The sequence below is a fragment of the Perca fluviatilis genome, chromosome 8, assembly GCF_010015445.1.
Source record: "Perca fluviatilis chromosome 8, GENO_Pfluv_1.0, whole genome shotgun sequence".
In the NCBI taxonomy this organism is placed as follows: Eukaryota; Metazoa; Chordata; class Actinopteri; order Perciformes; family Percidae; genus Perca; species Perca fluviatilis.
The window spans coordinates 38,777,901-39,066,258 of NC_053119.1; the positions used below are offsets into that span (position 1 = coordinate 38,777,901).

Consider the following 288,358-nt stretch of genomic DNA (forward strand, 5'->3'; position numbering starts at 1 on the left):
GTATGACTTTTTTATATTTTTGGAAGTACTATACTATTGACTTTTTTATGATATTTTAAACATTTTATGCTATTACTTTAATACATTTTTTTGACATACTATACTATAATGTTTTATGACTTTTTTTCCACACACTGTACCAAGACTTTTTGACATAAATATACCATGACTTTTTATGACTTTCTGCATATGAAATGGATTGAGAAATAGAAACGTCATAGTGATATTCAAAATCATTAAAGGAACCACAGACGTGTTGCGTGACAAACGGCACGGTTATTTATTGAAGAGAGAAGAAGACTTTACATTTAGAGGACAGATAAATAAACCTTTGTTATTTATTAAAAAAAAACAATCATCCAACTAAACAAAATCCACAATTATCAGTACTTTGGAAGTTCAGATTTGTACATAAAACATATTTACAAAATGTATTGTGTTGCCCTTTTTTTTCTTTGTACACAAAATGCGAAAAATAAACTTTGTACCTTTTTGTTTACAGTACAAATACATTTAAAAAAAGCTTACAGTTCAAAAACTGTAAGGTCTAATGTGAGTTAGTAAAAGTCCGTATGAGTGGTTTTAGTAGCAGTCTGGTGCACGCTGAGTGGGAAACACCGTGGAGCCCCAAACCACCACCATGTTCTATGATCAAACACCGTTTCTGTCATTTAGCTTATTTTGTTTCCGACATCCAAAAGCTGCAGATTGTGAACTGAGCTGTATAGGTGTACAAGGAGAACCAATGGAGAACAGCCCGACATATACCTCCTCTGACTGGACACAGAAGAATAAACCACTCAGGGACACTGAAACCCACTGAAGGATATCTGGATCAGAGAGAGAGGGGTGGGGGGTGGTGGTGGTAGGGGTGGGGGGGGGTGGCAGTGCTGCTGGGATTTCTACTCTGGAAACAGAACTCATCCCTAGTGCCTTTAGCTTGAAATGTAGAACAGTGTTCGCAAAGATACATTATAACATGTTATCTACTGCTTGCACATGCCAGCCTCAATCTTCAGTCCAACTGAACTCACAATCTGCACACCAAAGTGATTTTTTACATGTATTCTTAATATTTGGATCACTAAAAGGAAGACGACAATCTATCACAAAGTGCTCCTTTAGCCAGGACACCATATCCAGCTTTGAAACTGGCTGCTGCTGCTAAATGGAGCTTAAAGCTGAGGACAGACAGTGGTTTTTGTTGGCAGTGGTGTTTAAGAATAAGGACTACATGATTTCATGTCAACTGAGTAAAACTGATTAGCTCTCTAAGTCTTCCAGGCTCTCTTGTCAGCAGCCCTGTTTTCTCTGCTGGATGTCTGTGAGACATAAGACATGTCCGTAGAGGACAGACATTAGCTAGGAAGCTAAAGTCGGCCTGAGGCTCGCGCTGCGTCCTGCCAGCTGACGATGGAACAATGATAGTCGTTGCAAATACAATGATGAATGAAGTGATGAATGAAGTCACTGAGTCACTTTGACTGGTTAATAATTAATACAGGGGGCACCATCCTCAAACCAAAATATAAAATACCTTTCTCTCCCTTTGGACTTAAAAACTGTGCGTAGGATCCTTACTAAAAGTGTACTTACGGCCAAAAGCCCAAAAAGGCGTATGCCAAAAAAAAAATTCTGATTTATAAAGCCGTGCGTACACACATCTGTAAGCAATGTTCCTTTTATAAATCACAGATTACCCAAAAGTGTGCGTACGTGAATCAGCCTCTCATCCCGCCCTGTGCACGCCCGTTTTTAACCATAAAGAGTCAATGCAAAGCACCTCCTGAATGCTGATCAGTATGTTAATGACCCTGGCAGTTGTTCTTTCGTTAGGGTGAATCATGACGACGGGCGGGGAAAAAAGCTAAAAACTTCTGAGACGCTGGTGAATTCCTGCAAAATTGAATTATAATTTCGGCCTGTTCTCGCACACAGCGTGGGGAAACCTGACCCCTGTGCGTGGGAAGTGGCGTATTAATGAGAGACCCCCGACTGTAGGTTGTTGTACAAAAAAAAACTTTTAAGGCACGTCTCGCCAACACATTATATTAACGTGGTGTGATACTGTAGAAATATATTGCACTTATTTTGAAATATATTGCCTTTTAACATGTGAATCTGCAGGAACCTGGAAGACTGTTTTCCAATTCTGAATCAGAAGACCAAAGGACTGAGGAAGACCAACCACTGCTAATAATCACACACAGCGGAGAGAGAGAGAGCGAGAGAGGGGGGAGAGGACACAAGGAGAGGAGGAGAGGAGAGAAGGAAACATCAGTGACTGTACTCTGTTTCAGTAGAAATCTGCTCCTCTCAGCAGCAAGGCGGGAAATGACCCTGTGGGCTGAAATATCTTTCTTCAGACTGCTGCCGAGAACACGAGGAGAAAATCAATGTGGAGCAGATCTGATGTGCGGATGTGTAAGAGATGATGAATCAGAGCTTCAGGTCATCCACTGTGTGTTGGTGTGTTATCACAGCAGCGGGGCTGGAGAGGGGACGAGAATATGAAAAGAAACAATATTTGGATGAAGGGGAAGGGTTGGCTTTTTAACAGCTACTGAGTTCAGATGCATTCAGAGGAACAGGGCCATATGCAGTACAGTGCAGAGGAGGTATAGTATCTAGTTTAACATGGTCGTCATCCTTTGTCCACTCGGGATCCAATGCACTCACTAATCGTCTAGCCAATCAAATTGAACAGCCATCTGTTGTAAAAATCTGATTCACACGTCATTAATTCAGTTCGTCCAGGACTGTTTCCTCCATCACAAGTCTGACTCGAGATCAGACTGGGCTTTGTTACGCTGTACATTCTCAAATAATGAAAATCACAGCAAACGATAAATAAATAAACAGTAAACATACTGCACTACTGCATACGTACACGGCAACTTCAATGTAATGTGTACTTCCACAACATTATTCCATGGGTACTGTTCTCTCAGAGTCACGGTGATTGATTCTATATTTCAAAATAAAAGACCTTCGGGGAAGGGAGTGAGGTTTTAGCCACTTGCCTCCTGAAGCGTTCAGGTTAGAGGGAAGAAGAAGGAAAACAGACAGAGGAAGAGTTGAACAACAGCAAACATGACATGAAGACGATGGGGGGGGGGGTGGTGGAAATAAAGGCCCGTCTCTGCGTCTCTCTTCCACTGAGCGGAATAAAATCTCCAGCCACTATCTGACAATCTTCAGTATTATTAATATTATTATCATTATTATTATTATTATTATCATCAACCGTTCATGACTCTCTTTCTGTCTGCAATGATTGGTATTGATCGATGTGACAAGCAGCACTTTACAAACCCAACAAGTAAACAGTAGTTTTTCTTATATGACTTTTTTCACAATGTAGAATGTCATCTCTGATTTTTGATTGTCTCATTTAAAGACGCCGGGTAATACATATTTTTGTTCCAACTATCAACATAAGTCATAGAGGCAAATATATGTAAAATAATCCAAATTGATTGTCATCAATATTGGTTGTTAAGCCAAGAAGTGCTCCGAATCACGGCGAGTTGGAACACGGACAGTGATTTCAGTCTGCTGATGAAGACAATGTGCAACGTGGTCAAAAGAAGAGCTACTAAAGGGATCCTGAAGAGGGGAGATATTGTTCTGTCAACTGATGTTTCCGATGACAAGAAGAAAAAAAAAAGTAGAGCTCAGTAAACCGATGTTCAAATGTTCAGACTATTAACTCAGGTTGTTTGTTTGTTCATTCTAATGGGCCTGGAGGATTCATTTTGACCACAGAAGCAATAACATGAGATGATCATATCCTCTCAATATAAATCCTGTAAATCTAATAATACTGAATTGTGACCCAGCCCCACTGCGACATAACTACACTGTACTGCTGCGCTCATGGGTGAGGTTTGCTTTTACAATTCTGTCATTTCCAAATCATTTCCTAATTTCCAAAAAAAATAACGTAACTACAAAGAACGGTGTCGTACTAATTTAGTTCAGTTGGTACACTTCTATTCGCGAAAACGTGAACGTATGTGAAACGTTGAAGCAAGCATACATACGGAGCCCCCAAAGTCCTGACACACACACACACACACACACACACACACACACACACACACACACACACACACACACACACACACACACACACACACACACACACACACACACACACACACACACACATTTTGAGCATTTGAGATTTCAAAGAATTACATCTTTCAGGACCTTGGGGGCTCAGTATATAACAGTTCAACATATGTATATTAAGAATAAAGTTTGCAGTAATTAATGGAGATATACTTGGGTTTAAATGGAGCTTATCTTTCCAGAATGTTCCTATTTAACTGTAATTGGTACCAAATTACTAAAAGACGTATGATGAAATGATTAGGACATGACAGAGCCTTAATAAGAAGCATCACTCTCTCATGAATATACAGTGCAGGCTCAGATATCTTTGTATCCTGATCCTGTTGAGCAGCGGTGATTGTTCCACTGGAAGACGAATTAAAGATGATCGCGGATTCTTCTGCGGAGCTCGATGCTGACTCGGATGACCCGCAACCAAAAAATAATGAATTTCTAGGAGATAAAAAACGTCTGCTAGGACCACCTTCGTTCCACTGAGCAGAGACTGTCTCAGAGACCCGTGCCCTGACCTCTCTCCAGATTCAGACATGTCTCTGGGGACTGGCCTGGCGCTGACTGGTTGCGTCTGGAGTTCTGTGGCCTCAAACGCTGACCTCAGCACACAGTGTGGCCACTGAGACGCGGCGGTTTGCCAACTGTTACACACGCCACGCGGTGTGCCGTCTGTTACTCCCTCATGTCCCGTCCTGTTTGACAGCTTGACTGATAAAAAAAGTTATAAAGCAAACATCACACATTAAATTAAAAGTTCCTCGAGTTGCTAACTGAAACTGAGGAGTCACCAGCACCACAAGCATTCAAAGTTAGCGTCAGCACAGCTAGAAAGAAAAAGGCACTCATTATTGGTTGGTGTTAAAGCTACAGTGTAAAGTCTTGAGGAGATTTGACTTTGACACGGGATCGGACACGCGGCTCGGCCGATTCTGCTCGGCTTTCCATCTCTAAACACACGGAAGCTCGCAGGGAAAGTCTTCTTCTCCTGATTGAATCATCGTCTCAACACTGACCCTTCACCCGGTGTGTCTCTGGGAGGAGGACGCGGCCCGTTTCTGTGTGGCAGGAAGGCAGGGACAGCGTCCAGAGGCCAGTCAGTCAGCAGAGACACGTGGGCATTTTACAGTACATCCAAATAGAGAGTCAGGGGTCCCGTTTGCTGCTCGGCCGGTTGTCTGGTTCCTCGGGAAAGTTACAAGTGCACATGTGCATCGTCCAGGTCCTCAGCAGAAGAAGATGTCTCCATCATTGCGAGGGTCCGACATCACTGCAACGTTGCTTTCTACAGAGACACGAAGACACGAGTAACAATCTGGCCAAGAAACAGTCGGGCACATAACCTGCTGTAAACTATTTAAGATTACTTTGTTCCTTTAATGGCCTTTAATTGCTAGGATAACGTCACGACAGGATAGTGGGGACGATGTGCACCACAGGGCCGCGGGTCAAATTCGAACCCGGGCCGCCGCCAAGGACTCCGCTTACATGGGGTGCACACCAGCGTTGGGGGTAACACGTTACAAAAGTAACGCAATTACAGTAATGTGTTCGTTTTTGCTGTAACGCAGTAATATAACGCATTGCTGATAAAATGTCGGTAATATTATACCCGTTTTAAAATCTCAGTAATGCGAGTTACAGCGCATTTTAACGCAACATTTAGTGGCGTTTGTTTTTTTAAGAATTTCGCCAACACCGCGAAACATTTCGGCACAGAAAAAAAAGGTCCGCGAGTTTTTCCCTGTTGCTGGATTCGTGGTTGAAATGACTGCAGGGACGGATATATTTGCAACATGGACATTATTTTCAGGAGTTATTACTAAAGATGGCCCGATACCATTTTTTGCTTCCTGACACCGATTCGATACCTGAACTTGCATATCGGCCGATACCAGTGTGTCATATATTTTATTATGTTTTAACAATTATATACTACTATCCCTGTATGGATGGGATATGATGTATAACAACTGTATACTACTCTCCCTGTATGGATGGGATATGATGTATAACAACTGTATACTACTATCCCTGTATGGATGTGATATGATGTATAACAGCTGTATACTACTATCCCTGTATGGATGTGATATGATGTATAACAACTGTATACTACTATCCCTGTATGGATGTGATATGATATATAACAACTGTATACTACTATCCCTGTATGGATGTGATATGATGTATAACAACTGTATATTACTATCCCTGTATGGATGTGATATGATGTATAACAACTGTATACTACTCTCCCTGTATGGATGTGATATGATGTATAACAGCTGTATACTACTATCCCTGTATGGATGTGATATGATGTATAACAACTGTATACTACTCTCCCTGTATGGATGGGATATGATGTATAACAACTGTATACTACTATCCCTGTATGGATGTGATATGATGTATAACAACTGTATACTACTCTCCCTGTATGGATGTGATATGATGTATAACAACTGTATACTACTCTCCCTGTATGGATGTGATATGATGTATAACAACTGTATACTACTCTCCCTGTATGGATGTGATATGATGTATAACAGCTGTATACTACTCTCCCTGTATGGATGTGATATGATGTATAACAGCTGTATATTACTATCCCTGTATGGATGTGATATGATGTATAACAGCTGTATACTACTATCCCTGTATGGATGTGATATGATGTATAACAGCTGTATACTACTATCCCTGTATGGATGTGATATGATGTATAACAGCTGTATATTACTATCCCTGTATGGATGTGATATGATGTATAACAGCTGTATACTACTATCCCTGTATGGATGTGATATGATGTATAACAGCTGTATACTACTCTCCCTGTATGGATGTGATATGATGTATAACAGCTGTATACTACTATCCCTGTATGGATGTGATATGATGTATAACAGCTGTATACTACTATCCCTGTATGGATGTGATATGATGTATAACAGCTGTATACTACTCTCCCTGTATGGATGTGATATGATGTATAACAGCTGTATACTACTATCCCTGTATGGATGTGATATGATGTATAACAGCTGTATACTACTATCCCTGTATGGATGTGATATGATGTATAACAGCTGTATATTACTATCCCTGTATGGATGTGATATGATGTATAACAGCTGTATACTACTCTCCCTGTATGGATGTGATATGATATATAACAACTGTATACTACTCTCCCTGTATGGATGTGATATGATGTATAACAACTGTATATTACTATCCCTGTATGGATGTGATATGATGTATAACAGCTGTATACTACTATCTCTGTATGGATGGGATATGATTTCTATCTCTGTTGTCTGTCTGGCTCAGGTTAAACTCTTTGTGAAACATGAACAAACACAAACAATGAACGCCCCAGAACATTCTTTTATTCTCCAGTTTGACGGTCAGTTATAACGGAAAAAGATCATAAATAAACTACTTTAATATAGATTTTCTTCAGGGCTTTATTACGTGGTATCGGATCGGTGCATGAACTCCAGTACTTCACGATACTGATACCAGCGTTTTAGGCGGTATCGGAGCATCTCTAGTTATTACGCTGCGTTGAAGCGAGCTGTCCCGTTAGCGTTCCCGTGGTCAGAACCAGAACCAGAGACGGAAGGCCAGGGACATCTGTGTCCTGTCAGTGCCGACAGCCACGTGCCCGAGCAACTGACAGATAACAACATGTCTGGAATTAATGTTTAGTCTTGCTACGCGTAATATCATTCCATGTTATCAGCGGTGGAAAGTAACTATAGCCTAGCGTCGGCTACTTCGATCCAATTGTAAGGTGCTTTTAATTGAGTATTTTCATTTTCTCCTACTTATTAAGCTACATCTAGTCCACAACAATTCAGAGTCAAGTAGGCTATTGTACGTTTTACTTAACTATTTATTTTATAGCTTTAGTTACTTTGCAGATTCAGATTAATAATACAAAATATTATATATAAATAAATGATGTATATATAGTGGATAAAGATGAGACTTTGTTGACCTGCCAAGTCATAATTCCACTTTTATTTTGGTGAAAGCAACTCAAAAGTAACGCAAAAGTAGTGTGAAGCATTACAATTCAGAGACCGTAATATTGTAATATAACTAATTACTCTCAAATGACAGTAACTAGTAAACAATGTGTAAAAAATGTATTACATTTTGGAAGTAACTTGCCCAACACTGGCGCACACTCTACTGGGTGAGCTAGAGGCCGTCCCAACTACTTAGCAGTTGGTTTTTTACACTTCCATGTGTCACAAACGAGATAAAGCATGTCAATCAGTGAGTTTTAGAGGAGCGGTGGGTGGAGCCAGAGACACAGACACAAAAACATGGTATCAGCCCGACTAACTCACCGCAGGAAGACACCTCCCGAAAGTATCCCTTATGTAACATTAACGGCAAGTGAGCATAGATACGAGATGATAAGCTCAAGAAGCAGAGGGAGTCTTCCCCTAATATACAGATAGAGTATATTCCAGGTGAGAAAACAAGAGAAAGAGCCTATTTCAGGTTAGTTTGGTTCATCCTACCTGTCTGTGTCTGCTCTCCTTTGCCCTTCTTGTTCCTCTTGTCTTTCTTCTCCTTGGTTTTAGACAGCTGGAGTAGTTTGCTGGGGAGCTGGGACTCCTTCTCTGCTCCCTGGGGCTTGGAGGACGAGGTAGAGGAGAAGGGGTTAAAGCTTTTGCCCATCCTCTTGGATCCGATGCGGAGGAAAGGTTCTCTGCTCGGGGCCGAGGACGAGACCTCCACCTGTAGTACACGTCCAGAAAAAGGAGACTGCTTTTAAGGTGTTCTATGACTCATGTAGCAGCCGCCTAAACTAAAACTAACACGCTGCTCGGTTCTCTTTTTATACGTTTGGAACTTGGAGGACTTTATTTTACCCCTTTTGGCTGTTCTGCTGCTTCTTTTGAATCTAGATCCAGAGATCCGGAGCTGTGGAACCTTATGGAGTCTTCAGAGGTGGTGGAGGGCGTGCGCTGGTACCTCTGAAGCTGCTCCGACTGTAAATGACGCATAGAGACACCAGAGACGTGAGCTCAATCGGTCCGCAGACGTTCGCCAAATTAGATTTCACTTTTGAAACGATTCCGCTTGACTTTTTCAACATCTGGCACGTCGACAGTTGCTCTCCCTCCGGAGGGCAAAGGTTCAGTTTGGGTGGGGTAACGTTAGAGGACGGTTCAGGCCAGGAGCTAACATTACAAAACCAACATGTCAAACCAACCATCGCATGAGTTATTATTATGGAGTACCTCACCATATCATTGTATCCATTCCTCAACACCTATACTTTTTAACATATATAGTAATAGTTGGGCAATATCTACATCTAAACACAGACCATTCTACCAATTAATTCTCACAATCGTCAGTTCTATAAAACCTCCAACTGGGGACAAAGGGCTAGAAGGGTCAGTGTAACGCTTATCAGTTCAATTTTCTAAGCAAAAACGGACATTCGGAAAAACAGAAAAATGGGTTCCAATATCCAATTTTTCATTTTTTTCCGCCTTGACAAATTAAAAAACTGGATCTTTAACCAGTTTTTCCAATTTTCTGTTTTTTATTCAGGGGATCAGAAATTTAGAAAATTACAAAATTTGCGTCTGGGCTCCAATTATTCAATAATGCAATTGTATTCTCTCCCTCGTTCTGCCTAGCTACGCCCCGCCCCCCCACTCAAAACCATCAGTTGCAAGCACCTCTGACCCCAAAGTCTATCAGTTTTTCTTTTCGGTCCATATGCAGTTAATGACCTGCATATTCCGCAAAGTAGAGGAATATTTGTGCTTAGAAAATTGAACTGATAAGCGTTACACTGACCTAGAAGTAACACTTTATCTTTCATAGGAGTGGTCTGTACACTGGTCAGAGCTGCTGGAAGCGGTTCCTGTTAGCTCTTTAAGCTACGTTGGCGTGTGACTGCAGCCCTGGGCTAACCGTCCTGCATCATCAGCGGACTCTGACCTGGTCTGTGTTCATGGCCTCCAATCTCTGAGCGTCTCTCCTCAGAGCCTCCTGCTCGCTCTCCAGCGTCCTCTGGGCCTCCTTCAGCCTCTCCAGCTCTGCCTGGTACTCCTCTTTCTTCCTGAGCAGCAGCTCTCCCTCCTCGGTCAGCTGGCGACGCCTCTCCTTGGTCTGCTCCTCCTCCAGCCTCAGCCTCTCCTCCCGCTCGGCCAGACTCTTCTCCTTCAACTCCCACGCCTTCTCCCTCCTCCTCTTCTCCTCCTGATGAGCCGCCTGCTGTTTCTGAAACAAACCACCATGTATTGAGCGTGGTACTGGATTAAAACAAATACATTTAATAAAAAGGGCTCAAAGCATTATGGGAAGTGAACCTGCAGAGTGGCCGCCTCCTGTCGCTGTCTCTCCAGACTTCTGTGTTTCTCCTGCTCGATGAGTGAGGAGGGGCGGGACGAGGACGTGGACGACAGCGAGGAAGAGGACGAGTGTCTGGAGGATGTGGCGGCGAGCCGGTCGCTGAGGTTCTGCCGCTGGTCCTCGATGAACGAGTCCTGCTGGAGCACCACGGCCTAGAGGCAGAGAGAGGGGGGGGGAGGTGTGTGATTACAGGGGAAAGACGCTCTGCGGTGTATGGAGTCACTGTCCTGGGGGGGGTCACTGTACCTGTAGTGCAATCAGCAGCTCGTGAAGATGTGTCACACTGTGCAGCACCTGCTGGAGTTACACAGGATCACACAGTCAGGTGTCAGTAACCAATCACGTTACAGCCAGGTGTCAGTAACCAATCACATTACAGTCAGGTGTCAGTAACCAATCACATTACAGTCAGGTGTCAGTAACCAATCACATTACAGCCAGGTGTCAGTAACCAATCACATTACAGTCAGGTGTCAGTAACCATAACATTACAGTCAGGTGTCAGTAACCAATCACATTACAGCCAGGTGTCAGTAACCATAACATTACAGTCAGGTGTCAGTAACCAATCACATTACAGCCAGGTGTCAGTAACCAATCACATTACAGCCAGGTGTCAGTAACCAATCACATTACAGCCAGGTATCAGTAACCAATCACGTTACAGTCAGGTGTCAGTAACCAATCACGTTACAGCCAGGTGTCAGTAACCAATCACATTACAGTTAGGTGTCAGTAACCATAACGTTACAGTCAGGTGTCAGTAACCAATCACGTTACAGTCAGGTGTCAGTAACCAATCACGTTACAGCCAGGTGTCAGTAACCATAACATTACAGTCAGGTGTCAGTAACCAATCACATTCCAGCCAGGTGTCAGTAACCAATCACATTCCAGCCAGGTGTCAGTAACCAATCACATTACAGTCAGTTACGACAGTGTGAGCAAACATTTAATGTGGACAGGTTAAAATGATATTTAAGTCTCCTGTGTTGTTTTCTGACATGATATAATGCACAGCTTTTCAGCACTCGTGTGACAATGCCTGCTGGGTAATTTAGACCAAACACAGTAGCAGCGCTAAAATGTGGAGCGAGAGGATTCAGACAGTTACAGGGACACGTTCCGTATGAAGAGTAGTGAGGATTGAGAGCATATCTTTGTAGATCTGAACCAGCCTTTAAATGAAAACCGTCCCGAGCTACCACCTACTCTACCTACGGCGGCTGGGGTCACGTGGAGCTATGCTCGGTAACACACGCATGATCACAGGACGGCCACTCAGAGGCACCGCGTCAGAGGCAGGCCGTACTCACCTCCGTGTTTCTCTTCAGCAACATCTGTAGGCTGGCAGTGCCTCCCTGAGAGACACACACACACACACACACACACACACACACACACACACACACACACACACACACACACACACACACACACACACACAAAAGAAAAGTGTCATTTACTTCAACAGGAAGCATTTACAATATTACAACAGTTCTTATGGGCAGGCGTACGCGGTACATTCAGTAGGGGCCATCTTTACTCTCCAACTCTCTGCATTCACAGTCTCAACTCATACCTGCTTTACAACAGTGCCACCTGGTGGTAGAATACAGCAGACATATGGAGGTAGAACACAACACTGTCTCTGTCTCTGTGTCTGTGTCTCTGTGTCTGTCTGTGTCTCTGTGTCTGTTTCTCTGTGTCTCTTTGTCTGTGTCTCTGGGTCTCTGTGTGTCTGTCTCTGTGTCTGTGTCTGTGTCTGTGTCTCTGTGTCTCTGTGTCTGTGTCTCTGTGTCTGTTTCTCTGTGTCTGTGTCTGTGTCTGTGTCTGTGTCTCTGTGTCTGTTTCTCTGTGTCTGTTTCTCTGTGTCTGTTTCTCTGTGTCTGTGTCTCTGTGTCTCTGTTGTGTCTGTGTCTCTGTGTCTGTGTCTCTGTGTCTGTGTCTCTGTGTCTGTTTCTCTGTGTCTCTGTGTCTGTGTCTCTGTGTCTGTTTCTCTGTGTCTCTGTGTCTCTTTGTCTGTGTCTCTGGGTCTCTGTGTGTCTGTCTCTGTGTCTGCGTCTGTGTCTCTGTGTCTGTGTCTCTGTGTCTGTTTCTCTGTCTCTGTGTCTCTGTGTCTCTGTGTCTCTTTGTCTGTGTCTCTGGGTCTCTGTGTGTCTGTCTCTGTGTCTGTGTCTGTGTCTCTGTGTCTGTTTCTCTGTGTCTCTGTGTCTGTGTCTCTGTGTCAATTCAATTTCAATTCAAACTGCTTTATTAGCATGGATGTCAGAAATAACAATATTGCCAAAGCATCAAGGATAATAATGTGAGAAGAAATACATACGTAGAATGCATTGAGTAACTAAAATATATACATTTAAAAACATGAAAGCAACAACAGTATATCACCATTCAGTAGAATCGCTAGTGTCAAATGTAAGAAAGAAAAGAAAGGCAAGAGCAAACAAACGAACAAAAACATGAAAACCCCATGAAGTAGAGGACTAAAGAAGAAGACTGAGAGATGAACTACAGACATTATTCCGTGGTGTTGTGCTGCTTGTCTCTCAGGCTGTGACATGCACTCACATATCTCGCTGCTTCTACAGCGCTCGCACTATGTTCCCCAAGTAGATGGTGCATTTTTGTCTGGTCAGAGAGTCTATCAAAATCTGGGAGTTTACATTTCATTTTGGTAAAGAACTGAGTTCTGATGTCAGTGTATGCGCTACATTGAAGCGGGGAGTGTTGCTCCGTCTCCACCTGTCTCTGTGGACAGAGCTGACACAGCCCGGTCTTCTCGAGGCAGCCAGGTCGGTCTGCGGCAGCCAGACTGTGTCCACTCAGCCTGGACCTGCTCAGGGTCTTTCTGAGTCTGTGGTCCCGTATGGTGCTCCAGTATTCAGCTACTGTGTACTCTGGGTTTAGGGCTAGGTAACAGTCCATTCTGCGGTGTCTTTCCAATAGGTGATGCATTTCTGTTTTTGTCTGCAGATGATTTGGTTGGGCCGGGTGGTTTGGGGGGTGTCCTGAAGTTCTGGGGGCTGTGAGGTGAGGGAGCTGTCTCTGTCTCTCTCTGTCTCTTTCTGTGTCTCTGTGTTTCTGCCTGTCTGTGTCTCTCTGTCTCTGTAGTATGTACAAGTATAAAGTAGCAGAACATGGAAATACCTCAAAAGTGTTCTTAGGTAACAGTACTCAAGTGTACCTTTATGAGTTATTATCTCATCACTTTGACACAGTCTGTAGTACTACACATCTGTGCTGTGTCTTCAGAGTGATACCACTGCAAGTGTGTACATGTGTCACACACACACACACACACACACACACACACACACACACACACACACACACACACACACACACACACACACACACACACACACACACACACACACACACACACACACACACACACACACACACACACACACACACACCTTTTTCAACACGCTGTCTGACTCCGTCCTGCGGAGGTCCAGCGATTCATCCCCCTCTTCCTTCTCTCCGTCTGAGGACAGAGAATAAAAGATCTGGATCAGCATCACAGAAGGGAGGAGAACATGTTGATCGTGTCGGGACAGAGGGAGGAGAACATGTTGATCATGTCGGGACAGAGGGAGGACAGAGGGAGGAGAACATGTTGAGCGTGTCGGGACAGAGGGAGGACAGAGGGAGGACAGAGGGAGGACAGAGGGAGGAGAACATGTTGAGCGTGTCGGGACAGAGGGAGGACAGAGGGAGGACAGAGGGAGGAGAACATGTTGAGCGTGTCGGGACAGAGGGAGGACAGAGGGAGGAGAACATGTTGAGCGTGTCGGGACAGAGGGAGGACAGAGGGAGGACAGAGGGAGGAGAGAACATGTTGAGCGTGTCGGGACAGAGGGAGGACAGAGGGAGGACAGAGGGAAGAACATGTTGATCGTGTGGGACAGAGGGAGGACAGAGGAGGACAGGGAGGAGAAATGTTGGTGTCGGGGAAGAGGGAGGACAGAGAGAAGGGAGGACAGGGGAGGAGAACATGTTGATGTGGGACAGAGGGGGACAGAGGGAGGACAGACGGAGGAGAACATGTTGGGCGATGTCGGGACAGAGGGAGGACAGAGGGAGGACAGAGGGAGGACAGAGGGAGGAGAACATGTTGATCGTGTCGGGACAGAGGGAGGACAGAGGGAGGACAGAGGGAGGAGAACATGTTGATTGTGTCGGGACAGAGGGAGGACAGAGGGAGGACAGAGGGAGGAGAACATGTTGATCGTGTCTGGACAGAGGGAGGACAGAGGGAGGACAGAGGGAGGACAGAGGGAGGAGAACATGTTGATCGTGTCGGGACAGAGGGAGGACAGAGGGAGGACAGAGGGAGGACAGAGGGAGGAGAACATGTTGATCGTGTCGGGACAGAGGGAGGACAGAGGGAGGACAGAGGGAGGACAGAGGGAGGAGAACATGTTGATCGTGTCGGGACAGAGGGAGGACAGAGGGAGGACAGAGGGAGGAGAACATGTTGATCGTGTCGGGACAGAGGGAGGACAGAGGGAGGACAGAGGGAGGACAGAGGGAGAACATGTTGATCGTGTCGGGACAGAGGGAGGACAGAGGGAGGAGAACATGTTGATCGTGTCGGGACAGAGGGAGGACAGAGGGAGGACAGAGGGAGGACAGAGGGAGGAGAACATGTTGATCAGGGAGGACTGGGAGAGGACGGTGGTGCAGCTGCTGTCAGATCTGAGGAGACGAAGACTCCGTGACCGAGTGTCTCTCTGTGTCTTACTCTTGCTGCTGCTCATCTGATGGCTGTCGAAGCCTCCGAATGTCTCGGCTCTCCTGGGCAGACAGACGGGCCCCGCGCTGGCCCCCCCCGCCAGGCCGGCGGGAACGCCAACACCGCTGCTGACGTAGCCCTGCAGGCTCTCCACTGGAGGGGACAGAAACACTGTTAACCTTTCATCCAGGGGGGGGGGGGGGACACAGAAACCAGGAATCACCTCCGAACCCTGCTCACCTTCTCTCAGTGCATCCTTTATGATCGGCTCCCCCTTTGTGACTTCATCAGGTGTGGCCATGAACAACATGCGCTCCCTGATTGGTGGATTGGGATCGTCAGGGGCGGGGCTCCAGTCGCCCAGCTCTCTGAAGATGTGGACCTTCTCCTCCAGTAAAGCCAGGATCTGCTCGTCTTTCCTCCGCAGCAGCTCTGGAACCAAACACCATTTATGCATCAAAGACATTACTGAGAGGACAGGAGACCGAAGACCAGCACGGCCGGCTGCTCACCACGGATCTCCTTGGCTCGGTTCTCCTGCTGCCTCCGGTCTTCCTCCGTCTCACTGGGGACGCCCTCGTCCTCGTCCTTCTCCCTGTCAGCACGCAGACACAGAGTCAGATATCATCCAACAACCTTTCATTCTCCGTCCAGACATATCCAAGACCTGGTCCAGACTCTCAACTCTTGACCTGTGACATTCAAAGAAGGTCTAGTTCACTACGTCCGAGCTGCCTGAGGACGCGGAAGCTTTCTGTCCACTTTGGTTTGTTATTCGGTCCACGTTTACGTTAACTAACAGGGTCTACTGGTTACCAGTCCAGTATAGAATTCAATTTAAAATCCTGGTCCTTACTTTTAGAGTCCTGCACGGTCAAGTTCCTGCCTACATCTCTGACTTGATACAGCTCCATACACCCACCTGTAGTCTGAGGTCATTAGGTCAGAGGCTGTTAGTGGTTCCTCACACTCAACTTAAAACTAGAGGGGACCGATCATCCCAAGCAGCGGCTCTCAGGCTGTGGAAGGTCTTGCCTCCCTCTCTACGTTGTGTGAATTCTGTCGAATCTTTTAAAAAGCAATGGAAGACTCTGCTACTCAAGCAGGCTTGTAGTTAGTCAAGGGGTCTTTTATGGTTGTTTGTTATGTTTTCTATTTGTATTTACCTGTTCTTGTATTTTAATTTGTGGTATTGTATTACATTTTATTGTGAAGCCCTTTGTGATTTTTATCTGTGAAAGGTGCTCTGGACTGACCGTGAAGCTAATGTTGCTGTGTTACCCTGGTAACGAATAGCATCCTACTGTCTTTAACTATGAAAGTAATGTATTCAAATGTTTCACTGTGCACACAGACACGGTGAATATACAAAGGTATGTGTCACTCCTCTTTCCAAACATTACTGGTGTGAACAGACCTCGAGCAGCACCTTTAGGAACTTTCCATTTTGAGCCTTCTGCATCCATTACATTGCACTTTTTGTACCTTTCAAATCATGAGTTTGAATAATTTTTAATGAGAACGGTGAGGGTCCAACAGGGACAAACAATAGATTACATTACACCAATCACGTGCGACGGCGATGTATTCAACCAATAAGCAAGCATGTGTAAGTCAACAACACGCTACTTGTTCTTACAATTTTTTACAAGTTTGTGTGTGCTCAATTCAAAATCATTCCATTTATTGTACTATTCCTCAATATTGCCATACATTACATACTGTGTAGGAATATGTTTGTGTTTATGTGTGTGTGTGTGTGTGTGTTCACGCTCACATGCAGTGCATGGCGTCCTGTATGATGGCCCTCCACGTGTTGCGCTCCTCCTTGCTGCTGGCCAACACCTCCACCATCTCGGGCCTCTCTGTACCAGCCGTGATCAGGAAGAGCCCTGCAGCACACACAACCTGATCAGTGTCTCACACTCACCTTCATTTCACCAAGTCTTCATTTAGACACTTTTGGATCATACCAAGTTCAAACCCAGCCTTAAGAAATGAATGTACTGCAGTGATTAGAAGGAAAAGAAGAAGGCTGACCTCGCTCCTCATTGGCCACTTCTCTGACTATCAGATTCTGTAAAGAGATGACGGTCGAGCGCTGGTCCTGAGGACAAACACATCCACATCAGGCTCAATCTTCTATGATACTGTATTTCTACATGAAATATGAAAATGGGCTTCTTACCAATGAGGCAAAGACATATTTCTGGTCTTTTTCCTGAAGAAAGACCAACACGTCAGACAGGAGCAAGGCCTGGACATCTGCAGCGCAAAGAAACAGAGATGAATGAGTCTCTCTGCAGAGCTAAGCAATAAACACGTACGTGTGTGTGTCTGTGTGTGTGTGTGTGTGTGTGTGTGTGAGATTAAGGATGCATGAAGAATGGAAACATGGTGCAACCTTTGAGCCGTCCAGCAGAGTTTTTCAGCTGCAGCGCTCCGTCATGCAGCATCTTCCTCCCTCTGATCAGGTCCTCTTTAGCAAACATCTGCCCACTCTTCATCCTCATGATGGACTTACTGTCAGTGCGACTGGAGACAGAGACAGCATGTTTACCAGCCAGCGCTCATCATACAGTTACAGAGAAGACATGTCCCAGCTGTTCCTCCTGCCTCTGTCCGGAAACTCTGGCTCTTAGAACACATTGATGTCCTCACCCAGAGGAGAACCTGTCTACAGTATGGAGCTGATATGAAGCAGATCACTGCTATGAGAAGCCGCCTAGACCATAATTGAATACTTCACTTGCACATACAGTACATATATACGGGTGCTAAACACTTGCATACATGCATACTTCACTTGCATACCTATATACTTCACCTGCACGTACATGGATACTTCACTTGCGGATACCTATACACTTCACTTGCACATGCATGCATAACATGTGTGAGTATGTTTGTGTGCATGCATAGTAAGTATGTACGTGCATGGGGTTGGCAGTTGGGGTCGATGACGACTCATGCCAATGGTGGGCTTTTGGTCAGTGTACAAGTCCAGTCTGACACCAAAAGCCAATTTATTGACCATGGGGCTTATTTACACTGACTATAACAAACTTACTATTTCAAGCCAAACCATGGTCTTTTCCTAAAAAAGTGTTTTTGCTTGGATTCACAACGTTAACCCTGTTAACCAGTAGGTCGATAACTTGACCTATGGTTTCAAACCAGACTTGAACCCTGACCTCCGGAGTGAAGGTCCAGCGTTTACACGCTCCACGCTCCACCATCCACCCCAACCCCACGCACAGATGTACTAGAGCGCGGATCAGGACGCGACAGAGCAGTAACCGAGACCGGCCCGAGCCGACAGGCATTGAGATATTTATGTCCGAGCCCGACCCGAGCCCGACACAGTTAAAATCTCATTTTTTCTCTCATACTAACGACACATGTACGTGTGTTTGTGTGGAAAGCTTTTATTAAGCATGATGCATGACGTTGCAGATGGCAACAAGCGCACGTTAACACAGGCGCGCACCTACATAATAAGCTTTTTAAATTTAAAACGTTCAAAGCCTTATCGCGCTGATGTGACCGAGCCCGACCCAAACCCAAACATAATTTCTAAATATCTGTCCGAACCTGGCCCGGCCCGTCGGGCACAGTCGGGTATCCATCCTCTAATACGTACATCCTCATGCACACACACATACATCCATAAAGTTAAGTATGTAAGTATTCGCAAATAAGGTATATATATCTATGTGCAAGTGAAGTATATATGTGCAAGTGTTTAGTACCAGTATATATGCAGTGTTTCCTTTAGGATTTTTTTAGCAGTGGGGGCAGGTCCGAACACCCTCAGCCTTCTTTGATTCATAAAATATAGAACCCTCGTTTCGGCATCAGTCAAAATCTTATAAACAACTTCTTTTACACATATGCAGCAGTTTATAGGAGGAGGAGAAACAGGAATCTCAGATCACCTGTGAGAGCACTGCAGGCAGGTGTGTGTGTGTGTGTGTGTGTTACACAGTTCCTGCTGTATTAGTAGCAGTTCATCAGCCAGCACTGGACGTTTTTCCACCTCAGACGATAAACGGAGTGTGTGTTCTGAACACGTGACTGCCATAAACCTTTCTGTCTCCGACAGCCTCAGTGTGTGGCCGTACCTGTACACCTCTCTCAGCCTCTGCTTCTTCTCCTGCTCGTTGACTTTACTGTCCACAGCCGTGATCAGCTGCTTCACACAGCGCAGCGCGTCGCACACGCAGCCGTGGTCTGAATCCGAGTCTGTTGGAGCACAGAGACGTGTTCAGACAGGAGAAGGCGCCTCACTACAGTCAGTATAGTTAACATGTTCTCTGTGGGTGAATAAAGCCCTCATCACCATCTTCAATCACTGCACAGATACGCAACACAACGTGCACACGCTTCGCCGGCTGTGTCTCCTGACCTTTAGTGTGCTGGAGGATCCTCTGGATGAGAACGGGGTATTTGGTGATCCTCTGAGTGACCAGCAGAATACACTCTGGAATACTGAGCCTGCGCACAATGCTGCTGCTCATCGTTCTCTGCACACACACAAGCAGCACTTCACAATCACATATGTGCCATATGAAATATAGAATATATTTATGTATATATATATACATCTGATATAAAGGAGCTGGTGTGAGATGAGTGCTGACCTTGATGAAAGCCTGGAAGCGTTTATCTTTGGCGTGCAGGTCTTTGTACAGATTGACCGCTTCATTGTGGCGACTGCAGAACTTCCCGTAAACCTTCTTCATCCGATCAGCACTGCAGCCTGAAAACTGAATTCAAACACAATATATATAATATATATATATATATATATATATATATATATATATATTACTGCTCCTATTCGATTTAAACTCTTTAACGTGCACATTCCCATGAAGTGATTACATGTGACAAATAAAATTGATTGTCAAGTCAATGCATTCATTTGTTTTATGTATTTAATTTGGTTAAATTGAACATTCAAAGAGTTCATTTGTTTAAAGGTGCTGTAGGTAGGATTGTGAAGATCCAGGACTTAGCCAAAGAATTTGAACATCGACAACTTCTCAGTCCCTCCCCCGTTTCCACTAAAGCCCAAAACGGTCTCCTAAGCCCCTCCCCCCCACAAGAGAGAATGAATGCGTGTGCATGACCAGTGACTGACATGCAGTTAGACACTCCCCACTGGCCCTGATTGGTTCATCTGAACAGGGAGCGGTCGATTTTTGCAAATTGCACTACAGGCTGTAGGTGGTGCCAGAGGAGCCGGATTTTTTTTTTTTTTTAAATGATCATGTAGTTCTACTGGAACATAGGGTCAGTTTCAGCAAATTATATATATATATATATATATATAATAGACAGAAAGTTAGTTTTATAAGGCTTACCTACTGCATCTTTAAACAGATACAAGCCATATTTAAAGTTAGGGCCAAATGGAATTCCACTTGTTGAGAGTAGCCCTAGAAGCCCTGGACCTTTCCTCTAACACCACCCTCAGCAGAGAACTTGTGTGGACCAGTCGGGCTTTAGACGGTACATGAATATGAACATGTAATGTATTGTATGCCTTGACCAATTATTGATCTTTAAAGTCAATTTCAAAAACAGAACACCGGATGTCTCTTCTGATCGGTCTCCTAACCCTAGGACCTCAAAGTCATCAAACACCCTTCCCAGAGCACACCCTTCTCTTCTTCTGGCTCACCTGGCTGAGCAGGACGTCCCCGATGCTGCAGATCAGGAAGCTGCTGTCCTTCTGCGCCTCAGTGGAAGACGCCCTCTTCCTCTCCAGCAGCAGCGTGAGGAAATGTGTGTGCGTGTCCAACAGGTCGTCCATAACTGGGAAAATCTACCGAGAATGATCAACAGATGGGCCCTTAATGCGTGTATTTCGAAGATGAATACTGTTGTGTGTATGTCCAGAGGTTAGCTCACCTTGTCCAGAGTGTGAGAGTCCAGCTGCAGCTCCTTCTGAAGGCCTTTATAGTACACGTCAGACATGATCTTCAGCGTCCTCACATGGTGGAACTCTGTCTGGTACAGCTCTGTGGAGACACACACCTCTTACTGTATGGCCACCTATATACGCACAGCGCAGCGACAATAACACATCAAGAATTATACTATTCATAGATTTATATCTTACCATAGATGACGTCTTGTTTCTTGATCTCATCTTTTTTCAACGTTTTCAAGAACTTCTTATCCATCGTGCCACTCCAGGAATCAGCTTCCAGATCCTTAACGTCCCACTCAAACTCTCCCATCAGCTGACTGTCCATCATCTCAGTACCTACACAGACAGACAGACAGACAGACAGACAGACAGACAGACAGAAATAATTAAAAGGTCAGATGCAGGAATCTGCGTCAACCAGAGACCACTTTCTGTTGATCAGCTATGTCAGACACTCCTTTTCTTGTCAGTGTGTGTGTGTGTGTGTGTGTGTTGTGTGTGTGTGTGTGTGTGTGTACCTTCATCAGTGAGTGACTCAGTGGAGGCGTTGACTTTGCTCCCCTGATGGAGAGAGTCGGTGGACTGGGACAGAAACTTGAGGCCTTTGAGTGGAACATCATCTAACCTGGAAGGAACGTGAACATGAGAAGTTTTTAAAAGTTCTACAAATAATCACAACCTTAAGTTCTATAGCACACATACATGCTTCACACTGACACAGGAAACAAGGAAAGATGTACCGAGACAATAGAATCAGACAGGCTGTGATTGCGGATGTGCGTGCGTGTGCGTGCGTGTGCGTGCGTGCGTGCGTGGGTGAGTGGGTGGGTGCAGGGGTTCCTCACCCTGCTATGTTGCTGGTGGAGATGCTCTTGGCCAGGTTGCTGTGTGTGTTGAAGATGCTGGGGTGTCTCCGCGGAAACAGGACAGGGAACTGGTCGTCAGGGCTGGCTGCTGTGGTCCAGCGTTCCCGGGAGGACGAGGACGATGCGGAGGACACGGACGATGCCGAAGACGTCGCTGCGTGCACATCATCACAATTACATCATTACCGCCTCGTTTGTTAGGGAATGTAGATGTGTGATTGAGACTTAGATGTCTCTTTCAACAGATCTTTAGCAGTAATAATAATAATTCATTATTAGATATATACAGTAGATATTAGATAAATAATACTGTATCTAATACTGCCCCCCCACCCCTCCCTTCCACCTGCAGCTTCATGGGAAGAGTAATGTGTACCAATTCAGATTCTCTCTGAGTCTTTATCGTTGCTAATGGAGACTTCCTCTCAGTGAACTGGCATTAAAGAATACTGTAGAGAGAGAAGTTGCGTTCCAGTGCGCCCTCAGTGTGACATACTGACGTGTGATAGAGACTGACAACACCATTAGCTTCAGAAGAAAAGTTAATGTGTGCTCACTTACTGTTAAGAGACACTAACTGGATGCAACACACGTCACACGTCATCCCAGGTGTTATTGTTGTATAGAGGAAAAAGACGACGAACAAACTAAATAAAGCAACGGACAGACTTTAGAAGTCTGATGGTAAAGACGGAGGCATCCGTCGGTGTCCCCTGAGGTTCAATCAGCAACAATCCGTTGGGTGTGGCGTGTGTGTGGCGTGTGTGTGGCGTGTGTGTGGCGTGTGTGTAGAGTGTGTGTAGAGTGTGTGTGGCGTGTGTGTAGAGTGTGTGTGGCGTGTGTGCCAAAGTCTAATCAATCATCGTGATCCATGTCTGTCCGGATAAGAACAGTGTAACAGTAATAATTATGAAACGATCTAAGCGCACGGCGTGAAGCGCATGGTGCAGGTGCGTTTAGGGCGTGTCCAAATCCACTTCTCCTAGTTTGACGGCGGAAAAAAGGGTCCGTGCGCCAGGTGCATGGTTCAAAAGGGTTGTACTTCCAATCTACCAATCAGAGATCATCTCCCATTCCCTTTAAAAGCCAGGCGCGTTTGGACCTTGGAGCATTGCTGTTATGATGGAGGATTTGCACTGTAATATTTTTATTTGTAATCTTCTGCATGTGTGTGTGCTGCTGTGCGTCCCTGTGTGTGTAACAGGCATAGTGCGCGCGCGCTGTGCACGAGCCTAGGAGCATTTTACTAATGCTCTGTTAAAATAACAATGAAATGCTGCGTTACTGACTTCAGACCAGGTTTTTGTTGGTCAATGGCGCGATCACTTCCGCTGCCTCAAGATAGCAATATGCCCAGAATGCACCTGAACACACCTCCCTGTAAGACCAGCACGCCCATGGGCGCACAGATGGGCGCAGGTGCATTTGCTATTTAAACAACGCGGCGCTGGACGGGAAATTGACAACTGCGTCGGTCTTAAACTAGCAGAGACACTGGCGTTGGGCTTTGCGCTGCTCCGCGCCGCGCCGGGTTCAAGATGGGGCCCTCTGTCTCGTTAACATATTCAGCAAGAGTGGGCTGGTTAGGATGTGTTCTTACATTTACTCCTCATGTTCACAGCTGACCCAGGAACAGCTTCTGGCACCGGCGTCTGCTGCTGGAAACAAACACAGCACATCATGAGCTAGAAGCTAAAACTCTTGGCCATGTTCTCAGAGTCCCATTGGTCACAAGTCATACAAACACGTATGCATGCTCTCTATGCTGCTACTGCTACATATATTAATATAAGTAATAATGGGACCTACCTTTGTTTTGCTCTTTGTGCAGACAGACAGACTCTCTCTGCAGCTCTTATGGACACTGGCTCCACAGTCTGCAAACACATGATGATCATTAGAAACAAGCACGATCCACCTCCCGTTGGGACGATGTAGAGGACCGTCGGGCGAAAGAGGTCTGGCGATTTAATTCTCACTTTAGCTCATTGAACGCCAAACAGATGACAGTTAAAGTTTCATTCTGCTGGCGATATTAGCCTTTCTGACCCGAAACCATTCAACGCGCAGGGTTTCCCAGGGACTCGTGGTAGTGCGGCTCACCTGGCCGGGAAGCTGGCTAACATAGCTGCTAAAACCCTGATGCTAGTGGCACACTGTGCCTTGATAAACCCAACCATTCAGTTCAGATGAATAACATCTCAAGTATCTCAGGGGTGATGTTGCTTTTAAAGTGCTCATATTATGCTTTTTGGCTTTTCCCCTTTCCTTTATTGTGTTATATATCTTTTTTTGTGCATGTTGTAAGTTTACAAAGTGAAAAGCCCAAAGTCTACCCCAAATGGACTTACCATCTCCAACAGAAAACACTGTTCACAAACTGCTCCAAACAGCTCTATTGTAGTCCAGCCTTTACTTCAGAGACAGACGTGGTCACTTTGTAACACACGTTATAATGCTCGCCTAACAACTATCAGGGCACGCCCTCATACTCTGCTTCTGACTGGCTAGTAGTCCTTACCTAGGTACTGTCAGGACACGCCCTCATACTCTGCTTCTGACTGGCTAGTAGTCCTTACCTAGGTACTGTCAGGGCACGCCCTCATACTCTGCTTCTGACTGGCTAGTAGTGCTGACCTAGGTGCTGCGCATGTGTGACTCCCAACAAAGATGCAACAGAAGTGAGATGCCTCACTCTGTAGCTAAAACAGAGAGCTCAACACACAGGGTGAAAAGAGGAGCTACAGCAATGTGCAGTGCAACAAAAATATGCTGTTTTTTGAAAATGGAACCATGTAAACCTATTCTGATATAACCACTAAATACAATTATGATCCTGGAAATGAGCATCATATGAGCACTTTAAAAGAAACACGCCTTTGTTCTTCGGAGGTCCTCTGACTTTAGCGTCCTTGGGAATTTGTTCCACTCTGAACTCTGTGAAAGGACATTCTCCTCCAGCATTATCTCAGTATGCTGAGCTGCTTTCGCACTCGTAAGACTGACTTCGCCTGGAGAGCTAAATTCCTCTCAAACACCACCCGCCAAATTCCCCTCTAACCCCACCATTCCTACTCCTGGATAGATTCTTCCTCCTACATAATGATTTATTACCACAGCTTTTTAAATCCGTGGGCAGCTGAGGCTGACTGTGACGAGTAGAAGAGCAGCAGCTTTTAGAGGGAGAGAGAACTGGGGAGAACACAAGACAAATGACTGAAATCATTCATTAGCCTATGGAGACTGACTTCTACACTTGTACTGTAATACTCTTTATTTGGATGGACTCACTTTATTCATTATTTAAAATAATAATGACCATTTCCCTACAGGTAGACTAAGAGAGCAAATCCGAGGGATTCCTAACGGTTTGGCTTCTTTCCTGCCACGTTTGGAAATGAATGTGTTCTTTTTAAAAAAGGGACATGGCTGTAGTGTTGAAACTCTGTGTGAGAAACAAAGAGTTAAAGGGGAAATAAGACAGTTACGTCATAGTGAAACTACTGAAGACTACAAGAGGAAGAGGTGGCCACAGAGAAGGAGGAATAAAAAGAGGAAGGAAGGAGGGGGTGGGAACGTTGAGGTGAGACAGAGAAGAAGAGAAAAGGAAGGAGAGAGTCTTACTGCTGCAGAGGAAGCTTTCCTTGCTGGGCAGAGCTTTGCTGCAGTGCTGACAGCCGGCGGTGGAAGGAGATGAACTGACCAAGATGAAGAGATGACCGTTGGCACTCTTCTTTTCTCTCTCTTTACTCTCTCGTGCCTTCTCTCCTTTCCTCTCCTTCTCCTTCTCCTGGAAGCAATAAAATACATAGAAAATCAATAGAGGAACATATTCAGGGACATGTGTTGTTTATGGAGGACATATTTGAATTGTTGATGCTGTAATTCCATTGGCCCACACTGTCCTAATATACCCAGAGAGACAGAGGATTTCTGTTATGGAATAACCAATATGGCAAAATCTAAACTGTGATAGCGCCCAACAATAATATGTGTACATACAGTATCTCACAAAAGTGAGTACTCCCCTCACATTTTAGTAAATATTTCATATCTTTTAATGGGACAACACTGAAGAAATTACACTTTGCTACAGTGTAAAGTATTAAGTGTACAGATTAATAGCCCCACATGCCCTTCACCATACCTAGAGATTGGCATGGTTTTATGTCGGTTAGCCTAATAGCTGGTTTGATTTACATTGGGAGATGATTTTATGGAAAGTACCCCATGCCAATCTCTAGATATGGTGAAGGGTATGTGATGATGTCGGGGGGCTATTTTAATTCCAAAGGCCAAGGGAACTTTATCAGGATGCATAGTATCCTGGATCCATGAAATAACTGGCCTTTAAAAATAAAAATCTGCCTGCCTCTATGGGAATCTAACATAGGGGTGGACTGACTTTAGTTGCCAGCGGTTTAGACATTAATGGCTGTGTGTTGAGTTATTTTGAGGGGACAGCACATTTAAGCTGTTATACAAGCTGTAAACTTAATACTTTACATTGTAGCAAAGTGTCATTTCTTCAGTGTTGTCCCATTAAAAGATATAATGAAATATTTACTAAAATGTGAGGGGTGTATTCACTTTTGTGAGATACTGTGTGTGCAAACAAAGTGCAGACACCTCTGTCGACAGATATCTGCATGTGAAGGCAGAACCTGGAGGCAACAGGAGCAGATTTTAGTATCGGAAGCATTCTGGTTTCCGTCTGTAGTCCCAAGTAGTACTGACCAATCACATTTGAGAGGGCTTTGGCTGCATGCAGGTAAACAGTCCGCATGGAGAGCAAAAGAGGCGGAACACATTTTATAAGTATTCTTTTAACTCTATCTGCATTCATCTGAAGATGTCTGTTTATAGAGATTATCCGACATGTCGTCCTATAAACTTCTTCTCATAGAAGAATGTGTGGTGTGACTTCCAGCTAGCTGTGGGTGATGGAACCTGACAGTAAAACCCTGTTGCTTTAGATATTACTTTTGCCATCTACACATCGTTCAGTAAAATGCCAAAGTGCAGTGATGAAATTAATTTTATATATTTCTCATAAATATATAAAATTAATTTAAGTGTTAAGTAATCAAGTTTTGAATTCATCCCATTCTGAAGTAGAGAAAACATGGTGACCAGACAGAACTTTACACCTCCACACAGAGAAAACATGGTGACCAGACAGAACTTTACACCTCTACACAGAGAAAACATGGTGACCAGACAGAACTTTACACCTCTACACAGAGAAAACATGGTGACCAGACAGAACTTTACACCTCTACACAGAGAAAACATGGTGACCAGACACAACTTTACACCTCCACACAGAGAAAACATGGTGACCAGACAGAACTTTACACCTCCACACAGAGAAAACGTGGTGACCAGACAGAACTTTACACCTCTACACAGAGAAAACATGGTGACAAGACAGAACTTTACACCTCCACACAGAGAAAACATGGTGACCAGACAGAACTTTACACCTCCACACAAAGAAAACATGGTGACAAGACAGAACTTTACACCTCCACACAGAGAAAACGTGGTGACCAGACAGAACTTTACACCTCCACACAGAGAAAACGTGGTGACCAGACAGAACTTTACACCTCCACACAGAGAAAACATGGTGACCAGACAGAACTTTACACCTCCACACAGAGAAAACGTGGTGACCAGACAGAACTTTACACCTCCACACAGAGAAAACATGGTGACCAGACAGAACTTTACACCTCCACACAGAGAAAACATGGTGACCAGACAGAACTTTACACCTCCACACAGAGAAAACATGGTGACCAGACAGAACTTTACACCTCCACACAGAGAAAACATGGTGACCAGACAGAACTTTACACCTCCACACAGAGAAAACGTGAGAGTTCTTGAAGAGACTCACATCTGTCTGGCAGTTTGTGTAACGTTTTGAAAGAGACAATCACAGACTTTACACGGTCTGTTTGACTAAAGTGATCTCTCCCATCAGCTGTGCCGTTTGTTTTGATGAGGAGGAAAGTGATCTCATGTTGTAAATGGGATGAAACGATCACATCACTGTCCACTCATGTATTCTGTCTTTATGCACCTTGTTACCAAGTGAGCAACAAACCTCTGGTCACCCTCCGATACTCCACTAAAAAACGCACGCACGCACGCGCACACACACACACACACACACACACACACACACACACACACACACACACACACACACACACACACACACACACACACACACACACACACACACACACACACACACACACACACACCAACTCTTCTTACCTCATCCGACCTCCACCTCACAGAGAGACTGAACCCACTCAGCATGGCTGTAACTGTCCTGTCTGTCTGTCTGTCTGTCTGTCTGTCTGTCTGTCGTCTTCTAATCCTCAGTGTAAATCCTGTCTGTCTGGATTTTGTGTTGTTGTCTTTTAGATTCAGTCATTGTGGACAAGCTGCTGCTGCTCGTCGTCGTCTGTCTGCGTTCAAATCAGGAAGTGAGCTAGCATCTAACATATAGACAAACACGCACGCACGCGTGCACACACGCGTGCACGCACACACACACAAGTTCCCCTTCCACTTTTGTATGCAGACTTTTACAGAACTCCCACCATCTTCACAGAGCCACCACCTCATTAGAAACTAATGACTCAAATTCATATTCCAAAATGTCATTTTAAATGTAGGATTATTATAGTTATGAAACATTTCTGTTATGCTTTCATGTTTTGTTCTTAATGTGGTTCATGGACCTTTTGTCTTGGTAACTATTTTTTTTGTCTCATTCACTTATTTGAATATTTAGTTTCACTTCTTGTTTGCTGGGTTACGGTCATATTCTTCTAAAGATAATGCTGAACATATGATCAGGTGTAAAACGTGAATTTGTTCCTCTAATAGGTGACAGCACTAACATATCACAGGCCTGGGATCAGCTGGGTGGGTTAGGGTTAGTTACTAATACACTAATCAATCATCAGTGGTTGCATGATACCATGTGCTGTGCATTTAGCTGTGGCCCTGGCTGTAAGAACAAGACAGTGCTATCTGTGTCAGCCGATGTCTAACAGCTAAACTGCTCTGCAGTCTCTTTCCACCTGCTGCCGTGTTCACTCGGTCCAGACCAAACACAGGGATGATGCATGAGACTCTGACACAGCCTGGGACTATCCGGCTGCAAGTGTCCAATCAGGAGAAAATAAATCACTACCATCAGTGTCTGGATTTTGGACGTGCACAGTGGACGATTTAACTGTAACTTGATGCAGGCGTCGTTCTCACCTTGCCTTTCTTGCTCATCTTGCTGCGGAGGTAGCTGAACGTGCGACTGATTTTAGGCCCTCCTTTCCCCTCAGTGTCGCTCCGCAGAGGGCCCGGCTCCTCCTCCGAAATACTGACACACACACGCACAAGATTATGCTTCACTGCACATTAAGTGTGAGAAGTTTTGCTGCCTGCTGGAAATTACATCATTGCACTAAAAGTAGCATGCATAGAACCACAGTGTCAATACCTGGAAATTTATTGTGCTCAGCTGTGAGAGTGCAGTTTAACCCTTGTGTTGCCTTGCCTTTGACCATGCAACTTTTTGTTTTGAGTCAAAAACGTTTTGGTCGTCTTTTTTGACATTTTTGTCACTTTTTTCGATGTTTTTCGTTGATGATTTTTAAAGCTTTTTCCAATATTTTGGTCACCTTTTTCAACGTTCTTGTATCAGTTCTTTTTCAGATGCTATGTAATTGAATAAAACACCCAAATTCAATGAAAGTAGTGAACTGCTCATTTATTTTACTTGTGAAGAGTCATGGAACCATCCACGTTATTTATTGTTTGACAACTTTGGTTGAAAGAAAACCCAAATTTCTGATGGAGAAACTTTTTGAAAATGGGTCAAATTTGGACCCGAGGACAACACGAGGGTTAAGAAGGAAAAAGACTTTTGGAAGCATGACTACATCTAACGACAGAGTGAAATCAAGGAAGAGTTTCCCTTCTTACCTGTATTCCAGGGTTCCCGAGTTACTGGAGAATGAGCTGACCGCTACAGGAAGCAAAGAGGACAGACGTCATGTGACAGCCACACCGCATGGCAACACTGTTTTACTGCACTGATTACCTCTGGGCCACAAACAGTAAACGGCAGTTTAGGTTTAGAGATTAGAATTCACTGAAAGGACACCCACTTCAAGCCACACCTTCTCTCAACCAAGCACTCACATGACCTGGACATCCTTCCACCTGATGGATGCGTTTACGTTGCTATGGTTAGGGGTTTTTGACAAATTTTCTTGGGAGTATTGAACAGATATGAAACAGACTGTCTTAACAGCAGGAGCTCTTACTAACACAGCAATTATACCCATTGTAAGGTAATGACAACTTTTGATGTGGTTAATATACTGTAGGTCTAAAGACCTTTTAGGTTTTTAGTAAACCTAGCGTTTTGATAGCGGCCTTTTGTTTCAAAGGAGACCTATCATGTTTTTCCTTATTACTAAAATGATAACAGTTCATAATAGTGATATATGTCCATATTAAGTGTTCAATAATGAGGTAAACCTATGTAAAAGAAATCCCTGTGAGCCAAAACCTCACATTTCTCACCGTTCTAAACGGGGCTTCTTAAAGAGATGGCGCTCCAACAGAGCGTCTCAGACGGGGGGGGGGGGACAGCTGCAGCAGCCACGGGCAGGATGAGTTTTACAATATTAAAATGAGGAAACAGAAAACAAATTAAAACAGAAACTCACCATCTATATCGCGGTGACTGATGGCAACCATGGAGATGGATTTGGTGAGGGTTTGGTGATGGAACATGGCAGGATAGCTGTTTGTCGCTGACAGTACCTGATGGGATGTCTGAACACACACACACACACACACACATATACACACACACAGGGATATAATGATAATATTAATTTTCTATCTCTCCATCTATATTACTCTATCTAGATAGGTTACTAAATTAAATGAGGGTGAGGTATTTCCACTATCATTTTATTCTGTTCAGATAACAATCTGTGGACATTTAGTGAAACAGAAGCCCATCACACAACTGTCTTCCACTTATTTTAGATATTGATAACTTCTGGATCATTTGTATTTTTGATCTGGCTCAGCTTTTAGTCTTAAAAGCCAACATGACCAGGAAGCTGGATTTAGCTTTCTCTTGGCTTTATTTCAGAGGATGTAACGCTTACTTAATGTGACACACACACACACACACACACACACACACACACACACACACACACACACACACACACACACACACACACACACACACACACACACACACACACACACACACACACACACACACACACCTGGCTGTCCTCGTCCTGCTCCTCCTCGGTTAGGGACACCAGGGAGCCACTGTGCTGGCCATCCAGGCCTGCAGTCCTGTCCTGGGGGTCAGCAGGGTGGGCCCCCCCTGTCTCCCCCCGCAGAGCCTCCAGGCTGTAGCTGCACACGCACACACACACACACACACACACACAGTTAGTTAGTTAATAACCATCATCCTTTCTGCCGTGTTTCACAGTCCAGTTAATGCTTGGACCGGTACTGATACCTTCTGTTGTCTGTCTGCTCCTGGTCAGGACGAAGCAGGGTGGATGGACACCAACTCATACTGGAGGAATGGAAGGATGGAGGGGATGAAGGGTGGATGTTGGAGAATGTGAAAAGATGTAAAAGAAAGAGGAGAGATGATTAGATGTGCGATGAAAGGATGCTTAAAATGTGTTATGAGATGGAGGAGATGGATTCATGATGACAGCGATGTGTCTAACAATCAGGAAACACGCTCACACGCTCAGCACGGAGGGACAAGCTTTGGTGCAGCTTCATTTCATTTTGTCATCACAAACGTGGAAATGGAAAATCCTCAGCTACAACCAGATACCAGCGGCTGGAAGGTGTGTGTGTATCAGGGCAGAGTGGTGGGGGCCTCCACAGTTGTTAGGGTTGGATGTCTCAGTTAGAAAACGAGCTGCTTTGAGCTACAGTGCAAAGCCTCGGCCTCTGTTTTTGGACGTTGAAGGTGACAAGAAGTTGAGTTGGACTTTACACTCACCGTTACAAGGAGAAAGAAAATCCAGCTGCTCTGAGCCGGTGATATGTCGGTTATATTAGCGCAAAGCCCGACGCCAGTGTCTTTGCTAGTTTAAGACCGACCCAGTTGTCAATTTCCCGTCCAGCGCCGGCGTCGTTTAAATAGCAAATGCACCTGCGCCCATCTGAGCGCCCATGGGCGTGCTGGTCTTACAGTGAGGTGTATTCAGGTGCATTCTGGGCGTATTGCTATCTTGAGGCAGCGGGAAGTGATCGCGCCATTGACCAACAAAAACCTGGTCTAAAGTCAATATTTATTAGTTAGTTATTTTAACAGAAAATTAGTAAAATGTGCCTAGGCTTATGCAGAGCGTGCACACGCTATGCTTGTTACACACACAGGGACGCACAGCAGCACACAAACATGCAAAAGATTACAAATAAAAATATTACGGTGCAAATCCTCCATCATAATAGCAATGCTCCAAGGTCCAAACGCGCCTGGCTTTTAAAGGGAATGGGAGATGATCTCTGATTGGTAGATTGCATGTTATGCCCAAAACACACCTATGATTAATGAAGACACTAAGACCAATGCTTTTGAACCATGCGCCCGGCACACAGACCCTTTTTTCGCCCTCAAACTAGGAAAAGTGGATTTGGACACGCCCTAAACGCACCTGCGCCAGGCGCTTCACGCCGTGCGCTTCTAAGATCGTTAAAATAAGGCCCCTAGTGTGTTCTTTCTGTCTGCTCCATGAGAAACTCTAAGTAATGACGACAACAATCGTGCACTATAGCTTTAAAGAGTCTGGTCCCGTAAGGGCTCCCGTCAGGATAACTGCTCCTGCTCTCATGGTACGCTCAAGTCTGCTACTGAGCTACACTACAGACACACAGAGAGACAAAGAGGTATATAATGCTAACTAGCTCGGCTGCTACGGAGGACAGTAAATATATGAATGGATGGATCATCATCACCGACTGATACCGTTACTATGATACGGTTGTCTCACTTTCATAGCCAGCGTGGTACAAATGAAGCACACAGGCAGAAGGTCTGAGGAAGGCTCGTCTCTCAGACAGTGTGTCTAGCATGAGTCAGCACTGCTCTGCTCATCAGCGGCTGATGGGAGCAGGGTGTATGGCTGCCTGCTGTGGACAGTGACTCACTGAAATGCCAGAGTCTTCTGCCCAGCACACTACCGTATAGAGCAGTACAAGAAGAATGAGCAGACATGCAGAGAAACAGAGGGATGAAGGTGTGGTGAGGGTGTACCTTCTCCTGTGGAGGGGGGGCTTGGCTCTCCTCACCTCTTCTGACAGACTCTTCATGGAGCTGAAAGAAGACACAGGTGGGACCGTTACTGTCGGAAGGTAAAGGAAAGGGAGGCACAGACTGAAAGAGTTCAGCTCCAGGGTTAGAGGTCCACTTTAACACTGACCTGCGGGTCTGGCTGGAATCATTGACATGCACACAGTGTTCCTGTTTCTGCTCTTAATCTTCCTCTAAGCTGGTTCCATGGCTAATGAAAGAGACTATTCCACTAATATTCATGTCTACTGTACGTGCAGCTGTGTAAAACAGGTGTTCCAGAGGTGGTGGACTTGTACAGTACTTCCTTTGGACTCGAAGTGCTAAATCCTAGAGAGCCTTTCAGTACCTGCGCTGTGTGATGTCAACATCGGCAGCGCCGTTGTTCCTGCGCGGCTCCCAGCTGTGGCGACGGAACGGAGACAAGGAGCGAATGGAGGCTCGGGAGACTGAAGAGGACACAGGACTGTCTGAAAGCTGGTCTTTGTTCTCTTCTTCTTCTCCTCCTCCTCCTCCTCCTCCCCCTGGGATTCATTAGAGAAAAAGTAAATGGTTATCCACTGTGACACTTATGAACAACATTAAGTTTTTAGGATGATGTTTGGACATCTCTGGCTGTAGAGGGTGGGTTAGGGTTGGGGTTAGATGAGAGAATGTGTGAGATAAGGTAGAATAATATGTGAGAGCCAGACGTGAACCGGGGCCCCACATCACCTTCCCTTTCTAGATGAAGTCAATGGACTGGGAGGTTCTTTATAGTTTACAGTTTAAAGGTCCAGTGTGTGGGAATTTCTCCCATCTAGCGTTGAGATCATATATCGCAATCAACTCTCTCGCGCCACGCAGTTCAAAGTACGTATTACAGCTACGGTGGCCTTCACGCTTCAAAAGGCCTCTCTTGCTCTTTTCAATATCCTTTTTCTTTTTCTGGGCGAAGAAGAAGACTCCTGTTCCTGAAATTTGGATTTTGAATATGTGCGGTCCTCCACGTTTCCTTCTTCAAACCTGCCGGGGGCCGGGAAGCCACGATACCCGTTAGCAGCATTAGCAGCTCCTGGGAGTTTATCATGTGACAGCGAAAACGTGAAAGGCGGAGCAGTACGTCCTGTATGTCCCTTACCGGCTAACGTATTTCAAGATGGAGCATGAATATGGAGCGTCTACCCCAGTTCATGCAAGCGCAAATGTAAAATTTCAAGCCAAAAGGAATACTTGGAATTGATGGTGGAGGTAAATATTCATGAAAAAGGACAAGTTGGTGAACGGGCAACATAGATTTTGATAATGAATAAGTAAAAATGGTGTAAACAGGTTCACATGAAACATTTATTCTAAGTAAGCAGCTTCTGATAAACCCTCTGCTGTTCTTCTGCTGCCTGATGTTTTCTCCTTATCGCAGTCAGATACTACTGCGTAATGTATACTACATACACACCAAATACAATTAAAGTGGAAAACCTATACGTACTGTACATGTAGTATTAAGGCGATGCAAAGTACCAATCACCTGTCACTGCATTACATATTACAAGCATTTTTAAAAATCACTGTCATGAACGGTATATTACAAACGCTACAAGCATAGAAATATAAAGTATAAAAAGATCTGTATTACGGGTGCATCACACTGTAAAATACTAGATTAGTAATACAATTGTGAGAGCTCATTTTAATCTCATTTCATTGAATGTGGATGGAGGGTGTTCAGTTTTCACGTGTTAGCATGTTTCTGCTTTGGTTTACAGTACGCTGGTAAGGAAAGCTCAGAATATTAAATATAATTTCACAAGTAAAACAAGAACATGCTAAAATAACTGCTAAGCAATCTGTATTATTTTTTTTTAAATGTTCCCATATTGAAGGGAGAAAGTGTGTGTTTTCACCTCTGTCCTCTGTTTGAGACTTCCAGGCCAGCCTGGAGCTCCGAGGGGCCACAGCATCAGGCGTGTCCACTGACAGAGCCCCCTCACTGGGACTGAGGGAGACACCCGCCCCTCTGTCCCTGTGTCCAACACAGGGGGGCGGAGCTTTAGGCTGCAGAGGAAGACAGAAGAGATGAAGGCTCTGTTACCATCAAAACGCAATGTTTCTGTGAGTGAAAGCTCAAACGATCAGCAGGAAACATCGTGGCGTTACTGAGAAACACTCTCAGGCTCTGAGTTTCACCAGAAACACAGAAGCCCTCATCCTAAACCCTGGGAGGAAGGGACAACCAGAATCCTTCACCGTTTGATCTTTCTGTCTCTGTGAGGACATTTGGCTGTCACAGGACACAGGTCCTGGAACGCTCCCACCCCTACAGCCCCTCCTACTGCTGTCCAAACCCCGTCATTCCTTTCGAAAGGGGAGTCTTGGGAGTCACATTTCAAAAGGATCGTGGAAGTGGAGTAAGGGTGATACCATTAGGAGTTTACTCAGAGGGAAGGATCTCTTCCAGGACTAGGGAATCACACGGACCACACTCTGAACAAACACTGAAAATGTCTCTGATCTGAAGAAGCATGCATTCATGTGTCAGAATGTTTAACATAAATATTACTACTTACAACATGTCTGTCCTGTACATAGATTTTTAGAAATTCGAAAATTGCTCACGACAAACCAGGATTTGGTGTGAAACCCGTTCACACAGGCCAAGCTGACACCAGCGTTGGTGTACGGGGACCAGCAGAGATCTGAATGCCAGCACTAAGCCAGGAGAGTGTGTGTGTGTGTGTGTGTGTGTGATACCTTTTTAAAGACACTGTTATCCAGTTGCACACTGTCTTCTTTGTGCAACAAACACACCGGCACACACTCCTCTGAGACATCTGAAAAGAAGAAGAGGAGGAGATGAGACGGAGACGGACAGAGACAGGGACACCTGGCTGGGTTAGAGATCGAGGTGAGTGCTGATTAAGTGAAAGACAGAACATCCTGTTCTTCAGCAGAAAGCTTCTTGCAGTGCCGGGTGCGATCCGGCGAGGCAGGATGTTGTCGTCAGAGAAGCAGCCTGAGCGTGCGTGTCATCAGGCCTGCTGAACATGACGTCTGTACACGGTTACCTGATGCGGTTATGTTAAAATAATAATAATAACAACAGCTTTTATTTATATAGCACCTTTCACAAAACCCAGGGACACTTCACAGAACTACTGGGGCTAAGCTAAGCTAAGGGAGGTTGGTGAACAGGTGGTGTTTGAGGAGTTTTTTTTTGTTTTTTTTAAATATCTCCAGGGACGTAGCATTTCGGATATCTGCATGGAGGGTGTTCCAGAGGGATGGGGCTGCAACACTAAAGGCTCTGTCTCCGAAGGTACAGAGTCTGGTGGGGGGGGGAACGGAGAGAAGGCCAGCGTCTGAGGACCGCAGGTTTCGGGGTGGGGGGTGTATGGATGGAGGAGGTCGGAGAGGTACTGTGGGGCCAGGGCATGGAGGGAGTTATAGGTGAGAAGGAGGAGGACTAAATTTAAATGTTCCTGCTGCAAGGACTTGTGGGATTATCTCCTTTCCTTTCCTTTCCGTTCCTAAAGGATGGTCCAGTGTATCCTATGCTAAAGGCGGTAACTAAGGAAGCATTGAAGCACCTTTCCTTATCACTTAGACAATTCCAACAGCTCTTATCATGGCAGCCACTTTTTAGACAGTTAGGAACCTTCCTATGCAAAATGGACTATTGGACCGCATCCCCTGACTCCAGAGACCGCTACAGGAGCAGTGTGTCTCCGGGTTGTGTATCTGTGAATGCTGCAGCTGTGCTGTGCTTTAGAACGGGGACTTGAGGCGTGCAGCAGTTTGATGCAGTGATGGGAGACGCAGTTTGAGTGCCAAGGCTGAGCGTGTTTGTACTGCCGGAGGGGAACGCTGATAACATCAGTGGACTGGATGAAGTGTTCCAGATGAATGTGTCTCTAATTGGAGAGCTGCTAGATGGTTACCTTGGTGGTTTGCAGTCAGAACCAGACTGTTGCACAACAACCACACACACTTCTGATTGCTTTTGATTTCATTATTCAAAATAACTTCTATATTTATGCGGGCAAAATCGGAGTCAGACAGACAGATATCATAGCAATGCTTCAGAAACAGTACACACAGCGCACTGGAAGTTTAAAGGAATAATGGGAGACTCTGAAGAAGTGTTAGCAGAGCACTGTTCTGCTCCTGGTTTGTCAGTAGATATCGTGGCAAGTCAACTGCCCCATCTAACAGAACACAACCTTCAATATTTAAGAAAAGTTGCATGCCTTTGGTACGTGGGGCACGGCCCGCCCCAGCTGAGTTTGTAACGTCAGTTTATTTCCATGCAGGGTCAACCTTTCATTAAATCTAGCCTTGTAATCGCCGCGTTCTGTTTTGTTGCCGTTTGGTAGCTTTAGGCCAATGAGGCGATGCTATAATGCAACACATTGAAACAATGATGACATGGAGGTAGTCTTTCATTGTGTGGTAAACCAGAATGATGTGCTCATGCACAGAGAAACTGTGCACGTAGCTGATCATTGTCAGTCCATACAGGAAGCCTGCAGCTGCTTTAAACCGTCTGACTTTGGAGTTGCTTCAAACGCGGTCGGATGTCACACATCTCTGATGTCATCACCATACGGTTTCCGCTCATGCCCACGTGGGATTGGACAGGGTTGAGCGTCAGCGACTGTCCCGAGTAGAGCTCTCTAGGACAACCTTCTTCCAAGGTGCATTAAGACGTCTCCTCTTGTATAAAGTATACACTTTATGATGAGACGAACATATTTCAGCGTGTGGCACTGATTAGATGTGAGACTGTTGATTGGACTGAACCCAGAGACGCGGGGACATACGTTGGTCTATTGGGTTATCTTCCACATCCAATCATGTTATAAAGTCAACAGTATGTTCAATGCTACACACGTTCTGTTATTCTTGCTAATCAATTAGTCATTCATGTAGTTATTACTAATACATAAGAATACATGATTTACTAAAATGTATTAATTTGTGCTTCATGGCATGGCCTCTTGTCGGTTCGCATTTATTCAAAAAATTATTTTGGTGAAAAGTTTAGTTTCAATGAAAATGCCGAGAGATCTACAGTGGGTGAAGTCTATAACAGGTGAAATAGAAATGTTCCCAGACTAATCACATCTATCGGTTTCTAACCCTTCCCTCACATACTGAGACTAACTAACTGTGTGTGAGTGTGAGTGTGTGTGTGTGTGTGTGTGTGTGTGTGTGTGTGTGTGTGTGTGTGTTCCCAGCCAGTGGAGTAAGAGTGTACCTGAACATGTTGGTACTGTGTTGGCTTCAGGGCAGAAAGCATCCCTCTCCCTCTGGATCTAGGAGAGAAAAGGAAACAGAGGAAGCATCATTTCTCTGATCAACAGTGCTGGTGCATCGACATTAAGGTCATTTCATGGTTTCATTTCTCTGCTGTGGTTCCAGCCCAAACAACCATCTGCTGCTTCTCGCCAGAGCGTCTCATCAATATGAAAATATGTTGTTGTCAGAGAGTGAACTTAAGCTACGTTTACATCGCTACGTTTTGGTTTAAAAAGGAATATCTTTGGCTACGTTTCCCCCTCTCATTCCCCCTGCTCTGGCGTTTCCCCTCTCATTCCCCCTGCTCTGGCGTTTCCCCTCTCATTCCCCCTGCTCTGGCGTTTCCCCCTCTCATTCCCCCTGCTCTGGCGTTTCCCCCTCTCATTCCCCCTGCTCTGGCGTTTCCCCCTCTCATTCCCCCTGCTCTGGCGTGTCCGGGCTCCTAAACCGAAGACATTTGGAAACACTTCTGACCCGTTTTGGTTTGGAATCTGCGGGGATGTGTTGCAGTCTCAACGGCCGCAATGTTGATGAGATATGAGGTTTGGGCGTGTTTGTTTAAAAGAATATTAGTTCTTCCACTGCACTACACTTAGTGCACGGAGTTAAAAAAAACAAATAACGTAGCGATGTAGATGTAGCCTGAGATAAGACAAGTCTGTTAACGTGAAGACTGTGGAACACCTACAAGAACACACAGGACGCTCTGTCCTCTGGTTTGTATTAACGTGAGTGGTTTACAGATTAGATAGAAAGAGACGGATTATAATGTGCATGTGTTGGATATTAACAACCTGACATTGTTTTGAAGCAATGGATTTTAAAGTGGTCTGCTGTGTAGGCCGAGCCATCAGAGTGAGCTCATATTTAGTTGTGCGATTGTTAATCAGCAAAGCCAATGAGTCCTTTGTCCCCTCATCCACTTGTCTCAATGGGTCTGTTGTCCCTGCTCCATGCTGCCTGCTCTGTCTATTATCAACATCCTGCACCATAGAGCCCCCCCCCCCCCAACACGTAGGAGACAACAGACAGCATTTATCAATTACACCCAGCTGCACATGTTTAATGTCTGTGTAAAGCTCTGCTGAACTCTTAATTATTATTTTCTTCCTCAATGTACTCATCTTTCTCAAATATCCTGCACAGCGTAGTAAATATACATCATACTGTATTTATTTTCATCAAGATGCTATGAAAAGATTTAATTAATTCTTTTTATTTCTGACATGTATTATCAAATACATGATGGCCTTGAAAACCCAAAGGAAGAAATCAACACAACATTGATATTTGGATAATGTTTTGGTACATACAGTATATACATACATATATTTTATGTCATATAATATTTTAAAGGTGCCCTGCCACACATATTTCATTACTTTGTGGTAATGTCTCAATGGCTCAATTTGTGCCAGTTCTCATTAATATTCAACGAGCTAAGCTGCTTGACTCTGATTGGCTAACAGCTAGCCATTGAGGGCCTGGCTATCAGCATCCTTTACCCAGCCCAACTGGGCGAGCTCATGAATAGTAATGAGCTCAGGCAACATTATGTCAGACTGAACAGATTTTGTGATTGGTCTGATTTCTCGGCTTATTTCTTTTCAGTGGCTAGAGCTGACAGAGGAGGTAGCAAAAAATGCAAGTAAAAACGGTTTTGTTTGGCAGGGCACCTTTAACCATTTAACCTAAATAAATAAAATATGATTTGTATTTGAACTAAACAAAACAATCCTAACTGATTCTAATTAAAAGCTGTGTAACTGTAAATGGTCGAGGTGGAAGTCAATAGTGAAAGCAGAACGGGACGTATAAAAGTTAGTCCATATCCAATGATTTTCTTTAAATACACAAAAGTTGTGCATTCAGATTACACGTTAATTAAAAAAAAAGTAATTGAGGAGAATTTAATGTCAGATCATGAGCTGACAACGGAACATCACTCAGTTTTATTCTGAACTGAACATGCTGCAATAATGCACATGCATTCAGTTACGCCACTATTACACATCCGAGCCCGCTGAACGGACACTCGGCAGATCTTTGACGTGACACACACAGCACACAGTGCACCGAGTTCAGGCACCAGCTTTAACCTGAACCTGAGGGAAGTCCACATGTAGAGGAGGACAGAGACCGAGACACACCAACACATTTCTTACTGACTCGCTCATTACAGAGTCAGTGTGTAGTAGAATGTCCACACGGAAGGACCAGAGATAAAAATGCTAACAAGCTAGTCAGTCCCTCCAGAAAAACGCGATTATGCGATCACATAATTCAACGCATAATCAGCCAAAGTCCGCATATTTATGCGGGGGCCGCATTTTTTCAAATATGCCGCACTTTCGCCGCATAAATTGCCGATTTCCACGCAAAATATGCGGTGCTTGCAGGATTTCATAATCCCCGCATTTTCGTTGCAAAAAAGTCACATATATCTTAGCAGAAATTTGAAAAAATGTTGCGTTTACTTCACACAAGAGCAGCCATTTTCCCCTGTTGCCATGGGAACGTTATGAAGTGACGCAATTATGCGACGTGAACATCATCGAAAAACAGGTGTTGGAGGTTGAATTTGACGTGTACTTTGAGTCTCTTAAGTTGGTATCCAATAAGAAAGCTATCTTAATATCTGATATTTCTTTGTTTAAGTGCTCCTGCTGTCTATATTATTAACGATTTTTAAAAGTCTGTCTCTTTTGTATCTTTTATTTCCCTCTGTTTAGACTATTACTTTTATTTTTACTTTAATATTATATTATTTGTATATATTTTTGTATCTTATTTTTTTACTTATTGCAATGACTGAATATCTATGTAACTATTTTTGGAAATTAAGTTTTAAAAAAGCAGGGTGTTGGGGGAATCACTTTTTCTTCTCTTTTGCAAGTTCCCGCATTTTTTGCAAGTTCCCGCATTTTTTGCAAGTTCCCGCAATTTCATCGCAAAAAATTGCATAAATATCCTGCATATTCCATCGCATTTTTTAAGAAAACGTGCCACATAATCAAGGATTTTTGCCGGCAATAATCACAAAACAAATCCGCGTTTTTCTGGAAGGTCTGGCTAGTGTGATGGAAACAGACAGCCGAAAGTGTCCATATGGACACCTGATTCACAACTATAGCCCGAATGCAGTATTTCCTTTGATGCTATCACTATCCCCGTAGTAGCTCAGCAAGCAAACTCCTTCTCCCCCACCCTCGCATGTCCACACCTAACATGCAGTCAGCAGTGACTGGCAGTATGCAGCACTGCACCCTGCTGACACTGATCTGCTTAGGGTGGGGCATCATTTGGATTTGAACAATTCAGATTCCAATTGTGTTTCTTCCTTTTCAATTCCGGTTCTTATTGATTCTCGCTTCCGATTCTTTGAGGGGTGGAATTGAAACGGGTCACATGCCTATTTTCCCAAATAAGAGGAACGTTTTATTTTGATTCAGTGGTGGTGTGCAGTTTTACAGGGATTTTTCCAACGTAAAATAAAGCCAGACTAGAGCGCTGCTTACTGTACCGCTTCAGAAACCAAAACTTGCTCATATGAAATTGGGAAGCGATGATCGGATTTGAAACCAAATCCTCTAAACGATTCCAAACGATTCCAATAAAGAAACCATTCTACTGGAATCATAATTTTTGAAACGATTCCAAGTAGGAATCGATTCTCGATGCCCAATCCTAATCTGCAGTGGATTCCAGGATCTCTTATGCAATAAATTTACTTTTCCATTGGACTGCAGCCACACAGGCTTGTTCCAGGATGCTCTTCAACACTCTTAAGAAAACGTGCCTGGACTGGTATTCAGCAGAGAGTTACACTTAGGAACAGAGGAGACTGGATGTGCACAAAACTACAGTAGATATATGTGACGTGTTTTTAAAGATTATTTGATCTTTAGTAGGAGCCAATAGGCTTGGAGCTGAGAGCCGCAGACAGAAGTCAGAAGATATTGAGAGATGCACTGCATGAACACGTGTTGGTTTGGGTCTGCACAGGAGATTAAAACATCAGCAGCCTGATTGGTGAAGAGGTGTAAAGAATAGCTTTGCATGTGAAAGTTCAGCTGAAATGAATTTGAGTTAAACTAAACAAATGTGTATCTTCATTCTGGTAGTGTGTAGACTTGATGTCATGGTTTGAGGAGCAGGACATATCCCTCTGCTGCAGGTCAGCAGGACACTGTCCATGGAAAAGACAAGAACTTCAGATGAACTTCAGCTGAATTGAAGATTGTGGTTTTGCACAGAATGAATGTGTCCTTACAGTGTTGCATTTCTTATAGTGTAGTCTGGTTAAAGAGAGGAAGAGATTACGTCATGGCCAGGATGAATGATTACAGCCAGTTAACAAAAACTCAACATGCAGTACAGTACAGGAGAGCGTTGTAAAGTAGAACCTCTGAGCCTACCACAAACCCTGGAAGTCAAAGAGAACCAAACAAAAGAGTTCAGACTCAGTATGTATATGACACGCTCAATGACAAGCTGTCCAACCCCTCAAATGTACAGTCAGACATCAGATGCCTCTAACAGCACGTGGCCGTGGCGTTCGGAGAGTGTCAAAAACCCGGATGAGCCCCCACTTGTCACAAACCGGTTCAACATGTGACAAAGAGGGGAGACCAGACAGGTTAAAGTGCCAATTAATGGTTTACTGTTAAAAACGAGATAACTATTTACAAAAGAATAGATAGATAACATGTGTGGGCGAGTGAAAGATGTGTGGGTAAATGACGACTGCAACAGAAGAGGTGAAAACGAACCCAAACCAGGGGATGTGGAGCCTAGGAGAAGGAGAAGGCAGACTCAACGATGAGCCAGGACTTGCATAAATAGTCTCGGTTGAGGCCACCCAGGTGTCCACCAATTAGCTAACGAACCCTCCCAAACTGCCAGCTCAGTCAGGAAAGCCAGAGGAGCCAACAGCAGGCAGAGAAGGGAGGGGTCGGAACAGAAAGAGAGCAGGAATGGACCTCTTCCACCATGGGAGGTCAACACTGCTGCATCGCCCGTCCACATTATCTCTAGGGCTGCAACTAACGACTATTTTCATAGCCGATTAATCTGTTGATAATTTTCTCGATGAACCGATTAGTTGTTTGGTCTCTAAAATGTCAGAAAATGGTGAAAAATGTGGATCAGTGTTTCCCAAACGCCCAAGATGACGTCCTCAAATGTCTTGTTATGTCCACAACTCAAATATGTTCAGTTTGCTGTCACAGAGGAGAGAAGAAACTAGAAAAATATTCACATTTAAGAAGCTGGAATCAAAGAATTTTTACTTTTGTCTTAAAAAAAATTCTCAAACCGACTAATCGATTAAAATAGTTGCCGATTAATTTAAATGTCGACGATAAATTTTTGCATCTCTAATTATCTCTGACTAAATATATTATCTGTGTGTATATCTCTGTGTAACATATCTGTGTATCTAATGTAATCTAAAAATCCGGCTGGAGCATACAGTAAATATGACATAGTCCAGAATGTAGATCCCATGTGAACATTGAAACCTTTTCTGCATATCAACTTATGTTCACAATAGATTTTGGCCCGCCTAGATGTGAGCCAAACCAAAAAGATGGGAAACTGTTTTACAGACTGCAGTCATGCGACACTCAAAGCAGAATTTGGCAGATTTGCCGACTTTGAGGCTCAGAAACTGCCACTGAACCAGAGAGTTTACATATTCAGGCTGTGAAACAGGTTGTTATTGTTTGATTTGCTAAACTCTTTAATGGCTAAGGAACTTTTTTGCTGGCTTTTTAGGGCTTTACGGCGAGTGAGAAAGCTACATGAGACACAAATAATACAGTCAAAGGAATTATTCAACTTTTCGGTTGGAAAAAAAGAGCATGTCAAACATGTCTGGCCCTCAATATGATTCTCATTTTCCAGTGCGTCCCTCGGTGAAGTTGAGTTCGACACGCCTGCTTTAAGCCTTTTTCTCTATTCAGTGTGAACACACAGACATTATAAACAGCGTCGGTATCATATTCATATCCTCACATATTTGACAGTGCTGTCGACAGCTAGACAGGAATACAAGTATGAGTTCATCAGATTCTATAGAACATGTGTTGCTGGTGTTTTGGCTCCCTGTTGTCAGGGGGCTGTTCTTCCAGTAACAGACCCATTTGAGTTGTCTGTGTTACACTGTGTGACACGCTCAGAGCAGTCTTCAGCTTCTGTGTGTTCATCATGACACATCTGACGGTCAGCCCTAACCCTAACCCTAACCCTAACCCCTTTCCCACTGTGCCCGTGCCCCTTGTAGCACCCATCCTGGGGGCGCTGCGTTTTAACCCAAACCTAACCCCTAACCCTAACCCTAACCCTGCTAGTTCTCAGCTCCTTAAATGAAGGCTGTCCCGTTTGGTAAATACGTCTCCTCCAGCCCTCGCTAGGATGGGAGGAGCCACACTTGGCCAAATGGAAAGCAGTCTCCATGGCAACACTGTACTTCCTGTTTGCAGCACCCAGGGCATTACGGAAAGTGTAGTTCCACAACTCAGAAAAGGTTTATCCAGAAAAATAGAGAGAATACAAATATCAGGAGACAGCCTCCTCTATCTGAACATACCTTTAACATAAACTTTGTTTGAAAGAGTAAACTCTCTGCATGGAGAGATAAAAGCTTCAACATTCCACAGAGGGAAGGAGAAGTGAACAAAGGCTCCGACGGGTTAATGGATGCCTACATATTCGTTACAGAATGAACACTTTTAAAATATGCCAAACTCTAGCGAGACATCACCATCAAACGTGACCTGAGACAGACTGCAGATAAAAAGGACTTCTTAGAAATATCACAGGCTAAAACTACCGCCCAAAAAATAACACTCTTAATTGATTAATCGTCTAAAACAGCACTGCTATACAAATATTCAGACGCGTATTATTATCAACAGTTTGGGTAGCCACCCACCCACCCACACACCCACACCCACACACACACACACACACACACACACACACACACCCTCGTACCTTGATCAGCAGCACATCCACAGCCCTCTCTCCTTTGGAACAGAAGCTGTACCTGCGCCTGTGTCTCTCATACATGCTGGCAGATCCATGTGTTAACACGCAAGCTGCCGTGGAAGAAGCGTTACGCAGCTTGAATCCTAAAAACGACCGCACCTCTCTTTACCGTCTCTCCTTTCTGCCTAAACCAAACCAAAATATGATGTATGAGAGCGGCTGAGGGTGTTCCCAGGAGGGGGCGGGGAGATCAAACTGGCAGTTTCCAGAGCTGCAGGCTGCTGATTTTCTTCACACCGTAAGAGAAAAAAAAACCCCCGGCACAAATCAACTGGAACTAAACACTTTTAACCGCTAATTAGCTACAGAAGAGAGAACTGCGCCCAAACAGAGCTTATGTGCACTTTAACTCTGGTGCAACAGATCCCAAGCCAAACCAAGATGAAGAGTTAAGCGCTGACAATAAAGTATATCTCATCTTATCTATATCTTAGGACCGAAACTTTCAAACTAAAAGAAGTGGTGCATGTCCACAGGCTGATGTGTAATCCAGTAGAGTCCACGTATCTGCTGTTCCTTCTCGCTGCACTCTGGGGCGGAAAATGAGCCTCTCTGCCCACATCTGTTCAAACCAGCGGCTCCTCCCTCCATCCCACTCGCTTCCTTTTTTTCCTTCAGGCCCTCCATTCCTCTCTCTCTCTCTCTCTCTCTCTCTCTCTCTCTCTCACACATCTGTCCTTCACTGTGAAACTAACTCCCTCTCATCTGTTTGCTGCCTCTGTGAACAATGGAGCTCTATCTGATAAGTGCCTCTGCAGTCTGAGAGAACAGTGAGTGAAGGAGTTCCTCTGCCGCTGATGTGCTTTAGTGAGAGGCCGCCCGTTACGCCCAGACGCCCCAGCGAAGCAAAGTCGACCCTCTCATTTATCTGGGCCGCCGTCTGTTTCCTCCTCTGTTCACATCATCGCAACCATTAGACGCGTGAAGGTGACGTGTGACATTTTCACGGAAACAAGGAATGGTTTTGCTCTTTTCTATCAGGGAGCGAATGGGATTGTGAACACAGTTCACAGCTGTAGCTTGGCTTCAAAGCTTTTAAAGAATTTACGTTACTACTTTGTTCAGAAGAAAGTGAAGAGCTGACATAAGACACAGACACACGTCCCACTGGCTGTGAGTGAGTGAGTGAGTGAGTGAGTGAGTGAGTGAGTGTGTGTGTGTGTGTGTGTGTGTGTGTGTGTGTGTGTGTGTGTGTGTGTGTGTGTAGATATAGCTCTAAGTAAATCCTAAGTGTACAGTCCGTTACTAACTGGAACAGAACTTATAGCGGACAAGTGGAAACATTTAGCTTCATCTGTAACCAATCGGCTCACGCAAACACAGCAATAACCATGGTAACAGCTTTACACCACCCAGCTGTGACACACAGAGAGAGAGAGAGAGAGAGAGAGAGAGAGAGAGAGAGAGAGAGAGAGAGAGAGAGATGTCAGTTGGCACTGAGGCTAACTGACTTTAAACACCATTCCGAGTAAAGCGAACGATAACACAATGTAAAGAAACCTACGTGGAACATTGGAAAGAAGAAACTCAAAGCCAAAGTAGATTAGAGCATTACCTAGATCCTTCCACGGTCAGAGAGAAAAAGCCGAGCCAGATCCTAACCAGGTACAAGCGCCGCGATCACAAACTGGCAACCCAAACAGGAAGACAACCAAGCCAAGTCAGAGCATGTGGTCCGTGATGGACAGGTGAGGCTCAAACAGAGATGCACTTTCTCTGAATAACCTCTCAAAATTAAATATTATCCTACACACACACACACACACACACACACACACACACACACACACACACACACACACACACACACACACACACACACACACACACACACACACACACACACACACACACACACACACACACACACACACACACACACGTTCCCATTTTCCATCTTGAATTTCTCCCTTTGACCTGCTGCTCAGAACTACTGCGTCATTAGGAAACATTGGAAAATGATTTATATGGTTTCAGAGGTGACCCTGGCCTGGCCTGGCCTGGCCTGGCTGGGTCTGGAAATCAGCTCTGATCCTTCAGTCCAGTTCCCACAGCGTGTGCTTGCCTCGATTAGTGTGGTGTGCTACCTGGCTCGCCTGCTGTCTGAAAGCTATTTTAATCCAAAAACAAATGGCGGCTCTCTGAATGAGTCCAGGCCTCAGTGGACAGCAATAGATCATGTTTCAAAGTTCTCAGAACAACACTCAGTGATTGGTCAGCTGTGAGCAGGTGAGGAAGCTGCTCTCAGCTCCCACTTTCTTTCTGTTAGTGTTGGCGTAGTCTGGCTACTCCACGTTTCTATTCCGGCTTGTTTGTATTTCTTTAAACCAGCGGTCCTGGGCGGCGCTAAGCCCCCGGATGCATCGATGGTGGCCTCCCAGAATTCGAGAGCGGAAGGCGAGGGACATTTTTATCCCAGCACGCTGAGACACACTACTTTTGTTGTGAACCAGCGAGAGAAACGCCAGGAAAGAGACTTTAGACGCGCTCCATCGACAACTTTGGTGTACAAAGCAGTGAGTGTGAAGGAGACGGACGCCTTCACTTGTGTACAGCTAACATCATGCATCTCCTGTCAATAGACGCGTCTGGAAACTCGTGGTAATAAAAAGGCACAGCGCTTCCCCCTTTTTGCATCGTTTCTGTATTCGCAGCGCGTTTCTGTATTTGGTTGTGTTGTGTGTATTTGCAGTGCGTTTGCTAAATGCTGCGCATGTGTTGTCAAATTCATGAAGAGGTTTTCTTAATTTGCTTGTTTTTTGTCTATTTTCGCACGTTTCATTAAAGCGCCCATATTATGCTCATTTTCAGGTTCATAACTGTATTTTAAGGTTGTACCAGAATAGGTTTACATGGTTGCATTTTTTTTAAAAACACCATATTTTTGTTGTACTGCACAGCTCTCTCTCACTGCTGCAGATGCTCTTTTCACCTGGTTTCTGTTTTAGCTACAGAGTGAGACCTCTTTTCTTCTTCTGTACTATCTTTGATTGCACTCGCACGTGCTCAGTAGCTCAGATCGTAGATCATGTCAGCTAGCTAACTCTAGAGACAGTAAAAGACAGGCTGTTTCTCCCACTGCGGTCAGTTACAAGGCAGGATTAGCTGGGAGGCTTCTAAATGAGGGCACACATGGAAGTAGTTCTTTTGTAGATTATGGTGAACTTGTGTGTGTTGTAGCAGTGCTTTGCTATTGAGAACGAGGTAGCATGCTAGCGTTAGCCGCTAGCATGCTAACGGTTGTGGTTAGCCAGCACGTTTCGGCTTGTGACGTCACAAGACGTGCAGATTTTGACCAGCTCACCCGGAGACTGAAGGCAGGACACATTCAGAAACCGGATCTCACTCAGAACACCATGGATGGATTTTCAAAGTTTGTATGTGTGTGGAAGCACCAGAGACACAAAATAACACCCCAAATCCCAGAAAAAGTGTTTTTTCATAATATGGACACTTTAAGTTGCATTGCGTTTGACCCTGTCGGCCACCGTACCCTTTGGAGTGAAACCAGTATTCATCGTATAAACTCACGTGCAGAGGGTGTGTGCCGTCTGGGGGTCTCCCGGTCAGCTGGCGCTCTGCTTCTTCTTCTTCTTCTTCTGCTGCGGAGGACAGAGAAGATTAGTTCATCGTCACAGGACGTCATTCATGTCATGATTCAAAGATGTGCTATGAAGGCTGGACCTTTCCTGCTGCCCGGCTGGAGCTGACATGTCAGAGTGTGTGTGTGTGTGTGTGTGTGTGTGTGTGTGTGTGTGTGTGTGTGTGTGTGTGTTTGTGTGCGTGGTTAGGGAGATCAACTCAGGGGTCAAAGCTCATTAAAGATGGTTGATGAGTTCTGAGTTTTGCCTAATTACACAACTGACAATACAAAGTGTCAGATAGTTGAGCGGCCGAGACTGGAATGTGATGAAGATGAGGATGATGAAGATCCTGTGAGGGACTTTGCTCCTCTCATGGTGAGTCAGTGATGTTTCTGGGTGAAATAATTAGGGGCTGAAACAGTCCTGGAACATTCTGGCTGCCTGTGTGTATATACTGTATGTGTATTTATAGAAAGCTCTCACATTCATTCTGTTGCTTTTTGGCTGATCTGGGAGGCAGCTTTTCATTCTTTTTTACAGCATCTCTCCATTTCTGTTCCTCTATGATGTGATGCTGGCGCTGTGAGCATCTCGTTTGCACCCACAGAAGACTCTAAACCATTCTCCATTCAGTACAGACAGTAGGGGAGCTAACTTCCGGGTCTACTGCAGTCCATAATAACGGTCCGTTATTAACAGCATTTTGGCAAATTATGGCATGAAAGCAGAGTGAAGTGTGTAATTGATTATGGAGAATTTTGTGTTTGAAAAAAAACTGTATCAGCTGATATAGCAATAACGTAAACGCACAGAGGCAAGTCTAAAACAAAGGTCAAATTAATTCATGCTGAACTTTCACTGACTAGGTACAGTTTATATTTGAAAATGTACCCAAACTCAAAATGAGCACGGTCACAGTAACGTGCCGTGTGCTTATGGCCAGGCAAAGCAGCCGATATGTATTTTGCCATAGAAGATTTCTCCACTCCTCAAGATTGCTGCCACCTCTCTACCTCTCTCGCCCAAGTAAGCGGCGATGATGCAAATAAGTCAGACAATGCACAGGCAGTTCGGTGGTTGGGGTGAGATGTGAACAAACTGGATGGACTGGGGCTGCGGCATCACCGCTCACAGAAATGGATGGTTGACGCTGGGCCACGCCGCTGCGTGAGCTATCGTGAGATGTAACGATCAGTCTCTAGCTTTCACTAGTCCAGGTTAGCCCTGACAGTGATCCAGCATTAACAGCAGCAGGAACCTGAAGCAGCCGCCATTCATTTCATTATTTACACCTCCTGTCGCACGCCCCAAAAGTCTGATTCCCCACAGCGTTGTTCATCACGTGTGCCAGTAAGGGTAACCCTGTAGTCCCCAGGTCACTGCTCAGCTCTGGGAACACAGCCACATTATCTAAACCACACACGGCGCTGAGAGTCATCGGCCATGGGAGTGTAGAGCATTCACGTTTAATAAGGAACTTGGTCTGAAAACTGTTACACGCCTACACACACACACACACACACACAAAACCACACACAGACAGACAGACAGACACACACACACACACACACACCCTATTCTCAGCCTACCTCTAGTTTCACTGTCTACTGTTAAGTCTTGATGACATCATCAGGTTGCCTGGATACTGTGGCCCATACAAACAGTGGCACCAGATCAACAGCTCTCTCTCTCTCTCTCTCTCTCTCTCTCTCTCTCTCTCTCTCTCTCTCTCTCTCTCTCTCTCTCTCTCTCTCTCTCACACACTCACACACTCACACACTCACACACACACAGTCCCTCCCTGTTACTGACATCGCTCGGCTGAGTCTCTCAGCTGCCCTCTACTCTAAAACTCTCCGACTGTGAATTAGCGGCTCGGTCCCACAGAGCCCCGAGACGAGGACACCCCTGACCTCTGACCCCTGACCGACCCCCCTCCCTGAGGTAGGACAGAGGAGCACTTGTCCGGTGTGATTTCAATGAGTGCCATTTCATCACAAGAGCAGCAATCTGAATGCAAACTAACACCAATAGAGTTGGGACAGGCTGTGCTGAACGTGAGTTGTGTCAGGGACTGCTCTGAAGCCTTCCTTCCTGCTACAGTATACAGACATAGCAGCAGTCTGCTGTTACTAGCACCAGCCCGGTCATCGCCTTTATGTTCCAGTTATGAATGTTACAATGCACCACTGGTGTAAAATGCTACAGCTGCTGTTGTTTGTCGAGAAGTTAGCGAGCTTGACTTAGTAACGGAGCGCTTTTAAGGGAGCACCCTGACAGGACCTTAACAAGCAAACTGCAGAAACACATATGTGAGGATGTTTGGCACAAACGTATCTTGTACAGACCATAAAACTGCAAACTGTTTAGCCCCGGTAAAGAAAGAGGTGACGAGAGAGAAGATGGATGGAGAATAGAAATGAAAGAGTGTTCAGACATGCAGAGTCATTTACCTGTCTGGGATGGGACGTCCACTGGGACCTTCTCTTCACTTTTCATCTTATTCCGTTCTCTGTCTTTCCATCCATCCACTGCATCCAGAGCGTCTTCAGTATCCATGGCAACAGACTCTGGACCTGTGCTACTGCCAGCGGGGACAAGCTTCCGGTCTGCTGATGCCTGGGATGACTGGTATTCTCCTGTCTCCACATTCACAGGGGCAGGCGGTTCCTCTGGACCGGGACGGGCCGCAAGAGTCGAGTCACGCGGGGTAACAGGAAGTGTTGAGCAGCTAGGAAGGGACAAAGTGGGAATGTCCCCTTCACAGGACGTTTTAAGGTGAGCCTCCAGCTGTGGGTCTCTGTCCTGCTCTTTATCCTGACAGTCTGACACACGCTGCAGACTCTCTGATCGGGGTGGACTGTCCTGCTGACACTCGGAGCTGTGTGGACCGTCCTGCTGACTCTCTGAGCTGTGCGGACCGTCCTGCTGCTGACTCTCGGAGCTGTGTGGACTGTCCTGCTGCTGACTCTCTGAGCTGTGTGGACCGTCCTGCTGACTCTCGGAGCTGTGTGGACCGTCCTGCTGACTCTCGGAGCTGTGTGGACCGTCCTGCTGACACTCGGAGCTGTGTGGACCGTCCTGCTGACACTCGGAGCTGTGTGGACCGTCCTGCTGACACTCGGAGCTGTGTGGACCGTCCTGCTGACACTCGGAGCTGTGTGGACCGTCCTGCTGCTGACTCTTGGAGCTGTGTGGACCGTCCTGCTGACACTTGGAGCTGTGTGGACCGTCCTGCTGACACTCGGAGCTGTGTGGACCGTCCTGCTGCTGACTCTTGGAGCTGTGTGGACTGTCCTGCTGACACTCCGAGCTGTGTGGACTGTCCTGCTGCTGACTCTCTGAGCTGTGTGGACCGGTCCTGCTGACACTGGAGCTGTGTGGACTGTCCTGCTGCTGACACTGCGGAGCTGTGTGGACCGTCCTGCTGCTGACTCTTGGAGCTGTGTGGACTGTCCTGCTGACACTCCGAGCTGTGTGGACTGTCCTGCTGCTGACTCTCTGAGCTGTGTGGACCGTCCTGCTGACACTCGGAGCTGTGTGGACTGTCCTGCTGCTGACACTCGGAGCTGTGTGGACCGTCCTGCTGACACTTGGAGCTGTGTGGACCGTCCTGCTGACACTCGGAGCTGTGTGGACCGTCCTGCTGACTCTTGGAGCTGTGTGGACTGTCCTGCTGACACTCCGAGCTGTGTGGACTGTCCTGCTCATGCGGCTGTCCTCCTACGTCACCCTCATCATGTATCCCCCTTTCTTCCCGACGGACAGACTGATCCTGCGGGCCTCTAAGCTCTCCTGGTGTGGGATTCTCCTCCGAAGCCTCTGGATGTTGCAGCTGGACGTCTACCTGCACGGGACCCCCGCCGTCTACCTCGGATGTAATGCTTTGGTTTGCTTTTGGCAAAGGTTTCCCAGTAACTCGGAGTAGGCCGTCTTCTTCTTCTTTAGGCGGTGAACGTGTAAAGACTTTGTTTTGTGTAGTTTCTTTTTGGATTTCCTCTTTGTGGAGATGTGGCAAGCTGGGAGTGTCTGCATGCACAAACAGGTCCAGCTTAGCTGGCTGGTTGTAACATAGCCGTGCTGCAGGAAGCCGTCCTGTCTCAGTGTCACACTCCAACGCCACCTCTGATATCTCAACATTAGCTGCTTGTTGAGAGGGGAACCGATCAGTAGGTCGTGAATGCTCTACAGGCTGCTGTCCTGTCTCACATGGTACCGGAGGACACCTGTCTGTGTCCATCAGCTGTGAGGCCTGAACAGTGTTGAGTAAATCCTCTGACCCCTGACGCTCTGACTGACTGTCTGCTAACTGTTGGCTCAGCTCTAGGCTAGCCACGGCTGACGCTATTGCTACCGCTACAACCGCTACCGCTGTGCCAACTAGGTTTTCATTGAAGTCCTGCTCTTGTTCTCCGTCTATGGAAGACAACTCCCTGCGATGCATGCCACTGCCATTTTCTTCCCTCCTCCTTCTTTTCTTAGCTGCTTCCTCTTTACCCACCCACAACTCATTTCTCTTTTCGTCTGTGTGCTGCTGATCTCTCAGCATCTCAGAGACCAAACAATGCTCTGAATATCCCCTCGCGGTAGTCTCGGCGCTTCCTTCCCGTATTTGAAGTGGTAAAACATCCGCTGTGCCTTCAGATGGCAGACCCCCAGCTTCTGCGGGACGCACAGATTCCATAAATCCTACAGGTCTTCCCTTGGGATCCACAGGAAATTCCACAAGAAACGAGTTCTCGGTGAACTCCGTAGGATCTGAAAGCTTGAAAGGAATTTCTCTTGGACAGTCAGAGTCCACCAAACCTGTCCGATCCACAGACGTTACAGCTTGACCAGCAACCGTCAAATCCTCATTTTCTGACAATGGATTTGACTCCACGTTATCCACGGTTTGTTGGACCGGACTGACAAGCCCCTTTAATTCCAGCTCTGTAGGGTCAAGTACTTCCTTTTTTACTGGTTGGACAGCTGTAATGTCCTCTACGTCTGCCTTTCTGATGTCCATCTGACCGAGTTCTGAAGCAGCGACGCTAGAATCCGGGTTGAAGTGATCAGGTCCATGAAAGTGCTTGCTGTCCTCTGATAATTCCTTTGTTTCTGGTGTCTGGGAAGCTGTACTTTCAGTCAGGTCTGCCGGACTGAAGTCTGGAGGGGTATCACTAGGACTAGGAGAGTCCGGGCCATGAGCGCCCCTGGTCTGGCCCTCTGTCTGGCTGGGTAGAAGCATGGCGTCCTTGTCAGTTTCCTCTCTCTGGGTTGGAGACTTGCCTTCTGCCCTTCCTGTTCTATCCCTGGCTTCTGACTCGGTCTCTGACTGAGTCTTTAGGTCTGTCTTTATCTCGATGCGACTCTGAGACTCGATGCTGGAGCTGGAGCTAAGCTTGCCCTCTGCCCCCCCTCTCTTCCCCCTCTTATTCCGCCTTTTTTTTCTGCTCTTTGCTGCTTTCTCTTGGCTCCCTTGCTTCTCTTCTCCTCCCTCTTCGGTGTCTGCTCTTTCAGAACTCTGTCTGCTGTAACTGGTCTCTCTGTTAGTGACCTCCTCTCCGTCTCCCTCCACTCCTCCCTCCTTCCAATCTGGCCCTACTTCCTCCTCTGGCTGTGATCCGTGCACTTCCCGTCTTTGTGCGCCCGGCCCTTGTGACAGTGCTGGCTGTGTTCCAGCAGCATGTGGCTGACTAAGAGCTGCGGACACTTGAGAACTAAGACCAGAAGCTTGGGCCGAGCTCCAGTCGCATTCTTTCTGCTTTGTCACTCCCTGCTCCAGCTGTTCATGTGTTCGCTGATCTGTTGTGTCACCATCATACCAAACTGACTGGGAGTTCTTCCAGGCTTCACTGGCGCCCTGGTCCAGGTTTTCACCCTGATACCACACTGTTTTTGCTACGGTTTCTGGTCCCTGTGGGATTGATCCCATTCTGCTTCCAATCCAGCCTCCATCCCGCCACAGGCCTCTGCGGGGTTTTCGGTCACTGTCCGGGGACTTGGGGCTGGTCCTCCTGCCAGACTGAGGACTGTTGTCCGTGGTGTCAGCTTGGCTCGGCTCCTCCGAGCCCGGCTGACTTTCCTGGGGATCTTGGGATTGTTCCTGACCCATGGTTACTGAAAGGACACAGGTTTGGATTAAAGACTTTTTTTTTTCTTTAAAAAGGATCAAAGTTAGTTTAGTTTCATCGTTTTGGTCATCATTTCTATCAATTACTCTCTACGTTTACTAGAGATATGGTAACACTGTTACATTGCTACAAAAAGCAAGCTGGCTCATGAGCAGTCAGAACATCAAACCAAAAGGTAAAGGTGCTCTAAGCGACGCCGCGCGTTTTTTAGGCTACAACATTTTTTGTCACATACAGCAAACATCTCCTCACTATCTACTAGCTGCCTGTCCCCTGAACACACTGTAAAAAACATCTCCTCACTATCTACTAGCTGCCTGTCCCCTGAACACACTGTAAAAAACATCTCCTCACTATCTACTAGCTGCCTGTCCCCTGAACACACTGTAAAAAACATCTCCTCACTATCTGCTAGCTGTCTGTCCCCTGAACACACTGTAAAAACATCTCCTCACTATCTACTAGCTGCCTGTCCTCTGAACACACTGTAAAAACATCTCCTCACTATCTACTAGCTGCCTGTCCCCTGAACACACTGTAAAAAACATCTCCTCACTATCTGCTAGCTGTCTGTCCTCTGAACACACTGTAAAAACATCTCCTCACTATCTGCTAGCTGTCTGTCCTCTGAACACACTGTAAAAAACATCTCCTCACTATCCACTAGCTGCCTGTCCTCTGAACACACTGTAAAAAACATCTCCTCACTATCTGCTAGCTGTCTGTCCCCTGAACACACTGTAAAAAACATCTCCTCACTATCCACTAGCTGCCTGTCCCCTGAACACACTGTAAAAAACATCTCCTCACTATCCACTAGCTGCCTGTCCTCTGAACACACTGTAAAAAAAAATTGGTCTCTGTAGACAGCCCAGGCTCCGCAAACGCCAACAAAAACAAACCGCGCCGACCTGCACCACCAAACATAACAAACAGAGTTTGAACCAATAACCGACAAGTAGGATTTGGGGGTGCGGGTTGGGGGGGGGGGTTAGTGTGCGTGCACATGAAGGGGGGTGTGGGGAGTTGAGGAGAGAGAAGCGTGAAGAGGGAAGTTAGCTAGAGGAGGAGGGAGGGGTGAAGTGACGTCACCCAACATCGCTTAGAGCACCTTTCATAAATCGCTGATTGGCGGTGAGCTGTGTGGAGAGAAGTCAGAGCTGAACCAGGGAGAGTTCAAATAACTTTACTTCATTAACCTTCATTTTTCTCTCGACTGGTGTTTCTTTTTCCCCAGATTGCTTTTTTTTAGCAGTTTAACCACCGCAGACTACTAGTGTTTCTTACTAGAAGTTGACGTTCAGAATCAGATCCCCCCCCACCCCCAGGGAAATTGTTTAGTTACAGTTGCTCAAGAGTAAGAAAAGAGCTAGTCAATAAGTGTACTGAGTTACATAAAGTAACATAGCTACCAGGGTTGGACGGTATCCAAATTTTGATACCGTCAAACCTCCTCCCCATTTTACCGCGGTATACGGTTTTACCGTGACTAATTAAAAATGATGATGTAAGGCTCAGACGGCGTCACCAAACTGTTTGGCTTGTGCAGCGTTCAGAAACTGAATACCAAACACTAATACTGAAACAATAATAACATAACAACTTATAAAAACTACTTTCTCCTCCACACTGTCACGTGATGACAACCACACATAATTACATAAATTATTATTATATTATTAAAGATTATGTCGCTAAAACAATGGATTGTAGAAAGGCTATTGTAGTGCAGTGTCAACATAAACAGAGTACAGTGTGAACATAAATGAAGAATGGTGTGAATATAAGTAGCAGCAGTGAATAAATAAGAGATATAGTCCCACATTACAGCCGCAACCAGGTTCTGGTCCATCCTCTGCACGACTGCACTGGGAGCACTTCAGAAGCCAAACGTTTTGCATGCTTTTGTTGACCAGATATACCTGCGCTTCTACCAAAAAGTAAGGAAGTATCTACGTAGTTCTTGTTTTGGTCGGTTTTAGTGCAGACAGCTGAAACAGCAGACTGTATAACTGCCGGATGTGTCAATAGGCCACGGTTTGCAAACGCAAATGTGAAAAGGTGTTGTGTTTGAAATTTGCATTGCACATGGTTTGGTTTAAATAACTAAGCTGATGTGTTTGCATATGTTACCCTAAAGCTAAATGCCAACATGTGATTGTCATTGTCGCATTCTATTCCTGAGCGAGTGACTACAGATTACAGATGGCAAGGACAGTTAGAAAGGAGCCTTCTGACGTTATGTTTCTTTTGTTCCCAGTGTGCAGTGCACACCAGTTTCCGCTTTGGGTGTAAAATCTCATCAGCAATCAACAGTGATACTGACTCACAGTTCCTGTCTGCCCAGCCAATCGGTTTCCCAAATCACAAGTTGATTTTTTATTAGTTAGGTGATCTGACAGTAGGTCTTGTGTGGTAGAATCTCTGGCCAGCACTTTGAAATCAGCAAAGGAACCTTTTTCTTTACATCTGCTCTTTTCACCCACTCCCCATGCCTGGGTGAGTCCAACACTGACCCACTGGGGGACGTACCTGTCCTCTCTGCGGCTGATTCCACAGCAAACTTGACGTCAGCTTGTCCCGCCGGGAGACGTCCAGTGTCTCCCTGCTCTGTCCGTGTCACTGTTTCTGTCTCTGCAACTCGCTCACACATCAGCAGGTCAACTTCCTGTTTTTCTACGATGATGGCGGTAGACAAGGCCGCTGCCTTCCTGCCAGCGCACTTCCCATCGGTGCCTGATGCAGACCCTGGCTTTCTGGGTAATGGAGTCTCTTCTGTTGCGGGACCACGCTGAGCTGTCACTGATGCTCTAGGTGAAGTAGCTCCATCGGTCTCTCTCCCACTCCCTGTTGCCTTTGTGGGCCTGCGAGCTATCCCTCCGCCTACCTCTGGGGTGCCTCTGTTACTTCCTGGAGATTCGGCTGCACGTCTCGTAGTCTTTCTACCCCTTCTTTTGTTTTTGCGGTTGCGGGAGGCAGGAGAGTTGGCAGCTTCCTGGCTCTGACAAAGACTTGCGCTGCTACAGGATGTCTGAGTGACAGCAGAGTCCTCCCCTCGGGCTCTCTCCTCCAATGACGGAGGACTTCCCTGTTCCTCTGTTGTTGTGCTACAGGTCTCTATGGTTACCGCTGACAGCCCTGCATTCTGCTCGCAGGGCTGCTGCCTACAGGCAGGGCTGAGAGCCGCAGCACCAGAAGAGTTCCCCTGCAACGAGGAAGACAATACAAAAGAACAAGTGTTGATGGAAAATGTCATTTCAAAAACACAAGTACAAAACATGTCAATGAAAAACATAAACATATGGCTTTGGTGCATGCGCAGGCTGTGAGAAGGTAAGCTATGGGACTTGTCGAAAAGCTTCTGTGTTAGCGTAACGTGATGCTGGGTTCAGTCAAAGGCCTGTGGTGGGTTTCTGCAGAGAGTTCAGAAGTCTGTTTCCTGTGTACGCCTCACAGAAGGGACCACAACTGGCAGGAAACAACGGAACTTTTCTTTCTTGGTCCCGACCGAATCAACACAACCACTTCAAAAGGTGCAGTAGGTATGACTTATAAAAACTAACTTCCTGTCATATTTGTTCGAGTAGAACTACATGAAGCAGAAAAAATCATGACATGAAAACATGAATAAACATGAAAATAAATCCAGCTCCTCTGGCACCACCTACAGCCTGTAGTGCAATTTGCAAAATCCACCGCTCTCTGTTCAGATGAACCAATCATGGCCAGGGTGTCTAACTGCGTGTTTAACTGCGTGTCAATCACTGCTCCCTTGTGGGGGGAGGGGATTAGGAGACCGTTTTGGGCTTTAGCGGAAAGGGGGGAGGGACTGAGAAGTTGTCGATGTTCAGATTTTTTGGCTAAGTCCTGGATCTTCACAATCCCACCTAGAGTTACAATAAGTTAAGTTACGCAGAGTTACACGTGTGTAGGGCGGACCTCCAGCCAGTACTAAGTCTCCACAGCTGCCCCGTTCCTACACGTCAGGCTGACAGAGAGATACCACCAAGCTTCTGATGGCGCTGGAAATGGTTTAGGGCGAAGACAACATGAAGCAAAAATGAACAAGTTGGAGCTTCTCGGTTACTGTGGGGAGCGAAGTCCCGTAGGGAACATCGGTCTGCGGTGGTGATGATCTGAACTATGAAAGTAACCCGAGCCATCTACAGCAGACGCCTGCTAACCTCTAGTGTCGCGTGTTCAAGCTCGGGGAGCTCAGATGCTGAAACAAAGCACGTAATTTGGAAGTGAAAAGGTACCCAAAATAAATATATCTTATTTTTTTATTTTATGAATTGAAATGGCGGTGACAGGCAGGTGAGACTCTTGTCTCTGCTGTCAGCTCACCTGTGTGTCCCTGTGAAGACCAATGCGTCTCCTCAGCTCCTTCAGCTCCTCCTGGATGCAGCGGTCTTCGCCGCCCCCGCCTCTCTGCCCCAGGCCCGGGAAGGTCAGGGTGTAGGTGCCAAGAGCGGCGTGGTGCTGAAACACTCGGCCTTCTGGGTAGACGTGCGGCTGCTCCTTCAGTTCCACTTGGACATTTGAGGACGTCTCATACCTGCAGGGACACAAAGTCCTACGTGTGTGTGTGTGTATGAGAGAAGGCTGGTCCAGCTCACTGACTCTGCTGTCCCGTACGATTGTGACAACAAGGGGGACCAGGACTCTTACCTGTGTGGTTCATATATTAAATAAAGTCAATAACTAAAAAGGTCCAGGAAAAAAATAAATATCTAATACACAACTAAAGGACAACTCCCAACAGGCAGCCTACATGCCTCACACGGCCCTGTGTGGTGGAGGCTACACATCACTCACGCAGTCTTTGGAACCACACCCCCCAGCTCCACCTCCACACGCACACCCTGTGCCCAATCAGCTGAGCTCTGACTCTCCCAGTTCAGCCTGAGCCATGGGAGAGGTGCTCAGTTACTGACGCACACACACACACACACACACACACACAAACACACACACACACACACACACACACACACACACACACACACACACACACACACACACACAAACACACACACAAACACACACGGTGTGTTTTGTTAACCCAGTTTTTCTTCACAGTGACTGCAGCATTAATGCAGCAGGCTTGTTTGTCCTGTCTGCCAACTCAGTCCTTACCACCTGAACATTATTATTACTAACACTTTATACTGTTCTTTATTCTCTCTCTCTCTCTCTCTCTCTCTCTCTCTCTCTCTCTCTCTCTGTGTGTCTACCAACAGCCGCCCGTCTTCTAACAGACAGGAAAAAGAAAGCGTGATGTCATCTCTTGTAAGTTTCAGGGTTGATTTGAACATTGCGTTTCTTGTTCTTAAGGTCAGATATGGCCTGGTGCCACCTTATCTAGCAGAACTCCAGATTGGACCAATCAGATGCTCCGGATGTTCCCAAAGCCAGACACAGCTGATTCATATAAACCTGCTCACACTCACAAGCCTCACCGCCCTCGTTCGGTTGACTTGAGCTCGGCTTCGACTTCTGTTTGGCTGAAAGTCTTTTACTCTCATTATCTTTATTGCTTATCCTCTCCTCCGTTTGCTTTTTGATTCATTTCTTCTGGTATTTTGGGCTCTATGAATCAAGAACACATGCCACAGTCTGACGTACGTGTGTGCTAGTTAATGCCTTTCTGAATCTGTATACAACTTGCTACTCTGCCATATGCAGTTCTATTTCTATTCTTTTTGCACTTTTCATGTTTTTGTTGTCTTGACGTTTTGTCTTTTTGAAATTGAGCTTATGGAAGCACACCGATGTGGGATAATAACACAGAGTCACACTCCACAGCTCCTGATGATGATGATGATGATGATGATGATGATATATCTATACGTCTCTCTCTCTGTGTACTCACTGTGTGAAGAGCTGCAGCAGCTGCTGGTGTCCTCTGCTCCGTGCCACGGCGGCTGCAGTCTGTCCCTGGGCGTCGGGCGTCCTCAGCGCCTCCCGGCCTCCCGGCTGCTGCAGAACCAACGCCGCCACTGTCCTCAGACCGTGACTGGCTGCCACGTGCAGCAGGCTGGACAGCTGCTGGCACTGAGATCGGCCTAAGGACAGAGACAAGACACAGCTAAATTACATTTATATATCTGAATTTATATCAAAACCTAGAGACTTTCAAACATCAACATGTCATTTATTAATATGTATTTGTGTCTAAATGACATATAAACATCTTTTCCTATTCTATTTTGCCTGGAAACGCTTCCAACACGCCTGCGTGTCGCGTGAAAAATAGGCGGCGGTCCTATTTCTAGCATGCACGCGTTTTCGGCGCGTCTCGAGCCGCGCCTGAGCCGCGCCTGAGCCGTGCGTGTCATGCAGGCGGTGTGCAAGCTCTGACCTGTTAACATGGGAGCCGAAATAAAAACGGACACGCCACGCAGCTGACACGCTCACGCCACGCAGCTGAAATGCTCACGCGACGCAGGCAGTGTGTAACTGGCCTTATTGGCTGATAGGATGATGATGATGATGATGATGACGATGATGACGATGATGATGATGCAGAGCTTATGATGTGGACTGGTACTGATAAAGTCCTGTGCTGTGCTCGGTCAACTCGCTGCACACAGCTACAGCTGACCCCACACCATCACTGACTGCATGAGCCTCACAATGAATGCATTTAATATGAAGACTGTTGCTGTGAAAGCATTAGCTTTGGCACTGACAGTCAAGTGTTATCCCAAAAAATATTTCATCATATACAGTACAGGCCAAAAGTTTGGACACCCCTTCTCATTCAAAGTGTTTCTTTATTTTCATGACTATTTACATTGTAGATTCTCGCTGAAGGCATCAAAACTATGAATGAACACATATGGAATTATGTACTTAACAAAAAAGTGTGAAATAACTGAAAACATGTCTTATATTTTAGATTCTTCAAAGTAGCCACCCTTTGCTTTTTTTGATAACTCTGCAAACCCTTGGTGTTCTCTCAATGAGCTTCATGAGGTAGTCACCTGAAATGGTTTTACCTTCACAGGTGTGCTTTGTCAGGGTTAATTAGTGGATTTTTGTCCCTTATTAATAAAAAGCAAAGGGTGGCTACTTTGAAGAATCTAAAATATAAGAGATGTTTTCAGTTATTTCACACTTTTTTGTTAAGTACATAATTCCATATGTGTTCATTCATAGTTTTAATGCCTTCTGTGAAAATCTACAATGTAAATAGTCATGAAAATAAAAAGGAAACGCATTGAATGAAAAGGTGTGTCCAATCTTTTGGCCTGTACTGTATTTAACAGCTGGATAAAGAACCGACAACCTCTGAACAACCGCAATGGAAAAAGTAGCGCAGCCCGCAGGGAAGCCATGGGCTCCATCAGCTCAGTGTGGACTTGGTGAAGAGGCGAAGTGAGTGGCAGCTGGGATCAGTCTTTACCAGCCGTCCCTGAACACTACTGACATGCCTAAAAAGGCTTTGGGCGTGAACAGGGTCCGTGTACTTGGCGGCCAACGGATTTTCGTTTTGAAAGGAAAAAAAACTAAAAACGAAAAACGGCCAGTTTCCCAATTACCATTAGTAAATAGGAAAACAAAAAACGGAAAACAACCCATTATTCATTTTTTGTTTTGATATTAAAAACGGGGAAAACGAAAAACTATCTCGTTATCCGATTTTCTTTGATGTGTTTGTAGATGGAACTCGGAAATTAAAATGTGTACACGGACCGGGTCTAAATCTTATTCCTTCTCATTTTTTCGTGGACCCGGAAGCGTATCGTAGGTAGTAAGCGGCTGCATACCCGGAAATCATTTGGACATCAATGAGACCATGGACAGTTAGAATGATACTGGACGTAAAAATTGTTTTTAGACCGAATATGCTAGTTTTATTTTAGAAAACCGAAAGAATGGGATGTCTTGTGGGGATATAGCAGCTGCGTTGGGTTCACAGTTTGGAACGATACGGGGGTTTTCTGAGAGGAGTGTGCGGAGCCGGTGTGCTCAGCAGGGACTTGTGGCGAAACACAAGTTGACTTTTATTATGAAGTGGTCACAGGAGATTAGCGCTGACTGCTCTCATTCATCAAAAATGAGCTTCAGGAATCCCATCCCCAGGAGAAGAAGAAGAAGAAGAAGAAGAAGAAGAAGAAGAAGAAGAAGAAGAAGGTGATTTACAAGAAGACGCCAAAGATAATGTCTAACTGAAGAGACAACGAGATTCAAGATCTTCTGTTGGTAAGAGCCAACGCCGAAATCTATGTGTGTGTGTGTGTGTGTGTGTGTGTGTGTGTGGTTGCTCACCGGTGCAGCTGTCCAGCAGCGTGGAGACATCCATAGCCGTAGCTTCCTGCTGTGTCTCTGTGTCGTCCCCGTCTGTGCCACTGTGTGCAGGTGTGTGTGTCGTCTGTGTGTCCAAAGCGGGTCCAGTCCTCTGGGGGGGCAGGCTGAGGTATTTCAGGGCCAGGGCCAGGCTCTGGTCCAACCGCTCACACTCTTTCAACCCAATCTGGCGCACACACACACACACACAGAATAAAGACAGCTCGTTGAGTTATGTGAAATGTCTTGCTGATATAACATCAACATTATCAAAACTAATATCCAAAGATAACGAATGAAAAGCATGACATGTGAACCTTACCTGCTCATCATCCAATAGGAATGCTTCCTGTGGAGATATGTTGTCGAGCAGAAAGTGGGCCATGTCCAGAGCCAAGTCCTACACACACACACACACACACACACACACACACACACACACACACACACACACACACACACACACACACACACACACACACACACACACACACACACACACACACACACACACACACACACACACACACACACACACACACACACACAGCAGTGTAATCTAGTGATTTCCATGAGTTCATGATGGCTCATGCCATCAAGCCGTTCTACTTTTTAAATTGTTTCATCTTTAACAACTTTTTTTGACTTGATTAGAAATGATTCACCATTCGGAAACAATTTCACTTTTGTTGATGTAAGATTTGAATCTCTTGGACGCCAACCCTAACGGTGCTCCAGATATGTTCCAGTCATCGAGAACATCTGAATGAGGCGTGACATAAATACACACGACAGTTTAAGTTCCAATCGTCGTCTTTTCCATAACCCCCAAATATAACACATGGGTTCTGTGATGAGGTGCTGACCAGATGTTTTTGGTATGAAAGGAAAGATTAATAAATCTGTGATGGTCTCACGTTTATATTGCGTATTAATCCAGTGGCCATTTTATTAGGTACATCATTCTTATAGAGGGGAGGAAAACTGCACCCCAAATCAGCGTCAGGCAGGCTGTGCAGCTTCTGCCTTTGTTCCAAGTCATTTCCATCTACTTCTCTGGTCAGCGGCATGTCAGAGCAACATGTGACACGCTGGAACACATCGCAACCAATCGAAAGCTGACGGAGCTGTTACCTGTACGAAGCAGAAGGTCTCCCGCGAGTGTGTATCCACTGGTGCGCCAGGCCGAGCCAAACACAACGTCACCAAGACCTGCTCACACACATTATGGGCTACACGACACACACAACACACACACGTTCTTATGAGTGCACTTGTGTTTATTCATTCACCTGCGGGAGAATGTGTGTGTGTGTGTGTGTTACCTGGACACACAGCCTGCAGTGTGACGTGGCTGACTCGCAGCGTGCTGCTCAGGTGTCTCTGTGTGGATCCCGAGAATAAAAGGTAAAACTCCGCCTCCTCCTCTTCCTCGTCCTCTCCCTCAGCACGACACACGTCATCATCATCGAGCTGAACGGTCAACACACACTCTCCCTGAGAGGACACACACACACACACACACACACACACACACACACAGAGACAGGGAAGTCAACGTTAATCACACAGCTCACTGACGGACTGATCCCAGTCCAACAGCACCGGTTCAACAATGACCTCTTTAAAAACATCTTTAATTGACGTCTATACAATTTCCAGAAAAAAAAAAACTTTCATTCTGGCTCTTCGGAGGACGTCTCCTGGATGTCCTTAAAATCACGTCTTTTAGACTTGCTCCAGACGACTTTTTGCTCACTGGCAGTAGAAACCCTGATTGAGACTCTGAATGTGCCGTATACATGTCCAAAGAAGGCTTCTAAAACCTGAATAATACCGACATATCAAACACGTCTTCATATGAAAATGCCATCTTCAGAAAAAGGCCTTAATCTGAATATCCAAACAGAACATGCTGTTAACATCACCCAAATCAAATTCAGACTACTGTCATATTAAATACACTAGGGGTGCACCGATCCGATATTAAGATCGGAGATCGGTCCCGATATTGACAGAAAAGCTGGATCGGGGATCGGAAATATGAACAGATCCACGGGCCGATCCAGTTTTGTTCGTTTTTTTTCCTCTGTCGCACGTTTGCCGCATGCTGGAAGAGTTGAGTGTACAAATAAATAAGAATTCGATAAATTACATTTGTAATTATTATATTATAATTATTTTGTCTTAGGAAAGTAATGTTTAGTTAGGAAGGTCTGGTGCCTTTAGTCTCTTCCACATGGTGGAAGGAAGGTATAAGGTGGAAGGTATACAGTGTATTATTAATATTAATAACGGTATCGGATCGCTATCGGGTACCGACAGATACACAAAGCCCTGGCATCGGTACCGGGACTGAAAAAGTCGGATCGGTGCATCCCTAAAATACACGTACTCACTGTAATACATACATAACCCAGATATGGATGGACAGCGGAGCTACAAGTCCAAAGAGGACAACTCTAGAAGCATGGTGGCAAGGTCTAAGAACTATGACTAGGATTCCCAACAAGCAGAAAGGTTAATGGACGGGTGGGTGCACCTGTCTCACACCTGTCTCCCACCTGTCTCCCTCTCTGAGCGAGCAGCAGCAGGGACAGCGCCGGTCCCTCAGAGGAACACCTGCGTTCGACAGCTCAGGACTGACCTGGGGCTTCCCTCCAAATGCAGCACACATCTGAACAGCGTTCCCAGAATACGGCCATGAGGAAAATGTGAATGAATTCAAAACCATTCCATTTTTTCTTAGAACTGAAAATGGTTAAAAGACCCGCTAGGAACAGTTTAACATGCCAGGACACCTGGTTAAGGAGAGAAAACAAGAGGTGGGAGACAGCTCAGAGCCAGACCTGCTCCACATGCTCACTTTACCTTTATATACTTTTAGCATGCAAACGCTTTACCTGTATATATACATATTTATGTTTATTACTTCTCATACGCAGACATGTACATATATACATTAACATTTCTTCTTTGTCCATTACTGTACACCTGCCTGCCACAATTTCTTTAGATTGTACAGCTGTTATCTCCTATATTTGAACCTCTGCACTACTTTATATCTTAGATTCTCATTTGTTTGACTTGTGTTTTTATGTAGACATTTAAGGAGCATTGTTGGTGAATATATACAAGAAATACACACTTCATCTGAAGAGAAACTTCCTGCTCTGAGTAACAGGCTTTGTTGATTACATTTTAACTATTTCAGTAATCATTCAACAATTAAAAAGAACCGAAGCTCCTCGAGCAGAACTAGAGAAAGAAAAGGCTCTTTGTATGGCGAGTTGAGTTTCAAAGCCCTTCCAGATGATTCTCTCTGAAGACTAAAGGTATCTCTGGATCAGTCTCATACACCACTGGAGCATTAACACGTGAAGTACATTTAGAACGAATAAAAAAAAGTGAGATTAATTTACGATTATTCACGAGTTAACTATGATCGTGATTGACAGCCCTGGTTTGAAGATATAGAACAGAGACTTCAGACTGATATGAGCTGTTTGTATTTTGCTCCTCTATGTATGCTGTGAAACATGACACAGCGCGCGCACACACACACACACACACACACACACACACACACACACACACACACACACACACACACACACAGCTGCTGAACATGCAGTTAAAAGTCTGTTAGCAGCCACACCCACACAGACACAGGCTAACAATAGACACACAGGAATGTTTCACAACACACACACACACACACACACACACACACACACACACACACACACACACACACACACACACACACACACACACACACACACACACACACACACACACACACACACACACACACACACACACACACACACACACACACACACACACAGATTACTGCTGTTGAACTGACTGCAGTGATCCAGAGACAGGCAGGGGTCTACAGATGCCTGGCTGCCATGAATCCCCACCATTCAGGCTACGCTGACATACTTGTATTGTTGTGGAGCTCAGGTTCTCTGCTGGGCAGATGAGGACACTTCAGCAGCGCACATTACTGACAGAATAGTGCGTTTGCTTGGCCTAAATTTCCTTTGGAAAAGTCAACTGGAACGCCGTCTGAAGTTGGATTTCCTACTCAGAGGTATTCATTTCCAAATAGGCGTTGTAGTCGCTAGTAGCCCGCTGCAGACGACATGCTTGAGAGGCCTGAAGCCCCGCCCCCCACCCCTGCACAGCTGATCACTTAGTTTTATTCACCCTTTATTAATATTGAACATGTCCCATTTACAAATTGCACCAAACACCAAATCTGTCACTGTACTAGGGCTGCACAATTAATCGCAATTGTATCGAAATCGCAATATGGACTAGTGCAATATCCAAATCGCTGGTGAAGATCCTCGAAAAAAAAAAAAAAAAATCACACTGTAATCATTTTCATTTTATTATTAATATTTTTCAAGGAAAATGAGAATAATGAGACAAAAATAATCATTCCCTCCAATATTGTGAATCATATTGCAATTGCAGTATCAGTCAAAATAATCACAATTAGATATTTTCCTCATATTGTGCAGCCCTACACTGCACATCATCGGATATCCAGCAACACAGCCGCAAAGTGTGAAGGAGATTGGATGAACGGTTGTCCAGATATCGGAAGGACAGACTGACACTCTCCAGACAATCAGAGATTCATAGCTGTACAGTGAGATAGCGTGCTAACATGACATAAGAAGTATGTTGACAACATTATCTAACATTATCTCAGAGCTTCAGGATGAGATTTCAGCTGATAGGGGATTTCTAAACAGCGACGAGCCCCCCTTCCTATCCCTCAGTTCCTCTCTGCACAGGGAAAACCTCACCATGTCTGCATCCATGTGGAACCAGGCATTGGTCAGTGGAAGAACTTTAAGATTTTGCAAACCGATATTCCAGTGTCCCAGGTTAACATACTAGACGATGCTGGGACCGTGTGTGGTGCCGTCACAAACCTCTGGAAGCGTGCGGTTCCCAAAGTCAAAGCTCCCACATCACTGAATTCTAAGAATTACGTATGAGTCATTTCACAAACATTGCATTGCGACTTGGATTTTGCCCCCTAGATGATTCAGATCGGGTAATGCTTTGTCCTGCTTAGCGAGAAATGTATCTTGTATCACGTATGAATTATTAACATGTACTGGATTTCATAGGTGATAATAACCCTCCGTGTATTATGGTCCTTTTATCAATTATCTTAAATTTCAACCATTCAGAGTGCGAGTCACTTTGTTTGTAGTGTTATTAGCAAAGAGTTGCATTACAAAGAGAAAATGTGACTCTTTATACAGAAAATATATAGTAAATTATATTATGGAAGGGTAGCATTTTTACACTACTGTATCTTAAGCCTTTTGCCCACAATGTTATAGGTATCCCCCCCCCAGAAGAAATATGTCAGAGAAATATTACTTGATAATTTTAGGCAGCAAAATGTCTGTAATGGATATGAATATAGCATTATGGAAGGTAACTGTAAATGTCTTGTTGCACTGAAGTGCATCTACATACAGACAGCAGTCAATAACATACACTGGGAGGACAGGGTTACTAGTGAATGCATCACGTTTCCAACATTGTCAACCTTTTTTACCATCCTTTTGATGTGGACACAGCTGCAGTGGAAGCGGTTGTTGCATTTGACACGGTTGATCATGTTGCCAAAATCTGGCCTTTCACAGTATTTGCAGCATTGGCCCTCTGTGTGTCGAAGACAAGGTTACGTCATGTAGTTCAGGCAACACACTCGGGATAAAGAAATCCTGTGCTTGTGCAAAGCCTCCACTGCAGAAACTCTGGATTTCTCAGGATACGTTGCACAATGAACTCCTCCTTCACCCACAGCACAAAGTCACAGCACAGTGACGGCAGTTTCCCTAACTTACAGATCAACTTCAATACTGTAGTGACAGTAAAGTACAGAAACAGTGTGTGGGGTCCTACTGTATCATTCTACTGACATTACTCTTACAATACTTTGGAAAATGGCAGAACGGAATGCAAATCTCTGCTAATGACCAGAATACAGAACTCCAAACAGGACACACACTGGAAACTTCCCACGAGGAAGCTGCTGAGACCAAAACATATCTTTTACTGAACGGTTCAACTGAACCACAAATAAGTTGCTGTCTCTTTCACGCACGCACGCACCTAGAGAGAGAGACAAAACGAGCCAACCAGGACTCAGGAATTAACGTTGCACGTGTGAAATGATTGTTGTGTAGCACAATCTTCAGTTATGGTGTAGATGGCAGTCAGTGTGCTGCTTTGGAGGACGGCCTTGATGAGAGGCTGCACGGCAGCACAGAGTTTAGCTCTGAGCTAAATGCTAACATCAGCATGTTCAGCAGTAGAACGTTCACCGTCTTCGTTTAGCATGGTAGCATGCTAACTTGCTAATTAGCAGTAAACACGGAGAACAGCTGAGGCCGATGGGATAGCTCTGCAGGTGTTTGGTCATTAAAAGGTCCCATGGCATGGTGCTCTTTGGATGCTTTTATATAGACCTTAGAGGTCCCCTAATACTGTATCTGAAGTCTCTTTTATATAGACCTTAGTGGTCCCCTAATACTGTATCTGAAGTCTCTTTTATATAGGCCTTAGTGGTCTCCTAATACTGTATCTGAAGTCTCTTTTATATAGTAGACCTTAGTGGTCCCCTAATACTGTATCTGAAGTATCTTTATATAGGCCTTAGTGGTCCCCTAATACTGTATCTGAAGTCTCTTTTATATAGACCTTAGAGGTCCCCTAATACTGTATCTGAAGTCTCTTTTATATAGACCTTAGTGGTCCCCTAATACTGTATCTGAAGTCTCTTTTATATAGACCTTAGTGGTCCCCTAATACTGTATCTGAAGTCTTTTTTATATAGACCTTAGTGGTCCCCTAATACTGTATCTGAAGTCTCTTTCCCAAAATTCAGCCTTGGTGCAGAATTACAGCCACTAGAACCAGTCCCACAATGAGCTTTCCTTAGGATGTGCCATTTCTGTGTCTGTAGCTATTGAGGAGGAGAGGGGGGGGGGGCAAGGTGGAGGGTTGGGGTGTGGCCTTGACCAATTGCCATTTTGCTCGTTTGAAAGCCATGATGTCTCTCTCTCTCTCATGGGTGGGCCAAATTCTCTGGGTGGACAAAGCAGAGAAAGGGGAGGTAACCTTGCTCCTTATGACATCATAAGGAGAAGATTCCTGATTGGCCCATCTGAGCTTTCATTTTCTCAAAGGCAGAGCAGGATACCCAGGGCTCGGTTTACACCTATCACCATTTCTAGCCACTGGAGGACCATAGGCAGGCTGCGGGAACTCATATTAATGTTAAAAAACCTCATAAAGTGAAATTGTCATGCCATGGGACCTCTAATCACAGTACTGGTCACAGTGAAATGGTGACCTGATGCTGGCGCTAGTTATTAGAATTCATCCTGAGGGAAACATGAATGTCTTAACCAATGACAATCCATCTAATAGTTGTTGAGACAAAAACAAAACGGACCGGCGGGAGCCAAAAATGTCTAAATGATACTTACATAGAGCGGAGCTTGTTGGGGATTGAGTTTCATGGCGCTGGACTCTAGAAGAGAAGAAGAGAAGACAGAGACATGGGTTAGCTGGGATCCAATCAATGCTCTCCGATGCTGAGCAGGAAGACAAACCACGAGGAGAGAAATCCTAAATGGACCTCCAATCCAATCCACCCTATATTACACACATGTTGAATTCAAGATTCTGATTAACAAAAGAAGAAACTTTATATATATTCATATTCATGTATTGAAACTCAATCTCTGCATTTGCATCCTAAGCATTGGGACCACACACACAGCGTCCAGGGAGCAGCTGGGGGTTCACTGTCCTGCTCAAGGACACTTTGACATGCAGCCTAACCCCAGCAATGATTGGTCTTTTATTTCTAAATAACAGACAAAGAAGAAGATGAAGACATGCCTTTATTAACCCCACAAGGGGAAAAATCACATGTTTACTCTGTTGGTACAGTTTTTACACACAGGCCTGAAATACACCCACCCCGCACCCCATGCACAAACAGGACCTAATACATGTCAGAGTGAGGGGGCTGCCCATTAACAGCACCCTGAGCAGTTGGGGCTTTGGTGCCTTGCTCAAGGGCACCTTGGTGCCCAGGAGGTGAACTGGCACCTCTCCAGCTACTTTGGTTCGTACGGGGACTTGAACCGGCGACCCTCGAGTTCCCAACCCAACTATGACCGTTGCTATGGAAGCAGGTCTGATCATAGGACAAATTTTCAATCAATAAAATCCTTTTTAAATCAATATATTGTGTCAAATTATGGTTTTCCTTAGAGAGTAGCCATGTAATAAGCAGGTGATTATTACACCGGCTTGGCATCCTGCATCACCTTGTCAGCCCCCCCGCTCTACATTATCCTTGACTTATATGGTCAGAGCTTATATAGAGCTGCAAAGATTCATCGAAATTAATCGTCAGCTATATTGATTAATCGGTTGGAGTAATTTTTTATGAAAACAGGTAAACTTGAATGTGAATACTGTTCTAGTTTCTTCTCTCCTCTGTGACAGGAAACTGAACATCTTTGAGTTGGGGACAAATCATACGTTTGAGGACGTCATCTTGGGCTTTTTGGGAAACACTGATGCACATTTTTCACCATTTTCTGACATTTTAGAGACCAAACAATCCACACATTAATCCACCATGAAAATAATCGCTAGTTGCAGCTCTGAGTTAATGTATTCACTTTTTAACTCAAGCCACATAAAACAGAACATGGTACAGTGGCCCTGAAGGGTCAATACACTTCAGCCACTTCAGAAAACAAATGCGCGTAGATGATATTGAGAAAATCAAATATCACGATATTTTTGACCAAATACCTCGATATCGATACCGCAATGATATTGTAGTGTTGACTATTGGTGCTTTCACAAAATATTTACACAATGAGATTTTTGATAAATAATCATCAGTAATGTGGATATAATGAGTAAGTGAGTAAAGACAAATAATAGAACAGTTACAACAGTCTGGTAAGTTCAGAAAATGACATCACTTTAGCCTTTAAAACCAGGAAAAGACACCACTTAAGCCATATTACGATATACAAAATCTAAGACGATATCTAGTCTCATATCACGAAATCGATATAATATCGATATATTGCCCAGCTCTACGTAGACTAAAACAAGAGAAGATACAGACAACATGCCCATCAAGGTGACAAACCTTGCACAGCATTACAAGTTAACAGAGAAAACGACCGACTGCAAGTCTCCCAGAACACAAAGGAAGTCCATTATTCATCAAACGATGCTTCATAATATCAGAATGATGCAATCACACCGGTTTTAGTTGTTGTCTCTCTTGGCAGCATTCTTTTTCTAACTGCACGCTGATGCAGAGGTTTTCTTCAGTCACATGTGTTTTGTGAAGGGCAATGTGGAGCCCTCAGGACCACCGTACTGACAAGACCTCTTTGCATCTGCAGCAGCAGGACATTTAACAGGTACACACACACACACACACACACACACGCACACACACACACACACACACACACACACACACACACACACCTCTCCAAATAAACCCTGGAACCATCCCAGGGAGCCTGTAATACAGGTTAACTATTCAGCAGCATGTCTAACTGCAGTCAGCGGAGCCGCACCTGTTCAGGTGTGGTCTGCTATGTTCACACAAAACACGGATTTAAAGTTTCTACACAGCATCCCGGGGGGGGGGCGTCCCTTATTCTGGCTAACCAGACCCGAGCACAGGTCCACATGCAGGGATACACAGCATTTCAATAAAGAGAACCAGGTGAACACAGGAACCATTGAGATAACTGGAACTACCTTCCTTGACCTTCCAGTCAGTGTGGGGGTGAGGAGGGGGCTGATAAAAAAAGGGGGGTCGAGGAAGGAGAGGTGACTGACGCAGTCGCAGACGCAGCAGGCCTGAGTCACACTTTGGGTCTTTGTCTGCAAGATGCAACTCCCTCCTCATACTGTATGTATTAAAGAGAGGACCACACAGGTTAACAGGGGCTGGCAGGGTATCGGGATGGATTTCCTGAGGTCACACTAACTGTTAAACTTACGGTATACTAGCCGCATCCAAGGTGGCGCACATCATCGTGACGTAATATCCTGCCGGCGCGCCATAAATAAAGCAGAGGTTGCGCATGGCTCTTTCTTTTGCCAGGACTCTCAGTGACTGCAGGTCTCTCTGGTAAACTTACTGTTAAGAGGAGTTCGTTTATGGTGAATGAAAGGCTTGATCCCACCAAGTAGGTCATCCAATCAAATCGAAGCATTGACGGCAATACGCACAACCGGCGCAACGTCATAGAATGTCTCGGAACAGATTCACGCCCACTTTTAGGGGAAAACAATCCCGCGTTCCCCATAGACGACAACAGCGTAACGACAGAGGAAATGTAAATCGCTCCAAACTTTTACTTTAAACATTGAATTAATAACTATGCCGAAAGGTTGCTGAGTAGTTTGTTGCACCAACAATACATCCAAAACCCCCGGTCTTTGATTTGTCCTCTTGCCATGTCCTCAAATAGATCCTGATACATGGGCTTTGGCTCCAGACTATAGACCAGACCAGCATCGCCGAGGTTCCCTATGAGAGGGAACAGCTGTTGTGTAGCGGGTTAATCGAGACTTTCCCACTGATATACGAGGCTCATAAGAAACGTGAATATTGTCAGTCAGTGTGGTAAATGATGCTGGTGACAGTTACTACTGATGGATAGCTAACGTTAGCTTTAGTGGGAAGCTGCTAACAGTTTAGCAGCATCAGACTGTCGTCTCCAACTAAATCTCAGCTTATAGATCGAACAGTTGGTTATTAATAACAGGTTGATTAATTACAGACGACACTTAGCCTAACAATAGTGATTTAATCAGATACAGTACAGGCCAAAAGTTTGGACACACCTTCTCATTCAAAGTGTTTCTTTATTTTCATGACTATTTACATTGTAGATTCTCGCTGAAGGCATCAAAACTATGAATGAACACATATGGAATTATGTACTTAACAAAAAAGTGTGAAATAACTGAAAACATGTCTTATATTTTAGATTCTTCAAAGTAGCCACCCTTTGCTTTTTGATAGCGCTGCAAACCCTTGGTGTTCTCTCAATGAGCTTCATGAGGTAGTCACCTGAAATGGTTTTACCTTCACAGGTGTGCTTTGTCAGGGTTAATTAGTGGATTTTTGTCCCTTATTAATAAAAAAGCAAAGGGTGGCTACTTTGAAGAATCTAAAATATAAGACATGTTTTCAGTTATTTCACACTTTTTTGTTAAGTACATTATTCCATATGTGTTCATTCATAGTTTTGATGCCTTCTGTGAAAATCTACAATGTAAATAGTCATGAAAATAAAAAGGAAACGCATTGAATGAAAAGGTGTGTCCAAACTTTTGGCCTGTACTGTATGTATTTCTACATTTAGAAGTATGCTGCCACCGTGTAGGGTCATTGATCTACTGATACAGGGGAAGACAGGGGACGTGACGGCAATCAACCTTAGTTTATTAAAGGGATAGGCCACTGTTTGTTGAAATAGGGCTTATCACGGTCTCCCCTAGCTGTAGATAGGTGGGCCAATGCATTTTTTGTGCATGCATCGTTTTAGTCCGGTGCAACACCGGCAGCGCCGCCGCTAGTTAGCTTAGCATAGTGAATGGAATCCTATGTTGCCGGTTAGCATGTTGTGAGTAAAAGTGAGCCAACAAAACCAAAAAAACAACCGAATTACTTACACTGAGACAAAAAATTCATTGGCCCACCTATCTACAGCCAGGTAGACCGTGATAAGCTCTATTTCAACAAACGGTGGCATATTCCTTTAAGGTATGGTGAATGCTCAGGTTCAGGCAAGGTTATACAATAAACATTAGACATGTGTATAAAACAAACCATCTGTTTAACAAGAAAAAAAATCCACACACATTTGTCAAAATTATGATCCAAACACACGTCAAATTGCATTGACTTCTGTGGGACCCGTCGGTCTTCTATCCCCCAAAAGGGGGCGCGGGCTTGAGTTTTAGCAAAGTACCCGTACGTGCCGGTTGTGCGTATGCTGCTGCCAGTTCTGCCGTCGTTGACCTTTTTCTTCTTCTTCTAGTCCGTAGAAAGAGCAACGTCAGTAGCCTTTGCTCATTAGCGCCACCGCTGTTCAGGAGAAGACTGCAACTAGTGTCGCGACCACCAGCGCGGGTATAAATAGTCACGCCGATTTGATGACGTCACATATGCGCGCGCCGGCTGGGCTGCGGCTACCGTGAAACACGCTTCAGCGGATGGCAGGAGGAAACACGGCGAGCCTGCTGAGATGAAAGGCTGCAGACACACGGCCAGCTGGCCTTCTTCTGCTGGGACTGCTGAGTAATATTAGCTGCCTTGTGTTGTTGCACTTGCTGCACGTTTTGGTTGTGTTGGCGAAGTTGTCGACTAGTCTTCCATCATAAGTAATGGGATCCTCGTGCGCACACATCCTCCCTGCTCCGCTGACACATTGATACAACCCTCCTGCGCTTGCTGCTCATGGTGGAACACAAATCTATAGGAGTAAATAATTGATAGTGAAATGCAAAGGGTCAATGCTAGTCCCATCATACCAGGGCTGTTGTCAAGATAAGAGACACTGTAATGAACTGCAATAAACATAACATCATCCTCCTAGGGCTGCTCCCTCTTAGTGGCTTAGTCGACTAATCGGTCGTTTTGGTCTTAGTCAACTTAGATTTCTTTAGTCCATTAGTCATGTTTTATACTTTTTTCATGCTGAATGACTTATTTCCAAGAAACGTACGAGCACATCTCTGGTAAACACTAAAAGAATTAAAGTGGTGCTTTTGCATGACTCTTTGTGGAGAAACTCCGATTTACAGATCTGTTGATTAAATCAACTAATCGATTAGTCGATACAATTGAATGAGTGTTAGTCGACTAAGAATTTCTTTCACTGAGCACAGCCCTACATCCTCCTTTCCAAATTGCCTCGACGTATTTTCTTCGGTTATTTTGGTGGGAGCGATGCAAAAGTAGTGTAACGCATGGCTCTACAGGCAGCAATATTGTAAAGGGAGTCATTACTTTCAAATGAGTTATATAGTTATATAGTCATATGTTATATTTAAAACAGAGACGTTGGCTCAGCGCAGTACGTGAAGAAGTTGACCGATGTTAGCCGGAGCAGAGGAGACATGAAGTCAGCAGAGACACTGGCTCTCTGTTCAGACCTCAGACACAGCTGGGGTCAGCACCCAGGAAACAGGAAGTCTCACACAGACACACACACAGACACACACGCACACACACACACACACACACACAGACACACACACACACACACAGGTCACATACACATACACACACACAGACACACACACACACACACACACAGGTCACAGACACACATAGGTCACAGACACAGACACACACACACACACACACACACACACACACACACACACACACACACACACACACACACACACACACACACACACACACAGGTCACATACACATACACACACACACAGACACACACACACACACACACACACACAGGTCACAGACACACATAGGTCACAGACACAGACACACACACACGTCAGATACACACACACACACACACACAGCTCACAGACACACACACAGACACACACACAGGTCACAGACACACACACACACACACAGACACATGCAGGTCACAGACACACGCAGACACGCAGACACGCACACACACACACACACAGGTCACATACACATACACACACACACACACACACACACACACACACACACACACACACACACACACAGACACACAGACACACAGACACACAGACACTTTGCATGTTGTCACAGTGAGATCTTTGCAGCCATGACGGACTCAGAAACACACTTCCGTTCTGTTTTTGGTTTTTTTTATCAACTGTATTGTGGGCTGTGATGCACGACACACACCTGCACACACTGAAGGAGTCACCAGAGGTTAAATAGCCCCAGGCTGTTAGAGTGTGCAGCCTACGGCAGGAAACAGTGTCTCTTTCTGAGGCTCCACCAAGGTAGAAAGGCTGCTTTGGTTTGCCTGCTCTTCCTGTTCATGCAGGAGTTAACTCTTCATCATCTGTGTTTTTGTCTTCATATTTGATGCCCTTGTTTACCTTTCCACGGTCATCCTTAGCCTTCCTGATTTGCAGTGAACTGTCCTCACTGGACCACTGTGCACAAGCAAACGGTGACCACGGGACGCTCAGCATCAGATCCTCTGTCCTTCTGTCTGTCTGGCTTCTCCAGATAATCCTCACCCCCCCCAGAGGAATTCATGTGTGTGTGTGTGTGTGTGTGTGTGTGTGTGTGTGTGTGTGTCTCCCCCCCCCCTCATCCCACAGCAGGGGTTCATTTTGGATCAATCTGTTTTCAAAGCCCACTTTTAGAGAACACAGAGTAACGCACAGAGCAGTCACAGCTGACAGTGTGTGTGTGTGTGTGTGTGTGTTTAGGGATCGACCGATATGGATTTTTTAGTGCCGATACAGATTTTCTTTTTTTTCATCAGCCTTAGCCGATGACCGATACGGGCTGCCGATTTTCTTGAGCCGATATTTGGAGCCGATACTGCTTTTGCTCCCTCAATTTACATCATAAAAATGTAAACCCTGCCACTGTTTTCGGAATCTGCTCTGCAATTTCTTTAAAAATAATAAACAAAAACACAGATCAGTGTCACTTCTGCAATCTTCTTACATTCCTATCACAGTGCGCAGTGTGCATCATATGGATGGGTGCACTGCATATGGTTAACTGTTCAAGGGTGAAAGGCTTTCATCAACATCTACAACACAGCCTTGATGATGCACTGCTTGCTGACATATGATAAGACAGATATAATCAGGTCATCACGAAATGTCCTTTGTCAACAATATACAATAAACCTGAAAAGTAGCCACTGAAATAAAGTGCTTGATTTGTAATTTAAGACTGCCATGGTGCTAGTGGTGGGGGGGGGGCAGTGCACGGTCTGCACGTCTCCAGCAACACAGAGCTGCCTGTGGACGCCGGTCCGTAAATAATGCCGGGGGAAAAAACTATCGGCGAATGCAGCAGCGTTCAACGTCATGTTGATCCTGATGTATTAACATCTGCTAATACATAATTAAGATCAGTTGCCAACGTGTCTTAAAAGCACCGACGATCAGAGCGAGAGATCCAGACGAGTGACACATGAAAGAGAAGAAGGGAACAAAGAAAAGGCTCACTGAATGGTTGAACATGATGTAAATCCCAGACAGCATCACTTCATCACTTTTTTTTCTCCACCAAATCTGGTCTAAGAGGATCAAAACGAGAACCATCAGATGCTGCAGTCCACACGTATACGGACGCAGCTCATTTGAAACATTATCCAGAGAAAAGCCAAACACCTTCACCATAACTCTCCTGACCTTTCAAGTCTCTTGGGGTCTGGACACTTAGAAAGCGAGAAGAGCGAGAGAGGGACAGGAAGCGATACAAGAGAAAGAGGAGAGGCGTCAGACTGTATCTTCACAAGCATGAGCTCATGTCAGGCCAGAGGAGCCACAGCATTCAGACGCTGTTCCTGGGGTCAAATATGGGAACATCCCACTTTTTATTAGTGGTTTTTATTTAAAGTGATGGTTCGGAGTGGGTCCATTAGCCCCTGCGCTAAGCTTTTGAGCTGATAACGCTACTCTATGCTAACTCTCCCAATGTTCGACCCAGGTGAAAAAAGCTTCTGGGGGGGTGTTTGGCTCGAGGTCATGGTGCAAAGGACCCTAGGGTGAATTACTCCGAACCATCACCTTAAAGCCATTTCTATGACATGTATTCTCCGGTGTGTGTATTAGCCCAGCAGTGGTCTGGCTCTACATGACATTACAGTGAGGGGAGAGTGGCAGAGAGCTCCCAGAGGTGACGCCCCCCCAGCCTTCAGCCTTCCACCGTCTGCTAGGGCTGCTGCTGGGAACAAGTGTTTGTTCGGAGACACTCCAGATGCATTCTGCACCGGGATGCTATAAATAGGCCAGAGCTCGGTCTCAACTGTTCCGTCGTGACCCCAGAACTGAACTCTGCCCCCCGCCCGACAGGAAGCTGCTGGGAGCTTTACCACACATGGGCACAGACCAACTTGTGTGTGTGTGTGTGTGTGTGTCGGCATCTGGAAGCTAAGCAGACTCCAGGGCAGCCAGAGAGTCACGATAAGAGACGGACCACTTCAGATGGTCCGAGTCCGTGGCCTGTGCTCAGAAGCGTGAACATATTGCAGCTGGGAGGCGGAGCACGACGCAGGTTTACTTCTGGCCGCTGGCATTCACAGCGCAGCAGCAACTGGGGGTTGAAACCATTTGACCTTGGACACAGAGGTGGGCGGTGGGCCACGCCGAGGGTAGCGCTGAGTTTTCTCCCCAGAGGAAAACTACAGCACAGCCTGCACAGATCATGTGTAGGCGGCTTAATGGAGGGCCAAGTTTTAGGTGGGGGGGGGGGAACGGGGGACGGACGGAAAAATTCCCTCGTCACTTGTGCTGATTAACGGGCTCCTCCCATCTGGCTCCACCAGAAACATAAATGTACAATTGGGCGAGAATATTTGACGTCTTAGTTCTGATCTTTCAACCAACTCCCTTTCATCATGTATATACTGTAAACATATATGATCCACTCGCTAATCGCCACAAGCCTAACACCGATCCATGCTGGCCCGTAGGACAGGCTCCTGACCTCTCTGGTACATGTGATGGTCAAGATATGGGATATATCGATGCAACACAAATCCCAGATGTTACCAGTTATATCACTGACGGTTCTGTTGGATGTACTATCTTAAGTTCTCAAATAGTGTCTGGAGCTTTATGTGGCTCAACCGCAGAGGGAGCCAGCTTCATCTGAAGACAGGCCTTCATTTCTACCTGCCCCTGGTGATGAGCATGTGGGCTCATATCGGGTGTATGAAGATGGATTCTAAAGCAGAGCCGTGTGTGTATGCACAGCTTCATGAATGTGACAGCTTCACGCATCGCTGGACTGTTTAAGACCGGAGCGATTGTTTGTAGATGGAGAGTAAGATACCACACACACACACACACACACACACACACACACACACACACACACACACACACACACACACACACACACACACACACACACACACACACACACACACACACGGTTGTGGTGAGAGGAGCAGAGAGGGGCTATGTTTCCACAACTTGTTGTAATTATGTGTTATACAACTGAATGCTGACTCTGGCTGTTCTTTTCAGAGAGTACAGCAAGAGGCTGCAGACTAACTCAGCTGGCCAGAAGTTATGTCTGGTATGGAAGGAATGAGCCGGGGAAGGAGACAGAAAGAGGGAGGGAGAGAGAGATGCAGAGGGAGGCAGTAGCAGCTAATCCAAACCGACCGAGACACAGAGCTGCAGGCTCACTCGCTTCCACCGACTGCACCCATCCACAGGCAGCCGGATGCGCCTTATCACAACACGCCATGCTGCCTCTACTACTGCTACTACTGCAGTCTCTACTACTGCTGCTACTACTACTGCTACAGCCTCTACTACTGCTACTACTGCAGTCTCTACTACTGCTGCTACTACTACTGCTACAGCCTCTACTACTGCTACTACTGCAGTCTCTACTACTGCTGCTACTACTACTGCTACAGCCTCTACTACTGCTACTACTGCAGTCTCTACTACTGCTGCTACTACTACTGCTACAGCATCTACTACTGCTACTACTGCAGTCTCTACTACTGCTGCTACTACTACTGCTACAGCCTCTACTACTGCTACTACTGCAGTCTCTACTACTGCTGCTACTACTACTGCTACAGCATCTACTACTGCTACTACTGCAGTCTCTACTACTGCTGCTACTACTACTGCTGCTACAGCCTCTACTACTGCTACTACTGCAGTCTCTACTACTGCTGCTACTACTACTACTGCTACAGCCTCTACTACTGCTACTACTGCAGTCTCTACTACTGCTGCTACTATTACTGCTACAGCATCTACTACTGCTACTACTGCAGTCTCTACTACTGCTGCTACTACTACTGCTACAGCCTCTACTACTGCTACTACTGCAGTCTCTACTACTACTGCCTCTACTACTGCTACTACTGCAGTCTCTACTACTGCTGCTACTACTACTGCTGCTACAGCCTCTACTACTGCTACTACTGCTGCTACAGCCTCTACTACTGCTACTACTGCAGTCTCTACTACTGCTACTACTGCTGCTACAGCCTCTACTACTGCAGTCTCTACTACTGCTGCTACTACTGCTGCTACAGCCTCTACTACTGCTACTACTACCGCTACTACTGCTGCTGCCTCTACTACGGCTACTACTACTACTGCTGCCTCTACTACTGCTACTACTGCTGCTGCCTCTACTACTGCTACTACTGCTGCTCTCTGCCTCTACTACTGCTACTACTGCTGCTGCCTCTATTACTGCTACTACTGCTGCTGCCTCTACTACTGCTACTACTGCTGCTGCTGCTGCTGCTGCTGCTGCCTTTACCTATACTACTGCGCCATGCGGCCTTTGCTGCTCTGGCTGCAGCTGCTGCAGTGCTTAAGACCCTAGCTATCAATGTACATAGGTTTTCTGGCTCCATGCTGTTTTTAGTTGTACTTTCTTACATCTTATTAGATAAGTGCCTAAAAATAGTGAGGGACATACTTCTTGTGCAGCCAAAACAGAAGACAAGTGTCCTCTGGGTAAACATCAGGTAAGGAGCTTCAGAGAAAAGCATTCCCCATATCTAGCATCCCGATCAGCTTGTTTGGCCCCCAGTCCCAATCCGATTTTTTAAATATTGAATATCTGCCGATTCTGTCCGAGAAGGCTTTTGTATATTTTGCCATCGACGGATTATGCAAACTAATGTCAGATGATTTAAAATAAAATATGATGTCGAACTTCCTGCAGTATATATATATATATATATATATATATATATATATATATATATATATATATATATATATATATATACACTGCAGGAAGTTCCATTACATCATTTTTTTATTTATAAATTTATAAAAAAAATTATAAATTTTTTATTTTTATCATTATTTTTATCATTATCATATCATATATATGATATATATATATATATATATATATATATATATCATATATATATATATACATACACACACAGTATATATACACATGGGATTAAAACCACGTTCCCTCTTTGAAAAGCCTTGTTTTTCTGTTGAATAGGAGTGAATTTATTATTATTTAATTCTAGTGAAACAAGAGATTAACCATCAGTGTGGCCAATCTTGATGAACCTTACAGTGCCAATGGATGAATAATTAATAAGGTCTAATGATTCTTAATTACAAAAGTTCTGGTCAGTCAGGAAATTATGACTGTGGGCTGAAAGGCACAAGAAGCCTAACTCTCCTTTACCAGACGTGCAATCAGGAAGGAAAAACTCATTCAAATAAGCAGTAATTAAGATCAGGCCCCCGGACCCCCCCGAGCTAGCTTATCCATATCCTTGTGAGAACGCCCTGCTAACAAGACCTGATGACTGAATTATTAGTAGGCCTGTCACGGTAACAAATTTTGCTGGACCACAAATTGTCCCAGAAATGATTGCGATAAACGATAATACTGTCGTTGTGAGACCATTTTCATCTAATATAATGATAATGGCATAATGATGCAGGTACACATTTTCAAAGATCAATAAACTTTTATTTCTAAAGAACATCTGACACTGGGACTGGAAGACATTTTAAATATCCACAATAAATGAACAAAACAACCAAAAACAAGAACTAAAATGGAAATTTTTCCGGCCACGATGAAAATGATCAAGCTCATTTTTATTTATCATGTGATTAATTGATTTATTGCATATTGCGACAGGCCTATAACTAATAATAATAATCAATGAATAACAACAGCGAGTGTCTGAGAGAGCTGGGAGTGTGTGTGTGAGCCGGCCAGGTGGAGGTGCTGAGCTCTGCCTGACTCGTGCTCTCATCTCTTGGTGTTGAACCCGATGGGTTAGCTCAGCCTGCACACCTCCCTACCCCATGCATCCAGGACTCCGAGTCCCAGAGGGGAGCACATCAGCTGACAACCTGAGTTTTTTTGTGATTGTTGCGGGCAAAAATCCTTGATTATGTGGCACGTTTTCTTAAAAAATGCGATGGAATATGCGGGATATTTATGCAATTTTATGCGATGAAATTGCGGAAACTTGCAAAAACTGCAGTTTGATGAAAAAGAGAAAAAAATGTGATTCCCCCCAACACCCTGCTTTTCGATGATGTTCACGTCGCGTAATTACGTCACTTCATAACGTTCCCATGGCAACAGGAGAAAATGGCTGCTCTTGTGTGAAGTAAACGCAACATTTTTCTACTTTCTGCTAAGATATATTACGGGACTTTTTTGCAACGAAAATGCGGGGATTATGAAATCATGCAAGCCCCACATGTTTTGCGCGGAAATCGGCAATTTATGCAGCGAAAGTGCGTTGTATTTGAAAAAAATGCGGCCCCCCGCATAAATATGCGGACTTTGGCTGATTATGCATTGAGTTATGCAATCGCATAATCACGTTTTTCTGGAGGGACTGACTGGACGATTCCATGCCAACTGCGGAGGCTCAGGTCGTGTAGGTGTAATGCAACCAGGTCTCCTCTCAGAGTGTGGACCAGCAGCAGCCTGTGTGATCCCACTGGGGAGTCCCTAATCACATCACTAATTAGTATTACCATTAGCTGGGACAAGTGCAAATGATCTTCTGTCGTTTGTCTCTCATTGGTCTTTTCTTGCCACTTCCAGTCTTTGTTGGCTGAATGCAGATTTCAGTATGAGCAGCAGAGCTTACAGCCAGGATTTTAAAGTTGCCTCTGAAGCATGCAGTGTCCCCCCCCCCCACGTCCAGCGGGTCCAACAGTCACAAGTGGGTTAGGGTTAGCCTCCATTTGTTTCAATCGCTCATAAGAGCTTTGACATGCAAGTCCTTTTCTATCAACACATCCAATTTGTGCTGTTCCATAGGCCTGCACGATTAATCATTATAAAACTGCGATCTCGATTTTTTTTCCGGCCTTTATTTTGATAGGACAGCTGAAGACATGAAAGGCAAGCAGTTAAAGAGTGTGCTAAGAAATCATTCTGTTTTTGATACTGTACTTAAACTGGCAATTGACAAACTCTAGAAACTGTAGCTGCAGCATGTTGATTGACATGTTTTAATTATGTAAAGACATGTTCAAGGAGTTCAGCTAGAGCCTGTATCAGGGCCATATTTAGTTCAGCTAGAGCCTGTATCAGGGCCATATTTAGTTCAGATAGAGCCTGTATCAGGGCCATATTCAGTGCAATGTGTTATAGGTCACTATTTTTGGTAGCCTACTGTACTTAAATGGCCAGTATGAACTTTATTTTCTTTATTCATTGAAGCCTCTATGTCTACAGGCTTGTGGTGATGCACAATGTGCTATAGGTGCCAAAAGAATCTCTGTTTGGTACTGCCAATTTGTCATGGTTCATGTGTGCAATAAACATTAAACTTTGTGAGAAAAAAAATCGTGGCAGAGAATCGTGATTTCAATTCTAAGCTTAAAAAAAAAAAGAAGAAAATATCGGGATTCATATTTTCCCCGAATCGTGCAGGCCTACTGCTCCGCCATGCGGAATACAGATCTGACATGACTCAGCATTTACACTAAGCAATGTGTATGCCGTTTTTCGTGGTTGGTACTGCAATGTCATCGGAATGTTTTATAAATGTGATGTACGGTACACAATGTATAGGCCCATATGTTTTACACTCACACCTAATTTATAGTCAAGTGAGCAGGTTAGCACATGTGATGAATACATAATTACTTCAAATAAAATCAAATGCTTGACTTGACATTTTTTTCTGTTCATTCACGCTGTCTTCAGATTTGTCGTCACGGTAACATTAATGTATGACAGCTGCATTTGTTAAAGGCAGCACACCAGAAAGCCTCCACACATTACTGCTCACACAGCTCACCATTTTACAGAGAGAGACGTGGTCTTTTTTTTTTCTGCTGAAATTATTACATTAAGATGAAATAGTGAAATAGTGAAAAGATGAAATAATATCAGCTGTAATGTGTGTCTACTGTAGGCAGCATTGGTTTGTTGCTACAGGAACAGTTGCCATAGTGCAGGATACATTTTTCCATCCGACCTTAAATACACTACAGCTGTAGCAGAGCGTGATCAGAGGGCACGGTTGCTTTCAGCTCAGAGGTGTTGCATATGCTGAGTGTTTACCTTGGATACGTCTGGTTGCCATGGAGCGGGCAAAGTGTCTTCACAGATTATTGAATTAAAAGCGTGGGAGCCACTGCTCCAGTCAGCTTAACGCTGCCACTCAGGCACAACAGCCTTTACACCGACAGAAAGAGTGTTTACAGTAGATGCAGCGAAATGCCAGGCAATTACGGTTGCACACATGCACGCACGCGCACACACACACACACACCAAATTCCACAGGGGTGTGATTAGTGGCAGTGCTGTAGGATACGACTCATCAGATCTCCCAGCAGCCCTGTGAGGCCACGCAGTTATCCCTGTGATTAAAGATAGCTGCTGACGGTGCGAACTCTTCTCCTTAACAAAGAAGGCTTCGATAGAAAACTTTCAACAGCACTAAAACGGTGAGACGTCATGAAAAAGTCCAGTTCTTTTGCACTGTGGGGTTATTGTTTATTTTTGTTTTTTTTTTTTTTTTTTTTTTTTTTGTTTTTTTAAAATAAAATTAAAAATGAGGGGATTATTTTTTTTAAAAAAATAAAAAAAAAAAAAAAAAAAAAAAAAAATTTTTTTTAAAAAAAAAAAACAAAAGAGATGCGGGGGGGGTTTTTTAAAAAAAGTTGTGGGTGGGGCGGGCGGTTTTTAAACACTTTTGTTACAGACGCCTGCCAACATCTAATGCCTACCACACACTTACAGACTGAGAAAAGACTTTGGAAAGCCTAATCTAAAGACAAGTTATAGACTATGTAAAGACTTGGGATCTTGCAGGGTCACAATTTGCAAGACTACAACTAGATTTGTTTCAGGGTTACATTGAAAAATGTAACCCTAGTGGTGCAGGTTCCACCAAGTCAAATTTAAGACTTTGTAAGACCTTTTAAAAGACCATAATGAATGAAATTTAAGAACTTTAGCACGACATTAAAAACAATACAAAAACATCAGATGCCAGAGTCGGGAAACATCTAAAAACAATTCTCAGATTTCCTCATTTGCATTATAAGACTATATAAGTCTAGTCCCCCTGTAGAGGACCCGGAGGAGAGTTGGGTATCGATTGGGTTTTTTCCGATACTGGTCCTAAAGCGATACTTTTAAAGTGTCGTTGGTGTCTAAATGGTGACTGAATTGATACCAACCGCTTTGTCGATACTTTAAAATAAAGAAGAGCACGGCTTGTGTATTGCTAAAAGCCATATGGTCAAATTCTAATTATTTATTTAAAATGTAATAACAATTACTTATAACAAAACTTATTCTACCAGTCAACTGTAGTTACACGACAAAAACAAAAAACACTAGATGACAAATGGATATTTTACAATAACATTCAATGCACCACCAGCTTACCAACTGTAATTGAACGTGCCATTACGTCCCGTAATTCTAAGCTAATGAACAATTCCAGATACTGAACACATTTTGCAATGTGCATCTCTGTTCACTTACCATGACCCCTACTGTCATTACTAGGGTTGGGTACCGTTCACATTTTTACCGGTACAGATACCAGTACCTGAAATTCGGTTCCGGTACCAAACGGTACTTTCCTTCTGTAATTACACACCGGTTACATTACCGCCCCCGCTGTCATTTTGCTTCTTTTCTTATAGAAATAAAAACCCTTTTAGTTCATTTTGGCGTGGCAGAATCTGGAGGCTACACCTCTAATCACCACACACAGACACACCTATATTATTCATTCAAAGTCAAATTATACAGCCCAATCAGACCTGCAGATATGAAACCCTTCACAAGTGTTTTTGGATTTGAGATTCAAGGAGCAGGTTGACTAAGAGGTCCAATCATGTTTCTCTCAACTCCGATAGGCCTCAAACGTCTCGGAGTGACCCACCACTGATGATCTGATCATCTCCTCATGACTACAGCCGCAACTCTCTCTATTCCTCTAACATGAACAGGCACATTACTCCTACTTTATCTTCTTTGTCTACCACTGAGTCCCATTTCAAACATTAACACAATATATACAAATATAACTTGTATTGTTTGTTTGTGTAAGTATAAAAAAAACAATACACTTTATATATGAATAAATTAATCTTAGATGTGTGGGAAGTAGTCACGTGATAACAACATTTCAGAATGACTGATACTTCAGTTCCTTTTCATAACTCGCTGGAGTGACATTACTGTAATATGACCACCCAGCACTGCAATTCCCTGTGTCTCTGCTGGCAAGAGGAGCAACCTAACAACAGAGCCCAACAGTGTAACAGTGTCAAGACTCTGATGAATCACTGCATGAAAATCTGCCTGGCTCTGTATGGGAAGGACCAGTCTAATCCAGAACATCTTCGTACCAGTATGTGTCCAATAAATGCCATTGGAGACTCAAAGCGCTCCTTCTATTCCTCAACTACATTTTCATCAACCTTTCCCATAGAGAGATTCAATAAGACCACATGGTCCAGCTTCTGCTCCAGAAATAAGAACATCTCAAACTCATACATTAAAAAGGTCCCATGGCATGAAAATATCACTTTATGAGGTTTTTTAATATTAATATGCATTCCCCCAGCCTGCCTATGGTCCCCCAGTGGCTAGAAATGGTGATAGGTGTAAACCGAGCCCTGGGTATCCTGCTCTGCCTTTGAGAAAATGAAAGCTCAGATGGGCCAATCAGGAATCTTCTCCTTATGATGTCATAAGGAGCAAGGTTACCTCCCCTTTCTCTGCTTTGCCCACCCAGAGAATTTGGCCCACCCATGAGAGAGAGAGAGGCATCATGGCTTTCAAACCAGCAAAGTGGCAGTTGGTCAAGGCCAGTTTTTTTCAAAAATATTGCAATTGCAATTTAATATGAGATCATTTTTTAAGCTCTTTGTCTTCTGTATTATTCAACAAAGCAATAAATCATTGTTATAGTATGAACAACACAAGATTAGATAGATTAAACAAACTGTTCTTTCCTGGAGGCCAGGCCTGGATGTGATGATGACATTAGGTGATGCATGAATTTATATAAATGACATCTTTTATTTAACTACTTCAATCACAGTCGCATATTGAGCACTGACCAAGTCTGGTGTAAACATTCATATGAAAGTCAGAAACAAATCACACAAACTAAAGTGCAGATTGCAGAAATATAAAAACAAATATGTGGCTTTACCACACTTAGTAGTATTTAGATTATTTAATTATTATTTACTGTAATAAACATGTGGATTGCACTTTTTAAACACTGTCTTTGAACTTTACTAGACAGTTAAATAAGTAAAAATATAGTATAAATTATCGAGATGAATTGTAGATGAGAATTTGTTGTTTGTGTGTGGTATATGTGTACGTGTATAAACATATGTGTATATGAATAGATTTGTATTCATGTATTTCTCCGAATGATTAGTACATTCGACAGGAAGATGTTTGTTAAATAATTAAATTTGTGGTGTCTTGTAATCCCATGTGGGATGGGCCAAAATGTTTGGCACGACACAGAAATAAAACATAACTAACTATATACAGTATTTTTTTTACAGCGCGCACACAGAGGAGCTCCAGCTCCAGCCCCTCCCTCCCCTCATGAAGTTGCGTGCCGCGTGCATGACAGCGTCAACGTTACACTTGCTCAGAGAGGCTATCGTAACGTTAGCAGAGCTATAATCTTAGATACACCGATGCGTGTTCATTTGTAACTGCATCCCCAGAGAGACGCTGGAGAAACAGCAGCTTAGCTCAGAGATTATTTCAGAAGCTAAAGGTCTAGCTCGGTTTCCTCTGTCGAGTTTATAACTACAGTTTAGAGACGTTATCAACTGCAGTTACATTACTGTACGTTTAGTTAACGAAAGCAGCCTCTCTAAAGTCAATCGTTATGGAAAACACTCATACATCATTACAATACATAATTTAAAAAGCAACAGAGCCTGCAGGGTCTGTAGAGGGCGGCAGTGTTTGTGCAAATATAATATACTGTATATTTTCATTAGTGTTTTACACTATAATAGCCGATAAAGGCTGTGTGTGTATATTATAAATATATAAATGTGTGTCTGTTAAATACAACAAATAAAAACGTGCCTCCTCCATACATTCTTGCCACATTATGCTACATTGTTATTTGAATTCAAAGTATAAATATAGAAGTTGTCATGAGCACTGTTCTCATCTGATATTGTCATATGAAACTAAACGGCCCAGGGAATCCAGTGGTACCAACCATGTCATTCTAGCACGTTGAATAATCGTCCAAAGTTAGGCTAAATGTTGGCGAGGGAAAAACTGGCACGGCCATTTTCAAAAGGGGTCCCTTGACCCCTGACCCTTCAGATATCTGAATGAAAATGGGTTCTACGGGTACCCGCGAGCCTCCCCTTACAGACAATCCCATGCAGTTTTTCTTATGCAGCAGAAATGTTTTATTTTATTCCAAAATGGTGTGTTTCAATATTTCTGCACACTGGGGTCCCTAAACAGTCTCTGGAGCTGCATACGGAAATTGGGTCTGACTGGAAAGCTGAGACCTCTGCTGGTTTAATGAGCCCAGTAGTATTCCTGAGTGATGATGTTAGTACCAATGACAGCCACTTCATTGTAGTGAGTTTAAAACTTGACCTCACTCTATACTAGGACAGTTTTCTTCGAACTTTTTTAAATCCCAATATATTGCTGTGATACGTATGGTCAGACTCTAATATGCATGCATGTGTGAAGTCGTGTAAACTAAACCCTGTTGTGAATGCAGCTTCAAGAAGATCAACAACAAGTTTCAAGGAAAGAAGCCGAGCTCAGAGGACAGGGTAGCAGAGGGAGAGACGGAGTATGACTCAACAGCAAAACACGCAGCTCTGGTTAGCCCCCGCATACCGCTGTGTGTCACAAAGACACAACTCCAGGCCAGAGACACACAGGAGAAACCAGGGTGTGTACTTTCAGCGTGCTGTGTATTTCTGCCTTTTCAAGGGCCTGGGAGATTATAAGAGAGCTAAAAATAGTGGTTGACAGCCAACATGTTCTCACTAGGTGGTGGAACGCTAACGGTCTTCTCTCTCCGCTGCTGCTGTTGTTGTAGCTGACCGGGGGACCCACAGACGGCTCTTCCAGCTCCGCCGTTTTCATCTGCGCTCGCCGATCTGCTTGTTGTGCTAACCTCAGCACATGTTGCTACCGGTGAACAGCTAACAGTTTTACGGGCGGAACTCGCACTTGTGAAATGTGGTTCCACATTACGTGCATCAACCTGCATACCGTGGATTCTGCGTGCGGCAGCAGCGTGCACCGGACTGTGACCCCCCCGTACCTCGACGAATACACAAACCGCTACAGCCACCAATTCGCAGTGTTTACTACCTCATCCGCCCAAAGGAAACCCATGTTCTCGGTTTAAATGTCTGGCAGTCATGAGGATTCTTTACAGGAAATGTCTTCTGTCCTCACCACAGCACTCGTTTCTCGCTCTCTCAACATACCTGGCCATTTTTCACATTCCCAGATTTCCACACTTGAGCTGCTCCTCATGTGGCTAGAGTAACCAGAGGGGTCAAAGGTCATATGACGCCACTGACAGGCGACTAAAGGAAACGCCCCGTGTCAGAAACAGAATAACAGATTTCTCTGGGTTTGACATTTGGTGGAAACATTTGGGATAGTGCAAGTAGGTAACTCAACAAAATATGTATATAACATAGGTATGGTCGTTTTTAGACATTTTAATGCAGAAATGTTACATATTGTACCTTTAACATAATGAGATTTTGGATAAAGAATCATCAATAATGTGGAAATAATGACTAAGTGGATAAAGGCAAATAACAGAACAGCTGGAACAGTCTGCTAAGTTCAGAAAAGGACACCACTTTACTGTAACGCAGCCTTTAAAACCAGGAAAAGACTACACTTATACCATTTCACGATAACCAAAATCTAAGACGATGTCTACTCACATACAGTATCTCACAAAAGTGAGTACACCCCTCACATTTTAGTAAATATTTCATTATATCTTTTAATGGGACAACACTGAAGAAATGACACTTTGCTACAATGTAAAGTATTAAGTGTCCAGCTTGTATAACAGTGTAAATGTGCTGTCCCCTCAAAATAACTCAACACACAGCCATTAATGTCTAAACCGCTGGACACTAAAGTCAGTCCACCCCTATGTTAGATTCCCATAGAGGCAGGCAGACTTTTATTTTTAAAGGCCAGTTATTTCATGGATCCAGGATACTATGCATCCTGATAAAGTTCCCTTGGCCTTTGGAATTAAAATAGCCCCCCCCCCACATCATCACATACCCTTCACCATACCCCCCCACATCATCACATACCCTTCACCATACCTAGAGATTGTCATGGGGTAGATTCCATAAAATCATCTCTCTATCATCTCTTTATCAGGATGCATAGTATCCAGGATAATATGCATCCTGATAAAGTTCCCTTGGTCTTTGGAATTAAAATAGCCCCCCCACATCATCACATACCCTTCACCATACCTAGAGATTGGCATGGTTTTATGTCGGTTAGCCTAATAGCTGGTTTGATTTGCATTGAGAGATGATTTTATGGAAAGTACCCCATGCCAATCTCTAGGTATATATGGACTGACTTTAATTGCCAGCGGTTTAGACATTAATGGCTGTGTGTTGAGTTATTTCGAGGGGACGGCACATTTACACTGTTATACAAGCTGTAAACTTAATACTTTACATTGTAGCAAAGTGTCATTTCTTCAGTGTTGTCCCATTAAAAGATATAATGAAATATTTACTAAAATGTGAGGGGTATACTCACTTTTGTGAGATACTGTATATCGATATAATATCAATATATTGCCCAGCCCTAACGGAAACACAATATTTTATGACATTGGCCAAAAACTGTAAGAAGTGAATCAAGCATATACAAAATGTCTTTAATATGTAACTTAAATATGAACATGTTTATTACAAACCTTTTTTCAAGTAAGAAAGGGAGCCAAGTATTAAATGTTGTCAAACCACAAACAAGAACTTGTCTCAATAAAATATTAGAACTATAGCTACTATAAATAATAATAAACAAGACTAAAAAGCAGACATTGAATGCCGTGTTTTGGTTCTAACAGTTTGCTACAGACATTTCGGTTGTTACCAAATATTGATTTGACGCATAGCCATAATCTCAACAGTAGCAGGTTTGTTACACCTCAAGATAAACACAATGGGGATGTAAAATCCAAAGAGCACTTATCAATGCGATCATAATTAATAAAAGTCTAATAAAAGTCTAATAATCTTCTGTCTGTCTGTCTGGAGGAGATATTGGTTGGCTGGTTTGCTGGCTATCTTGATAATAATAACCAATCCCTTCTCTTTGCCTCTGGAACAGGAAAAGCTGGTATGAATGGAATTGTGACCATGCTGACCAAGCAGCTCAACTGTACAGAGACACAGAAAATGAAACAGCTGGAGAGAGAAGAAACAGATGTGCAGCTTCTCTCTGTCACCAGGGTGAGAGAACTGGCTGTGATTGGCCGATATATCACGCCTTGCCTGTTTCCTTTTCTGGATTTACTGCTTTGTTTTCGTCCCTGCTTAACATCTCTTGATCAGATCTTTTAAAATATAAGATGTGTAAGCTTGTTAAAAAAAAAAGGAAATTAGCTTATTTAGCCAATCAAATTCATTTTAACCCACATGTTCCCTCCTCTGCATGTGTTGCTCTTTAAGCCCAGCCGGGGTTTTTGCAACGATATTCCCCATTAGGAGTCCTTTGAAAATGACATGAACGTCCCTTTGTTCTGGTGCCCTTTCTTTGCATAAACATATTATTCACACATTAATCATATGACTTACTGACTTCGTAGCACAAGACGAGTTGTACTAGTTAAATATGAACTTGCAAAAAGAATAATTCCCATCGTCTTTTCTCTCTCTCCCTCATTTTATTGGATTTTACAAATCTCGCCTTAAAAAAGAAAGTTTTAAAAAGGGACTGTTCAATTGAAGAACCTATTTTCAGCCAGATTTGATGTTCCCATGAACCCAAATGTTACATTATTTATAAGAAAACAGTTTTAAGTAGTCATAACTTTAAGTCAGCATTAACTTAATGCTGACATTAACTCTTAATGCTAACTTAATTAATTAGAGCGAGTTGCAATTTGGGCCGGTGACCTATGTATTAAGCCTGATATCACAATGAAAAAGACGTGCAACATGCCCAGTGGGTACAGTGGGCTCTGCAGTTCGATCCCCTCTGTTCTGTCAGAAAGAAGCGGCTTCAACAGCACACAACGTGACACACTGTGCCCGGTGTACCTAAAACAATCTAACTACTGTGGACGTGCTGATCCAATCACTCTGTATGTTTGATTTTGTACGTAATCAGTCTGTGTGTCTGTCTGTGTGTGTGTGTGTTGAATGATGGCAAACACTTTAGATGATGCTGGCAAACATTCAGTCCAGCATGTCACACACACACACACACACACACACACACACACACACACACACACACACACACACACACACACACACACACACACACACACACACAGCACACTGGAGGGATTCCCCATATCAGTCTCTTTGTTGAGTTTAGGGTCCATTTCTTCACTTTTTGAGACGTACCACTGCTTAAACACAATTCCCTACAGAACGTCTGCTCTGCTCACATTCAGCCAGACTTCTTCAAACTCTCCCGTTCAGAGGATCGTCCCCACGGTTTGGAACAGAGCAGAGAGCTGAGACTCCACTGATGAAGACATATACTGTACATCCTAGAGTCGGACCAGGTGAACCATGCAGGCAGCTGAGAGCAGCCTGGCTCACACTGCTGGAATATGGCTGCATTATCTGCTTCATCATCATCATCATCTTCATCTTCATCATCATCATCAGACAATCAGCTTATCCGACACTCAAAAGATTCCCAAAGAAACTTCCCATGCCAACAGTAGACTTGCAAATCAATCTCAGCTGTGCGCACCACAGAAGGGCTTCACTTTGCACTCTAATGATAGACTATTAAAGCAGTAATAGCGACGCCATAGGTTAGTACAGGGCCATGTACGTCCATTAATGTGGCTAAAATCCTAGCTGTAGGCACCAACACACACACACACACACACACACACACACACACACACACACACACACACACACACACACACACACACACACACACACACACTCTAAGCGTTGTATCTAACAAGACAAACAGCCATGAAAAGGAACGCTGAGTTCCAGCAGCAGAAGAGTCCAACTAAAGCTCAGAGTCGCCGTTTGGAGAGCTGCGAACGGTCGCAGACCCAAACCGTGACCGGGGTAGGAAAAGCAGCGCCGGGCTGCGCCGCTGTACGCGTACGGCTGGAGAAACTTCCCACAGCAACACGAAGCCGAGAGCAGGCAGCCAAAAGCTCCTTCTTCTTACCTTGTTGCGCTGAGATCGGACCGTCTTTTGTCTTCTAACTCGGCTCGGATATGTCCCGGGGACTCTGTGACGCATCTCGGTCCTTTTCTCTACCTGATCAGCGCACGCGACCCCTGCCAGACAGCAGCATTCCTGTCCCGTCCGGATCCGGATCCGTGTTCAAGCTGCTGGGCGCTGGTTGGGACCACACTGCTCTGGGTCCATGCTGAGAGACGGTCCCCAGTCAAGCTCCACAAGAGGAAACCGCTCACATCCGGTGATCCTTTTCAAAATAAAACCAGTTTAGTGACTAACCTAGCCTAGCCTAGCCTAGCCTAATCCTGGTATAAATCGCAGAATCGCATTAAATTAGACTACCTATACCAACAATCACACAGTTTAAAATTAGGATAAAGGACTATTTGAGTACTAAATGCACATGCGCTGTTACTGAGCGCTGCTGGTGATTATGTTGAGATGATGTTAAATTGCCAACTGTCTTTTTTTCTGTTTTTATTTTAGTTTTTCACTGTATATTTTAATATGGAATTATTATACTGCTGTCTTGGCCAGGACTCCATTGTAAAAGAATCTCAATTGGATTATTTCCTGGCAAATTAAAGGTTAATAAAATAAAAAATAAAATAAATAAAAACCTATTGCGCATGTGAAAAGGACTGAATAAAGCCTGTTTAGTTTTTGATCCTTTACGTTTTAAGAGACGAGGAATTAGACTTTGTGACTCCGGACTGGGGATTATTGCTGAGGTGTTTTAAATTAAATGTTTTGTTGTAGCAATTCATATTAATGCATAATTCAAGTTAGTTAAGTTTCAGGTTTTTATTTTATAACTTCCCCCCTGTTTATTTCCGTATGTTGGTTATGTTAGGTAAATGAAATCTCGTTTTCCAAAAAATGTTGTTTTGCAAAAGTTTGTTTTTTTAATTTTTTTTTTTACAATAAATGTTCCCCAGAGCCACGTGGTACCAGTCACTGGAGCCAACGCAGGCGTACTGGAGACGTTCTGTTGGTCCGCTGTAGAACTGTGGTTGGGACCGACGTACGAATATCTGTTTCTGCCATAAATCACATGGTGGGGGTGTTGGAAGGCACAGATTGTTCTGTTGTCTCCAGCTGGGTTCCTATAGGACAGGACGCCCTCTGGTGGTAGAAGAGGAAAGTACACCTTGAAGCAGAGAAGCGCTCCTAACAGAGCCATAGAGATATAACAGTATAGGGACACTTATTGAAAGGCTGCATCCATTGTGATGATGAACAGTGTGTGATTGGTGCTCTCACTCATTTTAAAGGGACTGAAAGCAGCTGAAGTGGCATGGCTTAGCCTTGTCAGCCCTAGATACCTGCTGAATGCTGCTGGCTTTGATTTTGCTAATAAAGCTGTTTTTCGGATGTCTTCGGATAGATCTCTTTCCTGACATGCAGCTCAGCACAACACTTCACCTAACATGGGGAATGCACTAATGCAACCAAAACTCTCAATTACTACTTTTAGTTTTTTTTTTATAAGCCTACCTCTTCATTTATTTATTTTACTTTATTTATTTGTATTGCTGAAATTTCACAGCTGGGAATATTGTGCTTTATTTACTTAAAACATTGTATTACATCAAAAATAAAGGGGACTTCTGCATTACATGACATGCTTTATCTCATGTACATAGTTAGTTGTCTCTGCAGTATGGCTTGACACAGCCTTCATATTGTCAACAAAAAGCAAAAGCAACAAACTTCATATTGTCAACAAAAGCAAAACTGCAGAAGGCGGCCATCAGTCTAACCAATTCAAAACGGTAGGTGGATTATTATAATCCAATCACATAAAGAAACTGTATATTTCAGTTTCTGATCTGGGATATCCCAAATACAATACCAGTTAAGACTTGTGTCTTTGATGCAGAGCTAAGGTTCAACTGAGACTTGAACTTGGATCACAAGTCCAGAGTCCTGACCATTACACCACTGGAACCTAGAGTGGTCAGGTGAACTGGTTTAGAACACAGGTAAAGTCTCACATGGATTCAGCACTCCCATTGAGAAAGATGTTTACAGGTAGCGTGGCAGATGAAGGAGAACAAGTATCCTTGCTGCAGCATGTCTTGCTATCCTACAGGTAAAGGTAGGATTCAGTTCTCAGATTGTGTAAAAGACTGAAGTTGTTGACAGCGCATGGGTCATCGCATACATGTTTCATCTCATGAAGGTGTTTGTAGTCAGTTGTCTCTGCAGTATAAAGCAGAATAAACCCTCAGAAGCTCCACTACCACTGGAGTGCTGACTCCCGTTTAGACTTTTGACTAGGGCTGTGCAATTAACCGAAATGTAATCATGATTATGATTTCTGCTCCCAATGATCACAAAAACAGAATAATCGAGAAAAACAATTATTTAGCTCATTACGTTTTGCAAGTAAACTCTTATTTTCTCTTGTTTTCTGAATAAAAAAATAAAGTTTAAATAGGAAAAGTATTAAGGCAAATTTCAGTTTTTTTTTTTCTTTTTACTGTTGATTTATTGAACTTTTTTTAAGTTCAATAATTGCAACATCTTTCCAGAAGTCAATGAGTAATCGTGTTAAATTATCGTGATTTCAATATTGACCAAAATAATCGTGATTATATTTTTTTCCATAATCAAGCAGCCCTACTTTTGACTTAGATGAAGAACTAAAGGCCTTTTTATGGTTCTGCCGAGGCGCCACGCAGAGCTTTCGCCGTAGCCTACGTAAGTGGCCTGATGTTTATACTTGTGCGCTGGTGTGTGCGTCAAGCCGGCATGTGTGTGTGTGTGTGTGTGTGGGGAGTAGGTGATAGAGCGAGGGAGAAGTGAGAGAGTGATGGGGATTATTTTCAGGGCAAGTAGGGACACTAGAGTCCTAGTGAGAGACCCAAAGTGTCTCCCCTGTTCTTTCTGACCACAGTGGGAGATCTGGACCAGGAGAAGTTCACCCTCTCCTTGATTTCATGTTGTTTATGGAGAAGGAGAACCAGGAAACAAGTCGGGGAATGCAACGCTACCAAGCCACGGCCGAGCGACGTGCGTCGCTGCAACGTGTAGTTACATTTTTCGAGAGGTGCGCGTCAGGCCGTCGATTCAACGCACGAACATAAAAAGGCCTTAAGGTTCCACCGAGACTTGAACTCGGATCACTGGATTCAAAGTCCAGAGTGCTGACCATTACACCATGGAACCCTGGAGCAGTCAGGTGAATTGGTTTAGAAGGTGTCAATATTTGAAGTCTCCAAATCACATCTTTTAGAGTATCCAAGTATCCGTGCTGCAGCATGTCTTTCTATCCTACAGATAAATGTAGGATTCAGTACTCTGATTTTCTATTTGTATTAACCTGAAGGCCTCAGTTTAGTCAATGCAACAAGGTGAGTGAATTAGTATAAGCCAAACACATAAGTATACACAAAACAATAACATCTATTTTATCAACTCACAAACCTAATGTCATTCTGGCAGGACCACAGAATGTTAAAACTTTAAAATTGAAAACCTTTTAAAAAATCTGAGCATTCCTCATATTTGTGACATAATTGTTGTGAGTAAACACGCACGCTTAAATAGAATAGTGAGGGATAAGTATTTCAAGTTATTAGTCACATTTTTCTTTGATTTTTATTTAGTTTAGCTTAATGCAAGATGCTGTTGACACTTTTAACAATGTTAATGTCTCAATATAGAAAAGTCTTTATAGTGATTTATACCACAACATACAAACACATACATATTCCAGTATTATGCGCACATATAGGTGGCACATTAAAGCACATCCATGGGTAAATCTTTAAATGTGTACATTTAGATGACAATTTGAGCGGGCTCACATTCTGTGACGGTCACTTTTTGCTCCGAAAAGTGTGCTGAGGCCAAATATCTGACAAATCAAAAACAACATATGTATAATTGTTGTCTAATAAAAAAGAAAAAAAAACGACCTAAGTGAAAGCGCAAATTCATGGGATGAAGTCACGTTGGTTCATAACAACATATATCGGATGACGCCCCCCCCTCGAAGCTCCCGGAGCCGCTGGCAGTGTCGCAGCATGTTCAGAATCCCTTGGAAGCGTTTGTCCACCTTCATCTGAGTAAATTCACGGATGTCGTCCTCCACCACAAAATGGTGACCTGAAAGACATTTCAACACAACAGTGAGACCAGTGCTGCGTCGCGTCGTTTTATATAATGGTATGTTCCAGATTTGAAAGGTTTTATTCAGCTAAGTTACACAGACCCTCAGAGTCCTACTGATCCCTGGTTTTAAAAAGGGCACGTTCCTGTATTGGCCTGCATTTTCTTTATTTACAGCACGTTTCTTCATATGTTGTCAAAATTTGTGTTTTATCCATTTGTTTGTGATATGTGTTGTCAAAGTGAAGATTAGTATAACAGCTTGTGTGTTCTCAAGTTGCAGTATATGGAGTTTTTAAAAATCTAAAATTAACAGATCCAATTCACTGAAAATACAGAGCTCTGTTTACAGCTAGTAGAGCTGAAGATCTTAATTTCTATCATTTTACACGGCTCGGGCCGGGCTCGGGCTCGTGCGGTAAACGAACGGTCAGGTGATGCGTTTCGATTAGCGCGAAAATGGATGCTGAGGAGGTGAAAGGGAGGCTTGCCTCTGGAGGACTTATTTTATTTCTTTGTTCCAACTTCCAAGTGGCCTATAGCCTACGTTAGTCATGAATAAATGATGTTAAAACATGTATGAATGACTCATTCTTGACAAAAGAGCTGTGTGCGTGCGCACATTTGAATAATGTCGGGCTGTAAACGGGTTCGTTTGTCAATCAAAACGTACTTGTCGGGCTCGGGCCCTATCGGGCCTAACTTTTAAGGCCCGATTACAGCTCTCAGTCCAAATTAAGCATTCCCTTTACTTCCTGAGCCACTAGATGGCACTCTCTGTTCAACAGAGGGTTAAAGCACACTGAGCTGTCATTCCTAGAGCCGTTTAAACTTTAAACAGACAGCGCCATCTAGTGGCCTCGGGAAATAAAGAGAAAGGTTCTTGAAGCTTCATTTGGACATCACTAGTATACACTATGGATCATTAAACTCACCGTTCCCAATCTGATAAAAGCCTACGATAATAAAAGCATATTGATGTATGGGATTTCAGATCCCTACGTCAGGCTAACCCTTACATGTTTCATCTAATGGTCCGAATAAATGCATAATCCAAACATACTGATCATTATCTCTGAATAGCCATTTTTATGTTGTGCTCTGGTGACAGATTAGACAGGAGACTGTGCTGGATTTCCTGCTTTACTCTGGTTTCAACAAAAAGGACAGGACTTAACTAGGGTTTGGTATCATTTGGATTTTTATGCCGAACGGATACTTTTAAAAACGATTCCGATTCCTAAACAGATTCTCGTAAGTGTAATCTGTTTACTAGCGACCACGTGCAGTGAATGGTTACTATGCTTTTACGTCCGTTTTGGTGAGCCCAGAGGGAAAATATGGCATTTTAAAAGTAGCCTACATTTCCGGGAGCTAGCTAACGATAGACTACAGAGGAAGGGGGATATTTTTACGTCCGTTTCGGAGCGACCGAGGGAAAATATTTCAGTCGACACATTAAGTGGAACCGAAATGAGTAACCGAAATTTGCGTTCTAATCCGGTCCGATTCCTAGCGGTTGCCTAGGAACCGGTTCCATAGTGGAACCGGGTTTCGGTACCCAACCCTAGTGGTCGCTACATCTGGTTAGAGCCTCTCCGGTCATATCAGTAACGGCTGGTTAACAGTGAAACGGGTCATCAGTAACATCCCCATCTGTGATCAGGGTAGGCGTCCCGGGCAGTGTACCTTTTGTGTCTTTTGTCTCCTGGTCCTTGAAGCGCTGGTGCAGCTTGCGTGCGTGATTGTTGAGACTTTTCAGCGGCTGTCGGAGGATCTTGTACTTGGCTGCTGCCGCCGTGTTGATGCTCTGCACCGCGGCATTAAGTTGTTCATATGATGCACGTCCTTTCATGTACCTGAGTGGGACACAACGGGACTCAGCTTTAGAGAACACACAGACACACAGACACACACACACACACAGAGACACACACACACAGACACACAGACACACACACACACACAGAGACACACACACACACACACACACACACACACACACACACACACACTTCAATGTTCCCCCAACAATATCAACATCATGAGGATATCATGCTGGATATTAGTGAGGGGCAGAACTTACTGAGGGATGCTCTGAAACTCTGGCATAGTGATGACCTCCAGCTCTCTGACGGAGCTCTTGTTGGTCTTTTTGACATTTTCCGGCTGGGCTGGCTGAAGATCTCCACCTTCTCTCTGGTTCTTTACAGGTTGGCTTCCACTGAGCCATGAGAGGAACATTAAACACCAGACATCAGTCATCATCAAGTCAGCAGAGCTAAAGCTTTGGTTGTCTCTTAAAAGGAACACGCCGACATATTGGAAATTTAGCTTATTCACCGTAACCCCCAGAGTAAGACAAGTCGATGCATACCCTTCTCATCTCCGTGCGTGCTGTAACGCTGTCTGACGCCTCCAGCATTAGCTTAGCCTAGCACAGATCCTGCAGGTAACTGGTTCCAACTAGCCTACTGCTCCGAATTATGACAAAAGTGACAAATAATAACACCAACATGTTCCTATTTACATGTTGTGATGTTAGCAGCGCAAAAACACCGTAACATGAGAAACGGCCATCTTCTATCCATAAACAACCCGGGGAACTATATTCTCAGACAGGCTTGCTGCGAGCATATCACTCCGCCCAAGCACTATATTCTTCCGCCTGTGAATATAGTTCCCGGTTTGTTTACGGTTAGAAGATGGCTGTGTCTCATGTTACGTTGTTTTTTGTACACGCTGTGACTCTACAAATCACAACATGTAAATAGGAACATGTTGGAGTTACAGTGCCTTGCGAAAGTATTCGGCCCCCTTGAACTTTTCGACCTTTTGCCACATTTCAGGCCTCAAACATAAAGATATAAAACTGTAATTTTTTGTGAAGAATCAACAACAAGTGGGACACAATCATGAAGTGGAACGAAATTTATTGGATATTTCAAACCTTTTAAACAAATAAAAAACTGAAATATTGGGCGTGCAAAATTATTCAGCCCCTTAAGTTAATACTTTGTAGCGCCACCTTTTGCGCGATTACAGCTGTAAGTCGCTTGGGGTATGTCTCTATCAGTTTTGCACATCGAGAGACTGACATTTTTGCCCATTCCTCCTTGCAAAACAGCTCGAGCTCAGTGAGGTTGGATGGAGAGCGTTTGTGAACAGCAGTTTTCAGTTCTATCCACAGATTCTCGATTGGATTCAGGTCTGGACTTTGACTTGGCCATTCTAACACCTGGATATGTTTATTTGTGAACCATTCCATTGTAGATTTTGCTTTATGTTTTGGATCATTGTCTTGTTGGAAGACAAATCTCCGTCCCAGTCTCAGGTCTTTTGCAGACTCCATCAGGTTTTCTTCCAGAATGGTCCTGTATTTGGCTCCATCCATCTTCCCATCAATTTTAACCATCTTCCCTGTCCCTGCTGAAGAAAAGCAGGCCCAAACCATGATGCTGCCACCACCATGTTTGACAGTGGGGATGGTGTGTTCAGGGTGATGAGCTGTGTTGCTTTTACGCCAAACATAACGTTTTGCATTGTTGCCAAAAAGTTCGATTTTGGTTTCATCTGACCACAGCACCTTCTTCCACATGTTTGGTGTGTCTCCCAGGTGGCTTTTGGCAAACTTTAAATGACACTTTTTATGGATATCTTTAAGAAATGGCTTTCTTCTTGCCACTCTTCCATAAAGGCCAGATTTGTGCAGTATACGACTGATTGTTGTCCTATGGACAGAGTCTCCCACCTCAGCTGTAGATCTCTGCAGTTCATCCAGAGTGATCATGGGCCTCTTGGCTGCATCTCTGATCAGTCTTCTCATTTTATGAGCTGAAAGTTTAGAGGGACGGCCGGGTCTTCGTAGATTTGTAGTGGTCTGATACTCCTTCCATTTCAATATTATCGCTTGCACAGTGCTCCTTGGGATGTTTAAAGCTTGGGAAATCTTTTTGTATCCAAATCCGGCTTTAAACTTCTCCGCAACAGTATCTCGGACCTGCCTGGTGTGTTCCTTGTTCTTCATGATGCTTTCTGCGCTTTAAACGGACCTCTGAGACTATCACAGAGCAGGTGCATTTATACGGAGACTTGATTACACACAGCTGGATTCTATTTATCATCATTAGTCATTTAGGTCAACATTGGATCATTCAGAGATCCTCACTGAACTTCTGGAGAGAGTTTTGCTGCACTGAAAGTAAAGGGGCTGGAATAATTTTGCACGCGCCACTTTTTCAGTTTTTATTTGTTAAAAAAGTTTGAAATAGCCAATGAATTTCGTTCCACTTCATAATTGGGACCCACTTGTTGTTGATTCTTCACAAAAAATTACAGTTTTATATCTTTATGTTTGAGGCCTGAAATGTGGCAAAAGGTCGAAACGTTCAAAGGGGGCCGAATACTTTCGCAAGGCACTGTATTTTGTCACTTATTCGGAGCAGTAGGATTACTGGAACCATTCACCTGCCTGTTCTGCTGGCCTGATGCCACTGGAGCCGTCAGACAGCGTTACAGCACGCAAGGAGATGAGAAGGGTATGTATCGACTTGTCTTACTCTGGGGGTTACGGTGAATGTCAATCTAATTCCTGTGTCTTTAAAATTTTTTGTTGTGGTTTTTTTTTTTTTTTATTTATTTTTTTTTTTTTATTTGAGAGGACATCTGAAGACAAAAGGGGGAGAGAGATGGGGAATGACTTGATGTGCTAAGGACTGAGCCTTGGTACATGGGGCGCACCCCCAACCCGCTGAACCACCAGGGCGCCCCAGCTGAAGGTTTTCTATTAGCACGGTATTGTACAGTACGTTTTGTCAAAAACAAAATCTGAAAAAATGTGGGGGTGAGCTATGTAGGCAGCTTGTGCTCTGCGTTACATTTATTACACTTCATATTTACCTCGGCCAAGGAGTTTATGTTTTTCGGCTTGGTTAGTCTGTCTGTCAGTAGGATCACAGAAAAACTACTGCCCTGACTTCATCAAACGTGATGGAGGGGTGTAACATGGGGCCGAGGAAGGACGCATTACATTTTGGAACGGATCCAAATACGAGGCGGGATACACAAATAATTTTTTACATTCATTAATGGGGTAGGTCGTTTGCGCTGCATGCATGTGCTGTCAGAATAATAGGAAAAATAAGTTCCCGAATTGCATCCTACAGGAGAACTCACTTTGCTGGCTCTTTCTTCCGGGGCATGTGTGCAGGTACGTTGTCCTTAATGTGCTGGACGCCCTCCAAATCCTTCTGGAGAGACTTCTCAAGTTGCTGAAATACAATCAAACGGGATGGTCATGAAGAACAAACCCCAATTCCAATGAAGTTTGGACATTGTGTGAAACGTAAATAAAAACAGAATACGACGATTTGCAAATCCTTTTCAACCTATATTCAATTGAATACACACTGATAAACCATTGTTTTTTTTTGCAAATATTCACTCATTTTGAATTTGATGCCTTCAACATGTTCCTAAAACGCTGGGACAGGGGCAACAAAAGACTGGGAAAGTTGAGGAATGCTCAAAAAACACCAGTTTGGAACACTGCACAGGTGAACAGGTTAATTAGTCATGATGGGGTATAAAATGAGCATCCCTAAGCTCTCAGAACACCTAAAGGACTACGGTTGAAAGCTAGCGGCTGGCTAACATCGCCACATTTACACAAATGTTGATTAATGTGTGCCGTCTTTACTAATAAATAAATAAAATGTTGACTAACATATGGTTTAATATAAATATTGGCCTTAACAGTCCAGTGCTGGGCAGGTTTGAATTGAAACCAATTAACTGTGCCAGGTGCACACAGCTGCGTGAAGGCTGATTCCAGCTCTACTGCAGGCCCCACTCTACCTTCAGATGCTCCAGCTGCTCTCTCTGTTGACCAACACACTTTTCAAACTCCTCCAGAAGTTCCTCCAGTGCAAAGAGTTCTTGACCAAGCTTCTTCATCTTACTTTGAGGCAATTCTAAATGTGGAGAAAGAAAAAGAACACAATGACACATTCTATTCTGCATCGTAATAAATCAAATGTTAGCAGTTGTGATAAAATCACTGTGTCCTACCAGCAGCAGACAGATCCAGCATGCGCTGTAAGGAAGAGATCCTGTCCTGGATGTGATGGCTGACATCTTCCAGCTCATTCATTGTTCTGAGGAAGGGACACGCTCAGATCACTACAGGTCACTACAGGCAGCAGGTCACTACAGATCACTACAGGCAGCAGGTCACTACAGGTCACTACAGGCAGCAGGTCACTACAGGTCACTACAGGCAGCAGGTCACTACAGGTCACTACAGGTCACTACAGGCAGCAGGTCACTACAGGTCACTACAGGTCACTACAGGCAGCAGGTCACTACAGGTCACTACAGGCAGCAGGTCACTACAGGTCACTACAGATCACTACAGGCAGCAGGTCACTACAGGTCACTACAGGCAGCAGGTCACTACAGGTCACTACAGGCAGCAGGTCACTACAGGTCACTACAGGCAGCAGGTCACTACAGGTCACTACAGGTCACTACAGGCAGCAGGTCACTACAGGTCTCTACAGGCTAGTCTATATTGAGGGCCGCCAGAAATTCCGCCAGACATCCGTCACCTGCAGGGTAAATCCAGACAGCTAGCTAGACTATCTGTCCAATCTGACTTTTCTGTTGCACAACTAAAACAACTTTTTAAAGTACACAAGTTCCACCAAAAGAAGTTCCTTCCCGAGGCTATTTAGCAGTGGCACTGGTTGCTCCATCTGGCGCTTAGCGCCGCCCAAGACGATCGTGATTGGTTTAAAGAAATGCCAATAATCCAGATCACGTTTTTCTCCCATCCAGGAATTCTATGTGGACTAGCCAGACCTTCTTGCGTTGCGCTGTGGAGGAAGGTCTGCACATGCAAGACTAGTACAGGCAGCAAGTCACTACAGGTCACTGCATGGAACACATGAGGACTTTAACATTAGTTATTATAACGTTACGAAAGCACAAGTTTTACTGTGATGCTACAGACAGACAGACAGACAGACAGACAGACAGACACAGCCAGAGGTAAATAAGATGTGTAATATGAAGTTTAAGTGTTACGCAGAGCACAAGCATTAGTTTTCATAACAGACAGCTTTAGCTTTAAAGACAGACAGACAGACAGCTTTAGCTTTTAAGACAGACAGACAGCTTTAGCTTTAATAACAGACAGACGGCATTAGCTTTAATAACAGACAGACAGCATTAGCATTAGCCTTGATAACAGACGGAGAGAATTAGCTTTACACCAGGCTGCACCGTCTCTGCGAGGAACGTTCCGTGTGACCGATAACCTTTCAACACATTTAGGGAATAAGATACTCACACCCAGCTGAGTGTTCCTCTCTTCCTCTCCGTATACTCTACTCCCTTCTTCTTCCCGGTTCAATTTTAAATTACTGGAGACGTCACGGCCATGGAGACCAGGCGCACGCTCTCTCTTCTTCTCCTCCTTCTGTTTCTTCTTCTCCTCGGTTGGCCAAAAGCTTTAAGCTTTAAGGTGCATTACCGCCCCTGCTGGCCAGAAAGTGTTACAAGCAGGAAAAGAAAGAAAGTTTTTTTTTATATTTTTTTTTTATTGTTCATTTATTCAGAACATAGATATACAAACAAACAAGGCACAATCACAAATCCATATAAAAAAACAGAGCTGTGGCCTCAAGTCGAGCATATAAAACAAAACCTAGGAGCTTATACTTTACAAAACAACATAAGGAATGATATAAAAATTAAGATTTTCAAATAAATAGATCAATTCAAGGGCTTTTAAAAAAAAAAAAAAAAAAAATCTTTAACTCGTTTCAATGACTTGCACAAAAGATTTTACTCATTCTTCCAATGGATCAGGGAGGGTTTGGTCTTAAAGTATCTACATTTATGTACAAAATGTTTTCCTAGCAACACCAAGTTGTTGAGAACAAAATCTACCTTCTTATCTTCAACAAAAACACCAAACTTTATATTCTTCACTGTCAGAGGTGGTATCTCAATGTCCAGAGGTGTATAGTCCAGGTGCCAGAAAGTAGAAATCCTGTCCAGCAGCTGTCCCAACCATCACTAAACCAGCTCCTCTACCAGGTAGATGAGCTCGTTAGTGAAAACACCTGTTCTAGATGTAGAGGCAGATCCAAAAACATGGCAGGATTTTTACTTTCTGGCACCTGGACTATACACCTCTGTCAATGTCCCTGGTCTGTAACCACCTCTGCAGATCTCTCCATAAGGATTGCACCGACTCACACAGAAAAAAGAAAAGAAAGAAAGTTGTAATCAGATGAGGATTTATTGCCAACTAAGTAACACTTACAAGGAATTTACCTTGGTGGATGGTGCATACATAAACGTATTAAAAGAAAATAAACAATACATTAAAGAAAAGATTACATGAATAAATAAAAACTATGTACTAAAAATAAGAAAATAAGACATCCATGCATGTATGTATATATGTAGGCTATGTATGTGTGTATATATGCATGCATGCATGTATGTACGTATGTATGGCATGGGGTACTTTCCATAAGATCATCTCTCTCAATGCAAATCAAACCAGGTATTAGGCTAACTGAAATAAAACCATGCCAATCTGTAGGTATGGTGAAGGGTATGTGATGATGTGGGGGGGGCTATTTTATTTCCAAAGGCCAAGGGAACTTTATCAGGATGTATCCTGTATCCTGGATCCATGAAATAACTGGCCTTTAAAAATAAAAATCTGCCTGGCTTAATGGGAATTTAACATAGGGGTGTACTTACTTATGCCCCCAGTATTTTAAGGAAAAACAATTATTTATTTACGATACATTAGTCATTTACAAAGAAAATTGATGTCCTTAAAGGTTTGATTTTTCCTAATGTTTTTAATTAAGTCATTAAGATCAATTTCAAAAAGATGATTTTTTGTTCCTCTTTTTATTCAACTTTGTAGTCAATGTATGTATGTATGTATGTATGTATGTATGTATGTATGTATGTATGCATGTATGCATGTATGTATGTATGTATGTATGCATGTATGTATGTTTGTATGTATGCATGTATGCATGTATGTATGTATGCATGTATGTATGTATGTATGTATGTATGTATGTATGTATGTATGCATGTATGTATGTATGCATGTATGTATGTATGTATGTATGTATGTATGCATGTATGCATGTATGTATGTATGCATGTATGCATGTATGTATGTATGTATGTATGTGTATGCATGTATGTATGTATGCATGTATGCATGTATGTATGTATGTATGCATGTATGTATGTTTGTATGTATGCATGTATGCATGTATGTATGTATGCATGTATGTATGTATGTATGTATGTATGTATGTATGTATGCATGTATGTATGTCTTGTTCTAGAGATGTGTCTGCTGCTAGAACTCTGTGTGGCATTCATCTGGTCTCTAATCTGAGCTGCTGTTAACTTGCGATTTCTGAGGCTGGTGACTCAGATGAATTTATCCTCAGCAGCAGAGGTGACTCTTGGTCTTCCTTTTCTGGGGCGGTCCTCATGTGAGCCAGTTTCGTTGTAGCGCTTGATGGTTTTTGCGACTGCACTTGGGGACACATTCAAAGTTTTCACAATTTTCCGGACTGACTAACCTTCATTTGTTAAAGTAATGATGGCCACTCGTTTCTCTTTAGTTAGCTGATTGGTTCTTGCCATAATATGAATTCTAACAGTTGTCCAATAGGGCTGTCGGCTGTGTATCAACCTGACTTCTGCACAACACAACTGATGGTCCCAACCCCATTAATAAGGGAAAGTAAGGGAAACAATTCCACTAATTAACCCTGACAAAGCACACCTGTGAAGTGAAAACCATTTCAGGTGACTACCTCATGAAGCTCATTGAGAGAACACCAAGGGTTTGCAGCGCTATCAAAAAAGCAAAGGGTGGCTACTTTGAGGAATCTAAAATATAAGACATGTTTTCAGTTATTTCACACTTTTTTGTTAAGTACATAATTCTATGTGTGTTCATTCATAGTTTTGATGCCTTCAGTGAGAATCTACAATGTAAATAGTCATGAAAATAAAGAAACACATTGAATGAGAAGGTGTGTCCAAACTTTTGGCCTGTACTGTATGTATGTATGTATGTATGTATGTATGTATGTATGTATGTATGTATGTATGTATGTATGTATGTATGTATGCATGTATGTATGTTTGTTTGTTTGTATGTATGTATGTATGCATGTATGCATGCATGTATGTATGTATGTAAGTATGTATGTTTGTATGTATGTATGTATGTATGTATGTATGTATGTATGTATGTATGTATGTATGTATGTATGTATGTATGTATGCATGTATGTATGTATGTATGTATGTATGTATGTATGTATGTATGTATGTATGTATGCATGTATGTATGTGTGTATGTATGTATGTATGTATTTATTCATGCATGCATGTATGTATGTATGTATGTATGTATGTATGCATGTATGCATGCATGTATGTGTGTATGTATGCATGTATGTATGTATGCATGTATGTATGTATGTATGTATTTATTCATGCATGTATGTATGTATGTATGTATGTATACTGTATGTATGCTTCCAATACATCAAGGCTATGCCCACTGTCCACCTCCTGAGATGATATGCTGTCGTGGAGTGTCATCGGTGGATCACCGGGTTATGAAGGTCCTGTCTGTGTTCCTTCAGCTGACATCCACCTTCCATCATTTTCTTTTGCACCTTTTACACCTTCACAGCACACATGCCACACACTCATGCATTGCTTTCATTGCTAACATTGCTGGTTTCCACACCATGTCCTGTGTAATTTAATACATTTCAAATGGTTTGAGAACATCCCTTGTGTGTGTCTCTGTTACCTTCCCGGAGCCATTTTGGGACAGATGGTTGAACCAAATCTGCCTGCAAACGTTCACAGCTCCCCTGTTGAACTTAAGTTCTACCTTTAAAAGAAAAAGCCTTCTTTCTGACATTATCAAATGTGTTGCATAGATGTTAGCCCAGTCATCATGCATAAACCTCATTAGTTTACCCTGCACTGCAGCCCTGCTCACCAGACCTACAAATGTCAAAAAGCTAATGTTACACCTGTGCTTGTTTTTGAAAAGTGTCTGCTGTGAAAAAGGTCTATTGCTGAATGAAAAATTGTGCATATGTGAGTCTAAAATTACTATATGAGGCACATTTTGGGGCAAGTTTCACTCACACAAATGTCACCCAGGAGTAAAAAGAACAATCTGAAACCACAGAGCCTGAAGAGCTGCTGTCAGAAAGCAGCAGACAAAAAAACAGAACGCGATCAGCAGTGTCATATTACTACAGCTGTCATCATGTCAGAAATTAAGAGTGAAGGCTTTGAGATGCAGTTAAATACCAAGAAACGTCTTGCTAAAGTAAAGCGGTCCATGACAAAAATGGGAGGTTGTGAAGGTGAGATGGACAGCAGAAGACTTTCCATTATACAGCAGCTGATTTTACAAACTCCAAATTCATTCAGGTTTGGAGAAAGGAAGACTATGTGTATGTAACTCCTTCAACAGGCCAAATTATAGAAAACCTTTTAGTGAATGTGACAAATTCTCTTAGATTACTTTTACATGCCACTTTAAAAAATCTGGTCCTTTGTCTTCCTGTGCATGTGCAGACAGCCATGCTGTTGACCAGAGTATGGCTGGTAGTTACATGTAGCTGCTGTGTGGATTAGAGATGGGCAGTGTGCCTGGGAAGCAGCTTGTGTTTCAGACCTTTTGGAAAGTGCTATTTCAGCCATGTACGGCATGCCAAGTGCAGAGGCTTTCAATGCAAGCTCATGTTCCACACTCAGCGTTGATGGATAGCTGCACACGTCAGAAGAGCTGCTCTCCAGCCATCAGAGAGCGGGACTCACTTTCACACCCAGGTTAAAGGCTAGGGTTCGTATTTTTCAACCTGGACCTTATTTCTCATGTATTGGTGTCTAAGTGACTGATGGGAACAAGAAACTTTAAAATTGTTCCAGTTTTAAGAGTTTATGCTGTGACCAGCAGCCGTGAACCGGGCTGCAATGTAACCCTATAGGACAAATGTTCAGCGTCAGTTAGCATCCACTAAAAGTTCTGTTTTTGCCGCTGACAGGCTCAGATGTGACAAGCAACATTATGGGAGGATGCATTTGTAAGTCGAGCCACGTCAGAGTAGTCTCAAAATAAATAATCACTATTTCTACCCATAGACTGTTAATATTAATGGACAGAGCGTGTGTGACGTCACCCATTGGTTTGTGGAGATCTGCTATGAATCGTTAAGTTTGCCGTTACGGGCGCGGCCATCCTGGTTGCGGATGTGACGATTATAGAAGAGAGGGAGGAGTGAGGGAGGAGCCACTTTACCTTACACACTTTCACTGGCAATCACATCATAGCCACGTCCTAAAACACCCCCTGCTTTATCAACGATTTTAAAATCAACGAGACCATAATTGCAGAAGACGTAAAACTAGCGATTGAGACCATAAACTCATTATGAAAATGTTTACTGAGGTAATAAATCAAGTGAGAAGTGGGTCACTTTCTCATGGACTACAGAAACCGACCTCCTTTTGCCACCGCACGTGTCGCCCTCTGCTGGAATTCAGATAGATTGCAGGTTTAAGGCACTTTCGCATTCGCGGATGCATTGTCCATTAATATTTCCAGTCAATGTTTCTTCCACATTTATAAAAAACAAGAATTATTTGTGTGAGCATCACAAATATGTTTGTAACCTTATTTTCTATGATGTGGATTTGTTTTACATTTATATACAATGATCACTATTTTTTGTGTATTAAAAATATTTAGGTGGAGAGAGTCTTTTATATATTTACTGAAATACATTTGTGAATCATTCTGTGTGCTTCCATTAAACAGGTATAAATGTATCGTCCTTCCACACTTCTCTTGCAAGTTGAAATTGGTACCATACAACAATATGATCTTGAATACACATCCACTTCAATAACAGAGTGCAGTATTCCCAAACCTGGTTTTAGAGTGTGGGAATGAGTGAGCCCCTGATAATTATATTGCTTAAACGTGAACGATGTTTTAAAATTGTATAACCTGGTGTTTGTATTCCATTTGCATTGGATTCTGTTATTAATGTATTGTTCTATCTACCTGCCCAGGGACTACGGGCGGAAAATAGTAGCTGTGCTTAAAACTGGTACAATGCATCTCTCCTTGTTTTTATACAAGGCTAATGTGTAATTATGTACTGTCCCTGTCTAAATACAATTCCTATTACTTGGGACTAAAACATAAGTTAGAAAGTTAGAAAGTGGCAACTTAGTTATTACCATGTAATTTGTGATCATAGCATTACTGCTGATAGTAATACCTTAGCAGGGGCTTATCCCTTTCAATGAATCCATTTTTGAAACAATAAATCCTTACTCAGTGGAAGATTCTGTTGAGGCTCTGCTCCAACCTGTATGTATATTCAAAATGTGCCTTCATATTTCACTGTGTGTCAATTAAAGGCCACTACATTTTGCCGGCAACCTATCCATGTCTGTTAGCTATCTTTAAAAGTTGCAGGCCAATTTAAATAATGCACGGTACTGTACTACATATCTGAATCTTAGCAGTCATGATTATACAGCTACCTACACCTCACCATGCATGTTCCGGCTACAGATACACACTCTTGTTTTAGCCTGGGTTGTTGTCCCCTCTGTCTTCAGAGTTGGCACACACGCCATTTTATCTGATCCACTTCAAAAGGATCCAATTCAAGTGATGAAGCAGGGGTATTTTCACTCAGGACTGAGTTACACCAAAGACTATTTCAGGCAGTATCAACGGTGTCCTCTTGGCAGTGGAGTGTGCAAATGGAAGAGGGCAAGTAAACACTAAAGTTTAATGAGTGAAGAAGAGCTATGAATTATTTTTGCCTTTCTAATCTGCTTTATCTATCAGCCTTTCTAATGCTTAGATAACTAAACATGTGTATTAACATGTCATGATTAAGAATGCTTAGGATGAAAAATAACATATAATCTGACTGAATGGAAAAAACACTCACCTGACATGTTAAATTAATATTGTTCATTGACACATTTTACTCTCACTATGCATCCAATATGTTGAAACTAAATGGTAGCACTAGAAAATGTCTCCATCGTTATTAAAACCTTGAGGGATGCACAGTAACTGTTTAGTAAGAAACATTGTTGCTCAGCAACCTTGTAAACCACACCTTGGTTCAGTGGAAGGAATTATTTTTGCTGCTGAGTAACTTTAAACTGTTGAGATGTATCAAGCAGGATTGGAAACCGCCAGGACAAAAATCTTTCCGATGTTGTAGCGCCCTATTGTAGTTTCCAATCCAATCCAATCCAATCCAGCTTTATTTGTTAAGTGCGTTAAAACAACCAAAGTTGACCAAAGTGCTGTATAGAAGAATAAATAAGACATCATAAATAAAATACATAACAATATAACATGAATACAAAATAATAGCTGCGCAATGAAAAACAATCAATCTAAATAATTAAAAGAAGTACAACAAGTCAACATCTAACTAGGTGTCAAAGGCCACAGAGAAGAGATGGGTTTGGGGATGATATCTTGTGCCAAAAATCTTTTAAACCTCACACTAATCATCTCTGGATTTATCTCCAGATTTACCCCCCATTAATCTTAATTTCAGACTGAAATTTAGAACCCGACCTGTACCTGTTGAGTTAAACTGTGAGCTGCTGGCAACGTGAGACAGAACCAGAGCATGGTTCACATACCAAGAGGATGTTCTGTTAAGCCTCAGAGATGGCAAATATGTCTCAGTATGACTCTGTACCTCCACTTACCCACTGGGTTGGGGTTCTGTGTTCAGGTCTGTCACTGCTTCTAGTTGTTTGGCTGAAGTTGAGTGTCATCAGCATAGCAATGAAACATATTTTTGAGTGATGAGGCCTGAAGGGAGCGTTGGAATGGACTTAAGGGGAACTTTGGAGGACCCCACATAACAAAGGGGTCAGAAGATAAGATTTCTGATGCAGATGAAGTAACTATAACATATCTGAGCCAGAGGTTCGGCCTCTAGATGAGAATGCTTTGGTCTAATGTATCACATGCTGTACTGAGTTCTAAAAGAAAGAGGATTTAAAATTCCTTCATCAGCTGCCAGTGGCCCACTCGATGTCGTTCTGATATTGATATGTGTGTGTGCAACGCTTCCAAAGCTCCCGGGTGTCAGGGAGGAGAAGACATCTCAGGTAACCCCCTCCCCTCCGTGGTTCTGTAGTGCCATTTGTCAGTGAAGGGCAGGGAATACACCTGTGTGCTACACTGATACAAAGAACATAGTATTCAGATCCTTTATTTGCACCGTATATCCATCTGAGGATCTTTGTTGCGTCTCATCCCCTTCTCTCTCTGGAATTGCTGTCTGTGTCTCTGTCTGTTTAAATAAAGGCAAAAGGCCAATCAAATATATGTTATTGATTCATTGCTTCATATTTTCCAATGTGGTGTTGCTCTTGTATAACATCTGTCAGATAATAGCAAACGCTTGAGAGGGTCCTCAACCGCAGGAAGAGTTCAACTCCACACTGCTGCTGTTTATTTAGTCCTGTGGCATTTGCCTAGATTTTCCTCCACCCCTAATGCATACAAACCTATATATATATATATATATATATATATTGTAGCCTATACTGTTTCCACGACAGGAAGTTTCCCAGGAGACCTTTTAAAGGAACCAGGGATATAAACTTGCACTGTATAAATCGGCTGAAAACCACAGAACACCACGGTGAATTTCAGACTGCATGCACGCTTTTTCAGCCTAACATTACTGAAACAGATCAGGAGCTACAAGTGAGAGGACTGCCAAGGCGTCACTCCAGCTTTCCCTGCTGAGTGTGTGTGTGTGTGTGTGTGTGTGTGTGCGCGTGTGTATCCTGCCCTTGGTGAGATCAAAGGAGAGCTGCAGCTCAGTAAGCTGCAACCCTTGTCCTTTAGTTTCATTAAAGCCATTCATTTGGAAGGATTCTGTTATTCTATAGTATTGAGAAAAAACATTAAAAAAACTCATAATTCATATTAAATATATAAATGTTTTTATTAAAGATTATTTCTTGGGGCTTTTTCCCCTTTTACTTAGAAAGTGGATAGATATGAAAGGGGGAGAGAGATGGGGAATGATAAGCAGCAAAGGGCAGCAGGTCGGATTCGAACCCTGCGTCGCTGCAGGACTCAGCCAACATGGGGCGAATGCGTTTACTGGGTGAGCTAGAGGCCACCCCCACATTAAAAATGTTGGCAGTAAGAAAGACCCAATAGCCAGGCTCTGTTCTTCCCCTCTCTAGCGCCAACCATAGACAGTATATAAACTGGACCACCAGATCCTGTGTCTCTGGATGGAGACCAGTGAAGGATATTAGAAGTCTCTTTTCCGGTGCTGGCTGAGCGTTACTGAGCAGCCTCCAACTGAGCTCAAAGACGTAAATGTGACGTGAGCAACCTGTCTGAAAGTTGTAAGTCTTCTGGTAGCTGTGCCAAGAGAAATCTCAATCATTCCCAATCTTGCAGAGACGGAGAGCCTAGGTATATGTAAGGAGATAACATAGGAACAGGCTAATTACTGATCACTAGACCACTCAATTCTCCTGGCACGTTTGGAGAGTTGTGTGGGAATCAAAGGTACTGCACTAAGGTGGTTTGAATCTTATCTAACTGACAGGAGCTTCTCTGTCCAACTCGGTGATTTTTTATCTGAAACGGCTCCATTTACCTGCTGTGTCCCCCAAGGTTCCGTCTTAGGCCCCATTTTATTTTCTTTGTATATGCTGCCCCTGGCCTCCATTTTTGAAAGGCACGAGGTCTCCTTTCACTGTTATGCAGACGACATTCAAATTTATATGCCCCTGAACGTAAAAAATCTGCAGCCCCTGTTTGATTGTATGAAAGACATTAAAACATGGATGAATTTAAACTTTCTAAATTTAAATGGAGACAAGACAGAGATCATAGTATTTGGAAACCCTAAACCTCTTGATTTAAATTATCTTGGCCCCTTGGCTTCGAACTGTGAGGAGTCTTGGTGTTGTGTTAGATAGTGCATTTAAGCTTGATAAACAAATATCCGCCACTGTCAGATCATGTTTTTTCCAGTTGAGAACTATAGCCAAAGTAAAGGCATATCTCCATCCTAAAGATCTGGAAAGGGTGATAAATGCCCTTATAACCTCTCGCCTTGACTACTGTAACTCGTTGTACGTGGGCTTAGATAAGTCAGCCGCTTCAGCGTTTGCAGTTAGTCCAAAATGCGGCTGCGATCTCTTGACAGGAAAGAGGAAGAGGGACCATATCACACCTGTGTTGCGTCACCTCCACTGGCTCCCTGTTCATTATAGGATCGATTTTAAAATTTTACTACTGACTTTTAAATGCTTAAATGGCCTGGCTCCATTATATTTAACAGAGCTTCTGCACGCTCATATCCCGGCTAGAGTGCTAAGATCCGCTAATCTCCTCCTCTTGGATGTACCGAGAAGCAGACTAAAAACCAGAGGTGATCGAGCCTTCAGTGTAGCTGCCCCTAACTTGTGGAACAACTTGCCAGTCCATATCAGAACCTGCCAAACTCTGGAATGCTTTAAATCATTGTTAAAAATTCATTACTTTTCTTTGGCTTTTCCTTCGAGTTAGGTTTGTTATTTCCTGGTAATTTTAATTTTATTTTAATTTCACTATACCTCGTATACTGTATATTACACATGTTTTATTGTTGTATAAAATGTATGAGCAGTAATTTGTTGTTGTTTTAACCTGTGAAGCACCTTGGTCAACCATGGTTATTTTTAAGCGTGCTATATATAAATAAATTGATTGATTGATTGATTGATCACTAACATGCTAGTTAACATTTGTAATTAAACTTAAACAGCGAATGTAAGTCCAAGCTGCCTGCAAGCTTCTCCTGTACTATACGGTAATTCCTCTACTATGCGACAGTAAGTCGCGTGGCTATGACACAATCGTTAGCCTATTTTTACAAAAACGTCTGCTACTGAGCCATAACGTCAGATACAAGGTAATGGAGCCTTTTATACATTGTCGTGTCAAAATGAATGGCAGTCAATGGAATGCTAACGGGAGGTGATGGCTTGGTAACATCAAAATGGCGCCATAGGAGCTACGCGTTCCGGGGAGAGGCTTACCCCCTTGGCACCAACACACACTGTGCAGGATCTGTCCTGATGTCAGCAGGTTTAGCCACAGCAGCAGAGGAGACGTGAGTCAGCTGCTCAGTAAGTTGGTCAGTCTGTCCGACATTTTGGTCCCCACTGAAATATCTTGACAACTATGGGATGGGTTTACATGGAGGATGAAATCTTTCAACTTTGGGTAAATATCTTTCACAACTGCCAAGTTAAAGTGATGGTTTGGAGTAGTTTCACCCTAGGGTCCTTTGCACCATGACCTCGAGCCAAACACCCCCCCAGAAGCTTTTTTCACCTGGGTCTAACATTGGGAGAGTTAGCATAGAGTAGCGTTATCAGCTGAATAGCTTAGCGCAGAGGCTAATGGACCCACGTTTGTATCTAGTAAATGACCCCACTAATAATGCTCGAAATGATACCAAACATCTACACTAGTACAAATAGGTTATGTACTCATAAAACGATGGATTGGAAAGTTTGTAACTACAGCTGAAGTTTATGAACACTTGCCTGCTCTCTTCTGCTCTCTGTTGCTGCTGCTGCTGCTACCTGCAGTTAGACGAGTGCTTAGGGCCGTCTACAAATTACTACACCGAAAAGAGATACAACAAAAATATTTATTAATTTAATGATTAAATAAGGTAATGTCTCCAAACTTCTCAATTATTACTTGTCTCCTGCTAGTTATACTACAGCACTTACTTAAAAAGAATCTCTTTTCGGTGTTGTAATTTGTAGACGTCCCTAAGCACTCGTCTTACAGCAGCAACAACAACAGCAGAGAGCAGAAGCCAGCAGGCAAGTGTTATTTACATAAACTTCTGGTGTACTTACAAACTTTACAATCCATCGTTTTATGAGTGCATAACCTATTTGTACTAGTGTAGACGTTTGGTATCATTTCGGGCATTATTAGTGGGGTCATTTACGAGTACAAGCAACTGGAGTCCATTAGCCCTGCGCCTAAGCTATTCAGCTGATAACGCTACTCTTTAGCGCTCCCAACGGTAGTACCAAGGTGAAAAAAGCTTCTGGGGGGTGTTTGGCTCGAGGTCATGGTGCAAAGGACCCTAGGGTGGAATTACTCCGAACCATCACTTTAAGACAAAAGGAAATATGTTGGTGGGACTTATTTACTATTTATGTAGCACTGCAGGGGTGCAACATCAGACCCCTGGAATCCCTTCACACACACACACGCACACACACACACACACACACACACACACACACACACACACACACACACACACACACACACACACACACACACACACACACACAAAGTTTGTTTCACAGCAGGTTGGAAACTGTGGAGCCTCAGTCCCACACTGTTGACAGGGGTGATTTACATGCACACAGCGCTCCGTTCATCTTATACCACACACACACACACCCACACACACACACACACACACACACACACACACACACACACACACACACACACACACACACACACACACACACACGCACACACACACACACACACACACACACACACACACACACACACACACACCGCTGTTTGACATTTGGGCTGCTAACCAATGGCACAGGGTCATGTTTAAAGCTCAGCCAGGTGCTATAAGTGCTGCCTGCGCACTGGCTCTCCCTGCAGTCACTCACAGCAGCCAGGGTTCCCTCACATTGGCTCCCAGTGAAAGGGCAAGACAAGGAATTAGTGCCTGCCCATACTTTTTTACACTGAATCCTCTGCATCTGACACAGACTTACCTGCAGAGAAACAAGTGGAAAGAGTCAGAATGTTTGCTTACGGACGAAGTAATTTCACCTGGAATGGAACTCTGAGAGAGCTGCAGGGCAGCTGGACAGGTAGGCTGAGTCTTATGGTGTGTATGTGTTTATGTGTGTTAGGCATATATATTTCTACAAAGAGAGAGAGAGAGAGAGAGAGAGAGAGAGAGAGAGAGCAGCAGTGGAGTTGAATGAGCATCCTCTGAGAGTTTGGCAGCAGTCACTTCAGCATGAGCATTTAGTCGCAGTTAAACTATCATATAACCCTATAGTGAGCATTCTTTGTGTTTCTTTTTTTTTTATATATATAAAATAAAAAACAACTTACTGTTACAAATCTTTTCACCTGGCAGTCATAATCCCAAAGTGATCTTCATCATACAATTTTCATCGTCATTGAAATGCATAGCCAAACTGACACATTGTTGCTGAGTGACAAAGAAAGAATGCAAAGAATCACAAACAGAAATGTGGTGCAGCATCTGGCTGTTCTGCCACAGAGAAGCAGAGCGATGTCCAACTGCACTGCTATCTCTGCTATGTGACTGCGTTATGTCCTGAATGTGAGGGCGCATTCTGTGTCCCGGCAAAGTGATGGGATGTCACATCAGATCAGAGGCATAGCAGAGAGCAGCATCCAACAGTCTAATAACACATTAGAGACATGTTCATGCTGAGCATACATGCATACATGCATGAATAATTGTTAACATTTATATGAGTGTGACATTTAGGATCTATATAGTGTGTATATGTACATAGTATAATTACATCCATGACATGTAGACTACTTTGTACTAGCATTCCCACAATGCAATGTGTTGCCATAGTCGTGCGACACTACAGCTGTCTGTGAGGACACCAAATGATGATGTACATACATACATGCATATACATACAGTGCATGCACATGCACGTACATGCATCGACATGCATACACATGCATGTACAGTACATGTGGGATTCAGTGGCTGATATATACATTTTCTTACTTATTAAGGCATTGATTTGGATCCATACACAGCCCCACACCTCAAGAGTACAACACTGTGTGTGTATGTGTGTGTGTGTGTGTGTGTGTAGGGGGCTGTATCATGTTAAGTTGCTATAAGCAGAGCTCCGAGAAGTCGTAGCACAGATCCTGTTATAGTTCTTTTCCACTTCAGCCCTGCAAGACAGACAGACAGACACATGTTAACAGCTGTTTGCCAGCTGTGCTGTTACTCAACATTTCTAAACAAACTTTTCCAGAGTGTATTATATGCTATATACAGTACTGTACTAATACTATGACATTTCACTGTATAGTGGTGAATGTGTGTGTCATGGTACTAATTGTACAAAAGTCTGCTAAATGTAAATAAAACTAACTGATGTGACTAAGAATGAAACTACTAACAGTTTTAACATATCACAGATAGTAGAAAATATTTTCTAATGACTTTCTGTATTCTGGAGTCTCTGCAGTTTTCTCCCCCATGCACACATGCAGCAATGACATGTAACAGGTCACCTCCACTCTGTGTGGAGCAGGACAGTCAAGGGACAAAACATGGTGACACAAGAGAGGAAAGAAACAGAGAAGGAATCCTGTCCCCAGCAGTGCCCTGGGTTGTGTCTGTGTATAGACTTGTATCTCATGTAAATGTGAAAGATATAAACAGCACTTTACATGTAGAAACATGATGAGGAACAATTAGTTTTTACTAATATGATAGACTGTAACAGCTGGCTGACTAACAGAAAACAAGTGCAGAGCTATACCTTTAGTGTTGTCATGTGGGTGTCCTTCAGCTCTGACAAACACGTTGAATCCATTTCCTTCTTCATGAAACATTGTTCACATTCATAGATTATATTGGCTTGCAGTCTTCTTCTTCTTCTTCTTCTTCTTCTTCTTCTTCTTCCCTGCCTTTATTGGCAGGGCATTGCAGCACATGTTGGCGTGTTTCGCCACTGGTTGATCAATGAAGAAGCGTGAAACCATTGGGAGGACTGTGTATCGCACCCATTCCTATTTTATAACACCAATGTACCATAGGACAATGTGACAATATATGACAAATGTTCAGAGTGATGATCCTTCAGAGAATCATCACCTGATGTAGGGTTTTAAGATAAGAAAAGCGAGAAATCTGTCTTGGGCCTTCGAGAGATCACAGGTGACAGCACAAACCCACATTTACTGTAGCCTGACAAGCCAGCCCCACATCAAGATGTTGGGTCTGGGAACTTACCATTGGCAGGGCTCAATCCACGGGCGGGATAAACGGTTGTCTTTCAAATTCCCTCTGCACTCATAGCCAACCAGAGCAACGCTAGTTGATAGATTACATTTTTGCCGTACCCGGTCGGCAAAACTCCGAACACATCTTCCTTTTTCAAGAATGACTTCAGTGTCGTTCTTTGTTCTTTTCTCAAAGAAAAGCTGAACTCCAAGTCTTCCAGAGTCGCGGCCAAAGCCGATTCCAAAGACCGCTGTTCTCAAGCAGCAGCAGCCATCTTCTTTGTTTTCAAGTAGCAGGGAATTCACGCCAAACCGTCGCAACTCTGCCGTCATTATGTTAAGCCCCGCCCAGCGACTCTATACACGATGTGATTGGCCTGACTAGAGTTTGGTTTTTCCAGCTCGCAAGCCAACGGAGAGTTGCTAGACTGACCCTGGCTGCAAATTACATTTGCTGCCGATAGGGTGCGTCTAGATTTTCAGGCTACATTTACTGAGCTTTGTTGTGTAAGCTCATTGTTTGTCTGTCTGGCACACTTTACTGTTCTGCTTCACTCTCACAGCTCTCATAGTGTAGTAGCAGCAGCAGTGCTGCTGGTTCCAGTTACAAAGCTCTGATAAACTCGGTGAACCTGCTCAGCAGCAGACAGACAGTCAGAGACTAGCTGGTGAACATAGAGGAGTATTTAGCAGCTACAGAGACAGATATTTCCCTCAGGATACTAAAAACAGCTGAAAGTGAGAGAATATTGGACTGACATTGATCAGGTGGACACACAAAGACTCCTGATGAATAATCTTGTTGCTCTGTAACTGCTGCATGTGGAAACAGGCAGCTGTTTGCTAACAAGTTCAACATGTCACCTGAGAAGGTGATGATGTGTTAGTGTTTGTGCCGAAATAGCTATAATTGAATATGAATACTGAATTACCTGGGGCATATCTGGTTCATTCCTGGCCACAAAATGCTTTCCTACAGTCTGATAATATTAGAGATTATATGAGCAACAGTTGTAAAACAAAAGTTTGGTTCTGCTGTGGGGGATCTATGTTTGGGACGGAACTGTTAATGCTCTCAGACTGAGTTAGCGCTTCAGGATCACATGAGTAAAAAGGGAAATGTGTGTTACACTGACTTTTGCTCTTTGAGCATTCCTTGGCTGCACTGGAATGTAAAGTGGTTTGACCCTCAGCTCACCGGTCACTACCATGACACTGCTGATCACACACCATGTTACTATGGCAACGTCACGGAGAAGTCTCACGCCACTGGAAAAACGGGGTTTGACGGCAAGATTGTGCAAGTATGGTGCCTGTGTGTATGTGTTTGTGTGTGTGTGTGTGTGTGTGTGTGTGTGTCTGTGTGTGTGTGTGTGTGTGTGACACAGGTGGACATGATAACTCAGCGGATCTGTGACCTTGTGCACACACACACTCTGTATTATTAGCACACAGATGGCAGGTTCAAAGGCAGCTCTGAGAGGAACCTGCTGTTGGCCAATAGTTAACAACCACGAATCAACACGTTGAGACACCAATCACCCTTTTATAATAATGAGAATACTGCATTAATTATTAATACAGTTATACTGCATATCATGTATAGTTTATTGTGCAAACTGAAATCTATACGGTAAATAGTTCTTGATTTAGATGTTTCACATATGTAAAGGAGAGAGAGAGAGAGAGAGAGAGAGAGTGTGCATTTTTCCCTCAGCAGTGCCTGCAGGCTGCATTTACCTGTTCAGGACATCTACGTGGCAATATTCAATTGGTACTTTTTTGTAATCAGCATATTTGTGATAAGAAATGGCCGTCAGGTGTTATTAGTTTGTGACTACAATCCCTGGTGGAAATGGAAAAGACAAAATGTTTACAAAAAATGCCATGAAGTTGAATCACCGCCTCTCTCCTAACCAGTATGAACATGAAGTGAGGGAGGATCACACTGCAGTAGTTACCAGTTGGCACCATAGAAGAAGTCTGGGGGGGAGAACATGTAAACTCTACACAGAAAGGCCATGCCCCATTAATCAACCAACCAGAAACTTGTTTTCTCTGTTTGTCTGATTTACAGCTACATTTCCTCACAGAGGGCCTCATGTGCTTCATGTTTTTAATGGTGTTAAAGCAGAAATGCTCCAGGATCAGTGCACCAGAAATAAACAAGAGAAAGGAGTGAAGCCCCACTATCAGCCTCTAGAGCCTGCAATGTGCATCGCAACAATATCAAAGAGTTGGGCAGAAACAACATACTGATCACTTTTCTATTCTTAGAGCCCTGAGCATGGAACAGAAAGGTCATGGAACCACTGCCCCCCCACAGCCCTGTGGCATCAACCACTATCAATCTATGTTACAAATCTACAACACTATTCATTATATAAAAGTGGATATTGTTAATTATTCATACAACTAAAGTGTCAACATTAGTGTTGTTTGGGTCAGCCTTCTGGGCAACTGAGTGAACGTTTTAAACATTTGTCCATGTTTTTTTTTTTTTTGTATAATTTTTTTGGGGTTTTCCCTTTATTATAGTGACAGTGGATAGACATGAAAGGGGGAGAGAGAGTGATGGGGATGACACGCAGCAAAGGGCCGCAGGTCGGATTCTAACCTGGGCCACTGTAGGACTCAGCCAACACGGGGCGAACGCTCTCAATGGGTGAGCTAGAGGCCGCCCCTTGTCCGTTAAAGTTACTTCCAGGTAACCATTTCAACGGATTTTTCATTACTTTTAGCTACCTGTTTAAACTTGTGTGCTGGCTTGCAGACTAGTTTTCACACTCTTATAGAGTAACTGCAACGTGTAGTGTTCCGATGTCATATGTGGATGTATTGTTTTAATCAAATCATAATTGAAATTTTTTTTTAACAAGCTGAGTAGTCTGGATCAACGGCAGTTCATTTTAAGGATAATCGCCGGATGTTCCTCTCTCTGTGTGTTGCCTCTGTCTAACTCCGTTCTCTTCGGGGAACAACAAACTTCGAGCTAGCGAGCTACACGCTGAAAATGTCAAGTTTGACCGCCGACCGGCCTTCCAGAGTCTCCACTGACAGGCCTTCCAGAGTCTCAGCTGACCTACTTACTGGCCTTCCAGAGTCTCAGCTGACCTGCTTACTGGCCTTCCAGAGTCTCCACTGACCCGCCTTCCAGAGTCTCAGCTGACCTGCTGACCGGCCTTCCAGAGTCTCCACTGACCCGCCTTCCAGAGTCTCAGCTGACCTGCTGACCGGCCTTCCAGAGTCTCCACTGACCCGCCTTCCAGAGTCTCAGCTGACCCGCCTTCCAGAGTCTCCACTGACCCGCCTTCCAGAGTCTCCACTGACCCGCCTTCCAGAGTCTCTGCTGACCGGACGACTTCTGCTCCTGTTGCCTTGTTGCCTGTCCCTGTTCCAGTTACCTTGGTGGCGGACCCTGGCCCAACTGGCTGAGGGTCTTCGCCATCCTGCTCGGCCCTCCAGAGGGTCTTCGCCGTCCTGCTCGGCCCTCCAGAGGGTCTTTGCCGTCCTGCTCGGCCCTCCAGAGGGTCTTCACCGTCCTGCTCGGCCGCCAGAGGGGTTCCGCCTTCACCGCCGCCTGCCAGAGGGGTTCCGCCTTCGTCATCGGCCGCTAGAGGGGTTCCGCCTTCCGCTGCTGCCCTCAGCCCCCTGTAACAAGCTAGAGAGTACATTCTGACAACATGACTCCCTGAAAGGACAAACTGTGTTTGGCTTTAAAATAGCAGCAGACTGTTGCCCTCACTGTTGTCTGCAGTGAAACAACCTGGCAGCTGAAGCAACAAACACGGTCTTCCCTTATTATTGAGGAAATGGAAACGTGTGTGTGTGTGTGTGTGTGTGTGTGTGTGTGTGTGTGCATATTATGTGTGTGTGTGTGTGTGTGTGTGTGTGTGTGTGTGTGTGTGTGTTTTGAGCCATGTAGGGGAATCCTGTCTGTCAGAAGTGTGTGTGTGATTTCAGCTGTGGATTAGCATTCTGTCCCCAAAGGGAATAACAAGGCCTATTAACCGGTTCCATCTCTGAACATGTGTGTGTGTGTGTGTGTGTGTGTGTGTGTGTGTGTGTGTGTGTGTGTGTGTGTGTGTGTGTGTGTGTGTGTGTGTGTGTGTGTGTGTGTGTGTGTGTGTGTGTGTGTGTGATAAGGAGAGAGCGCTGTAAAGTTCATGTGGGCTGGAAAGCTGGCTGTGAGCTCACTGACTGAAAGTTAGGATTAAGGATGGGATCAGTGTGTCCTTCAACTTGACCCAGACTGTCTCTATTACAAATACAAACACACACCCACACACTGCTCATCCTTTCTACTAAAAAGGCTTGTGCTGGGTAGTTTCAGAGCCGATCAGGATCAGGTCTTTACATGGACTTGATGCCACTAGCGAGTATCGAACACTCTGAAGTGATGTTACGGAGAGCTCGCTGTCATCACCTCTAATGAGAAGAACTGAGCTGAACGACACACACAGCAGACACAGCAAGGCGTCCAAATCAATGTTGGTAATTCCCTTTTTTGATTGGCTGATTAGCTGTTACTCATGATGTTTAACCAATCAGATAGTGCTGTGGGCGGGAGTGAGTCAGAGCGGGGACTGCAGACAGGCAGCTGCATACACTCTACAGGAAATTATAATCACCTTTTTGAAAGACATTTCAAATATATATATAAAATATGTCGGACTTTTACAGATTTTCACAGAAAAAAAGGAAAAAGCAAGCATATTTGTCCACTGTCATGTTCATACGAGTAATTAAATACTTATAATTAATAATAATTAATACTAATATCCCTTTTGAACCGAACCAAAAATTGTGATTAATTGCGATTAACTATGTTATTCGATTGACAGCCTAATTATTGATAATGTTATTAAATAAGAATAATAATCAGCTTGGCTGGTTTTGTTACTAATTGCACTTATGTTGTTAGTGGTTGATATAAATGAAGTTGGTACACACAGAGCATTGTGTGTGCTGTGTGTGTGTGTGTGTGTGTGTGTGTGTGGGGGGGGTTGATGTGTTTCTGTCTGAGAGCTATTGTGGTACAGTAACATGTTAGTTTCTTTGTCTATGGTTTCAGAGGCTTGGCTCACTGAATAGAGTTTGGTGATTGTAATAAAAAGGGGCTGTTTAAAGGTTTGTTTTATAGCAGCCATCCAAAGCATTATTGGCTGACGTGTCCACTGGATGTATTGTGTGTCCTGCAGCTGCCCAGCTGGCCTTGTCAGGACCTTTTTATAGTGGCAGCCTTCTCAACACTGCAGCACAAATGTTTTCTGGAGCTCTTTATCCTGCAGGGGTAGGGTTACACACGCACTGACACACAACCAGCCACACTTTTAACCACTTTTATTTATCTCCATGTATCTAATAGGTCTACAACATGAACAAAGCATATCAAGGGGAAAAAATTTAAGGAGGAAGATTTTTTTTATTTATTTTGCATTTCGAGAATAAAGTCGAAATGACGAGAATAAAGTTAACATGACGAGAAAAAACTTAATATTTCAAGAATCGGACTTTTGAGAATAAACCAAACTAGCTTTACCTATAGTCTTCTACAGAATGCATTGTGGAGGCTCGTGAAATTATACTTCAGAATCGGTTTTAATAAAAAGGAAGTGCATTTTTAAGTGCACTTTAAGTGCATAAACACAGTATGGTGAGTATTAGGACTTTGAAGAGATTGTGCCGAAAATTTTGTTCAGAAGGAGAAACCACAAAAACTTGGAAGAGGTGGCCGTATTCCTGCAAACTGAAATAGCTTGTAATGGACAGATGCAAGGGTATCGACGGTTACACCTACGCATATGTTGTATTAAGATCAAATAGTTTGATCCTGAAAGAGTGGGGGTCAGGCGAGTGCGGCACTCCAAGAATGTAACCCATATCTATGATTTTGCCTACAAGGCAGCTGGCATGGCAGACAGTCGCTCTAATGTGAGTAAGTGATAAAGGAGTTACATTTATTCTCGTCATTTCAACTTTAATCTCGACAATTCGACATTATTCTCGAAATGGTAGTTCAACTTTTTTCTCGTCATGTTGACTTTACTCTCTACATTTTGACTTTATTCTCGAAATGCAAAATAAATAAAAGATCTTCCTCCTTAATTTTTGTTCACCTTGATGTGGCCCTAATGCTCCGTCGTACTAGGCACACAGAGCCTGACCCTGGGGGTTAAGTCAGGGGGAGTCTCCGTTTCTCTCTCTCCTTACACACAGCAGCAGCGCTGCATGTGCGCGTCTGGCTTGCTGTGAGAGAGAAAACGAGAGAGACAGATGATTTAAGTTTCATGTGTGTGTGACGCTGTGTGGTGAGGACGCACTTTGGATTTCCTCCGTCTGCCTCCCCCCGATCTCTGCCTGTCTGAGTGCTCCTATCCTGTCTTTTTTTCTGTTCGTCTGTTGGTTAGTCCATCTGTTCATCTGTCTGTCTGTCTGTCTGTCTAACAGTGTGTTTATCCCTCTGTCTGTCCGTCTGTCCTCCACAGAACGACGTGGCCCAGCTATGACAACGTCGGCGAGCTCCTCCAGCGGTTTAGAGGTCCTCCTCTCGGCCCTGCAGGTAGGGATCCACAATGCATTGCTTATATTGTTCATGCTATTTTAAATACAATGTTGCAAATCTAACATCTAACATTGAGCTGTGAAAGTGTTGGGCTTATTATCTTTTGACATAGCAGTTATCTTTTTTTGCACAGACTTAACAGTGTTGAAATTCTGAATACCTGTTGCACTTATTGACATTTTCAAGTTCTTTACCGTAATGTACGTCAGAAAACGTCCATGATGTCTTTGATTTAACGCAATGCACACTATGTGAGGTTGTCACATGAGCCAGCAGAGGCTTTTCATGATGAGACCAGAGACACCAGAATTAGTCATGTATCCCCAGGAGATTTGGGGATCTGTGGCTGCGTGCTGACATTTCAGACTTTGTTGACCTCTATCATTATCATAAGCAGGAGGGTTACATTACTGTAAGACACTCCAGTAGAAGTACGAAGGACTCTTTGAATCAGTGGTGTAACGAGCCAACACCGGGCCCCTATGCAGGATTATCAAGGCGGGCCCCCCTACTACAGCACGTGATGACGGCGCAATGTCCACAAGTAGGCTACCATGACTAGGACAGGAGAGGATCATAGAGACACAGCATAGAAGAGATGAGGTGACTGGCAAAATCAGGAGTAGCCTACGCGCACCACAACAACAACAACAACAACAACAACAAAAACACTGGTTAATGCACACCATAACACATGGAAAAACACACAAGGGCAGTCAGTCCTTCCAGGATTTCACTGCCTTTTTTTGAGATTGTTGCGGCCCCAAATGCCTGATTTCACGGGAGCTTTTGTAAAAAATTGCAATAAAAGTTGTGTTTGTTGCAATGAAGTTGCAGAAGACAATGAAAGTTGCAAAAAAAGTTATGCAATAGGGGGCCCCGGCTGTCAATCAATATCTTCCAGTGATGCGGGCCCCTGATTGGTCCGGGCCCGTAAGCACCGCTTACCCTGCTTACCGATAGCCTAGTTACGCGTCATCATTACAGGACAACGTGGCATCCTGCCTGTACATATGTAATTATGAACAGGCCCTACCAACCAACTCCTCTTTAGGTCACTGATGCTCTTCGAAGTGGACTCCGTCTTTTCAAAGGATTCTCACAAACTGACTTATGATGGAGATCTGGCTCAATCTGACACATGAAGATTATCTGATTGGACCATGACAGAATGCAGATGTAAGGCTCTGCAGCTTTTCAGATATGTTTGTCAGTGATAGATCGTTCACACATTCAATTCCATCCACCTTCTTTGTATTAGAGAGGAGAAAGAATTCTCAGTCTGTACTGGAAAACCAAAACTATACATGCATATTTCTCACTATATGTAGGTAAGAAAATATGTTTTCTGTTTGTAATTTAGGAAAATCAATCAAATGAATTTCTTTGAGGCAATTAGTGAGAAACCATGCTTTTACGGAACAGTAAACTACCTGTTGCTTGTGAGTAACACCAAATAATACATTAATATCAACATCGTTCCTCTTGTGGTGGAAAGTTCCCAGAAGATGAAAAACTCTCTTTGGTGCCAACACGGAAACTAGACTCATTTCAAACTTACCACCACTCAGAAATATAATGCAACGGATTTTGGTTCCTCCTGGTGTGTGTGACTCTGATAGATACATAAGATGTGATTGAAACAGGGAACATTATAACAAAAGCAAATCTAAAACAACATGCCGAATGTGAATGGTCCTGTTCTGTGTATATGTGAGAGAAAGTGTATAGCTCTATAGATAGAGTTTGATAGCTCTATCTATAGACAGATGAACGGAAACTCTACATGATAGCTCTATCTATAAACAGATGAACGGAAACTCTACATGACTGAAAGAACATCACTGTATGCCCTGATATTGTATTACAGCGATACGTCTGTAACTGTAACTGAGAGTACACTCCCCCCAGGTGGGCAGCTAACACAGCAGAGATAGATACTGTCAAAGCTTTGTGACATTAAATGGGACTATGAATGGAATTGGTAGTGGCGGAATGTCTCCAGCCAGACCCACATCAAGATGTTGGGTCTGGGAACTCGCCATTGGCAGGGCTCAATCCGAGGGGCGGGATAAACAGTTGTCTTTCAAATTCCCTCTGCAAGCAATAGGATAGCACTACAACCAGGCAGAGCAACGCTAGTTGAGAGATTAAACTTTTGCCGTATCCGGTCGGCAAAACTTCAGTGCCGTTCTTTGTTCTTTTCTCAAAGAAAAGCTGAACTCCAAGTCTTCCAGAGTCGCGGCCAAAGCCGATTCCAAAGACCGCTGTTCGCCAGCAGCAGCAGCAGCCATCTTCTTTGTTTTCAAGTAGCAGGGAATTCACGCCCAACCGTCGCAACTCTGCCGTCATTATGTTAATCCCTGCCCACCGACTCTATACACGATGTGATTGGCCTGACTAGAGTTTGGTTTTTCCAGCTTTCAAGCCAACGGAGAGTTGCTAGACTCAACCTGGCTGCAAATTACATTTGCTGGCGCTAGGGTGTCTAGATTTCTAGGCTAAGTTGTTGACTCATCCTAGAGAAAACAAGAACGGGCAGGAGAGAAACACCTCTTACTATGTATGACTTTTTTAAATTTCAGTGTTGTTACTGTCTCATGCAGAACATCTAGGACTCATATTTCCTTCAGGTCTGTCCAGATCCAAGTTTATAACTTTGTCTAAAAGTCTTGACTCACTTGTCACTTGGTTTGGTTGAGACCACATTAGGAACTGTTCCTCACCTTCTGAATGCTACGTCATAGACAAGGTATTCGTCTCATGTAGCCCCACATTATTTTGGGACGTTCTATTCATTTTTAAAGTATTGTCATGGTCAGCAGTAAACAGCAGAGTTCTGCTTTCAGCCAGGCGCTGACAGTCTTCTGTTAGTAGGCTGCTGTATGTTATCTCCACGCGAGGTATGATGTTGCTGGAGTGGGTATGTCATTAATATCCCAGGGATTCCCTCTGACAACTTCACTACCACGTGTGACAGCCAACAGGCACACAACTCATTTTGCTGTTATTCAGACCATTCTATGCCAGCAGAACATGTTAAAGAGTCACTCAGGACCAGTGCAGTACTACTGTGTAGTCCCTGTGTGGCCGTACTGTAGGCTACCTCCCACACATCGTGTGTCCTTGATGGTAAATAACGACGTGATGACAGTCACTCATTCTGTTTTAGCGTCCCTGCAGCAGGTGTCTTTAGTTCCCTGTCACAGTTCAAAGGCAAGAGACATCAACAGTACAGAAAAGGGCCGATTCTATTCCATTTAACAACTGACATGCGTCCAGTAGTCTACAGGCATACAGGCAAATGAAAAGAGAAGCAGACACTGATTTCACATAAATGTCAGACTGTAGGTTTGCATAACAACAATGTGCTTAAAACATGTTTCTCTGTGTTCTCCATCTACTATCGGCATATTTTGTCCTGATATTATTGTGCATTATTACTTAAACTGGAAATCCTCACATTATTGAGGGGGTAGCTTTTTCTTCAGATCAATTTTACACACTAAGATGATCTAAATGCATACAAATTTGACAAGATTTATGACAGTTTAATGTTTTATTCAATCTTTCAAAAGGGGCATTATATACATTGTCTAATTCCAAGACCAACCAATCTAAACTTGCACCGTTCACTTCAACTGTATGGTGTAAGCTTTGAAACCTGAGATGTGCTTGGTTCTTATCCTCATCCACATTTCATGTGTTTGTGTTATAAACTGTTCATTTGGATTGGCTTATAGAAATGTGTGTGAAGCCTGTGCGGATAAAAGCTGGGAGTGAATCCATGATCTTTGTTTAGGTGGGTTTACACTGTGTGAGGGGTAATTCCTGACAATCAGGAATGAATGGAAAATGGCAAGGCCAGAATGGTTCTAGAATCCATTATTGCCGCTGAATTTCCGCCATTAATTACCTTATAATTGAAACATCGAAGGGCATTTACCCGCTTATACCGTGGTCACTTACAGATGAAAAAACATTAGGCCATTCATTCATATTTTAATGCGTTTTGCAATCAAAACAACAGAACAATCATTTCCATCCCATAAAGTTCTTTTGCAATGCAAAGGTTGTTCACTGCTCCAGTAACTAGGATGGACCCTAGATACGACTTGCCAACCTTAGCAACATGGTAACAGGGGATATGTACAGGAAAAAAGGGAAGTTCTCTGCGCTTCTGCAGACCACAACAATCCGGTGCAACCAAGGCAGGACAAAACAGTATAAAATAGCAAAAAACACAGATGTCTCCTTACTTGATGGTTTTATTTCTTAAGGTGCATAACAGTGACTAACATTTTGATGTAAGATTACATCTTCATCAGAGGGGATGTGTATAGTCCGCTCAGTTCAGAGAACCCTTCAGCTCAGACAGCTACGAGCCAGAAAGCTAACGCTATGCTAGCAAGATTCAAAGTCAATAACATTGTGCACGGTTGGAAATCAGTAAATATAATGTGACAGTATGTTTCACAACAAAACATGCTAGCTGTCAGCCATGTTATTGTCACCAAATCCATATCAAGACTTTCAGGAAGAGATGCTCCTCCATGTGTAACGCTACTGTCGGCCGCAGCCTATACTCGAAAGACAAAGAAAGCAGTGCTCAATTGCCATAGCTCTATAAGAATCAGGTCGCTGAAAAGGTATAGCAAAGAAGCACTTGATAACTTCTTGAATCTAATAAACTGTGTTGCAATGTATGGATGTTGATAAAGCATGGTGCTCTTTTAAATGTATGTTTTTAGAAGTTGTAAACAAATTAGCCCGATTTAAAGTAGTAAGAATTAAACAGAGGACAGAACCCTGGATAAATGATGTTATTCTTGAGGCAATTAGGATGAGAAATAAGAAGTATGACACATTCAGGAGAAATAAGGATGATCAGAATTGGGCAGAGTACAAAAAGGTGAGAAATGAAGTGAGCAGATTAGTGGTGTATGCTAAAAAGGCCTATTTCAATGAGAAAATTGTGGAATATAGAAATGATTCACGTAAATTATGGAAGTCCCTCAAGCAGCTTGGCTACAACAACAGGTTGAAAACAAAAACCAGTAACATAATTCTTGATCTGGGGAATAAAGTTACAGCAGAAAAGGTGACAGTGGCAGATAGTTTTAACAACTACTTCTCATTAGTTGCTAGTAAACTGGTGGAAAAGCTACCTGAGCAGTCAGGGCAGTACGGTGAAAGTCACATCCTTGACTATTATTCTCAGCAAGAGGTTAAAGCAGATGGCTTTTCTTTTGAAAAGGTGTCAGAGGCAGTTGTACTTGAGAAGCTTAAAGGAATATTTCACCGCTGGAAAGCTGAATATATCTTTAAATTGGGTCACTTATGTAGTCGTGTATGTATGTATGTATCGTGACTCAAGTGGTGTTACACATTTAACATATATAAAAACAACATTATATAAAAACGACATACGAAACAGGCTACATTTAGTACACACACTTTATAGGCTCCGTAAAGTTCAGCTAACGCATACTAGCATTAGCGCTTGGTGGGCTGTAAACACCGAGCATAAACACAGCCGTGAATTAGTGTGTAATGCAGAATGGTCGGCATTTAACAGTCACAAACTCCACCAGCAGTTAGCAGTTAAATGGATACAAATCACCACATTTCTGCGCCACTCGGTGTTAACACAGCCCACCTCTTTTACCCGGCGACAGAGCATCTCTAGCTCGGAGGGCTAGCAGGCCTGGTAGCTGGACAGTCCAGTACACTATTCAGGCATGTTTCCACAACAACAAAAACACGGCAGTCTCTGAACTCACGTTGGGAGTGTCGTTGAAGTTGGATGTAGTCCAGTTTGTGGTCTAAATGAGCGGACACTTGCAAGCAGGATCCGTAAAGTTCAGCTAACGCATACTAGCAATGGTGTAGCTAAACACCGAGTATAAACACAGCCGTGAATTAGCGTGGAATGTCGAATGGTCGGCATTTAACAGTCACAAGCTCCACCAGCAGTTAGCAGTAGCTAGTTGGATTTTATTTCTACACCAGTCCGTTTAACACAGCCCACCTCCACGGGCCGGCGAGAGCAGCCTGGTAGCTGGATAGTCCCGGTTCCGGTTGTTCAGGCATGTTTCCACAACAACAAAAACACAGCAGTCACTGAACTCATGTTGGGAGTTTCGTTGAAGGAGGATGTAGTCCAGCTTGTTGTTTAATGACACTTGCAAGCAGGATGGCTGGGACAGGTGGACAGCTAGCGTTAGCTTTCCACCTAGACGATTTTGGGTTTCTCCATATTCTCCGATCTGTATCGATGTATCCCGGTGGTACACACGTCCGGTAGTTTGAATGCAGATAATTGTTGTAAATGTTTTCTGCTGAAAACCGAAAGCCTGTTTAGCAAAGATTCAAGATGGCTGACAGTCGTTTTCATTCGGAATACCTCGGCCAGACTCAGCAGTCCAACCCCCTGTGGGCGTTACGGAAGTAGATCCTACTACTGGCTGTAGTCCTTTGCCTCTGGCCCAAAAATCTTCCAATGACGCAAAAATCGTCATTTTACGTCATCGGAAGATTTTTTCCAGGTCCCAAATGCAGAAATCTCTCGTCTCAGGGGGACATGAGGGAGGGAGGCACGGTCATTCAGAAATGCTATCGGGTTTCTACTGATACAAAGCTGAATGCTAAATCGGTGAAGTATCCCTTTAAAAATTTAAATAGCTCGAAAGCCACTGGCTTTGACAATACTCCTTCTAGATTCTTAAGAGATGCTGCTGAGGTTATCACCTCATGTATCACTCATATCATTAACATGTCTATAGAGCAAGGACATTTCCCCAATGATTTTACAGTTTTATTCAATTGCTAAACGACAGTGGGCACAACTGGAGTCACATGTTCAAAACTCAAACTACAGTCTGCACTACCACCAGTCACCTGAGCTAAACAGTTCACATCTCCTGCAAAACTCATTCAAAGCAACACAACTCTTAACACACGTCTCAAACACTATGCACAGGCCTCACTGAGATAACACACACTGTCACTCAGAACACACTGAGGGTAAAAACACTAGCATCAAACACCAATACAGAAATTACAAACTTTCTCATCTTTACAGTTTAAACAATGTTAGTGACTTGACACTACTCAACAGTTTATTTAAGGAAAAAAATATAGATTTTATAACATACCAATTTTTACATAAGGTAAACAAGAAGGAATGAAAATCAGCAGTTTTCTTCAATAAAGTATTTTGTCTCTAGTAATTTATGGAATTACTGGGGAAAAAAACTAAAGGTACATAACAGTACCAACGAATAGTGTGACTAATCCTGCCTCTCTCCAGCATCATGTGGCAAGTTTTCTTCATCACATTGGATGTCTGCATCATCTCTAAATACAAATGAATGTGGTGTTTCTATTGCTTTCACCTTCATTACTTTCTGAAAAACAGTAAGAACGCAGTTTTACTATTGTAAAGATATAGTGTTTTTCACTTTTTTTTATAGCTGTGTACATAATCTCAGACATCTTACCTGGACATATTGGTATCTTTGCTCTTTTACCCGTTTCTCTCAAACAGTACAGTGTAGAATTGTTTCATTGCTAAACGACAGTGGGCACAACTGGAGTCACATGTGCAAAACTCTAACTACAGTCTGCACAGCAGCAGTTCATGTGGACCAAACTCTAGTTCATTTTTCATTGCTTGAACACAGTTTTCAAAACTCTACACACTTATCCCATCACTTTAACCACAACGTGCACAACACTGTAGATTTACAGCACTTTGTTCAAATGCTAACACACTGCTGTCAAAACTGTAAACCACACATTCAAAACAGAATAGATTTCAGTCTGGTGCCTATCAAACACTGCTGATTGCAATTTTAGCTGAAAGCCTAAGCAGGTGTCTTGTTTTAGACTAGTTAGTGAACATATATGGTATTTATACAGAGAAAGCTCAGAAAGTCTTTTTTTTGTATACAAACACCAAATAAGAATGAAACAATTCTACACTGTAATGTTTGAGAGAAACGGGTAAAAGAGCAAAGATACCAATATGTCCAGGTAAGATGTCTGAGGTTATGTACACAGCTATAAAAAAAAAGTGAAAAACACTATATCTTTACAATAGTAAAACGTGCTTTTACTGTTTCTCCAGAAAGTAATGGAGGTGAAAGCAATGGAAACACCACATTCATTTGTATTTAGAGATGATGCAGACATCCAATGTGATGAAGAAAACTTGCCACATGATGCTGGAGAGAGGCAGGATTAGTCACACTATTCGTTGGTACTGTTATGTACCTTTAGTTTTTTTTCCTCCGGTAATTCCATAAATTACTAGAGACAAAATACTTTATTGAAGAAAACTGCTGATTTTCATTCCTTCTTGTTTACCTTATGTAAAAATTTGTATGTTATACAATCTATATTTTTTCCTTAAATAAACTGTTGAGTAGTGTCAAGTCACTCAAATTGTTCAAACTGTAAAGGAAAAAAAGTTTGTAATTTCTGTATTGGTGTTTGATACTAGTGTTTTTACCCTCAGTGTGTTCTGAGTGACAGTGTGTGTTATCTCAGTGAGGCCTGTGCATACTGTTTGAGACGTGTGTTAAGAGTTGTGTTGCTTTGAATGAGTTTTGCAGGTGATGTGAACTGTTTAGCTCAGGTGACTGTAGGTAGTGCAGACTGTAGTTTGAGTTTTGCACATGTGACTCCAGTTGTGCCCACTGTCGTTTAGCAATCGGAAAAAACTGTAAAAGCCATTGGTTTTAATGACTTAGCAGTCAGATGGGTGAGGTCTTATCAGAAGGATAGGAAGCAGGTGGTAGATATTGGGGGAACAATGTCTCAACCACTATGCATAGACTGTGGGGTCCCGCAAGGGAGTGTCTTGGGTCCACTTTTTTTCCTTCTATATATTAATGACCTTAAGTCTGTATGTTCATGTGAACTTTTTTTATATGCAGATGATTCTGCATTATTGGTTTCTCATAAAGATAAGAACATAGTCGAAAGAACTCTCAGTGTAGAACTATTGAATGTCAGCAGGTGGATGTCTGACAATAGGCTATCGCTTCACCTAGGGAAAACGGAAGCCATACTGTTTGGGTCAAAGATAAAACTGAAAAGATCCCCTGGTTTTAAGGTTTTAGTTGGAGATAATGAGATTAATGTAAAGGACTCGGTTACTTATCTAGGTTGTGTGCTGGACTGCCACTTGACTGGAGTGGGCCAAGCGCAAAAGGTACTTGCCAAAGTAAATCAAAGAGTATGTTTCTTGGCAAGAATCTCAAGATTTCTGGACAAGAACGCAATGTTAACTCTGGCAAGTGCTCTAATTCAGCCTTATTTTGACTATGCATGCTGCTCATGGTATAAAGGTGTCCTACAGCATCTGAAACATAGGCTTCAGACTGCTCAAAATAAGGCTTTGAGGCTTATTCTGAACCTCCCCATGAGATCTAATCTTGATACTTCTCATTTTGAGACTATTGGGTGGTTAAAAGTTGAAGATCAAGTCTCTCAGATTCACCTGTGCGTGATACATAGGACTGTGTATGGGGTTGTCCCCAAATATTTAATCAATTATTTTAACAGAGTAAAAGATGTTCACAGCCACTCCACCAGGGGAAGCTCTACTGATTTTGTACCTCCTAGATTTAAGAGTAATTTAGGTAAGGAGTCCTTTTTGTATGTAGCAACAAGCCTTTGGAACAGGTTGCCAGGAAATCTAAAGATGGTCAGAAGTTTAGGAGGTTTTAAGCAGGCACTGAAAAAATGGCTCAGATGCCAATCGTAGTATGAGGATTTATTACTGTATTGTTTTATGTATCTATTTAATATATGTATGGTTTGTGATGATTGATGCTTGACCTGCTGCCACTTGCTCACACAGATGATTCACAAAGAATGATTGCGGCTGCTGAAAGCACCATGAATTGTGCATCATATGCAACCGCTATCTGCCCCATCTCAGGGTCCAATTCACAAAAGATATTTCAGTTCTGATATTTCAGCGGAAACACGCACATAAAGTTTTACAGCTGAGTGCAAATTTGCCATTTTACTGTATTCTGGAACTCCTTTCTCCCTAACTCCTCTCCCATGCGCTGATCTTTGTGAATTGAACCGTTATTGCAACAAGGCTCATTTTAATAGAAACTATGTTCGTATTTACATATGTCCAATGTATGCACATTGTATGCACCTACAGTAATTTTAATATGTGCAAACAGCCCAGGAGCACCGAGACACTGTTTGCTTTGCAGCGCAGTTAGGGGTGCATTTCACCATTTGTGGGTGTTTTAAGAATTACATGTTTCCTTTTTTCTTATTTGTGCAAGTTTAAATGGCTGCAAAAGCTGTGCAATCATTTATGAATGTGCCCCTCAGTGTTGTAAATAAGATGTTAGCTTGTTAAAGTGTTGAAATAAGGCCTGTCGTCCTTCAACCACAAGATTTGCGAATCGATCCCCAGCCCCTCCGGCTGCATGTGTAAGTGTACTTAAGTAAGTCTGTCTGATTTGTATAAAGCAAGCTGTCTGACAGCTTGGGAAATCCTGCTTTTGGACTTTATGTTTTTTACTATATATTGTATTTATTTGATAAAAAACAAACCAGGAAAAACCTAGTCTAAAGTCAATGGCGCGTTATTCAGATGCTATTTTAGGGGCGTGTGCTTGGCCCTAATGTAGAATGTGCACAACGCGCATACACTTTGCTTCTCTCATCTACACGGATGCAGCAGTTCCCATTTTTGCAAACCATACATAATTACAAGGAAAAATATTACTGAAAATGTGCTTCAGGTGTTTGGATAGGTCAGGAGGGACTTTACAGTACAGTCCTCAAAAAGTCCCAGCATTCTTTGTGGCTTGTTGGGTTTTACACAACATTTCCATGAATCATGGATGTGTTGATGACATAAATGAGGAAATATTAGAGGAATTAAGGAGACGTGATGTTGAACTATGGCGGGACTGGACACTCTGGCGGGATCTGGTCCAGGAGTGACAATGTGCGATGCTCTCCTGGTGGAGCGGGTGGACGGAGATGGAGTGGGGGGAGGAGGAAGGGGCACAACAGGAGCAGGTGGTGCGTTTGGAGGCCCACGCTCCATGGCTGCAGCAATCCTCTCCAGACTTGAGGAGATGCGCCCGAGAGGCCGCAGCAACATCGCCACACAATCAAGACGGACATTTATTACTTTGCTGCTTCCCGGACGTCATAATAGCAATCCACCATGGAACAAGCGCGCCTGCTCTTAAAGGGAATGTGAGATTACGCTCTGATTGGTTTACACCCAAACCACACCTAGCTACTTCAGACCAACCCATTTTAGATTTGCGAGATCCGCCCACAAAGCTACTTGAGCCCAAAGTCTCTCAATCACACACTTTATATTTAAAGATGCCATGTGGCCCTGTCAGAGACATGCTGAGCAAAACCAAAATGTTGTATTTGGCTGCAGCAGTAGGAGGCAGGATAGCTAACTAACATAACCCATAATCAGGGAGACTGTTACCTCTGTGTTCAGCAACAGTCTCTCATTACAGTAACTCAACACAACTCTGCACTGTTTGTCCCTATTTAAACTGGCAGATAGTTGGCCACAGGAGGAGGCCTTTTCACACTACACACATTTTAATGAGGGTGGTGTTTGGCCACCCCAAAAGATTTCTGTCCGAGCAGCAGAATTGAATCAGCCATCATACACCTGCCTTCCGTCACATTGAGACCATTTTAAACCTTCAGAATGAGAAACTCTTCTGTGAAGATTGGCGTTACATCAACATGTAGAGTAAATGAGACATCAGATAGGCTTGTGTAAATCTATATCTCTAAAGCTTCTTAAAAGTAGAAAAATGGATTGTAAAAAGTGTTTTTTAACTTCTTCCTACTCCTTTTTGAACATGGAAATCCTTATTTAAATCATTTACAATGATTTTGAAAGATATGTTTGTTTGTATGTTGTTTTTGTTGGTCTTCTTGCTCGTACTGAAATGTACATGTTCTTATTTATCTTTTTTTTTAACATATTTAATATTATTATTATTATATATTATATTTAATCAAAGAAAATCACACATTCGTGTGTTGTGGGGAATGGCTGGGCTTACACAGACCTAGATAGATTGAGCTTTATTGGCATTGTGCTCAGAGTACAATTACAATATGAATCTGTTTAGCAGCTCTTCAGCAGTGTGCATAGTAAAAACTAGAACCAAAAAAATAATGGTATATAGTTGTCATGGTGAATATGAAACCAAAGAGTCTGTTTCAGTATTAACGTGGATTATATGGCCACAGAGAATACAACATTACGATTGATGGTAGGCAATCATTTCAGATAAGATAAGCTTTTGCATTCATTGTGTATTTTCTGTCTTTGTTCTTTTTGTCTGTGCAGAATGGAGGGGATGTGGAGAGCACCTTAAATATCCTCAATGTCCTGGATGAACTTCTGTCTGCTGGTAAGCTCACATAAGCTCTCGACCACTTCACTGCATTTGACAAGGCAATATCGTGTAGGGGACTAACTGTTTTCGCTCTAGGAATAACTACAGCCTCAGCGTAAAAAAAAGAACAGAGGAGGGGAGCAGTTTGATGCAAGAAAGCAAGAAATTGAATCTGCGCAACCAACCAGGTTGCAATGAGTTTCAAACCTCTCAAATCTTGTATGCATCAACAAGCTCCCCTTCTGAAATAATTGTTTAAAAATACATTTAAAGATCAAAATCATAATGAGTAAAATTAACGTATTTTATGCTTGTTTGCAAATTGTTATTTGCCCATGTACAATATTTATCTACAACTGCCACAAAACCTACACTTCTTTTTGTTTATTTCTTTTACATCCTGGTTACTGGAACTGATACTGGCTGGTCAGTAAAAGTATCTGGACATCGACACGTTTTGATACACTGCTGTTGAAATGTTATGATTCAGCTGTTATATTTATGTTCTTTTTTCCTTCAATAATAAGATAGAAACAGAATAATTCAAACAACGAATGTATTATTTACATTTCATAAGAAGAAGAATGAGTGGAGGTCTTCACAGTGTTGCATGATGGGAGAATCCACTTGGAACTTGGATGTTGAATGAGTTTTCAGGTCCAGAGAAGCTTCAGTGAGCCTCGATCATTCTTGAAGCTCTAAATACTGAGTTGGGCCTCGGTTGTGAAGTTTGAAGAACAGCTGTGCTAAATGTTAAAGGTGTCCTGCCATACAAAACCGTTTTTACTTGCATTTTTTGAAATATGTTAGTTCCATATGTGTTTGTGTTATGTGGTGAAGGTGAAAATAAACTGCTACCTCCTCTGTCAGCTCTAGCCACTGAAAAGAAATAAGCGGAGAAATCAGGCCAATCACAAAAGCTGGTCAGTCTTACGTGGTGTTGCCTGAGCTCATTACTATTCATGAGCTCGCCCAGTTGCGTTGGGTAAAGCATGCTGATAGCCAAGCTCTCATTGGCTAGCTGTTAGCCAATCAAGGTAACCAAGGCATTTTTTCCACAGAAAATGTTACAGAGTCCATGGTAGAACTTCTGCAAAGTAATGAAATACGTGTGGCAGGGCACCTTTAATTCCAGCTTGTTAATGGCTGCATTTTTGTGCACAAAATTAAAGAACATCTGATTGTAAGGAGGACTTTGTAAAAGCTAAAACCATCAAGAGCATTGCGACATACAGAGCAGTTCTCTCAGACTGGACACAGTCAAGCTTTGTGACAGCAGATTACTAATGGTCATACTATGGTAGTGGAAGTTCATTGGTTGATGGAGATAAACAGTTGGTGGGCCGATTCGGTGCTCCAGTCAAAGATCAAACAATGGGAAACCATGTGGAAAAGATGATGCAAATATTACATTTCTGTTTGTTTCATGTATTACTGTGAGGAAGGTTACATTCTCATCGCTCCACACAGATCTCATGTTTCAGCTCTTCATGCTTCATGGAAAGTGGCTGGAACACACTTAGTGACAGAATTAGTGTAATGTTGACTCTGGACCTCAGCTCATTGGGTTATGAGGTTAACATGGTGATTTTTTTTAGATAAGATAGTGTTAAAGGGTGTGTACTCTCAAATATTGAACAGTGCAGAGTTATTCCTACACTCTCCATCAACACCCTTAAATTAGGGCAGAAAGTGTAGCGTTTCTGAAGAACCCTGCAGAAGTGAAACCAGGACACTGAGACAGACAATGTAAGAAAAGTTCAGTTTGGCAATGGAGACAAAGGTCAGTTACCAGGAAGTCACAAGGAAACAAGCTGACATCAGGCAAACAAGAGCCAACACAGACAGAACAGGAACAACAGTAGGACTGCTGGAAAGCTAGGCTCGAACACTAGACAACACTAGTGTGTGTGTGTGTGTGTGTGTGTGTGTGTGTGTTTGTATGTCACAATGTGCATTATATTGATGTAGGATTTGTGATCTGTCTTGTTGTTTTCTTAGATGTTGTCATGTTTTTACTGTTGGATTTAAATTGTGTCCTGCCTAGGGACTGCATATGTACATTTGCCTAAGGCTAACTCTGGTACAGTGCATCAAATGGGAACATGTATGTTAAAAATTGTACATGGTCCATGGAGGGAATGAGCTGCAGGGGAGGAAATGGGCGGAAGGATCTGAGGACTGAAGTTGTTGGTGATGTGGCTGGAGGGAGAGGTGGAATCTGAAATGAAAGGAGAGACAAACAGAAGAGAGAACATGGGTGTAGTTGTTGGTGGGTACAACACTTACACCTTGTAGTTCCTGTTTTTTTTTTTTATTATTTTGGATCATGTCATGCCACCATCTTAACACCACAGAAAACACTTAAATCCATCAGACTCTTGAACATGTCCGCCCCTCCATCCGTCCCTTTAAACCCACTGGTTTCCTCTGCTGGGTTAGTTTGTATCGGAATAGTTTCCAGCAGAGGAACCAGCAGCATCTCTCTGTCTCTGTGCAGGTACAGATCGTCGTATCCACTACATGATCAGTAAAGGTGGCAGCGAGGCTTTGCTCGTTGCACTGGTCAACGCCGGCCGCAGCTTCAGTCCCAACTACACCATCCTGCTGCCACTGCTGCACCTGCTGGCTAAAGTGGGACACAGAGGTGAGGATGGATGAGAAATATTATGGTGATGGATGAATAGAATAGAATAGAATGCCTTTTATTGTCACTATACACATGTACAATGAGATTAAAAGCAACTCCTTTTCCAGTGCCAACATGTACGTAAAAAAAAAAATATAACAACATGGAATAAAATAAGTAGTGCAAAAAAAGAGGGGTAAGGTGCACAGTTCTGAGATGCTATATACATATTAAAAATAAATATGGTTTTATGGGTTATTGCACATTATTGAATATTGCCCAATAGAGGTGATCACATTCAATGAATAATAGATATTGGACAATGAGAGTAATGATATTGCACAGTATATAGATATTGTACAGTAATGGAATTGCACAGTATTATCAATATTGTCAATAGTATTACATATTAAATATTGCACAGTAAGTGAGTAAGGAAAACCCAAATGTTTGACTGTTGAACCAAAGATAGGTGAGACGGTCAGCAGGAACAGGACATGTTGTAACCACTAGCATCTCTTTGGTAATACTACTAATAATAATGGTGATGATATATGTAACGCTACACATATCATCACCATTGCACTTTATCTGCCCAATAGAGGATCGCAGAGCCCACCACTCAAAAACCCAGCCCTGCAACATCTGACAAATAAACCCAAAGGCTACTTTGGGTTTATTTATTCCGAAATACCAACCACAATATGCAACAACTAGATATCAGAAATAAAAACGCCAGCCCTGCAATCATGTCTCTACTATAAACAGGAAATCCAATAGGGCCAAAAACAGCTTTCATGTTTTTAATATTCTCAGGTTGCTGTTATTGTGTTTCTTAGACTAAATCAATTGAAAACGTTTGTCAGTAGGCAACTGTGTTTTTAATCCGAAAATGATAAGATATATCAGATAAACTTTTATGTGAAATCAGTTTGAGTAAACTAGATCAACTGAAATGTTCAATATAATAATGTAATGATTTGGGGCCCCAGGGAAACAGCTTCTTCTTTACTTTTCACCATTTCTCTAACTGGGAATGTTGGTATTGGCAGCGGTAACACAACAACAGATTGGTTGAGAACAATTTCATCACTTAAAAAGGGGACACTGTCAAATAAATCCTGTGAGATTGTCTGGAAAAGTGATTTCTAAAAGTGTCACAGAGAAGGCCCGAGTGACACAGTTTTTATTAGTGTCACAGTCTCAAGGGATTTTATTTGACACTGTCCACTTTTTAAGTGATGAAATTGTTCTCAATCTATCTGTGTGCTGCTAAAGGGCCAGACGCACCGACCAGACGGCCGACCCTCGGCAGAAAAGGCAGTTGGACTGATCAGTCTCCCCGAGTTGGTCAAAGAAGCGCCTCAGAACACACCGAAGCAACGAGATGTAATACGTCTCCATAACAGCAGGCGGCGCTAATCTGTATTGTTGCCCAAAAATGAAAACCGGCAGCGGATTGGACGACATTTTAAGCGAGAAATAGCCCGTGCAGTTGCTGAATCTGTCTTCATTTCAGATCAACAAAGGTCAGTTTAAAAGTTTTTCGTCAGATTTTGAGAGACTCTAGTCACGCTCATTCCGCTCCCCGTTTCCGGGTTAGCACTCTACCAATCAGATGGGTCATTTGAGTGCCCGCCCCGCTGATTATACATGTCAAATCGGCCAAAATGAAGGCCGATGGCCCCTCGGACACGCGACGGCACGGAACACACCGATCGAGTCACTGACCTCGCCAGGCTGTCCAATGGCCGATTATAGGCTCAGTGTGTGGGCTTTAGATGTTTTATGCCTTGGAACTCTGAAGGACTCAAAACATTTTTTTTTTCTGCAGTAAAACTATTCACTATTAACAGTAAAACTACTAATACTGCACAGTACAAGTCCTGCATTCAAATGTTTACTTCAAGTGAAGAGTAAAAGAGAGAAATTATCAGCACAATGTACTTAAATTTACTTAACATCTGTTCAAGGTGGGGCTTTCAGCTCTAATATAATGCTGGATAGTTTAATGAATAATAATGCATCATATTGTAATTGTTGCATTTTGTGAGTAGAATCTGAATCTGCAACGTAACATTTCTCTTACAGGTAAATGTACAATGTTTTCCTCTGAAGTATAAGTACACAGGAAGTCAGTGGTACACAGTTGAGTTGCATATTAGGTGCTTTGGGGTCCTTCTGTGAGTTATTTTGGAGTACAATGGTTCTGGAGAAAGCTGCAAGCAGCAACACAGGAGGCCGTGCAGTCGGCCCGGTCCAAACAGGAGGCTCAATAAAGATGACAAACGCTGTTCACCTTGACGTTACTCTGATTACACACTGTGTGTGTGTGTGTGTGTGTGTGTGTGTGTGTGTGTGTGTGTGTGTGTGTGTGTGTGTGTGTGTGTCAGACCGGCGTATAGGTGTGAAGGCAGAGGAGGCTGGAGCTGTGCTGCTCACTCTCAATCTGCTCCGACACAACGCCCAGCACGGCAGCAGGGCCGCAGCCTGCCTCTGGGCCATCCAAGTCTTCTGTTCATCAGGTACACATGCACGCACGCACGCACGCACGCACGCACGCACAGCACTCACTGATCAATTGATGAATTGATTTACAAATTGCAACAGAAGCAACAAAAGATGAATTTTATTTTTCACTTGAACTCGACACTTTATCTTTCACTGTCTCAGTACTTCCAGTTTCCCACATTTTTGAATCAGCTGTTTATTTGCCATTCTCCTAGCAACATTTCCTGTTACCCGTGTTGATTATGTGACACAGGTTAACAAATCTAGTATCTGATACCTCAACAGCTACTCACTGGGTGCTAAGCACTCAGAGACCTGAGTCAGAGCAGGGTTCACCCACTAGGTGTCAGTGAAGTAGCAAAAAAAACCAACATAAAAACTGGATGGATCACCTCTGCTCCAATCTTCATCATTTCTATTAATGTGTGCTTTGAATCTCCTTCGACATGATATCATTACTTTGTAAGCAACGAGGGAAATCAGAATCGTGGTAAAAAACATTCTGTCAGCCTCGGGGGATTGACAGTTCAACAGTCGTGCTCTTCTACGAAGAAGACAAAAGAAACATTGCAGCCAGCTTATTGATGTATCTACAGCTGGAGTGTTTGTGTCACTTAGAGTAGCTGCAGCCAGCCAGGTGTTTAATGAAGCATACCAGCATTTAGAGAGCAACAATAACAACCACCCACATACAGTATGATATTGGAGCTTTTTAGCCTGGATATCAGCCGAACTTAGCCCCGCCCACAACATTCGAGGTCGGGAAGTTTCACATTCTGACTAGAATCTGAGTATGACCACGTCAGGCTAGGAGTTTTAAGATCAGACCTGTAATATGGTCTTTTTGCAAGAGCAAAGACTTTATGAATCTTTTATAGAGCAGTAAACGAGCTGAAGTGGGCAAAAAGAAGTGCCAAGCCAAATTTAGTGTACATTAAATTTAAATCTGTGAAATACAAATCTGTTTTAGTGTTATTTCCACTAACACATGGTTACAGTGATATATAACAGCAGCCCTGGCCCTGCCTGCCCACACATGTGGATACTGAAGAGTCAGGAAACTGATGATTCAAAACTCACCCAATTCAATGGAATTCAAGTGATACACATTACACTGCACCTTTTATTTCTCATGCTCATGAATTCATGTTTTCAGTTGGTCGTGTGTTTTCTCCCTACAGTTTCTACTGCAAACCTTATCGGAGCAAACCATGGACTGGATGTCATCTACGGTCTCATCCCTCAGTATAGCACCAAACATCAGCACACCATCAAGTATGTTCGCCCAGGTTTCTGCCTCTCACACTGACACTAACATCCACTCAGAGACAGGAGGACTGGACGGGACAATGCCTCCATAACACTGACTGAAAGACTTTTTGTTAATCCCTGTGGGATCTACAGTACATTACAGACTAGAGGAAGGCAGAGAGCCCAGTATCTGTGTCTGTATTTGTTGAGGCACCAATATAATTTGTATTTCTATTTGAATAAGAGTAGAAAGAAGCGTAACGATCCTGTTTTTGTTTTAATTCCACTTCTAATTTTAAGATATTTGTGTGTTAATATAAGTGTTCTTCAATAAGCTATTATAATAGTTATGAACACCTAAATGTAATATTGGTTTATGGTTTTCATAAAACCAGCAATAAACATGTATAACCGTACACATTATTGTAATAATTTTAAACTAACATTCAGTGCCTATCACATTCAAACCAATAAACTAAACTGTAAACTAATAAATGTGTGAAGTGAACGTGGCCAGAAGAGCTATAAATAGCGCTCTGTTTCTCCAATGTGATATCCGTGTGACACAGGCTGACTGAGCACTGAGCACAAAGTGTCAACTAGCTGCTAACTTCACTGCCAGAGCTAGTGTAGGCTAATCTCCATCTCCCGGTCAAACAGACCTATTGCAGGTCCAACAGGAAAACAAAAGACAAGTAACGTTATAATGAACTACCCCAGCCAACCAAGAAAATAAATCAATCTGAAATAAATCAAATGAAATAGTGGCGTAATGTTCTCCGTTTTGCCTGACCAGGCTGCACTGCTCTTAAAGGACAAATTGGCGCAAAATGAACCTAGGGGATTATAACACATTTGTACCGAGTCGACCCTTCTCTGGGATATGCTTTCATGCTAATTGAATGTGACCATTTTTAGTGCAAACCGCTAATTAGCTTATAATGCTAGTCGTCGGGGCACTGGTAAAGTAAAAAGAAATTGCTATTTCTATATCACTAACAAGGCTCAAAATAGCACCACACTTCCACGCTAGTGTAATGAGGGTCCCTACATGTAAACCGAAGCATTGAGAACTTTGTAAGTGTACAGACAGTTTATTAAAAAGATAGTTTATAAAGACAGTACCGTTCACATTACAGGCAGGCGCCGTCTCGTTCGAATGATCTTGACTGTTTTACCAAGATGACGCCTGCCTGTATATTAGCAGTTTGCGCTAAAACTGGTCACATTCAATTAGCATGAAAACAATTCCCCCAGAGAACGGTCAACTTGGTACCAATGTGTTATTAACCCCTGGGTTCATTTTGCGCCGGATTTGTCCTTTAATGTCTGCTCTCACACCAACACAAACCGGCGAAGCACAAATACCCACCACCGAACACCAGCTGTTTGACATCTATTTTCTTCTTCCCGAAAACAAATAATTTCAAAATATTTGTACAACATAAATATTTTGGGGGGGGGGGGGCTGTCCTCGGCCGGCACCCCCTCAGTGCTTTGCTCAAGGGCACCTCGGCAGGAGGTGAACCGAGCTACTGCCGCCCCCCAAAACAACAGTCCAGTACAAAATCTAATAGTAACGAGATCTCACCTCATGTGCAAATGAATGGTTGTTGATGGAGGTTGTGGCCTCTGGCTGACCGTCAACATTAAACTAAATCCTTCTCTCGGAACCAGAACATAAAAATGGCTCAGTGACATTCAATGACTTGTTTATTCAATCAGCAGTTTATTTATACTTTGGCAGTTTGTGGAGTTAACATTAGCATCTGGTTGGCTAGGCCTCTTCACCTTCTTCACATTTATCTCAAAGAGTCAGTGATGGCTGGCAAATTGGCCAAGCACGCTGGTCGGCGTGTATGGTATGTCCAGTTTAGTTTTGGTTCATGTTGATCTCTAGATATTTTCCATAACCCGAATCGGTGTTGCGTGTGGCAGGCAGGAGTGTAAGCTACACAGACTGCAGTTTTGTTCTGTTAGGTGACCCACAGCCAGGGTTCATTAGGTTTGTCGTTCTCATAAAACTTCACAACACAAAAACACATTTCCACCTTTCTCTGTGTTGTCAGCGGCTGCATTAAAGATGATGATTGGTTGGATGTCTAAATTCATTGTCCCCCAGAGAAAGTGTCCTAATGATTTTGGCTGACCCCCTTAGCTTTCCTCCAGAACCTTGTCAGAACAGCATTTTATCCCCACAAAACCTATTAGCTGAGTTTCAAATATTTGCTGAGGATATTGGTGATACCCAGAGGATGTCTTTGGAGCAGGCTGACATCTCCTCTAGTGTGGACATCAATCCAAATTTCCACTATTATGCAAGAAATATTCAAATTCAGGCTGTAGTAAAATTTGCTGTCTTATTTATTATTCCAATTGCACCATGCCAAGGACAGACATAACATTGCTTAATGTCTCAACGAATAATAAAACCCTCATGTTTTGTTCATATACTAGAGGCCACTAGTGGGGCTGCTTGAAATAAATCAGGCGCTATGGAACTCTGGGTCACCGTCTGCTTTATTAAAGCCAGATCTATGAAATGTGCACTGGATGGCAGTGTTACAGTTACAGGGAAACATCATCATTATATCAACATATTCTTCGTCTAAACACATCATCATTTCTCCTGAACTTATGCGTGGACTCCATCTCCAACTCCTCGCTAAGCCGCCATCCTGCTACTCTTGGATTCTGTGTCCTCTTCCCATCTGTCTCTGTCAGAACTAATGGCATTTGGCTCAAATAGCCATCATCCTCCAGTATACCCAGCGGAGCACGCCATGAGCACCAGGAGTACCTCTTCGTCCCTCTCTGGCTGGCTCGAGGCCAGGCATACCAGCCACTAGTGAACATGAAACTCCCCGGTGGTGTGAGGGAATCGGATCCTCAGACATCACACATTTACAGCCCCCAGGGCCACTTTTCTGTATAATTTCCATGCAGAAGCCAGCTGTTATTTGTTGTAACACAATTAGGAGACTCTGGGATTCCAGATTTCAAAGCCAGTTGCTACTTTGGATAATTTGTTAGAATTGGCAGCTGAGAATTCCTGTGATGTAATGAGACCAACGAGGCAGGAGATATGCTATTTCCCTTAAGTGTGAGAGGCAGTTAGACATGTCTATCACAGTGATTTATTCAATTATAGCTATGATATGGCGACCGTTAGATATGCCAGTTGGCTGCTGTGCACACTTTGCAGTAAAGTCAGTCACTCAGCTGTACAACTAAATCTGTCCATCTCTGCTCAACTGTCAACGGCACTTAATCCTTCACTCCCGTCTGTTAGACTGCGAGGCACTGCATCTCTTCTTACTATCCTCTTTAAATTGTTGCAGGTTTGAGCTACTGTGGACTGCCGTGGAGGCATTTTACTTTGATTGACAGGTTTGGATTAATGAATCATTTGTACTTCAAGGACGCTCAATATCTTACTGACTCATAATATACTACCCATAATACACCATAGACTCTTTGATTTACCTCCTGGTCCCCCAGTTACCTTTTTACAGCACCGGGCAACATGCAGACCCTCGACACTTTCTAAATGGCAAAGTAAATCACATCTTGAACAATTCCTTGTGGGTCTATAAATATTCTTTTCCATTATACATTCTGTTTCCCTGTTGATGGTGGTGAGTAGAGGCCAGTCCGTCTGCGGTGGGTAAAACTGGCCTGTTAACCACAATCCAGCACTATGTTCACATATCACTGCATCCAGCTTTTATAGCTTGGTTATGGGGCAACCACTCTACGTCCGAGCCACAAGCTACCCCAACCCCAAGCCCTGACCCATCATTCTAAAGCAGTGCAGGAGCCTATAAAAACACAGATGAAGATCAAGTAGAGGACTGGTGTGGAGTATGAGGCTTAATATATCATGTGACACAATGTAAAACCTGACCTGCTCTGCACAAGTGAAGTCATAATAAGTGACTGTTTTTTTGACTGCACTCATCTGAAGTGGTTAAACTGGTGATAATCTAATGATGAGTATACTCCATTTATTGTGCTGTCCAAACTGCTAACTGGTGATAGTGCCTGAAGGTTTCTGAAACGCTGGTTTACTATAATCTCATGCACAAGGACAAAATGAATTATTGTTCTTCTCCTCTGTTAAATACATTGTCTGATTGCTGGTGTGTTTTGAAGGAGGCAGAGGAGGAAGTGTTGGGGTTGGGGGGTTTAGAGTGTAGAGCGCAGCAGACAGGTTCGGCGTATGAGGACAGAGGAGAGGACGCTGTCTCAAGGGGGTCTATGAGGTTGTTCTGGAGGAGAAAAGCAGACAGTTGAAGTGTGTTGTTTTAAATGCATCTGCTCAGTGCCGGGTCCCTACACGTCTGTCCATTCAACCAACAACAACACGTCATGTCCTTCGTGCCTAACCCTTTCCACCCAAAATAAGCTTGATTGTACATGGTGTGCATCTTACCTCAGGGAGTCCAGCTAAATCCTTGATGTGCCTGAACTCACGCTCACATCACTGTGAGGGGACGAGCTGTCAGGCATGACGAGTCAACAAAACACATAATAAGGTTCTGGGCCCATACAAAGAGGTCAACTAAACAGAACTAATTCACTAAATAAAACAGCCTAATCTGACCTAATGAAGACTAAATCTGACCTAACAAACCTCTTAATTTAATGGAGCAATATCGCCAACTATATTGTTACAAAATCCTTATATCCTTGTCATCAGTCATGTGTCTTGTAGAAAATACGGCAAAGAAATGCTTCATAACTGAATTTCCACAATCATTTGCAAAGATTTTTGTGGGATCCATGTGTTTAATTCATGTATGTTCTAGTTTGTTCTGTATTAACTCTCTGTAATTTGCATATTTAAGAGATAGAAAAAGGACATTTGATTGCAGACATCACAGTTTCCTCTTGAATGCGTCCCGAAGAGGTGTGGAGATAAATTTAGTTCAGTATGTCTCAGCAGGGAGCTGCTGATGAATTGATCTGCTGTCAGACTGGATCTATATGCTGTGCTCTGATCAATACCAACAACAACACAGCTTCTCTGTCTCCCAACGCACCAGCACACACAGCATGGAAGGCAACCTTACAGCATGGGCCATGTGACGATGGAGGGGTGGAATCACTGAGGAAATGCATGTAGGAGGAAAGAAAGGAAGATAAAATAAGGGAGAGGGGAAGAAGACAGGGTGAAGGATGAGAGGAAGATGAAAGAAGAAAGAGAGGGAGGGGAAAGAGAGAATGGGAAGGTTAAGTGAACTTCATTATCCTGTGGGCAATTCATTTTACAGCCAGCTGAAGAAAAATACAGCAGTTCATACATAGGATGCACAACATAGCATACAGGATGGAAGAAGGGGAATATGATGGAGAAGAGGAAGAATGGTGCAAAGTGAAGTACAGAAGGACAAAAGAAGGAAGATCTTTGAAGTGAACTCTAACCAAAGTTCTTTTTTTTATTATTTCATCTCATTTTACTGTTCATGTCAGCTGCCTAACTCTTCATAACTTGGAGAAGATGTTTCAGAGTTTTCATATTAATGTGCTGTATGTGGCAACTCCACAAGAGCTGCAGCAAATATACAACTATACCGACTCTATGATCAAATGTATTTGGTGTGTGCGTGTTTTTCCAGTGCATGTTTTTTATGTTCACAGATTGGGTTCACAGTCACACCAGTGTATGACGTATAATCTGCATATTAAAGTGTGTGAGAGACTAACTGCTCCCTCTCTGTATTTTCCAGGGCAGCCATTGATGCCTTTGCTGCTCTACTGTGCACAAGTAAGTTTTTCATAACCTTCATCATTCATCAATATGATGGTTTCCATCACACTGGGTGTTGTGGGAATTATGTCCAATATAAGGCCCTGAAGTCAGTCTAATCTGACTCCAGTTAATTAATTCCCGCGCCTTCTTTATATTGGACTTAAGTTTACTAAAACACAAGGATAAATCTGAGACGAAGAGTTCAGTTAAGCAACGTTTACTGAGTCCAGCATAAGAGTTACAACACAAAAACAGAGTCTAAGTTTCCCTAGCAACAGACATGAAGTCAGAGCCCGGTCCACCAGGATCTCAGTTCGAATGAGCTCTGATCTCAGCTTTCCCTCAAGCATTTATCCTCCCCTCACAGGGGGGTGTCTCCTTGTTTCTGGGCAGAAACTGTTATCTTCACAAACACACACACCAAGGTCGGGCCTCTGTGTGGTGCAACTTCCTCTCCTAATCTCTTAACTTTAACTGTCTTTCCTGTTTTTCTGCTTATCTGTCTGGTACACACTACACTCTTATGCCATAAAAGGCTTAAACTATTGTTAAAGGCTTAAGCTTAACGTTTTATGTGTCCGAGACATTTCCTTGAACCAGTTCCTCAATGAGTGCACACAGCTCTTTGGCATTGAACACAAATACACACATTTAATAAAATATTTCTACAGTGAGTGTACATCATCATCATCGTCAACATCATCATCACTACCCAAACCCTTTCTCCAGGGGCTCTCTGGCCATGCCTGTTTTCTGAGGCCAGTGTCTTGTTTAACGATGTATTTCTATTATTTTCTTTCTGGTCATGCTATGAAAGCGTGGCATCTCACTGACGTACAGTATACTGTACCTAGTGCAGCTAGAGTGGCTAGAATTGCAAAAACATTTTCCTCTAAAACTTAACAAGTAAGGAGGTATATTGTCTTTGTAATAGCGGACATAAATTGCAGGTCCAGTGGAGGAAATAAGAAATAAAAAGGACTTGGATTTACAAGACCTGTGTGCAGGTTTTAGACAGTAGCAGAAAACCAGACTAACGCCTGGGCCACACATCATGTGTGAGCGAATCCTCATGCTTTATTCCAGCGCCCATGTTGACAGGTTGGAGGCCCGAGAAGCGTGACTCAGCTGCGTGTGGGCTGCGGGACATCTAGAGATTCAAGGTCTTGCCTGTTTTTTCCATGTGTAAGAAGTACGCAGTTTGCAGCAAAAACAGACTGGAAAGGATCTTTTGTCATACTGTCATCATAACAGCACTTTCACTCCATTTACATCTATATCTGTAGAATATGTCACAGATTCAACACTTTCTGTTTTGTTCAAATTGGGTTTGATTGGGTCTCTCCTAGAGTTTAGATTCTCTGCCCGAGCCCGAACCGGACCGATTTTTCTTTACGTTTCTTCATTCGGAACCATTTGCGATCCATTCCAAACTGAATAAACAAACAGCGCAGTTTACATGCTTCGTCCTTCTTGCATTACCGGTATTTATTAAGATAATTCTAAACAGATTTCTGTAGTTCAAACAACTCAGAATTGTAGTTGAGAACGTTAGTTATAACAGCCCACGTAATAACAAATTGTCGGGTTTAAATCGGGCTCGGGCTCTTAATTGCAGTTAATGTGTCAGGCCGGGCCGGGCTAGGACACAACATGCACGGGCTCGGGTAGGGTCGGGCTTGATTTTCTGGGCCCGATCTAAGCTCTAGTCTCTCCTCTCCTCATCTTCTCTCCTTGTCTCCTCTCCTCTACTAGTGGCAGAACTCTGTGTTGTAATGCTTTAGTTGTTCCTGCAGGGGTCATGTTTGCACTTTGTTTCCGGTCCTGTAGCATTTACAGGCTGATAGGTGTGTGTGTGTGTGTGTGTGTGTGTGTGTGTGTGTGTGTGTGTGTGTGTGTGTGTGTGTGTGTGTGTGTGTGTGTGTGTGTGTGTGTGTGTGTGTGTGTGTGTGTGTGTGTGTGTGTGTGTGTGTGTGTGTGTGTGTGTGTGTGTGTGGTGAGCGTGTGTGTGTGTGTGTGTGTGTGATTAGCGTGTGTGTGTATGTGTGTGCGATCAGCGTGAGTGTGTGTGTGTGATTACAGTGTATGTGTGATCAGCGTGAATGAGTGTGTGTGTGTGTGTGTGTGTGTGATCAGCATGAGTGTGTGTGTGTGTGTGTGTGATCAGCGTGTGTGTGTGTGTGTGTGTGTGTGTGTGTGTGTGTGTGTGTGTGTAATAAAGTCAGCAACAGTGATGCTTCCTTCTCTCTCTGTCTAAACGGTTTTCTTTTCTTGTTGGGTACACTTTTCTTTCTAATCCTCTTGTCAGACCTCGTGGACACATTTGTGTGGTGGCTGTTTAGAGAGTCACTACTCCAGAGGCAGCGAAAGATTTGAAGGGCTCAGAGCTCTTTCATGATTTATGCAATATTGGGCTGCGCTTCATGTCAAAGTGCCAATTTGCACTGAACATCAAGGGGACTGCGTCGCTCATAAACTAGAACATCGAAATGAGCCTGCCCTCAGTGTTTCACTTTGATCTATAATGCAATGTTTTGGATTGAACATAAAGGCAACAATTACGCTAACATCAAGTCATATTTGTAGATTTGGAGTATTTTTCTTTCTGGCGACCAATCATTTGAATGCAGTTTCCCCTCTGAACTCAAACAGTTCTGGGAGCATATTTAATCTAATAACACTAATTCTGTGTTCAGCATCTCGCCCGCCACACCAAAGTGTTTGTCTCAGGAGCAGATGAAGACCTTAGAACAATAGCTAAACATTATATTACTACTCTTACATCAAAAGCTTTGAGAAGCATTAAAGATGTGTGAAGCGGTGTTTACACGTGTCTATTTTTTTTTTCAAATTTAAAAGTATTTCAGCATATCAGCTATATTTGTTGACGTTATCCTTAAAGTTCCCATGACATGCTGCTTTGTGGATGCTTTTATATAGACCTTAGTAGTCCCCTAATACTGTATCTGAAGTCTCTTTTATATAGGCCTTAGTAGTCCCCTAATACTGTATCTGAAGTCTCTTTTATATAGACCTTAGTGGTCCCCTAATACTGTATCTGAAGTCTCTTTTATATCGACCTTAGTGGTCCCCTAATACTGTATCTGAAGTCTCTTTTATATAGACGTTTAGTGGTCCCCTATCGTATACTGTGAAGTCTCTTTTATATAGACCTTAGTGGTCCCTTAATACTGTATCTGAAGTCTCTTTTATATAGGCCTTAGTGGTCCCCTAATACTGTATCTGAAGTCTCTTTTATATAGACCTTAGTAGTCCCCTAATACTCTATCTGAAGTCTCTTTTATATAGGCCTTAGTAGTCCCCTAATACTGTATCTGAAGTCTCTTTTATATCGACCTTAGTGGTCCCCTAATACTGTATCTGAAGTCTCTTTTATATAGGCCTTAGTGGTCCCCTAATACTGTATCTGAAGTCTCTTTTATATCGACCTTAGTGGTCCCCTAATACTGTATCTGAAGTCTCTTTTATATAGACCTTAGTGGTCCCCTAATACTGTATCTGAAGTCTCTTTTATATCGACCTTAGTGGTCCCCTAATACTGTATCTGAAGTCTCTTTTATATAGACCTTAGTGGTCCCTTAATACTGTATCTGAAGTCTCTTTTATATAGGCCTTAGTGGTCCCCTAATACTGTATCTGAAGTCTCTTTTATATAGGCCTTAGTGGTCCCTTAATACTGTATCTGAAGTCTCTTTTATATAGGCCTTAGTGGTCCCCTAATACTGTATCTGAAGTCTCTTTTATATCGACCTTAGTGGTCCCCTAATACTGTATCTGAAGTCTCTTTTATATCGTCCTTAGTGGTCCCCTAATACTGTATCTGAAGTCTCTTTTATATAGGCCTTAGTGGTCCCCTAATACTGTATCTGAAGTCTCTTTTATATAGACCTTAGTGGTCCCCTAATACTGTATCTGAAGTCTCTTTTATATCGACCTTAGTGGTCCCCTAATACTGTATCTGAAGTCTCTTTTATATAGGCCTTAGTGGTCCCCTAATACTGTGTCTGAAGTCTCTTTTATATAGACCTTAGTGGTTTCCCTAATACTGTATCTGAAGTCTCTTTTATATAGACCTTAGTGGTCCCCTTATACTGTATCTGAAGTCTCTTTTATATAGACCTTAGTGGTTTCCCTAATACTGTATCTGAAGTCTCTTTTATATAGACCTTAGTGGTCCCCTAATACTGTATCTGAAGTCTCTTTTATATAGGCCTTAGTGGTCCCCTAATACTGTATCTGAAGTCTCTTTTATATAGGCCTCATTGGTCCCCTAATACTGTATCTGAAGTCTCTTTTATATAAGCCTTAGTGGTCCCCTAATACTGTATCTGAAGTCTCTTTCCCGAAATTATTAGAATTACAGCCACTAGAGCCAGTCCCACAATGAGCTTTACTTAGGACGTGCCATTTCTGTGTCTGTAGCTTTAAATGCTATTGAGGAGGAGCAACCTTTGTGTTGTCCTCCCGGACAAAACGTAAACCTTTTTTAGGACCTTTTTTTCAACATTCTTGATGCTTTTTTGAAGTTTCTGCTTTTTTCAGGGTTTTTGTTTCCTCTTTCTGCGCTTTCTTTCCACCACTAACACTAACGTATTAGTTGTACACTTATTTTTGGAATTAATGACCAATAAGACCTATTTTTTTACTTAAAAAAGGCTGAAATTATCAATTATTTTGTCTAATATTTAAAATCAGAGGAACATAGAGAATCGCAGACTGGTTAATGTCAAAGTTTAGTCAGGATACTGTTTTGAAACCAATTCTTTTTTTTCTCTCTAAATGCTATAAAATTGAATAAAACACCCACAATTAAATGAAAGTAGAGATCTGATCATGAATTGTACTCAATGAGCCTTTCAATGAAACCATTCATGTACTTTTTGTGCAATTTTGTTGAAAGAAACATAGAAACTTTAAAAACTGGTCAAATTTGACCCGAGGACAATAGAAGGGTTAATGTTTAGTGCTATGACGACTTCATCTTTTCTATAGCTCCCTTAAAGCAAATGTGTCTTTGTGTCCTGTGTGTGTGTGTGTGTCTTTCTCAGTGATTATTTTGGCTTTTCTGTTAAATACCAGTATAAAATACGAAGTGGCCTTAGTAGAAATATTTTCCTCTGTATCCATGAAGGCATGAGTATGCTCCATACTGTACAACAGAAGTTTGGCGTGGTGTCATACAGATCAGCACTGCTTCTTTACAGCCGGATCTCTAGCAACTTCCATGAATTTTTTTCATATCTCTCTGATTTGCATATTCATTTTGATGATGGGTCACCGCTTTAGAAAGTGGATTTGTTCAAATATCTTGGACTTGGAACGACCCTGAACTCTCCTTTAAGCCTCTCATTTTATTATGAAAAGAACATATGGTTGTCAGTTGGGAAAATAATAATTTCTCAGTTGATACTACCTATTATTGATTATGCTAACATTAACAATAGCATTTCTGGGCTTTTCAACAGCCTAATCAATGTTGCTTAGTTGTCATGCTGACAATGCGTCATGAGCTTGTCTGATATGCTAAATCTTCGTTGCGTCGTTACCCACTGCATCTACTGTAGCTCTTTTCAAGACACATTTATCGGTGTTTTAAGCCTCCAACGTCTCCTGGAAGGCGCTAGGATTAGGCAATGGTTATGGTTATGGTTATAGTTATGGTTAGGGTTAGGGTTAGGGTTAGGTGCCTTGAAGTCAACGCTCGCAGTGCTGCGTGGAAGGAGATGTTGTTGGCTTACAGTTTTTTCCGATTGCTAAACGACAGTGGGCACAACTGGAGTCACATGTGCAAAACTCTAACTACAGTCTGCACTACCTACAGTCACCTGAGCTAAACAGTTCACATCACCTGCAAAACTCATTCAAAGCAACACAACTCTTAACACACGTCTCAAACAGTATGCACAGGCCTCACTGAGATAACACACACTGTCACTCAGAACACACTGAGGGTAAAAACACTAGCATCAAACACCAATACAGAAATTACAAACTTTTTCATCTTTACAGTTTGAACAATTTGAGTGACTTGACACTACTCAACAGTTTATTTAAGGAAAAAATATAGATTGTATAACATACAAATTTTTACATAAGGTAAACAAGAAGGAATGAAAATCAGCAGTTTTCTTCAATAAAGTATTTTGTCTCTAGTAATTTATGGAATTACTGGAGGAAAAAAAACTAAAGGTACATAACAGTACCAACGAATAGTGTGACTAATCCTGCCTCTCTCCAGCATCATGTGGCAAGTTTTCCTTATCACATTGGATGTCTGCATCATCTCTAAATACAAATGAATGTGGTGTTTCCATTGCTTTCACCTCCATTACTTTCTGAAAAACAGTAAGAACGCAGTTTTACTATTGTAAAGATATAGTGTTTTTCACTTTTTTTTATAGCTGTGTACATAAGACATCTTCCCTGGACATATTGGTATCTTTGCTCTTTTACCTGTTTCTCTCAAACAGTACAGTGTAGAATTGTTTCATTCTTATTTGGTGTTTGTATACAAAAAAAGACTTTCTGAGCTTTCTCTGTATAAATACCATATATGTTCACTAACTAGTTTAAAATAAGACACCTGCTTAGGCTTTCAGCTAAAATTGCAATCAGCAGTGTTTGATAGGCACCAGACTGAAATCTATTCTGTTTTGAATGTGTGGTTTACAGTTTTGACAGCAGTGTGTTAGCATTTGAACAAAGTGCTGTAAATCTACAGTGTTGTGCACGTTGTGGTTAAAGTGATGGGATAAGTGTGTAGAGTTTTGAAAACTGTGTTCAAGCAATGAAAAATGAACTAGAGTTTGGTCCACATGAACTGCTGCTGTGCAGACTGTAGTTAGAGTTTTGCACATGTGACTCCAGTTGTGCCCACTGTCGTTTAGCAATCGAAAAAAACTGTAAAACACCATCGAGCTCAAGACACACAGACACAGGTCAGTTCCCTTAAACAGGGGTTTATTGCTTGTGCACGTCTTTCTCTGGCGCATCTACATCCCACCAGGAGAACTATATTTGAGAGTGAACATAGCACAAAATATATCAGTGAAGTATACAGTAGATAGCATGAAAACAGCTGCAAAGGGCAGTCTATAGTTGGAGCAAAATACCATACCTTGTTGGCCACTTATCATGAAAAAAGGTTCTTGGAGTCCTTGAAAGTCTCTTTGACTGTGTGCTTTGGCTTCAGATGCCAATATATAAATAAATATGACTTCATGCATCATAGCAGAACCCGTAAGACTTCCTTTGGATTGTGTTCAGTCCATCAAGAAATTCCATAGCTGTGGTAGAACAAACAGAAACAATGGTATACAACTCTCTGTCCCCTATGTTCATTTTCTACCTGTTATACACCATGCTGTACGGGACAAATCCAACTAATGGGATAAATCAGATTAAAATTATAACTTTACACCAAATTAATTATTTATTTATTGAATAAATCATGAAATCAAGTATGACTCAAACAACCCTGACAAAGACAAACAAAGAGCACTGATGCAGCAGCCCTTATGGGCAATTTAGAGTGGACCTAAGAAGTATGTCTTTAACCCGTGCAGACATGAGGAGAACTCCACACTGAAAGATGATTTGGTTGATGTGATGTGGTGTACATATCATCAGTATTATGGTATTATACACAGCCTTCATTCTCCCAAGAGATATATGACATACCACAGCAAACTGTTATGTTACTACTCTATCTAAGCTCTGGGAATGTTGTTTGATCAATAGTGTTAAAACTGTGTGTGTGTGTGTGTGTGTGTGTGTGAAAAGTGTGTGTGTGTTTCTGCAGCTGCTTTGTGAGGATCATAGCGGCTGAGTGACACTATGAGGCCAAATGGACAGACTTAGTTTGGAATCTCAGATCTTTAGTCAATCTTAAATTCATAAATTGCTGGATTTGATGTGGATTTTCTGCGTCCTCGTTCTGTCCAGTCAGCCATTAGTGAAGTAGCTGTGATGTCCTGTGTTTGTCTGTGTCTCTCCCTCACAGAGGCTAATGTTAGCTCCGTGGTGTCTAAGGGTTACGTCTCTGGCCTCTTGCGGCTTTATGAGGACTGGCACAGCAAAGGAAGTGAACATGTAGCAATCTGCCATGCGCTGCTGTGCTGCCTCCATAAGGTCACTCACAGCACTGCAGGCAGGCAGGCCGTCCTGTGCCAGGGAGGCATCAGACTGCTGTATGAAACTACACAGGTAACTTTCAAATCATCCCTTCTCTGTTTTGTTGTCCTGATTCTTCTTCTTCTTCTGGGATAGACTGATGCTGTGATGAAGCATTTTTTTCTTATATCCTGTCACAACAATCTTATGTCCCCTCAGGGAAAAATAGTTTTATTTTGAGCTTATCTGTACTATACGCCGTTAGCGTAGTGTATGAAAGTAGTGTATGTACTGTAGCTGGTAACCCTTAAGCAACAACGACTTAACTTGTCAGTGCTGTCTACTATTTCCAGTCTCTTCCTCTCCTCTCCTCTCCTCTCCTCTCCTCTCCTCTCCTCTGACTGCACGGATCTATTCATTAAGGTTCTGTTTGTCAAGTTCTGTAATGTAAATCTTTACCTCTACACCATCAAGAGGAAGTCGTACTGTAAACAGCTACTCTTATGTCGAGGTCTTCACCAACGGGTTCAATTGGTTAAGTGAAGGGGGACAGTTACATATTTGTGCTCTGCAATCTGAAGATAATGGGGAGCTTACTGCTCTTCAAATAGAGATAAGAGACACCGAAAGCCTACTGTCCTTTAGAAAGAGAAGGGTTTGTTCAGAAATCAAAGCCCTTTTTTTCAGTAGAGGTTGAAATGGGCCAGGATTAGTCTCCGTCGTCACTTTGAGAGACACAATGTGACATTGCCTCCCGTCTGTTATCTGTTCAGAAAGTCCGACTTTTCCTCCCTCGCTAACTCACAAGCAGTGAGGATAACACACTAAGAAGACGTTGGTTTGCAGAAGGAACACACACTTGACAGTGGATTTGTGGAACCCCACTGACGATCAACTGGAATCAAAGAACACTGTCCTAAAGCTTCCCAATCCACAAGGAGGCATGATACATGTGCTCATTGAAAGCCTTTTGGTCATAGTAGATGAAGATATTCAAATCAACATTTTAATTTATTTAGTTTTCAAAGTTCTGTTCTTCAGATTCTCAGCTGGACAATCATAAAAAAATATAATGGGCTTTAGATCTCATGGCAAACATACATACAAATACAATACAATACAAATACTGAATGCTTAGAAAAATCAACAAGCTTTTTGAGAATTTTTATTTCAAATAAAAAATAATTAGCAGTACCACTGTCTCCCAAGATGCAGTTTGACTCATGTCTTTTGGCCCATGTGTTCCTGTTAGTGCAGTCCATTGATTTCATACAGACGGACCTATTAACGGTGGTTTAATGACTGTCGGTTTCTCTGCAGACATGTTTGCTGAGTAAAGGTCTGGAGTCTCTGGTAGAGCTCTCTGTGCAGCTGATGAGGAAGTGTCTTCCTAAAACTCCTCTTCCACTGAAATCAGATCAGTCTGCGTACACCTTCCCCCTGCCTGGAGGACCACATGCTGTCCCTGAGATGGACACAGAACCAGGTACAGTGTCCCATTCAGTACTCGCCTCCTGCCAACATTCAGCAGAAGCACCTATTAAAGCGGCTACTGGCTTGGATCTGTGGATTAGTAATATCAACATAATAAATACAACATACAATGCAGTACTTTGAATTTGGGAATATTTTAAGTTAAACTGGTCAATATTGGAACCAGACAGGCTGACTGATTAACAAAGATATACTAAGATGAAATAATGTAGTCCCATGGTGTCTAAGGGACTGATGTGAACAAGAATCTTTGAAATTTGTCCAGTATTGAACGGGAACACTGTAACTGGCAGCCGCCAACCGAGCAGCAATTTAATCACAATATCGACTGCCAGCCTTTTTCTTCTTCTTTATTGTATGTAGGATTTCTTCTCCTCTTTGGCTGCAGTAGTCATCCTCAGTCACACTGGACATTGCAGACCCGATGGTCTGCAAGGCACAGTGAATGAACCGGAGTGTTAGGATCCAGTTGTAACTGTAGCCGGTCTGTATCCAAAGGTAACTTCTATGAAAGCTGTGCCAAGAAATCTGCAATTGAAAATATTTTAAACACAAAGCTACGCTGTCGGTACTCCAAATCAACAAACTCCCTGGCACTGCTCGCTCCAACTCTCACTAACATTTCCACCGTTGACCATGATTTCAGAATGACAGTAGTCAGATACTGAGAATACCAATCTGAGCCTGTCAGTGGCAGAAACAGCTCTGTTAGTGGACGTCCACTGATGGTCAATATTTCCCCAGCCAGTTTGGCATCTGTCAGCGCTCGCTCTCTCAATACTGGACCAGTTTCAGACGTTTCTATTAGTCACTCAGACACAAGGTAAAATAAAAAATTCACATAATTCCCTTTTTGAATTTTTTTTTTTTTTTTTTTTTTTTGTAGTCCATATTCCCAGTGGCAGAAAAAAATTAACCTACATTTTTAGGACATTTTAGTCTTCAGTGGCCCGAGTTTGAAAATTGTAATTCAATTTCTTTGCCTTAAGATTCTTCCCTTTAGTTTTAAATCCCTTTTATTATTATTTTTTTTTTATGCAGTTTTACTGAATGTCGGATGTTAAAGTGCTTTATTGTGTTATATATATTTTTGTTCACGTTATAGGTTTACAAAGTGAAAAAGCCCAAAGTCCACCCCAAAGGGTCTTGTACTGTCAGGGCACACCCTCATACTCATACTGTAGCTAAAACAGAGAGCTCAATACACAGGGTGAAAAGAGGAGCTGCAGCAATGTGCAGTACAACAAAATATGGTGTTTTTGGGAAATTAAACCACATAAACCCATTATGGTACAACCTCTAAATACAATTATGAAACTGAAAATGAGCATAATATGAGCACTTTAAAACTGTGTGAGTTACACACTGTATGACGGTTTGGATATCCTCCCAATCAGAGTTACACTTCAACACACACACAGAACACTGCGTCTGTTGTCTCTGTTGTATCCAGATGAGAGCAGTGACGAGAGTGATGATGACGATGCTGAAGATAAGCCAGAGGCAGACTATGTAAGTGCCTGTTCAATCTACCATGAGAGAACAATTACTTAAGGTTTGTATCATATTATGAACTTATATAACCACTTATTACATTAGTTTTTTATTATAAAGATTCTTCTCAGAGTCAATAAATAACTAGCACATAAATGACAGAGCTAAAACTTTCTATAAATAGTATATAGTATGATACTTTCTATTAAGATTTTCACACAGATTGTGTCTTCACACATCCACAATAATGGGTTCAGGTAACTCCTTCAGGAAGATCATTCGCTGCAGTAACAAAAGCCCTCGCTGCCTTATGATTCAAGAGGACAGATGAGTTGGAAAGGTTGTTATTCATTTCAATTCAATTCAATTTTATTTATAGTATCAAATATAACAAGATTTACACTTTACAGATAGAGTAGGTCTAGACCACACTCTATAATTTACGAACAATTACAACAATTTCCCCGAAAGCATGCATTTACTGCGACAGTGGTGAGGAAAACTTCCTTTTAGGCAGAAACCTTGGACAGACCCAGGCTCTTTGTGGGCGGCATCTGTCACTGCCGGTTTGGACACAGAGACTGATACAGATAATAGATATATGATTGAAATATGATTCATAATAATTACAGCAGTTGGAGTGATGAACAGTGGCAGTTATAGTAACAATACAGATAATGGAACTATTACTAGAAATAATAGTTGTAGCAGTTCAGGACATAGTAGGGCACAGCAGGGCGTAGTAGGGTGTAGCGGGCCGTAGCGGGGTGTTGCGGGGCATAGCAGGGCGTCAAGCAAGACCACGGCAGCTGCAACCATGATTTAGGTGCCACCCCAATCCAAGGAAACCTGCAAGGCCAGAAAACATAAAGACTCCGGGGAATAAGCTCCCCGGAGATAAGTTAGTAACAAGCATTTCTGGAACATGAAACTCCCTACCACCACCAATGTGTAGCACCAATCTCGGTGATGTACGGCAGCCTAACGACGCCAGATACTCACCACACATTAGCTCGGTAGAGAGGAAAGGAAACATGTTTTTAGTGGTGGGGGGAAACCGGAGCACCCAGAGAATACCCACACAGGGAGAACATGCAACCCTGTACCTTCTTGCTGTGAGGCCTCAGTGCTAAGCATTGGGCCACTCTGCTGCCAAATGAAATTGAATAAATGAAATTAGTTTGGAGGAATATAATTAACATGCGTAACATTTAGCTTATTGTGTTGCTCTGCTCTCAGGAGATTAGACAAAATGTCAAACAGTCATGTTTGCAGACTGGTGGCGGCATCCATCAGCCATTCTGTTATCTTTTATAGATGATGCAGCTCTGTTATTCTGTCCAAAGACAGCTCAATTAGAAATGAATTGAACGGTTTACATTCCCTGTATTGTCAGTATGAGTGGGAATAATGTGTCCGTCTACAAACTAATATGGGTACAGGTGAAACCATCACTGGCGTCTCACCTGAAAATGTATGCAATATCCAATGTCTCCTGAAATTATGTTCATAAACTACTACATCTACTACTTTATCAGCATATGTTTTGACAGATAATGAACATATCTGCAAAGTTATAACATTTTCTCTAATTCATCTCTGCTATGGGTCTGTTTGGGCATTGGCAGCTCATGGTTAAGGTCAGGTCAAGGTGGAGGGTGAGGGTGTGGCCTTGACCAACTGCCACTTTGCTTGTTTGAAAGCCATGATGTCTCTCTCTCTCATGGGCGGGCCAAATGATCTGGGTGGGCAAAGCAGAGAAAGGGGAGGTAACCTTGCTCCTTATGACCTCATAAGGAGAAGATTCCAGATCGGCCCATCTGAGCTTTCATTTTCTCAAAGGCAGAGCAGGATACCCAGGGCTCGGTTTACACCTATTGCCATTTCTAGCCACTGGGGGACCATAGGCAGGCTGGGGGAACTCATATTAATGTTAAAAAACCTCATAAAGTGAAATTTTCATGCCATGGGACCTTTAAAGGAAGAGACAGGACATGTTTACTTTATCAATATTTAACTGAAACCACCATCTTCCGCTAACCTTTACCTTAAAGCTTTCATTGCCTACAACTGAACCCCGCTCTGCTCTCTGTAGCCCGTAGTCCATTCAACATTATAGGGTCAGCAATTATGTAGCAAAACAAAGTATATAAATGTAACTTCTAAGTGACAGAGACATATATATATATATATATATATATATATATATATATATATATATATATATATATATATGTTTACCAACAACAAATTTGTTTAACCGACTGCAAATTACCAGCAGCAGCAGAAACAACAGGCAGCTCAGGGGCCAAAGGCCAGGAGCAGTCGATATGCAGCTCCACTGACGATTAAATGCAGCTCAGGTGTGAGAGGGGCGGGACTGACATGTTCTCAGTGAGCATCTCTAATGACATGTTAGGCTTGTTCAAGATGAACCCCGAAAAAAAAAAAAAAAAAAAAAGGGAGGGGGGGGGAAAAAAAAAAAAAAAAAAAAAAAAAAAAAAAAAAATTTCCAGCCAAAAAAAAAAAAAGAAAAAAAAAAAAAAACACTATAGTCCAGATTTAATAATATCCTGTTATCAGCAGCCCATATATCAGCTTGTACACAGTCTCCAGTTGTTTTTATTATGACAGAGTAGCTGTCAGAATGTTCTACATGTGATCTGTTGATGATTTTAATTAAAAACACACTGTAGATGATCTGTAATCTGACTTCTAAATGTAACTATCAGCCACACAACATGTGTTCTGTACACAATAAGCCTTTAAATCAGACAAATCACAGTTAAAATCCCTCAATTTCAAAATCAATAAAAAGTTTATATAAAACCTCATCACGTTGAGTCAATTCTGAATCAGATCTTAGATCAGCTGAGAGGCCCGCTTTTCCCAGCATACCCTGGGTCCGCCTGGCTCTAAATACCGTGGCCGCCTTGATCTCGTGAGATTATCGTTGCCCACGTGTGCGTGACGTCAGAGCAAGTCGGGATCAAGTCGGACACAAATCTAACCGGCATGCATTGGGTGGCGGTCGCCGGTGAGCGATTCTGCGCAGATCTCGAACGAGCCTGTTATCAGCGCCAACAGCCATCACGGGTTTGACAAGATAATCTAAACTCAACTCAACTCACTACTTACCTTTTTTTCTGAGAGATTTCAAACCAAATTTCAAGTTGTTTTCCATCATTCTCATCATCAATCATCAACAATCAGTCATCACCAACTGAAAGCTCCAGAAAAACAAATCATAGTAAGTCATACTGCATCAATGAAATCTAAATTTGCTCCATCAAAAAGCAGACTCTCTGCATAGCAAAGAATAGACTTCCACTTTTAAAATCACACGTTTGATTGTTATTAAATGATGATGATCTGATTGCAATGCAAAAGTAAAACAAATCCTGGATTGCAATAATCAATGTTATAACCAATTTCAGATGAGTGCTTTGAGAAACACCAGCAGCACCAGCACCACGTGTATCATCTGCAGAGCTTGAGAGCAGAGATCATGACTGGGCCTGCAAATCCCAGTAATCCTTGACATTTTCACTGCTCCACAATCACTACTGACTAACAAGCTGCAGCTCCTCCACATCTACCCCAGTGTTCAGCTGAGGGGAATACTGCTGGTGTAATGCTGGCCTGCTGGCCTGTCATCAATGCTGCTGGTTTCTCACTCTGTGGAACAAAAACTCTTCCAATGTCAAGACATCATTTACAGTGAAGGCATTATTTAACACGTTGACTCACTAAAGAAAAGTCTGCTCACAAAGTATTAGGTCAATGCAAGAATTAGGAGAGTGAGCCGTTTTCATTGTGTTGGCTCGGTCCGCCAGCACACTGGATTTAAAATGAAATTGTAGGCTCGTTCGAGATGAGCCAGACATGCGCAGAATCGATTACCGGCGACCGCCGCCCAACGCATGCTGGTTAGATTTGTGTCCGACTTCAGGTCTGACGTCATGCACACGTGGGCAACGATAACCTCACGAGATCAAGGCGCAGGCAGCGCAGTTGCTTTTCACCTACTGCAAGACCCAGGCGGACCCAGGGTATGCTGGGAAACGCCGGCCTCTCAGCTGATCTAACAGCTGATTGGTTCAGAATCGACTCACCATGATGATGTTTTATATAAACTTTTTATTGATTTTGAATTAAGGGATTTTAGTTGCTATTTGTCTGATTTAAAGGCTTATTCTGTACAGAACACATGTTGTGTGGCTGATAGTTACGTAGAAGTCAGAGAGACTAAATCTGTTTTGAAGATTACAGATCATCTACAGTGTGTTGTTAATTAAAATCAGCAACAGATCGCATGTAGAGCATTTTGAGAGCTACTCTGTCATAATAAAAACAACTGGAGACTGTGTAAAAGCTGATTTATGGTCTGATAAAATTTTATTAAAACGGAATCCGACCACAGTGTTTCTGTCACTTCCTGTTCAGCCTGAAGGCTGCTGGAAGTGGCTGGTAACTGTCCGACTTGAGAGCGGATTCTTGTCACCGCCCCCGGCTGCTCCCGCCTGCTCTCGTCTACTTTACAGGCGAGGCGCAGTTCATCTCCAACGAGCCTAATGACTTAGATTTTAATTTGAGGGTGTTTCCATTTTAGCCCTTTTTATACATTTGGACTCTGTCATACTTTAAGAAGTCGTGGTATTTCATGCTGTCAGAACCTTTGATCCTCATTTGACACAAAATATTGATCTACAAATGATTTTATTGATTTAAAAATGATCCTCCAGTCTAGGATCAGAACTGGGTCTATAGCAACAGTTTTTTATTCAGAAATAATAGACTGTCGAATGGGGTAATTGACAGAATCAGAATTTTAGAAAGTATTCAACAAAGCTGTGTAATAATATCTGATTAATTAATCCACCAAATGGAGGTGAATTAGTAAGCTGATTTATAGTTTATTAGCCATCCCCCAACCTGCCTCCTTACACAGAATTTAGCACTCTCATACTTCATCACTTTACTTCCTCCTTTGCTCATGTCATAACTACTATGGCCACTAGAGGGATTTAATTTTAGGTCTTTTTATATATACTAGTGCGGTGCCCGTTCAAAACGTGCCTGTTCAGAATGGGCCGATTGCTTGGCCTCCAATATTGTTGCTTGCAGCTTTCTCAGAACCGTATTTTGGGGAAACAAGTTTTGCCCTCCGTCCAGCACTTCAGTGCAGCAAACAAGACAGGAAGCTGCCCACAGCTGCTGCACCACGCTGTTGTTCAAAGATGCACACGGTTCTTGGGATTGGCTTACATGTTATATACAAAAACATCAAAAGTAAGAAGATTGTAATCTTTTCTGTGAGTGCTTTTAATCACTCTGGAGTCATATATAATCAAAATGTCAGTGAGTGGGGGAGACTGCCAGAGGGCCTAACAATAGCATGATGCACATAGTAAAATGCACATGTGCAAGGAGCTCTGTACAAGTTTTTCTGCCTCTGATTAAGCCGACATGATTTAAAGAGAATGATTTGTTATTGCACACTGTGACTCAGTCACTGTAGTCCCAGTGTGGCAGCATGTGGTAGACAGGAAAGACAGATGTCCTTTGTTTTTAACAGGGGACTGACAATAACGATGCCAGCAGTGGTGCTAAGTGCCACCCTCGACGCCCACAGATACAACTTGTCAGAAAAAGTTCCATTTGGGTTCTGTAAAAACACTTTTGACTCATCGATTATACTGTTACTCACATGACAGGATCCCTGGCAGATTGTATGAATGTCATGTGTTGGACTTTCCTTTCATGATATTGCTGTTTGCAGCATAGAAGTTCCAGTTCCACCATCTTGGTGAAGTAACATGGATGTATCTACAAACTCTAATATAATTGTTTAAAATATAATAATTTAATTGTAACTTTTCTAGTTTGGTCCGAGGGAAACGAGATCATCACTTTACTCTCCATGGTTAGCCATGAGCTCTTCTGTTTGGGATTATATTGAATCATGTCTTCAAAAACACATCAGATATTTTCATATCAAGTGAAATGCGGACCTTGACCAATAACACAATAGTTCTGCCAATGCAAGACTAGATAGATCTTGATTCAGTTAAGATATTATTCATGAGTTTGGTTTTCTCCGTAAAGACTGAAATGTATGTGAACATTGGTGTTCTATTTTATTTGGAGCATGGATGATGACACTACATCAGAGGCATGCTATTGTCTGAAAATAATGCATTAAAATGGTTAAAATACTTAAATTTCTGGTATTAGTTAAAGGGACTCTGCATATGAAAGTTGACTTACGTAGCCTACGTAACTTTAAAAAAAGGTTGATGTCAACGTTGATATCTGGTTTCCCATGGGACACAAACTCTGATCTCCTGGGTGAAGTCCTGTGTTTGTTTTCCCTTTATCTTTTCTGACACCCACGTGTGTCTCTGTCCAGGATGACGATTTGGAGACTGACCTGAACAAACTTCGTCTTCGTCCTGACCCAGACAGACCCAAAGAGCTGCTGCCCCAGTACAGCCGCCTCTGTCCTGAACTCTCACATGACTTCCAGGTACACGTGTGTGTGTGTGTGTGTTTTTGTGTGTGTGTGTGTGCGTGAGTGCGGGCATGCGTGCGTTTTCTTTATTTTCTGAGCCCATTAGATGGCGCTCTTGGTTTAAAGAAAAAGGTTCAAGTAATGACAACTGAGTGTGCTGTAAACCCTTTGTTGAACAGAGAGCACCATCTGGTGGGCTTTATGAAGTTTCCTGAAGCTTCATTTGGCCATCACTATCTGCAGTTGAACATTTTCCAGCTGGTCTGGGATCACATTATCATAAAAATTATAATTATTGTGTAGGTACAGCAGATGGTTTGTTCAAATTGTATGTACTGCTTTCATCATGCTGCATCTGACTCTCTGTGCACACACACACACACACACACACACACACACACACACACACACACACACACACACACACACACACACACACACACACAAACACAAACACACACACACACACACACACATTTTATATTATTTTACATTTATCTTATGTTAATGCATACATGTGCATAATCATATTTTTCAGATTGTCTATTTTATTAACAGAATTACCAGAAGTAACAATAATTGTACTGATATATTCATAAGGAAATGAAAAGAATTTTAAAACTGTTTTAAGTCATCAAATCTTATGGCTAATATATAAATACCATTAATTTAACTGTGGTTTCATGGTCTACATATCACGTACAAAATATCATACTTGTGTTTTTGCACTTTTAACCAAAATACTACAAATCACAGGATCACACATCACATGTAAATCCATTTTGTCGGGTTGTCTCGCATTGCCAGACCTAGCTCCACAGCGCTACACCACACATCCATACGTCAGGTTAGCTAAATGAAGCCTTTTGGATTTGGGGCTGATGGGATCTTTTCTTCCATCCCAATATTCCTGCGAAACACTTTAGATCATACTAGACCACGCATCACTAGAGATCACAGTGCTTGAAATGGAAAAAAAGGGAATAAGATTGAGCGGGGAGACAGAAGAGATTTTCTTCTGAAAATTGAGTGACTCTCCATATTGTACTGTCAGCTTCAGGTCATGCTTGGAGACAGCCTGGTCTTCAGTCCTTCAGGCTGGGATAATGATTCCACATCTCAACTTCTCCAACACTAGTTTATCCCATAGAAGAACAGTTGTTTTAGGAACTACTTCAGATGAGTAAATTAATACAAATTTCCTCCATGGGTGCATTTCAGTTCCCATAACTGTCTCCTTGTTTCCCTCACTCGTGTCTTTTCCTTGTATGTCAGTCGCTCCCACTGACGAAGCAAGGAGAAAGGCTAAAATAGTATCACAATACTACGGTGGCCCTTACCCTAACCCTAACCCTGCTCAACACGTTGCACATACAGAAACACAACTATATACAAAAACCCCAAAGCGCCATCTAGTGGGCTCAACAAATACAACTGACGGTTTATGAAGCTTTATTTGGCCATCACTAACAGTAGGTGCTGTACGAGTATCTTGTCTTAGTTCACCATGTTTTCCCTGCCCCCTTGTGGTCATGAATGTAATTACTATCCTTTGTACAAAGCAAAAGTGGAGGTTGGGTCTGACTTTGAGACTGTAATTTATGTCCTGTCTCTTTTTAAAGGTCCAATGTGTAGGAATTTCTCCCATCTAGCGTTGAGATCACATATGGCAATCAACTCTCTCGGACCACGCAGTTCAAAGTACGTATTACAGCTAGGGTAGCCTTCACGCTTCAAAAAGCCGGTCTCTTGCCCTTTTTCTTTTTCTGGGCAAAGAAGAAGAAGACTCCTGTTCCTGAAATTTGGATTTTGAATACGTGTGGTCCTCCATGTTTCCTGCTTCAAACTTGCCGGGGCCGGGAAGCTACGATACCCATTAGCAGCGTTAGCAGCACCTGTGAGTTTGTCATGTGACAGCGAAAACGCGAAAGGCTATGTCCTGTATGTCCCTTACCGGCTAAGGTAAGGGACATATGCATGAATATGGAGCGTCTACCCCAGTTCATGCTAATGCAAATGTCAAATTTCAAGCCAAAAGGAATACTTGGAATTGATGGTGGAGGTAAATATTCATGAAAAGGAAAAGTTTGTGAATGGGCAACACAGATTTTGATAATGAACAACTAAACACGTTACACACTGGACCTTTAACCACGACCACATGGTGTTTATTTTGCCCAAATGAAGCAGACTTTGAAATTAGAGGGGTCAGATCTGAAAACACTCAAACTGATTTCAGTTTTGGAACCGATGACGATTTAGTTGCTTAGGCCTGTTGAATTATGACTGTTTGATATGTTGTTTGGGAACGTCATAGTGGGTAGTAAGATAAAAAACCAGCATAAGAAAGCATAGGGAGAGGGAGAATGTTGAGACACAGTATGAAATATGCACATTACCATCATGACTTACATGGCTGTTACTGCAGGAGGACATGACGGATTAGGGACAGAGAGAGGAAATGACAGAGAGAGAGACTGGCAGTGTGTGTGTGCGTGTGCTAATTTCAAACACGGTCATGATCAGCCTGACTCCCATGGCTATTAGCAGAGGTAGACATGTCTAATTATAGAGAGAGGGGAGAGAGATGGTGTCTTGTCTCCTCTCTTGTCCTTCGGAGACAAACGTTTGATCATTACAGGCTCCCTGGTAGAGATTCTGCTCTAACCTGGGCTGCATCTGGCTTCATTGAAGGTTTAAATTATAATTAATATGATGTATTATATCCTACTACTCTAGTAATGTAATGCTGCATAAAGTATTAGGGGAAATAATATCGTATCTGAGCTGTCTATGTACACATCCAGCACACAGAGGAGTGGTGTTTGTGTCCATCTGATAAATGAAAGTCTGCAATTCTCTCTCTTTTAGCTCTGCTTTTGGTCTCCACCACTGCCATTACACTTATCAGTGGTGGAATGTAACAAAGTATAGTCAAGTACTGTACTCAAGTACAACTTTGAGCTAGAGTGCTTTAATTATGATGTATTTTAATTTGATGTCATTTTATACTTCTACTTTATATTTATCTGACCATAAGATTTTATGGTGTAATCCATGGGTGAACCTTCTCGATTTATGAATCCTACATCAGAGCAGAGATCGGGAACAATGGCATCAAAATGCACCAACACAAATGTAAATTCAGGTTGAGAAGGTATCTGAAAGCTCACTGTGCTCCCTGAGTTATACTTTTTTATCTTGTGTGTTTTGCAAGTGTCTTTACGTACGCATCAGGCCCTGAATGGCACTATGAACCCAAGTAGTGTCACATGGCTACTGTAGGAAAAAATGCAACCGATTCTACTCTGGCTCAAAAGGCCAGAGTCTTTTAAGAACCACCGGTCACTTCTCAAAGTTTCCCCTTTAAATATTGTGTTCGTTGAAAGGCAGACCAGGAAATGAATACTCAGGATTCGTTCAGTTAAATTATAACAAGCTTTAGCAAAATGATATTGCAAACAGATATTTCATATGCATATGGATCAGCCGCTCCTTCGAGACTTTCTCTTCCTAACCACCAACAAAGTCTCTCCCGGTCTGACACCGGACCTTCCTTTTCCCTATTCTTTTATTCATCTTCAGGTTCCTCCTCCCGCCATTGCGTCTGGGCCGCCAATTGGTTGGATATCACTCAGACTTTCTGTCTCCGAGAAGATAGAGAAGTTGCACGCTAGCCTTGGGATCGCTCTCATTCTCTTCTTCTCTCATGGCCTAAAGATTGTCTGTTCCTTTAAGATATTTCATTAGGTGCATTCTGTTCCAAATGTTTATTAAACAAATCTGGAGCACTTTTGCTCCACTAAATTAGAACCTGTCTTATCTTACACATGCCAGACTGGAGGAGACAGCAAGGCCATCCCAGGCTACAGGACATTCTTATTCTAAACCCAGTATATTTCTACACTACCAGCTGCTCTATCAACACACCGCTGCTGGGCTAAAGGAGAATGGATGTTGTCTGTCTACTTCTCTCTTCTCCTGATCAACTTTTCTCCTGCTTGCTAGCATTGAGAACAATATCTTGCTGCTGGCACCAGTGACAATGTTCACACAACTGATGATGACACAACTGGAAATGACATAACGCTTCATGTGATTGGATCAGAGCGAACTCAACACACATAACGTTAAAAGTGACATTTGGTCTTTGAGGGCCCTGTCTTGCACTCAGTGCAGTTGCCTTTGTACACTGACGCATGTATCATTCCTATTTTGCACCGGACAAACAGCGGACTTTTCCCTCCACAGACGCACGTCGGTAAAAGGGAATGTATTTGCGCTCCAGGGGGCGGTTCAGCGAAAAGAGGAGGCATGTTCCGGCGCAAATGTTCCCTGGTGTTATTTTGCAGTTTCAGAAAACAATTCCGCCACAGACCAGGATAAACCTGGTCTAAAGTCAGTAGCACGTTATTCAGATGCTATTTTAGGGGCGCATGCTTGGCCATAATGTAGCGTGTGCACAACGCGCATACACTTTGCTTCTGCTTATCTACACGGATGCAGCACTTCCCATTTTTGCAAACCATACATTATTACAAAGAAACATTACTGAAAATGCGCTTCAGATGTTTGGATAGATCAGGAGGCACTTTACAGTACAGTCCTCAAAAAGTCTCAGCATTCTTTGTGGCTTGTTGTGTTTTACACAACATTTCCATGAATCATGGATGTGTTGATGACATAAATGAGGAAATATTAGAGGACTTAAGGAGACGTGATGTTGAACTACAGCGGGATTGGACACTCCGGCGGGATCTTGTCCGGGAGTGGCAATGCGCTCCTGGTGGAGCGGGTGGATGGAGATGGAGTTGGGGGGAGGAGGAAGGGGCACAACAGGAGCAGGTGGTGCGTTTGGAGGCCCACGCTCCATGGCTGCAGCAATCCTCTCCAGACTTGAGGAGATGCGCCTGAGAGGCCGCAGCAGCATCGCAACACGATCAAGACAGGCATTTATTACTTTGCCGCATCCCGGACAGCTCCCGCTGGCGTTCTGATTGGTTATTTTCACGTTACGCCCAAACCACACCTAGCTACTTCAGACCAACCCATTTTAGATTTGCGTCTTGCCGCCCACAAAGCTACTTGCCTTTCACGTTTGATACTTGCGTTTCAGATCGTTAAAATAGGGCCCTGATCTGGGAGATTTTAAGGCTTAGAGAGAAATATGTTGCTGGATTGACACATAATTTACTGATTTAGCACTTCTCTTTGTACCTCTTTGACCTAATGTGGATTTCCTGGCTGGAAACTGAAGGTGGTGGTGAATCTAAAGCCCTATTTACACATGACCAATATTTCCTGAGGAACTCTAGTCATTTGGAATAATTGTGAAGATCATCTGATCTTAATCCCAAGTGAATATGCCTTGTCTGTAATTGGTCAAGTAAAAATTCCACCGCAAATTATGACCTTATTTCGAAACAGACATGTGGGTGATTTGTTTCTAAATCACATGAGGTCCTCTGGTAATACTAGTTCAGTAATAATTCAGAAATCTGTGGGCGACATCACAGAGGGCCATGTGTTCTACAGTCTGCACATGGTTGGTGTGAATAATTACATGAATAAATACTGTAGGTGTATACATACTCTGACAGGTCTGTCTTGAGTCCCCTAAATATGGAATTAAGTGTGTGTGTGTGTGTGTGTGTGTGTGTGTTTGTGTGTTTGTGTGTGTGTTTGTGTGTGTGTGTGTGTGTGTGTGTGTGTGTGTGTGTGAGAGAAAGAGAAAGAAAGACAGAAATAGAGTGTTTCAGAGACAGGTGGGAGATAATGAATGAGTATCTCAGTCCATGATAATGTTTCATGTCATAAAACACAGGACACCATGTGACTTGTAATAAATGTGCTCATATCTGACTAATAGGAAGCACACTGCTATTATGTCAGAATATGTTATGAGGATTAAAAAGTGTTTTATCCTGAGATTTTTTCTGCATTACAAAGCATAGACTGACTGATTATTATTACATCCTTCATCAAATACCCTATGTTATATTACATGTCCCACAGAGAAGACGTGTTAGCTTCTATCTTAATGCATTGGGATGAAACCTTGGATCACCATTTGCTGACAGCTGATATAGTCTTTGTCGTGTGCAAAACACGATTGTCCTCTGGCTGAAATACAAAGCACAGATAATGAGTAGTAAAATGTAAAATGACAGCATGGCCTCATTGTCTGTCACATCTGAGTTCAGATCCTCAAACATCTGCAGAATCTGAGCCTCACATTAAACGATAGATCCGTTTGGATATCTCAATATTACACGAGAGGGTTTGCTTTAACCTCAGTAATGGCACGAGAGTGACGTGCCATTAATGCCATTTAAGCACACCCTCTGTCTATTATATCTAGAATATGTGACATCTCACATAACTGTAAACCAATTTGTGTCTCACAGGAGCTGGATTTGAGCTCCGAGCCAGACGAGAGTTCAACAGCATCATCGTCTTCTTCGTCGGATGAGGAAGATGTGCGGCTCAACAGTTTCCCTTTCCGCTGCTCCAGGCGGGACAGAAGGAGGAGTGCTGCCCGCAGTGACTCTGAGACAGAAGCAAATGGACACACGGCAGGTCAGAGACAGGTCCAAAGTATTTGTAACATCTATTCAAACTGAGACAAAACTGTCTTGAAAGATGCATTCATAGATGTTTCCGGAACAGAACACATATTATCACCTGAGAGCTTGTGATGGAAAACAGAAGCTTATTTCCACATTCATCAGGAGTCTTTGTGTCTGTGTCCACCTGAAGAATGTCTGTCCAATATTCTTCCTCTTTCAGCTGTTTTTAGTCTCTTGAGGGAAAAATCTGTCTCTGTAGCTGCTAAACACTCCTCACCAGCTGTCTGTCTGCTGTTCGCTCTGAGGACAGAGAGTTTATCAGAGCTTTGCTTGATAAGAGAGGAGTTTTTGAAAAACTGAAAGAATGAACTAAAAGAAGCAAAAACTGTCTGAAAATCTGAGGGGGAACTGTAGACTTGGTGTTAATTCTCTGTGCATTCAACGAGCGACTGCTGTCACATTTCACAGAGTTGAATGAGTCATTGTTAATGTAAAAGTAAGGATTCTGTAATAAATGTTTATTCATGTAACTTTAACTGTATCGTTTGCAGAAAGCTTAAAGGTTTGATTATTTTGAAATCAGACGCAGAGCCAGGCTGCTGCCCCCTGGCGATCTTGAGAAATGGCCCTTGTTTTCATCATGACTTCAGTAGTCAGTGTTGTGCCACAGCATTGATATTTCCCCCTCATTCTTAAAAAGTGGAAATTCAGATGCAATTTTCTGTCTCTCTCTCTGTCCAGCTGTTGGCCAGTTAGAGGCCCGTGATTTCCACAGTCACAGCAGCCTCCTCAGCACCAGCCCCCGCTTCAGGACCATGGTTAGAGAGGCCAGGTATAGTGAAAATCCATTTCCTTTGCATGGATGGTTGGATAGGGCATTTGTCAAGCTGTGATAATGATGAAAGGACAGAAATTAGGTATCTGAAAGAGTTCGAGGACACTAATCTCAGTTAGAAAAAAAACATTGACAGCATCATCTTCACATTATCCTTGTGTACTGTAAATATCAAAATAGTTCACGCTGTGCAGCCCAGTGGGGTTCCAGCCGAGAGATGTTTCTTTGGTTTCTGATGAGCATGAGGAGTTGTATTACAGAGATTTCTTTGGAACATAATGACTGGCTTCCACTAACATACAAATGTTTTAGTCTCGACAGTTTTAAAGGATTTAATAAATGGATGAAATGTGACAGAATGGGCCCCTGGGCCCCAGACTGAAAGGCATGCACAACTCTCTGTAGTCCTTTTAAGTCTCTTTCTTGTCATTTTGCTCCGATTGTTCCGCCCCCAAGCTGTGATTGGACAGTTTATAGGTATATAGAAATACTGACAAGTATTGTTTGTAAGTCGATGGTAGTGTGAAGCAGCTGCAGAGGTGATCTGTGTGTGTGTGTACTGTCTGTCTTCTTTCCTGGGAATGGAGCTTCATTTGGCCATCACTACCTATTGGTCAGTCTGATATACTGTACGTCTTGCTATAGAGCGCTTATCTCTCACAAGAAACACAGCAGCCTGTCTTCATCCTCCCTTGCTCTGGGTTCCAGCAGTAATGTCACACTAAGTATTATACTGACCGTTGCTTGTTTCTGATACACACACTACACCCCTACACACACACCTTGTATATCATGCAATCAATCTAAGAGTTTCACCTCTCTTCAAATCTTGCTGTTTGCCTTTGATTTCCAAACCTAGCGGTCTGAACTCATGATCATTTTCTCCTCTTAGGGGAAAAGCCCTCCCAGGTCAGAGAGGGGATGAGCAGGATGATGAGGAGGTGGATGCAGAAGAATCCCACCATCGTACCATGATAGACAAGTTATTGGAGAGACATGGAGCCTGTATTCCCCACCATGACCCCAGGCTGTACCGCGCTGCAGCCGCCAAAACCACATCCATTCCAGGGTTCAGCATCCTGGCTTTCCCTGATTTCTGGGGACACCTCCCACCGCCGGGACATGAACCCATGGCCCCACGCAAACCCAACATACAGAGGTACTCCATGGTCATTACAGCATGGAGCACTTAGATGCATGAAACTGACGTGGAAACAATAGCGAAACGTAATCCTCCCATTTTATCACTACATGTGTTTACAATATAATTTTCTATGGCAGTTCTGAGCCAATGTTAAATTGCAGCTGAATGAAATTGTGTCAGAATGGCTTTAAAATGCCCTATATCATTGTATGTAGCTTATATTTTTGTGGATCACGTGCATATGTATCAAATGGTCTGGTACACCCCCCTCATGGGCTGATTGGGGACAGGGACTGCAGAAGGAATTGGCCATCCAAAACATTACTGGGAAGAGGGACATTGAAACTTAGCCTGCTGCCACTGTGACACGGTCCCGGACAAGACGAATAAAATGGATGGATGGAAAATGGTGTGAACTGAACGCTGCTGCCATTGAGCATGAAGCTGCAAATAAACATAATCAATAAGGATCTGTGCCACCTACCGGACAGACAGTGGTCTTAGGTTGGTGGAAGTAACAAATTACATTTACTCTCGTGCCTGTAACAAAGTTGTTTTTTTCCCGTACTAGTTCTTTTGGCAGTGTTTTTAACGTTTTACTTGTATTTTTTATATCAAGTATTTGCAGGGTAACTACTAAAGTCACATGGGAAAGAAAGGTTTTTTGTGTGTGGACGGCCCCTAAAAGGCTTCACAGTTACAGCTGCTTGCCGTCCCACAACCATCCCAAATGACAACTCTGATTAATGTTTTACTAGTCGGGAGTAGGAGTGGGGGCTGGGGATGCACATACAGTAATTTCCCGAGCCCTGTAGCTAGTTTAGCTGGTTGAAGGCTTGCTATCGTGACGCTGACCGTAGAATGGCAAAAATGACACAACGTTGAGTGCTGACATCTTTACATTACATGTCACTTAACTGACGCTTTCATCCAAAGCAACTCACAATTGCTATATATGTCATAGGCTGCACGCCTCTGGAGCAACTAGGGGTTAAGTGTCTTGCTCAGGGATACATTGGTTGATGTATCACAGTGGGATTTGAACCCAGGTCTCCCCCACCAAAGGCATGTGTCATATCCACTACGCCATCACCACCACCGTCTTTCTACCGCAGCCACATTGACAAAGCTACCTGCAGAAGTGTCCGTAGTAATTATTTGTTAGTTGGTCTTCTGATTATCTCAAAATGGCATTAATCGGCCCGATTAATCGGCCAAATGATTAATCGGTCTCTCACTACTGGTTGTACTATGCATTGAGAATAAATGAGCAGATAAATGGAATATAGAGCATATTGTGGAGGAATTCATGGTGCACAAGGCTTACGGCATTTTTGTTCAGGTGAGTACAACAATAAACCGACGGATGGATGTATCTGACTGTCGATGGATGTCGACAACCTCCGCGTAGCCCAGAAATGTGTGTGGGTAATACTTTTGCAGCCCTCTTTTTTCTTTAATGTGTGTGTTTGTGGTTTGAGGTTGCTGTCAAATATATATTGTCTTTATATCTCTGGCTGCCTTGGTTATGCTTTAACTTTTACATGAGTACAATATTCTAGTATTCCTCCCATGCCTGGTAGTTAGTACAAACAGATAGCATGTATAGCAGTATATGTACCAGGACAGGGAAATATTTGACATTTCCGTGGCCTACAGTGGTTTGGTTTTTGGGTGACTCACAGTGCGCCACAGGGGGAGCAGACACCCAGTAGGAACATTGTTACTGGCAATGTGCTTCTCCTGAGCCTGTATGAAGACAGGTGCCTGAGGATCAGTTTCCCTGTGATCCCTACATTTGATCTCTCCCTCCACATTCTACTTTCTTCTTCTTTAGCTCTCCTGCTCTGTTACTTATACTACCACCTGTGTTTTTTATTTTCCTCCCACTTATTACTGTCTTCCCACACTCCTGGAGTCTTTCGCTGTCTCCCTGTCACATTCCATTATTTCCCCATCTGTTCTTTTATTACACCATCTCCCCTCCAACAGATGTGACAGCAATGATAGCCTTATTCTGTAGCTGCTTCTTCTTCAAATTGCTCTCTGTGAGTCAATTTCTTCCCTCCTTTTTTTTGTGTCTTCCATCTCTTTTGTCCATTATATTTCTTTTTGCATCCCCTCTGTCTCTCTTTGGTGTGTTATCTGTCTTCATGTAACCATCCGTGGCAGCACTGGGAGCCGTATAGCTCTCCGACAGTCATGAAATCGTAGAGGTCAAATAGATCTATAAATACTAGATTGCTCTGAGAAATGTTTAGGGGCTCTGTCTGTTTGGACTGAGCCCACACATATCATGTATATATGATGCAGTAATTATACATGAGGCAAACAAAAGACTTTGTCCTTTGTGTAGGTGTCTAACACAGACTGAATGGGCTGATGACACACAGAAGAGACAGAGCTGTGAGCAGAGAGAAGTGTTTGTGTGCCTTGCATTTCAATGCAGCCCTCTTCATTTCCATGCTGATTGCTGCTGATAGTGAGTGCCATTGTTTTTTTAGCATCTGAGTCAACTTCAGGTTTTATATTTCAGTTCACAAGTACCAGTAACTCAGCTCTCTCAGAGCACACTTAAGCTCATTTTGAGTACACACATAAACATGGATGTTTCAATGTTGTTCCAGAGGCTTTTCCACCCTTTCAATAATCTCTGAAAACATATTGGCAAATGAATGCAGAATCTGTAGGCAATGGGACAAGATTTTGGTAGTGTTCTGTTTTTTTTTTTTTTTTTTTTTCAAGAAAACCCTGTGACCTTCAAATCACACCCATCTCGTGTCACTACCGGTGTTCCCCAAGGCTCTGTCCTGGGGCCCCACCTGTTTATCATCTATCTACTTCCTCTTGGTCAAATCTTCCGTAAATTCAATATCCATTTTCACTGCAATGCAGATGACACCCAGCTATGTCAACCACATTGATTACTGTAGCTCTCTTCTCTTTGGTCTTCCTCTCAAACTTATACATTAACTTCAGATGGTTCAGAACTCTGCTGCTCGTATCATCAGCGGAACATCTTCTCTTTTTAGTCATATCACTCCTGTTCTTCAGCAGCTTCATTGGATCCCAGTAAAACACTGCATTGATTTTAAGATTCTTCTTCTTCTCACCTTCAAGTCCATTCACAACCTTGCTCCTCTGTATCTCACTGACCTCCTTTAAATCAACACACCCACTCGTACTCTCAGGTCTTCTTCATCTATTCACCTCACTACACCTCCTGCCCGTTTAACCACCAGGGGGTTTAGAGCCTTCAGCCCCTCGCCTCTGGAATTCCCTTCCACCAGACATTCGCAACATTAACTCACTTTCCCATTTCAAACCCGCTTGAAAAACATATCTTTTCACACTGGCATATCAAACATGATCACCACTCATCTATTTTTAATAATGTTCTGTTTGTATGTTTTTATTATTATTATTATATTGTATTGTTTTGTAAAGTGACCGCGAGTGTCCTGAAAGCCGCCCATAAATAAAATTTATTATTATTATTATTATAATTCATGGTTCTTTGTAACAAAACCATCTGGCGGTGTCGGGTTAGAAAACCCCACTTTTGCGTACACATTTTCGCTGCCCTGACGTTAATGTGGGGTACACTCAGTGACTAAACCTCTAGTGTCTTGTTTTAGAGTCAGGGCACTGACTTCACCTTTTATTGACTTTGTGTATTATTTATTTATTTATTTCACCTTTAATTGTGTCTATTTTATTTGAGCTGTGTGAGTATGTGAGTTATGTATAATGTAAATCTGAATCTATGTCGTTACGGTTAAGTGCGTGTATGTAGAAGTGTGTGTGCATGTACCGCACATTTTAATGGCGCTCCCCCGAGACATTTTCTCATCACTTTCAAGAGGCCAACAGACGCTGGCATTTAAAAATGTTAAAGATGAAATTTCCCTCTGAACTTAATCTAATTCTGTAGCAGTCTGTTGGCACTCACATAAAAAAAGAACATGTTCAAGTTTATATTCCCTTAACAGAACTAATGTCAATGCTGTTTTTGTTCGGGCTGCTTTGTGAGTAAATTGTCTTGGGTGTAGAATAAGATTAGGCTTAATGCGAGGGACCTTTCAAGTCTCATTTCAAATCAAAATGTTCTCCTCCTGTCCACTCTGCTTGTCCACTCTGGGACTACTTTGGTCTTATCAAATGCATTTAAAGTGGTTAGTTAATGCTGTGTATTTGCTCATAAATTGTGCTGTGGAAAATCAACATAGAACCCCACAAGGATAATAACAGGATTTGTCTTTTTTTTCCAAATGCCTAAGAGGACCCATGCGTAGGTTTTCTTGACTTTTTCCATTTCCTTCTGACAGACATTGTTGGTTTCTTTTTTTTCATGCTAGTTTTTAGCCAAACTAAGGCAAGAAAGCCTATTGTATATATGTATGGCCTTTGCTGTGGCTTTAATATTTTCTGAATGTGTTCAAGACACATTCAAAAAATATGTGACATAAGTGATATATACTTTTACTGTTGTGTGTAAATGGACTGTTTTTATATAGGGCTCATCAGATAAACATTCACACACTTTTACACACCGATGCGCAGCATCAGGGGCAAATCTGGGTTCAGTGTCTTGCCCAAGGACACTTCGACACGGGGCTGCAGGGGTAGGGATTGAACCACCAACCTTCCAATTGGCAGGAAAGCCCTCTACCACTGAGCCACAGCCACCTCTATAAGCTAAATGTGTAAGCTAAATGTTGCAGCCACTGAGGACCACCATAGAATTTAGACCGTTAGGTCTCTAGTTTCACAGTGGTGTTGTTGGTTGTTGGTGGAATGTGGTTAGAAAGTTACTGAAGTGAACTGAAATTCCTGTAACAAAAGTAATCACTGTAAATGTCACACAGGTTTTTGAAGAGGTTTTGAAGGGTTGTTAACATTTTCATGGTTGTATGTGCTTGTCTTTATCAGGCAGAAAGTGTTTGAAGATGTCCGACGTTTCCTGAATGCTGATGACATCATCGACCAGGTAGTGTTTGACCTGGAAGACAGCAGGTAGGTAGTAACAACAACAACACAAACGTTTATTAAGCTAGCTATTTTAACAGGTGTGGATTTAGATTGTAAACATTTAATTTCCTTCATTAAATGAAATAATATGCCCTAAAATCATTTGGTGGTCTCTGTCTCTGTCTGTCAGTCTCCAGTGTCCGTCTGGTTCCTTGAGGTTCTTCTCAAAGTTTGAGTGTGGGAACCTAAGGAAGGCTGTTCAGGTCCGAAGGTATGGACACACACACACACACACACACACACACACACACACACACACACACACACACACACACACACACACACACACACACATACACACACACACATGAACTTTTTAGCAATTTTCCAGCAGTTTTTTTTCTTCTTCTCTTCCCTTGTGTAGATATGAATATGACCTGATATTGAATGCAGATGCTAACTGTAACCAGCACACCCAGTGGTTCTACTTTGAAGTCAGTAACATGGTGGCAGATGTCCCCTACCGTTTTAATGTCATCAACTGTGAGAAGAGCAACAGCCAGTTCAACTATGGTGAGAGGGGTTTTGTGTGTGTGTGTGTGTGTGCGTGCGCGTATGCCGCTCTCTGTTCAACAAAGCGCTGAAAGCACACTGAGTTGCCTTAGGGTTCCTTGAGCCTTTTTCTTTAAATCAAGAGCGCCATCTAGTGGGCTCAGAAGATAAAGAAAATTGTTCACAAAGCTTCATTTGGCGATTAATTCCCGTAGCACATCTGGTGAGCTTTTACAGGATCTTACTCACCTGATGGCTCAGGAGCTCATTTTAGGGGTAGGGGGTGAAATGACCCACATTTACATGTAACTTATGTATTATGCTTTGACCCTCTATCAGAGCTCATTCTCTGTCTCAAGCTTCATTTACTAATTAAATCTATGCCATGGGTACATTCATACGTACGCGTATATACAGACCCTAGGCCGTAGCCTGTCGTGCACCTCCCCAGAAATGTAGCTACGCGGACAACTGTGATTGGTCCGTTTGGCCGGGGCTCGGTAGCATTGATTTCCCCCTTTTAGATTCCGTACTCGCTCTGAAGCTAACCCCCATCACTCTCTCACTCACTCTTTCACACGCCACACACTCCCCACACACTTCAACTACGTACCGGCTATTTTCTTACGCTAGATTGACGTAGACACAACAGCGCACAATCATAAATCCTCACAACGGCGTAGGACACTCACGTAGGCTCTGCGTGGAGCCTACCTACAACCATAAATCAACCTTCACACACACACACACACACACACACACACACACACACACACACACACACACACACACACACACACACACACACAATACACACACAGTTTGAGCATGCCTTTCGCTGTGTTTTCTCGCTCCTCCACAGTGGGTCCGGCCATAATAGACCATCAATTACAACTAAATACACACACAGACAAAGGGATTGCAAAACACACTCAGTATCTCAACTAGCAATCTCAGTTCTTTCATATACACTTACCTTTACCGGAAAATAGCTCTTTTTAATGTATTTTCTGGAAATTGCTTTCATCTCAGGAAGAATTGAATGAGTCGAAGAAGGTGGCCCTTCCAAAGCAGTCTGTATCTCATTGTACAGAAAATGGCTTTTCTTCTGAAAGATTGTAATGTGCTGACAGGCTACAAAGTCATCCAACTATCTATGTTTAACCCCTGGAGATTTTATGCTTTTAGTTCAACAAAAACAGTGTCTCTTTACCTTTTCCAGCCCCAGGGCTAAAACCCAGAATAAAAAAACACCATGGTTACTGAGGTGGAGAGTTTGGGTCACCATTCTTCAAGGAGTTTCTGCCAGTCAGGAATATGGGGAGGACTGATGTGACACAGGACTCAGGCAATGCAAGCATAGACTACTGTCTTTACAAGGTTCACCTGTCAGGAACTAAAGTAGGAGTAATCAACAGGAAGAAAAGACATTTTCTTTATCTGATTCATTTATTTTATTTGCCCCACTCATCGTAGCTTGTGTCCATAAAGAGGAGAAATAGTGAGGGGAGAGGGAGGCCGACACAGCTCTTACCTTTTTAATTACACACAATACAAACAAAAAAGTAAGTTACACAGTTTTCACGACAAAGTGCTTGTTTTAGCCTTTTCTGAATGATGTAGCTATCACCCTGTGAAGCACATGTCTTACCTCTGGAATGAACCACCCTCCTGCTGTGATACAATCAACACTTTCAAAACCTTACAGTGAAAACGTGAGTCCATCTGTAACCAGCTTAAACAACTCAACAACCATCAGAACAGATGGACGGCGAGACACTTCGCACTTTCTGTCCTCTCTTGTACACCTGGGAAAAAAAATACTTTTTTCCAATCTAATCCATAGTTTCATGAATGTCATGATTTAATTTTATGAAGTTATTGTGTAATTTCTTGGTCACAAGCAGCATCTTCAACATTCAAACCTCTTTTGATAATATATAATCAGAATGTTGGACAGGAAGATCTCACCACTGGACACTTCATTAAATAAGATAATATTAAGACTAACTATTGCGAGTCTGCCTGCCTGCCTGCCTGCCTGCCTGCCTGTCGCTGCCTATATGTGTGTCTGTGTGTCTGTCTGTCTGTGTGTCTATCTGCCTGCCTGCCTGTCTGTGTGTCTGTGTCTGTCTGCCTGTCTGCCTGCCTGCCTGCCTGCCTGCCTGCCTGCCTGCCTGCCTGCCTGCCTGTCTGTCTGTCTGTCTGTCTGTGTCTGTGTGTGTCTGTGTGTGTACTTCACATATCTGGAGAACAGTTCATCTGATGTAATTCACACTTGGCGGGTGTATTTCTGCGGACCCAGTGGCGTGCAGTGTTGAATTTGGTGCATTGTGGACCTGCAACACATTCAATATTAATAAACCTTGAATAACCAAAGGAACTGGTCTGTGCAGCAGCGGGGGGCGGGACTTCAGTGCAGGCTGACTCCAGCACATCTTCACCTGGCTGAGACTGCAGGCTGCGGGTGCTTTCAATTCCAGTACAGGCCTCTAATGCTGCATGGATAGCTTAATGGATAATATTGCATCATATTGTAATTGTGATATTTTGGGAGTAAAATCTGAATCTGCAATGTAACGAGTAACCTTTTTCTGTCAGGTAAATGTAGTAGTAGCCTACAATGTTTTCCTCTGAGGTACAAGTACACAGTAAGTCAGTAGTATACAGATTTTAAGTGCTTTGGGGGCCTTCTGTAAGGTATTTTGGGGTACAGTGATTTAGTTTTATATATTTGTATTAAAGTCTATCTGGGGACAGGCTGATGCTCTACTGTGCAGTACTGTGCTATGTGACATTGGTCGGCGCTATGTACTTCTCTATGAAATAAATATTACAGTAATAAATAAACACATTCCTTTATGTATATTCTTAAATCAGACAATAACCTTTTATTATAAAGCATAAATAATATTATAGAGACAGTCACAGCCAGCACAGGACCGGCACAGGCTGCAGCGTTAGAGGCCACCAGCTGTTCCACGTGGCTCACTGTTTATCTGTGTGTGTGTGTGTGTGTGTGTGTGTGTGTGTGTGTGTGTGTGCGTGCACTGCAGGAATGCAGCCGGTGCTGTACTCGGTAAGGGAAGCTCTGGAAGGTAGACCACACTGGCTCAGGACCGGGACTGAAATTTGTTACTTCAGGTATGAATGAAATGCACAGATTCAATGTGTTCTTCCTTCAGCAGCAGACCCAATAACTGTACTTGCTGACAGTCCAATCACATACAGCAGAGTGTGACATCATCAGACCACCAGAGAGGGCTCTCAGTCCTGGGAAATATAGGATTTTATAGAAATCACTTTTATTGTGCTATCATGTTTCTGAAAGCTGTCTCTTCTTCAGAACACAGAGTCTGAATGCCTTGGATGAATTAGTCATAACTAAACTTAACAAAAGAATGTGGTGTGTGAAGAGCAGAACAGTCCAGTGCATGCTCAGTGCTGAAGACAAGGACCTTATATACACTACTGGAAAAGGATTTTTTATCTACACATAACATAAGTTATTGTATGTTACTCTCTCTATTTTGTCCTCCAGAAACCACTTTTGTCCAGCTCGAGGCAGAAAGAGAACAACATTTTATACTCTAACCTTCACCATCACCTTCAAACACAATGAGGACGTCTGCTACGTGGCCTACCATTATCCCCACACATACTCTGCTCTGAAGGTACGCATCCAGCCATCCATCCATCCATCATCCATCCATCCATCCATCCATCCATCAAGGAATGACAACTCAGTGTGCTTTCAACTAGGGTTTAATATTTTTCCCGAAAATTTGGTGAATCAGATCCCGGGAAAAGACGACCCATTTCCCGGGAATTCCGGGAAATAGCTGTTGTTGTTTTTTTGTTTTTTTTGCCCAAGTAATGTATCGATATCATTCAAATAGAGCTGGGCAATATATCGATATTATATTGATATCGTGATATGAGACTAGATATCGTCTTAGATTTTGGATATCGTAATATCGTAATATGGCATAAGTGTTGTCTTTTCCTGGTTTTAAAGGCTGCATTATAGTAAAGTGATGTCATTTTCTGAACTTACCAGACTGTTGTAACTGTTCTATTATTTGTCTTTACCCACTTAGTCATTATATCCACATACTGATGATTATTTATCAAAAATCTCATTGTGTAAATATTTAGTGAAAGCACCAATAGTCAACACTACAATATCGTTGCAGTATTGATATTGAGGTATTCGGTCAAAAATATCGTGATATTTGATTTTCTGCATATCGCCCAGCCCTACATTCAAATATGCATTCCCAAATCCAAAACTGACATTTTTTATATTATTTGTATCTTTATTAGGGCAAAAGAACACAGTTTATGTCCATCATCAACAGTTTGCAATGATCAATTCTGCTGCGTGATCAAGTGAGCTGCGTGACATCTGCTGCAGCGCTAATTATGAAATGCCAGGTGGAATGTCTGTGACTTGTCTTCTGAAAATCTAGGCAACCCTTATGAAACCAATATTTTACAGACCTCCATTATAAAAACTAACTAAATCTGCTAAAGTAAACCATTGAATGATTCCTAAACCATTCTGTTAAACGAAATCCTTTCTGTGGCTGTTGAGATTTGTAAGCAAATATTTCTGTATTAGGGCAGGGCAGGCATATTTCTCTTTTAAACACATACAAGTTCAACTAAATTAAAGAGGACGACCCACAGAAATGTATAACTGTGCACTGCAAAAAGACAGGGCCAAAGGCCTATGTAAAAAAATGCCTAAACACTCTGCACTTATGCTACATATTTCTTTTAGTTTACAATGCATTCTCACCCTGCCCTTCTTTCTTTTATCTCTGAAAGTGTGCTTTCAAGAAGCAGAGCGACTCTGCGCTCAGGCGGTTTCGGATTTTCGTGACAAATTGGCCGCAGACAGAAAACGCTCTCTCCGCCTCCACGGATGTAGCCTACTGCTGCGTAATGAATTTAGTGAGCCTGTATTACCGTAGCTACGGTACGGCACCGGCGCTTGTATCAACGTTACCGTATGACAACAACAGACACGCACTCCTTTTTTATTTTATTTTATTTTCCGTTTCCCATCATAACCTTTCCCGGGAATCGGGAAATAGTCTTGATTAGATTTCCCGGGAATCCCGTCTCCCAGGATTAAACCCTACTTTCAACCCTTTGTTGAACAGAGAGCGCCAAATAGTGGCTCAGACAATAAAGAGAATGCTTCATTAAGCTTCATTTGGACATCACTACTATTTTGCTAAAACAATACGTCAACTAAGTGTAATGTGGTCTGTTTTAACAGACACTCTGCTCCAACTCCCCCTTAACACAACATAAGAATAACAGATTTAATGATACAACCAATACATCTGAACAGATAATATATACCCATAAGACCCATACTCTAAGATGCCTACCGGTCTCGGAGCTTCAACTATTAAAGCAACTCAGACGCGCCTCACCACGTCCCCTGCACCTTCACACTATAAACATAATACAATCAGACATTCACACACTTAGACCTCTAACAGTTTAAATAACATAATGCACATAACATAGTTCACACATATTGAATGCAGCTATTTTAATTTTGGCGCCCATGTTATTCAATCTTTCCGATCATACCAGCTGCGATCAGCCGCGCTGGCCAGTGCGCTGCAGTGATTGTTTCGGCGTCTCGTCTATTTCTTCCGCGAGCCACGAGCGAATGAGTCAAGCCAGGCAGGTAATCACTTATAGGAAGGCCACAGTGCAGCTGGATACTCACAGATATATGCAAATGTATAAAACAATAACCACAGCTACAAAGCTGCAGCGCCTTAAATTAGTCTAAAACATTGTTTAAACCAAAATACTTTTCCAAACTCTCTTTGATTGCACGTTGGAGAGTATTAAGACTTACAAACTCCTTGCTGACAAGAGGTGGTGGATGAATGGTAGTGAAGTTCAAATGAAGCTTCATGAAACTTCAAGAACCATGTTCTTATCTTCTGAGCCCACTAGATGGCGCTCTTGATTATATGAACGATTCTCAAGGAATGACAACTCAGCATGCTGTCAAGTCTTTGTTAAGCAGAGAGCGGCATCTAGTGGCTCAGGAAATAAAGAGAATGCTTCATGAAACTTTATTTGGACATCACTAGTGACGCATCCCATCTCATTCCTCAAGTCAATGTTGACTTTTTCAATGTTTAATTAAAACCACCACATCACTGTCTCTGGATTGCGTCCAGTCCGTGGAGATATTTTGCTTTTCATTGTCGGCTTGAAATGCCCTAAAAATAACTTGCAAAAACACACCTTCCTCACCATATATCTTTAGTTGTTAAGACCTTGAAAGCCTGAATCATGCTTTAGTTGCCACAAATGGATATTGTTGGAAAACAAAAATGAAATAAGTTGGCTTTCACACTTGTGTCTGTCAGGCTCATCTGAAGGTGCTACAGAAATCAGTGGACCCTGCAAAGGTGTTTTTCCAGCAGCAGAATCTTTGTGGCACTTTGGCTGGAAACTGGTGTCCAGTAGTCACCATCACAGCCTGTCCTGCCAGCAGGGGCTGGAGAGACATGCACCAGCTCCGTGAGTAATGCTGTGTGTGTGTGTGTGTGTGTGTGTGTGTGTGTGTTTGAGCAGACAAACAGCCAGCCCTCCCGACAGAGACAGATATCCCATGCTTTGTTTGTTTTTCACGGCTTAATTGAAAGCCAGTGATGCTTAGCAGTTGGAAATATGAAGAAATAATTTGTTTAAGAGAAAACTATGTGAGATTCATCACATCATATCCACATTAGCATACTATTATACTGTAGCTTCTATTACACAATGGGCATTTGTGCATAGCAATTATGCCATTTCATCTCGTCATTTCCCCCCAAATGCTCCAACACAGTCAGCGCTTCAGTGAATTGATTGCTTGACTTCAGTGATACTCATGCATTGTAATATGAAACAATCTAGTTGGAATGGTTTACTAAAATGCACTCGCCGGTACCTCCAGTAAACACTGGTGTTTCCAACTACACAGGCAGAATTTGTCAGAATTACAAGACGATGGGCTCATCATTCATGACCCAGCTCGGTGTTCTGCCCCAAGCAATTCAACTTCCATCCCTCAGTGTTTGTCTTCCTTGTAGCCCAATTTGCACTCCACATTGATTTTGTCCAGGTTCGCCAAATCCCATCGTCGCTGAAGGTGTTACTGTTGATCTCTAGCACACCCCAAAGGTTGCTGGTCGCTGAAGGTGCAGTAGAGAGGAGATCTCCCTCCATGGGAGGGCAGCTGATGTTCACTTGAACAAGGCAATTAACCTTAACACCTTAAAAATGTGACTTTCCATTCTGAGACTGACGGAGCACAGAGGCTCCTACGGATGCTGGATTGTTTTATTCCTGAGGGGAAACGTGTGTGTATGTGTGACTATGGGAGTGTGTCTTTCTTGGACAAAAAACCCAAACTTCAGGACAGACAAGGCCTGGAGCAACAGCCAATCAGTTTCAGTCTTCTTCCTGTGTATGCAAATGAGTATGCTTATCAGGTCTAATTACAAGTAGTGGGTATAGAGCAGCAGCATGAGTTTCATGGCACATCTAAAGCCATTTGTTTCTCCTGTGTGTTCAAAAAATCATCGTGATGATGCCTAAACGATGTTCTGCTCTTTATTTTGGCATTGTTCTTAGACAGGCTTTTCTTTGGAAGGGAAGGATTAGACCAAGCAGCCCTCTTCCTGCCTCACTCCTCTGGTCTCTAATTAAAAAGGCTTCCAGTGCAATCACAGCTCATCTGTGAAAGCCGTTAATTATCAAACATAATCTCATTTAGCAGAACCGGCATAGCCTCCAGGTAGATGGAGCCGGACGAGGACAGTTCCTCTGTCACACTTTATGCTCCAACTCTTTCTTTCATTTCTCTAGTTTCGGTCTCTTACTTTCTCTGTCCCTTCTGTATGGTATGTCTTTTTCTGCACGTCGTTCTGTGCTGAGTCAAAAATCTACTGAAAGATGCAGCCAGTGCCAACAAAGAATTGATTGTGATTCTAAGAGCTGAAAGCACCGATAAGTAATCAGTGTGAGAAAATAGTGACGATACTACCACATGTGTCCTCTCCTGTATGTTGCACAGTGCAGAGTGACCCTGAGAGCAATATATAAATGCGACAGTGTGAGAGTCCTATTTGATTGGTAATGCATCATTTATTTGTGAGGACAAAGTCCTTAACACGATTACCACACACACACGCACATGCACACGCACTTACACATCTGTCCCACTGTATATAAGTTGAAGGTATAGGACAGTTGGTCTACTGTCCACTGTCCTCATCAGGGCACAGAACACACAAGCCACACTTTGTTAGTGTGATTCATAATACACTGTTAGTATACCTTCAGGTGGGGATGACTCCCCCCGTACCTCCTAAACTCTCTTGTTGCTGGATCTTCATCTAACTGCTGCTCTATTGTCATCTCTGGCTAGTGCCACACAGGTGGGGGATAACTTCCTGTTCGATCAGTCATCAGAAGATGTGCCAGTATGGTCTGTCCTGATAAGCCTTTAGTGGTTGATGGGCTCTACCTGGTCCAATTATTCACACAGACTGGCTCACAGTCTTACAGCACAGACACACACTGGCCAGATCCCATTCACACGGCTGCTGCAGGAAAGACTTCTACTGAAAAAGGTGTATATAATTGTGTGCAACAGTAGATGTTGTTCGATTCATCAGACGCGTCACAAGACAATCAGACAACGAAACCTCTGGACAAATGTATTTAGAATTGGAAGAGAAAACAAAGGTGAACCAAAACCAAACTCTCTGTTGTAAACATCTGTTACAGTTTACAGGACCACATCATGGTGCTACTGTGCTCACAGTTTTCAAGAGTTATTTATTGCAACATTTCATGTGTATAACTTTAAAATAACATGAAAACTATAAGACTATATTCAAATATAAATGTTATTAAAGTGTCTATTTTTAATGTGTACAGTTTTGCAGGAATGTGATAGAAAGGATGTGCAGGTAAGGAGTGGATCATGATACAAGCCCATGTCATTAGAGGTCCCCGGGCCTTGTTGAGGCCCACTGCATTTGGGAGGAAACTGTTTTCCTGCCAAATGGGAGTGCTTCAATGACTTTTGTGTCAGGGGTGGAAGGGATCGGCCACAATCTTTCCGGCCTGCCTCAGGACCCTAGAGACGTACAGGTCCTGGAGGGTCCTTATGGTCCTGGAGGTGTAAAGGTCCTGGAAGGACAGCAGATTGCAGCCAATCACCTTCTTAGCACGGAGGATGATTGCTGTACTCTGCCCTTGTCCTTAGCAGTGGCAGCAGCGTACCATGGTGATGGAGCAGGTGAGGATGGACTGTTAGTGTAGTGTACAATCATCTATTGGAAGGTTACATTTCTTCAGCTGCTGTAGGTAGTACATCCTCTGTCACCAGATTGTCAGTCCCCCACCTGTAGGCAGATTAATGTCCTTCCTCAGCCAAAAGAGAGTGGTGTAGTCTGGGAACTTCAGGACCTTACGGACTGGTGACTGGAGGTGCAGCTGTTGGAGTACAGAAAGAAGAGCAGAGGGGAAAGGACGCAGCCTTGAGTGTAAGTGGTGCTGATGGTCAGAGAGTCAGAGACGTGTTTCCCAAGCGTCACACGCTCCTTCCTGTTAGATAGGAATAGTCTGATCCATCTCCAGGTGGAGTCAGGCAAGTGCAGCTGGGACCGTTTGTCCTGCAGCAGAGCTGGGAGGATTGAGCTGAAATCCACAAACAGGATCCTGGCATAGGTTCCTGAGAAGTCCAGGTGACGGAGGATGAAATGAAAAGCTACGTTGACTGCATCGTCTACAGACCTGTTTGCTCTGTAGGCAAACTACGTTGGTCGGTGAGGGATTTGAGGTGTGACAAAACAAGGCATTTAAAAGACTTCATAACCACAAAGGTCAGAGCGACGGGTCAGTCCTGTGATCTTTTTCTTTTTGTGTGTGTGTGTTTCTGTGTGTGTGTGCATGCATGTGTGTGCGAACATTGGTGGTTCACATGCACAAGAGGCAACATGACAACATGAACTGACAACATGAAGTGTGTGGGTGTGTGGGTGTTTCTGTGTGTGCGTGCACGCATGTGTGTGCGAACATTGGTGGTTCACACGCATGAAGGACATGTGAAGAGGAGTAGTAGAAGGAGTATGTGAAAGAGATGGGTTCCTGTAATTTACACAAGATTGATATGTTTGGCAGGTGTGGTTCACATTGGGGGAGAAGTAAATCAGTTCAAGAAAACACTGGGCTTCCATGATTTACTCTAAGCTCTCTTGTGGAAAGTATGATTCATGTGTAGAATAGGCACACAAGCACAGGAAAGTTGTAGGAGTGTGTGTATGGAGATGTCCTACATCTCCTGAATGAAAATTATACTTTTCCCCATTCATTTCCTATGGCGGTCATTTTTGACAGTAAACAAAAAAAGTGTGACCAAGTTGAATAAATCACAAAAAATTCAAAGTAAGTAGTCACAATGAATTGTTTGTGTTCAAATGCCTTTTGTGAAGGATATCATAAGGTCTTGAAGCAATCTGATGAAAAATGCCATATTTATGGTACAGGGAATGTGTTAATTGGTCCATTTTTGACCAAAACAGTGTTAGAAGGTTAAACATGTCTGAGGCGTTCTAACAATTCCTCACCTTTTAATAGCAAACGCAAGCTGTAAACTGACCAGTGAAATATAATAATCTTTTTATTGACTCAGGACAGAGCATTCTCTATCCACATGTTGCTCATTCTGGATATCTGTTCAACAGCAGACTGTCATTGAGCTCAAACAACCCTGACTGATCACACACTCAGCCATCTGTTGGCATGCTATTTGCACAAACCATTCAAATTGTAATCACTGACACTCAGAAATGTTAAGTATGACCCTTGCACAACCTTACAATTATCACTCATGACCTCTGATAGCCGACATAATTGGCCAGCTGTCACTATTGTTATGATGTGTGTAGAGAAAACACCATCAGCACTGCTTTAATTAAAGACCTGATCTGGATAATTGATTGATGCCTGGCACTCTGAGAACACAGATAATAACACAGAGGCAGCTCCGCAGTAAATGACAGGGTGCCACTGAGTTTACATAACGTCTTGTTACTTGAGTTTCACAGATGACTGTTACTGAGCAAGATTCTGAAACATACTGTATATCATGTCTCTGTCTGTCTCTGTCCAGGGAATCGTCCCTGTATTGTGCTAACAGGGCGCGTCCATCCCGGTGAGTCCAATGCCAGCTGGATGATGAAGGGCACCCTGGAGTTCCTGTGCAGCAGTGAGCCAGTGGCCCAGAGTCTGAGGGAGGCCTTTGTTTTCAAGCTCATCCCCATGCTCAACCCAGACGGAGTCATCAATGGCACGTAGGTGGGAAGCACGAACCGTGCAGGTTGCAGGACCACGCATTGTGACTCACTCACCTAGATGTTGATATGACGAACTGCAAACACGCAAATACTGATAGGACAGAATACTAATTGTGCCATCTCTTTTTCTTTTTTCTTTTGCATAAAACTGTACTTAGCTTACTTTGAATAGTCAGAGATTTATATTTGAAGGGTATTAAGTAACTGCAAACAGTTAACCTGACACACCTGATGGTTTGTTGCACAGAAAAAGTCTAAGAAGCCGTCATTGGAAACTGTTTGGTAATGGGCAGGCACTTTAAAAAAATACATGGCAGCAGATTGGTTGAACCATCTGTCTATCACGTCCATCATTGTTGTTTAAACGGAGAGTCTCGGCCGTCACACACACCTAAACCACGCTGTGGCTGCCAGGAGCTCCTCAGCGGATGCTGTTTGACTCGGTTGGCTGCTGTTCAGACACAAACGCATTACTGGAAGCCTGACAAGATAGATTTTAGTGTGATATGTTATCCCACGATTCTCTTGTGATATCGCGACAGTCCAGCTGCCATGCAGTGTAAGCAAGCCGTAGTAGTTTAGTAAGAATGTAATAAGACTGAAGGCTCACTGAGGGTTTTTAAAGATCTATTTAGCCAAGCTGTTTCTTTTCAAAGACTTTGCTCTTTTAAAGGTCCTATGACATGCTGCTTTTTGGATTCTTTTATATAGGCCTTAGTGGTCCGCTAATATTGTATCTGAAGTCTCTTTTATATAGACCTTAGTGATCCCCTAATACTGTATCTGAAGTCTCTTTTATATAGACCTTAGTGGTCCGCTTATATTGTATCTGAAGTCTCTTTCCCAAAATTCAGCTTTGGTGAAGAATTACAGCCACTAGAGCCAGTCCTACAATGAGCTTTCCTTAGGATGTGTCATTTCTATTTCTGTAGCTTTAAATGCTATTGAGGAGGAGAGAGGGGGGGCAAGAGCAGGATACCCAGGGCTCGGTTTACACCTATCGCCATTTCTAGCCACTGGGGGACCATAGGCAGGCTGGTGGAATGCATATTAATGTTAAAAAACCTCATAAAGTGAAATTATATATAAAAGATATAAAAGTTCAGTCAGCCAACTCATGTGGAATATATTTTTATGTAAATGTAGAATATGTACATCATTTATGACGGGTGTCTAGGCTTTGAACTCGTCACTCCTCATGAGAAAACATCAAGCTCAGCTCAGTGGGGAGTGACGATGCTAACTTTGGGTTAGATACGTTGACAGCTGCATATTGGCTTCCAGGTGAGCGGCGTGGTAGCAGCCATGGCAGCGACAGAGCGAGCAGAACACTGACGACAAAGTACACCACCATGCAGTGTTCGAATTACGTGGGAGCCAGAGGGAGCCAAGCTCCCAGAGAGTGAGGACTGGCTCCCATGAAAGCACCAAAGTCAAAAATCTGAGGGGGTCTCTCATATCTGAAGGTGTCTGCCATATGTGGCATTGTAATTTAATCTTAATCAACGTTCATTATCCATCCCTGTGCGATTTCTTACCATTAAAGACGTTAAATTAAAATATAGGCTACTACGGACGTAGACCTGAGCCTACCCTACGCTCATGAACGAAGCATGATTTCACTTCACCACCACACCAATTGTGGCGGTGCTGTTGGATATTTTGCTGTGAGAGGAGTGTATCATGTGAGGGTAGCGATAGTCTCGCTATGCCAAAACCTCATCCAAAGAGCGCTGAAGGAGGGTCTGGCTACTCCACATAAATTTCGGGGATGAGAGGAAAACATGCTCTGGTTTATTGGCATTTCTTTAAACCAATCAGAATCATCATGGGTGGTGCTAAACTCCACAAAGAGCCGCTGCAAATTAGTCGTGCAACGAAAACTCCGATTGGACAGATAGTCTAGCTAGCTGTCTGGATTTACCCTGCAGAGATCTGAGGAGCAGTTAACCATAGTCCTCACAAATCCACCAAACTTTAAATTCCAACACTAAGAAAGCGGAAGGAAACGGAAAATACATGCATCCGGCGGAATTTCCTGCAGCACCGGGTCAATCCCGGAAGTAGAACACAAAGAATATAGACTAGGGTAGCGGTGACTCAGGTTGGGCTGCTGGAACTGGCTCACAGGCTTCACTGCATTAAAGTATCACACACAGCTGTTTCTCGGTGCAGAGCTTCACTATTGTGACATTGTTTTTTATTTACTTCCATTTACTAATTAGTCTCCACTGTTACTCTGGGAAACCTGTTGTTTCAGTTCTTTTCTCCTTTGCCCTGCATTAAAAATACATTTTAGCATTGAAAACCTAATATGAAAGCTGCAAGAATACTTTCAGCTCCTACAGTGTTGTAAACAGCTTGGCACTTTTAATTATCATTATTACACGGCCTTGATGAATACTTGATTCTGATTGGTACAACAGACCGTTGCTAAGTACAACAGACCGTTGCAGGTCATAAGCTGCGTGTCAACGTGTGGTTCAACGTGCCCTCGTTAACGTCCCCTAAGCACTTGCCCTCGGGGGAATCCCCGCCGGAATCTTAAAGGGGTGATAGAATGATTATATAGGGTATTTCACACTGTTCCTTATGGTCTCCTAATGGGGTATGTAACATTGGTTGGGCTGAAAATGGCCTGGTTGATATTTTATTGGCCCTTATGCATCCCTGTGTTTTGGCCCTATTTGTAACAAGAGCTTTTCTTCCAAATATGGTATGGTCATGAATATTTAGATGAGCTGCACGCTGCTTGGTTGAGCCTTAGCCCCGTACACACACATAGAGCTGGTTGGTTGAGCGACTCGCCATACACACGCATTAGAGGTCGTGTGCTGATTGGTTGAGCGAATCTCCAATACACATACATTAGAAACGCGACAGAATCTCATATTCCAGACACTGCAATGTTTCCTTACCAAATTCACTTCTGAGACTTTTTTATGCGAGAAATCAACTATATAAAGCTCAAATATGGGCCGTTTTACGAAAATGGATGGCTAATTGCAAATTTGGTAAAACTGTATGTCGGAGTTCAGCTGCCTGTGTTGCTGCCTCGCCGCCTGGCCTGCCTTCCTCCACAGACCCCGGCTTGCTGTGAGCTCGATTGAGCTCCGGCACGGCTGCTGCAGCCCACAGCACCTCATACCCGCGCACCGTCAAGTCACCGTTTGGGCTGCCCTGACAAAGCTCCAGGGCCTGCATCTCCTCTCTTCCTGCTAGCTAAATGGCCCGTGTGTGAGAGCGCGGTCAGCGAGCTTGTTACACCAGCAATCTCTTACCAAATGTTACACACATGTCACGCCACTTAGCTATACAACATCTAACTATATGTTTTATAAAGCTAACAACGGTGTCCGATTTCAAGTTAATGAATATTTGTGAGCTGTAAGGGTTTCGTTAGCTGCGACTGTCCCTTCAATCCTATGTGTACAGATTGCGGCTAGTTAGCTTCATTTTTGGTCGTAATTCGAGTAGCTATATTTACAGTTTGAATTTTGTCACGCCACTTATACAACATCTAACTATATGTTTTATAAAGCTAACAACGGTGTCCGATTTCAAGTTAATGAATATTTGTGAATTCCAGAGGAATTCTAAGAGGAGGCTAGCTAGCTCTCATTGATAGAGCTCCATCCAGCCGCAGGCTCTATCAATGAGACTCATGGACAAGCGGCGTTTATTTTCCCAATAGTTTGTTTAAATAACTCAACACATTATAATAACACACATTAGTTTAACTAGAATCTGTGGTAAGATAATGCTGGCGTAACAAGCTCGCTGACCGCGCTTTCACTCACATACACCGGGCATTTAGCTAGCAGGAAGAGGGGAGCTGCAGGCCCTGGAGCTCTGTCAGAGCAGCGGCGTTTGGTAGTAGTCCACCAGCCCAAACGGTGACTTTGCGCGGGTATGAGGTGCTGTGGGCTGCAGCAGCCGTGCCGGAGCTCAATCGAGCTCACAGCAAGCCGGGGTCTGTGGAGGAAGACAGGCCAGGCGGCGAGGCAGCAACACAGGCAGCACCAGCCTCTGAAGTCCGACACACAGTCAGACAAAATTTTCAATTAGACATACATTTTCGTAAAACGGCCCATATTTGACCTCTAAGTAGTTGATTTCTCGCATAAAAAAGGCTCAGAAGTGAATTTAATGGTAAAATAGCATAGGAACAAATTTATACATTTTCTGAGATCTGCACGACCTAGATTCAGAAGACTAACTGATCTCAGGTCAGTTGTGTAGCCTATGCAAATGTTGGGGCGTGACCGTTCTCTTAATATACCCATGGGCTGACAAAGGTTCCGGTTTTTGGGAGGTTGACGTCAACTTCCAGCTTTGTTGGGATTCGCCCGTTTTCAGCGGCAGTTTCAAAATATGAAATTTTCATAGTAAAGGGGTGTCAGTGGGATTTTGAGCTTCTATGTATGTCCTATTTACCCACCGAACTGTCGTTATTCAACTATGACAGGGTAAAATCGGTTTTTCATTCTATCACCCCTTTAAGTGTCGTTCCAATAGTGAACTTGGCGAGATCGAACCGCGGAGGGCTGAGGGAGCGAGTGAACAACGATGGTCACTCCAGAGGTGGATATCACCCACAATGCATTGCAGTTATGCATTTGGTGAAAGAAAATCCCTCCATGGTTAGGTGGCAGTTATGTACAATCGCTAAAACTCCTGTTGCTAACACCAAAGAAGGAGAAGATGAATAAATAGAATAAATACATTTTAACTTTTTAGTTTCCTCATTGTTAGCTTGATATTTTATTGAAACATGTAATATAACTAATGTCAATTTACTTTATACATATTATTTACTAGATAATTGTATGTGTGATTTTTTTTTTATAATTTAAAAATATATAATTTATCATGCTACAAATCACAAATTTCTAAATCTGAAACCCATGCAGCTGATTACCAAGCCTAAAAATGAGTCTGCAGGTATTTATGATGTGTAAAAAGCAGTTTTCATAAATAATATTTGTATTGCGCTTTTCATACAAGAAATAGGCCTACTGTACAATAAGGAAATTGCATGACATAAGCAGATATAGAATTAACATAAAAACGGGGATAGAATGCAAAAATAATAGAAAATAATATGGATAATAAAAAGCACTTGAAGCGGTAGCGCTAAGCCTACATCTGGTGGTCGATCTGTACAGTTTGGGCTGAAAGTGAACGAGGGCAGATGTGTTCCATTTCACTGCCCCGCCCACTTTCCCCCCGCTCTCCAAGTGGGCTCCGTGTGTGTTATGTGTTATGACGTCATACCAAGGGATGACGTCAGGGGAAGTGAAAGAGGGCACCCAACTTTTGTATTCATGAAAACAGCAACATTTCAAAGTGGCTTGCTGGTGCATATTTTTCCATGTAGCTCTCAGTCTCGGCTCCACCACCAGCACCTTAGCAGATGGGTCTGACTAGGGCACTAGCAAAGATTCTAGAGTGAAGGTGATGTCTGGCGCCAATACGTACTCTTCAAATATCCTTTCAGTCCTGGTGATTTGAAATTGTGCAAACGACAGCCTTTTCAAGGCATTTGAGAAGGAAGGAGTGGTAGCATGCAGTCTCCCAAATTGACGCTCATCTGAGAAATGGAGTTGTTCAGCTTCGGCAGCTTTACCTAAATGCTAAAATATACAATGACTGAGGAAGCCTAGTGACAAGTCCATAGCAACCAGTTCATGTGTTGATTTCTTATTACCCAGTGTGCTTTGCTGAATGGTCTCAATGTTTTATTGTTTTATTTCATGTGAATACTAGTTTACTAGAGGAGTAACTTAATATTTGAAGTAATGCAGTAATGCAGGAAGTGTGCATTTAGTTTCCATGCTTATTGTGTTTCCACAACAATGTTAGTGAGTAAATCTACTGAAATGGCCACCACACCATAACAGAGGAGTGTGATGTGTAAGATGAGAAAACAGAGGTTAAGTCATGTATCTCATGGCTGTAAAAAAAAACAATGGGCATCTGTACATCTTTACCAAGAGCAAACCAGTATAGAAGGCACCAATAAAATGTTAGGGAGGGTCATGCCTTTTTTCCCAACTGTTTTGGACGGTCATAGAAAAATTTGTGCTGGCAAAGGGAGGGCCAAGTCTATTTTAACGAAAGATCCCAAAACTCCTCCGGTGGCCCATTAAATAAATATCGAACATTCTCTCATTCAAGGAGCAGGTGTACAGGTGTACCTAATAAAATGGCCACTGAGTGGACATCCAAATCCTCTATAGAACCTGATTTGTCTCTATCTCCGAACAGTTCTTTAGTCTGCTCTCTGTCTCTGTGTGTGTTTGTGTGTGTGTGTGTGTGTGTGTGTGATGTAAGTCTTGCTACACAACGCTGACATTTCACAGGAATTAAGTTAGACACTGCAGGGATTTACTCATCGTGCCGTCAGCCTTCTCCCCGTCTCTCTTTTCTCCTCGGACTTTCTTTTTTTCTTTCTTTCTCGTGCCAATATTCTGAGCTTGAAATTGGTGTGAAACTGGAACAATACTGAAAGCATCAACATAGCTTTTTCCCCATTCTCTGTTGGTTTGTGTGTGTATTTGGGCTCCTCAAAGGCATTTCAACCATTAGAAAAGCAGAACCAGTAGGGTTCTCTCATCAATATTAGATGAGGATAGTTTTTTCTCAATTTGTGTGCTAAATAGCTTTGATTAGCAGGGACATGCTCCCATTTTTTTCATGTCTTTTAGACCACATTACTGTCTCCTGGAAAAATATTAAAAAAGAATAAACTCACATCATGGAACCCTGCCAACTCACTCAAAGCTGCACTAACTGATTTATGTTCCACCTTTTCACTACGCTGACACATATTACCTTAAATAGAGGTGTTGAACTCGTTAGCAAACAGCTGCCTGTTTCCACATGCAGCAGTTACGGAGCAACATGATTATTCATCAGGAGTCTTGTCTGTGTCCACCTGATGAATGTCAGTCCAATATTCTCTCACTTTCAGCTGTCTTTAGTCTCCTGAGGGAAACATCTGTCTCTGTAGCTGCTAAAAACTTCTCTACGTTCACCAGCTAGTCTCTGACTGTCTGTCTGCTGATGAGCAGGGAGAGTACAGCGAGTTGTTCAGAGCTTTGTCTCTGGTAACAGCTGCTGCTGCTACAGAGCAGCTTGATGTGAGCGGTCATTCTCTGTGGGTTTGTCACTGCGAGCGACAACTTTCACATTTCACACATCATTTCCGTTTCCATTTTGATTAGTGCAGCCAAAGTTTTAGCTCGAGATAGAGCTCAATGATTTTGATTAGCATGACTATCACATTTTGGATAAGATGGCCAACACATCAGTCTTTTAACTATTGCTTTGTGAGTCCTCGTCACACAGTGTGTAATGTCTGAAAGTCGTGAGCAGCTCAACCAAAGAGTGATTTTCTTCCTCTGATTGTTTTTTTAAAATATCTTGAAGAAGCTGTAGGCGCAAGTGATCAAAATATCTAAGACTGTATTACCAGGAAATAGTGTCTGACAGCTTAAAACAACCTTTGTTCATGTTTTGCTTGTGGTGATGTGAATAATGAATCCCTCAGAAGACAAGTCAGATATAGTGTGATGTTACAGCTTTGAGGGTCAGATGTGTGCTAGACATACAAAGTGTCCAACTCCGGGATCTTTTGGAGATGATGATGCCTGGAATAATTGCGTTTGCAGTCTTTGGAAGTATGACATTTATTTAGTTGCTTTAAAGGAAAGAGACCATGAAGGAGAGGAGAGCTGTGAAATGAGTGAGCAGAGAAAAGACCAGGTGTATGGAGCTGTGACATGTCAAGTGTGCTCAGCTCTCCTTGTGAGTCACCACAGCTGTGAGACTCAGGAATGCTCTCATTCTAATGAAACTAAATAAATGCCACATGTGCCAGCTGTGTGCTCCTGATTAGTGATAATCACGCTGTTAAACAAGATAAAGAACCGTTAATCAACCACCGAACCCAACCTGTTTTATTTTTCAGTGCCAATGTTTCCACACAATGCACCCACTCCACCATCTCGTCCAAACATGGTCACTTCTGGCTCCAAAATACCAATACTCGAGGCTACCAAACAGTAGCCCGGAAAACCAATGGCAGATGTCATGGTGGACAGGTCCACTTCTCTTCTACAGTCTGTGGGACATAGACAAGGACTCCAAGGTGCTGATCCAGCTGTCAGAGGGCTCTCTTTCTCCCCCGCCCACAGTAGTAGAACAATCTAGGATATCTAGGATAGGACAATACCAGCTTAGCTGAAAGTGTGCTCACTACAGTCCTTCCAGAAAAATGCTGAGTTTTTTTGTGATTGTTGCGGGCCAAAATCCTTGATTATGCGGCACGTTTTCTTAAAAAATGCGATGGAATATGAGGGATATTTATGCAATTTTATGCGATGAAATTGCGGGAACTTGCAAAAATTGCGATTTGATGAAAAATAGGAAAAAAAGGTGATTCTCCCAACACCCTGCTTTTCGATGATGTTCACGTCGCGTAATTATGTCACTTCATAACATTCCCATGGCAACAGGGGAAAATGGCTGCTCTTGTGTGAAGTAAACACAACATTTTTCAACTTTCTGCTAAGATATATGGGACTTTTTTGCAACGAAAATGCGGGGATTATTAAATCATGCAAGCCCCGCATATTTTGCGCAGAAATTGGCAATTTTTGAGGCGAAAGCGCGCCGTATTTGAAAAAATGCGGCCCCCGCATAAATATGCGTACTTTGGCTGATAACGCATTGAATTATGTGATTGCATAATCACGTTTTTCTGGAGGGACTGTCACTCGATGCATGTGTTGCCGAAATGCACAGCACGATTTTAGCCAGCATGGAGAGGAGACAGTAACTCCAAAAGACAAGGACATCCTCCTTACATTCAACAATGTACCTTATCTAGCGCAAATACGTCTGGGGTGTCTTCCCACTCCATGAGTCTTCGTCTTTTCAATGAATGTTCTGGAGTGGCTGCTGTCATCACAAAGTCAAAGTCAAACCATTCTAACATCACTACGTTTTTATAAAAGATTAAGGTTTCAATCTAGCCTACATTTGCGGCCTACAGTTCACTTCACTCATTGCCTGTGTGTCATTATCAACAATAGGTAAGTTCAGGATGTGTACCTCACAGAGCCTCCTGATGATAGATGCACTTGTCTTCCCCATTTGTGCTACAAAAGGTAACCCAAAATGAATTAGCATCTAGTGAATAATTATTATATCTCACTTAGACCAATATCTCACATCACTTTCCTTGAGTGTATGCTTCTTGACGTTATTACTATTATGACATGCACTACGCATGGTATCCACAAATAGTTGTTAAGTGCTGCTTTGATACTGGGGTCCTGATCACTTACTAACACGACGTTTGACAGGCCTTCAGCTGATATGCCAACTTTTAAAAGTTCTTTGTTGATTTGTTTGTGTATGCTCATGGCAGTTTTTCATATTGCTGCGTCAAACTCTTAAGTGGCAGTCAGTCGACAACAGTTTCCAGTCTTCTGTGACAAAGTGACATGTCAGCACGGTATGTGTTCTCATATTGAAGCTGCGTGTCCACATTTCGCTTGTGATGCCTATTCCGTATTCTAGCGCTTTGACAGACTCACACAGACTAGCGTTTTCTTTTTTTCTTTTTCTGTCGCAGACGGTCTGCCTGTGAGGGAAAACAGATTATGCATCCACTGCCCCATAATGAACAGTGATATTTATTAGCCCTTGTGCTACTCGAGTAAACCCCTAACCAGGCACGACATCAAATGAGCAGCAGAACTCCAGAAACTCGTCCACGAGCTAAGATCCACTACATGAATGCTGATTCAGTTTAGATTTGCCTTTAGATTGTCTTATGGCCATCATATTTGCAGAATGCCTCACAACTCAAGCAAAGCATAGTCTGTAATGGTGTCATCGGACAGGCTGTCTCTCCCAGACCCTTCTAGTCTCACTCTGTATGCAACCATAACATCACCCGTTACGGCATTTTTTCTGTAACCTACTCAGAATGCTGCTTTGACACTTTTTGACCAGCCGGCCCAAACCCTTAATTTTTTTCTTTAGTAAGCTTACCCGAACACGTCCAATTTGCGGGTTGGGGCACATCACGAATCACTACTGTGGAGACTACAGAAATCAAGAAATTTTCATGCTTCTGTTTAGGCACTCTCAGGTTAAATGCACGGTATGTAATTTCTGCCGCGACAGATGTCTCAATCAAAACAGTAAGAAAAAAATGGTCTTTGATGACATTGTGAAGTAGCGTGGGATCATGGGAGATGTTGGCTTCAACTGATGAACACCTATTTGACGTGACTCAGACAGAACTAACGTTCATGCACAAGTTAATGTATTAAAGTTTTATTCACATCACGTTTAAATGTTATGTAATTTCATTCTAGAAATAGCCGCAAGTGACGTTAGCTAACGTAATATTAACTGGCTAACTTAGCATAATATGAGTTGACTACCGATACAGCTACTGCAGCTAACGTTATGTGGTCAATTTAATGGTGGGTTAGCCCAGTGATGTTATCCATAGAACTTACATTTCCCTTAAGGCTCTGACACACCAACGCGTACGTGAGACGTAATATGTCTCCATAACAGCAGGCAGCGCTAATCTGTATTGTCGCCCGAAAAATGAAAAACGGAAATGACGGAACATCTCTCTAGACCTAGTAAACACAGAGCACGCTGTCGTCAGTCCTTGTTTTCATCAGAGAGTGGTGATAGTAGTCAAGAAGGATCGTTGTTGTCATTACTCGCTGAACGGAAGAAAATACGATGGCTAGTAACAAGAAGATACTGCCGTTGTCAGCTCTCGGGCTTCTTCTTGTGGAAGAAGCACTGATTCGCTAGTCAAGGGCTAGCACTCCACCAATCAAATTGGTCACTGAGTCCGACTGCCCACTGGCCGATTCAACAAGTCAAATCGGCCAAAATGGATGCCGACGGCTCCTCCGACTGACGACTGCACGGAACGCACCGAATAGACTCAAGTCACCGACCTCGCCAGACTGTCCGATAATCGGGTTGGTGTGTCAGAGCCTTAAGTGATGGCCAAATGAAGCTTCGTGAAGCATCGTAAATAATGTTTTTTATTTTCTAAGCCCACTAGATGGGGCTCTTGGTTTAAAGAAAAAGGAACTCTGAGTGCTGTCAACGCTTTGTTAAGCAGAGAGCGCCATCTAGTGGGCTCGGAAAATAAAGAAAATGCTTCATGAAGCTTCATGGACATCACTAGTTTTCCCAAAAACCTATTTGGCAAATAAATGAATGTTATTTCTTGGTTTAGGAAATTTTGTGTACTCTTTTGAGAGTTGATTGTAAGCAGACACTCTCTCTGGCTCAGTGAGTGAGTTTACAGTCATTTACAGGAGGACAGATAGCACTTTATGATAATTACATTGCTCCACAGTAGTTCAGTGGTTGTATTCATTCACTCATTGGTAACATGACATTTATTTTCCCCTCTATTCTTATTTCTGTCAGCATAATTCAAACGCAAACCCTGCCATAACTATAATGCATCATAAGCCAACACATGGCTGGTATATATAGTACATGCTTCATGTTTATATAGTTATTAAAGTCTATGCAGGTTGATGATTATGTCCCAGTTCATTTTGATACTGATACACAAACACATAAAGACTGATAAACATACAGGGATTTAAACAAATGAATATGAGCTGTGGGCTGTGGTAGAATCAAATGGTATCATGCAGCAAATTAACAATGGCTGCCAGATAACACACACACACACACACACACACACACACGCCTGAGGGCAGGCAGCTGCAGTGCTGGGTAGAAGGGAGCAAATGTTGAGGAAAATAAGTTTACAAAGACTTTTAACGGTGTTAGATCCCTATGTTTCTGTGTGTCTGCAGCCCTGGGACAGAGCTGAGGATGGGGGGCACGTCACAGGGTGAGAGACCTATAGAGGGAGAGAGAGAGGGTGAAAGAGATTAGAGCAAGACAGAGAGGGAAACGGAGTTAAAAAAGATGGAAAGGAGGCAGACACAGATAAGACTGAAGAAACTGCTCTGAACTTGGTATCAGGAGAAGTCACTAAAACCTTAAAGGAGTACACCAAGTTTTGGGGAACATTACCCATTGGACAAGTTCTCCATGAAGCCAGTGGTTCCCAGCTGGTTTAGCCTGAGTCCACGTCAGGAAATGAGATCAAAAATAAAGAAAGGGCAGTCGAGGCAGCTGAAAACCCAAATGCATTACTACAGCCGTGGAATAACAACAATAATACAGGGGTTTTGCAGAAACATGTTCAGGCTGCTGTTTTCACTCATCCGTCCCACACAGGTCTGACAAAACACATACACTTTAACACAAGCCATGTTTCACTCACTGCAAGCTGAAGCATATTTTCTCGATTCAGGACTGTTTTCTTATGACTTATGATCTAATAACTTCATAGCTTTTGTGTTGGGCTTTGCTTTGCTTTGAATATCTGGTGTAGACAGACTCTGAGTGAGGACTGAAGCTGCTGGTAACGTGTCAACAACTTTATCATTGCCCTCCAGAACAACACATAGAAGCCTTTTCTGATCTGATGCTGGCAACAGCAGGAACATATAATCTTTAATCATCTCAGACTATTTTCAAATCACTGCTGAAAAGGACATGTGTTTTACTCTGTGGTCAGTTTGGTTAGGGTTGGTCAGAATAACATGATGTAACAGGACACTGAAGAGGTGTCGGCTAATTATATTACCGGTAAAATATTGACAACGTCACCTTGGGACTTTCACCCTAAGAGTACCAAATCTTATTCTTTTAACCAGGGGTTCCCTCAAACACAGGCAGGTCCACAATCAAAACTCAGACATGTAGATTCAGGAATATAAATATAATGTATTACAAAATCAGTAAATGAATATTGTTAAATAATAATTTTAAAAACTCTCTGCCCCATGCAGACACTCACGCTGGGCCTCCACGAGTCATCCTAACTTTGACGCAGGAGCAGCACAACACACGGGCACATCGGTCTGGAATACATTTTGAAAACTTAAAGGGGTGATAGAATGATTATATAGGGTATTTTACACTGTTCCTTATGGTCTCCTAATGGGGTATGTAACATTAGTTGGGCTGAAAATGGCCTGGTTGATATTTTATTGGCCCTTATGCATCCCTGTGTTTTGGCCCTATTTGTAACAAGAGCTTTTCTTCCAAATATGGTATGGTCATGAATATTTAGATGAGCTGCGCTGCGCTTGGTTGAGCCTTAGCCCCGCATTAACACACACATAGAGCTGGTTGGTTGAGCGACTTCGCCATACAAACGCATTAGAGGTCGTGTGCTGATTGGTTGAGCGCTCCAATACCACATACATTAGAAACGAGAATCTCATAAAAAACAATCCGACACTGCAATGTTTCCTTACCAAATTCACTTCTGAGACTTTTTTATGCGGAAATCAACTATATAAAGCTCAAATATGGGCGCTTTACGAAAATGGATGGCTAATTGCAAATTTGGTAAAACTGTGTGTCGGAGTTCAGCTGCCTGTGTTGCTGCCCCGCACGCTTGGCCTGTCTTCCTCCACAGACCCGGCTTGCTGTGAGCTCGATTGAGCTCCGACGGCTTGCGCGCAGCCCACAGCACCTCATACCGGCAAAGTCACCGTTTGGGCTGGTGGACTACTACCAACGCGCTGCCCTGACAAAGCGCCAGGGCCTGCATCTCCTCTCTTCCTGCTAGCTAAATGGCCCGTGTGAGAGCGGGTCAGCGAGCTTGTTACACCAGCAATCTCTTACCAAATGTTACACACATTTCCACGCCCATTTAGCTATACAACATATAACTATATGTTTTATAAAGCTAACAACGGTGTCCGATTTCAAGTTAATGAATATTTGTGAGCTGTAAGGGTTTTGTTAGCTCGACTGTCCCTTCAATCCTATGTGTACAGATTGCGGCTAGTTAGCTTCATTTTGTTGGTCGTAATTGAGTATATTTACAGTTTGAATTCTCCACGCCACTTATACAACATCTAACTATATGTTTTATAAAGCTAACAACTGTGTCCGATTTCAAGTTAATGAATATTTGTGAGCTGTACGGGTTTCGTTTAGTTGCGCAATTGTCCCTGCAATCCTATGTGTACAGATTGCGGCTAGTTAGCTTCATTTGTGGTCGTAATTCGAGTATATTTACAGTTTGAATTTCGCTACGCCACTTTATACAACATCTAACTATATGTTTTATAAAGCTAACAACGGTGTCCGGATTTCAAGTTAATGAATATTTGTGAGCTGTATGGGTTTCGTTAGCGACGACTGTCCCTGCAATCCTATGTGTACAGATTGCGGCTAGTTAGCTTCATTTTTGGTCGTAATTTGAGTATATTTACAGTTTGAATTTCACACCCCACTTATACAACATCTAACTATATTTTTTATAAAGCTAACAACGGTGTCCGATTTCAAGTTAATGAATATTTGTGAATTCCAGAGGAATTCTAAGAGGAGGCTAGCTAGCTCTCATTGATAGAGCTCCATCCTGCCGCAGGCTCTATCAATGAGACTCATAAACAAGAGAAAGCGTTTATTTTCCCAATCGTTTGTTTAAATAACTCAACACATTATAATTACACACATTATAAGATTAACTAGAATCTGTGGTAAGAGAATGCTGGCGTAACAAGCTCGCTGACCGCGCTTTCACTCACATACACCGGGCATTTAGCTAGCTAGCAGGAAGAGGGAAGTTGCAGGCCCTGGAGCTCTGTCAGAGCAGCGGCGTTTGGTAGTAGTCCACCAGCCCAAATTGTGACTTTGCGCTGGTATGAGGTGCTGTGGGCTGCAGCAGCCGTGCCGGAGCTCAATCGGGCTCACAGCAAGCCGGGGTCTGTGGAGGAAGGCAGGCCAGGCGGCGAGGCAGCAACACAGGCAGCACCAGCCTCTGAAGTCCGACACAGTCGGACAAAATTTGCAATTAGACATCAATTTTCGTAAAACGGCCCATATTTGACCTCTAAGTAGTTGATTTCTCGCATAAAAAATTCTCACAAGTGAATTTAATGGTAAAATAGCATATGAACAATGTATACATTTTCTGAGATCTGCACGACCTAGATTCAGAAGACTAACTGATCTCAGGTCAGTTGTGTAGCCTATGCAAATGTTGGGGCGTGACCGTTCTCTTAATACACCCATGGGCTGACAAAGGTTTCGGTTTTTGGGAGGTTGACGTCAACTTCCAGCTTTGTTGGGATTCGCCCGTTTTCAGAGGCAGTTTCAAAATATGAAATTTTCATAGTAAAGGGGTGTCAATGGGATTTTGAGCTTATATGTATGTCCTATTTACCCACCGAACTGTCGTTATTCAACTATGACAGGGTAAAATCGGTTTTGCATTCTATCACCCCTTTAATGACATTTAAAAATAAAATAAACGTAATGCTATCACAAGCGCACGCCACATGCCTTGCCCTACAGAGCGGAAGAGAAAGACAAGGTTTACCGGGATTTATTTCCGAGGGAGTGATCTGTAACTCTAGCCTGGTCCTACCAGACTCTGGTACATTTCATTTGTACAGAGAGTCTGGCCTCTCTCCATTGACAAGTGTTAACTTCCTTGAAGGCGGGTACTCTTTTGAAGTTTACTATTGGATCTACCCAGAGCCACTCTGGATCGCTAACGTTTGGTCGTGACGTTGGCTTAGCATCGCTAGCGTTTGCCTTAGCCAGCTCCTTCACCGCTAACGGAGCGAGCTGGAAAATCAAATCCTTCTCAGCCACTCCCTCTGTTCGCTGATTGGACCGGTAAAGATTTGACCGGAGAAGACCCAAGAATATACTGCAAACCGAGACGGCGTACTGAAGGAAAATTGAGCAGAAGTACGTAGGAGGGCAGAGCCAGGCTTCAGTAACTCACCTCATTGGTCTATTATGTGAGCATGACAAAGACTGCCTTAACCTGCCGGTAACAACGACTAGTTAAGATTAGAAAAAAGATGGTGGTTTGGAGTTAAAACAGCGGCCCCCTTGAGTAATACTCACAGGACCCGAACACCTGTTTCCTGGGTAAAAGTCTTGAGTTTTACCTTTGACATGGCAATATTTGAAATTGTTTTTTTTGTTTTTTTGCAAAGAATTTAAGTTATATATTTATTCATTATTTTTTTAGGGAACTTCTTTTAACATTAAAACTGAAATGGGACTTCTTTCATGAGGAGATTTCACGCAATGTGTGCTTTGATATCAATTGTTCAAAATATTCAATAAATAACCATAGATAGTTCATCTGTGTGTTTACTTCAAGCCCCTGGAAATCACAAAGATAAGATATGCACTCTTTCATCACAAAGAAACGATCCCACCTTTAATAGCTGAGCATATTTACAGTACAAACCAGTGAACTATGAGGGCAAAAAAACAAAGAAAAATAAATGAATCGTTAATTAATCATAATCGACGAAAATGTTCAATTAACCGTGATTTTGAGGTCTGTTGTCCATCCCTACTGACAACAAAAACCAGGCCCAATGAGATGCAGGAACCAGTCCTATGACCTCTTTCTCAGACAAATATACAAAGCTGCTGGAACTGCTGAGTCAATCAGCACATTCTGATCCTGAACATGTTGTGCATTCAGGAAGGCACGAAAGCAGATGTAGTAGTTCTTAGGTTTTTCACGCTCACTGACTCATTAAGGGGCATTGTAAAATTAGCAATTAAAATTAATGTTTCACGTTCAGGACTCTTTACTTTGTTGGTTAATAGCTCGGTTATTCATTTCTTGTGTGGGAGTCATTCATTTAACTTCACTCACTTGGTTTGAATAGTTTTACAGCTTATTTGCTTTGATTGATTACACTTAGCTCAGCTCTGTCAAACTTAGTAAGTAACACACACATACACACACACACACACACACACACACACACACACACACACACACACACACACACACACACACACGCACGTATAATATATAATATACATTTGCATGTACACGTATCCAACAAGTGTGTGTGTGTGCACATATACTATACACACTCATCTTTTCTAGTTGCATATTGTGTCTGCTGTTTAAACCTGCAGTGAGCAAACTATGGCTCTGGAAGTGAGCTGTGAGAATTGAGAATTTTTATTCTGTAATGTGACACAAACCTCAGAGAGAAGATAGCTTTGGCAGGCTGATACATTAGACACACACTCACACACACACACACACACACACACACACAATAAATGCAAGCAGAATGCTGTTTCACATGATAAGTCAGACTCTCTTAGGAGGAAGATTGGGGGTGCTCTGTCACGCATCACACACACACACACACACACACACACACACACACACACACACACACACACACACACACACACACACACACACACACACTGTATGGCAGTTTGGTTTGTTTAGTCAGATCCTCATTTGCTACTGTGTTGTAACAGCCAACCTCCAAACCATACAATGATGTCGGTCATTTGTTCCTCCCCTCTAATACGACCCACAGGAGTGTTTTCTGTCCTCATATCAAAACCAGAGTAGGTAACGGTCGAAGTTTAAAACACGTCAATATCGTTGAAAAACAGTCACAGTTTGGTTAGATTTAGGCTTAAGAACTACTTAGTTAAGTTTAGAAGAAAAAAAATTGGGTTAAAATCGGTTTGGGTTATCTGTTACGTTACTTAACTTCCAGTTATGTAAATGATGCAGAACGTGACGTAGCTCCCTTTGTTATTAATCATCATTACACTGTTTAATTAAATGTAAAATAACTATTAACTTAAGTTTAATGAACTATCAATGTACCATTTATTAGTGATGGTTATTATGAAGTGTTACTGAACACACCATGATGCTGTGCGGCTGGGAGGGTTGACCAGAAGCAGGCTCAGCCTCCACTGCTGTGTCTCCTCAGGAATCGCTGTGATCTCAACAGTGAGGATCTGAACCGCCAGTGGAGTAAACCAGACCCGGTCCTCAGTCCCACCATCTACCATGCCAAGGGCTTCCTCTACTACCTCAACAGTATTGGTCGGACTCCACTGGTGAGCTCTGCATGCTCTTCTGTTAGCTTGATATTACTGGTCTTCAGATGTTCTGGTCACTTCATGAGCTCTACCGGCTGTTACTTTGGAAATCTCTCAAGCATGTCACCCTGCCCCCTTTGAGACTTTTGTATATCAAACTTGCTCTGAGCTCATTATAAATGTTCTTTCACAGCGCACTGATGTGTACCACTAGAAGTGATGTCCCTTTTAATGTAAGGTCAATGCACTACTAGAGTTAATGTGGATGCTGGAGTCAGGACATGGTAAGCCTAGCTTAGCAAAAGGCTAGAAGCAGGGTAAAACAGCTAGCCTGGCTCTGTTCAAAGTTCAGAAATACTGAAGGGCAGCAATGGTCTGTATACACAGACACGTCCGTGGCATTGGGCAGCTTTGTGTTTTGTAACCCTAACCCTTTTGTTTTTGTCACCACTTCCTGAAGTCTAGTCATCACAGCGAGGTTTGGTACCATCATGAATGTACAGAGACCAAAACCTGTGCTGGAGTACAGCTGGCGACACACAACACATTCTCATGAAAAGGTTTTGTATGATATCGTACGAAACGGTAGGCACAACAATTCGTATGATATCGTACTAAATTACCGCCAGCCGGTGACATGACGACCGGTCACATGACAGTTAAGTTTAGCAGAGAAGAGGTTGACTGTGAGCCAGGTGCAGAGCACCTAGAGGTGAGGGCCATTTCAGAGGTCGTTACTGTTGAGTTTAGCAGACAAAAGGTGAATGTCCTGCAGCGACAGTAGAAAAAAAGATGGTGATTTGGTTTCAAACAGAAGTCCCCTTAAATGTAAATGTAAATGGACTGTTTTTATATAGCGCTTTTCTAGTCTTAACGACTACTCAAAGCGCTTTTACATAGTACAGGAACCATTCAGTTGTCGATGTTCAAATTGTTTGGCTAAGTCCTGGATCTTCGCAATCCTGATCATGAGACATGAACACCTGTTTCCTGGGTCAAAGTCTTGTGTTTTCTCCTTAACTTCTTCTGGGACATGAACTCTGCTCCCCGGCTTGAAAGCCCTGTGTTTTAGCAGCCAAACAATCCCCCTGACCTCCTCCCTATGAGGATCTTCAGGGTCTTATACAGCAGCAGTCAATGTTCTGCTGACAGGAATAAATACCTGGAATACCCACTTTACTTTTCGTAACTATATGTAGGAATGGTTCATGAGAACAGCCTGAGACACAGCACAAAAGAACTGGGCTGAGCTTTTGTTTGTCAAGAAATAGTTGGATACACCACGTTAATCAGTGAGCTTTAGATGTGTTGGCAGTTGTCTTTCTGTACTTTGGACAGAGCCAGGCTAGCTGTTTCCCCTGCTTCCAGTCTTGATGCTAAGCTAGGCTAACCACAGCCTGACTCCAGCTCTGTAGCAAACACAAAGACCTGACTGAAGATTGATATCCAGCTGATCATCTCACTATAATTCTGAAATTCCTTTAACCATGAAGACAATACTTCCCTAAGATTACTCCATCAGTTATAGTTGCTCTAACTGAAGCATACCCGGACCACAGAAGAAGAAACTAAACAACAGCTTATAATTGAGTAGAAATAACCTTCCTTCTAATCTGAGCTAATCACAGCAATCATTCTGATGCTGCTTCCTGATTTATTTCTGTCATTGACGGAATAAATGAAATTCCAGCTGCAACATTGACAATAAGTATTTTTTCAAATCAATGGGAAAGTCTTTAACAGCCTGATTATTTCAGTTTTCCCTTCACAGAACCAGCAGCTAAACACAAAGCTGGTAGGCGTGTGTGTGTGTGTGTGTGAATGTGTGTGTGTGTGTGTGTGTGTGGTGGCGTCAGCAGGGTTTTTGCACGTGTCTTCCTGAAACTGAAATGTGATGTGATGAGGCTTTAATGAGAAAGACCTATAATGAATTGACCTTGATTGGCTTATTTAATTGTTCCAAATTAGAGTGAGGAGGTTGTTTTCCAGCCTAATTTACGTAATTAACAACTGAAGCTGCTGACTGGCATACAGAAAACGGCATGCGCACCCTAAAAAGGACTTGTTAACCTTTTCACAGCCAGGTGGTTGGCACTTTAAAAAAAAAAAAAAAAACGTGATGCTGAGATCTGCATGGATTTAAGAACAAGTACATCGACACTGTTTATTAACTTATGCAGTTTAAAAAATGTTGATCTAGTTCAGGGATGTCAAACTCATTTCGCATCGTGGGCCACATACGGCCTAGGGAGATGTCAAGTGGGCCAGACCATTAAAATTATACCATACTCTGCTATAAATAACCAAAATATCATGTCTTTCCTTTGTTTTGGTGTAAAGAAGCACAAGAACATTAGGAAAATATTGAAATTTAATGAACTATCCTTTTACAAAACATTTCATGAAACACCTCATATTTCCTTAGACAAATGTGCAATTTACTTTTATCATTCACAAATATGCATTGCAACTGATCCCACTGATTGTACAAAGGCACAAAACTTTAATTGGTACTGAAAAATATAGTAATGCACTTTAAGATTAAAGGAGACTTTTAAAGAAGGAATTAGGAATTTTAAAACACTTACACATACGCGATATAAAATCTAAATGTAATCCCCGTGCGCACCCCTTACAAACTAAGGAGAGTGATTTTAAATGTGTAATGAAGAAAGTGTTCGCCTGTCCTGTAAATCTGTAAACTTCATACATGAAACATACATACACATACAATACATACTGAAAATTTATGGAGTTGTATGAACAGTAGAATTCCATCACACAACTTTTGTTTTGAAGCTGCTGACTAACATTAAAGTGCACATTTTTTAAATCACCACAGTAAGGATTCATCTTCACAGAGCTGTATTCTTTCAATGCAAACAGTATCTAAGGCAGCATTTTAAAGGTGTTAGTCTAGTCTGGACTTGTATTTGTTCCTGAAACTTGGCATCTTTTGGCCTGTACAAGTGCATCAACACCAGGTGTCATGTCCTGACTAGCTGTCACTTTCAGAATGTCATTTAAGTGCTTGTTTGTGAGCCTTGAACGCATTTTTGTTTTATTGATATTCATCACTGAGAAAATTTGTTCACAAAGGTAGGTTGTCCCAAACATGCACAAAATTTTAGCAGCCAGGGCTGTTAATTTGGGGTACCCTGGTAGTAGATACTGATAAAATCTGTCCAGACCTACAGAGGCAAATTTGCCCTTCAAATCTGCATCACACTGCAAATCAATTATCTCTAGCTGAATTTCGACCGGCAGATCAGAAGCTTTAACTGTGAAAGGTGAGCGAAAAACTGAAAATTCTGTCTCAAGTTCACCAAATACCTGAAAACGTTTCTCAAACTCCCGCAGTAGTCCTGCAATTTTGTCTTTGTACCGTTTCATGTCCGCATCAGGTCTGGTCACACACACATCTCTCAGACAGGGGAAATGAGCAGGGTTGCCATTTGCCAGTTGCATCTCCCACAAAGTCAGCTTCAACTTAAATGCATGTATGTTGTCAGAAAACTGTGTGACAACTTTTTTGCGGCCTTGCAACATTTTGTTCAGATTGTACAACCACCTCCATGACGTGGTCCATTTTCAGCGACTTGCAACACAATGCCTCCTGGTGCAAATTACAGTGAAATGTCCAGAAACGATCTCCTCCATTAAGGGCTTGTACTTTGTCTTTGAACTTTGTCGCGACACCTGCTTTCTTTCCGACCATGGATGGCGCGCCGTCTGTAGCCAGGCTGACAGCGCGGGACCAGTCCACTCCAACTCTGTCCAATGCAGCAACGACAGAGCCGAAAATGTCCTCGGCTGTTGTGGTGTCCATCATTGGCACCAACTCAAGAAACTCTTCAGTAACAGTCAATGTCTCATCAACTCCTCGAATAAATATGGCCAGTTGGGCCACGTCTGTAATGTCAGTGCTCTCGTCAATTGCCACGGAAAATGCAATAAATGACTTGACTCTCTGTTTCAATTGACTGTCTAAATCTGCCGATAGTTCCGAAATCCTCTCTGCTATAGTATTCCTCGTCAGGCTAATATTGGCAAAAGCTTGTCGCTTCTCGGGACATACAAGTTCAGCCGCCTTCATCATGCATCGTTTAACAAAGTCACCGTCGGAATACGGCTTCGATGCTAATGCTATTTCGCTAGCAATTAGGTAGCTGGCTTTTACCGCTGCTTCACTGACTTCTCGGCTCTGGATGAAAGTTGACTGCTGTTTCCTCAGACCCGCCAGCAATTCGTTAATCTTATCTCTTCTCAGTTGTCCTTGCAAGCCGTCATATTTTTTGCTGTGATGAGTCTCGTAGTGGCGTCGAATATTATATTCCTTCAATACCGAAACTTGTTGCAAACACACCAAGCACGAAGGTTTTCCGTGCATCTCTGTAAATAAATAGGACGTGGTCCATTTTTCTTTGAAAATTCTACACTCCTTATCTACTTTTCTCCGTTTGGATAACGACATTTTGGCTAATGAGGGTGTAGCGGAGAGGTAGAGACCAAGTATTAACAACGTCGTAACAAGCAGCAGATGGCGCATTGATACCGTCTGCTGTTTTCAGTCTGTCTCAGTGATGCGGCTTGTCTTCTACTCTGATGGAAAGAGTGCGCCCCTTAGCGGATAATCCATGAATTGCAGCGAATTAAAAATATTAATTCCATGTCTTTTATGCATTTTTTCCACTTTCAAATTATCCTGCGGGCCTGATCGAACCTCCTTGGGGGCCGGTTCCGGCCCGCGGGCCGTATGTTTGACACCCCTGATCTAGTTGATCTTAAAACTGCACAGATAATATACAAAGCACAAAATAATTTGCTTCCAAATGGTATTCAGATGGAGTTTGAAATGAGAGAGAGACAGTATGTTACAAAAAAGACTAAAGAATGGATGTATAACATGTATGTCAAAGGGGTTAACTTGTGGAATGGTTACGAGGAATTAAAAATGTGTAGCTCACTTTGCCAATTTAAAAAAGAGGCTTCTAAATAAGAAGGTTAACAGATACTGTATAAAACTAGGTAGATAGATATACTGTATATGGATGGATGGATGCAGTGTTTCCCAAGTATCAACAACTGAGGAGGACACGCTGTTGGATGCTGACCTCTTCTCCTACTCTTTCTTCAATGCCTAACAATTCTATCTCTTTCTGCTTACAGTTTTTTTCGATTGCTAAACGACAGTGGGCACAACTGGAGTCACATGTGCAAAACTCAAACTACAGTCTGCACTACCTACAGTCACCTGAGCTAAACAGTTCACATCACCTGCAAAACTCATTCAAAGCAACACAACTCTTAACACACGTCTCAAACAGTATGCACAGGCCTCACTGAGATAACACACACTGTCACTCAGAACACACTGAGGGTAAAAACACTAGCATCAAACACCAATACAGAAATTACAAACTTTTTCATCTTTACAGTTTGAACAATTTGACTGACTTGACACTACTCAACAGTTTATTTAAGGAAAAAATATAGATTGTATAACATACCAATTTTTACATAAGGTAAACAAGAAGGAATGAAAATCAGCAGTTTTCTTCAATAAAGTATTTTGTCTCTAGTAATTTATGGAATTACTGGGGAAAAAAACTAAAGGTACATAACAGTACCAACGAATAGTGTGACTAATCCTGCCTCTCTCCAGCATCATGTGGCAAGTTTTCTTCATCACATTGGATGTCTGCATCATCTCTAAATACAAATGAATGTGGTGTTTCTATTGCTTTCACCTCCATTACTTTCTGAAAAACAGTAAGAATCCAGTTTTACTATAGTAAAGATATAGTGTTTTCCTCTTTTTTTTATAGCTGTGTACATAAGACATCTTCCCTGGACATATTGGTATCTTTGCTCTTTTACCCGTTTCTCTCAAACAGTACAGTGTATAATTGTTTCATTCTTATTTGGTGTTTGTATACAAAAAAAGACTTTCTGAGCTTTCTCTGTGTAAATACCATATATGTTCACTAACTAGTCTAAAACAAGACACCTGCTTAGGCTTTCAGCTAAAATTACAATCAGCAGTGTTTGATAGGCACCAGCCTGAAATCTATTCTGTTCTGAATGTGTGGTTTACAGTTTTGAAAGCAGTGTGTTAGCATTTGAACAAAGTGCTGTAAATCTACAGTGTTGTGCACGTTGTGGTTAAAGTCATGGGATAAGTGTGTAGAGTTTTGAAAACTGTGTTCAAGCAATGAAAAATGAACTAGAGTTTGGTCCACATGAACTGCTGCTGTGCAGACTGGAGTTAGAGTTTTGCCCATGTGACTCCAGTTGTGCCCACTGTCGTTTAGCAACCGAAAAAAACTGTAAGCGGCACTGGTTGAAGCCTGAAAATATTGTAAACACAACAATACAACCGACAACCCAACTGCATTGTACTGCAAACTTTCTAAAGCAGGCACAATCGCTTGTTTGCTAAGAGTCGGGTCGGGACTCCAACATTAACACACTGACAACATTGTATTCAGAATATAAAATATTTTGATAGCACTGTTTAATGCGTGATTGTGTAAAGGTGTTCATGAGATACCAACCTTTCGTGAACTTGTGAATTTCGCCAGCCGTCTTCTCCATAGACTGTGTTTTCATGGAGACAGACGCTGAGTGCACGGGGGGATGATCGAGGGGCTGTGTGTGTATGTGTGTATGTGTGTGTGTGTGTGTGTGTGTGTGTGTGTGTGTGTGTGTGTGTGTGTGTGTGTGTGTGTGTGTGTGTGTGTGTGTGTGTGTGTGTGTGTGTGTGTGTGTGTGTGAGTGACATAGAGACGGAGGAGAGCAGGGAAAGGAAATGCAGCTGAACGAATGCTGCGTGTTTTAAATAGCGATAAAAAAACCGCAATGTGCGGCGGCAGGTGTTGATTGTGCGGCGCACCGCCACAATATAGTCTATGTGTGGGAAACACTGATGGATGGATGGATTGATGGCTGGCTGGATGGATGGACGGACAGATAGTAAGAAAAACGTTACTAAAAAGTACAGAACAGAGTATTTTTATTGTTCATTAGGTTAGGTTCCAGATTCAAAGATTGTATTACAGCTTTCCAAGAGCATATCATTTCCACATGGCTGAATAATTCCAGACAAAATCAGATCATGTGACACCTTAAATCTTTATGATCAGTGATGTTAAATGCAGCCCTACAAAGCTCAGTTTCTCTCGCAGGTGTTCTGCGACTACCACGGCCACTCGAGGAAGAAGAACGTCTTCCTGTACGGCTGCAGTGTGAAGGAGACTCTGTGGCAGTCTGGCTCTGTTGTTAACACTGCGGGACTGAAGGAGGACCCTGGATACAGGGTAATACACACACACACACACACACACACACACACACACACACACCAAACAGACGCACAGCCATGCCGGGCATAGAGAGTTCAGTTTAAAATGCTATGTGGTCCTCTCCTTATGTCCCAGCGGTGGAGTGCAGTTAAAGCTCTGCAACATAAAAAATGCTGAGAGACTCTCTCTGTCTCTCTCTCTTTCTTTCTCTCTCTTTCTCTCTCTCTAGACCATTCCAAAGACGTTGGATCGCCTCGCTCCCGCCTTTTCTTTCAACAGCTGCAACTATTTGGTAATAACAACAATTAGAATGATGCTCTGTTTTTCTCCAGTGTTTTATCGTCGATATAATACTGGCTTAATTTACCTGTATTTCTATTGTGATTTGAACAGGTGGAGAAGTCTCGCTCTGCCACAGCCAGGGTGGTAGTCTGGAGGGAAATGGGCGTGCTGAGAAGTTATACCATGGAGAGTACTCACAATGGCTGCGACCAGGGAATATACAAGGTGTGTGCATGTGTACATATTTTCAACATAGGGGCACTCAGTCGGGGGCTTGAGAGTATCCCCACACCCTCACACCCTGGGAAACTCCGGAGAAAAATAGGTCCCAACCGCTGTCCAGCAGAATGGTTCCAGAACCCAGACTGTGCATACAGGTAAGCCCCACCAGATCTAACTGGTAGCGCTTAACCCAAGAGGGTAAGCAAGCATCCGGAAAGCGTACCTCCTATGGGGAGATTGTAGGCTAACAAGCCATCACCTTCCATTAGCATTCCATTGACTGCCATTCATTTTGGCGTCACTTTGACAGCAAATGACTTTACATCTGAAGCGTTTAAAGACTCTATTTGTCTATTGTTTATTTCTATAGAAACACGACTCTGTATAAAAGGCTCCATTACCTTGTACCTCACTTTATGGCTCCGTAGTAGACGTTTTTGTAAAAATAGGCTAACGATTGTGTCATAACCACAAGACTTACTGTCGCATAGTAGAGAAATTACCGTATAGTACAGGAGAAGCTCGCAGGCAGTTTCAACTTACATTAGAGCTCTGTTTAAGTTTAATTACTAATGTTAACTAGCATTTTAGTTAGCAATAATTAGCCTGTGCCTATGTTATCTCTTTACATATACCTACGTCTATGCAAGATTGGGAATGATTGAGATTTCTCTTGGCACAGCTACCAGAAGACTTACAACTTTCAGACAGGTTGCTCACATCACATCTACGTCGTCAAGTTCAGTTTGAGGCTGCGTAGCACGCTCAGCCATCACCGGAAAAGTGACTTCACTGGTCTCCGTCGAAGTATATGGCGTCGCTGTGTCCATTATTTTACTGTCTATTGCTTAACCTCCCGCACAAGTTCCAGCTCCTTCCCCCACAGAGAAGTGACGTTTCACATCCCCAGAGCCAGCCTTTGCTTCCCGACTCTGGTCCGTCAAGGCCCCTGACCTTCACGAGTGGTAGCACAACCGACCCCAGCGGTTTCTCCCACAAGTGGTGGGGCCATGGGATGGAGGAGGGGAAGACTACAGATGTAAATGAGCACAGTTCATGTGATTTGCAAAGAGTGCCACTAAATGAGTCCTGAAGTCCTGCTTCGTTTGGTGCTCAAAGTGTTTCTGCTCCTGAGCTGTTCCTTTGGGACTGCAGCCATGTATTCATCCCGCACAAGGCTGCACATATTTAAAGGTTAATAGCCTAATGTTTTTAGCTTTAGATAAAGATCATTGATTGAATGAGATATTAAAAATCAACGCAAGACATTTTAGTAAAACCTTTCAACTCCTTTGACTAGATTTTCGCTTAATAAATGAGGACAAACACTTTAAGAATTAGACGCAAATTCTAAGTTTCTTGCTCTGTGCCACATCAACCTGCATTTTCTGCAACAGGATGTGTGGGTCATACACAAAACATCATTATCTCTCTCTCTCTGTAATTAAGTCCCAGGCTGAACACTAAGCCTCCAGTCACCAGTTTTCTAACCTTTATTTATGGAGTCAATAAACCCGAGCTATAAAGAGCTTTTAGCACTTTATAGTGGAAGTGCAAAAGCACAGAATAATTATGGCCCAGCTGCTAATAACAGTATGATCATAGTTATGAGTGAAAAAGAGCAACATGAATGTCAGGCTTACAGTGAAAGATGCCTTACAGCATGTAGACACGTCAGAATAAACACACAGCATACATGTATGTATTTTTTACGTTCATGATTGATATGTTAAAACAACATGGACGGATGTTTCAGAGAGCTGTTGGATTATCAGGTCAGCCCTCACTGTCATGGTTGGAGGCTCAGATGGTGGGAGAGGCAGACTGAGTGTGGAGTCCAGTTGTAAGATAATTCTGGTCTCATAAAGCTTTGTGGGTTTTGAGTTCAGGCCATAATTCCAAATTAATGTTTATTAATTGTGCTTAACTAACTAACTAAAAAGGCGTCAGAGCAAGACAATCACACTGGCTGGAAACAAACCTCTGGGTTAGACAAACTTATTCTGATCAAAGCAGTCTTGTATAAAGTACTTGAAAGCAATACTTGAGTAAAAGTGGTATAGTATATATTATATAGTAAGTATCTTACCAGAAAAGTAAAAGTAAAGTATCTGATATTTACTGTACTTAAGTATCAAAAGTCATTTATTAAATGTACTTATCTATTAGAATCAACAAAGCTTTAATTTAAAAATATTAAATACAAGACATTTCATCCAAACACCTTCATCAGTTGTTTAGTGTGCACAGGAAGTAACTCTGGCCTTAATACACAAGGCAGTCCCATGATCTCATGGCATGAAGTCACATGACTGCTAAGATATAGTCCATTTGTGTTTGCCAGAGAAGATGGTGTCCCAGCAGCTTCAGATGATGCCCCTCCCCCTGCTCAAGAGGTGGAGCAGGATGGTGCGTCTGTAAAGCGCCTGGGAATGGTTTTCAGAACCACGTTGGAGGCTGAAGACAAATGATGTCTCAGCCCACCTCCCCTTCAGTCGTAAGGGTGGTCATCATCTGGCGACAGAGCCTGCACCAGGTGTTTCCATGACACTATCAGCCATTATTGTTCGGATTTTCCGTTATTTAGCCCTCCGAAAAGGCTTTGTTTTTTTGCCGCTTGACAACAAACAGGCATCAGGTCACCAACTAGGATGGAGTGTGCAGTATCTTGACAATTTAGGAGCAATGATTCACCAAACCTGCTTTTTTCCAGTGTAACAGATTTCTTCTGATTTGACTTTGTAGTATCGAGTAACTAAGATGCTCAGGGGAAATGTAGAGTAAAAGTAAAAGTTTCTGGACATATAAAAAACAAAGTAAAGTACAGATATGTGCAAATTCTACTTAAGTACAGTCGTGAAGTATTTGTACTTTGTTACATTAAAACACTGGATCAAAGTGTTGGATGGATGGACAGACTGATGGACAGACTGATGGACAGACTGATGGACAGACTGACTGATATAATAATAAGTAGTCCCTGTAGCTAGCAGGCCAGACAGGAATGTGTGATGTTTGACAATATGTGCTGGCATTGTGAGCTGACCTTTGAAGACACTGTTTAAAGTGTTTTTCCATCCCATTTTTCCATCAACACATTTTGCACGCTTTGCATCTCTCCAGTGAGGACACAGTAAAGTGTGAATCAGTTGCTGAATGTCACTTTAAATGTGTCAAAATGAGGACACAAAATGGCATAATTGCTTGATATTTTACTGCCGACAACGATTTATCATTTTCATCTCAGGAAGAGTATTTTGGGGAGGAAAGGAAAAGTGAGGGAAGGAGAGGTGAGGGATTTGCATCACAAGAGCATTCCCCTTACCTACTGTGTATTCAGCAAATACAGACAGACAACTTTTTGGTGGAATACAATGAAAGTAGCTTTTCAATGAGAGGGAATTGATTTCATCTCCTCTATCCTGTGAAAATGAAATGGCAGACAAGAGAAATAATAGTTAGATGAACTAAAACTTAAAAAATAACATGACATAATAGCATTTGATAGTGGTTCACCTGACAGCATCACTGTATCAGATCATCTGAGACTTTCAGCAGTTTCCAAGTCCAAGAACGAACTTTCAACCCTAACCCAAAGTGCTTACACAATAATAGGGCTCAACAGTGACCGCCCACTTTCTTGAGCGGCTCTGGTTCCGGAGGTCATTTCCCCCATTCAATATCTCCATATGTGTTTAATTAAATGTTTTTACAAAGAGTTTTCAGCCTGGAACCAAGTCAACCAGCTACCAGATGAATCATAACCATAAAACATCTGATTTGGCAACAAAAAAAAAGACTATGACCATAAAGCATCATAGAGTTTAGTGGTAGCAGCTTGCTAGTTGTTCGCGGGTTCGCAGGTGCAGTAAACATTTCCATGGTAACAGCGAGTTCCACCAATCACAGACATCGCTGTTATGCTTAGGATTGTGGGTAGTGTAGTACTTCTCCGTGACATTGTGAATAAAACCTGTTTTTCGTAAAAGCTGATTGATTTCATCCGGACACTCTCCTGTCTTCTACAGGAGCAGAAACCTTTGTTTCACAACCTCACAGCTCGGGGTCAGTCTACCTCGGATGGTTTCGACATGTAGGGATAATAAAGATGCACCGATTACAACTTTCTAGGCCGATTCCGATTTTCTTTGAGTTAGGCCGGCCAATACCGATTTTAACCGATTCCGATTTCATTTTTTCTAACCACTTTACAGCACACACAAATATATATTTTCTATCTTTTCTTTACACAGAACATGGAACATTTTGTGAACATATAATGGATCACTACAAAATAGAACTATATAAATTACTCCTGGTGTGCAACATCTAAAGTGCAACGTTAGAACCATTTCCTTCTTCTCATATCAAATATCCAACAAAAGAAATGTGATTTTGGTTTTTGCTGTCGTCCCTACATGCCCTACTTTTTCCTTGCAGGTGTTGCATATTGCAAACTTGTTATCTTCTGCACACACGCTGAAGAATTCCCAAACAGCTGACATGTTGCAGGTTAATTCACGAGGTTCCCTACATGTGCGAGGGAACATGTGTGTCATGAAATCGGCATATGTCAGACTGACCTCGCCGGTTGCCGGTCATGGCCGAGCACGTGAAAACTGGCCAATTCCGGTCACCGGCCAGTCTATCGGTGCATCTCTAATAGATAATAATCAAAATCCTGGAGAAAATGAATGGGATTTTCACTTCCGGAACCACACTGTTGAGATCTCTACAGCCAAACAGGACACTATTTACTTCCTGTAGCTAACAGGTCTGTTTAACAGAGACCAATAAAATAACAATGGAAACACAACATGGCTTTACCTTTTCGACAAAAACACTGAATGAAATGGCTTAGACGATACGATACGACTTTATTGTCAGTTTACACTGAAATTAATTCTGTGCTCCTGAGCAGCTCTGCTCAAACAAGTCAAGTCAATTTATTTATAGAGCACATTTAAAACCAACCTAGGCTGAACAAAGTGCTGTACAAAGTTATATTATGTTATTAAAACAAAGGAAGACAATAAAAATATAGACACCATGAACATCATACATTCAACACACTTCTATACACATGTCCCTAAACTAAATCATACGCCAAAGAATAAAAATTTGTTTTAAGACGAGTGATTAATTACAACCTAGTGTCATAATTTGGCAAAATCGTAATGTCTTATGAAACAAGTGATGCCTTCAAACTCGTGATGAAGTGATAACTTTCAAAGTGTTCACTGCACAGATGAGAAGTCTGGTTGGGAGTCCAGTCCACGTTATTTCTGGAACCATTCTGAATTGTGACATTATTATTTTTAAGTTACACACACCTTACTGTAATTACACACAGTTTGCCAAGTCTAGCATTAACGTTACATTAATGTATAGCAATGTATAGCCTGACTAGCAAGTCATACATCCAAGCCTGCTGTGTGTGTGTGTGTGTGTGTGTGTGTGTGTGTGTGTGTGTGTGTGTGTGTGTGTGTGTGTGTGTGTGTGTGTGTGTGTATGTGCAGGGCCTGCAGACAGGAACCAGGGAGCTGCAGGAGATGGGTGTAAAGTTCTGCCACAGTCTGCTGTCTCTAACCAAAGACATGAAGGCTCTCTACAGCAGAAGAATCAACCACATCGACGTGGACCACAACGTCCTGGACCACAAGTCTCACAAGTAAGACACATCCTGATAAGGCCTGTGACATGTCAATTTTTCTCAAAAGGGGTAAAAAGTGAGGACATTGTCTTGCTGGTTAGACTTCGACAGGGACAGAGGGGCAGGTCAGGACTGCATGTGCATAAACCACACGCCTTATTGGAAGGAGTATGTGTTTCTGTCCATCTCTTGCTGCCTACAGACATTATGCGATGGTTTTGAGTTTTGCGAGTCTGCATGTCAAATAGTATATAAAGTAAGCCATGGGTTTCAAGCATGCATACACTTAGAGCCCAGTGACAGGTCCAGTGTGTAGTATGTGTTGGTATAGTGACACTGCGAGTTGAGTGAGCTCAATCTCGAGGTTTCAGCTTGTCAGTGATATTGAAACAGCTGCAAGGGTGAAAGAAATCCATCACTCATACAGTGCCAGGTTCTCCACAGAGTCCACAATGCATTGCAGCTTGCAAACTTGTCCCCATCATATAATATAATCATGAATATCATTACAAGGCCAGATTTAGGAACCAATATGAGGACTCCGCTAGATGATCTCTATCAAGCTAATCAGGCTCATACCTTTCAATGCTTTGAAAACAACAGTAAAATCTTAAAATCTATTCTGAAACTGACGTATGTATCCACTGAAGGGCAGAGAGGATTAGTGTGATGTGTTCATGTCTCTTCTGACATGTTACTGTAAATACAGCTACTGTTACTGTATGTAGATGCACATATATACGTCAGTCATTTCTGGTTAATTATGGACATTGTTAGATTCTGATGGCCTTCAATATTTCATGTAAGTTGGCAGTTTTCCTTACTGTAACATCGGTACAGAGTGATGTCACTGCTTATCAACACTCTTTTATGAAGTAGAGAGTACATGCTCTGAAAGAAGAAGAATTTTCACATTTTGTGTGTGTGTGTGTGTGTGTGTGTGTGTGTGTGTGTGTGTGTGTGTGAGTGTTTGCAGTGATTGATGTGTGGATCTAAAGTGGAGCTGAATGGCTTCCATTGATTCTCACACAGTCGTTCAATCTCCCCAGAGAGCTCTGACAGCACAACGCTCACCTCAACACACACTATCTGTCGTGTGTTTCTTGTTTAATTTCATCTAATTATTAGAGTAGCTTTTTCATCTGTCTCTCTTTATCTTTTTACTCGCCTCGAATGTCATTCTGCCTCATTCTTTTGATCCATTCTGACATATTACCAGTTCCTGTGTTTGTCTGCTTTAGTCTTTGTTCCTGTGTTTGTCTGCTTTAGTCTTTGTATCCATGTTTGCATTTTTCTCATATTATGTCTATCCTCCATTCATTTTTTCCTTTCTGGTTGGCTCTACTCTTCCTCCTGTGTCCTTTGTCTAACATGACTTGGTCTAGGTGTGCTGCATGCTGTCAGAATAGCTAAGCAATATTACTCATAAAACGTCATCTTAAATGTGAATGAAAGATGATCCATCACTGATTTCTTGTCATTTACGGATATTTAAATGCTATGCTTGCAGCATTTATTGCCTGGGACTTAGATGTCTGTCTCTCTTTCTGTCCCCTGTGATAAAGGGCTATTCTCTTTCATAGTTTCATAGTGTTTCAAGTATGGCGTGTCATACTGTGACTGATTGGTGTGTGTTTGGATGTGCCGGACTCCTGCACCCCGCTCTCTAGTGTGTGTTATATACACACTGCAGTGATGGAGGTGACAGGATTTTTCATGTTTTATTATTTATATTATGTTATTATATGGCTCTGTGTGTGTGTGTGTGTGTGTGTGTGTGTGTGTGTGTGTGTGTGTGTGTGTGTGTGTGTGTGTGTGTGTGTGTGTGTGTGTGTGTGTGAGAGAGAGTTTGTTTGTGCTGGCGTGGATAAAACGGAGATGCGTGTGAGGGACAGACAACCAAAACACACCAAGCACACATAATATCCATATTTATCAAGAACAATTTCTTTAATAGTATAGTAAATGTTCCAGTGCAATAAACTACCATGGTCACATCATAATTACAACACTCTGTTTGCTTTCTGTCTGCTGCATTTGGTTTACATGCCATCGTCTGTTCCCATACCTCTGGATATTACACACATCTTATGATAGAACTATATCCTGCTGTTTGTAGCAGAGGAACTCTGGAGGGTTGAGCTCTGGTCTTAAAAGAGATCTTTGTGAAAGGAAGAGATATTCAGTAAGTCCTATAGCTGGGACTGAGTGTTCTCTCTCTCTTGCTTTCTGTCTGTCTGTCTCTCTCTCTCTCTCTCTCTCTCTATCTCACTGCACCCACAGGATCTTCTCCCTGTCTTTGAAAAACCACTGTTGGCTCAGCACTATAATCCACAGACAGCCAGGGCCGGAGACCTGACGCCTGCTGTGCGCCGTGGAAAACAGTTAGCTGTGCCCTCATATTCTCTTTCAGCTAGTGAAATATACTTGAGACGAGCAGCTCTTTGTCAGATAAAACTAACACTGTATTATGATCGGATTCACACTATGGTTGCTACAATTCCATTGTGCTGCCGTTTATCACTGAGCAGGACACTGAAGTCTTCACACAATATTATTAGACAAAGCAGCAACTTTTATATTCATGTTTCTCTCTGAAACACTGTGATGGTCATGCAATCCTCCACATAACGCCTCTGAGCGGGAGGTGATACCATCCAGAGGACAGCTTATGGAGAGTCTTAAAAGGAAAGGGTTAATCCTCTGCCGAGCGGGAAGGTGCTTGATATACTAAGTGGTAAGCTTAGAATTTGTTATTCCTTGTGTGTAGGTGGAAATGTTGGCCTGATAGTGGCAATACAGGAGAGGTCAGCATTACCTCAGATGTGGACACACACACACACATTACATGGTGGCGCCTAAACATGCACTTAAAGTGCCCAAGACGTGGGTATTAAGATAGACCCATGGTTGTTAAAGCTGCAGTGGGTAGAGTGCAAAAAAAAGCAAGGATTTGAAGTAGAGTGAGACCTCTTGCTGCAGCTCTACCCTCTTTGTCACAAGGCCAATGTAATTGCAGTTCACCAATTGCTCTCTCTCCCTGAAATGACCAGTGGTTGGCCAAAGTCTCCCGTGACGGCTAGATTTTCTAAAGCCTGAAAACAGAGCCGGGTGCAGAAGTCTAGGTTTCTCTCAGACCACTTGAATTACAATTTGCTGAAATTAGTGTTAATTTCGTCAGACGAGACGAGACTAAATATGTTCGTCAACGACCTTTTTTTCCATGACTAAGACGAGACGATGACGAGAATGCGCCAATGTCCAAAAACGCTGACTAAGACTAAATTAACATGCATTATTGTTGACGAAAAAAGACGAGACTAAAATGTTGGGCATAAAATAAAAACTAAGATAAAATCTCTCTTCCTTTTCGTCTACAATCGTCTACTTTTCATCATGAGATAGAATATTCAGCTGTTACTGAGACCGGTTACCGGCAACCAACAGGTGCCCTAACCGACCATTCTACTACGGACCGAATAGCCTGCGCTTCTCTCTGATGCTCCTAATCGGACGTTAGAGTCAACCGAAACATCGCTGCACGGGGCGCTAGTTAACACTACACTTGGCAGCAGGTAACGTTAGCCTACCGTTAGCTAGCAGTTGGATTTAACACAGTTAAAATGCTGACAGCTAAACGGTGTAAAGGTTTGTCTCTATTTCAAACACGAGACGTACGACAGTCTGCAGCTGCCGTTGTCTGAAAAACAACACATATGTTGCGTTCACTTGAAATACGACTCGCCAGTTTCTGCTGCATTTATTTTATTGTAAAATATCCTTTCCTCATGCAGTGGTTGTTTTTGTCGTTTACTGGTGAAATAAGGAAGAGGCTCAATATTTATATAACTTATATATATATATATATATATATATAGCATTTATTTATTTTTATAACTATTTGTCTGAAATGGTTATCAGAAATAATTTATTTAAAAAAAGACTAAAATGTTTTGACTAAAACTTGACTAAAATGGCGAGACTTTTAGTCGACTAAAACTTGACTAACACAAATTTTTGCCACAAGACTAAGACTAAGACTAAATAAAAAATAGGTGACAAAATTAACACTAGCTGAAATAATTTTAATTGAATCTTTGCCCAACGACACCAAAAATAAAGTGCCTACCCCAGATTTGAGGCTGTCAATACTTACACCAAATGCTTGCTCTTGTGGACATTGTGTCCTGAGATAACTTCTTTTAGGATCTGATACTATAAATACAATTGAATTGTGGATAATGCCATGGACCCTCTTGTGGTCAACAAAGCTGTCTGTCCGTAGAATTTGTCATCTCTATGCTGCTTTTTTGTTTTAGGGTGAGGGGTGTGCTTTTCTTTTGGTTGGATGGCTGCTTTCTCTGAAATATGCTGTGGACATTCATGCTCCCCATAGGATGAGCCATAATGTGACCCCTGACCTTCCTGCAGAGTTCCATTAGGCCCAGATACTCTCTAAACATGCCACTCACCTGAAGACAAACTGACTAAACTAACAATTATGCTGCTCAGGGGAAATGTAGTGGAGTAAAAGTAAAAGTTTCTGGAAATATAAAAACAAAGTAAAGTACAGATATGTGAAAATTCTACTTAAAGGTCCCATCGCATGAAAATTTCACTTTATGAGGTTTTTTAACATTAATATGCATTCCCCCAGCCTGCCTATGGTCCCCCAGTGGCTAGAAATGGTGATAGGTGTAAACCGAGCCCTGGGTATCCTGCTCTGCCTTTGAGAAAATGAAAGCTCAGATGGACCAATCAGGAATCTTCTCCTTATGAGGTCATAAGGAGCAAGGTTACCTCCCCTTTCTCTGCTTTGCCCGCCCAGGGAATTTGGCCCACCCATGAGAGAGAGAGAGACATCATGGCTTTCAAATGAGAAAAGTGGCAGTTGGTCAAGGCCACACCCCCACCCTTCACCTTGCCCCCTCTCCTCTTCAATAGCTACAGACACAGAAATGGCACATCCTAAGGAAAGCTCATTGTGGGACTGGCTCTAGTGGCTGTAATTCTGCACCAAAGCTGAATATTGGGAAACAGACTTCAGATACAGTATTAGTGGACCACTAAGGCCTATATAAAAGAGACTTCAGATACAGTATTAGGGGAGCACCAAGGCCTATATAAAAGAGACTTCAGATACAGTATTAGGGGAGCACTAAGGCCTATATAAAAGAGACTTCAGATACAGTATTAGGGGAGCACTAAGGCCTATATAAAAGAGACTTCAGATACAGTATTAGGGGAGCACTAAGGCCTATATAAAAGAGACTTCAGATACAGTATTAGGGGAGCACTAAGGCCTATATAAAAGAGACTTCAGATACAGTATTAGGGGACCACTAAGGCCTATATAAAAGAGACTTCAGATACAGTATTAGGGGAGCACTAAGGCCTATATAAAAGCATCCAAAGAGCACCATGTCATGGGACCTTTAAAGATGTGCGTCTCCTGAGCATCTCAAACCACCAACATCAAATTAGGACTTCTTTATTGACAAAGAGGAAAGTTTTCTGGAACACTCTTCTCCATGTTACTTCATTTCCAGCTAAGGCAGAGCATTTACACACTGCTGGCTCTGATATCACAGCTCAGAGAAGGAATTTATAATGGAAAAAAATATCAATCCAATCCAATAAATCAGAGTGTAAACAAAGCTGCCTTCAGAGAATCACCATTTGCATTGTACTGACTCATTCTGTAGACAAGCTTCATTGCCATTCACAGCACAGCACACACACACACACACATACACACACACACACACACACACACACACACACACACACACACACACACACACACACACCACACACACACACACACACACACACACACACACACAATGAGTTGCTGTCATCAGTATGCTAGACATACACTCTCTGTCCCTTCTGTCTCTTTCACTCCTGCTCAGTCAGTCGCTCTCCTCTCTTCCTTTTTCTCCCCCCCCTCCTCTCTCTGCATCCCTCTTTCCTTCCACTCTGTTTTCTCCCTCTCTCTTTCTCTGTCTCTCTCACGGTAAGATGAAGATCAGTGGGCGTGTCACATCCTCTCTGTCCCAACAGAGTCCCAGTGTGTCTCTACATGCTCTCCCAGCATCCTTGTGTGTGTGTGTGTGTGTGTGTGTGTGTGTGTGTGTGTGTGTGTGTGTGTGTGTGTGTGTGTGTGTGTGTGTGTGTGTGTGTGTGTGTGTGTGTGTGTGTGTGTGTGTGTGTCCGTGCGTGCGTGCGTGCATGCGTGTGTGTGTGTGTAATCAGATTACTTGTTACCGGCTTTCTGTCAGCTGCCAATCCCAGTGATTGAAGCTGAGGTCAAGGTCTCACTGTGTGAGGAGACAGACCCTGAACATTAAATATATTCAAAAACTATGCAGCACGTTGTTAGATGTGTTCAAGTGTCCATCATTACAGACGCAGCTTTGTTCAGACCCACACAATTAATTTTAAAATTCTAACTGAGGTCCCAAAAGTGTCCAAAGATATGGCAGGTTGAGTTCAGGGGAAATATGTAGAGAATAATGTAACAGACACGTATAATATTTCAGTTGGATGGAATACAAACATACCATTTTGGTTCTGAATATTTCACCCAGTGTAAAAACCAGTGGTATAGTTTATGATAGTTTCATACTAGCTGCTATGAGGCAACATTTAAAGTCCAACTGCAGTTGAACTGTATGTTTGTCTTCTGCTAGACCATGAACATGTGTTCTGTAAGTCATATGCCCTGCTTTTCTCAGAGAAAGAACCAGTACCCAAAAGGGATGTTTGATATTTTGTGATTTGATGTTGGCCAGAGCTGCCGGGGCTCAGCCTGCCAGCTCAGCAGACAGTGTACACCTCAGGGACGTCACTAGGATTTAAAGACAGGGGATGCTTAGCCCCCAGGGTATTTGTAACTTGCGTTTGCTAAATCTTTTGTTTCTGTTTTAGAGCTACACTTATGCCAACAACCAGTCAAGAAACCAAGATGTTAACAAGTAAAAAGTGACAGACATATCCTCTTCTTCCATTTCTACTATGTTCAACAAAAGTTACTGTAATGTTAGCTTTTAGACACATCAAAGCTGCATGGGGGAATTTAGTTAGGCCAGACTTTGCTCCTGATGAGTTCTTCTGTAAGCATGACTTAAATGCTATCTGTCTGCTCATGTAAATGTGTAATAAAGTAATAGCATACTATATCTAATTCCTCTCTCTATAAGATAAGTTGTCCAAAGAATGCTATTTAATTACACTACTTACTGTAACTGCGCTGTGGATTGGTTCAGAGTGTCATTTCGCTGTGTAGTTTGGCTTGCATACAGTATAACCCAAGAACCAGAATTTTAAGGTCATAGTGAAATTTGGAGTTTGAGCGTTTCTCAAATAAAGATAATTTATTCTGCCAAATGATGTACACAATGTATGATATAAATCAACAATTATTGATATTGATAAAGCTAGTCACATTTAGGCAACATCTACATATTTATTTAATTTATCACAGCCAATGAATAGAATATAGCGTATATAGTAAATATAATGAAATTATTTAGTTTAGGCTATGCCTTAGTGCCTAGACCTGCCAACACATGCTTGTTGTTAGAAGAAAACAACCCCCCCACGCATTTCCTTAGAGCTGTAGACCACTACTGACCTCAATCAGAATCAACTGCCCTGCCAATGTCCTGCTTCTCTCTATCTCTGCTAAAATATCTTCCAGTTTCCATCTGCTCAATGAATTGAAGGATACACCGGTACAATAGCATTAACAGGGACCCTATGACATTTAGTTTTCAGTGTCAACAACATTCTATGGGCACTGATATTGTTTTAGAATACTATAGAGATAGGCTATATTATTGGCAATGAATAAAGAGCTGTGGATAGCTTGCTAGGTTAACTATTTCCTGTATTTCACTCATTCACTCTAGCTAGACTATAGTTTTCCATAGCAATCCAAAATATCCCCTTTCCTTTACCTCAAGAAAACGTAGCTAAAGGTAAGCAGGTCATTAAAAACAACTTACAATTTCACTCTGTATCACTCACTACGTGTAGCTAATCAATCTTCCTTCACCATTCATCTGTGTGTGTATCGGTGTGTGTGCGTGTGTGCGTGCAGTAGCGCGTTCAGACCAAAGAGTAACGACGAGATGAGATGAATCCTCCAGTTACTTGTAACGCTCCGGTCTGCAACGCTCTGAAAGTTGCGAGTTCACACCAATGCAACGAGACGGTGCATCATCTTGATTGCACAACGACTCTTTGTACTTCTGTCTAACTTCCAACTTTTCGGCTATTTTGTAGCTGGATATAGATATTTTGAGCCTCTAACACTGCCATTTCGACCAGCTGACAGTTGTAAAAAAGAATTAAAACAGACACACTACACACCGACACACACAGATGAATGGTGAAGAAAAAAAAAAAAAATCTAATTATTCTTGTTGTTCTTATTATTATTTAGGGGGGGCTTAGGAACAGCTTCAGCACCCCTAAAATAGGCCTAACGACATCTCTGGTACACCTACAGGCCCCTTCAGAAAGTTGTCTTTTCTTCTAATAATAAAAATCATTAAGACATTATTTTTGACTTAATGATATTTCAGTTTATGTTTGAACTACTGCAGCAGGAGTCACTCCTCATTCCCTGAGAAAAGTCAAATGGATTCTTAATTATTGAAAGAACTATTAAACCTGCCATGTTAACATTGTTATTGTGAGCATTGTTAGCACGCTGATGTTAGCATTTAGCTTAAAAAGCATCCCTAGCATGGCTGTAGACTGGTGTTTTACTGGAAACCCTACAAATGCCATAGCAAGACAATGGCCCAATCCCAAAGTGAACCCTGAGGACTAAGGACTAAGGACTCACAGACTTAATTGATCTCAGGTACTAAGTGAGTGAGTGTGTGAGGCCACATGGGCTCAGATAGGTAGAAATGGGATCGGGACAGCACTTCACGAGATCACATGTTACCTTGGCGACGTTTAATAACAAAGATGTTGCTGACACTTGCCGGTTTGGGAATTTTCATTTTAAGTTTGTTGCTTTCCACACGGCCAAGGCCCAGGAGACGGCTACCTGATTCCAAACTCTTGTTTTACAAGCTGGACAACAGGTTGGTCCGTTCCGCGGTCGTGTGTCGTGCTGTTGTTTACCTTCGTAATTTCCGGATTGGGGTGAACGTCACAACGCTTTGAACTGTGGGTAATTCCCTTTGGTAAAGTCTGCATCGATGCAGACTCACGGAAAGGGCTCGCTAAGTGTGTACTCAAACCCTCACGCCCTTTGAAATTCCACATCGGGACAACCCTAAGCCCTTACGAATTTCGCGAGAACGCGCACCAAAGTCCTTGAGTCTGTGAGTCCGGACTTTGGGATTGGGCCAATGTCCCAGTAGGTCATGACAGTGTGACAGCCAACCAGCATAAACAACACCAGGAGCCTGAAACTCAAGCAGCTAAACGGATTTCAGCCATCATTCATTGTATTATGTACATATGTTTACACCCGTTAACCCTTTTCTAATGTGCCATGTCAAAATGTTGGCAGGAGACAAAGATCTGCTTGAAAGAGCATCACGTAAGGGGGACAGCTAAAAACTCAGGCAAAAGAGTTTTCACCTCTGAGGACTCGTTGGAGATTTGAACCCTTGTCCAAAGCCAGAATCATACCCCTAGACCAGTGAGCCAATAGCATGTGTGCTATCTCACTTCAACATGCATGTCATAGTTAATAGTATAAAAAGTCTTACACATTCCAGACTATTAACACTATAAGTGAAATGTCTTTCCTCTTCCTTTCAATTCTTTGTTTTCAAAGTGGGAGCCATAAAACACAAAGAATACAAACAGGAGAAACAGGATGTAGAGTGTCAGAAAGTGTTGTCTGACATTCCTATGACACGCCAAGAAAGAAACAAGGAAACTGCTAACGGATGTCTACATGGAATAAATAACTCTTCACATCATTATTGCTAATGTTTTCTGAGGAAAGAAGAGTATTCACCCAGCATGTTTTACTTAACGTAACATAACTCTCCTCTTCTCTCATGTAGCTGTTTTGAAGACGATGAGCCTCCATGTGTTGAGGAGATTGAGTATTCCACAGACTGTCCCGCGCTCAAAGGCACTGATCTGGATTCAGATGTCAACAGCAATATGGCCAGTAGTGATGAAGAGGACGAGGGTGATGAAGGACACAGGAGAGCAAGACATGGACGAGGCAGCATGGGCCAGTTGCAGCAGTTGAGCATGAAGAGCCGTCTCTTTCCTCACCCGATGAGACAGGCCTCCAGCGAGGCCCTCAGTGAGAAGAGAAACGGTGTGGGCATCAATGGACAAATCATAAGTTAAAGGAATATTTCTACATTTCTCTACAGTTCTTCTCTAAAAGGTCTTCTATCATTGTAAGCTTTCCTTCATGGAGCTCAACAGGTGCATTCGAAAGAAAAGAAATGCCTAGGTAAATGACACACACAAACTAAACTACAAGTGGATAACATATAATTTCTCTTTTAACCTTAGAGTAGAGTGTGAGATTAAATACAGGCTTTGGGGAAGGAAAACAATACTCTACACTAAAGTCTGGCTTAATAGAACAATCTTGGTTCACTCACTAGCTTTTTGTGGAGAATTCTTCTCCATCTGAACAGTCCGTGGAGTTGCTAAGTTGTCATGGAGATGGATATGGATACTTGTGCCTGCTCCACCGCTTGTTAGACATGAGAGGAATGACAAAGCGCTCCAACGGCACCAGAGCAGCTGTCATTACGCACAACTGTAACGTCCTACCACTTTTTCATCACATGCACCTGTAAACCATCGTGGCACTGAAATATCATTGTTAAACATCAGAAAGATGATTAGTGATTAATTTATTAAGCTCATATTGAAACAGACTACAAAGGGCTTCACGTTGCTTTCTCTTGTGATCTCTGACTGCTTCATCTTTACTTGATTGGTGCCGACATGGATTGCGATGTTGCTAAAGCTAGTGGTGGCATGTGACTGGGTTCCCTGATTCTCCCTACTTGATGTCAGCAGATTAGCCTCGGGAACTCTGGCCCTGAGTAGATAGTACACAGGGGCTGCGGTAGCTACCCTTAATCATAAGTCCCCTATTACTAGTGATGGCCATATGAAGCAAACCATTTTCTTTATTTTATGAGCCCCCTAGATGGCGCTTTTGGTTTGAAGAAAAAGACTCAATTCTGTGTGCTTTGTTGAGCAGAGAGCGCCATCTAGTGGGCTTAGAAAATAAAGACAATGGTTCATGAAGATTCATGAAGATTCATGAAGCTTCATTTGGCCAGCACTACCTATTACTAGCATATATTGTATACTTAGCACAATGTTGATGGTGTTGTGTAAAATTACAATTGAATTAATTGAGTAAAAATGACAATTTTATTAATTAATTAATTAATTATATTACTTAATCGATAAATCATCCAAGTTAGTGGCCCATTAGTTGATCATCAGCATAACATTAACTGTGTAATACTGGCTTTTCTCTGAGCTTCCCCACTGCTCCTCATGGTCTTGGTCATGGTCGGCCATGTGATAACTGGTGGTGGTATATAGACAGGGAGCATCAAGATGTGAGGTTGAAAGCAAACGAAAAGCTCATAAGTAGATGTAGAGTTAAGATTTAGTCATTCCATGTTTGTGAGTGTTCATATGACTATTGGCTCTTTGAAGGTCTTTTCTTTGTTGGATCAGCAGTATGATACATCATTTCCAACACACAAGTCTAAAACGTGTATGACCTCCTATACACAAATACTGTAGCAGTACAAATCTTGAAAGAAAGTGACCATTTCAATCAGACCTAAACTCACATGAAGTGTGGAACTTGGCTCTTATTGAGGAAAGCTAACAATGCGGTCATGCCTTTTTTAAAGCTGAAAAACAGGCTACAGTTTCCAAAAGTCCCAGATGGTAATCAGCTTCTAAATGATTTATTAGCAACTGGTCACCGCGGCAGTATTATAAGATAGTCTTAATAGGGTGGATTGTCTCATGCAACCAATAAATAAGCATAAGTAGAATTAACCCATTCCTATAGGAACATACACACTACATGCTAACTACCTTTTTCTTCAGAAGAAAACAACTCCAGTTAAATTTAGAAGGGTTTCTGTAGGAGGGTTTTACTCAGCAGCGATAAGGAGGGTGCATTAATTAAAATTAATAATCCTGGCCAAACACTAGTCCTTGTTAAACGATACTGTAAGTGTACAATAGGTATTTCTACTTTATGATAGCTGAATTTGTGCATGGAATATGTAGATCATACAGTGTAGGGTGGTGCTGTGATCTTTGGTTTGTGTAACAGCTAAATGTATGTGTTATGATCTAGATTTGATAAGATATGTGTAATTTCCATTGACACTCATGGAAAATATGAGGCACTTTGAGTAAATGTGTTTGTTTTGTGGATCAGATGTGAAGTTTGTTTTCAGTAAAATGTTTAACGTTTAATGTTTGTTGATTTTGTCGTCACTGCTCAGAAACATCAATTTCATTACTCATGTTCATTTTGTTAACAGAAATTATGAATATATTACATTCAAAGTTGTTATATAAATACATAAAATAATGTTTTTTAATGAGGAATACAAGATATTGACAAGACAAAACTATGAAACAAAAACTAACACTCCACCTGCTGAGGAAGATTATGTGATGCAATGGAAAGCTCCAGAACAGCTTCTACTGTAAATGGACCTTGTGGTGAGATTGTTAAATACTGTTTCTGAGGTCAAGAATGACCTTCCAATTTCAGTACAGATAAATACTTTTTTTACCAAGTACATTTTGTGGAAAAAAAGCCCAGAGTACTGTATTTTGTTTTAATGTTTCTGATTAGTCATACTTGATAATATGTCCAATGCTGGTTTTGTTTCAAAATACATTTGCAAATCATGTTTCATGTCTGGATGCAGCCCTTCAAATCCCTTGACAAAAGCTCACTTAAAAAAAACAGCATTCGGGATCAATCAGTCAGTTTGTGGCCAATTTTCAATCCCAGTTATTTAAGAGGTTCTGACATGGAAGATGTTTTCTTAAGCTTGATTAAACTGCTCAAACTTGGTTTTGACTAAAACTAGACTGTGACTGCCCGTGTTTGTGTGCAGATTTGGACACCTGGGTCGAGTGTTCCACAGGCTGTAAAGGCACAGGTTCCAGTCTACTATCAACCCTGTTGTTTGGTTAAGATCATTTGTTACTTATCTTTTTGTGTTCTTTGATTTGCAGTCTTTTTTGTTATAATAAATAACTTTTTATTCGGCATGTTGGGTCCGTTCACATTGTTGTCATGGCCAACGAGCCAGTTTATAATAAGACTACATGTCTCATCTTTTTCTATAAAGAGACCTACTAGTCCAGAGTTTTAGTTGTTTAAAAATGGACAAAGAATGATTAAGTTGCCTGAATACTACTAAACCTCAAATGGACTTTTGATCTCTGAACTAACTGTCTGACTCTAAAAATAGCCTAACAAACCATTGAGCACACAGCATGGAGGGTGAGTCACACCATCCAGTCTGCAGTGTGGTATTTTTAGATATAAAAGCACCTTCTGAGTTCATAATCTCTACCCACTCTGGCTGGAAATGATCCACGAGGGGGGAGTGTTCCATCTCGGTCAGAGCAGCAGCCTGCAGAGCATTGCCTTCCACAAGCAGAGAAACTAACAGCTGCTAACACATCATATGGTATGCCTTTACCACCTGACCGCCAAAATCAAATAATATATGATAAAGGAACATCATTATGTCACACAAATCTCTAATGGATACATACTGATGTCAAAATACAATTCGGCTTGTGGCTGTGATGTTCTTTTAAATATTATGTAAATTTATAATTTTTCTGTCCCTCATGAACATGTATGAACCAGGCATGAAATAGCGTTTGACAGTAAAGGGGTACTCGTGCAAGTTAGTACTGAACTTTTATGAAGTTGATGGATTTCCAACAGAACAATTAAAGAAACAGTAGATAGTAGTCAGGCCAGGATTTATGGCTGGGCCATGATGGGCATCTTCCCAGGGACCAGCCCATTGAACAAGCAGATCGGCTCATTGATTTTTTGGTTTTTTATTGATACTGGGCTGGCCCAATCACATCTTTAAAACCCTCCCTCTTTGGGCTCAGTGCCTTTATTAAAGGTTTAGTAAGTAACTTTAAAAAAAACGTTTCATGTGATCAATCAATCAATTTTATTTTTTATTCAAAATCCTCTCAGCTCCTTCAACTAGTGCACTAGCCATCAGAAAGCAATATGTGGCCGTCAGATTGGCTCACAGAAACATGTACAAGCTCTGGATAAGAAACTTAGATTTCTTTATTGAACTTTCACCAAGCTTCGTTTGAATTTTTCTTGACTACTATCCTTAATATATGAGATTTCTCCTCGGTCATGGTTGCTTTATGTACTTACTTTCTGTGTCCATGTTTGGATATCCTTTTACTGTTTGGCTGCAGTAACCCAGGTTGCCCAGAATAATTTGTTTAAGCTCCATCCTATCTCATCTCGGTGGTCCTATCATTAAATGCCAACAGGCCGTGGACTTTCTGGCCGCCAGCTCCCAGTATGACAAACACTCTGTATCTTCATTTGCCAGGACACAACATGGAGCTGATCAAGCTAGTTAGCTCTGTGGAAAAACACACAGATAAGGACTTATTGAGTATTGTCCCAAGAAGATTACTTTTCCCCCAGAATTGGCTGACCCCATGTTCTCATTGCAGTGATTTATTAGTGTAATAGCCCTTTAATCCCAGCCAATACCAGGGTGCCTCTCTAACCCTCTTAAGGCTTAGCATAGCAATATACCAATGTACACACATTAAAACAGCAGGCATATGGAGGATGTGTGTGTGTGTGTTAATTAAATGAGCACATCTCTCTCTGTGTGTGTGTCTCTCTCTCTCTCTCTCTCTCTCTCTCTCTCTCTCTCTCTTTCTCTCTCTGCCTGTTTGCCACTCATATTGATAGGCTGGATTCCATTTTTCAAGATGCTTGATAATCTATGATTTGGATGTAGTGACTATGTGTTTTTCAGTGTTGTGGAGCGACCAGTTACATATAATGGCTTTAAGTAATTTAATTACATAAAAAAAGATAACTGTAATCTGTTACAGTTACTGGGAAAAAACTGTGTCTTTAATTGCAGTTAACTATGAAAATGTTCATGATGACATTGGGGGTTACATATGAATATGTTTGTCTCCTCAATGTAAACAGATGTTGTTTCAGGGCGACTGATGGCCAATGTCGGTCTCAGTGATGGAAGTTCTCCTCACAGGTTAGTATTTATGACCAGTGATAAGAACCCTTCTGTATTGCTCGGTCTGTTGTCTGACTGCAGAAATAATGTAAATGAGAACTAAGTTGGGCTGTAATTCTAACACAGTATTGGTGTGCACAGATGGCAGGATTGGGACCAGCTGACACTCAGAGTAACTCGACCGCCGAACTGCTTACAAGATGTTGGCTGTGATCAGCACTTCTGTTATTTGCTGACTGAAAGAGGAGGTTTAACTGTTTTTATTTTTATTTTGGCATTTTCATGTCGACACAGCTTAATAATTAAAATGAGTGAGGATGCACATTTACCTGAGCCTTTGTTTTCCCATGTACCTGTGTGTGTTCTCTCGGCATACTTAATTGTTACATAATACATACATAATTGTTTTATGTCATTTTAAACCGTATGTTATATATATCAGACCATTTTTTAATAACTTTCAAATTCTTAATACCCGACTATACAAAACTAGATAAAAGCTTCTACACTAGATGCCTATCTGACAGTGCTATAGCTAAATTTAAGGAAGCTATTCCAACAGCACCTAACTCAATACCATGCTTTAATAAAACAGAGGACCGTTATGTTAACTTTAGTCCGTCCCAAATTGATAATTGTGTAGATGTTGCTACATCCTGCCTACGGACGACTTTAGACTCTGTTGCTCCCCTCAAAAAGAAGATGATGAAGCAAAGGAAACTAACACCATGGTATAACTCCCAAACTCGTAAATTAAAACAAATCTCGCGAAAACTTGAAAGTAAATGGCATTCCACCAAACTGGAAGAATCTCGTTTAGATTGGCAAGACCTATAGGAAGGCCCTAAGAAAGGCCAGATCAGACTATTATTCATCACTGATAGAAGAAAATAAGAACAACCCAAGGTTTCTTTTCAGCACTGTAGCCAGGCTACATATCTGACAGATAGCAACAGCTCTATTGAGCCATCTATTCCTATAGTTCTGAGTAGTGATGACTTCATGAGCTTCTTTAATGATAAAATTAAAACAATTAGAGATACAATTCATCACCTTTTGCCCTCAACTTCTAACGGTTCACCTTTAAACGAAAAACTGCTAGAAAGAACGACAAGACCTGACATATACTTAGACGGCTTTTATCCTATAGACCTTCAACAACAAATTTTAAAGGTCTCTGTAACTGTCTCTTAGACCCCATCCCAACGAGGCTACTTAAGGAAGTGTTACCAGTGGTTAACATTTCATTACTAGATATGATCAATATGTCTTTATTAACAGGTTATGTACCGCAGTCATTTAAAGTAGCTGTGATAAAACCTCTTCTGAAAAAAACCACCCTCGACCCTGATGTGTTAGCCAGCTATAGACCTATATCTAACCTTCCCTTTGTCTCCAAAATCCTTGAGAAGGTAGTCGCTAATCAGTTATGTGATTTTCTACATAGCAATAGTTTATTCAAGGACTTTCAGTCAGGATTTAGAATGCATCATGGCACAGAGATGGCACTGGTGAAAATTACTAATGACCTTCTAACTGCTGCTGACAGAGGACTTGCCTCCGTACTTGTCTTATTAAATCTTAGTGCTGCATTCAACACTGTTGACCATACCATCCTGTTACAGAGACTGGAACATTTAGTTGGCATTAAAGGAATCACACTAAGCTGGTTTAAGTCCTATTTTTCTGACCAATCTCAATTTGTTAATGTTAACAATAAATACTCCAGGTACGCTAAAGTTAGCCATGGCGTTCCACAAGGCTCAGTACTTGGACCAATTCTATTCTCATTATATATGCTTCCTCTAGGCAATATTATTAGGATACACTCAATTAATTTTCACTGTTTTGCGGATGACACCCAATTATACTTATAATCAAGCCAGATGAAACCAGTCAGTTAGCTAGTTAGCTTCAAGTATGCATTAAATATATAAAATCATGGATGACTTACAATTTTCTGATGTTAAACTCACACAAAACTGAAGTTATTGTGCTGGGCCCTAAACACTTCCAAACCTCATTAACCGAAGATATAATTACTCTGGATGGCATTGCTCTGGCCTCCAGCACTACTGTCAGAAATCTAGGAGTTATTTTTGATCAGGATATATCCTTTAACACCCACTTAAAACACACTTTTAGAACAGCCTTTTTTCACCTTTGTAACATTGCCAAAATTAGGAACATCCTGTCTCAAAACGATGCTGAAAGACTAGTCCATGCATTTGTCACTTCCAGGCTGGACTACTGTAATTCCTTATTATGTGGATGCTCAAAAAAAAAACCTTAAGACTCTCACGCTGATCCAGAATGCTGCAGCCCGTGTTCTGACAAGAACTAAGAAAAGAGATCATATTTCTCCTGTATTAGCTTCTCTGCATTGGCTTCCTGTAAAATCCAGGATTGAATTTAAAATCCTTCTTCTGACCTACAAAGCTCTAAATGGTCAAGCACCATCATATCTTGAAGAGCTCATAGTACCTTATTGTCCCACTCGAGCACTGCGTTCCCAGAATGCAGAGTTACTTGTGGTTCCTAGAGTCGCTAAAAGTAGAATGGGAGCCAGAGCTTTCAGCTATTAGGCTCCTCTCCTGTGGAACCAGCTCCCAATCTGGGTTCGGGGGGCAGACACCATCACCACTTTTAAGAGTAAACTTAAAAATAAAGTTTCGATAAAGCCTATAGTTAGGGAGTGAGGAGTTGAAGCAGCGTTCAACTATACTGGCGGCGGAGCGTGTGTAGCCACAGTCATGGCACACCCCCTCCCTATCTCTGCTTCTCTTCATAGAAAGCTTACGTATATTTAGCGTATGAGGAGTTGCAGCGTTCGCCTAGACCAGTGGGGGAGGGTGTGTAGCCACAGTCACAGGGCACCCCCACCCTATCTCTGCTTCTCCCCATAGAAAGCTTACGTATATTTAGGGAGTAAGGAGTCACAGCGTTTGCCTAGACTGGCGGGGGAGGGTGTGTAGCCACAGTCACAGCACGCAGCCTCTCTATCTCTGCTTCTCTGCAGCTCTTAGTTATGCGGTTATAGTTTTAGACTACTTGGGTACCGCCTTTGACACACTGAGCTTCTCTCTCCTCTCTCTTTGTGTGTGTATCCATGTCCCAGAAATGCTTATTACTAACCTAGCTCCGGGGAGCTTATTCCCCGGAGTCCTTATTTTTTTTTTCGCCCAGCATGTTTCCTTGGATCAGGATGGCACCTAAATCATGGTGGCAGGTGTCGCCGTGGTCCTGCTCTACGCCCTCCTGTGCCCTATTACACCCTGCTATGCTCTGCAATGCCCAGCTACGACTTGCTACGTCCGGCCAACATCCTGCCACGCCCTGTTATGCCCTGCTGTGCCCTGCGACACCATGAACTATTACAACTACTACTTCTAGTCATTATCTTAATTGTGACTATTATTGCCATTGTTTATCACACCCCCAACCGGCACCGTCAGACACCACCTACCAAGAGCCTGGGTCTGTCCGAGGTTTCTTCCTAAAAGGGAGTTTTTCCTTGCCACTGTCGCACTTACACATTCATTCATGCTCTTGGGGGAATCACTGGAATTGTTGGGTCTTTGTAAATTATAGAGTCTGGTCTAGACCTACTCTATCTGTAAAGTGTCCTGAGATAACTCTTGTTATGATTTGACACTATAAATAAAATTGAATTGAATTGAATGACTTGCCTGAAAAAATAAAGGTGAAAAAAAGTGTAATAATCAGTTTATATGTTGTTTTTCATTTTGTGTGTATGCAGTGATGCGTTGTAAGAAGGTGAAGATTTGACAGTGATTCTGCATGTAATTGCATGGAAAGTGACATTTTTCACAGTATATACGTGACATGTGTGTATGTTTGTTGAAACAGTATGGGCCCTATTTTAACGATCTGAAACCCAAGTATGAAATGCCAAACGCAAGTAGCTTTGTGGGCGGATGTCTGGCACTGTTGCTATTATAACGGCGGAATAAATGAGTCTTGCGCCCGACGCAAATCTTAAATGGGTTGGTCTGAAGTAGCTAGGTGTGGTTTGGGCGTAACGTGAAAATAACCAATCAGAGCGTCATCTTTCATTCCCTTTAAGAGCAGGCGCGCTTGTTCCATGGCGGATTGCTATTATGCACCAGTTGCCGGCGGCCAACGCCAGCGGGAGCTGTCCGGGATGCGGCAAAGTAATAAATGCCTGTCTTGGCCGGGTGGCGATGTTGCTGCGGCCTCTCGGGTGCGTCTCCTCAAGTCTGGAGAGGATTGCTGCAGCCATGGAGCGTGGGCCTCCAAACGCACCACCTGCACCTGTTGTGCCCCTTCCTCCTCCCCCCACTCCATCTCCATCTCCATCCACCCGCTCCATCAGGAGCGCATTGCGCATTACTCCTGGACCAGATTCCGTCGGAGTGTCCAATCCCACTGTAGTTCAACATCACGTATCCTTAAGTCCTCTAATATTTCTTCATTTATGTCATCAACACATCCATGATTCATGGAAATGTTGTGTAAAACCCAACAAGCCACAAAGAATGCTGGGACTTTTTGAGGACTATACTGTAAAGTGCCTCCTGACCTATCCAAACACCTGAAGCGCATTTTCAGTAATATTTTTCTTTGTAATTATGTATGGTTTTCAAAAATGGGAACTGCTGTAGATGAGAGAAGTGTATGCGCGTTGTGCACACGCTACATTATGGCCAAGGATTCGTCCCTAAAATAGCATCTGAATAACGCGCTACTGACTTTAGACTAGCGCCACTGACTTTAGACCAGGTTTTTCCTGGTCAGTGGCGGAATTGTTTTCTGAAACTGCAAAATAGGACCACGTAACGTTTGCGCCGGAATACGCCTCCTCTTTTCGCTGAACCGCCTCCTGGAGCGCAAATACATTCCCTAATTTACCGACGTGCGTCTGTGGAGGGAAAAGTCCGCTGTGTGTCGGGTGCAAAATAGGAATGATACATGCGTCGGTGTACAAAGGCAATTACGCTGAGTGCAAGATAGGGCCCTATAAGTGTGTGTGTGTGTGTGTGTGTGTGTGTGTGTGTGTATGTTTGTGTGTGTGTGGTATAGATATGGGAGGTGAAGTGTTTATTCAACTTCCTCTATCAGCTGAATAAGCTAGATGAAATTGCTGCAGTCTAATCATTAAGCCATATAATTACAAGTCTAGTCCCAGTGTTTTTAATGAAAGTGGCCCAGCGCGAGCTTATCAGGAAGGCAGAATGGCTCCGGGGAGAAAAAACAGGCCGACTTGTTTTTCAGGGAATTGACTTTGATTTGAAAGCGTCTCTCTTTGTCTCCTTTTCTCTTGTTGTGTCTCTATCTGACTTCACGTCTGCTGTGATGTGTGTCTCTCTTCTTGTCTCGGTGGGAGTGTCTGTCTGTACCTTTCTGTTATCTTCACTCACTTTACTGGCACACCTGTGTATCACTGATAATATTTAAAAAGCATGACATAGAACTTACATACATGTGTACATATTGGTTTATAAATACCTATATTTATCTGAACAACCACCCATTAGGTTTTCACAGTATATAATCACTATAATTTGGTTTCAAACATTTCTCTGAAGAAAAGGCCTCCTTCAGGAAATATTAAGATTGGAGTCTTTCATCCAGTGTCTCTGCTTTATATATGAAAAGAAAACTTGTGTTTGATAAAGGAATACACCAGTTAATTCACTTATAGAGCATTTGTGAACATAAGCGTGAACAGTAAGCATAAAATGTGGTTAATGCCTTTCACTTGTTTATTTCTTGTCTATGTTCTTCTGACCCACGCCAGCTAAGCTGGTGGACACGTTCAAAAGAAATCTGTCTAGAAGGAATCTCAAAAGGTCATTAAAGTTTACTGGGATACCATTTTTGGCCCTAGCATCACTTGATCAGCTATTGTGATTCAGCAATCTGCAAGTTTTGCCATTCAAACATTTTTTTATTTGAGCTGTTGATTGTGCTGAATTGATGTACTGATGTACTGAGGTACATCAGTACTGCTTTCTTCATTCTGTGTTTAGATTCCCATCAAAAGTGGCTGCAAGTCTTCCTGGGGTCCACACAGATAAACATTAATTTAAAATCAGAGGCATCCATAAAACAATGTGATCAATGTGATCAGGGTAATATTCTAATTTTACATCCACAAATTAGGTCTTTGTGGCTTCTACTGTTATCAATCACGTCAGCTGAGTGGCTTTCCAAAAACATTTTTACTACCCAAAATAATGTGTTTAGTTTTGGCAATCTTCAATGTGAATGTTATTTTTTACCTGCTTCAGAACATCCTCTCTGCTCTCGTGTTTCACTGTAAAAAAAATATAAATGAAGATTCTGATGTTCGTGGGACAACTGGGTGGTGTATATGCAGCACTATTGTGCTGCTCTCATTCCTGGTGTTTTGGGCAGTAAGCTGCTTGAATATGATTTAATTAGGCTAAGATAAATTTGGATTCTGATCACATCATTACAGTAACTCTCTCCAAACATGCGTGTAGCTGCTGAAAAAGCAGCTTTGGTCGCACTGGGTCCTAATTTGATGCCCCAAAATCGAAACAAGATCGGCTAATAAGGGCACACTCACACCTGGCCCAATTGCCTTGAACCGTGCCCGAGCACGATTGTCCGCCCCTCCCAACTCCCCCGCTGGCCCGCACTCACACTGCAATAAGACAATTAGGCTTACGTTGTTACATTGCGCGACTCGCCGACTACAATTCCGGTTAATCTGTAAGGTAAGACCATGTTTAGCGATCACATTGATGCATACCGTGCCTGAGTCCAACCCAACTGTGCCCTGGTCCACCTCTTTCAAGTGTGCCCAGGCACAGATAAGCAATCACACTAGTCAAACGAGCAGTTATGACGGGGTCCAAGCCCCTCAGAGTGAGTCACCCCCGACGACCCGCTGAGCATGCGCCCCCTAATGGATGATTGCACCAAATTTGTTACAAAGCCTCAGAGCGTCATGACAAACAAGTATCTCAAGTTTCATGTTGATAGCATTTACTGTGGCTGAGAAACTGCAATAGCAAATTTCCCATTTACATTCATTGAGCTCTGCTGGATCTGGGAACCGCATTCACAGCCCCCTCGGGCTTGGACCCCTAATGAGGCCAACCATCCATCCATCCATCCATCTTCGTACATTTATCCGGGGTCGGGTCGCGGGGGCAGCAGCTCCAGCAGGGGACCCCAAACTTCCCTTTCCTGAGCCACATTAACCAGCTCCGACTGGGGGATCCGGAGGCGTTCCCAGGCCAGGTTGGAGATATAATCCCTCCACCTAGTCCTGGGTCTTCGCCGCGGCCTGCTCCCAGCTGCCTGGAACACCTCCCTAGGGAGTCGCCCAGGGGGCATCCTTACCAGATGCTCCTTTCAACTCATCCAAGTTCCTCACGGATGACTGAGCTTCTCACCCTATCTCTAAGGGAGACGCCAGCCACCCTCCTGAGGAAACCCATTTCGGCCGCTTGTACCCTGGATCTCATTCTTTCGGTCATGAACCTAATAAGGCCAACGACACTAATAAATGCAGCAACACAACACACATGAGCATAAGGTGACGAGCAAAATGGAGAGAACTCACTGAATATTAACCAGAGTGGAACAGACAGAATACAAATGGTTACAATACAGTGTTTGCAATTTGATGATTTGAACAGACTTTCAGCAGTGCAGCTGATCCTAGATTGAGACAGTTTTCCATGCTTCCAGATTTTCATTTTCTGCTTCACAGTAGCCCCATCGTGTATGTTCCCCATCTGATCCGCCTCCATGCTAATAGTCATTTCAAGCTCTGCCTGTTAGGTCTGATTTTCTGTCCACATGACGTATGACTCTGAAGATCACTATTACACATGACATATTACTTAGAGCTAAGTTGGACAGATGGAAATAGCCAGTGGATCAACAATTCTGTGGGAGAGAGTGACAAAAGAGAGTTTATCTATTCCTCTTTCTCCTCTTCACTCTTTCCGTCCTCTATCTTTTCTCTCCAGTTCCTCTTCCTCCAATTTTCTCCTTTCTCCATCCCCTCCCCTCCCTCTTCCTTCCGGAACCCCTCTCAGCTCCGTTGACTTTGTAACTTATATAGAAGATAATTCAATTTCATGTTTCATTGGCTCAGCCGACAGACAGTCGGAAATAAGCTGTGGCATCCAGCTGCCTCAGGAATTATTCTCTTCCTCTCCCCTGCTCTCTCTTTTCTCAGACCAGTTTTCTTTTGCACAATTCTTGCTGGTTCCTCCTCTCTGATCTCCTCCTTCCTCTTTCTCTCACAGTCAGTCTTTCCTCTAGATGCTTCCTTCTCCTTTTTACACCTCAACTTCCAATTTCTCTCTCAGCACTGTCCATCTCTCCTGCATACATCTGCATGGCTCCGAAATGTATTTGCTTTTAAGCCTTTTAACCATAAGCCATAATGACGCCATCTTCAATTTCATTCCATTGTTGAGTGTTTGTAATGTTCACTAACTGCCAGCCCCTGATTATACAGGCAATTAGTATATTTTTCATTATTATTACAATAAAACCCATTGGCTTGAATTCTTCTTTCCTCAACTCCTCCTCCATTTTCCTTGAGGCAGCTCATGTGTGTCACACTTTCCTCTTCCACATTTATGTGCTTGCTGCCAAATGAGGAAAAAGCTAATTGATTATTTCACCCTCTCCTTTTCTTTCCTCCATCTGAATCCTGTAGGTAACAGATTTAACCACACTGAGGGATATTGTAGAGCCTTGGTTCTACTAGATGGGGCACATGTATCTGGGAGACATCTCTCTTAAACTATTCATGAACTGTGCTGTGCCTGTAATCAGTGTACTTCCAATACAAAAAACTTTATATTTCAACACAGTTTCCAGCATTTGAAGCAGCTTGGAGAGTGCATGATTGGCTAGGACCGAGCATAGTGCTCTTCTTCTTCTTTACTCCAAGTCAAAATGGTAAGGTGCTATGTGTAGCATGATAATAACAATTATACAACAAGTAGATCGTACCAGACAATCTGATTGGTCAACTAGACATTATGAACGTGCTCAAATCAGCATGAGAGCACACCCAGAGCCATTTGAGCACACCTGGCTATCACTATGCCATTTCTGAGCCAACATTAAGGAGTTTAATTAAAAAACAGTTTCAAAACATTTGTATTCAAGTAAGTAAATCAGGTACCACAGTGGAACACACAAAAGCTCTCCAACTAGCTTATAAAGGGATTCATCGGATTAAACGACTTATGACAACGCTCTGAAATATGTTTGGATCAGCTATGCCGGCGATAGCGCTGTCAAGAAAATAGCTACTCAATGTGATTTTGCGGAAGTACAGGAGCAATATCTGTCGATGGAAAAAATAGTTTTTTCAGTAGATATCTTAGTTACAACAGGGTAGAGCTAGCAAAGCAGTTTGGTGTTTGTATTTGCGGTAGTTATATGGGAAATCCCATCTCTACAAAGCTAACATTAGCTTAAGTTGACTGGCCAACCAAACAGGGAGTCACTAGAAATTGTCTCTGTTGCTTTTTTTATTTTGAGAGTAAATTGCCCCACAATATGAATACAGTTTGATTATGACTTTTATTTTGTTGGTATCCGTTGTTGTATGATTTTATTACACAGATTAGAAACATGGGTCAGCCGTTCTGGTCCAGTCTTAAACTGGTTTAGCTGGACAGGCAATTCTTTGTGTCCATTAGGGATTTTGTCTCGGAGAAAATGGGCATTATGTGTGGAGTTCACAAAGGTTCAATTCTTGGACCATTAATAGCGCAGGGGCTAATGGATCCAGTGATGTATCTCGTAAATGACCCCACTAATAATGCCCGAAATGATACCAAACTTCTACACTAGTACATATAGGTTATGCACTCATAAAACGATGGATTGGAAAGTTTGTAAGTACACCAGTGTACTTATGTACATAAGTATGTATGTATGTAAATAACACTTGCCTGCTCTCTTCTGCTCTCTGCTGTTGTTGTTGTTGCTGCTGCCGGCAGTTAGACGAGTGCTTAGGGCCGTCTACAAATTACAACACCGAAAAGAGATGCAACAAAAATATTTATTAATTTAATGATTAAATAAGGTAAGGTCTCCAAACTTACCTCAATTCTAACTTGTCTCCTGCTAGTTATACTACAGCACTTACTTTAAAAAAAAAAGTTAAATTAATAAATATTTTTGTTGCATCTCTTTTCGGTGTTGTAATTTGTAGATGGCCCTAAGCACTCTTACTGCCCGTTAGGTAGCAGCAGCAGCAACAGCAGAGACAAGAAGCCAGCAGGCAAGTGTTATTTACATACACTTCTGGTGTACTTACAAACTTTCCAATCCATCGTTTTATGAGTAAATAAACTATTTGTACTAGTGTAGAAGTTTGGTATCATTTCGGGCATTATTAGTGGGGTCATTTACGAGATACATCACTGGATCCATTAGCCCCTGCGCTAAGCTATTCAGCTGATATCGCTACTCTAAGCTAACTCTCCCAATGTTCGACCCAGGTGAAAAAAGCTTCTGGGGGGGTGTTTGCCTCGAGGTCATGGTGCAAAGGACCCTAGGGTGAAATTACTCCGAACCATCACTTTAATCTCTACATGCTCCCACTTGCACATGTTATAAAGAAACTCAACATAAATTACCATATATGCAGATGATTCACAGCTGTACGTATCCCTATCTCCTGATGACATGCATGCCATATATTTCCCTCATTCATTGTATTTATGATATCAATATGTGGATGTCAGAGAACTTCCTACAACTAAACAAGGATAAAACAGAAAAACCTATCTTTGGTGCTAAGGCTCAGAGACAGAAAGTTGCAGCTAATCTTAGTTCTCTGTGTCTGGAGAGCAAAAGTGAAGCCAGAAATCTGGGTGTAATGTTAGACAGTGATCTAAATTTTATATCAATTAAGTCACAAAATCAGCTTTCTACCAGCTTAAACATATTTCTAAATTAAGGAGCATTTTGTCAAAAGCAGACTCTGAAAATTGATGCATGCATTTATAACAAGTAGATTACCGTAATTCCTCAAATAAAAACCGGGGCCCTTAATTTTCCTGAACTGCAGAAGGTATCAGGCTTTTATTTGAAGCTGGCTTTTGTTAGAGGCAGAACTTTATTTCTAATTCCATCTGTTTGATAAGTATAATTGTTTTAAATAAACAGTTTTTAATGAAAAGCCATAGTGTTCCAGTGTTCTGACTGGAACAAAGAAGTTTGACCACATTACACTTGTCCATAGACAGACTTTTACACTGGCTCCCAGTCAAGGCTAGAATTGATTTTAAGATGCTGCTCCTAGTATACAAAGCTCTCAATGGCCTTGCATCTCAGTATATTAGAGACATAGAGACAGAGCAGGGGAGGCTGCTTTCTGTGTCTATGCCCCATGACATGCAAGACCCTGCCAGTGGAACTGAGAGAGGCATCCACACTGAACACTTTTTATAAAAGGCTAAAACCCCTGCTTTTTACAAAAGTCTATGAATAACTGAGTTTGTCATTGTTCAATGTTAATCTTTAGTTTGTGTGTGTGTGTGTGTGTGTGTGTGCCGCACGTGTGTGTGTGCACGTGTGCGTGTATGTTCTATACATATTTTTTATTGTATTTTACTCTGTATAAATGAACAAAGTTTGTACGAAGCACAGTGTTACATTAACTTCTATGAAATTTGCTATAGAAATAAATTTGATTGATTGACTGATGCAACCTTGGATTTGAAACACAGTGGGAAAAAATCTTTTATTTTTAAAGACCACAACTGTAAAAGTGTGAAACATGGAACATTAGTTCATCACCATTACATTCATTCATATTATCACAAAGTAAATGATGTTCATTTGATTGCACATCCATTCAAAGATCTACTGTAGCTAAGCATCTATTAGCCAATCCTATTGGCCGAGAGGCGGGGTGCACCCTGGACAGTCTGCCAGTCAATCACAGAAACAGACAACCATTCACGCTCACATTCACACCTACAGGCAGCTCAATGTCACCAGTTAACCAAATTAACCTCACCAGCATGTCTTCAATTAAAGTTAAAGTAGGATCATAGATTATCCCTAAACCTAGTTTAATCCTTGTTGGTGCAACCCGATTGAATGTTAGTCTAAATTAAGTCCACCTACTCTCAAGCCAATCACAGTGGTGCATTAGTGAGACAAAGACACAGTAGCTGCAGGTTTTTCGGTTCTGTACTGTGTCCTCGGGTGCTGCAAAGAGCCATCTCTCCCTCTGGATCATTAAAGATTCATCTGATGAGGTTTCTCTTATTGCAGTTGTGTGTTAACCTGCTTTAGCACTTCCACCTGCAGCAGGGTACGTTGAACATGGTGACGTGAGGTGGGGCTCTCTAAACACAGGAATCTAGTAGTGTGTGTGTGTGAAGTCATTTCACATGAACACACAAACACACACACACAAACACTTAACGTACTGTGATACAGTACAGGAGTGTATCCAGGGAGCCACAGACATCAATAACTCTGGACCAGCAATTTAATTATTAATGTGTGTGTGTGTGTGTGTGTGTTTTTAATTTAATGGAATAAACTTGAACACGTGCAGTGCACGTACACATTACGATTGCAAGACACTGCAGAAAATTTTGCAAATGATTATTCACATTTGTATATCTTAATAATTTATCAGAAAAATTAGAGGTGTATATGACAATTTAACTTGTTTAAAGAAAGATTGCACAATATGTAATGTCAGAAAAAAAGGAAAAACAAAAACGTTTTTTTTACTTGTTTATGCTTGTTGGAGGCAACAAATATAGCAATTTATGTCCATTATTTTAGTTTCCTGATAGATTACTGTCATGATATTTCAAGATATATTGTGATAGCTTTCCCTGTATGATGAACCTTGGAAACTATAATTGGAAACTGCATTTCCCATGTGTACTTGCATTAAAAGCACACATCTGCTTTGTCTGACATTATAAACTGTGATTCTCTCTTGCTACTCAGTATAGTATGTGTTGCTCAGTCTAATCCCTAAGATTCTAATATATATATATATATATATATATATATATATATATATATATATATATACAGTGTATATATATATATATATATATATATACAGCAAACAGAGCTTCATATAGCCAAATAGACACTTTGTCTTTGTCTTTCGCTTACAATACTTCCTGACTGTAATAAAAAAAGTCTTACTGTGTCTTGTTTAATTAGATTACATGTACCGTAGGTTGTGCCACGGGTGTTGCTGTAAAACCCATGCCCAAAGACCCATGCCATGTTTAATAATTGCTCCAGAGCTCCAGAACTAAAATGGCATATTCCCAACCACTCCTGTAATTACTAGAATGGCATAGACCTCCACCAAGGCCAATGGTGCATTCATGTGCTCCCCGGATGGTCCCATTTCCAGAGTTGTGAAGTCGTGTTCATGAGCTTCAAGTCATAATGTGAAAACAACATGGACAAAGAATATGTCTTGTGTTTCATTGCTCAGAGCTTTCCAGGATTTGCGTGAAAACGAACAGCAGGGAAAACGGATCAGGTGAGCCATAAAATATGATTAGGAACTCATTATTTGATTTGTTCCAAGACCACATGCATGCAGCACAAACGCCCTACCTCGCAATGTTAATGAAAGTAAAAAATAATTTGTGTATCCCCCCCATGATTCTGATCCACTCCAACATGTAATGGTTTCTTCTTTGGCCCATTCACGCAGTGAATTGTCGGATGTGTGGCAGGGTTTAAACTTTCCTTTTTTTTTCATTCTTCACACAAATACTGTGTGAACCATTTATGTCTACTGCCAGTCAGACACAAATTGAGACAATACATTTTCCTGTTAAACAGGTCAGTATATCCCTAATAAATCCCTGTATGATCACATGGGGCAATGCTCCAGCATTGTTTCTGCTGAGGACAGTGAAAAGGCTGTAGTGTTCAATGATGTAATCCTAAAAGCAATAGAGAGAGGATTCTGAAGATTAGATGCTGGGTGTCTGTTGATGAAAGACTAAAGCCTTTGACACAGGTCAACATGCCATCATAATCACCACACAGAGTGTGGAGGGTGAGGGATGGGAAAAAAGACGCAGAGAAAGATGTGTGAATGTCACAGTGATGCTGGGAAATAGAGACAAAATAAATGACACGGAAGGAAAAGCAGCAATAGAGAGAGAAAACATGAAAGACAGACAGGCAGACTGCAGAAAAAGCCATCGTCTGATACCAGCGCTGACCCTCCGACCCTGCCAATATGTTCCCTGATTGGTCCAATCAATTCTACAGAGACCAATCGGCTCCAGCACTGACCTCATATATTTCCAGCTTACAGTGGCAAAGATGGAGGGAGAGATGAAGGAAATCATGATGGCAGCAGATGATAGGACAGAAGGGGGACACTCTCTCATGCAGCTCCTTTCTCATTTGTTACTGTTCTTTTGGGGAGATACAAGTTATCCTTTGAGAACAAAGTCTCACCTTGATGCACCCCTTAAAGGGTTTTTGGCATTGAACATGACAATTCTGTCCCAGTTGTGTTGTGTGTATTTTAAGCCCACTAGTGACAGCACAGGGCTGCATATCGGCTTGTTTGGTTGGTGGGCTGAGTCTATGGATGTATGTACTGCATCAAGCATCTCAAGAGCATGGCATCTGCCCTAACTGACTCAAATTTGATCTATTTTGTATGCTTGATATATAGATATGAGCTTTGGAGGTGCAAAAATGAAGTGCACATCACCTTTAAATATCAAACGATTTAACCCTTGTATCTTCTCTTAAAACACCCCCCGAGTTCCCAGCTGTCCACTTAACTGCACAGTAAACAAGCCCCGAGCTGTTGCAGCTCTCTGGTTACAGTAGCAGTTAATTAGCTTGGTCAGCAGGGAGCTTTATTGATCCGCTCAGTTAATTGGTCGTTAACTGTCCAATCCCACAGGCCAATTCACCAAACGGCTACTGTTTCAGGTTGTGTGTGTTTGCAAATGTGTGAGAGTGTAAGGATATGCGCAAAAACCGCAGGACCCACAATGCACTGGCTGCACAGCCTGAAACCTTCAAGCTATACATATTCTGCTTCATTACTGTGGAAGAAATTGGAAAATCACACAGTCCTCTGTTTACAACATCATCAAAAAGCAGAAGAGAAAGTCAGGAGATGTTAATATGGGTTTAAAGAAACAAAAACAAAGGAAACACTTTATAGTAGCATTCTTCTAATAACTCTACTTAACTAAATACTTTTCAGATATATTATAAACCTTCATTAAAAATGTTCGGCAGAGTGAAACAAAACACAAAATAAAGATTAATGTGGGAAAACCACTTTTACAAAACAAGGAAAGCAGTTAAAGAAGTTCCATTATTGTGCTTTCTAAAATTTCCCTCGGGATGAATAAATCTATGAATATCTATCTATCTATCTATCTATCTATCTATCTATCTATCTATCTATCTATCTATCTATCTATCTATCTATCTATATATCTATCTATCTATCTATCTATCTATCTATCTATCTATCTATCTATCTATCTATCTATCTTAATCATTTGCCACCAACTCTTTAAAATCTGTTTATTGATTCCCTCACCAAAATTAAATCATAGATGCAAACCCACTTTCTCAAACCAAACTGTGACTCACACTTCACTTAAATCCCATCACCAAAACTGTCTTATCCACTTGGAAAACATAGCTGGTCTGCTCATCCCCCTCCCCATCATACCTAACCCCCCTCCTCCACCAACCCTCTGCTGTCCACAGCCTCCGTCCATCTGACACCAAATAATCATCCCAAACCCTGTGCCTGGACTCACAGGTTCTTTTCCACACAGTAAGACCATTCAACAAAATAGTAACAAAATAGACCATAAAACATAAACCAAATATGTAAAAATCAACACCATAAGCCCATGATACACGGCTCTCCCCAGCACAAAGCTTCTTAGGAGCCCTCCAGAAAGTTCAGCTACTTTCCCCATTTTCTAGTGTAGACATCCAATCTGGCAAACTGTTTATATGTCATCTTTTCAAACTCCCCCACTTTAGCCGAGATGTGATGTTAGAGTGGGGGAGTTTGAAAAGATGACATATAAACTCCTGGATTGACGACACCCCATCATTCTTCCATCCTCTTAAAATAATCTCTCTGGCTACCATTAAACTAGTCTGGACCCAGCTTCTTATGTGCTTATCCATCCCGTTTACAATTGACCCATCTCCCAAAACTAATAATCTTAAACTGAATGGAACCTGGGTCCATGCAATCCGACATAGGTAATTATGTATCACAGAACCATAGGAGATGAATAATAATTGGCTGTCTTCTGTCTTACATTTCCAACAGTTTGGTGTGTCTTTAAGACCAATTCTAAACAATCTGGAGGGAGTCCAACAGAAGCAATGCATAATCTTGAACTGAATGAGGCACACCCTCACATTGCATGACATAGTTATATATAATATTCCTACAGATTCTGTCCCACTCCTCATCCTCCAGTGTAATAATCTGATTCTATTCCCATGTCTTTTTAAGGGATGTCCAGGCTTCATCCCCCAGGAACTAGATAAGCATGGAATAATACTCAGAAGCCTCATGACCTTTTCCATATTTCAACACCTTATGTAAACATTCTGGTGCCTTCGGGGCTGAAGTACTGGATAAAAATAAACACTAACAGATGGCGAAGTTTTAATGTTTAACTTAATGTCCTGTGCTACCTTATTGTACTTTATTTCATTGGTCATGTAAAGCTTCTTTGAGTATGTTAAAAAAAACTTTTCTATGACTACTAACAATAATAATATCAACAAATGTTTTTATTCCTCTACTTGTTATTATAAAAGAGTGACGAAACAAGTATTTTCGTTCATATTCACTGGTGAAATGATCGTTGAAAACCATTTGATGGCAGTTTAATTAGTAAGTAAAAATATGTATCATCTGCTGGTTAATGTGAAGATTTACTTTCTGTTTCTCTTCAGAGTGATTACTTTGGATTTCAATGTAAACTGTTTCATTTAATGAATACAATAACCAATGGATTCATCGACCCTAACCCTAACCCATCAACATGTGACATTTGAATGTTAGTTAGTTGCAGGCCTAATGATATTGCTCTATGGAAGATTTGACCTATGGTGTTTGACAGCTTTGCAATATAAATTGAGTGAAAAATCGGTGTGCACTGACACATGACTCAGAAGTTAGACATGCTGCTCTTAATTGCAACATCATCAAGAGAAAGTGAGTGAACACTGACAGCACGAACAAAAAATTTGTTATCATGCAGTAAATGTGTTCAGAGGTCAGAGAAGATAGTGTGTATGTGTGTGTGTGTGTGTGTGGGGGGTACAGACACACAATCCATAGAACAACATGCTGCTCTACTGTGGGCATCATGTTACCATGGCTACGGGTCTGAAGGGACAGGAGACGACAGACAGCAGAGAGAGGGACACGGGGCAGACAGGGGCAGATCACCTAGATCAGGTTTTTAACAAAACAAAATATGAAACTGGAGCATGTGGTATGAAATCTGTACTATGATTTGTGACAAGTGAATTATTTAGTAGTCTGAAAGCCCCTCTGCCTACGGTAAGGCCTATCGCCAAGGGGCTCAGTGAGTCATGTAAATGTAATACTGTCTAACCCCAGTGATGTGAACTCATACTTAGCATGGTGTCTTAGAAAGACATCGAGATGTTCTGGATTTTATTTTATTATTTTCTTCAGACGTGTGTTAATGTGGGGGAACCAGATACGTTCAGATGTTACGGTCAGATCCATCTATTTCAGCTGTGGGCATCAAAGAAACTGAAGGAGAGAAGGCCTCCAGCTACACTGGAAGATTAATAATTTGCTGTCATATTCATCGGATTACCACAATATTTTCCAGAAGCAGCACTACAGTTGATGATACAACTGTATTTATTATTAAATGTATTTAAAAAAAACATATTTAATTACTTTTGTCATTTGTATTTTGCTGGAACAAAAACATTAGACGTAGTTTGTAACAAAATACTTTTAGAACTTGTAGTTGTGTATTCATAAACATACTGAAAGTACATTACTTACTACCCCATAAGTAATGTACTTTTGTTTTTAACAAAGTTCAATGTTTTTAACTGTAGAACAACACTGTACAACAATAATAATAACAATAATCACAGTCTTTGGCTCAATGCAAGTCAACCAGTTGACAGGACCTGTCTGGTCTCATTGAACTGCCACACTCCACCTGTTTTCCCATGGACTGGGTTAGTTTAGGGGTCAGAGGGACACAAAGGTGAATGCTTCCCTTCAAAATGAAAGAAAGAAAAACACTTACCAGGAAAAAGCAATGCATTGCAAAGACAAAACTCTAAAAGGAATCAAACTAACCAGCGTGTGATGTCCAAATGAAGCTTCATGAAGCATTCTCTTTATTTTCTGAGCCCACTCGATGGCGCTCTTGGTTTAAAGAAAAAGTCTTAAAGCGCCCATATTATCCTCATTTTCAGGTTCATAACTGTATTTTAAGGTTGTACCAGAATAGGTTTACATGGTTTAATTTTCAAAAAACACCATATTGTTGTTGTACTGCACAGCTCTCTCTCACTGCTGCAGATCCTCTTTTCACCTGGTTTCTGTTTTAGCTACAGAGTGAGACCTCTTTTCTTCTTCTTCTTCTTCTGTACTATCTTTGATTGCACTCGCACATGCTCAGTAGTTCAGATGTAGAGCATGTCAACTAGCTAACTCTAGAGACAATAAAAGAAAGCCTGTTTCTCCAACTTTGGTCAGTTACAAGGCAGGATTAGCTGGGAGACTTCTAAATGAGGGCGCACATGGAAGTAGTTCTTTTGTAGATTATGGTGAACTTGTGTGTGTTGTAGCAGTGCTTTGCTATTGCGAACGAGGTAGCATGCTAGCGTTAGCATTAGCGTTAGCATGCTAACGCTAACACTACGAGCTAACGGTTGTGGTTAGCCAGCTCGTTTCGGATTGTGACGTCACAGTCCGAGCCGATTTTGAACAGCTCAGCCAGAGACTGAAGGCAGGACACATTCAGAAACTGTATCTCACTCAAAACAGCATGGATGGATTTTTTTCAAAGTTTGTATGTGTGTGGAAGCACCAGAGACACAAAATAACACCCCAAATCCCAGAAAAAGTGTTTTTTTCATAATATGGGCACTTTAAGGAACGACAACTCAGTGTGCTGTCAACCCTTTGTTGAACAGAGAGCCCCATCTAGTGGGCTCAGTTGATAAATAAAAAGCTTCATGAAGCTTCATTTGGACATCACTATTAAACACGTACCCTGCCTGATGTCAGTGTTCCAGAGTCAAGGGGCTTCAACTGCAGAGTAAACCCATGACAGGATAGTACTAGGAAGACAAGAGATGTCTTCTTGCATTGAAAATGGCAGACAACATATCCTCCACTTCAGAGCAACGTTACAGATGGATGAAGCCAAAGCAGGTGCAGGAGGGTACGGTGCCAGTCATACCGCAGCCACGCCAACAGGATTCTGACTGATTGTCATTTTTCAATCTGTGAGGAGTGCTGCAGGATCATTACACCTGTGCTGAATTATGCATGATGACGGACTGCCTGTTTTTGACTGGCTCAAACGATTCTATGTTTCAGTCCTTTGTGACACAAATCTGCCTGTTTGAGGTGTTTCAAGTGAATCAGGTCGCTGGATCCACACTCAGACTTCTGACTCACAAGATGACAAATGGCACTTTAAATTTGGAGATCACCTTAGCCTCACTGGGACACGATAAGGTATGGCCCTCTGGATATCTGTTGAGAATATATTGTTGAGAAGAGATGGGTACACTGCTTTACCATCTTCAGGAATTAAAAGTTGATAAACAGCTGTCTTACTCTGGCCCAGAAGATTGTGTCTGCTGCTGAAATATGTACCATTTATAGCTGTTTTGTTGAAAGGATTGTTGGACAGTTGATTAATTGTAATAGTTAAAACCAATAGAAACTACTGCAAACTTTCAGTGATCCAAAATGAGTCCCAGCCATGTCAACTTGAATATCTTTGTCAGTTTAGCAAGGAAAAAAAATAACATTTCATGAATGCAGTTTGGATTATTCTGAAAGTACAGACGTGATGTGTTGAAAGAAAGAGAAAGAGAAAGAGAAAGGTAGAGATTAAAACACTGACAAGGCAGGCACACACACACATACACACACACACACACACAAACACACAGCTCATAGTATTGAGTAGAAAGAGATGGGTGATGAGAAGATAAACGTGGTAAATGGATTTAACGACCACAAAATGGAGGAGAGTGAGACAGAGAGAAAGAAAGAAATAATTAAAGTGGAGAGAGTTTTAAGATGACAGATACATGAGAAAATGTTTTTCCTGAGCAGTACTAAACAGTTTGATAAAAAGGCTGATTCTTTTACTTCCACTAATCAACAACTTAAAGGAAGATTCTGCCGTATTTCATGCTGAATCATGCTAAAATGAGTCAGACATAATGTCTGGGCCCTTCAACCTGGCTCTGCTGGCCCTCGATGACCAATATCTTAAAGCTGGTTTTAACGGGACAGAAGGATTCAGGGTTTTCCAATCCAGCTGTGAGTTCATTGACAGAGTTCTTAATTACAGCCAACCCCAACATCTTACATGATCAGATCTACAGGGGCTTATTAATTATGACACAAGATGAAAAGAGGGAAGAGGTCAGTGTATACATGTAGTCAGCTAAGTGAAGTACATGCAGTAGCTGGAGTGGAATAAGATGCAGTAGAAGCACTGAGAATTATATCACACCAGTAAAACAAAGATATCACAAAATCAGGACACTGCAATATTATGCATTTATGTCCACGGCTAACTTTTTCATACCTGTATTAACTTTTTCATATATATATATATATATATATATATATATATACAATACAAAATAAGGTTTTATCTTCTGCTAAGTCTGTATGAGTGAGAATTATTACACATGCCTGTACGTTTGGAATTTTAGGTTAAGTGCTAAACTATAACCTGTCTGCTTTCTGTAAAGCTAACATGATTATCATGGAAGCGTTGGGGTTCTCTTCATTTCAAAAAATGTTGTATTGATGTGGAATGATGACTCCATTGTTCCAGTGATCTGACTGGTCAGTGGCTGTTGGCAGTTTTTATATTTCTTTATATTTTGGTCATGCGCCATTAGCTTCCAGCAGTTCCTAATGCATAAAAAAATCATAAAACAAAAAAAGAGAAATGCCTATGCCTGATTTTATTTAATTACAGCAATTATTTGCTTAATTTATGCTAAGTGTGTCAGTCAGATTCAAAGGGTTATGGTAATATTCAAAGATACAGTATATCATTTACATAATAATGACATTTTTGCTTTTGACTTTTCAACCACATTATGTTTTTTCAAACTTACCAACAATGCCAAATTCAGTACGTACTCCCATGGGAGAATACAGTGTGTAAATGGATGCTGGCTGTCTGGACTCTGAGCGCGTCAGCCGGCCCTGCATACAAACTATTTCAAATATGTAATAAGGAGTGAACACAGAGTGGATCCACAACTCTTTTCTCTGCCATTTCACCTGAATGTTTCAAGCTGTAGGTCACCAGGCAACCTCTTGGTGAGTAGCATATACAGGCTACAGTATAATGCTAGAGGACACACGGACAGAAGAGGACATGCTGTCACCTGAATGAGAAGAAAATCACTATCATCTTGTGATAGGATCAACTGGGACCCAAATCGGGCCAGTGGCATAAAGTGTGTGTGTGTGTGTGTGTGTTTTGGAGCGGGGGTTCCTTCCCTACTTTCTAACCCCTACTTCGGCTGCCCTTGTTCGGACCACGGCCATCTTCTTCATTTTGATTTCAACATCTGTAAAGTTTTGTGACGGCATCCGGCACGGTTGTGATGCTATCGCGCATGTCAGCAGTCTATAAACCTCTAATAAATGCTTAATAACAGATTATAATTTAGTTGTAAGCAGATATTCTAAGATTTCTTTAATATATGTGTTTGTACAGTAGGAGTTATATTCAAAAAATAGATTGCAGTTTTTTTCAATTGCTTAAGCACTATTTTGAAAGCAGGGACCGTTTTTTCAGAAAACTACACACAACCAGCACAACCACACACCCAATCAGCAGAACACCTCAGACCCTTTGCAAAATGAAACATGCTTGCAAAAACTGTATACTAATTTAAAAAAAAACATATACATACATATACATAAACATACATTTTCTATATGACTTAGTTCTGTTTGAACCAGTTACACACTGCTGTTGCTAACCTCAAACACTTTTAGCAATTCTACTTCTCAGTGATTAAAGTACTGTAAATGAAGTACACAGAGAAAGTGAAAATATACAATAAGTTCACCAAACACTACACAAGACCAATGCTGCAGACTGAGGAAAATATGATGTATTTCTCTCCATATACCCAAATCAGTCAACATGTCAACATGGAGAATCACAACAACAACAACATGTCCCAGTTGTCATGCTACAGTACTACAGTAGTACCGTTAGCTCAGCAAACAACAGACAAACATAAAAAATACTGTATCCAGTACAGGTTACAATAACAGAAAAAAAAACAACAGACAAAAATTGAAAATACAGTAGAGAAAATACTAGACTTACCTGCTGCATTTTATATAGTGCCTAAACCTGATTGGTGTGTCTACAATTACAGTAAACAGTCATGTGTTTGCACACCTGATGGCTGTGATTCACAGGTTGACTCATAGCTAAAGTAATATGACAGTAAGTCGGAAGGAAGTGACATCATTATATACTTCTGTGTCTAATGTATACAAGTGTGTTTAGTGTTTTGAAAATCACTGTGTGTATTGTTTTGCAAAAAGTGTGAGGCTGACATTGTGCTTATAGTGGTGCACATCTGGGCCGATGTTTTGCTCCTTGAGTTCGAAAAAATGCTTTCTTATGTGTGGATGAAACGATATCCTCGTCCTCTTCCCTTTTTTCTTAATACAGTTACCTACATATACGCTCGATTAAAACCCACCCTCAATTTGAAGGTGCTCAGCCAAATTAAAACTAAATGGACTGTTTTTGACTAGCACCTCGGCATGAATATGGCTCAGGTTTTTAAGTTTTGCCTTTAAATCTTTGACCAGGCATTGTTTCTGAAAATTACCTATTAGTGTAAAGAGTGTAAGCTATCAATATCAATGTTTAAAACACATTTGATCATGCACTGGGACACTAGAGTAGAACAGTGGGTGGTAAAAGGCTCCAATTATCACCATTTGTACAGTTTATATGGAGACGCAGTCTAACTAATCACTATTGAGTCCTAATCTCTAGTTTAATTAACTGTAACCTCAGAGCTACACTTTATTACACTCCCTGTGTAGTGTGTGTGTGTGTGTGTGTGTGTTTGTGCGTGTGTGTGTGAAGGGAGTATATTATGTGTCTGTTACAGTGATCCAGCTAAAGACATAATGAAACGTTTGAAAGTACCAAATGACTGAGTGTTGAATGTGATCTGTAATCAATCTGAGGTCCTCACAGCAGGAGCTACTGCTGGGAAAATGATATCTACAATAATAAACACACACACACACACACACACATATACACACACACATACACACACAGGTTTGTGGCACTATCTTTGTGGGGACCCGTCATTGACATAATGCATTCCCTAGCCCCTTAACCTAACCTTAACCATCACAACTACCCTAACCATAACCTAATTCTATCCATAATCCTAAAACCAAGTCTTAACCCTCAAACAGCCCTTTAAACTTGTGGGATCCAGCATTTTGGCCCCACAAAGCTGTTGGGACCCCACATGTATACTGGACTCCCGGTTATGGGACCCCACAAATATAGTTAAACAAGCCCACACACACACACACACACACACACACACACACACACACACACACACACACACACACACACACACACACACACACACACACACACACACACACACACACACACACACACACATGGCTGAGGCAGAGTAACTACAGCAACCAGCAATAGACTTCTGTTCTTTGTGGTCAGTCAATTGTCTGCTGTCTCCCTTTAAATATTAATGGAAGTAAACCTGAGGACTCCTCTCTCATCGCTGCTGATAGACTAACGGCACGATTCATCGATAGGCAGTATTCACCCTGCAACTCTACACGGAGGGGTCACAGAGAGCACCGCATCAGTAACTCTACACAGTCAGGATCAGAGCAGCCAGTATGGATTAATGTGTGTGTGTGTGTGTGTGTGTCATTGCAATATAATGACGACAATGACATCTGGGCAAGCACAAACTATGATCAGAAAATTGGAGGTCAATGAATAAAAAAAGCGTGCCTGATACTGAAAAGAACAGATTTATTAGAACGACAGACGTGCAACAGATCACAGGAAAAAGATCAAACGTTAAAAGTAAATCCTAAAGACATTAAGCTTTCCTGACCAAGTGAAGCTTCAATGTTACCCCTCTGCAACTGTTCTAAGATTCCTAGACCTCATTTACTTAATATGTCTCAGGTGGATCTTATCTGATCTAAAGAAAAAGCGTAAAAGCATCCAAGAAACATTTGTGACAGTTGATCGCTCAAACCCTTTCAGGAGGTGGCTGCATTCTAGCCAGATGTTGAAAAGCTGTGAATGCATTTGTCTCTCCAAGATGCATACAAATCATTATGCAGTCTTCTGAGCCAACGGTTGGCTGCAGCGCTCAAAGTATTAATGTCTCAGAAATGATCAAAGAACATTTTGGCTTCAGAGTGGGCTAACAGCTAAATAATAGAAACAATGGAACTAAATAAAAGACCTACTCCTACCTACTGTCTGTCTCTGCGTCTGCCTCTGACAAATCGTAACAATATTTGGATATTTAAGTGTTGTATAATTTACCCAACCGTAGCTGTAATATAGAGATACATGTATAGTTTTAGATTGCCGCAGCCTTTTCTATCTTTGCTATACTTCATAAATGCATAAAGATCAAGTAAGTATGCTCCATATTAGGCAGTAGGTTTTGAGTCATTCATTTTGGATGAAGTGTAATATTTCAGCTTTTCCTCAACTGAAGTGCTTATTCACATGATTCTGACTTGTCCCCACTATCTAACATATTGTTCCTCAAAGTTAACATCATCTCTTGATCTTTTTACTCCATTCAATCTTTAATCATTTCAACATTTCAAGTAGCAGGGCAGTGAAACCAAAGGCTAATTTACCTGACCGAGCCCGACGCTGGGTGAACGACAGCAGAAAGGCAACTTCATCTGTACAGCAACTTTCAACAACAAGGCTTTACAGAAGACAAAAAAAGACCAGATATAAAAGACACCAGGCAATATTAAGAGAAATAAATATGAATGTTAAAGAAAGAACAACGAACATACAGCTAGAAATTTAAAATTGTAAAAACAGAATAAACAGATGCATAAAAAATATACACATGTGAATATACAATTTTTAGAAATGTATTAAAATGGAGTGGCTATTAAGTCCAGGTTTTAAAAAATGTTTCATTTTTCTGTTTTGTCTTTAATCATGTGACTTTTCCTGCATCTTCTCTTTTCTCCCTTCTCTCCTCATTCATTTATCTCCTGTCTTCCTTTCAACCTTCCTTTACTCTTTTGACCTTATACTCCTGATAAAAGTACAGTCTTAAGCATGATTTATGGTCCTGCCGAGGCTCCACGCAGAGCTTTCTCCGTAGCCTACGTAAGTGACCTGAAATGTATACGTGTGCGTTGGTGTGTGCGTTGATCTCTTTAAGAGAACAGCAGGGCTGGCGTGTGAGAGTGTGGAGTGTGTGGTAGAGTTAGTGAGAGAGTTACAGTGATTACCTTCGGAGCAAGTACTAATTCTAGAGTCCTAGTGAGAGAAACAAAGTGTCTCCCCTGTTCTTTCTGACCACGGTGGGAAATCTGGAGCAGGAAAAGTTAACCCTCTCCTTGATTTCATGTTGTTTATGGAGAAGGAGAACCAGGACATGAGTCGGGGGAAATGAAACGCTACCAAGCCATGGCCGAGCCACGTGCGTCACCGCTACGTGTAGTTAGATTTTTGAAAGGTGCACGTCAGGCTATGGCGTAGGGTCGGTATCTCCACGTACTTACATACATAGCCACGGCTAGATTTAACGCAGAAGCATAAATCACACTTTAGTCATTCTCTCCTCTCCACTGGCAGCTATATTTCTGTATTACAGTGTGACGAGCACTCCTCCAACCCCTGGGAGGAGTGGTATCAGGATAAAACCGTCTGTGAGTGACAGATAGTGCTAGAGATACTGATCTGTGGATCCATTACACTGCTTGAGTGTGCATCGGTGTGTGTCTGTCTATGCACTTGTGTTTGAAAATGTGAGTGAGCAGCACCACCAGTGCATGATGTTATCAGTAGAGAATTAGAGGCGTCATCCCCCTTGTTAGCAAAAGGACCAAATGTGTCCCCCTTGTTGACCCGCCATCCCTCTGTGTCTGAGTCTGTGACAATGTTAAAATAGCCTTTATGAAGTTTGCAGACGTAGTAGCTCAATCTGTCCATGGGAAGAAAAAACTAAGTTCAACAGATATCTTTGTTACAACACAATTGAGCTATCAAGACAGATTTTGTGTTTATACGTGTATTTTTCACTTTGGGAAATCCCACGGTCTCTACAAAGCTAACGTTAGCTTGAGTTAGCTGCTGACTAAACAGGGAGGGCCTAGAAATCCTCTCTGTTGCGTTTTTATTTTGTCCATGGTGCTGAAACGGAACGTTGCTACCGAAACAGAGCGCCGCTGTCCATGGTGCTGAAAAGGAGCGATACTACCGAAACAGAGTGCCGCTGTCCATGTGCTGAAAAGAAGCGATGCTACCCAAACAGAGTGCCGCTGTCCATGGTGCTGAAACAGAGTGATGGAAGACCGAGTGTAATATGTAGTATATCGAAAAGTCACAAAAAAGTCATAGTATAGCGTGTAGAAAAAGAAAATTGAGGCAATGTCCTGGGTTGGGAAACAGCATATCTTGTTAGCGAGGCGCTGTCCATGGTGCTGAAACGGAGCGCTATTACTGAAACAGAGATGTCCTGTCCATGGTGCTGAAACGGAACGCTGCTACCGAAACAGATCGCCGCTGTCCACGGTGCTGAAACGGAGCGCCGCAATAATATGTAATATGTCGAAAAATCCATAGCAAAGTATGTTGAAAAATGTTATAAAAGTAAAAAAATAGTCACATTTTTTATTTAATGTTCAACACAGTTGCCTCTTTTAATGTGCACATGGCACTTATTCAACTCAATGAGACATTCATTTATTTTAAATCATTTATACACCCCTGGACTAACAGCTCAGATGTGTTACAACAAGATGTCTGCTCATGTTCAAAATTTCCTGCACATTCAAAATATAACTTATCTGATGTGTGTTCTCTGAGATTTGGAGAGTTGTAATATTTTGACAGAAAAAGGGATAATATTACAAGAATAAAGTTAAAATATATAACAACGTCACAATGTTTCAATTAAATAATCCACCTGCCCTATAGTCTATAGCGTGCATTCCATTGTTGCTCTGCTGAAATGGCAGTATCTCTTTCAGACCGTCTGACAGACACAGAGATCCCTGTTTGGATCTCTGGCAGAGACAAAGTTTAGGGAAGCAGCTGTACGCTGTTCTTCACCAAGGCATATTCCACGTAGTTGTAACTTACTGTATCAATAAACTCCTTTCTGATTCTGATTCTGACTCATCGGTCTGGTATTTTGCTATTTCTTCCATTGGCATTTTCTGAACTTGTTTGGGCCCATAGCTCCCACCGGCCTTGCTAATAACCATGTAACAGATAAGAACTCGCATGACCAAAAGAGCTCACTTGTCCATTCAAACAGCTTAGGTACCCGACACACTCCCACTGCACATGTGCAATAACGGGATGCATTTTTTTTTCCCTCTTCTCCTCCTCTTGTCTCCCCACTCAGCATTCTGAAACCTCCTCACACTGATATCACCCTCTTTTTCTCTCCTCTCTTCATTCCATTTTCCCCTCTCTTTCCTCATCCCTGCCACTGCTCTCTTTTATTGTTCATTGCTTTTTCTCTCTCTTATACACAGACAAGAACGTACACACAAACAAACAAACACACATAACACACACAAACACACAGACACACACACACACACACACACACACACACACACACACACACACACACACACACACACACACACACACACACACACACACAGACACACAACAATTCTTTCCTGAGCAAATTGGTGATCCTGCCCTGACAAAGGCTCATTTCCCAGAGGTCACCTCTCCTCGCCCTGTTGTCTAGCCAACAGCATGGACAGACACACACACAGACACACACACACACACACACACTCACACACACACACATACACACACAGAAAAGCTGGCATCATCCTACAAATCTCATTTTCTCTGGCTGAATCCTCCCATGCACTTGTCCAAACAACTATAGCCTGCTCTTTAGGTAGGAAGAGAGAGAGAGACAGAGAGAGAAAGAGAGTTGGAGAGGAGAGAGAATAAGAGACAAAGACAGAACTAAATAAACAGAAAAGAACAACAGGAGAGAGGAACATGGCAGCCAGTGATGCACCAAAACCGTTTATGAAAACGTGATGTCCATGAATAAAGCAGGTGTAGGGAAGGCTGATCATCAGGACAAGTTTGGCAGTCACAGGAAGGGAACACATTTACTTTCAATTATCTTCATTCACATTGAGGCCAGCTGTCTGTCAAAGAATGATTTCATTTGGGTCTTAATCTCTTGATTTTCTGTGTTAACAGTGTATTTTTTTGCTGAGATCATAGAAAACAATCAGGTGTGATCTGACCCAATTACCAGGTGTACTCTGAAAGTTAAATGGCTCCTGTAGTCAGATCTGTTTTGCAATCTGTGATGCGGCAAAACAGCAAACTGTAGCAGCTTGCCGTGTTTCTCTCACAGAAACAAACAGCGGTCAAGCTCGTCGGAACTCGCAAACTCCGTCAAAGCAGCTGCCGGTAAAGTTGGTGACAGACACCGGCAGAGCAGAGCGAAGTCTCAGTGAGCAGAGCAGATGTAGTAACAATGTCTGGAGAATAATTTGAATAAATACATGGAGATGTGAAAGTCCAGAACACAAGACCTTCTTCATGTATTGACTTTCTTGCTCCCGTCCCAGACACATCTGACCAATATTCCCTGTATCGCTGTGAGAAGGTGGTGGGATGTGAAGCTCTTCAGTGTGTGTGTGCACTTTTTCAATGTTTTCACCCTAATCAACATCCCATGCTGTTAAGTTAGCATTAGCTATCAACTATCCATAAGCTAACACACACACATGAATGAATCATATTAATTAAATATGAGTGAGACTAAAGTTTGGCTCTCTAACCCATAGACATCGCTCAGTGGTTGAAGTGCTCAGGAGTCAGCTAAACGCTACAGCAGCTCGATGCGTCTTGTATTTGAAGGTTGGAATAGAAATCCCTGGAGACGTTTCGTCTTGTTTCTTTAATGAGACGGAGAGAGAAAGGGCTCATTCCAGTGTCACTTCAGCTGCTGTAATCATAAGGACTGATAGTTTTTCTGCAGGTCAGCAGTATGAGAGATAGGGCTTGTTGTGGTCTGATGAAAATGTAGCTATTGAAAGTGGAATTGACAGAACTAACACACTTAGCTTGTGACCGAAAATAACAATAAAATAGCACCAGGAATCAATTGCTAATTACTGACAAACATGATTAAGAGGGAAATAAGCGGGCATCAAATAGTGCAAGAGTGAGAAACTGAATGCATGTTTGAAGTATTGACAGGATTTTATATCAGAGGAATCAATACTTGATAGACCTGATTAAAGTGGTAGTGGAAATATCAAAGTGGAATATTCTCTGACCAACTCCTCCTGGAGAGGTGCTGGTTGAAGGAAAGCCAAAGAAAGACAGAAGAAGAGGGCACAGACATCCAAAGATGAAGTAACTTTTAATGAGTCAGAATCACAAACAGAGCCACCTTAAAAGTTCACCACATCTCAGCTTTTTAGAAAGACATTATACAAGTTGTCAAATTATTCTAATACATCGTCATAAAATGATAGTATGGAGACAGATATACAACACGTTACCCAGAGAGAAGAGAGAGAGAGAGCAGAAGAGAAAGACACTGACTTATTATTGAGTAATGATGGCTTTAACATATTCAGCTTAAATACTTTGTATGGGAAACAAGATGCAGGAAAACACTTGAGAGAAAGGGAGGATGAAAGAGTACACGAGCAAGTCAGATTGAAGAGAAAGAACAATGATGCTGGAAAAAAGAAAAAAAGTCGTTTAAATGTGATGTTATGAACCAACACCCTAATGCCATTTGAAGTAATGAAGTATACAACTGAGACTCAATGCTTAAAGCTGTGATCACACAGGACACGTTCAGCAGCGTGGTGAGTCCCTTCACAATCTTTGAAAGTCAAGTGTTTTTCAGACTTATTTTGTCCTCCAGGAAGCTGTATGTACTAGCCCAGAATGCTTCGGAGCGGCCGAGCATGTGTCAGGTCTGCTGGAAACGTGAAACAGGTTGGTGGTGGTTGTTCTTGGCCTGGCTGCCTCATTTAATGTCCTTTAGAGTCCTGAAGGCTGACCTCCCCCAAACAAGGAACAGGTTGGGCCGGTCCCCACAAAGATTATACCATAACAATTTACTGGTAAGTTGTATATTTTGGGATGCTGGTATTCCATTCTTCCTGTTTGGCCAAATTAAATAATTTGCCAGGATAATATTAACCCCACTGCCAGACAGAACGATGATATGGAATGGTTCTGCAAAACGCTAGATTCCTTTCAATACCGACATTTGGTAACTGTTGGTGCCAATGCATTTGAAATGATTATGCTTGCACGTAACAACTTTCAAGATCATGGTTATGGTTGACGTTAAATTATTAAAACATCTACTTTGGTTAACAAAATATCTTACACGGTTGCAGATGAAATCAAATTACAGGTGATGCGACTCCCTCCCTCCACTCCCTGACTTCCCCACTCACTACAAGGAGGGGCACACTTCCCCCTGCATTGGCCCTGAATGTTGCCACTGGAGGGTATTAACCAATATGTTGCTGTGAGGCGCGGTTTTATACTGGAACACCACTGTCACCCCGTTTATATGTACCTGGTCCTAAGTGTGATTTTAAAGTTGAATCCTGAATTAAGACAGCTGATATCAATTAAAAACCATAAAAAGTAAAGTGGATGGTGACGCTTTAACTTCGTTCTTTTGCTAAGGATCATCAGCTATGCTAGCTTACTGACTGAATGACTGAAAGGATGTTTCCATCACTTCACTATGTCATGGCTTCTCAAAATGAAAGCAGAGAGGGGCAACTGGCCTTTCTAAGTCTGCAGAACCTGACCTGTGTGAGTAGGACCACACTGATATAGCATAGTAGAAAAGCTACACCCAGAAGTCCTGTTGGATGGGGATGAAGTCATGTTCACCAACCCTGAGGTTTACCAGATTTTACCATACCACAGAATATCACAGGGATGAGAGACAACAGACAACACATGCTACACGCTTTGTAGCTGAGGCAGATAACACAGCTGGGGATTTCCATTGCAGTCTCACGGTGCATCTTTAATGTGAAACACTTGGAGTCTGTGAAATTAAATGAGAATCTCCAAGGGTAACCAATGTAGGATTTTCTGTAAATATATCTCTCTATATATGAATGGCAAAAACCCTCCAGCGGCCCATTCTGGTGATTAATGCAAGGCAAACTGTAACATTACTTTCAGTCTGAGCGCATCTCGAAAGCAAAATGAAGGCTGGTCTAACATTTGTCTGACATATGTTTGTGGGTGTGAACTACCATCATGCAAGGCTCTTCGGGCTCTGTAACACAAACACACTCTTTACACTTTTCTTAAGCCATGGAAGGTGCTACAATGAGCTCATCAACCCATGGACATCCTAATAAAGCAGCTCCTCTCGAGCAGCTAGACCGTATTTGTAAAACCTGACTTCCTGGAGGACATACAGAAAAAAAACATTTACAGTGAGAGAAAGATGGCACTAATGCTGCTTATCCAATACATGTGTGTTTTTACATTCTTCTATTTCCACTTGTATGCACAACATACGTTTTCAGTAGTGTGAAAAACAAGAAGCTGTGAATTGTTGCTCATGGGACAGAAGAGCTTCTGCAGCTTAATCATGTGCCTGATAAAACTCCATCTTCTAATATATTCATACTTGTGGAATATAGCCGCTTAATATGGTAACAGTTAAAACAGAAAACAGCCACTTATGATTACAGTAGTAATGGTATCATACAGTAGTTCTTGAAAGGGTTTAGAAAGAAAGAGGCTGGAAAGGTTCACACTGGGCGATGTTTTACACAAGCTGTAACAAAACGTTGGCCCTATTTTATCCTGGCATTCTGGTAGTAATTTGTCCATGAACATGTAATTTAGTATAAACCCGAGGGCACACACAAAAACATTGAAATCCGATTTGCCCATACTATCTCCCTAGGCAGCACATGTATTAGCATCTGTTCAATCTTGACACATTTGTATCTCCATTACAACTTTAATGCCAGGTGACAATTTGGAGTTAAATGATTTAGCACAAATGTGCTTTTGAGAAACTAGTTCTAACAACATCAGATACATGACAATCAAACAACAGTACACTGCATAGTATGACTGTGGCTTACAAGTAGACATCTCTCAGCTATCTGTCCATGCTAAACCTTTCTCTTTCTCCCTGTGGCCTTGTGACCCATTCTTTACCTTCACACAAATGACACATTAATGCAGTTATGGCTATCATTTCAGACAATATTTCAGCAAGGTTTTGTCATTTTGATGGTAGGTTGACTCATTTACAGTTTAGTATGAGTTTTGCTTGTCGAGCTAATGGGCAGAGCGCTGCCTACTGATAACTGGTATGTGTCATCGGTTAAAGACAGATACATTCTTTACTGATTGTTTCAAGAGCTGATGTTTTAGCTTTAGACAGAATTCCCCACCTATCAAACCTGTAGAGCATGTCTAGCTAATTACCCGATGTCCTGATTTGTCATTCCTGGTGAGACTGAGCCAATGGCAGTGTCTATAAATTGGTGTATTTTTGATCAAAATGTTCCTCTGTCACCTGCCTGAGCAAATCTAATAACTGTGACCGAGGCACATATATATACAGTATGAGTGTCTGGCAAACTACATTTTTAGTAGGCCTTACAGTGTACAAGTGCTTCTCTGATCATAATTAATTTCAAACCAGGTTCGAAAGAAAGATCCCAAAATGGCCATAATAAAAGATGTTAGGTATTACTTATGAAAAGTTCAACATTTTGGGAAATGTTGCTATCTTGTTGAAAAAACCAGTTAAAAAGACAGAATGTATTTATTCATGTTGTCCCTTTAGTGGGAGCTGGCCTAGCAGTTGGCCCCATGGTTCCGAGAGGCTAAACACGCCATTGGCTGACACAGAGATTAGAACGGACGCCAATCTTTTTATCAGACCAAAAGTAGTGAATGACAAAGGTAAATCACAAAATGTTCAAATGTTCCTTTAAAATTGAAGAACGTCCCTGATCCTAGAAGAGGACTTGCACTCTGAGCAGGTTGCTCAAACACTGGCCCAATAACGTTACGTCTTTCCCCTACTGACCTGACTCACGCATTTCTATTTAATGAGCAACTAAAAGAACAATGAACAGAAATGATTTCAATGTAGATTATCTTGTTAAAATGTTGAAAAGACATTGTATGACTAGATAAAGTAAATAATAACTGTAATTACAACTAGAAAGAAAGATTGTTAAAAGATCTTTTGGCTAAACTGAACCATTTAACAACACATCAAGAAGCTAAAAATAATCAAACGAGAGAGAAGGAAATAAGTTAACATATCTCAAGACGTAAAGATTTACAGTATATACATTCTTTTTAAAAAGGTTTTGTTCATTGACCGGAAGCTTGGTCGATCCTTTGTGTTGCCGTACAGCTGTTGTTGCTCGCTGACGTCAGAGACCATCCAGGTTCGCAACACAACAGCCAACCGTTGGTCTATTCCTGGTAATCAGGTCTTTCCTACCCAGTGGCAGAATATTCCAATGGCTTTGAAGCATGGCAGAGGTCCACTCTTTGATTTAAAATGAAACTAAATAAAAAAAAAATATAGAATATGTATCTTTTTTAAACAGAAAATGTAACTTCACCTTGGGTAGTTCAATGATCTTGTCAAGATGCAAAGGGTACAAAAAAAGCTTCTTCTTTTTTTTAACATTTTTTGCTTTTAACCCCAGGGGTTAATTTTTTCTGTATCATTTTCATCATTTTATTTCTGTTTTTGAGTATTTTTTTCTGCAATACATTGAGTGCTGAAAGTTTATAAGAAAAACAAGGAAGGTTTACAGCTATTGTACATTTTATAAGCAGGTAAACAAAATGTAAAAGTGCTCTTATTTTGAAAGACTATTTTTTTTTTAGTTCCCAGTGTTTAGAAAGAAGTAGGAGGCACTTAGGTCCATCTCTATGGCGACAGACAGTCACTCAGGCCACACCTCCAGGCTCAGGATTGGAAGGTCTGGTAGCAACTCAGTTCGGTAGCATGAGTCCCGGACCAGAAGGCTTTGCAGATGGAAACATTGGAGCGTGCTGACACAGTGGCTGCTGCACATGATGTGTGTGATTTATGCACGTTGTCCTTTCTCATTGATGCACGTTTCAATGAACAGTGATGAAAAATGAAATATGTCTTACATATGGTCATGTGAACAGTGCATCACCTTAACGTTAAGCCACACCTGCCTGGTCCTTCTTTTACTGGCTGCTGTCTAGAATGTGGTGGTTTACTTTGTTAGCATGTTAGTCTTTCTTTGACATTTGTATCAGGTTAATTCTTGTGGCAGCCAAAGGGAGGCTGCTGGTTTCAGGAGTAGTCATGTCAACAAAAATACCAAAATGAAAAGATGCAACACTTCAGTTCATCTATCCATGGTTCTATGAATGAACCACCCATCAAAGATTATGATAATCATTTTGGAATAACAAATGTCATCAGAAGCAGACAGCTCCCACCCCAAAAGTAGGTCATTAAATAGATTTTTGACCCTAAAAGATTTACTTAACAGACATGTTTAGTACTTCAAAACGGTGAAGTGATGAAGATCTTCCATTTTCAAGTTCTACATGAAGGGCATTGAGTCCATTTTGGCCAAGCAATAATGGCAAGCCCAAGGCATGTACAATTATAGGCAAATAATAAAGCCTGGGTAAGATATCTTGGAACACACAAGCATCCAAATATTTAAAAAAAAGCATGAGATATCTTTAGATTACTGTGTACAGGTCCTCTTTCTAAACTTCTACGTTACACAGTGGAGGATGGTTTACTGTGTGAGGACCAGGCAAAAGTACAAGCTAAATAAGGCCTACTAATAAAGATGAAAGATGGCTCTAATGCAGGGTTTGTAAAACCAAGCTAAATTGAGCCAAACCAACCCATGCTTGACTTTCCAATGGACACAGATAAAAACAAGTCAGGGTGTGGTCAATATCATTAGGGATAGGATATTAAAAATATAGCCAAGCAGAGCCAGATTCTACCAAGCCGGGTCAGGCTTCCTCAAGCTCAAGAACCCAAGCTGCACTGATTCAAAATGAGTGAAATGAGGACATAGGCTAGGACATGAAGGTACCTACATTAGGATAATTAAACCAAACCATACCAGACCAGTACAATCAAGTTAATCCGGTTCATTCCAGCAAGCCCAGACCCAAGACATTCCCTTTGACTTTAATGTTATGCAATGCAATGTGTGCCAGTTCATTCTAATCCAGTTAAACACACATTACTCCACGTTTCCAATACTTATATGTCTGCATTACAAAGTCCATTCCGTAATCATATTTTTCTTTTTTTTTTTTTTTCTTTCCCAATTTTTTTTTGGGGGAGGGCCCACTTTTGTTACAAAGCACTTTTTTCAATCCAGTGTACTGTGTATGTATATTCCAGTGAAAATCTAGTCCGACCTAAAATACATCCAATCCTCCCCCCCCACCCCCCCATCCATTTCTATCCCAGAATGTCCAGATAGACCGGTGTAGCTTTCATCAAAGTAAACATCATCTTCTGAATGTCTTTAATGTTGAGGCGCTGTTGTGGCTCCCTCTGCCAGCAGCCCAGCATCATATCGTAGATTTCCTTTGGACAGAGCCTGGGCCGCTCCAGTACCCTGCCCTGAGTAATGCACTCTATCACCTGGAAGACAGAGAGACACACGGATAAAAAAGACATAACATATCCCCTTGTTCACAGAAAGTGTTGGTTATGCAATTATACACATTTAAACACATTGAAACTGGACTGTAGCATAGCCTAAAACACTAACATCTAGGCTGACATGAACACAATGGATGCAGGTGCATCATACAACATTGCTTTTGTTGGACTTGTGATGCATTATTTAAATGTGATTATACATGTAGTTAGTTTGTCACCATTCCTTTAATGTTGGTTACACTTCCCAATAAATTGTATTGCAGTGTATGACTATTATGTTCATACTTACCCAAAATCAAAAAGTAATTATGGGATTAACAAAGATATTCAGTTTTCTAAAATCAATGTCCCAATCCACTATTGTTGTAAAGCATTAAACAGACACTGTGGTTGCTTTTGCAATTAAATTCATCCATTATATTTATTAATAATTATATTATCTCAATGACAGTACAGTTAAATGGCAGTTATGAAATCCACAGTGAGTGCAGTAAATTCACTGTATTCTTGTTTGGATCTTGAAGACAGTATTATTCTCTGAGACTCGCTCAGTCATATCTGTTGCTCCCTGCTGTCATAGACGGTCTATTATATTTTCGTTATGCTCAGCACGTTGGGCAAGAGCTTCATTTCCTCTTTCCACATCGGGCGTGTTGCTCACGCACCATGTTTGAGTAATGGCTCATGTTTTCTGATCTGCTTTGACTTGCTGTAGATGCTGTTTGTTGGTGAATTCAGTATAATATTCATTTCCACAGCACCATCAGTACTATTCACATATTGCACGTTCAATCTTGAATAGCAATCACAAATTCTTTTTTCTGTTGCTTATTTCTTGTTCACTGTGAAGCTACTGTCAATGGAGCTCAATAACTCTGGCCTGGATGTATCACATTAAAAACCTTCTAGTGGCTCAAAGTGCACAATCCCTCGCTTACCTGAAACATCTGCAGGAAGTGCATTCATTTTTATTGACAGTAGTTAACAGTGATCCAAAGGCAAAGTAGAAACAATTAGTAAATGAAAAGAGTATTTATGTTATATAGAGAAGTTAGTGCAGCAGAATGGTGGTTATGTTATTACTCTGGTGTGGCACTTACGCACATACTTTTAACCAAGTACATTTTTACACAAGGAATTGGACTTTTTCTTAAGTGAAATATTCTAGTATTCGGACCTTTTGTATGATGATGGTAAGTCAAACTGGTTTGCATGGGAAAGAATCAGCAGGAAGAATCACCCTGTCTGCTTTTGAAAAATAGATCATGCGTGTCCTGTCTTATAAAAGCATTTCTTCACTTTCTTGGGTTAAAATAGGGTATGCCAGACAAATCACACCTTTCCAAAGTGCAGTTCTGCAGTTAAGCTGAATATTAAACAGTCCCTCCAGGATTTCGCGCTGTCGCGATCACAATAATTGACGCAAATTGCTATTCAACCGATCACCATGAATTTGGTGCAACTCGCAATTTTGACCAATCACCGCAACTTTTCCGCAAATTTGACCAATAACCACGCAGTCCCACGTGGCAGACTTTGGGTCAGTATGTGTCTCTGAGGTGTACTCTGAGAGCCACTGACCAAGCGGGAGTGAGAACAGGTTGACTAAACACACGGACGTCACCAAATTCAGCTCAGTGATGGAGGACGAGCAAGCTGCCAGTGTCAGAGCATATTTCCTCTAACAGACCAAAAAACTTATTCTTCAGATTAAATGTGAATGCCAATTGTATTTTTATTTTGCATGGTAATAAATACATTTCTGTATTTCTGTATATCCCCCCCCAATCAGTCAAGGCAGATGACCGCTCCCCAAGAGCCAGGGTCTGCTGAGGTTTCTGCCTATTAAAAGGAAGTTTTTCCTCCCACTCTTGGACAACTGCCTTTAAACTGTCAAATTTTAAAATATTTAGATTGAAGTATCAGAATTATGTTGTATTTGTGTGAATTCATATAAAGAAAAGTCCTGTTCATGATTAAATGCTCCAATTTGCCAAAACTATTAGCTGACGACTCGAGTCACAACATCACACAGGTAAATGCAATCCTAAATCATCGTAACGATGGCCGACCCTCTAACAATAGTACCCACATTTTAATATATTTTAAATATTTTAAACATTTTTCCTTTAATGTAGTTCCTATTGGTAGGTTATAAAAGTCATAAATGATTTGATACAGATGTAAACCATACATTTATACATGAGTAAGTGATGGTGTACCTCATTATTGGCGAGCTGGAACCACGGCTGCTTGCCGTAGGTGAAGATCTCCCACAGGATGACTCCGAAGCTCCACACGTCACTCTCTGTGGTGAACTTCCTGTACATGATGCTCTCTGGAGGCATCCAGCGAATAGGGAGCATGGTGTGCCCTCCCACCTGAACACACACACACACACACACACACACACACACACACACACACACACACACACACACACACACACACACACACACACACAGTCTGTCAAAGTCTTCCAGCTTTAGCTTGTACTGCATTACATCTGGTAGTGCTGTGTGGATGGTTGAATAGCTTCGGCACATTAGGTGGGGCACAACTTACAAGCAGGTATATACATATATAGCAGCAAAGACACACAAAGGAACACACGTTTTTAACTGTACACATGCGCGCACGACGCACGCACACGCAACCACACACACACACACACACACACACACACACACACACACACACACACACACACACATACACAGGAACATGAAAATGTGTGTGATGAATATCTTACACGTGATGCCTTTGGGGGATGATATAGCCAGCATTGAAACGCCACAAATATTAAGGGACACAGACATTAATCAAACTTACAAAATAGTAGTAATGATTGAATTTTGACAATCACAGGATTACAAAAATCATTTTGACTCTGGTACACAGCTTTTACTCTATTGACCCAAAAGATAAAATGACCCTGTTCATTAAAGTATATAGGAACAACTGAAAGTAGTGTGATGCCACATGCATGGGTAGGTGATTGGGGTGGATGCTGTGCATGCAACGTGCAGGACATGGACACTAGGATTTGCATCCTGAGTGCATATTCATAATTCTACCAGAGTTTTAGTGAACGGCCAGGGGCTGGGCTCCTGTACCTCCACCGAGCTAACATCTAACATTCTTTTAAACTGTATATAATTAAAGAATTACCAGTGAAGTTTCAAAAGCACTGTCATGAGCACATGCACCCTGAGACATTTCCTTATGAGTTTGTAATATAAAGCTGTATACTCAATAATGATCTTAGTTATAACACACAGCAGGCCGGTCATTTCCAATGGATCTTTCCTCTGATCACACAGGACTAACTGTGAGGATATGAGACGACGTACATGACAGCGTGCAGATCACACACACATTCATCTGCTCTCGCTGCATTCCGACTGCTGTGAAATCATAAAGCAGCTTGACTAATTTAATATTCATATGTGCGTCCTAATCAAGACTCCCATAATGAATGACCTCCAGTGTGCTGCTCACCAATCCTCCTTCCCCCATCACCTCTTCCTCCTGTCCTGCCATCCTTTACCCATTTCTCCATCATGAATTAGTCATTTCTTCAATATTCAATAAGCACTAATACAACTTTAATTTATTCTCTTATTAGTGCTCATTACTACTGTATGTGTAACCTGTCCTAGCCTTTTCTCTCTGATCATTAGCATTCACTAGCTTAAATACTTTTAAATTGTTCCAGGAATGAAAAGATGAGAGTAAAGCTGTGCCTTCATCTAATCCAATTCCTTCACAACTGAGGATTGTTCACTCCTAATATAAAGATTCTGCAGTGTTTTAGTATTATCAAACAAAAATCTACTTTATGACAGAATAATAGCAGCCTTACTACATGACATCACCATGCACTGTCTGGAAATAATTTAGCTGTATTACAATTTCATATTCAAGTTGTTGTGATGAATATAAACCCACCCCCATGAACTTGAAAGGCTAAAGAAAGCTTTGTACTCTGCAATGGACATTGGATCCACACCAACGCATTTCAATAATGACAAGCTTTCTCGTGAGAAAGTATGAATATAAATGTCTTCTTGCTGACGATCCATACGCTCACTATGTTCCAAAACACCATATTTAAACTATAATATGACTTAGTACCCAGCATCTGTCTCTGTCCAGCAGGTGCTGGTTGAAGGGATGGCTGGTTCTGTTATTCCAATGAAACAATCTCGCCAACGTTACTTCACAAAGCATCATAGGACTCTCCCACATAAATTATCCTATAGGTTTATCTTCTGACCACCAGTATGCATCAATTCAAGTTTGTTTCTGAGATATCGGGTTTTGTCTGTTAGTTTGGGATGGCAGACTGGTCTACATACTACGAATCCCACGGTGGAAGCCATATGTTGGGCTGGATTGATTCATACTGAGCCTACAGATAGGCAGGAGTCTCAGTGCGTCCTGGGTGCGTTCAGACCTGTACTTAGAGATGTCCACTTGTGATCAGATCACTCAGCACGGATGTTAACACCAGGTCTGAATGGGACCACAGAAATGAGCTTTCCATTCTAATGTAGATCCCAATGTTTTCCAACGATACCAAATGTTTCGAGCTGAATGTTGAAAATATGCATAAACTGATGCACATGACATATTAGTTATCCATATTTCCATTTGATGGGATGGTGAAGCTATCATAAACAGCCACTAACTGCAAACATCATATACTGTAGCTTCAATGGAGAGCTGGAACAGGCTGATACACAATACATGACACTGTCCGACAGAATGGGAAGGAGTCTATCCCAGATAGTTTTAACAACATTAAAGCTAAAAAAAATTCACATTTTCTTTGCACTTGCCAAAACAGGTGCCCGATTTTCATTATGTGTGGCTTTTGGAAGTCATAGTGAACAGTTCATCTTACTGAGGAGTGCTAATGACCAGCTGCTCCTGGTTGGATCTACAGTAAGTATTTCCAGCCGATTACCACTTCCAGTCATAATGTGCAACCTAAAGACTTTTTGCACGTACATTTTAATGTGACTCTGAACGCCTCATTTTGGATAATTACATCTTTAACCTGTGATGCATGTTAGTGTAATTGCAGGTGGAAAAGTGGGTTGGTAAATTAGCCTTAGTAGCCTAAAGGAAACATTCTCAGAGAATATCAGGATGCTAGTGAGCTGATTTTAATGCCAGACCTCTACCTGTCTTTCTGGAAGATGATTATGATACAGCAGATTTCAAACGCTCTGCATACATCACAATTATTCTCAGGCTTCATGTTTGAAGTCCAGGGTTTCTTCTAGCCTTGGGCTACGATCTGGCCTGAGGCTAATCCAGAGCCCCTTCCTTACTCAGCACTCAGCTCACAGCTTCGGAACAGGGTTAATTTTCAGCGTTGCTGCTATCTGTTGGAGCCCTTCTGATTCAACGCAATGTCATACTCACAGCTTGTCCGCTGCACACCCATGCTCAGTCCTCTGAGCTGTGAGGATATGATGGATCATCAAGTGTGTGGTTATTAAATCATGGCTATGAACCAATCAGACTGCTTGATTTGAGCTACATGTTTTATAACAAACTTTTACTGTTTAGCCAAGTTATTGGTTACTAATTTAAGCCATTTAATTTAATAAATGTTAATCCTTCTCTGGTGAAAAAAGTTATATATATATCACTGTACACTGAATATCTTTGGGCCTTTGGACTGTTGGTCAGACAAAACAAGAAACGTGAAGTTATGATTAGTAAGCAGAGTCTTGGTATTGTATTATAGTCTTGGAGTTTGTAAAAGTTTAAGTCTTAAGGTACGTAGACAGTCTGCAGCTTTAGTTTTCTTACATTATAAAGTCAGGGAACCCTGAATGGGAAGCGTTATCAGCATGCAGGGCAGAGGTGTGCACTCTGTCTGACCCTGAAGTCCTGGATGACTTGGATAATTCAAACGTATGGCTGAACTGCAATCTGCTCCGTCTGAGCAGCAGACAGAGTTCTGTTTGACTGCAGGCAAACAGTGAGCACAGGGAGGAGAATCACTGTAGGAAAATGATCTCCTCAGTCACTGTGGCTGTCTGAGCCTGAACTGGAGACAGACGATGCATGTTAATGTCCTGTCAGACGATATATGTGCCTGTGCACAGTCTACAGAGGAAGTTTTTTTGCTGAACTAAATTGAGAAATACTGACAAAAACATGAATTATGTAGGCTACATTTCCCAAGGATTCAAAGTCAACAACGCCGCTGTTTGTTTCTGGTTCCAACTGACAGTCAGTGTTGGTGCAGTTACCATAATCGTACCATAATCTCAACGGTGTCATTATTATTGTAACCATTAACAAAGTAGTATTTGGAACCCAATCCAAGATGTTTCCCAAAGCTTAAAGCCGATACATATATATTTTCATTTGTTATTTCTAGACTCCAAGCTGACAGTGTCACAGTAAATATATACAAAAAATTAAATCCAAACAACTGGATAAGGGTGGAGGAGAGTGCACATGAGCAACATAAACCAGCTCACCGCTGATGAAGGTTAAAATGAAAAGAGAGTCAGCTGCTGTCTACCAGCAACCCTGCTGGGAGCAGCCATTCAAAAGAAAACAGTCCACAGAAGCTACTTAAGAGGATGGGACTCAATGGAGTCATTGGCATTTACTGCCAAATACAAATGATTTCCCACCATGCCAATTACAGTGCTGAGAGAGTCTCCTGACAATCCCTATAAGCCGCTGTTGCCATCATCAATGAAGACAGACCTCTTCTATGTAGGCAGCAAACGTACAGTGGGCAGCATCTGGGACCCACATGATCATTTCCAACACTTCGTCTAGGGTCCACGGCTCATTACTACATTACAAATCCTTAAAGAAAGACAGCTGCAGGCAAAATTATTTAGAGAAGCTATACAGTGACTCGTAATGTGACGGCCAGTGCAGGTAGCAGTGTCCTCTCCTACAGCTATTGTACACCCGTACATTTTAAGAACAAAACCAGTTAGTGTGGTGCGGAAGCAGACAATGAAAACCTTCAAAGGCGAGTCTGCATTGGTGATGACTTGTAATGCTCCACATCTAACCAAAGGGGCACATACTACCATACTGGATAACCAAGGAAGCATCATATGAAGTCATGCTGCTTTGTTAACATTATTTTGGTCATGAACATGAACCAATATATTTCCAAATTATTTTTAAACCACATGATTCAGTACAGTAAAACATAATGAACCGTTCATTTGTCTCTTTAACCATTTGATCAGCCCTACAGACTGACCCAAGTCAAACAAACCAGCATTGCTGTAGTGGCATCTCACCCGTATACGCCGTATTTTGTCGTTTTATGGGAACGTGCACAGAGCCTGATGAAGAACTGGCTTACTGGTACAGCCCTCTGGTGTGTCACCCCCACAGCACTGTTATCAGCTGCTCAAACAATAAATTTCACCTTTGGAAAACAATGGAATGTCAAGTTTAGCCCTAAAATCTGAAGTCTTGGAGCAGCCCTCAGAGGCTCCAGTGTTTCTGAGCCTGTTCTACTTAAACAGCTTGATCAGTAGTGGGGCTCATCCTGAGGATTTTTGTTCCAGACTCATTCAAATCAAACTTGTGCATCCTTGTGGTAGAATGTGCTCAGCTCTGCCTTTTTTATTTATCACATCTGTTATGTAATAATACGCCACACAGTGTTTTTTCCATGACTGTAATGATGATCAGAAGGTTTGCCTTGTCAGGTGGTTCTTAGCCCCTCATCATCCATTACAATCATGGGCCATACGTTATATGTTTATAGACACACACACCATCAGCCAGATGTCAATATATCTGGATCCCTGTGTACATGAGATGATGCTCATTTTTCATTTTGGAGAAAAAAAAGGTGTGTTATGAAACAAACAGGCATATTCTTACCCTGTAATAATCTGTGCTGTAGATGTCTCTGGACATGCCAAAGTCTCCTATTTTCACCAGAAGGCCATTCCCCACCAGGCAGTTCCTGGTTGCCAGATCGCGGTGCACAAAGTGTTGAGACGCCAAGTAGATCATGCCAGCTGCAATCTGACTGGCTATGTGAAACATCTGGGAAAGACCCAGCTCCCCATTGGTCTGCAGAGGCTGTCCGTCCACCAGGATCATGGCGTCCGGCCCGTGGGCTCTGAGGAGACCGAAGAATAGAATTAATAAATTATGTATAATACACCTGACTGCTGACCATTTTCAAAAACATACAACTGATTAGATTTCCTTCCTTTGAGCAGCGTGCATTTTAGTATAATATGAAAATGAACCTGAAGACCCTTGACACATGTTATCATTTAAAAACCTTTATGGTTTATGGTGTGTGTGTATGTGTGTGTGCGTGTGCGTGTGCGTGTGTGTGTTTGTGTGTGTGTGTGTCTGCGCGCGTGCGTGTGTCTGTTAGAGCATGGTGGTTTGGAGGGTAACTGGTTCTGGCTAAATTAGCAGTATGTCCTGTAAGAATTCATGCCAGCACTTTAATGGAACACACAATTACTGAGCTGAAATTAGCATCTAAGGCACAGAGACTCACTGAAACACTGCAGTCCCATACACATACATACACACACACACACACACACACATTAAACTGGTAGAGTCCACTTCCTGACGTCCGACTAAGTACCAATGTTCTATTCTGCAGGGCAAAGCATCCTGGGAGCAAATAACATCTAATCACAGCAGACATAATGCAGCTCATTAGCTTAGCAACAGCAATTTACAATTTAGGCATTTAGGCATTTAGCTTGTCTGTGATCCAGAGCAGCTGGCAGTGGCTGAGCAGGTAGGCTGCAGAGTTGTACTCAGCGAGAAAAAAAAACAAACTCTCATGTAGTGAATCCCAAAGTTCCAGCTCATGTGTTGTGAAGTGGCTGTATGCTCATTCATGCATTCTTTATATTTGGGAACGGCTCCGAAAGCATTATTTCAACCCGAAGCATTCACTAGTGGGACACTTGATTACAGAGAGTAATCCATTATATATTACTCTGCAATTAAAGGCATGATTTCAATAACGTTGCACTGCTCTTTCAGTATTATAGCACATGTCGGGATAGATGCCCAGCTGTTCACGTATCAACCAACACATTAAACTCTCTTTAATTACAGGCTTATGTCACTACATGTCATATGGTTATATTTTCAGGACAGGGTGTGCAAAAATGTTTTCTATT

The 288,358-nt window shown here is 42.4% G+C and overlaps 4 protein-coding genes and 1 non-coding gene across 16 annotated transcripts in view; 1 reads left to right on the forward strand and 4 right to left on the reverse strand.

Annotated features, from left to right (window-relative positions):
* Positions 1–254: 254 nt before the first annotated feature.
* akap13 (A-kinase anchoring protein 13) lies at positions 255–95,768 on the reverse strand. 6 transcript variants are annotated; one of them, XM_039810018.1, is made up of 48 exons: positions 95,538–95,768; positions 71,337–71,380; positions 65,124–65,295; positions 64,933–65,030; positions 64,121–64,198; positions 63,781–63,985; positions 61,379–61,571; positions 59,851–60,061; positions 58,036–58,708; positions 52,971–55,489; positions 51,841–52,621; positions 49,335–49,402; positions 38,710–38,767; positions 36,204–36,283; positions 35,357–35,507; positions 33,823–33,997; positions 33,438–33,497; positions 31,677–31,736; positions 31,429–31,567; positions 30,850–30,958; positions 30,098–30,140; positions 29,381–29,492; positions 25,712–25,877; positions 23,897–23,964; positions 23,688–23,745; positions 22,067–22,241; positions 21,740–21,846; positions 21,411–21,557; positions 21,200–21,309; positions 20,970–21,113; positions 19,924–20,049; positions 19,689–19,806; positions 19,405–19,525; positions 17,685–17,815; positions 17,469–17,545; positions 17,321–17,387; positions 17,058–17,172; positions 15,793–15,875; positions 15,521–15,712; positions 15,290–15,433; positions 13,959–14,029; positions 11,853–11,897; positions 10,783–10,833; positions 10,494–10,688; positions 10,123–10,404; positions 9,036–9,155; positions 8,682–8,901; positions 255–5,416 (listed from the first exon to the last, which is right to left on the reverse strand). In XM_039810018.1, exons 2-48 carry the CDS (start codon positions 71,367–71,369, stop codon positions 5,358–5,360), a joined length of 9,210 nt encoding a protein of 3,069 aa, XP_039665952.1. In that variant the 5' UTR covers positions 71,370–71,380; positions 95,538–95,768; the 3' UTR covers positions 255–5,357. The 6 variants fall into 6 exon arrangements, with proteins under 6 accessions (XP_039665952.1, XP_039665951.1, XP_039665953.1 ...); XM_039810017.1 differs by having other exon boundaries at positions 23,688–23,742; positions 49,335–49,405; XM_039810019.1 differs by having other exon boundaries at positions 10,783–10,830; positions 49,335–49,405.
* Positions 95,769–98,654: 2,886 nt separating this feature from the next.
* Positions 98,655–98,726, reverse strand: trnaq-uug. Its single transcript has one exon. It is a non-coding gene; the product is annotated as a tRNA-Gln (tRNA).
* Positions 98,727–99,104: 378 nt separating this feature from the next.
* On the reverse strand, positions 99,105–107,706 carry ska1 (spindle and kinetochore associated complex subunit 1). The gene is made up of 8 exons (XM_039810022.1): positions 107,625–107,706; positions 107,023–107,210; positions 105,741–105,826; positions 105,528–105,643; positions 104,847–104,941; positions 101,758–101,895; positions 101,361–101,530; positions 99,105–99,668 (listed from the first exon to the last, which is right to left on the reverse strand). Exons 3-8 carry the CDS (start codon positions 105,820–105,822, stop codon positions 99,520–99,522), a joined length of 750 nt encoding a protein of 249 aa, XP_039665956.1. The 5' UTR covers positions 105,823–105,826; positions 107,023–107,210; positions 107,625–107,706; the 3' UTR covers positions 99,105–99,519.
* Positions 107,707–119,653: 11,947 nt separating this feature from the next.
* On the forward strand, positions 119,654–240,885 carry LOC120564171 (cytosolic carboxypeptidase 4). Of its 5 annotated transcripts, none has more exons than XM_039808941.1 (27): positions 119,654–119,723; positions 128,361–128,434; positions 140,823–140,886; positions 143,372–143,518; positions 145,894–146,025; positions 147,193–147,286; positions 152,995–153,032; positions 161,041–161,243; positions 162,471–162,636; positions 164,098–164,156; positions 170,551–170,667; positions 177,060–177,231; positions 177,963–178,053; positions 178,949–179,215; positions 184,133–184,216; positions 184,362–184,442; positions 184,596–184,744; positions 187,780–187,867; positions 188,265–188,397; positions 191,137–191,290; positions 195,939–196,119; positions 214,026–214,155; positions 221,325–221,456; positions 221,671–221,733; positions 221,835–221,948; positions 227,465–227,616; positions 237,645–240,885. In XM_039808941.1, exons 1-27 carry the CDS (start codon positions 119,654–119,656, stop codon positions 237,940–237,942), a joined length of 3,453 nt encoding a protein of 1,150 aa, XP_039664875.1. In that variant the 3' UTR covers positions 237,943–240,885. The 5 variants fall into 5 exon arrangements, with proteins under 5 accessions (XP_039664875.1, XP_039664881.1, XP_039664876.1 ...); XM_039808947.1 differs by lacking the exon at positions 119,654–119,723 and adding an exon at positions 128,104–128,183; XM_039808942.1 differs by lacking the exon at positions 119,654–119,723 and adding an exon at positions 128,123–128,277.
* A 38,086-nt stretch (positions 240,886–278,971) lies between these two features.
* The window catches only part of ntrk3a (neurotrophic tyrosine kinase, receptor, type 3a), a 143,140-nt gene continuing 133,753 nt past the window's right edge, over positions 278,972–288,358 (reverse strand). For 2 of the 3 annotated variants that reach the window (XM_039809718.1, XM_039809716.1), the window contains 4 exons: positions 287,076–287,319; positions 281,932–281,940; positions 281,402–281,560; positions 278,972–279,158 (listed from right to left, as the gene is read on the reverse strand). In XM_039809718.1, coding sequence (XP_039665652.1) covers positions 278,973–279,158; positions 281,402–281,560; positions 281,932–281,940; positions 287,076–287,319 — 598 coding nt within the window. In that variant the 3' untranslated portion in view covers position 278,972. The remainder of the gene's footprint in view (positions 279,159–281,401; positions 281,561–281,931; positions 281,941–287,075; positions 287,320–288,358) is intronic. The other variant, XM_039809717.1, reaches the window with a different exon arrangement.

Bases quoted from the DNA above. Each gene is read 5' to 3' on its own strand.
- akap13 (XM_039810015.1), bottom strand. From the start codon at position 71,369: ATGAAACTCAATCCCCAACAAGCTCCGCTCTAT. The intron at 58,709-59,850 runs GTGAGCTGACAG...TCCTCGTTGCAG, and splicing joins GTCTTCACAGGGACACACAG to GGGAACTCTTCTGGTGCTGC. The intron at 17,388-17,468 runs GTAAGAAGCCCA...GTTTGTCCTCAG, and splicing joins AATATGTCTTTGCCTCATTG to GACCAGCGCTCGACCGTCAT.
- ska1 (XM_039810022.1), bottom strand. From the start codon at position 105,822: ATGAATGAGCTGGAAGATGTCAGCCATCACATCCAGGACAGGATCTCT. The intron at 101,896-104,846 runs GTGAGTTCTCCT...CTCATGGCTCAG, and splicing joins CGGAAGAAAGAGCCAGCAAA to TGGAAGCCAACCTGTAAAGA. The intron at 99,669-101,360 runs GTACACTGCCCG...AATGTCTTTCAG, and splicing joins GGAGACAAAAGACACAAAAG to GTCACCATTTTGTGGTGGAG.
- LOC120564171 (XM_039808941.1), top strand. From the start codon at position 119,654: ATGTTTGCTTACGGACGAAGTAATTTCACCTGGAATGGAACTCTGAGA. The intron at 140,887-143,371 runs GTAAGCTCACAT...GTCTCTGTGCAG, and splicing joins GGATGAACTTCTGTCTGCTG to GTACAGATCGTCGTATCCAC. The intron at 184,217-184,361 runs GTAGGTAGTAAC...TCTGTCTGTCAG, and splicing joins TTTGACCTGGAAGACAGCAG to TCTCCAGTGTCCGTCTGGTT.